Raw genomic sequence first — 288,358 nt, 5'->3', positions numbered from 1 at the left:
CTAGTGAAGTGGTGAGGGGGATAAGAGGGGCTAACCTTTAATTGGCTAGTGAAGTGGTGAGGGGGATAGGAGGGGCTAACCTTTAATTGGCTAGTGAAGTGGTGAGGGGGATAAGAGGGGCTAACCTTTAATTGGCTAGTGAAGTGGTGAGAGGGATAGGAGGGGCTAACCTTTAATTGGCTAGTGAAGTGGTGAGGTGGATAGGAGGGGCTAACCTTTAATTGGCTAGTGAAGTGGTGAGGGGGATAAGAGGGGCTAACCTTTAATTGGCTAGTGAAGTGGTGAGAGGGATAGGAGGGGCTAACCTTTAATTGGCTAGTGAAGTGGTGAGAGGGATAGGAGGGGCTAACCTTTAATTGGCTAGTGAAGTGGTGAGGGGGATAGGAGGGGCTAACCTTTAATTGGCTAGTGAAGGGGTTAGGCAGATAGGAGGGGCTAACCTTTAATTGGCTAGTGAAGTGGTGAGGCGGATAGGAGGGGCTAACCTTTAATTGGCTAGTGAAGTGGTGAGGGGGATAGGAGGGGCTAACCTTTAATTGGCTAGTGAAATGGTGAGGTGGATAGGAGGGGCTAACCTTTAATTGGCTAGTGAAGTGGTGAGGGGGATAAGAGGGGCTAACCTTTAATTGGCTAGTGAAGTGGTGAGGTGGATAGGAGGGGCTAACCTTTAATTGGCTAGTGAAGTGGTGAGGGGGATAAGAGGGGCTAACCTTTAATTGGCTAGTGAAGTGGTGAGGGGGATAGGAGGGGCTAACCTTTAATTTTAATTGGCTAGTGAAGTGGTGAGGGGGATAAGAGGGGCTAACCTTTAATTGGCTAGTGAAGTGGTGAGGGGGATAGGAGGGGCTAACCTTTAATTGGCTAGTGAAGTGATGAGGGGGATAAGAGGGGCTAACCTTTAATTGGCTAGTGAAGTGGTGAGGGGGATAAGAGGGGCTAACCTTTAATTGGCTAGTGAAGTGGTGAGGCGCATAGCTGGGTCTGTCTGTCTCTGCGATTTACTCTTTGGTCTCACACTCTTTCCTTTGTATCGAGACTGGAGCCCCACTCCCCTGAGAACACGGCTACCTGTTTCTTCATTTAACGCTTAATTTGTGGTTTCTGTCCCACTAACCGTGTACGTGTGTGTTTTTTTGGATTTACTATCCCTCTAGGGACCAGAAGTCCTCACAAGGATAGTAAAACAAGGAAAATTCTGACAAGTGGGGACATTTTGACAGTCCCCACAAGGAAATAGGCTATTTTAGGCTTAGGGTTTAGGGTTAAAATTAGGGTTAGGAGTTAGGGTTAAGGGTTAGACTTTGAATGGGAATCAATTGTTTGGTCCCCACAAGGATAGTAAAACAAATGTGTGTGTGTGTGTGTGTGTGTGTGTGCGCAACAACAGCTGTTTTTCAGTGAATGGGTTCGAAAAATGAAAAAGGACTGAAAGAGAGACACTGAAGGATTTACGTGTGTGTGTGTGTTCCTGCCTGCCACTGTGTGCATTGGGGATGGGGTGTTAGGCAGGGGATGGTGTTAATACCCTCAGTCTGTGACTTCTACCCAGACACAAAGGGTGTCCCCATGTGGGAGAAGCAGGAGCAGCTCTCCCCTGCCCACCACAGTCCACCACCAACCTCCCCAGCCCACCACGGCCTGCCCCAGCCCACCACGACTCTCCACAGTCCACCACCGAGCTCCCCAGCCCACCACGGACCTCCCCAGCCCACCACCGAGCTCCCCAGCCCACCACGGACCTCCCCAGCCCACCACCGAGCTCCCCAGCGCACCACGGACCTCCCCAGCCCACCACGGACCTCCCCAGCCCACCACGGACCTCCCCAGCCCACCACGGACCTCCCCAGCCCACCACGGACCTCCCCAGCCCACTCTCATACTTCAACAGTGAATGACACTAGTGTTCCATGTCAACACATAGTGTCAGTGTCAAAAGTAATATTTTTATCTAAAGCAGTTCTTTTTTTACAATAGGGTTCTTACAAAGGCAACCACAATGCACAACTCACAGTGCAAATGAAAAATATAAAAAGTAAAGTACAAAATAAAACAGTCTTTAGAGCAACATAAATGAGTTATTTACCTGTTGACATCAAAGACAACATCGGTGACATGGAGTTCTGCTAAAATTATGAATAACAATGAATTTGCATAATGTATAAATAGATTCTTCACATGATAGTTCGTTCAGCTCTTTCTCTCTGTATCTGAGGAACCTCATGGAATGTCATACCTTCTGTCACATGCCTACCATATTCCTCTGTATCTGGCAGCTAAAACAAGTTACTGGATGTCTGTATAGGGCCTATCTTTTCCACATTCGATCCTGCACAGCTAAGCATGAGTCTGTCTATGAATAAATGAATGGGTGCTTTCTAAAGACGACTGGCAGGCTTACCACAATAGTTATATAACATATCTACGGCTACGCTGCCAATTGCGTCAACATTGTTTTGTAGAGTATTGTCACATCATTGTCATATTATGATGCTTGTTTCAGAAGGTTGGACATGGAGAATATTGGACAGGGAGGAGTTTATGAATAGCCTGACAGTTTGAAATGCTCTGCTGAATTTCTTTGCCCGTGTCATCTGCAGTTGCAAAACAGGCAAATTATAATAGGTGGACCATCATAAATGTTCTATCAACTGTCAAATTGTTACTGTAAAGCTGTAACTGCAGTGAACTGACATTCTTTAAAAATATTAGAAAATGTGAAGGATATCAATTTACCTCACTATTTACAACACTATAGTCTTAGCATCACGAGTTGACAAGCCTCATCTATAATTGCTGTGGAAAGAAAACATCCTACAAACATCCTATTGTGATACTGTATATCTCTCTGTGGCCATGGGGGGCCAATATGAAAAATGTATGCACTCACTAGCTGTAAGTCGCTCTGGATAAGAGCGTCTGCTAAATGACTAAAATGTAAATGTAAATGTGTCTGGTGTGAATTTCAAGGCAAAAGGTAAGACATGACATTATTAGGCTCAGAGCTCCCTCCGGTGGTCAATTTGAACCAAATCCCTATTTATAAGCAACATCATACTTTTTGATCAATCATGTCGGAACCAAATTCCTCAATTTACTATCAAGTTAATATTGAATGTGTATCATCAACTCACAACTCAAGTATTTGTTTCAAACATAACAGAAGCTAAGAGAAAACAGGTCAGACGCTAAGAGAAAACAGGACAGAAGCTAAGAGAAAACAGGACAGAAGCTGAGAGACAACAGGACCGAAGCTGAGAGACAACAGGACAGAAGCTGAGAGACAACAGGACAGAAGCTGAGAGACAACAGGACCGAAGCTGAGAGACAACAGGACAGAAGCTGAGAGACAACAGGACAGAAGTTGAGAGACAACAGGACCGAAGCTGAGAGAAAACAGGACCGAAGCTGAGAGAAAACAGGACCAAAGCTGAGAGTCTAACCAAGCCTAAACAGCTTGGATGTAACTCTCTAGGCCACTGACATATGGTGGTGGTTCTAAACAAACAAGCATCTTATCTTTTCTATTAATTTAAGAATTTTATTTGACAACAATAAAGATGAGCGATTTAAACCTATAATCTTATCTGTAGCTCTGGTGTGCATAGAGATTATTCTAAATATTTATTGCAAGGCCACAAATGATCCATCTTATCCCCTTGACTCCCTTGGACTTATGGTCATACCTGTGTTGAGCGTTCTGTATGCAGGTCCACACCCCTATTGCCCTTACTCTTTACTGTTGGTCATACTTCATTCCCTATATAGTGCACTACTTTTGACCAGGACTGGTTAAAAGTAGTGCACCATGTAGGGAATAGGGTGCCATTTGGGACGCACTCCAATGCCTTGACTTACAGCCCCTCCACTCCTTTGCTCTGACTGTTACTATGGCCATTTAATCAAATGGAACGCACAATGGCCGTCATCTCTGCTGATATACTTTGCTGTACCAACCCTTCTTTATAACCCCTCTCTTGGAAATCAGATAAACTACAGTAGATCACCATGCTGACTGGTGATCTACTGTCAAAGATTTAAAAAATGACGGTCCACCTCTGATTGGTCAGACGTTGCGATCCATGGACTTGAGCGGTCTGTCTTTGGAGTGTGGACTCTGAACAGTGAAACTGCCGATGTCATTAATCATGTCAGATAAAGTATCTAGGAGGTTATTTCCTGAATCCATTCACAGGGAATTCTCTTGAGTGGTAGACTGGGGACAGAATGACAAAATACTGCAGCCGGAAAAGATATAACGCAGTATAAGGCTGTGCTCAATTTAAACAAGGAAAGATATACAGAAACAACATGTATCATAATTATTATTTTCTTACCTTATTTTCTAACTTTTGTGGGGTTTTGTGGGATTGGTGGCACATGTATATACACTGTCAACATCTGCATTACCGGTAACTTCACACTTCATACGATCACAAATTCAAATTGCATCTACCTACTTCCCTGTACAGTCACACTGTTATGGTATGTGGTTATACAAAAGACGTGGCAATAAGAGAGGAAGTAGCCTGAGGATCTGTGAGTCCCATTATAAATATCGGTGGTATAAATTACAGTTTGAACTAATCGCATACAGATGAAATCCAACAGCAGGATCATACTGAACACCAGCAGCAGGATCATACTGAACACCAACAGCAGGATCATACTGAACACCAACAGCAGGATCATACTGAACACCAACAGCAGGATCATACTGAACACCAACAGACTACACTTCTATGTGTTAGATACGTAAGATACAACAGAACTAGACTAGAATCTCATATATCATCTAGAAAAGTCATTTTGAGGAAATCTTGTATCATATAGAATTATCAAGCGTTTTAAAGTTACAGTAAATATATCAAAACAGGTCAAATATAGCATAGCTTACATACAGTGTCATTTGTAATTGTATACAAATCCATTGTATTGTACTGTACAGTGTTAGGACTAGGAGGCTCTAGATGCCAATCTTTTCCTCATACAGAGAGAGGAGCAGCAGGATGCCCCAGCCAGACAGCAGTCCTACGTTCTGGAGCAGGAAGATGAGCCAGGGCCTACGGTTGTCCACATGCACCATGGTGGGGAGCTGGGGGGAGAAAGGAGCAAGACGATACACTGCATTTAACTCCTTGTCCAAATATATAAATATTTATAGAGGAAGATGGGCATTAGGGTACAGCCTGTTTGAGAACGTGGTAAAACTAGTGTACTGACCATATCAGCCAGACCCACATACAGGAAGAGACCAGAGGTGATGGCCGCGATCCACTGCTTGGTGGCCAGGTCAGTAGAGACGGTGAGGGCGATGTAGAGTCCGATGAAGGATGTGAGGGCACTGCCCACGTTCAGCATCAAGGCCTTCTTCACTGACAACCCGCTCTGCAGCAGGATAGCAAAGTCACCTGGGAGATGTAGGATGGAGAAAACTCAGAGAGGTGAGGTTTAAAGGGATGTCAGTGATAAAATGTAGGTCCTAGGTTGATGCCATTGGAGGGATTGTGTGAATAGGAATCTGGATGGCGAGAGAAGTGGCTAATCATCTACCAGTACTACTCATCTATTCTAAAACTTGATTATTTGAAAAAAAAACATATTGTTCTGAAATCAAACAAATCTAACATTGTTTTTTAAAATACATTAATTCATATAAAGCAACATCTGAAGTACCAATGTGGATGGGTCTCATTCTCAAGAGCCTTTTTCAACATGGCCAACTAGAGGCATCAGTCCGTGCTCCACTCACCCAGTTCGTGAGGCAGCTCGTGACAGAGCACAGCCAGAGACGTGGCAAGGCCGGACTTCCAGGAAACAGAGAAGGCCGCTCCGATAGCCAGGCCGTCTGCAAAGTTATGTATCCCGTCCCCTATGGTAACCATGTAGGGTAGCAGACGCCGTTCTAGTGGAGGGGAGAGACAGAAGGGAAACTCAGAGAAAGGCTCAGTCGTCTAAAGAAGTAAAGTCAAATTTGGCTATTGTTAATCATGTGTCTAAATTCATATTTTACAACGACAGCATTATTGATTAGCCAATGCCATTAGGCTGGAAAACGGAATACAGATGTAGGATCTTAATTTGACCAGTTTCTCACAGCAGGAAAATAATCCTGCAGCAACAGGAAATATGTATTATTGTTTGGATTATAATTAAATGGACATTTTGTAGGGGTTGATACATTTTTAGTTGGGACAAATCAAGTCTGACATTTTAAAGTGGAAATTACAAACTTTAGAAGTATTTTTAAACCTTGAATATACTACATGTTTGTATTTCCTGCAACAACAGGGTGATCAAATTAAGATCCTACATCTGTAGGAACCAGTGGTGGAAAAAGTACTAAATTGTCATACTTGAGTAAAAGTAAAGATACCTTAATAGAAAATGACTCAAGTAAAAGTGAAAGTTACCCATTAAAATTCTACTTGAGTAAAAGTCTAAAAGTATTTGGTTTTAAATATACTTAAGTATCAAAAGTAAAAGTATAAATCATTTCAAATTCCTTATATTAAGCAAAACAGATGGGACAATTTTCTTGTTTTTTTTTATTTCCGGAAAGCCAGGGGCACGCTCCAAACAAAGCATTTGTTTTTAGTGAGTCCACCAGATCAGAAGCAGTAGGGATGACCAGGGATGTTCTCTTGATGAAGTGCATCAATTGTACCATTTTCTTGTCAAAATGTAACGAGTACTTTTGGGTGTTAAGGAAAATGTATGGAGTAAAAAGTACATTATTTTCTTTAGGAATGTAGTGAAGTGGCACAAGTGGTCCTCTGTAGCTCAGCTGATAGAGCACGGCGCTTGTAACGCCAAGGTAGTGGGTTCGATCCCCGGGACCACCCATACACAAAAAATGTATGCACGCATGACTGTAAGTCGCTTTGGATAAAAGCGTCTGCTAAATGGTTATACTGTAGAGTGGCTCCAACTACACTGTTGAATATTGTGCTTGAATTGTTTATAAAGATTACATAAAGAATGATGTCTCATTTTAATCACATCAGATTTAAAAAAATATTGTCACTGTTTATATTATCATTTACAATGATGACGGGGTGATTTTGGTTGCATCTGCAGCTAAAATGTTTCGTCCCTGTAGTAACGAATCCCTTTATTACTGTTCCTCGTGTAAGTGAACACAGCTCTTTGATGCACATTACTCTTTGTCATGCTGGATGTGTGTAATCATTGACTAGACTTGACTCACACAGTGAGTTTACTGTATAACAGCTTTCCAGTGAACGCCCTGACCATCAGACCCTGACCTATATTTCACCTCTTCTGAACAGGTTACATGTTGACCCAGGTTGTCCATCTTACCTCTTGAGCGCTGGTTTGGTTCTGGAAAGGCTTTCTCTGTGTCCTCACTGCGCTCACTTTCAACCTTCAACCGGATCAGAACATCACAGAAGTATAGCATGTGAATTACAGCAGGTGTGAATGGTTTAGTGGGGGACAAGGTGTTCAGAGACACGGGTAGTAAAGACTTAAGACTACATACTGTGTCGGGTAAAAACACAGCTTTACTAGGATACTGGCTGTTCAGTCATGGACCTCTGTCTGACCTCTGTTTGAACATCACAGGTGTGTCTGAATAACTGGTGAAAAACCTACCAGGTCAGTCTGTGAATAACTGGTACAGAACCTACTAGGTCAGTCTGTGAATAACTGGTGAAAAACCTACCAGGTCAGTCTGTGAATAACTGGTACAGACCTACCAGGTCAGTCTGTGAACAACTGGTACAGAACATACCAGGTCAGTCTGTGAATAACTGGTACAGACCTACCAGGTCAGTCTGTGAATAACTGGGACAGAACCTACCAGGTCAGTCTGTGAATAACTGGTGAAAAACCTACCAGGTCAGTCTGTGAACAACTGGTACAAAACCTACCAGGTCAGTCTGTGAATAATTGGTGAAAAACCTACCAGGTCAGTCTGTGAACAACTGGTACAGAACATACCAGGTCAGTCTGTGAACAACTGGTACAGAACATACCAGGTCAGTCTGTGAATAACTGGTACAGACCTACCAGGTCAGTCTGTGAATAACTGGGACAGAACGTACCAGGTCAGTCTGTGAATAACTGGGACAGCACCTACCAGGTCAGTCTGTGAATAACTGGTACAGAACCTACCAGGTCAGTCTGTGAATAACTGGTACAGAACCTACCAGGTCAGTCTGTGATACGGACTGCTTGTTCTTTTTCTCCTGCATGTGCATCTCCAGGACTTTAACATGGTCACAGTGATGGGGCTCAGACTCCTCCTGGAAACACAATGACACAATGTACACTACCAGTCAAAAGTTTGGACACATCTACTCATTCAAGGGTTTTTCTTTATTTTTTACTATTTTCTACATTGTAGAATAATACTGAAGACATCAAAACTATGAAATAGCACATATGGAATCATGTAGTAACCAAAATGGTGTTAAACAAATCAAAATATATTTTATATTTGAGATTCTTCAAATAGCCACCCTTTGCCTTGATCACAGCTTTGCACACTCTTGGCATTCTCTCAACCAGCTTCATGAGGTAGTCACCTGGAATGCATTTCAATTAACAGGTGTGCCTTCTTAAAAGTTAATTTGTGGAATTGATTTCCATCTTAATGTGTTTGTGTTGTGACAAGGTAGGGTGGGTATACAGAAGATAGCCCTATTTGGTAAAAGACCAAGTCCATATTATGGCAAGAACAGCTCAAATAAGCAAAGACAAAACGACAGTCCATCATTACTTTAAGACATGAAGGTCAGTCAATACGGAAAACGTCAAGAACTTTGAAAGTTTCTTCAAGTGCAGTCGCAAAAACCATCAAGCGCTATGATGAAACTGGCTCTCATGAGGACCGCCACAGAAATGGAAGACCCAGAGTTTCCTCTGCTGCAGAGGATCAGTTCATTAGAGTTACCAGCCTCAGAAATTGCAGCCCAAATAAATGCTTCACAGAGTTCAAGTCACAGACACATCTCAACATCAACTGTTCAGAGGGGACTATGTGAGTCAGGCCTTCATGGTCGAGTTGCTGCAAAGAACCCACTACTAAAGGACACCAATAAGAAGAAGAGACCTGCTTGGGCCAAGAAACATGAGCAATGGACATTAGACCATTGGAAATGTGTCCTTTGGTCTGTAGTCCAAATTTGAGATTTTTGGTTCCAACCGCCGTGTCTTTGTGAGACGCTGTGTGGGTGAACGGATGATCTCCGCATGTGTAGTTCTCACCGTAAACCATGGAGGAGGATGTGTTATGGTGTGGGGGCGCTTTTCTGGTGACACTGTCTGTGATTTATTTAGAATTCAAGGCACACTCAACCAGCATGGCTACCACAGCATTCTGCAGCGATATGCATCCCATCTGGTTTGGGCTTAGAGGGACTATCATTTGTTTTTCAACAGGACAATGACCCAACACACCTACAGGCAGTTTAAGGGCTATTTTACCAAGAAAAAGATTGACGGAGTGCTGCATCAGATGATCTGGCCTCCACAATCCCCAGACCTCAACCCAATTGAGATGGTTTGGGATGAGCCGGATGGCAGAGTGAAGGAAAATCAGCCAACAAGTGCTCAGCATATGTGGGAACTCCTTCAAGACTGTTGGAAAAGCATTCCAGGTGAAGCTGGTTGAGAGAATGCCAAGATTGTGCAAAGCTCTCATCAAGGCAAAGGGTGGCTATTTGAAGAATCTCAAATATATTTTGATTTGTTTAACACTTTTTTGGTTACTACATGATTCCGTATGTGTTATTTCATAGCTTTGATGTCTTCACTATTATTCTACAATGTAGAAAATAGTAAAAATTAAGAAAAACCCTTGAATGAGTAGGTGTGTCCAAACTTTTGACTGGGACTGTATACGTCTGTGCTCAGAACATCACAACACAGAGCAGACCTGTGATAGCTAACAATTCTCACATTTTTGGAACCAGTAAGACCTGACGAATTTCTGTGACCGAAACGTTGCACTTTATCAAAGGTTTATTGCAAGTGTACGTGTGTGGGAGTTATTTTCACCATGGATCCACCAAACCAGTAAGCTGACAGAACAGTGGTTTTCAGTAAGAAGATAAGGTTTAGAAACAGTGTGAAATGGGAAAGTACCACCTGACCTTGTCCAATAAGAACACAGGTTTTTGTTCCTGTTGCAAAACATTTTTGCTACGTTGTGCCCCTACTGAACACAGCCCGGGTGATAGACACTACTCACCCCATGGTGATGTGGGGAATGGTGATGGCTGTCCTTGTGTGTGGTGACGATGGAGAATATAGTCTCCATGAGATGGAAGCAGTAGATGCCAGCAATCAGCACCAGTATCTTACATATGTAGTCTGGAACCTCCTCTGAGTGGCTGTGGTCTGTTCCTTCACTGTGAACATGGAGGCCTAGGAACTGAACCAACAGAGGAAACACGGTCACAACCCGGTCAGACACAGTCAGCCCAAAGACATCTGTTATGTTATTGTTATGACAGTGTTATGTCATTGTCATGACAGTGTTATGAAAGTGTTATGTAACTCTTATGAAGGCAGGTTCAAGTGAAGTGTAACCCCCAATACACAAGACCAGATACTAAAAATGTATGCACACATGACTGTAAGTCGCTTTGGATAAAAGCGTCTGCTAAATGGCATATTATATGATTTATTATTATACTGGCGATGCAATCAACCTGTGCAGGGTCCATTACTCTGAAATGGCCTCCTTCACTAACTACTGACAGATGAAAGTCTAGAGTGGAGACCAGTACCTATCCACCATATTGCTTTCACCAATCAGGTCCTCTCAATAAGTGGTTGTGAAGGAGAGGAGGACAAGAAGCCATGTCGGACCATTGGGACACAGTGTTATGTTGCTCTTATCTTGTAATGCCCCAAGATTCCCTGAAGCAACAGGGGCACATTTCTCTGTCTTCCTGATCTGAGGGTGTCTTTCTTGTTCCTTAATCACATCGTTATTATTTTATACTGTAGGTGATGATAGGGTGTGACAGCCTGCTAATACTTTGCCCTGCGATGTTGACATGATGGATCTAAATGGATTGAGCTGCAGCAGCAGGAAGTATCCCCTCCAGACTTCTGCCCTGGGGGACTGTGTGTTGCTCGGACTAATCATAAGGTCCCTCAGACATCTGGCTGATCATTGGGTCGCACTGACATTAACCACAACCCTTTAATGAAGAGTTGAGGAGGAAGAGGTCTGGCTGGCTAGATAAGTGGTTTTCTTTTCACATTGTACATTCCAGCACGTTTCCAGAAACTATGATGGGTGCATAACCAAGCCAGCACAGTACAGCTCAGCTTGAATCAGCTGGGCTCAGTAATGTGAATAGGGTACTGTGGTGCTCACCATAGGCAGGAGGTGCAACAGGGCGTCCCCAGTGAGGGAGCCCACGGCCAGGCTGACACAGAACTGGATGACGAGCTGGAAGACACTGCTGCAGGAGGTACACAGCACCACCATAACGCCAACCAGGGCGGCCAGACAGATCAGCAGATTGGCTATGGAGGCATACACATACTCTATGGAGAGAGATAATTAACATGAAGGAGGTTCGAAATATAATAACAGTGCAGTACTCAAGCAAATCAAGCCACGGAAGGTCTGTTAGATAATACAGTAAACATTGTGTGATTATGCTTGAAATAGGCTCTAGTCTTGCCTAATGAAATAGGCTCTAGTCTTGCCTAATGATCAAATTTAACAAGTTTGAATTTTGGAGCATTTATAAACATAGTACATTTATTTCTGCATAGTCTCTCTATAATTCCATTATCATTAAAAAAATAAAGAGGCAGGAATGGGCCTTTCTGTATCAAAAGGAAAGGAATGAGTGTTGAATTTAGTGTGTATTGTAGCAATTATCAATCACATTTATTTTATAAAGCCATTTTTACATCAGCAGATGTCACTATGTGCTTTACAGAAACCCAGCCTAAAACCCCAAAGAGCATGCAATGCAGAGGCAGAAGCACAGTGGCTAGGACTGTCGTACTCAACTCACTCTCTGTGGTGCTGAGCTGATCTGATGGTCCAGTGGGGGGAGAGGTGCTGTTGCAGGCCCCACTGAGGATCTGCTGGACCAGGGCTGGGCTGAGCCGGGCCACGTCAGACCTGGACAGGCTAGATCCATTCAGCCCATGGATCTTTATCAGCTCCTCTGGGCTGAAACACTTCTACATGGAGGAAAGAGGGCTGAAACACGACTACGTGGAGGACACAGGGATGAAACACGTCTACATGGAAGAAACATGGTTGAAACACGACTACGTGGAGGACACAGGGCTGAAACACGTCTACGTGGAGGAAACAGGGCTGAAACACGTCTACATGGAGGAAACAGGGCTGAAACGCATCTACGTGGAGGAAACAGGGCTGAAACGCATCTACATGGAGGAAACAGGGCTGAAACATGTCTACATGGAGGAAACAGAGATGAAACACGTCTACATGGAGGAAACAGGGATGAAACACGTCTACATGGAGGAAACAGGCAGTATTTTATAAACCCCCCGATGTGGTAATTATTACAGCTGAAAATGCAGTGCCGTGTGTCAATGTAAAATTCTTCAATTAATATACTTCTGTCCAAATACTGTATCTGACTGTGTCCCAAATAACTCCCTATACCCTTTGCAGTGCACAGCTTTTGACCAGGGCCCATGGGCCTTTTCTTTGAATTGACACTCCTTATTGCTAACTGATTGACTAACGGTAAGATGTCATTGGGCATTCACAAAGCGGGGACCAATTTCTTACAAGTAACATGTTATTATCCCTCAGCGGTATTCCTTCTCATTCAGATTTCTCTAATATAGATATTACCATGGGCAGAATCCTACAGCTGCCAATAGCTCAGGCCATCTACTGCACATCTGAGGCTCATTACAATGCACTGGAGATGCAGCGGACACCAGGGGTTTAGAAGTCTGACAATGAGTAAGAGTGAAGGAGCCTGGGTGTGTGTGTGTGTGTGTGTGTGTGCCGTTAAGCCCCTGAAGGTCTCTTTAGGAGATTGAAGCGATGGCCTTGACCTAATTACCCACAATGCACCATGGTGGTTGAGTATAATAATTACCAGTTCCCAGCTGCTGTTGTTCCTCTGGTGGTACCCCTTCTCATAACTCTGCCTGAAGGCTTCACCTCCACCTCCACCCCCCCGACCACCGCTAACGGTACTGTGGTCACTATGGTCATGGTCAACGTGGTCATCGTGACCATAGTCATCTTTGTGTCCCTCTTGATCTCTGTGATCATGATCGTGGTCCTCTTCGTGGATTCCACCCAGTTGCAGGCTCTTCATAAGACCTTCCAGCTCTACAGCGATTAATCAGAATGATATGGTTAGTTGGTGGTAGCGTATATTAGCATGCCATTGAGGAACAGTAATATGGTGGTAGCGTATATTAGCATGCCATTGAGGAACAGTAATATGGTGGTAGCGTATATTAGCATGCCATTGAGGAACAGTAATATGGTGGTAGCGTATATTAGCATGCCATTGAGGAACAGTAATATGGTGGTAGCGTATATTAGCATGCCATTGAGGAACAGTAGTATGGTGGTAGCGTATATTAGCATGCCATTGAGGAACAGTAATATGGTGGTAGCGTATATTAGCATGCCATTGAGGAACAGTAATATGGTGGTAGCGTATATTAGCATGCCATTGAGGAACAGTAATATGGTGGTAGCGTATATTAGCATGCCATTGAGGAACAGTAATATGGTGGTAGCGTATATTAGCATGCCATTGAGGAACAGTAATATGGTGGTAGCGTATATTAGCATGCCATTGAGGAACAGTAATATGGTGGTAGCGTATATTAGCATGCCATTGAGGAACAGTAATATGGTGGTAGCGTATATTAGCATGCCATTGAGGAACAGTAATATGGTGGTAGCGTATATTAGCATGCCATTGAGGAACAGTAGTAAGGTGGTAGCGTATATTAGCATGCCATTGAGGAACAGTAATATGGTGGTAGCGTATATTAGCATGCCATTGAGGAACAGTAATATGGTGGTAGCGTATATTAGCATGCCATTGAGGAACAGTAATATGGTGGTAGCGTATATTAGCATGCCATTGAGGAACAGTAATATGGTGGTAGCGTATATATTAGCAGGCAATTGGGGAACAGTAATATAAACTCTCATAATCCAGGCTTCATGGGGTTATAGCATAGGGTTTGAGGGTAACGTTAATATCATAGGGTTTGAGGGTAACATTAACATAGGGTTAGAGGGTAACGTTAATAGCATAGCCCCACAAGGGCATCATGCTAAATGAATTATGAACTATGTATGGCACAACATGGATTAATGAGTAGGTTGATGTTACTGTACAGCCAGGAGCATGCCGTTACAGTGTAATAAGACTAAACAGTATGAGAAAAATGATTCATACTAATAGGGATAGTCGTTTGTTATAAGGCAATATTACAGCATGGACATTTCGTACACATAGGAATAGTTGTTTCTTACTGTACCGTGTATGGTAATGTTGTCAGAACCGAAGGGGTTGAATATGAAATCCAGAAAGTAGCCTTCTTCAGGCAGTGCACTGGCAGTCATGCAGTCACCTCGTAAAGCATGGTAAACTATGTATCCAAACACCACATCCATGTTGTGTGGGCCACCATCATTCATTGACACGTTGCTCTCCTCGAAGATGTCTTGACCAGTGAGACACTGCTAAATGACCACGATAAAACACGGGACAGACATACACAGTTGAATAGAATATAAATATTTTTGTTCAAAAACCAAATCTACTCAAATGAGTTGGTTCGGAAAATAGTTAACTGTTGATAACGGTAGTTCATTGGGTTTCTATTGCACAACCTTAGGAGGCACAGTATATAAAATATATTGTTATTCTTATTTACACAGCAGCACCAACCTGGTCATACTGCTGATCATGCTTGTAGTGCTTCTTCAGGTTACGGAGCAGCGTCTCTATCCCACTGCGCTCCATGTCTCTGTGTCCATCCCCATAGCCTGTGATCTCACGGATGAAGTGGTCCGTCTGGTCCCCCCACCTCCCTGCCCTCATGGCAGAGCAGGCCTCTGAGGGAGAGCTGAGGTAGAGGCAGCATCCTGCTGCCACTCTGAAGAAGCCCTCCTGGTGAAGGAGACCACCAGTGCTGGTGATGTTACCCACCAGCTGGTCTACTGACTGCACAGAGAGGCACTAGAAACAAGCAGGGTGGCTTCAGTGTTTCATGTAGATTATTTATGTACTCAATACAAACATAGACCTAATTTATGAGAGAAAACCAACGTAAGATCTTGTATAGGCAGTCATTATGACCACAAAGGTAAAGGAGTTTGGGTTGGGTGAATGTGCGACATAAAAATCTAATTTTCTGATCTTTAAAACAGCTATGCTCTGGCTTTTTGAGTCAGGACATAGTGACTTTGCCTATTATCTAAAACATGATACTGTACAGACTCTACCACAAACCCAGAACCGATTAGTTAAGGTGCTGGAGGCAAAATGCTAAACTGGAGAAACAGAAAAAAAGTCTCAGCACATTTCAAGTCAGATGGACGTTTCTTTTAAAAGAGGCTGAGCTTGATGAAGGTCAAGCTGACCGAAAGCTCAGCCTCCATTAAAATAAATGTGCATCTGACTGGAAGTGCGCAGACACTTTTTCCTGATTCTCCAGTATCATCACCACACATGAGTACGATCTCAAGCCATTGTTGCATTAGCAGAACACGCTGTCTAAATACTGATCATTAGTGTTAGTCCCAAACATGTTTGGCCAATCTATAACACATCTCTCACATAACATGTGACTTCCTCTACATGGTCACAAGGGCAGATTACACCTGCCATGGTAAAGCCCAAGGCCTTCAATGTCTGAACAAGAGAATAATGGATTTTTTTTTTTTGTAATCAAAGGAAACCAAAATGAACAGTTATTGGAGTATTTGTGGTGCATGATGGACAGGGTAAAAAAAATGTTTTACAATGAATTTCTTAATTTTAAGTAAAACAGAATGCCCAATCATTAAGACGTTTAAACAAGCTGCAGTAAAGGGTGATACAACCACGACTTTCAAATTCATTGGGGATTAAAATATTATATCGGGGTTATATCATTGTAATGGATAGGCTATGCATTTAAAAAAAGTTTTTTTTACACATAAGCCATTTAAGTCTAAGTCATTGCTAGAATCTATGATAATACCCTAACACATGGAATTGTTTTAACATTGATCAGGTGTTTTACATCATTGGTAGAACATAATGGATTGAATAAATCCAGTTACAAAAATCTGGTACAAACTATCTGCAATGCTCACATCGTGTAATCTCTCTATAATACCAATGCAATAATAGCAAGAATCACTATTGTTATAATCATAATTATTATAATGGGGCACGCATTCAACTTTTAAATTGCTCAATGCTCACGATATATGTATCAATAATTAATAAATAAAAGACTTGGTTCGAGACTGGTCAATAAAAAAATACAGATGTAGGTTTAACAAGCTAAGTCTGTAAAAGCACTATGCCAAAATGTACAGCGCTGTATTCCATTATCTGACAGCGCTGTATACCATTATATGTAGCGCACGGCACAGTGACAGCTGCAGATTGGACCTCGACCTTTCCTAAAACCAAGTTGAAGCGAGTGTAAGAAAAAAAAGTTACCTTTTCACACGACACACCAGGGCACTGCACACGCTTCTCTAACAGTTTGAAAAAGGAGCGAACTGACATTTCATCCAAGTATTCCTCTCCTGGCGACATGAGCTCCACCACTTTCCCATATACATCCACAGGTGAACACCACGCATAGCTGAATAGGCTCAAACTCAGATACAGGAGAATAACGGGAAAATACCTATATGTAGTTTCCATTGTTCTATAAAAATATAAACCCTCTTTAAAAATAAAATAAAGTGCAAAAACAGTGAGTTTATAGGAAGAGTTGATTCTGAGTGGCGCAGATGCAGTCCACACACGGTTTTTAGTTCACCATACAGGTATCTATAATCAGCTAAGTTAGAGATTTCCTTCACCTGGTAGCTCGCCTTTGATTGGTCCAGAGGCGAGTTGCGCTCCTCTACCCGTCCATAAATAGGAAACCATTGCAGTTCACCTGAATAAGGGGTACAGGTCCAAATCACCGGTCTTCAATGTACACTCAGCATCAGCTGACCATATTGAAATAATGGCAAGAGTTTTTATGTCAATAAGACCTGTTGCTAGGAATACAAGCAAAATATTTGTGGCAACTGCAAAGTGATTCACTTACATCCTCAATGGCCACTAATACCCTGATGATGACCCTTCATGGGAATATATTTCTGCCTGCTATCTCTCCAGTGGTGAAGATATCTAATCTATTAGCTAACATTCCCATTTACTAACAGATTGTGTATTGGGAAAATGGATAAACATGATGTAATGACAATGCATTACTGACAGTGTGGAAAGGGATGTCAAAACAAATAATACACATTTCTACAGAACCTTTTTGTAAAAAATGTATAATAAATGAATTGATTATTTTTTAGAAACAGCCAACACAAACAGTTGAGGACGTTTATTGATGAATCAATTCAGAGGCCCCATTCTCCATGTATAACCACTGTGGACTAAAAGTACTTTCCATGGACATCATTCAACATATGCAGCGACCATGTGACTGGATGATTGGGTCTCATATTTAGGGCCAAGAGTTTTTCCTTACCATGACTAAAGAGAAACTCCTGAACCTACTCACAATGATTAATGGACTGATGACTTCACCCTCCACCGCATCAGAGACTGGGCCAGGTGAGACTGGTCTGGCAGGTGTTGGGGGGACTACCGGGCCAGGTGAGACTGGTCTGGCAGGTGTTGGGGGGACTACCGGGCCAGGTGAGACTGGTCTGGCAGGTGTTGGGGGCTACCGGGCCAGGTGAGACTGGTCTGGCAGGTGTTGGGGGACTCCGGGCCAGGTGAGACTGGTCTGGCAGGTGTTGGGGGGGACTACCGGGCCAGGTGAGACTGGTCTGGCAGGTGTTGGGGGACTACTGGGCCAGGTGAGACTGGTCTGGCAGGTGTTGGGGGACTACCGGGCAGGTGAGACTGGTCTGGCAGGTGTTGGGGGACTACCGGGCCAGGTAGACTGGTCTGGCAGGTGTTGGGGGACTACCGGGCCAGGTGAGACTGGTCTGGCAGGTGTTGGGGGACTACCGGGCCAGGTGAGACTGGTCTGGCAGGTGTTGGGGGGACTACCGGGCCAGGTGAGACTGGTCTGGCAGGTGTTGGGGGGGACTACCGGGCCAGGTGAGACTGGTCTGGCAGGTGTTGGGGGGGACTACCGGGCCAGGTGAGACTGGTCTGGCAGGTGTTGGGGGGACTACTGGGCCAGGTGAGACTGGTCTGGCAGGTGTTGGGGGGGACTACCAAACACATCCTTGTGTCAATGGTCAGCAGGATTTGAGGGGGAGATCACCTGTCACCAAGTCAAACATGAAGCTGTTTGAAGGGTCTTTGGGTGTAAGTGTGATTATGAACATCCAACTGAGGAACCCAAAGTAGACCTACAGTAGTTTGCCACCTACGTCACTTTTAACATATTTGGATAAAATAAAGTCATGTTCAGCAGGGTTGTGCTCAAAGTGAAAAAATGTCATCGTCTCTCTCAGCTGTTTAAAAAGTCAATCTAGACCTCTTGTTTATGCCTGTAAAAAGAAGAAACAGCCAAACAGATCTTGTTATCTGGGCCTACACCAGGGTTCTTCAATTCTGGTCCTGGAGGGCCGAAACACTTCTGTTTTTTATTTCTACCTGGTAGTTAATTGCACTCACCTGGTGTCCCAGGTCTGAATTAGCCCCTGATTAGAAGGAGAGGATGAAAAACAGAGGTGTTTCGGCCCTCCAGGACCGGAATTGAAGAACCTTGGCCTACACAGTTTAATCAGACATACAATACCTGGAACAAAATCTCCCAGGAGGCAGTAGTCTCTCTCACTGCTCTTCAGGCACATACACAGAGAGAGCCCTAGGGGTGCTGGAGAACCTGCTCTTTTGCCTTCCACTTTTATTTTTTTACTAATTACTTTTTATTTAAAAGGTCTCTTTTCTCTCTGGTAACTTTAAATGCAACAGATTGCACATCAAACGAGAACATTTCTCATCAACTCACACTGTAAACCCCAATGTGCTATTTTTGTAAATTATTTTTTTGATGGCACATTTGGGTTCAACAGTATGAGTTGATGAGAAATGTTCTAGTTTGATGTGCAATTTGTTGCCGGTGACTCTATGCTTCTTGAAAGGCCAATATCTTGAAAACTTGACTGCTGGCATGCAAAACATTTTTGGGACTGTATTAAGTGGACTAATGAAAACAATTCCAAAAATATCGTTTTTGAGTAGAGTTCCCCTTTAATATTTTAAACCTATCCAAAACCTTAATTTCAAAATGTGGTGTTTGGAGAAATGTGGATAAACGTCTAATTCTGCAGTGAGAGAGCTTATTGAGATGGGAGCATTAAAATGTTCCCTAATGAATTCTCTCTTATGCTATTGTTAATTGAATCTGAAGTTGTAGTGTCTTTGTAGTTGGGAGAAACAAAGAAATACGCTAACTGCACCAAAAAAGATTACGTTTGGAAAATATACTTTTAAAGTAGCAACAGCTTGAAAATATTGATTATGGAATGTTTATGTAACAAAAAAAATTTGAGTTACAAAATGTATGTACTCTAAGTTCAATCAACTTAAAGACATGCTCTGGTACTTTGGCGACTAATAAGTATTTTTTAAACCTCAGTCATCAACTGATAATCATCTTATAAAAATAAAACATGAACATCATTATGGTTAATATTTAAAAAACACAACATTATGATTCACATTTTGCCATCATTTTCCCATAGGCATACATTAAAAATTATATTTATTTTGTTTCATAGACCATCTCCATACAACAAGGTTGCCAAAGACAGCAAGCAAATGAATATAGCTCATCATTCAGTGAATGCATGCTACCTGACAAAGTTCAGTCAGAGACAATAAATCTTATCTTGAGTTATAAAAAAATACAGCTGTACAACTTCTCAAAATGGGCATCATTATATATATATAAAAAAATAAATAATCAGATACACATACAGTTGAAGTCGGAGGTTTACATACACTTAGGTTCGAGTCATTAAAACTTGTTTTTCAACCACTCCACAAATTTCTTGTTAACAAACTATAGTTTTGGCAAGTCTACTTTGTGCATGACACAAGTAATTTTTCCAACAATTGTTTGCAGACATTATTTCACTGTATCATAATTCCAGTGGGTCAGAAGTTTACATACACTAAGTTGACTGACCGTGCCTTTAAACAGCTTGGAAAAATCCAGAAAATGATTTCATGGCTTTAGAAGTTTCTGATAGGCTAATTGACATAATTTGAGACAATTGGAGGTGTACCTGTGGATGTATTTCAAGGCCTACCTTCAAACTCAGTGCCTCTTTGCTTGACATCATGGGAAAATCAAAATAAAATCAGCCAAGGCCTCAGAATTTTTTTTTGTAGACCTCCACAAGTCTGGTTCATCCTTGGGAGCAATTTCCAAACGCCTGAAGGTACCACGTTCATCTGTACAAACACCATGGTACCACGCAGCCGTCATACCGCTCAGGAAGGAGACGCGTTCTGTCTCCTAGAGATGAACGTACTTTGGTGCGAAAAGTGCAAATCAATCCCAGAACAACAGCAAAGGACCTTGTGAAGATGCTGGAGGAAACAGGTACAAAAGTATCTATATCCACAGTAAAACGAGTCCTATATCGACATAACCTGAAAGGCCGATCAGCAAGGAAGAAGCCACTGCTCCAAAACCGCCATAAAAAAGCCAGATTACAGTTTGCAACTGCACATGGGGACAAAGATTGTACTTTTTGGAGAAATGTCCTCGGGTCTGATGAAACAAAAATATAATTGTTTGGCCATAATAACCATTGTTATGTTTGGAGAAAAAAAGGGGGTAGCTTGCAAGCTGAAGAACACCACCCCAACCGTGAAGCACGGGGGTGGCAGCATCATGCTGTGGGGGTGCTTTGCTGCAGGAGGGACTGGTGCACTTCACAAAATAGATGGCATCATGAGGAAGGAAAATTATGTGGATATATTGAAGCAACATCTCAAGACATCAGTCAGGAAGTTAAAGCTTGGTCACAAATGGGACTTCCAAATGGACATTAACCCCAAGCATACTTCCAAAGTTGTGGCAAAATGGCTTAAGGACAACAAAGTCAAGGTATTGGAGTAGCCATCACAAAGCCCTGACCTCAATCCTATAGAAAATGTGTGGGCAGAACTGAAAAAGCGTGTGCGAGCAAGGAGACCTACAAACCTGACTCAGTTACACCAGCTCTGTCAGGAGGAATGGGCCAAAATTCACCCAACTTATTGTGGGAAGCTTGTGGAAGGCTACCCGAAACATTTGACCCAAGTTAAACTATTTAAAGGCAATGCTACCAAATACTAATTGAGTGTATGTAAACTTCTGACCCACTGGGAATGTGATGAAAGAAATAAAAGCTGAAATAAATAATTCTCTCTACTATTATTCTGACATTTCACATTCTTAAAATAAAGTGGTGATCCTAACTGACCTAAGACAGGGAATTTGTACTAGGATTAAATGTCAGGAATTGTGAAAAACTGAGTTTAAAATGTATTTGGCTAAGGTGTATGTAAACCTCCGACTTCAACTGTACATACATACATACATGTTTTTAAATGATATCTCCATATAATAGTGCGGTAGTCCAGTGATGATACTACTAGATGTTTTCATTACCTATGCAGAACTCTTTCTTCAAGACTGTGTTACCTAAGTTGGCAGAAACCTAAGTCAGCAGTAGTTACATTACAGTGATGTAGAGGTTGTTCTGAACTAATCTTAACACTAATTGCTCCTGTATGTCGCTCTGGATAAGAGGGTCTGCTAAATGACCAAAATGTAACTGATAGTTAGCCTGCAGTGCAGTCATTTCATCCCACGTTGTCCTCACTTTGTGGTCACCACCACCACTTACAGACAAAAAAAAGTCATACTATCTGCTACTTAAAGCAAAGTGAAACTACTCTTGTAGGGTCAGAAGACACATGACCAACACAGAACCTCTAACTGCAACAGGGTTCGTCAAGGTACTGTAAACCTCACAATACATTTTTCACAACTCCCTAAGTTGAAGTGTTTCCAATGTGTTACAGGGATTAGGTCACTCACTGTAGGTAGCCGTGGCATTATTCCATCATAAAAGTTGAACACATACTGCACCAGTCTGCAGCAACAAAGGTGCAATACTGGAATACCATGTGACCCAGGCCCTGAGTTAAATCGTCAGTTGAGTTCAGGTCTATATCTGAGAACATTGTTAGACTTTCTTTTTACTTACACATTTATTTTATATTTCCATAAAAGACGAAAAAAAGTGTATTTTCAATAGATTATCAAGATAGACCTGCTTACTCAAGAAATTCCAAGCACAGATATTACAAAACCAAAGAGTAATCTTGAATACATATAAACTAGAGTCATCTTAAATACATTTAAACTAAACTAAAGAGTTATCTTGAATACATATAAACCAACGGTGATACAATGGGAGAGTCTCTTTTGCATGTTCACATTTTTACTTCCTCATTCCAGCCATCTACAGTGAGCTCCAAAAGTATTGGGACAGTGCCATTTTTTGTTGTTGTTTTAGCTCTCTAATAATATTTGTGTGTCTAACTTTCTCACTCATCATTATTCAAGATTTATTCAAGATTATCCGTAACATCCACATTAATGTAGAAGTGTGATTATCCGTAGCATTCACATTAAATTTAGAAGTGTTTAGAAACATTCTATTCATAATAACAGTGACTCCAAATGGGACGGGGACTACGTACAAAAAGTGCTGTAATTTCTAAACTGTTCCCCCGATATAGATGAAAAAAACACTCAAATTAAAGCTGACAGTATTTAACTTCATAGTCACTGTATCATCATCATCATCAAGTCCAAAGTGCTGGAGTACAGAGCCAAAAAACAAAAACAAAATTAACTGTACCAATACTTTTGGAGCTCACTGTATTTCCTGAAATGTGTTTTTCTCCTCAGGGCATTAGCCAATGAGGTTGGACTCCTATCAGGAAACAAGGAAGGATTAACCTACTGTTCCCTGCTACACCTGGGACTCTAAGCATGAGTTCATGTATTACATAGCTACTACAATAATGCAATGCACTTGCACCCATATTGTAAAACTCAGTCAACCTTTGACTGAAACCAAGGTGTTCTGAGCATTCACAAGTGTCAATAACATCAAGCACTCACCCTTACATGTCATACAAAAATAATTTTATTAAATGGGCATACAAAACAACATTACATGAAATGTACAGTACACCAAACAAACATAAAATACAGAAGCCATACCATAAAACAGTCATTTATTTATTTCTTACTAGATTAAATCAAAAACATGGGTTATTGCAACAGTCTTTGTCTGGCAACTTTCTACTTCCACAGCTTGATAATGCAATAATCAACATGTAATAACATATATATATATATATATATATATATATATATATTTATTGCATGTTGATGAGGTAAGAATGTATTTTTTTATTTAATTTTTATTACATTATTTATAACAAATTTAGATAGAGTAAGTATTTGATCACTTGAATCGAATTATCTCCTGAATAGCAAAGCGGATGATTTCATTGAAATCAAACTGGATGTATTTTCTCCAGTATCTCTGGTCTCTGCCGAAGGTCTGAGCTGGGTAACATGGACTTCCTGGAAACAAAATATAGAGGGTGTTCCAGATGACTTACTAACACTATAGAGGGTGTTCCAGTTGACTTACTAACACTATAGAGGGGGTTCCAGTTGACGTACTAACACTATAGAGGGTGTTCCAGTTGACGTACTAACACTATAGAGGGTGTTCCAGTTGACGTACTAACACTATAGAGGGTGTTCCAGTTGACGTACTAACACTACAGAGGGTGTTCCAGATGACGTTCTAACACTATAGAGGGTGTTCCAGTTGACTTACTAACACTATAGAGGGTGTTCCAGTTGACTTACTAACACTATAGAGGGAGTTCCAGTTGACTTACTAACACTATAGAGGGTGTTCCAGTTGACTTACTAACACTATAGAGGGTGTTCCAGTGGACTTACTAAAGCAGACGGACACTGTAGTGCCTTTCCAAAATCAAGTCTTATTTCAACTTGGCAGTGTCAACATAGCTGCCATTGTTTATAGGTTTTTCTAAATAAACTTTTATCTACCCCCCCCCTCCCCCCTCCTGTATCACACACTGAAAACAATCAATAGGTTAGAGAGAGATCTGAAATATCACATTGTATAGTCTTAGGCCCGCACTATCGCAGCGTAGCTATGGATCATGGCCAAAACGTTGGTTCCTGTTTCAGTCACGTCTTTGGCCAAGTTTGTGTGGGTCACGCAAAAACACTAATGATTGAGCCTCCCACAATGTATGCAATGTCTGCAGGGTGCAGTGGACTGCATTAAAAACGGCACAACTGCGCCCATACAGTTCAAACACATGGCACTAAATAAGCCACCCCCCTAGAGACAAGGATCCAACATACTGTACCATAACACCCTGAAGCAGTTCTAGGTGTTCTCAAAAATGGGAAAACTCACCGATTCCATAGAATATTCTGGCGATGGCTCTGCCAGAGAACTTCTCGTCACTGCGGTTGCCCAGGAAACTCTGAATATCTGCTCTGATCTGACCCTCCCAGTCCTTCATCTGAAGACAAACACAAACCCATCAGAATCACAAATCACCTTCATTGGCGAAGTACATTTACTAGGCAGGAGTTTGACCTGGTGAAATGGTGCTGACAACAAACAGAATATACAGACAGAATTTAGACAAAATAATTTACACATAATCCACACAGTAAAAACAGAACAATTTCACATAATAAAAAAAAAAGTATAGTATAAACTTAGAGGATATAAAATATAAAGTGTGGAAATATTGTAAACTCACTACGTTCTTCTAAATGGGAAAGTCCTGTTTTACCAGATTCTGCTCTATTAGGTAATTCATCATAAGGGTACTTTATTAAATTTAGAATTAGATAAAGGCAATAGCTTCACTTACACTTGGTAAAAACCATCAGGGAATCTTAGGAGACACGAACCTTGCATTTCATCAACACCTCCTCGTCCCCTCCATCCTTCTCCTCCTGGAACTTCCTGCTCAGGTCCAGTTCTCTCCTCTTGTCAAAGTAATCCCCCAGAAGCCCTTTCAGCTTCAGGCTTCGGCTCTCGTCCAGCTCGTCCGTGCAGAAACTGCAGCTCTTGTATGCGACGCTGCAGAGAGACATACAGTGTGGCCCTTATCAAAAACAGAACTCAATGCAGACAGAGACCGTTCTACGTACAGAGTAATAAACGTCACCTGAAAGATGTACAGTAGCATAAACTCATCTAGAAATGTCTTCAAACATCCTCAAAGCACCATTGGGTTAACAGCTCCAATAATAACCTCCTAGGCCATGGTAACTCTGGTAACCAGGACTTTCCTCTATGGTCCAATTAGTTGCTATAATACTGTTGGAGTGTAACCTAGTGTTGGTATGAGTTCTGAATCCTGGTGTAGTGTAGGTCGGTGCTGACCTGCGGAAGGCCTTGAAGCAGGCTTTGAGCTGGTACAGCTTGGTCCTCTCCTGGGCCACCACCCTGTCATGGAGGAACTCACACACCCGGTCCATCTCATCTGGGGTCAAGTCACCATAGGAACGGAAGTAGAAGGACAGGTTGGAGAACTCCACCAAGACTCCTGGAGAAGACAGGAGATGTATGATATCGAGATAAGAAATGTATCATTATTAGTCTATTTTATCCAAATGTAACACACTCACACAGACACTTTCAATTCTGTGTGATCCAATATTATATTTGTAATCATCCCCATTTTTTGACTATGCTCACACACACACACACACACCTCTGTTTGTGGCCCACTGTAGTTGTCGGAGGCCTCTCTTCACCAGACCCAGCTGCCAACCCATAGTGTCTGCCACCTCCACCACATCAAAGTCCAGCGAATCACAGGTCTCCACTCGCTCCCCTGCCATCCGTTTCCGGGCCAACACCACGGCAACAGGTGGGCAGCTGCCAATCAGACGGCACACACCAAAACAGTTTAAGCACCTTTAGGTCATCCACATTAGTCATCCATTGCCTGTACACGAAAACACCAAACCATTCACATGGCAAATGTCCTGCTGCCTTTTTGGACCAAAATAACATAACGAGTATGAAATACACACCTACAGTTGAAGTCGGATGTTTACATACACGTTAGCCAAATACATTTAAACTCAGTTTTTCACAATTCCTGACATTTAATCCTAGTAAAAATTCCCTGTTTTAGGTCAGTTAGGATCATCACTTTATTTTAAGAATGTGAAATGTCAGAATAATAGTAGAGAGAATTATTTATTTCAGCTTTTATTTCATTCATCACATTCCCAGTGGGTCAGAAGTTTACATACACTCAATTAGTATTTGGTAGCATTGCCTTTAAATAGTTTAACTTGGGTCAAACGTTTCGGGTAGCCTTCCACAAGCTTCCCACAATAAGCTTCCCACAATAAGTTCCCACAATAAGTCCACCAGCTCCTGACAGAGCTGGTGTAACAGTCAGGTTTGTAGGCCTCCTTGCTCGCACATGCTTTTTCAGTTCTGCCCACACATTTTCTATAGGATTGAGGTCAGGGCTTTGTGATGGCCACTCCAATACCTTGACTTTGCTGTCCTTAAGCCATTTTGCCACAACTTTGGAAGTATGCTTGGGGTCATTGTCTATTTGGAAGACCATTTTGCGACCAAGCTTTAACTTCCTGACTGATGTCTTGAGATGTTGCTTCAATATATCCATATAATTTTCCTTCCTCATGATGCCATCTATTTTGTGAAGTGCACCAGTCCCTCCTACAGCAAAGCACCCCCACAGCATGATGCTGCCACCCCCGTGCTTCACGGTTGGGATGGTGTTCTTCGGCTTGCAAGCTACCCCCTTTTTCCTCCAAACATAACGATGGTCATTATGGCCAAACAGTTCTACTTTTGTTTCATCAGACCAGAGGACATTTCTCCAAAAAGTACGATCTTTGTCCCCATGTGCAGTTGCAAACCGTAGTCTGGCTTTTTTTATGGCGGTTTTGGAGCAGTTGCTTCTTCCTTGCTGAGCGGCCTTTCAGGTTATGTCGATATAGGACTCATTTTACTGTGGATATAGATACTTTTGTACCTGTTTCCTCCAGCCTCTTCACAAGGTCCTTTGCTGTTGTTCTGGGATTGATTTGCACTTTCCGCACCAAAGTACGTTCATCTCTAGGAGACAGAACGCGTCTCCTTCCTGAGCGGTATTGACGGCTGCGTGGTCCCATGGTGTTTATACTTGCGTACTATTGTTTGTACAGATGAACGTGGTACCTTCAGGCATTTGGAAAAACTTCTGACCCACTGGAATTGTGATACAGTGAGTTATAAGTGAAATAATCTGTCTGTAAACAATTGTTGGAAAAATTACTTGTGTCATGCACAAAGTAGATGTCCTAACCGACTTGCCAGAACTATAGTTTGTTAACAAGGAATTTGTGGAGTGGTTGAAAAACGAGTTTTAATGACTCCAACCTAAGTGTATGTAAACTTCCGACTTCAACTGTACATATACAAACACAACCTAGCGAACAGGACTTTGTTTGGTACAGCTAAACAGTCTACTGTAACAGACTGGTCAGGTGTGGGGAATGACTTTGCAGAACTTGTTGAATAAGAAACGCACACTGTTTTTTTTTTGTCTGTTGCACACCGTTTAAACACGGTTTTGCTACATTGTGCACTGGTGAACATGACCCTGGTTTTGTGATGTTGTCCTACATCTTGGTGAGTTTGCGGAGTTGATGCGGGCCGTTGTAACAGACCAGCTTACAGGCGGAGAGGGTGGGGTGGAGCAGCTCTACCCACTGCTGAGGGTGCAGCTCCAGATAGCACAGCAGAGTCTCCAAACCTGGCAGACACAGAGATAGACTTCAAATGATTCAAATGCTATTGTAAATACAGTCTGGAAAGTATAGAAAAGATGACTCTGATGTCTGAAGAAAAGGCGGTGGAGAGTCACTGGTCTTGACAGAAAAAGCTGAATTAAAAGTGGGATCTCATTCTAATTACATATTTACTGTTTTCTGATCCTTGAATAAACTATCCGTTTGTTTTACTTAAACAGACAAAATATTTAACCTGCCCTGTGTTGGGTATAGTGAGGTACCTACCTTCCTCAGTGATGTCCAGGGCTTCCACAGTGTCCTGCATTGGGATGGCCCTCTCATGGGTGTGACACACCCTAGTCGTGGGCCAATCATCACCTCCCCCTGTCTGCTCCTCCTCTTCATGTTTGCCATCCGCTCTCTGGGGAAACGGAACACTTGACTCTGGTGGGTGTTTCTGCTCCCCGTCCAGTGGTTGAAGAGTTGGTACATCCTTGTCCTCGGTAGGGATTCTGGCCTGTTCCAACTGCTCGACGGGGGTGTTCTGACCAGTCTCCGTTATGTGTTCCGGTGTTTCAGCTGGTATCTCACCACAGGTGTCCATCAGTTCAATCATCTCGGAGTCATCAACCTCCTCCTGAGCCTAAGATATGGTTAGAATAATTAGATTATGGTTTCAATGAAAAAAAATAATACTGTTTGGTTTGTGCCTGATACATCTTGATAAAACAACTGTTAATCCTAAACCTTAATTGAGGTTCACATTGCAGACAGAGAGAAGGGAAGAAAAAGTTGAATATGTAAGTATACCAACATTACCCTGGCTAGGTCCTGCTGTTTCTGGTGGATCTGTCTGCACTTGCAGGGAGGAAACACCTTCTGCACCAGCTTCTTCACAGTGTAGTGGTCCACCGTGTCCGCATAGATGTGCTTCCGCAACTCATGCAGGTCCCCTCCCTACAACAACACCAGGCAAGAACGTAGGATTACTCAACATAATGAGCATACATATTACATTTACATTTTAGTCATTTAGCAGACGCTCTTATCCAGAGTGACTTTTTTACTTTTCATACTGGCCCCCCGTGGGAATCGAACCCACAACCCTGGCGTTGCAAACACCATGCTCTACCAACTGAGCTACATCCCTGCCGGCCATTCCCTCTCCTACCCTGGACGACGCTGGGCCAATTGTGCGCCGCCCCATGGGTCTCCCGGTCGCGGCCGGCTACGACAGAGCCTGGATTCAAACCAGGATCTCTAGTGGCACAGCTAGCACTGCGATGCAGTGCCTTAGACCACTGCGCCACTCGGGAGACTGAACTCTCTCACTACATATCATTCAATAGAGCGCCAAGACATATGATAGATAGATATATGTGCGATTAACCTAATAATTCGAACTAAAGTATTGTTGCACAGACACTGTACACTACTCACCAAGTATCAATTCATCACTTAACTATTACTTACTAGACGTTGTCATCAAAACATTTGAATTGGGATAAAAAGTAAATTAAAAAGTATCAAATAAATAACGACTGAAAAAAGGAGAGAGAAAGAGAAAGAGCGAGAGAGCGCGAGAGCCTTACCTCAGGATCCAGGAAGAGATGACAGTGGGCCGGTACCCCATCTCTCCCTGCCCTCCCGATCTCCTGCACGTAGCTCTCGAAGCTCTTGGGCATGTTGTAGTGCACGATGCCGCGCACGTCCGACTTGTCCAGGCCCATACCGAAGGCTACCGTGGCGACCACAACGCGCAGCTCGCCACACATGAAGTTGTTCTGGACGCGACGGCGCTCAGAAGACGACATGCCGGCGTGGTAGGACTCAGCCATCCACTTCAGAGGCTTACGGATCTTCTTCCTGGCTGAGGGCACACAGCAGAGAGAGGTCAGGGCCCGTATTCCCAAAGCTTCTCAGAGTAGGAGTGCTGATCTAGGATCAGGGGCCTTATGTATCAAGTGTCAGAGTAACAATGCTGATCAAGCATATCTATATAATCTGATTCAATAGGATCAAAAAAAAGGGAAAACTGATCCTAGCACTTTGATGACACTTTTTGACTACGGCACCAGAGCAACGCAAAATGTCAATTTTCCAAAATTCCTGATCCCCTATTGTCATCAAGGTATGATTCAAGACAAGATTCAGCCCTTTACCTAGACTTCTGTGAATATCATCATCCCAATATAATATATATGAATGTAACATCCAAATCAACCCAGCTCCAGCCAAACCCAGACAGACAGGTACCCAAAGCTCTCTTTTTCTTCCCTACAGGGTTGTCGTCTGCCTCCTGACAAGCGCTATTGTTAGACTCCTTCAACAGCACCCCCTGCAGGCAGGTCCTGAGCAAGGCAGATATACGGGACGTCTCCTCTCTCCTGGTGCAGTAAACAATGACGGACTCCAAAGACCCAAACCGCTCTCCCTTCAGCAGACACACCAGGGCCTGGACAGGGGACAGGACACACAGCGTCAGACCTGGGTTCAAATACTATTTGTTTTCTTTCAAATACTTTAGCAATGCTTGATTGGGCTTTTCCTGACACAATGAAAAAGGATTAAATTGTTTGTGTGTGTGGTTGGTATGCATCCTACCTGGTCCTTGTCTCGGTCCATGGAGACAGACAGCTGCAGGTTGTCAGGCACGGCGGTTGAGCGGACAGCAACACCGTCCTGGTCAGTAATGCCCAGGTGTTGAGCGATGTTCAGGGCTGTGGACAGGGTGGCGGTGGCCGTCAGACCCAGCAGGCAACGCACGCCCAGACGGTCCCTCAACACCTAGGAGATGGAACGGAGGTGGTTGGGTGAACCATGGTCGTGTGATGAGTAAACTTGCCTAAGACCTGAAGATCTAGAGTGGCTTGCGAAAGTATTCACCCCCCTTGGCATTTTTCCTATTTTGTTGCCTTACAACCTGGAATTAAAATGGATTTTTTTTTTTTGGGGGGGGGGGGGGTTGTATCATTTGACTTACACAACATGCCTACCACTTTGACGATGCAAAATATTTTTTATTGTGAAACAAACTGAAGTATAATTACAAGCATTCCATAAGTGTCAAAGGCTTTTATTGACAATTACATAAAGTTTACGCAAAGAGTCAATATTTGCAGTGTTGACCCTTCTTTTTCAAGACCTCTGCAATCCACCCTGGCATGCTGTCAATTAACTTCTGGGCCACATCCTGACTGATGGCAGCCCATTCTTGCATAATCAATGCTTGGAGTTTGTCCGAATTTGTGTTTGTCCATCCGCCTCTTGAGGATTGACCACAAGTTCTCAAATGGGATTAAGGTCTGGGGAGTTTCCTGGCCATGGACTCAAAATGTCAATGTTTTGTTCCCCGAGCCACTTAGTTATCACTTTTGCCTTCTGGCAAGGTGCTCCATCATGCTGGAAAAGGCATTGGTCGTCACCAAACAGTTCTTGGATGGTTGGGAGAAGTTGCTCTCGGAGGATGTGTTGGTACCATTCTTTATTCATGGCTGTGTTCTTAGGCAAAATTGTGAGTGAGCCCACTCCCTTGGCTGAAAAGCAACCCCACACATGAATGGTCTCAGGATGCTTTACTGTTGGCATGACACAGGACTGATGGTAGCGCTCACCTTGTCTTCTCCGGACAAGCTTTTTTCCAGATGCCCCAAACAATCGGAAAGGAGATTCATCAGAGAAAATGACTTCACCCCAGTCCTCAGCAGTCCAATCCCTGTACCTTTTGCAGAATATCAGTCTGTCCCTGATGTTTTTCCTGGAGAGAAGTGGCTTCTTTGCTGCCCTTCTTGACACCAGGCCATCCTCCACTGTGTGTGCAGATGCACTCACACCTGCCTGCTGCCATTCCTGAGCAAGCTCTGCACTGGTGGTGCCCCGATCCCGCAGCTGAATCAACTTTAGGAGACGTTCATGGCGCTTGCAGGACTTTCTTGGGCGCCCTGAAGCCTTCTTCACAACAATTGAACCTCTCTCCTTGAAGTTCTTGACTATCCGATAAATGGTTGATTTAGATGCAATCTTACTAGCAGCAATATCCTTGCCTGTGAAGCCCTTTTTGTGCAAAGCAATGATGACGGTATGTGTTTCCTTGCAGGTAACCATGTTTAACAGAAGAAGAACAATGATTTCAAGCACCACCCTCCTTTTAAAGCTTCCAGTCTGTTATTCTAACTCAATCAGCATGACAGAGTGATCTCCATTCTTGTCCTCATCAACACTCTCACCTGTGTTAATGAGAGAATCACTGACATGATGTCAGCTGGTCCTTTTGTGGCAGGGCTGAAATGCAGTGGAAATGTTCATTTTCATGGCAAAGAGGGACTTTGCAATTAATTGCAATTCATCTGATCACTCTTCATAACATTCTGGAGTATATGCAAATTGCCATCATAAAAACTGAGGCAGCAGACTTTGTGAAAATTAATATTTGTGTAATTCTCAAAATTTTGACCACGACTGTATTTAGCGCCATCCATCATTCCTTCAATTCTGACCAGTTTCCCAGTCCCTGCCGATGAAAAACATCCCCACAGCATGATGCTGCCACCACCATGCTTCAATGTGGGGATGGTGTTCTCAGAGTGATGAGAGGTGTTGGGTTTGCGCCAGACATAGCGTTTTCCTTGATGGCCAAAAAGCTCAATTTGTGTCTCATGTGACCAGAGTACCTTCTTCCATATGTTTGGGGAGTCTCCCACATGGCTTTTGGAGAACACCAAACGTGTTTGCTTATTTTTTTCTTTAAGCAATGGCTTTTTTCTGGCCACTCTTCCGTAAAGCCCAGCTCTGTGGAGTGTACGGCTTAAAGTGGTCCTATAGACAGATACTCCAATCTCCACTGTGGAGCTTTGCATCTCCTTCAGGGTTATCTTTGGTCTCTTTGTTGCCTCTCTGATTAATGCCCTCCTTGCCTAGTCCGTGAGTTTTTGTGGGCGGCCCTCTCTTGGCAGGTTTGTTGTGGTGCCATATTCTTTCCATTTTTTAATAATGGATTTAATGGTGCTCCGTGGGATGTTCAAAGTTTCAGATATTTTTTTATAACCCAACCCTGATCTGTACTTCTCCACAACTTTGTCCCTGACCTGTTTGGAGAGCTCCTTGGTCTTCGTGGTGCCGCTTGCTTGGTGGTGCCCCTTGCTTAGTGGTGTTGCAGACTCAGGGGCCTTTCAGAACAGGTGTATATATACTGAGATCATGTGACACTTAAAATGCACACAGGTGGACTTTATAATACTAATTATTTAACTAATTATGTGACTTCTGAAGGTAATTGGTTGCACCAGATCTTATTTAGAGGCTTCATAGCAAAGGGGGTGAACACATATGAACGCACCACCTTTCCATTATTTATTTGTTAGAATTTTTTGAAACAAGTTATTTTTTTTCATTTCACTTCCCCAATTTGGACTATTTTGTGCATGTCCATTACATGAAATCCAAATAAAAATCCATTTAAATTACAGGTTGTAATGCAACAAAATAGGAAAAACGCCAAGGGGGATGAATACTTTTGCAAGGCACTTTAGGGATTTAGTTCAGCAAGCTAACACAGTCTTGTGGTGCACAGACAACCCAGATTAAAACCCCAGTCGGTCAAAGAGACTTACAGGGCACTTCCAATCTGAGGGGCACAATGGCATGCATGGGTTAGCCATGTACAGCTATGGTGAGAGACAGGCTCATTCTAAAGACGCAAGTGCTGTGGAAAAACTCCCTCTTGTAATAAAGTGTCCCCCAAATGGTGGGTTAGGCCATATATAGTGGTCACCAGAGCTCACCTTGCAGAGACGCAGGTAGCAGGGCCTGAAGTTGTGTGACCACTCTGAGACACAGTGGGCCTCGTCGATACAGGCGAAGGCCACCGGGGGGAGCTGGTCAGCTGGGGGAAGACAGCCAGAGCCAGAGTGACCTCCACCCACCAACGCCTCAGGGGACAGGAGCAGGACATGGACCTCACCTGCCTTGACCTGGAGGAAACACACACAGAGAGATGCACATAAAGCATTGAAAGATATAGAATCAGAAAACTTTGTCATGCAGATCACCATAGATAAGACATCAACATTTTAGTCATTTAGCAGACGCTCTTATCCAGAGCGACTTACAGTTAGTTAGTTAGTTAGTGAGTGCATACATTTTCCATACTGGTCCCCCGTGGGAAACGAACCCACAACCCTGGCGTTGCAAGCGCCATGCTCTACCAACTGAGCTACAGGAGGCTTATAGTTACCATCTGACCGAGACACCAAATAAAATGTACATAAAAAAACTCCTAAAACATAATAAAGAATCTGTATATATCCCAGGCCAGGTCACAGTAAAAGATTACATATTTAGATAAGTTAAATATGGTTCATATTCAATTCCTAGCCTGAAACATACTGTATGTCACATGTCAAATAGCTCAAATATCAGCTCTACTCCAACAGGGTGGTAAAATTATCTATGTATTAAGTTAAATAAAATCAATGTACATCAATGTAAATTTGACTGACATCTTTGTAGTGGTATCTTCACGGCATCACACAATACATACATATGTACACCTGGAGCTCACGCACACACACATTATGAATAACAAAAAGATCACTGACTGATATAGAAGTGTAATGCAGGAAACGGAAATGATCGATTCAGTTAAACATTAAGCAAAAACGCTAAGGTTTAAGCCTAGATAGAGCATAGTTTAACTAACCAGATTGAAAGAGGATCACAGTACCTTCTCAATGGCTACTTCTCTCTGTTTTTTAGACATATTGGAGTGAATGGCAGCTGCTTTCAGTTTGGATGGGAGTCCAGAAAGCTAGGGAGACAAAATAATTTACTGTCAGTATTTCATTCAACGATTTCTTTATAGAGACATTCACAAGACAGTGTCCGTATATATAATGTGTTGTATAACTAGGGGACAGACATGTTACCTGATCATCCATTAGAGACACCAGTGGGGACACCACCAGAGTGATACTGTTGGACCTCTGGGCATAGAGGTAAGCAGGCAGCTGGTAGCACAGAGACTTGCCCATGCCCGTAGAGAGCACCACTAGCGTGGACAGACCTGGAGAGAATAGAATAGAAGAATATAACTTTATTGTCCATCATGCAAAGTAAATGTGTTGTTTGTTCAGCTCCCAACCCCCCGCTTGTAACAAACACAAAATATATATATACACTACCAGTCAAAAGTTTGGACACACCTACTCATTCGAGGGTTTTTCTTTATTTTTACTATTTTTTACATTGTAAAATAATAGTGAAGACATCAAAACTATGAAATAACACATATGGAATCATGTAGTAACCAAATAAAGTGTTGAACAAATCAAAATATATTTTATATTTGAGATTCTTCAAATAGCCAACCTTTGACTTGATGACAGCTTTGCACACTCTTGGCATTCTCTTAACCAGCTTCATGAGGTAGTCACCTGGAATGCATTTCAATTAACAGGTGTTCCTTCTTAAAAGTTTATTTGTGGAATTTATTTCCTTCTTAATGTGTTTGAGCCAATCAGTTGTGTTGTGACAAGGTAGGGGGGTACACAGAAGATAGCCCTATTTGGTAAAAGACATAGTCCATATTTACATTTACATTTACATTTACATTTTAGTCATTTAGCAGACGCTCTTATCCAGAGCGACTTACAGTTAGTGAATACATATATATATTTTTTTTATACTGGCCCCCCGTGGGAATCGAACCCACAACCCTGGCGTTGCAAACGCCATGCTCTATCAACTGAGCTACATCCCTGCCGGCCATTCCCTCCCCTACCCTGGACGACGCTGGGCCAATTGTGCGCCGCCCATGAGTCTCCCGGTCGCGGCCGGCTGCGACAGAGCCTGGATTCGAACCAGGATCTCTAGTGGCACAGTTAGCACTGCGATGCTGCGATGCAGCCTTAGTCCACTGCGCCACTCAGCTCAAATACAGCTCAAATAAGCAAAGAGAAACGACAGTCCATCATTACTTTAAGACATGAAGGTCGCAAAAACCATCAAGCACTATGATGAAACTGGCTCTCATAAGGACCGCCACAGGAATGGAAGACCCAGCGGTACCTCTGCTGCAGAGGATCAGTTCATTAGAGTTACCAGCCTCAGGAATTGCAGCCCAAATAACTGATTCACAGAGTTCAAGTCACAGACACATCTCAACATCCACTGTTCAGAGGGGACTGTGTGAATCAGGCCTTCATGGTCAAATTGCTGCAAAGAAACCACTACTAAAGGACACCAAAAATAAGAAGAGACCTGCTTGGGCCAAGCAACACGAGCAATGGACATTAGACCGGTGGAAATGTGTCCTTTGGTCTGGAGTCCAAATTTTTTGGTTCCAACCGCTGTGTCTTTGTGAGACGCGATGTGGGTGAATGGATGATCTCCGCATGTGTAGTTCCCACCGTAAAGCATGGAGGAGGTGGTGTGATGGTGCTTTGCTGGTGACACTGTCTATGATTTATTTTTATTTTTATTTGTTTAACACTTTTTTGGTTACTACATGACTCATTATGTGTTATTTAATAGTTTTGATGTCTTCACTATTATTCTATAGTAATTAATAGTAAAAAAAAAAAAACTTTAATGAGTAGGTGTCCAAACTTTTGACTGGTACTGTATATATGGGAAAGAAACTACTTACATTTAGTCATTACATTTATTTGAGTCATTTAGCAGACACTCTTATCCAGAGCGACTTACAGGAGCTGTACATCTTGTCATATACTGTATATCACTTTACTGAGGTACTAAAGGAAACACTGTTTATCCTCTTCCTGCATACCTGATAGAATCCTCATGATGGCCTGTTCCTGCCCTGGTCTGAAAGACTTGTACCCAAAGTCTTTAAGTGCTTCATTAACTTCAGAGGGCGCCGCTGCAGAAACAAAATGTAGTTGGAAGTCAATAGGAGTATAAATCATGCTGCACTGGTTGATTGATTAGTTTAGATTAATTGATTCATTAAATAATTGTATTTTAAAAAATGGGGTACCTTGTACTTTGCCATCCTCCCCTAGGGGGTAGAGGGGCTCCATGGGGGGCGGAGGAGGCAGGCGCTCGTAATCTGGCCTGATCACATTCAACAAGACCTCATCACCACCATTCTCCTGCTTCTCCCCCTCCTTCTCCTCTTTAACACTGGGGGGCGCCACTGTGTAACAGAGAGATAGACATTGGACACGTCACAAATGGCACCCTATTATTGTGCACTACTTCTGACCGGAGCCCCATCTGTGGGAGCCCCATCTGTGGGAGGCCCATCTGTGGGAGGCCCATCTGTGGGAGGCCCATCTGTGGGAGGCCCATCTGTGGGAGCCCCATCTGTGGGAGCCCCATCTGTGGGAGCCCCATCTATGGGAGCCCTATGGGCCCTGGTCAAAAGTAATGCATTATAAAGGGAATAGGGTGTCATTTGGGACACAGACATAGACAGAGGGACCTCATGTACAGAGATGGAATTACTTAATTCCTCCTCCACTGGTCTGGGGTCAGCTTTGGTGTGGCGTTTGTTATGACTGATGTTTGAATTGGAGTCGGGAGAAACTGAACCGAAATCAGTTGTTGTTATGGGCAGGGAACTGGGAGGAAAGAACTGGAGTGAGAGAATTGCATTGGGGTAAACATGAGCTCTTTGACCTTTTGGCATGCATGTTAGTTTAGTACCATGACATCATTGCCTTGCCAGACAGTGGAGGAGCTGTTATGCTCATCTAGTTTTAAACCGCAGGTTCCGTTTTGGCTCAGAGGGGCCTTGGTTTCTGCCTGCGCAATCACTCCGACTTTCGCTGGACATCGTCTGTGTGTGGCACTGTATTTCACTCCAAGTACGCCCCGAATGGCACCCTATTCCCTACATAGTGCACTACTCTCAACTAGAACCCTATGGGCCCTGGTCAAAAGTAGGGCACTATATAGGGGATAGGGTGCAATTTGGGGTGTAACCCGTGCTATGAAAATGAGCGTTGAGCATTTCCGTGGGGACCCTCCCTGATTGTTCTTAGCAGTGAGCTCTGCTTGACATTCACTATATATATACAGTGGGGAGAACAAGTATTTGATACACTGCCGATTTTGCAGGTTTTCCTACTTACAAAGCATGTAGAGGTCTGTAATTTTTATCATAGGTACACTTCAACTGTGAGAGACGGAATCTAAAACAAAAATCCAGAAAATTACATTGTATGATTTTTAAGTAATTAATTTGCATTTTATTGCATGACATAATTATTTGATCACCTACCAACCAGTAAGAATTCCGGCTCTCACAGACCTGTTAGTTTTTCTTTAAGAAGCCCTCCTGTTCTCCACTCATTACCTGTATTAACTGCACCTGTTTGAACTCGTTACCTGTATAAAAGACACCTGTCCACACACTCAATCAAACAGACTCCAACCTCTCCACAATGGCCAAGACCAGAGAGCTGTGTAAGGACATCAGGGATAAAATTGTAGACCTGCACAAGGCTGGGATGGGCTACAGGACAATAGGCAAGCAGCTTGGTGAGAAGGCAACAACTGTTGGCGCAATTATTAGAAAATGGAAGAAGTTCAAGATGACGGTCAATCACCCTCGGTCTGGGGCTCCATGCAAGATCTCACCTCGTGGGGCATCAATGATCATGAGGAAGGTGAGGGATCAGCCCAGAACTACACGGCAGGACCTGGTCAATGACCTGAAGAGAGCTGGGACCACAGTCTCAAAGAAAACCATTAGTAACACACTACGCCGTCATGGATTAAAATCCTGCAGCGCAGGCAAGGTCCCCCTGCTCAAGCCAGCGCATGTCCAGGCCCGTCTGAAGTTTGCCAATGACCATCTGATGATCCAGAGGAGGAATGGGAGAAGGTCATGTGGTCTGATTAAACAAAAATATAGCTTTTTGGTCTAAACTCCACTCGCCGTGTTTGGAGGAAGAAGAAGGATGAGCACAGCCCCAAGAACACCATCTCAACCCTGAAGCATGGAGGTGGAAACATCATTCTTTGGGGATGCTTTTCTGCAAAGGGGACAGGATGACTGCACCGTATTGAGGGGAGGATGGATGGGGCCATGTATCGCGAGATCTTGGCCAACAACCTCCTTCCCTCAGTAAGAGCATTGAAGATGGGTCGTGGCTGGGTCTTCCAGCATGACAACGACCCGAAACACACAGCCAGGGCAACAAAGGAGTGGCTCCGTAAGAAGCATCTCAAGGTCCTGGAGTGGCCTAGCCAGTCTCCAGACCTGAACCCAATAGAAAATCTTTGGAGGAGCAAAAATTGCATTGCCCAGCGACAGCCCCGAAACCTGAAGGATCTGGAGAAGGTCTGTATGGAGGAGTGGGCCAAAATCCCTGCTGCAGTGTGTGCAAACCTGGTCAAGACCTACAGGAAACGTATGATCTCTGTAATTGCAAACAAAGGTTTCTGTACCAAATATTAAGTTCTGCTTTTCTGATGTATCAAATACTTATGTCATGCAATAAAATGCAAATTAATTACTTAAAAATCATACAATGTGATTTTCTGGATTTTTGTCTCTCACCTTTGAAGTGTACCTATGATAAAAATTACAGACCTCTACATGCTTTGTAAGTAGGAAAACCTGCAAAATCGGCAGTGTATCAAATACTTGTTCTCCCCACTGTATATACACCAAAGTATGTGGACAAAGTGGTAGGCCACACGCGCTCACAGAACAGGACCGGCGAGTGCTGAAGTGCGCAGCGCCAAGACATTGTCTGTCCTCGGTTGCAACATTCACTACCGAGTTCCAAACTGCCTCTGGAAGCAACGTGAACTGTTCGTCGGGAGCTTCATTAAATGGGTTTCCATGGCCGAGCAGCTGCACACAAGCCTAAGATCACCATGTGCAATGCCAAGCATCGGCTGGAGCGGTGTAAAGCTTGCCGCCATTGGACTCTGGAGCAGTCGAAACGCGTTCTCTGGAGTGATGAATCACGCTGGCAGTCCGACAGGCGAATCTGGGTTTGGCGGATGCCAGGAGAACACTACCTGCCCAAATGCATAGTGCCAGCTGTAAAGTTTGGTGGAGGAGGAATAATGGTCTGGGGCTGTTTTTCATGGTTCGGGCTAGGCCCCTTAGTTTCAGTGAAGGGAAATGTTAACGCTACAGCATACAATGACATTCTAGACGATTCTGTGCTTCCAACTTTGTGGATGGCCCTTTCCTGTTTCAGCATGACAATGCACTATTTTTCACAATGCAAATCTCATCGCCAGACGGGGTGACAATGACATACCCCGAGGCTCGGAACGCAGAGTTCCCGTTGCCCGGGCAACCTCTTCCAAGGTTGGCAGCTCGAAGGGCTCCTCAACCGCAGACACCTCATCAGCAGCAGCACCGTCTACTGGAGCTGCAACTGGAAACAGGAGGCACACAACAGGTTAAATAGGGGTTATATACTAGACTCAATATATTACATTCACAGGGTACAGTGACGTATTCAGTAGGGAGAAACGTTCAAAATGTTGCAGACAGAAACGTCATGTATTGAGCTGAAAATGACACTTGTACATGTATAGGACAGAAAATCAGATGTGTTGAACAAAATACATTTCTATCTGAATGTTCTGTAATGTTGCACTTTCCTCAACAGACCTCGGGTACACCAAAGAAAACGCTTTAGCACAGTATTTCTTATGTATCAACCTAGTAAAGACAACTGTGATGTTGTAAATGAAACTAGTTTCTGAAGAACCAATCTAAACAAGCCAATTTAACTACCACAGCTTAAGACGTCACACGACCATGTACTGTCTGTCCTGTGACCTCTCACCTCTGCCCTTGCAGTTCATAGCCCAGTGTCCTGTGCCTCCGCACTTGAAGCAGGTGTCACCTGGACGATTGAACCCTCCGAAGCCACCTCTAAACCCGCCTCTGCCTCTTCTGCTGAAGCCCCCTCTAAACCTTGAGTCTGGCCCTCCAAACCTCTCCCCCTTTAGCTGGAACTTCTCCATGGTCAACTGAAACAGAGAGAAAACAGGATATACTGTGCTGATATCATATACAGTTGAAGTCGGAGGTTTACAAACACCTTAGCCAAATACATTTAAACTCAGTTTTTCACAATTCCTGACATTAATCCTAGTAAAAATTCCCTGTCTTAGGTCAGTTAGGATCACCACTTTATTTTAAGAATGTGAAATGTCAGAATAATAGTAGAGAGAATTATTTATTTCAGCTTTTATTTCTTTCATCACATTCCCAGTGGGTCAGAAGTTTACATACGCTCAATTATTTGGTAGCATTGCCTTTAAATTGATTAACTTAGGTCAAACATTTCCGGTAGCCTTCCACAAGCTTCCCACAATAAGTTGGGTGAATTTTGGCCCATTCCTCCTGACAGAGCTGGTGTAACTGAGTCAGATTTGTAGGCCTCCTTGCTCGCACACGCTTTTTCAGTTCTGCCCACACATTTTCTATAGGATTGAGGTCAGGGCTTTGTGATGGCCACTCCAATACCTTGACTTTGCTGTCCTTAAGCCATTTGCCACAACTTTGGAAGTATGCTTGGGGTCATTGTCCATTTGGAAGACCCATTTGCAACCAAGCTTTAACTTCCTGACTGATGTCTTGAGATGTTGCTTCAATATATCCATATAATTTTCTTTCCTCATGATGCCATCTATTTTGTGAAGTGCACCAGTCCCTCCTACAGCAAAGCACCCCCACAGCATGATGCTGCCACCCCCGTGCTTCACGGTTGGGATGGTGTTCTTCGGCTTGCAAGCGACCCCTTTTTCCTCCAAACATAACGATGGTCATTATGGCCAAACAGTTATACTTTTGTTTCATCAGACCAGAGGACATTTCTCCATAAAGTACGATCTTTGTCCCCATGTGCAGTTGCAAACCGTAGTCTGGCTTTTATATGGCGGTTTTGGAGCAGTGGCTTCTTCCTTGCTGGGCGGCCTTTCAGGTTATGTCGATATAGGACTCATTTTACTGTGGATATAGATACTTTTGTACCTGTTTCCTCCAGCATCTTCACAAGGTCCTTTGCTGTTGTTCTGGGATTGATTTGCACTTTTCGCACCAAAGTACGTTCATCTCTAGGAGACAGAACGTGTCTCCTTCCTGAGCAGTATGATGGATGCGTGGTCCCATGGTGTTTATACTTGCGTACTATTGTTTGTACAGATGAACGTGGTACCTTCAGGCATTTGGAAATTGCTCCCAAGGATGAACCAGACTTGTGGAGGTCTACAATTTTTTTCTGAGGGCTTGGCTGATTTATTTTGATTTTCCCATGATGTCAAGCAAAGAGGCACTGAGTTTGAAGGTAGGCCTTGAAATACATCCACAGGTACACCTCCAATTGACTCAAATGATGTTAATTAGCCTATCAGAAGCTTCTGAAGCCATGACATCATTTTTTATGGAATTTTCCAAGCTGTTTAAAGGCACAGTCAACTTAGTGTATGTAAACTTCTGACCCACTGGAATTGTGATACAGTGAATTATAAGTGAAATAATCTGTCTGTTAACAATTTTTTGAAAAATTACTTGTGTCATGCACAAAGTAGATGTCCTAACCGACTTGCCAAAACTATAGTTTGTTAACAAGAAATGTGTGGAGTGGTTGAAAAACGGGTTTTAGTGACTCCAACCTAAGTGTATGTAAACTTCCGACTTCAACTGTATACGTACGGTCTTCCTAGGTAGGGACTGTATGCTTTTCAACTAGGTACTCAAAACAGAGAATCATTCTGAAATGTAGCTGGCCTAATTTATCTAATATCTGCTAATATCCCTAAATAGTGTTATTCTACAACAACAGTATGAGTACAAGAGTGCGCAACGCTGTCATCACGACAAAGGGTGGCTATTTGAAGAATCCCAAAAATAAAATATATTTAGATTTGTTTAACACTTTTTGGGTTACTACATGATTCAATGTGTTATTTCATAGTTTTGATGTCTTCAGTATTATTCTACCCCCTAAAAATAAAACATGGGTTCTTGGTCAGGGAGGTGACCAAGAACCCATTGTCACTCTGACAGAGCGCCAGAGTTCCTCTGTGGAGATGGAAGAACAACACTCCACCAATCAGGCCTTTATGGTAGAGTGGCCAGACGGAAGCCACTCCTCAGTAAAAAGGCACATGACAGCCCGCTTGGAGTTTCCCAAAAGGCACCTAAAGAACTCTCAGACCATGAGAGACAAGATTCTCTGGTCTGATGAAACCAAGATTGAACTCTTTGGCCTGAATGCCAAGCGTCACATCTGGAGGAAACCTGGCACCATCCCTACGGTGAAGCATGGTGGTGGCAGCATCATGATGTGGGGACGTTTTTCAGCGTCAGTGACTGGGAGACTATTCAGGATCAAGGGAAAGATGAACGGAGCAAAGTACAGAGAGATCCTTGATGAAAACCTGCTCCAGAGCGCTCAGGACCTCAGACTGGGGTGAAGGTTCACCTTCCAACAGGACAACGACCCTAAGCACACAGCCAAGACAATGCAGGAGTGGCTTCGGGACAAGTCTCTGAATGTCCTTGAGTGGCCCAGCCAGAGCCCGGACTTGAACCCGATCGAACATCTCTGGAGAGACCTGAAAATAGCTGTGCAGCGACGCTCCCCATCCAACCTGACAGAGCTTGAGAGGATCTGCAGAGAAGAATGGGAGAAACTCCCCAAATACTGGTGTGCCAAGCTTGTAGCATCATACCCAAGAAGACTCGATGCTGTAATCGCTGCCAAAGGTGCTTCAACAAAGTACTGAGTAAAGGGTCTGAATACTTATGTAAATGTGATATTATTATACATTTGCAAAAATTTCTATAAACCTGTTTTTGCTTTGTCATTATGGGGTATTGTGTGTAGATTGATGAGGGGGGGGAAAAAACAATTTAAATCAAATTTAGAATAAGGCTGTAACGTAACAAAATGTGGAAAAAGTCAAAGGGTCTGAATATTTTCCGAATGCACTGTATGTACCAACCTCACTAGAGTGACCTTACCTGCTTGCGTAGGCCAGCGCCCCTACATGCGTATCCTTTGACATGAGACTTATTTTTCAGGTTGATTTTTACAAAGTTACCGTCCGCGTTCTTGGTGGGTCTGGACATGAATGGTGCAAAAGACAAATCACATTAACACAAAACAATGACATTAGTGAAAATAAAATCCAGTTATGACAATAACAGTCAATGAGGAATATGTATTTAAAGGGGCTCTCTTGAGAGTGCATAGATCAATTTGTAAAGCTAAATAATAATGTTTGATGAAATATATTAGTAGTCTAAGGGAAATATAGAGTATAACCCACTTAGGTCTCATAGTGTTGCTTCCTCTGTTCCTGGCAGCGTTGATATCTTCCTCATCCACCTCTCCTAGGAGGTTCTCCTGTGGAACTTTTGGTTTCTGCTTCACTGCTTCCTTCTCTGTGACATCACCATCCTCCTGCTCGCTAGCATTTCCATCACCTGTCTTAACCTTCTTCTTCTTCTTCTTCTTGGCTTTTTTAGGACTCACGCCCTCATCCTCTGTAACATTTTTCTTTCTCCTCCTCTTTTTCAATGCCCCCTCTTTCTCTGTGTCGTCACGGTTCTCTCCATCCATGTCGTGGTCCCTTTGCCTCTTTCGGCCCTTTTTCTTCGTACCTTTCTCCTCCGGCCCGATCTCGTCACCCTCGGCCTGCTGCGGTGGCTGCGTCAACACTCCCGTCTCCTCTTCAACCCTTCCTACTCTGCCCTTTCTGGCCCTCGCTCGAGATTTGTTGGCGGTGGCGACAGCGGTCTCTTCTGACGTTCCGCCCTCAGCCTGTCCTATGAGACCTGGTCTGGTTTCTCCATCCTTTCCTTCTCCGGAGCCAGACCCTAATGAGGAGCGTTGTCCAGCGGACCGCAGACTGGCTGGGTCTGCTGCAGACGTTAAACCACAACCAATCTGGGGCTGGTGCTCGTCAGGAGAAGGCAGAGCCTGTGGCATGGTACTCTTGGAAGCCCTCTCCCCCAGGAGAGTTGTCCCTTCGTTCTGCCTGGAAGGTGTGACAAAGGAACTGGCGGCACGTCCTCGGTTCTCTCCCTCGTCAGTGCCTCCCCCTTTGGCCTGCTGCGAACCTACCGCAGACGTCACGGCGAGAGACAAATTACCCACAACCGGCTTCTCCGCAACACCCACCTCGTCAAACACCTGACATCTCTCCAGCCAGCTGCTGTCTACAGAGGATAACCTCTTTGTGAAGGTCTGTCTGAGCTGCTGGGCCCTACTTCCTGCCTGTCTGTCTGATGAGGATGATGCCCCCGCTGCAGGAGACCACAGATTGGAGGGTGTGAAGGCTGGTAAAGGCTCAAAGGGCTCCTGCAGCGGCTGCTGTGGGTGTCCTGTCCCTGTCTGCACTGGAGAGGCCAGGAGGTCTGGACGTGTGTTGGCTGGCTTTGGCAGAGGGGATAACGGTGTATCACTGCCTGCAGCGCCAGCTGCAGTGTTTGTGCTCTGGACGTCTTTCCAGGACTTCAGAGGTGTTCGACGTGGAGTGAACGACTTCTTCAGAGAAACCGGTCTCTCCTAGAAATAGTTTATAGCGCAGGAAAAATGTATATATTCAAAATGGCAGAGGTCCAAATTCCCCACATCTGCGTCATCACGTTAACTAGCAATTGCAGTTTGCATTTTATACTAACAGTCTTGGTCTATGGCTGCAAAATCAAATGTATGCTACAGAGTTTGCAAAAAGCAACGTGTGGAACTATACACAGCCACACTACACATAGACTGTACCTTTGTTAGAGCTCCCAGGTTTGACTTGAGCTTCATGCCAAAGTACTGGGCCGAGGCTTGGAGGGAGTCCCTGTCTTTGGGCGTCAGCGTCAGTCTGGGGGCAGCCACCGGCATGCTCTTACGGTTCAGGTGAGTGCCCCAGCAATCGGATTCCTTCAAAGAGAAAACATATTAAAGGAGTATTCTTCAACAAAGCGGTGAATGGGTATGTATCATTAATTTAAAAGTCTTTTAAAAAATGGATGAAAGAAAAATCACATATTGCCCCTTTAAAACACAGTTCACTAATAACTGTGGATGAGAAGTGTTATAACAATCTAATTACACTGAACATAACCTACCTTCTCAGATGACGGAGTCGGTGCGGCAGGTGTTGGGTCTGTGTGCCCATTGCTGCTGTTCTCTTTTGCTTGCTTGAGTGTTCGATATTCTTTGTAGAGCTCTGTGAAACACATGCAGAAACACAAAACTCAAAGCAATGAATTTTAGTAACTGAAATGAATTAAAGAATACCTGGGTCCTATTCAGTAGGCAGCAAATGGAAGCCAACGGGCCAAAACAGGGAGGGACCTACCTGAATTTGTCCCATAAGAAACACGTTTTTTTTTGTGTGCAAAATGTTTTGATATGGTGATAACCACTGAATACAAGCCTGAGGAGAGCAACATTTCTCCCCTGTGTTTCAGTTCTGTTTTTTTTTCAGCCAGTTAAAATATTGACATGTACTTACTTATAGCCTCTTCTGGGGCTCCGTCAATATCACCCTGAATAATAGGACAGGACAGTGGGAAAGACTATAAGTTAGTTACTGTAGGTCTCTGGTTAGTAATACATGATAATTATATTGCTAATTACATATTGCTAGATAGCTAGCTAGTTACAGTACCTTGTTGGGCTTTCTTTGATGTTCTTGAAAAAAGGACTGCTCCCAGGTTTTCAGAAGAATCTTTACATCATTGTATCGATCCATCACTCTGTAGGCATCAAAGTTTGTTGAAATTACTAATAAAGCAATATTATAAAAATCGCCAGCGATTTCACGTTATAGTTCGGAGAGTTAAAAAGTTATCTAGCTAGTCAGTTAGTGATTTCAACTGTACCCAAACAGCTGGCTCTCATGACAGTAATACTGCAAGTCAGACATTGCTATCATTCATTATAAACGTAAAGTAGCTACCTAATGTTTTAGACAAGAGAGACACACGAGACTAGATATGAAAATGTAGTAAGGCTGGGCTATATTGCCAAAACATCATATCAATGTACACTGGAGTTGCTTACCAAGACAACCTAGAATGTTGCTAAGTGGCCTAGTAACAGTTTTGACTTACACTACCGGTCAAAAGTTTGGACACACCTACTCATTCAAGGGTTGTTCTTACTTTTTACTATTTTCTACATTGTAGAATAACAGTGAAGATATCAAAACTATGAAATAACACATATGGAATCATGTAGTAACCCCCCAAAAAAGTGTTAAACAAATCAAAATATATTTTAGATTCTTCAAAGTAGCCACACTTTGCCTTGATGACAGCTTTGCACACTCTTGGCATTCTCTCAACCAGCTTCACCTGGAATGCTTTTCCAACAGTCTTGAAGGAGTTCCCACATATGCTGAGCACTAACCGGTGCCCCCGCACATTGACTTTGTACCGGTACCCCCTGTATATAGCCTCCCTACTGTTATTTTATTTTACTGCTGCTCTTTAATTATTTGCTATTTTCTACTTATCCATTTTTTCCTAAACACTTTTTATTTTTCTTTAAAAAACTGCATTGTTGGTTAAGGGCTTGTAAGTAAGCGTTTCACTGTAAGGTCTACACCTGTTGTAGTCGGAGCATGTGGCAAATAAAACTATTTGATTTGATGGCTGCTTTTCCTTCACTCTGCGGTCCAACTCATCCCAAACCATCTCAATTGGGTTGAGGTCGGGGGATTGTGGAGGCCAGGTCATCTGATGCAGCACTCCATCACTCTCCTTCTTGGTAAAATAGCCCTTACACATCTTGGAGGTGTGTTGGGTCATTGTCCTGTTGAAAAACAAATGATAGTCCCACTAAGTGCAAACCAGATGGGATGGCGTCTCGCTGCAGAATGCTGTGGTAGCCATGCTGGTTAAGTGTGCCTTGAATTCTAAATAAATCACAGACAGTGTCACCAGCAAAGCACCCCCACACCATCACACCTCCATGCTTCACGGTGGGAACCACACATGCAGAGATCATCCGTTCACCTACTCTGCGTCTCACAAAGACACGGCGGTTGGAACCAAAAATCTCATATTTGGACTCATCAGACCAAAGGACAGATTACCACCGGTCTAATGTCCATTGCTCGTGTGTCTTGGCCCAAGGAGGTCTCTTCTTATTATTGGTGTCCTTTAGTAGTGGTTTCTTTGCAGCAATTCGACCATGAAGGTCTGACTCACACAGTCCCCTCTGAACAGTTGATGTTCAGATGTGTCTGTTACTTGAACTCTGTGAAGCATTTATTTGGGCTGCAATTTCTGAGACTGGTAACTCTAATGAACTTATCCTCTGCAGCAGAGGTAACTCTGGGTCTTCCATTCCTGTGGCGGTCCTCATGAGAGCCAGTTTCATCACAGCGCTTGATGGTTTTTGTGACTGCACTTGAAGAAACCTCAAAGTTCTTGAAAGTTTCCGGATTGACTGACCTTCATGTCTTAAAGTAATGATGGACTGTCATTTCTCTTTGCTTATTTGAGCTGTTCTTGCCATAATATGGACTTGGTCCATATTGTATACCACCCCTACCTTGTCACAACACATCTGATTGGCTCAAACGCATTAAGAAGGAAAGAAATTCCACAAATTAACTTTTAACAAGGCACACCTGTTAATTGAAATGCATTCCAGGTGACTACCTCATGAAGCTGGTTGAGAGAATGCCAAGAGTGTTCAAATCTGCAAAGGTTGGCTACTTTGAAGAATCTCAAATATATTTTGATTTGTTTAACACTTGTTTGGTTGATACATGATTCCATGTGTTATTTCATAGTTTTGATGTCTTCACTATTATTCTACAATGTAGAAAATAGTACAAATAAAGAAAAACCCTTGAATGAGTAGGTGTCCAAACTTTTGACTGGTACTGTATATAAAAAAATATTGGACGGTATGATGGTATTTTATGTTTTTTAATAATAGAAGAAGTTCTACATTTGCTTCATGAGTAGTGCGTGACCCTAGGGTGGCAACACATACATTCTAAGGGATTTCAATTTGTCTTTCTCCATTCTGATTGTTTTATACTGTTCAATTAAACCCAAAATACATTTATCAATTTCTGCATTTCCTGCACTCATTTGAGAATTTCCACACTTATAGGCCTTATTTTTAACCAAATGTTGCAATTACGATTTTACTTGCAATTTAGAGCAAAACACATGGGTGAACTGTTGGCATCATGGAAATATAATGATTATTCAAATTCTATAGTTAGAATATAATAATGGGCGCTTTGAATACAGTGTTGTTTGACTTGACAATGAATGAAAATGCAAGGGAGGAGTTATTGTGACAGGGTAGGAACCAAAGAAGTGTTTCCTAGGGGACCAAATAATCTTTGGCTACATTGAATGTTTTCTGTTAGCTACTTTTAACATATTCATGCTTTGCGTATTACTCTTTGATTTAGAAGATACTGTTGCACAAACAAAATGTTGATTTAGGTCTACAAATTCACTGGTATCAGGCTGTATAGCTACTTACGTTTGCTCTGACTCAGTACATAGCTAGCTAGCGATTAGCATTAGCAGTTAACAAGATTTAGGCCCAACTTGCTAAGAAAATACATTTACATTTACGTCATTTAGCAGACGCTCTTATCCAGAGCGACTTACAAATTGGTGCATTCACCTTATAGCCAGTGGCATAACCACTTTACAATTGTTTATTTATTTATTATTTTTATTTTGGGGGGGGTAGAAGGATTACTTTATCCTATCCCAGGTATTCCTTAAAGAGGTGGGGTTTCAAATGTCTCCGGAAGGTGGTGAGTGACTCCGCTGTCCTGGCGTCGTGAGGGAGCTTGTTCCACCATTGGGGTGCCAGAGCAGCGAACAGTTTTGACTGGGCTGAGCGGGAACTATGCTTCCGCAGATTTAGGGGAGCCAGCAGGCCAGAGGTGGATGAACGCAATGCCCTCGTTTGGGTGTAGGGACTGATCAGAGCCTGAAGGTACGGAGGTGCCGTTCCCCTCACAGCTCCATAGGCAAGCACCATGGTCTTGTAACAGATGCGAGCTTCAACTGGAAGCCAGTGGAGTGTGCGGAGGAGCGGGGTGACGTGAGAGAACTTGGGAAGGTTGAACACCAGACGGGCTGCGGCATTCTGGATGAGTTGTAGGGGTTTAATGGCACAGGCAGGGAGCCCAGCCAACAGCGAGTTGCAGTAATACAGACTAGCTGTTTGCAGATGTAAGAAACACAAACTAATAGTGTAATTATAGAACGCTAGTGGATTTATATTAAGAAGCAAAGTGAAAACAGCATCATTGTCATCAACATTGTTGCATGTGCTGCACTGACCATGCAGACTTAACACAAGTGTCTCTGGTTAAGGAACAACAGTGACAGGGGTGGGGCTAAATCTGCGTGGAAAGCGGCACAGAGAGAGAAGTGACAGTATTCCCTACCGAATATGCCCCCCTAGACACAACTATGACAAAACAACCAACAAACACGGGTCACAACTCCTGCAGCTCTGTACATAGTCAATGGTAGGCTTCGAGGAGACTCGTATGGTAGGTACACCTACAGCTCATCCCTTGGCAGTAGTACATCCAGGCTCTGTGGTAGCCGGCCGCGACCGGGAGACCCATGGGGCGGCGCACAATTGGCCCAGTGTCGTCCAGGGTAGGGGAGGGAATGGCCGGCAGGGATGTAGCTCAGTTGGTAGAGCATGGTGTTTGCAACGCCAGGGTTGTGGGTTCGATTCCCACGGGGGGCCAGTATGAAAAAAGAATGTATGCACTCACTAACTGTAAGTCGCTCTGGATAAGAGCGTCTGCTAAATGACTAAAATGTAAAATGTAGTACTGTAGATTACTTTATCACTGACCTCAACCCAGAGTCTCTCAGAGCATTCAGTCAGCCCACTAACACCCCTATCAGATCACAGCAAAATCACAGTTTACTTGAACAGAGTAATACTCAATTATGAGGCATCAAAGCCAAAGGAACTGCACAATATTAAGAAATGCTATAGATGGAAGGAAAGTAGCGTAGAAACCTACCAAAAAACAATTAGGCAACAACAAATTCAATCACCTTTAGACAACTTCCTGGACAAAACATTTCACTGTAATAGTGAAGGTGTAAACTTGGCAGTAGAAAGCCTAAACAGTTTATTTGACCTCTCAGCTTCCCTATCAAATAAAAAAAAAATGTCAAGCAGACAACCTAAGAAAATTAAAACAATGACAAATGGTTTGATGAAGAATGCAACATCTAATAAAGAAATTGAGAAACCTATCCAACCAAAAACATAGAGACCCAGAAAACCTGAGTCTATGCCTTCACTATGGTGAATCACTAAAACAATACAGAAATACACTACAGGGGGAAAAAAGAACAGCATGTCAGAAATCAGCTTAATGTAAATTGAAGAATCCAAAGAATCTAACCACTTCTGGGAAAATTGGAACGCACTAAAAAAACAACACAGAGTTATCTATCCAAAATGGAGATCTTTGTGGCTCTAAAACAAAGAACAAAAACATATACATGATCAGTTACAAATCTTAGAATCAGCTATTAAAGACTACCAGAACCCACTGGATTTTCCAATTACATTGAATGAACAACAGGACAAAATACAAACCCTCCAACCCCAAAAGGCCTGTGGTGTTGATGGTATCCTCAATGAAATGATAAAATACACAGACCACAAATTTCTATTGGCTATACTTAAAAACTAACATCATCCTCAGCTCTGGCATCTTCCCCAATGCACAAAAGTGGAGACAAATTTGACCCCAATAACTACCGTGGGATATGCGTCAACAGCAACCTTGGGAAAATCCTGTGCATTATCATTAACAGCAGACTTGTACATTTCCTTAGGGAAAACAATGTACTGAGCAAATGTAAAATAGTCTTTTTACAAAATTACCATACAACAGACCACGTATTCACCCTGCACACCATAATTGACAAACCAAAACAAAGGAAAAGTCTTCTCATGCTTTGTTGATTTAAAAAAAACGATACCTACCTCGCTCTAAACATCAGCACCACAGTTAACTTCCACAAAGCTGTGAACGATCTGAGAGACAAGGCAAGAAGGGCCTTCTATGCCACCAAAAGGAACATAAAATTCAACATACCAATTAGGATCTGGCTAAAAATACTTGAATCAGTTATAGAACCCATTGCCCTTTATGGTTGTGAGGTCTGGGGTCTGCTCACCGACCAATAATTCACAAAATGGGACAAACACCAAATTGAGACTCTGCATGCAGAATTCTGCAAAAACATATTATGTGTACAACGTAAAACACCAAATAATGTATGCAGAGCAGAATTTGGCCGATGCCCGCTAATTATCAAAATCCAGAAAAGAGCCGTAAAATTCTACAACCACCTAAAAGGAAGCGATTCCCAAACCTTCCATAACAAAGCCATCACCTACAGAGAGATTAACCTAGAGAAGAGTCCCCTAAGCAAGCTGGTCCTGGGGCTCTGTTCACAAACACAAACAGACCCCACAGAGCCCCAGGACAGCAACATAATTAGACCCAACCAAATCATGAGAAAACAAAAAGATAATTACTTGACACATAAGAAAGAATTAACAAAAAAACTGAGCAAACTAGAAAGCTATTTGGCCCTAAACAGAGAGTACACAGTGGCAGAATACCTGACCACTGTTACTGACCCAAACTTAAAGAAAGCTTTGACTATGTACAGACTCAGTGAGCATGGCCTTGCTATTGAGAAAGGCCGCTGTAGGCAGACCTGGCTCTCAAGAGAAGACAGGCTATGTGCACACTGCCCACAAAATGAGGTGGAAACTGAGCTGCACATCCTAACCTCCTGCCAAATGTATGACCATATTAGAGACATATATTTCCCTCAGATTACACAGACCCACAAAGAATTCCAAAACAAATCCAATTTTAATAAACTCCCTTATCTATTGGGTGAAATACCACAGTGTGCCATCACAGCAGCAAGATGTTTCCTGTTGCCACAAGAAAAGGGCAACCAGTGAAGAACAAACACCATTGTCAATACAAACCATATTGATGTTTATTTATTTTCCCTTTTGTACTTGAACTATTTGCACATCATTATAACACTGTACATAGCCATAATATGACGTTAATGTGTCTATTCCTTTGAAACTTGTGAGTGTAATGTTTCCTGTTCATTTTTTATTTATTATTTCACTTTTGTTTATTATCTATTTCACTTGTTTTGGCAATGTAAACATGTATCCCATGCCAATAAAGCCCCTTGAATTGAATTGAGAGAGAGAGGACTCAAGTAGCGAAGTAAACTAGAAAAATTGACGTTAGACACGGCGTACCACATTTAATAAACCAAACATTCAAATACCTTTATCGAAGGTAAAGTAAAAACCCAATCCGGTCCGTGCATCAATACCGGTATATTGTAAAATACGGTAACCGCTAAAATGTAGCTAAAATGTCAAATCAGAAAGCAGACACAGTTAGTGTCTGAACTCAAGGCAAACTACAACCACAGATAGAAAGAGCAATTGGAGAAAGACCAATTTGTTAGCTTAAAAAAGATATTTGCTACAACAGTGGGTTCAAAAAGTCCCCGAAGACCGTAATCTCAAGCAAAATAAATTCGACGTTTCTTACCTGACTGCTGGAAATAAGAATCCTAAACGCCACCGTGAAAGAGCCTAAATCAGCTTCTTACACCGGGAGAATGATATATCGTGCGGAGCAGATGTTGTTTCCACAATTTTAGCGCGCTGTGAAATGACATACAGTAATCTACCAATCGAAAGGCTGCTGAGAAAATAAAACCAGTCAGAACTAAGGAGTACTTTAGAAGGCGTAATATATCTCTGTTATCTGTAATCCTATTGGAGACGCAACATTTTAGTTAAAAATACGGAAGTACGTATTTATCAGCGTGTAAAGGTCCATGTGGATGAGGTGAGTGTGCGTCACAATAAATATTTCATAAACGTTACAGAACTGCACGGTCGATTATGTATCAAGCCAGCTAGCTACGTTGTTTTCAATCTATTTAACATTCAAGGAAGTCGGGTGGTTTTATATCGCCTGAGATATAAAAACTAACGTTAACCCATGTTCGACCGACTAGCTAGCACCAAAGGACTCGGTGATGATCATGCTAGCTTATGTGACAGCATGAGTTTAATGTAACCTTTACTGACTTTGTCATTTATATTCGCCATGTTGTATGTTTATGTTGTGTTCTCTAGGTACATTGGGCTCATTTCCCTCTGTCTTTGTAGCTTGCTTTCTTTACACTTGTGGAATTGTAACCCTGTATCTTGTGACTGTCCATTTTTGGATTAGTGAATATTTGGATTGATCATCACCCATTGCCTGTCCACCATCATGCTGAGTGACGTGGAGGCCAAAGAGCTGCTGTCCTTCCTCACCCTGAACACCAGGCCGGATGTCAAGGGCCAGGCCACAGAGTACATCCTGGGCCTATCTGGCAACCGGGACGGCTGTCGCTACCTACAGTCAAAACCGGACTTCCTTAAAGCCCTGGTGACCCTCACCACCGACCCCTCTATTGCTATCGTCAAAGACTGTTACCACTCTCTCATCAACCTCTCGGCTGACGAGACCATGCACCAACCGCTGGTGAAAGACGTTGACTTCCTCCCTACGTTGTTTAAAAACCTCCTGGACCCAGAGTTTATGTTTGCAGACCGTATCTGTACGATCCTTACTAACCTGTCGCGGCACGTGAAGACATGTAAAGAGGTGTTTAAGGTTATGCAGGAGCAGGAGATAGGTCTGACGCAGATAGTGGAAATATTCTGCACTGAGGGCTACAACAAGCAGGCATCGCTCCATTACCTGGGCCCCCTCCTCTCCAACCTGACTCAGCTGCCCGAGACCAGACACTTTATCCTGGATAGGGAGAGGTCAGTGGCTGGGTGCTTAGCTCATGAGATCCAGGTTTAGGCTAGGTTATGTCTTTTGACTTTTCTCATCATCCGGTAACGCATGCTATACAGGCCTAAAGAGATGTAAAATATCATTTTCCTGCCCCATAAGTGTTTCCTATCTGTTCCCTGTCCAATGATGATGACCGTTCTTTGTGTGTATGTTTGATGGTCCACAGGTGTGTAGTGCAGAGACTCCTTCCCTACATGCAATACGAGGCCTCAACAATCAGACGAGGGGGAGTCATTGGCACTCTGAGAAATTGTTGCTTTGACCATGGTAAGGGACGAAAAGAGACATGCATGTTAATGGCTGTAGGACAGTCATTTCTAACCTTCCTAGGTAATATAATAATAATATGCCATTTAGCAGACGCTTTTATCCAAAGCGACGTACAGTCATGCGTGCATACATTTTTGTGTATGGGTGGTCCCGGGGATCGAACACACTACCTTGGCGTTACAAGCGCCGTGCTCTACCAGCTGAGCTACAGAGGACCATCCTTACATTTACAGAGTTCATGCCCGTTTTGTGTTGAATTGAGTATAATTAATTTTCAGTAAACGTTCTAGTTATGTTGACCTTTGACCTTGTAGCATATGTTTCCAAGAATGTGTAATAGAAAAAATGTTCCTGATTTGGATATCTCTTCCGATTTCCCCCAGCTCATCATGAGTGGTTGCTGAGTGATCCGGTGGACATTCTGCCTTTCCTGTTGCTGCCTCTCGCTGGGCCCGAGGAACTGTCTGACGAGGAGAATGAAGGTAAGGATGACATCACACAACACCATGGCAACAAGTTTCTCATCTCCCTGTAGAACATACAGCATGTCATATACTGTACCAGGCACTGTGATTTCAGATGTTCCAACAGTCCTTAAATACATCCTCGGGCCCTAAGGAGTAGGGTGAAGTTGCCCCTAGACCAGTGGTATTCAACCTTTTTTTTCTAGTTAGTAGACACTGATATAACAGGTTAGTTAGTAGACACTGATATAACAGGTTAGTTAGTAGACACTGATATAACAGGTTAGTTAGTAGACACTGATATAACAGGTTAGTTAGTAGACACTGATATAACAGGTTAGTTAGTAGACACTGATATAACAGGTTAGTTAGTAGACACTGACATAACAGGTTAGTTAGTAGACACTGATATAACAGGTTAGTTAGTAGACACTGATATAACAGGTTAGTTAGTAGACACTGATATAACAGGTTAGTTAGTAGACACTGATATAACAGGTTAGTTAGTAGACACTGATATAACAGGTTAGTTAGTAGACACTGATATAACAGGTTAGTTAGTAGACACTGATATAACAGGTTAGTTAGTAGACACTGATATAACAGGTTAGTTAGTAGACACTGATATAACAGGTTAGTTAGTAGACACTGACATAACAGGTTAGTTAGTAGACACTGATATAACAGGTTAGTTAGTAGACACTGATATAACAGGTTAGTTAGTAGACACTGATATAACAGGTTAGTTAGTAGACACTGATATAACAGGTTAGTTAGTAGACACTGATATAACAGGTTAGTTAGTAGACACTGATATAACAGGTTAGTTAGTAGACACTGATATAACAGGTTAGTTAGTAGACACTGATATAACAGGTTAGTTAGTAGACACTGATATAACAGGTTAGTTAGTAGACACTTACATAACCGGTTAGTTAGTAGACACTGATATAACAGGTTAGTTAGTAGACACTGATATAACAGGTTAGTTAGTAGACACTGATATAACAGGTTAGTTAGTAGACACTGATATAACAGGTTAGTTAGTAGACACTGATATAACAGGTTAGTTAGTAGACACTGATATAACAGGTTAGTTAGTAGACAGGTTAGAGCAGTGATACTCAAACTTTTTCAGCGGGAACCCCAATTTTGGGGGGGCCTGAATTTCTGGGGACCCCATTTTTTCCCCAAGAATTTATTGCGATCCCACCAAATCTAATGACAACCTTAAAATCATATAATTTTTACATCAACAAATAACCTTCAATTTATTTAATTTTTATCTCTTATCAAAATGAAAAGAAACCAATAAATAAATGTACTCAATACAATTTTATTTCAAATTGTCTTTCTCAAAAACGTTTGTACATTTTCTGTCCTTGAGCTGTTCTTGTCTATTAATGTTCTGTATTATGTCATGTTTTGTGTGGACCCCAGGAAGAGTAGCTGCTGCTTTCGCAACAGCTAATGGGGATCCTAACTACCAAAATAAGTATATTGTCCCATACAATAATCTGTACTCTTAATTTATTGTCCCCCCTCCTCCCCCAAAACATTTTGGCGACCCCACTGCAGTTCCCCCGACTTTGAGTCAGTTGGACATTTTACCCACTAATGATTAGGATTCAGAGCTCATTCCTATTCCCAGCCACAACAGGAAATCATTGTACTTGTGGCATGAGCATGTCTGCTGCAGTTGCCCGCTCCTCCATAGGGCGCAATGTGTTTGTTCTGTGCAGGTGGAATTTCAAGGCACTGTGTATTGATTAAAACACTTTAACTCATTGATATAGCCTACTGCTAAGTAATACAGTAAGATATCTGCATTAGAAATGTAGCCTAATACTGATGGTACATTTATTCCTATTCAATGAAGGGTTACCTGTCGATCTCCAGTACTTACCAGAGGACAAGAAAAGAGAGGAGGATCCCGACATTCGCAAGATGCTCATTGAGACCCTGATACTGGTTGGTGTCACCTGGAGTCAATACCATGCCATGCTTCCAACAACACTTCAAATCAAAGCTTATTGGTCACGTTCACAGATTTGCAGATGTTATCGCAGGTGCAGCGAAATGCTTTGTTTCTAGCTCCAACACTTAACCATCTTTGTCACTAAACCAGAAAAGCTCAGTTTCTGTACAATCCAATCTGTTTTTAACAGCTGGAAATACTCCTAACTTGACGTTTTCTCTTGATGCACCCAGCTGACGGCTACCAAAGTGGGCCGGCAGATTCTGAAGGCCAAGAACACCTACGCCATCATGAGGGAGTTCCACAACTGGGAAAAGGAACCTCACGTGGCCGCTGCTTGCGAGAAGCTTATACAGGTAAACTACAAATATACACTGAGTATACCAAACATTAGGAACACCTTCCTAATATTGAATTGCACCCCCCTTGCCCTAAGAATAGCCTCAATTCGTCTGAGCATGGACTCTACAAGGTGTCAAGCAGGGATGCTGGCCAATGTTGATTCCAATGCTTCTCACAGTTGTGTCAAGTTGGCTGGATGTCCTTTGGTTGGTGGACCATTCTTGATACACACGGGAAACTGTTGAGCGTGAAAAACCCAGCAGCATTGCAGTTCTTGACACAAACCGGTGTGCCTGGCACCTACTACCATACCCCGTTCAAAGGCACTTAAATATTTTGTCTTGCCCATTCACCCTCTGAATAGCACACATACACAATCCATGTCTCAGTTGTCTCAAGGCTTAAACATCCTTACATTTACATCATTTAGCAGACACTCTTATCCAGAGCGACTTACAAATTGGTGCATTCACCTTATGATAGCCAGTGGGACAACCAATCTTATTTTTTAGAGTATATTTATAAATGTTTCCTAATAAAAAAATTTTTTTGGGGGGGTAGAGGTAGAATGATTAGTTTTATACTATCCCAGGTATTCCTTAGAGGTAGGGTTTCCATCCTGCTTTAACCTGTCTCCTCCCCTTCATCTACACTGATTGAAGTGGATTTAACAAAGGAGCTACAGTGTAGCTCAGTTGGTAGAGCATGGCGTTTGCAACGCCAGGGTTGTGGGTTTGTTTCCCACGGGGGACCAGTATGAAAAAAATAAAATAAAATGATGCACTCACTAACTGTAAGTCGCTCTGGATAAGAGCGTCTGCTAAATGACTAAAAAAAAATAACAAAGGACATCCAATAAGGGATCATAGCTTTCACCTGGTCAGTCTGTCATGGAAAGAGCAGGTGTCCTTAATGTTTTGTATACTCAGTGTATAATTTATAGTAATTTTAATGTGTGTTAGGTTTGTACTAAGATCAACAAACGGTTTCCGTAATTCTGAGGTCTGCAGTCAGGGTTTAGGTTTACCCTAGTAAATCAACCCAGAGCAACCTCATGGTGAGCAGCTGCTGTGGTATTCACAAGCAAGTCCAGATTTTCCAGCTGTCGTCATGGCACCTTGGTAACCAGTACATTCAGGAATTGCATGGCTTCTTGTTGTGCTTGGTAAGACACCCCAGTCTACAACGCCAATCAATCTCATGACATCTCAATACTCTCGAGTGCTGAAATTTGCAGCAGCGACTGACTGAGAAAATTGAGTTGCATCCCAAATGGCACCCTAGTCCCTACATAGTGCACTACTTTTAACCAGTGCCCTATGGGCCTTGGTCAAAAGTAGTGCATTATAGGCGTCCATTTAGGACACAGACAGGATGTTCTGATTGGCTGGAAAAAGCTTCCACTGTTCCTTCCCTGCATAGTGCCTGCTCTGCGGTGGCAGTCTGGTAGTGGGGAACGACTGAGTGGAAAAGGTGGCAGTCTGGTAGTGGGGAACGACTGAGTGGAAAAGATGTTACTCAGTCTCGGATGAAACCCCCTGATACACTCCATAACAGCTAGGAGATCCCTTTTGAGTTCTGGTCCAGAAGCACGAGTTCAGTCTTTTAGCTACCCAGACAGTTTAATCACAGTCATAAAGCATATAAATCTAGCGAGTTGAAATCCGAGCATTATATTTATCTAAGACTAATGGTATTTTTATGCTGAATCTTGCGGATAACAAGGCTGTAACATTTTATCATATTACTTAAAAAGCCCTCTTTTTCCACTTTTTCGTACATTTTCTGGAGTAAGTCCTGATGCCGTTTTGACGTTTCTTGAGCTAATTCGTTGTCAATTCCAGTCTGCAGTAATGTTGAGGATGTCATTGGAATATTTTGTCTCTACTGTTTTTCACTTAAAGTAGCCAAAATGCTGGATCGCAAGTTCTTAATTCCAGGGAATACCAGACAGCTTTCGACTGAGAATAAGGGTCAAGCTGTTGTTAATATGTTTGCCACCAGCATTGATGTATCCTTTTTTTTGTGTGTGTGTGTCTCTCTCTCTCTCTGCCAGGTGCTGATCGGGGACGAGCCGGAGCCAGGCATGGAGAACCTGTTGGAGGTGGAGATTCCTGAGGACGTGGAGGTGAAGCTCAAAGACATGGATGCCCAGGAGCAGGAGCAGTTGGAGAAGGACCAGGAAGATCTGTTGAATCCAGACAAGCCCCAGCAGTGTGCTGGCATAGTGAGGATGATGTAGCAAGGAGGTATTTTCTACATTTCATCTGAGCCACCATTTTGATGAACAATGGAACCAAACCAACTGCTGACTGGAATGAACAGAAGATTATTCTCACCATCACAACAACAAACTGCATGCAAACAGGAGTCGGGAAGGACTGTGTTGTATTTTCACGTCATGTAAATTCAGACGACAAAAGTCAAGGATCCATTAAAATCATCTCATTTTATTTTTAAAGAAAAGAGTCTGTGCTTGATTTTTTTTTGCTTCTGTAGAATCACATTTGAGCCCATAGTTGTCCATGGTAACATAATCCATGGTTAGCAGCCCCCTAGGTTAGTACCCAGGAGTAGGAACCCTCAGGCTGCTTGAGGCAGCTGCTCCTGTCAGCCAGTTTACCTGAGAGGCTGTGCAGCGGCCCGTTGGGCCTCTGGTCCTTATGGGCCGAGCCGGGCTTCCTGAAGTTAGGTAGGTTGTGGAAGGGCTTGGGGGTGAAGGGCGGGCGGGGCCGGGTCACAAAGAGGCGGTTGGAGTTGGTGCTCTGGATCTGAGTGGGTCGCAAAAGGAGCCGACAGGGGGAGACCGAGGGGGGCTTGGGGCAGGGCGGCTCCTCTCTCTTCTCCTGTGGAGGTTCACGGCGATGGCAGCCTGCGCTGCTGGCCCCGGGGCGATAGTGGTGGTGGGGGACCACTACAGTCCGGTGGGGCCTCTCAGGCAGACTTGTGTGGCTGTGTCTGAAGGATGGATGGGTGGGGGTGCCAGGGCCCAAGTGCCAGGAGCGGCTTGTTACACATCCAGTGGGCTCTGTATTTCAACATGCCAGGTAGACTGAGGTTATAACAGTTTATAAGCTGGTTTAAATAGACTATGTACAATAGGCTACATACTGCTAGATATCCACGTTACAGGATGTATAACAGTTCTTTACAGAAATGTCATGCCATCTAAATAATAATACGTTAACATGCTTGAAGTAATGAACCAAACTAAGACCATGTGCCCGTTCCAAATGGGACCCTATTCCCTATATAGTGCACTACTTTTGACCAGAGCCCATAGGAAAGTAGTGCACTGTATAGGAAATAGGGTGCCATTTATGGAGGGACATGTCACCATCTTTAAGCTTCTTGTCCAGGGCTTTATTCTTGTTGGGGATGTCACTCTTGGTGGCACGGAGCTTGTTGAGCAGGCCGGTCATGGAGGGCATCATCCACTGGTGTGTGTTGACCTGGGCCAGGGGCAGGCGGGCTGGGGGCTGCCATTGTAACAGCTTCTTAATCAGGTCCTGGCAGCCTGGAGGAGCACAGACAGCCAGGGGACAGTAGGACTACAGCCAGGGGACAGTAGGAGGACATTAGGACTACAGCCAGGGGACATTAGGACTACAGCCAGGGGACATTAGGACTACAGCCAGGGGACATTAGGACTACAGCCAGGGGACATTAGGACTACAGCCTGGGGACATTAGGACTACAGCCTGGGGACATTAGGACTACAACCAGGGGACATTAGGACTAGAGCCAGGGGACATTAGGACTACAACCAGGGGACATTAGGACTAGAGCCTGGGGACATTAGGACTAGAGCCTGGGGACATTAGGACTACAGCCTGGGGACATTAGGACTACAGCCAGGGGACATTAGGACTACAGCCAGGGGACATTAGGACTACAGCCTGGGGACATTAGGACTAGAGCCTGGGGACATTAGGACTACAGCCTGGGGACATTAGGACTAGAGCCAGGGGACATTAGGACTACAGCCAGGGGACATTAGGACTAGAGCCTGGGGACATTAGGACTACAGCCTGGGGACATTAGGACTATAGCCTGGGGACATTAGGACTATAGCCAGGGGACATTAGGACTACAGCCAGGGGACATTAGGACTACAGCCTGGGGACATTAGGACTATAGCCAGGGGACATTAGGACTACAGCCAGGAGACATTAGGACTACAGCTTTTTATGGCAAAGTAGTTTTATTGACTTTAAATTAACGTCAACAAGTAAAGACAGGCTCACGTCCAACAAAAATAATCGCTTTTCTTTTCACTTTACATCACCACCGTTCTATAATAATTATACAAATGTATAATTTCAGTAATTGATGACGGCATTCATATTTTAATTTTTTTTCAAGCTGGGCTGAAGCTAATTTGGGTGCGCTTTCTTTCCAAGGCATTCGTAGTGGTGGAATGGAGAAGTGGGCTTCAGGACCAGATAAGTGTTTTAAAAAAATTCGAATAAACATTTTACAGACCAGGGCCCGTGTCCAAAAAGCATCTCAAAGTAAAAGTGCTGTTCTAGGATCAGGTTGGCTTTCTAAATCTTTAAGGACTAAGATTACTTAGACAGGGCGGACCTGATCGCAGAGCAGCACTCCTACACCGGGATGCTTTATGGATATGGCCCTTGTTGATTACTGGCAGAATACCTAGGGAAACTGGCTGGTGGAACGGCAGCTCTTTCCTGATGAGTTGGACCAGTTTGCGGGGGTGCTTCTCATGGTAGGGCAGCTTCCCTGTGACCATGGCATATAGAATCACCCCTCTGGACACGGAGAGAAGACACATGAGGCCAACTAACTTCCAGTAACCAGACAAGAGAACACAGTTGTGTTCAAAACTATGACAGTGATATGTGATGCCCCCTTACAAGCCCTTAACCAACAATGCATTTATTATTATTATTATTATTATTATTATTAATAATAATTTTTAATAATAAAAGCAAATAACTAAAGAACAGCAGTAAAATAACAGTAGACATCATTGGAGGATACTAATTTAGCTATTTAATGAAGTGTGACACTTGTCGAGGCTGAGTCCCAAATGGTCCCCTATTCCTTATATAGTGCACTACTTTTGACAAGAGCCCTATAGGCCCTGGATAAAAGTAGTGTTCTATATAGGGAATAGGGGACCATTTGAGAAGCAATCTCTGATGACTCACAGGCTCCACAGGTCAGCTTGTTCTCCGTTGTACTTGCGAGACAGCAGGATCTCTGGGGCAGTGTAGGCCACCGAGCCACAGAACGTGTTCATCAAAGCACTCCTGTCTGTGTAGTGGTTGGCAAAGCCAAAGTCTGCCAGGCACAGCACAAATAGCACACACACACACACACACACACACACACACACACACACACACAGAGTCAGTGATACACATGGTTTACTATACAATTGATTAAAAAACACTGTCTGGTGAGATGGGTAGGGGAGTTCATGGTTATTTTACCAGTCAATTTCACAAATCCTTGCTCATCCAAAAGTATGTTTTCACATTTCAGGTCTCTGGAAAGGAATAGAAAATACATTAAAAAGACAGGTGTTGCAAGTCATGTGACTGCAAGAAATATTGACATTACCTCTGAGTAATCTGGGTGTGGCAGGCAGCAACAGTGCTTGATTACCTGCGTTTGGTTGCTGTGGTATTACCTGTGTTTGGTTGCTATGGTATTACCTGTGTTTGGTTGCTGTGCTGTGGTATTACCCGTGTTTGGTTGCTGTGGTATTACTTGTGTTTTTTTGCTATGGTATTACCCAGAGGTGTGGACTCGAGTCATGTGACTTGGACTCGAGTCAGACTCGAGTCATGAATTTGATGACTTCAGACTCGACTCGACAAAATGTACAAAGACTTGCAACTCGACTTGGACTTTAACATCAATGACTCGTGACTTGACTTGGACTTGCGCCTTATGACTCGAGAAGACTTGCTACGAGGACTTGTAATGACTTGCAAAGGCTTGCTAAGAGGACTTGAAATGACTCGAAACTAAAATGTAGGACTTTGGACTCGACTTGAGACTTGATGGCTTTGACTTTTGACTCGACTTGGGACTTGCCTCATCTTTGACTCGAATTGACTCGGGACTCGAGGGCAAAGACTTGAGACTTACTTGTGACTTGCATAACAATGACTTTGTCCCACCTCTGGTATTACCTGTGTTTGGTTGCTATGGTATTACCTGTGTTTGGTTGCTATGGTATTACCTGTGTTTGGTTGCTATGGTATTACCTGTGTTTGGTTGCTGTGGTATTACCTGTGTTTGGTTGCTGTGGTATTACCCGTGTTTGGTTGCTGTGGTATTACCCGTGTTTGGTTGCTGTGGTATTACCCGTATTTGGTTGCTATTGTATTACCTGTGTTTTGTTGCTATGGTTTTACCTGTGTTTGGTTGCTGTGGTATTACCTGTGTTTGGTTGCTGTGGTATTACCCGTGTTTGGTTGCTGTGGTATTACCCGTGTTTGGTTGCTGTGGTATTACCCGTATTTGGTTGCTATTGTATTACCTGTGTTTTGTTGCTATGGTTTTACCTGTGTTTTGTTGCTATGGTATTACCTGTGTTTGGTTGCTGTGGTATTACCTGTGTTTGGTTGCAGTTGTGTTACCTACAGTTGAAGTCGGAAGTTTACATACACCTTAGCTCAATTAGTATTTGGTAGCATTGCCTTTAAATTAATTAACTTGGGTCAAACATTTCGGGTAGCTGTCCACCAGCTTCCCACAATAAGTTGGGTGAATTTTGGCCCATTCCTCCTGACAGAGCTGGTGTAACTGAGTCTGGTTTGTAGGCCTCCTTGCTCGCACACACTTTTTTTTCAGTTCTGCCCACAAATGTTCTATAGGATTGAGGTCAGGGCTCTGTGATGGCCACTCCAATACCTTGACTTTGTTGTCCTTAAGCCATTTTGCCACAACTTTGGAAGTATGCTTGGGGTCATTGTCCATTTGGAAGACCCATTTGCGACCAAGCTTTAACTTCCTGACTGATGTCTTGAGATGTTGCTTCAATATATCCTCATAATTTTCCTTCCTCATGATGCCATCTATTTTGTGAAGTGCACCAGTCCCTCCTGCAGCAAAGCACCCCCACAGCATGATGCTGCCACCCCTGTGCTTCACGGTTGGGATGGTGTTCTTCGGCTTGCAAGCGACCCCCTTTTTCCTCCAAACATAACGATGGTCATTATGGCCAAACAGTTCTATTTTTGTTTCGTCAGACCAGAGGACATTTCTCCAAAAAGTATGATCTTTGTCCCCATGTGCAGTTGCAAACCGTAGTCTGGCTTTTTATGGCGGTTTTGGAGCAGTGGCTTCTTCCTTGCTGAGCAGCCTTTCAGGTTGTCGATATAGGACTCGTTTTACTGTGGATATATATACTTTTGTACCTGTTTCCTCCAGCATCTTCACAAGGTCCTTTGCTGTTGTTCTGGGATTGATTTGCACTTTTCGCACCAAAGTACGTTCATCTCTAGGAGACAGAACCCGTCTCCTTCCTGAGCGGTATGACGGCTGCATGCTCCCATGGTGTTTAAACTTGCGTACTATTGTTTGTACAGATGAACGTGGTACCTTTAGGTGTTTGGAAATTGCTCCCAAGGATGAACCAGACTTGTGGAGGTCTACAAATTTTTTTCTGAGGTCTTGGCTGATTTCTTTTGATTTTCCCATGATGTCAAGCAAAGAGGCACCTAGTTTGAAGGTAGGCCTTGAAATGGCCAACTGGAATTGTGATACAGTGAGTTATAAGGAAATAATCTGTCTGTAAACAATTGTTGGAAAAATTACTTGTGTCATGCACAAAGTAGATGTCCTAACCGACTTGCCAAAACTATAGTTTGTTAACAAGAAATTTGTGGAGTGGTTGAAAAACAAGTTTTAATGACTCCAACCTAAGTGTATGTAAACTTCCAACTTCAACTGTATGTATGATTGCTGTGGTATTTCCTGTGTTTGGTTGCTGTGGTATTTCCTGTGTTTGGTTGCTGTAGTAATACCTGTAAACTACAATATGTGATTGTTGTGGTTTTACTCGACAACATATGATGCTGTTGGCATTACCTGTGATTTTGCAGATATGGAATCAGATTGTTGCAGCAACAGCAGTGAGGTGTTACCTGTGTACTATGTGGTTGTTATGGCAGACAGTGAGGTGTTACCTGTGTACTATGTGGTTGTTATGGCAGTGAGGTGTTACCTGTGTACTATGTGGTTGTTATGACAGTGAGGTGTTACCTGTGTACTATGTGGTTGTTATGACAGTGAGGTGTTACCTGTGTACTATGTGGTTGTTATGGCAGACAGTGAGGTGTTACCTGTGTACTATGTGATTGTTATGGCAGTGAGGTGTTACCTGTGTACTATGTGGTTGTTATGGCAGACAGTGAGGTGTTACCTGTTTACTATGTGGTTGTTATGACAGTGAGGTGTTACCTGTGTACTATGTGGTTGTTATGGCAGACAGTGAGGTGTTACCTGTGTACTATGTGGTTGTTATGGCAGACAGTGAGGTGTTACCTGTGTACTATGTGGTTGTTATGGCAACAGTGAGGTGTTACCTGTGTACTATGTGGTTGTTATGGCAGTGAGGTGTTACCTGTGTACTATGTGGTTGTTATGACAGTGAGGTGTTACCTGTGTACTATGTGATTGTTATGGCAGTGAGGTGTTACCTGTGTACTATGTGGTTGTTATGGCAGTGAGGTGTTACCTGTGTACTATGTGGTTGTTATGACAGACAGTGAGGTGTTACCTGTGTACTATGTGGTTGTTATGGCAGCTTTATCAGTGAGGTGTTACCTGTGTACTATGTGGTTGTTATGGCAGACAGTGAGGTGTTACCTGTGTACTATGTGGTTGTTATGGCAACAGTGAAGTGTTACCTGTGTACTATGTGGTTGTTATGGCAGACAGTGAGGTGTTACCTGTGTACTATGTGGTTGTTATGACAGACAGTGAGGTGTTACCTGTGTACTATGTGGTTGTTATGGCAGACAGTGAGGTGTTACCTGTGTACTATGTGGTTGTTATGACAGACAGTGAGGTGTTACCTGTGTACTATGTGGTTGTTATGGCAGTGAGGTGTTACCTGTGTACTATGTGGTTGTTATGGCAGTGAGGTGTTACCTGTGTACTACGTGGTTGTTATGGCAGTGAGGTGTTACCTGTGTACTATGTGGTTGTTATGGCAGTGAGGTGTTACCTGTGTACTATGTGGTTGTTATGGCAGTGAGGTGTTACCTGTGTACTATGTGGTTGTTATGACAGACAGTGAGGTGTTACCTGTGTACTATGTGGTTGTTATGGCAGACAGTGAGGTGTTACCTGTGTACTACGTGGTTGTTATGGCAGTGAGGTGTTACCTGTGTACTATGTGGTTGTTATGGCAGACAGTGAGGTGTTACCTGTGTACTATGTGGTTGTTATGGCAGACAGTGAGGTGTTACCTGTGTACTATGTGGTTGTTATGGCAGTGAGGTGTTACCTGTGTACTATGTGGTTGTTATGGCAGTGAGGTGTTACCTGTGTACTACGTGGTTGTTATGGCAGACAGTGAGGTGTTACCTGTGTACTCTGTGGTTGTTATGGCAGACAGTGAGGTGTTACCTGTGTACTATGTGGTTGTTATGGCAGACAGTGAGGTGTTACCTGTGTACTATGTGGTTGTTATGGCAGACAGTGAGGTGTTACCTGTGTACTATGTGGTTGTTATGGCAGTGAGGTGTTACCTGTGTACTACGTGGTTGTTATGGCAGACAGTGAGGTGTTACCTGTGTACTATGTGGTTGTTATGGCAGACAGTGAGGTGTTACCTGTGTACTATGTGGTTGTTATGACAGACAGTGAGGTGTTACCTGTGTACTATGTGGTTGTTATGACAGACAGTGAGGTGTTACCTGTGTACTATGTGGTTGTTATGGCAGACAGTGAGGTGTTACCTGTGTACTATGTGGTTGTTATGGCAGTGAGGTGTTACCTGTGTACTATGTGGTTGTTATGGCAGACAGTGAGGTGTTACCTGTGTACTATGTGGTTGTTATGGCAGTGAGGTGTTACCTGTGTACTATGTGGTTGTTATGGCAGTGAGGTGTTACCTGTGTACTATGTGGTTGTTATGGCAGACAGTGAGGTGTTACCTGTGTACTATGTGGTTGTTATGGCAGACAGTGAGGTGTTACCTGTGTACTATGTGGTTGTTATGGCAGTGAGGTGTTACCTGTGTACTATGTGGTTGTTATGACAGACAGTGAGGTGTTACCTGTGTACTATGTGGTTGTTATGACAGTGAGGTGTTACCTGTGTACTATGTGGTTGTTATGACAGTGAGGTGTTACCTGTGTACTATGTGGTTGTTATGGCAGACAGTGAGGTGTTACCTGTGTACTATGTGGTTGTTATGGCAGACAGTGAGGTGTTACCTGTGTACTACGTGGTTGTTATGGCAGACAGTGAGGTGTTACCTGTGTACTATGTGGTTGTTATGGCAGACAGTGAGGTGTTACCTGTGTACTATGTGGTTGTTATGGCAGTGAGGTGTTACCTGTGTACTATGTGGTTGTTATGACAGACAGTGAGGTGTTACCTGTGTACTATGTGGTTGTTATGGCAGTGAGGTGTTACCTGTGTACTACGTGGTTGTTATGGCAGACAGTGAGGTGTTACCTGTGTACTATGTGGTTGTTATGGCAGACAGTGAGGTGTTACCTGTGTACTATGTGGTTGTTATGGCAGACAGTGAGGTGTTACCTGTGTACTACGTGGTTGTTATGGCAGACAGTGAGGTGTTACCTGTGTACTATGTGGTTGTTATGGCAGTGAGGTGTTACCTGTGTACTATGTGGTTGTTATGACAGTGAGGTGTTACCTGTGTACTATGTGGTTGTTATGACAGTGAGGTGTTACCTGTGTACTATGTGGTTGTTATGGCAGACAGTGAGGTGTTACCTGTGTACTATGTGGTTGTTATGGCAGTGAGGTGTTACCTGTGTACTATGTGGTTGTTATGGCAGACAGTGAGGTGTTACCTGTGTACTATGTGGTTGTTATGGCAGACAGTGAGGTGTTACCTGTGTACTATGTGGTTGTTATGGCAGACAGTGAGGTGTTACCTGTGTACTATGTGGTTGTTATGGCAGACAGTGAGGTGTTACCTGTGTACTATGTGGTTGTTATGGCAGTGAGGTGTTACCTGTGTACTATGTGGTTGTTATGACAGACAGTGAGGTGTTACCTGTGTACTATGTGGTTGTTATGCGACAGTGAGGTGTTACCTGTGTACTACGTGGTTGTTATGGCAGACAGTGAGGTGTTACCTGTGTACTATGTGGTTGTTATGGCAGACAGTGAGGTGTTACCTGTGTACTATGTGGTTGTTATGGCAGGCAGTGAGGTGTTACCTGTGTACTACGTGGTTGTTATGGCAGACAGTGAGGTGTTACCTGTGTACTATGTGGTTGTTATGACAGTGAGGTGTTACCTGTGTACTATGTGGTTGTTATGGCAGACAGTGAGGTGTTACCTGTGTACTATGTGGTTGTTATGGCAGACAGTGAGGTGTTACCTGTGTACTATGTGGTTGTTATGGCAGACAGTGAGGTGTTACCTGTGTACTCGTGGTTGTTATGGCAGACAGTGAGGTGTTACCTGTGTACTATGTGGTTGTTATGACAGACAGTGAGGTGTTACCTGTGTACTACGTGGTTGTTATGGCAGACAGTGAGGTGTTACCTGTGTACTATGTGGTTGTTATGGCAGACAGTGAGGTGTTACCTGTGTACTATGTGGTTGTTATGGCAGACAGTGAGGTGTTACCTGTGTACTATGTGGTTGTTATGGCAGACAGTGAGGTGTTACCTGTGTACTATGTGGTTGTTATGGCAGTGCATGACGGCGTTGACTATCTGTTTGAATAGCCTGCGAGCCTCCTCTTCACTGAGGCCCGGACTGCCCTTGCTATGGGACACGGCGTTGATGTGTTCTAGAAGGTCTCCGCTCAGAGCCAGCTCCAGAATCAGATAGAACCGCTTCAGTGAACGGAACATGTCATACAGCTGGACCTGTTCAAAGTAGAGTACCCACCATATTAATAGAATACAATCAGTAACTCTGGATCCATTTAGGTGTCTAAGCGCCAGTTTCCTGGATCCAGATTTAGCTAAAAACCATGTTCAATGGAGGTGCTTTTTATTCTAGGAATAGTCATAGTCTGGGAAACTAGCTCTATATTTGTTTGCGTATATCAAAGAAGAAATGTGTTTGTACCCTAACACCACTCACCACCCCTGGGTGTCTGTACGTGTTTGGTGTTTGTACCTTAACAACACTCACCACCCCTGGGTGTCTGTACGTGGCGTTCAGAGCATATATCTCTCTGTGCACAAACTTCTTAGAGTATTCTGGGGGAGCCTCGTTGATGGAGATGATTTTGATGGCCACCTGAAAAATGAATGGTTGTAGGGCTGAATGTCCTCATCCACACAGTTCACAAAAACTACAACAATGTTATCAAAGTGTGACTGCAGTGCTAGTCATAGTGAGATACTATTGTTTTGAAATATGTCCAGCAAATATGGACATACGGTCTGGCTAAAAGAAAAAAGAAAAACAAATCAATAAGTGGGTACATGTTATGGTCATTAAATTAAGTTTAGAATGAATTCTTTATGATTTTTACCATGGTAACAAATACATTGCACTACCATGTTGTGGTTCTTGCTCCTCAGGTCATTGGCCAACTTGTAGTTCTTGCTGATCTTATTTGGGGTAGCGTACCCCAGGTAGACCTTGGAGAAAGCACCTGTCCCAATCTTCTTGCCAGAGAGAAGGTAGCCATTCTCTCGACACTCTATGGTCCTCTCATTAAGCGACTTCCCAGAGTCCTTTACTCTCGTGCCAGTTGCACTCATACTAAAATAGATACCTTCAATCCGCTTCCTCTCCTAGTGGCTACATCTCCTTTCCTGTGCATCTCAGATTAAGCTCTCAGTCAAATGATTTGATGCATGACTGAGGTATTTGATATGTATCATTGTAATATTTAGCTGTAAGCATGCCCACACTCAAGGTGTGAACTTGCTGAAATGATGACAATGCATTTGGAACCTTCTCCATGGCAACATGAATGATACAGTACAAACAAATTCTAAAATAGAATTTTGAGGTTGTTCTCTTTGCTTCGACATGAATGGAATGGAACCATTTGCTGATAATCCATTGTTACAGGCTGGAGTGTAATATTTATTAGCTTATCATTATTTGCTCTAACTACAGTATTGTAATTAAGGCTATTACAGTGCATTCAGTGCATTCAAACAACATATTTTCCTTCCACTAATGATTTCATTCTCCTCCCAAAAAATGTTGCTAAATAGAGCGATGATTTAAAATGTGATGAATCAAAATGTCTGGCCAACAGGAGTGAGGGAGGACTCATTAGGAATGCATGACAAGGAAAACATGGGGCCACGTCCCAAATGGCACCCTATTCCCTATATAGGGAATAAGATCCCATTTGGGATGCAGCCTTGGCCCTGGCCCAGGCCCACATTAATATACAGGGCTGAAAACAATTAAGAGTATGAAATTGACTTAGTTATTCCTGCTGGAGAGGCCAATTTGAGGAAGAGACACTTCATAAGTTTAAATTATATATCAATAGCTCATGGTTCACCATCGAGGCCAATTTAGTTTCAGCACTGCATACTTGGGCCAGTTGAAATTAGCCTAGGAGAGATGGCTGTTCTGGCCAATGTGATGCTGCAGCCATAATGCATTAGCCTTTTATTTTGTATAACTGCTTAGATGAATACTGATGTGCATATGGCCTGGCCGATAGAAGAGAAAACTGTCAAGTAAAATGGAAAAGAAAATAAGGTGAGCAAACTACTTTCTCAGACTGTGTTTATTTAACATTCCGATGTCAAGACGCTATGCTATTTACAATTCTATGATATCTACAATGTACAGGTTTTTTTTACTGCTCTTGCTCACAATAACATTCACAGACTTAACAAAAAATGTTTTATTGTCACATACACCACATATGTGTAGTGAAATGTGTTTTTTTACAGGGTCAGCCATAGTAGCACAGTGCCCCTGGAGCAAATTAGGGTTAAGTGCCTTGCTCAAGGGCACATCGACAGATTTGTATACCTTGTCGGCTCACGTATTCGAACCAGCAACTTTTTGGTTATTGGCCCAACGCTCTAACCGCTAGTCTACCTGCCGCCCAAGTATACTGACAAGTATATATACAAGTATACTGACAAGTATATACAGTGGGGAAAAAAAGTATTTAGTCAGCCACCAATTGTGCAAGTTTTCCCATTTAAAAAGATGAGAGAGGTCTGTAATTTTCATCATAGGTACACGTCAACTATGACAGACAAAATGAGAAAAAAAAATACAGAAAATCACATTGTAGGATTTTTAATGAATTTATTTGCAAATTATGGTGGAAAATAAGTATTTGGTCAATAACAAAAGTTTCTCAATACTTTGTTATATACCCTTTGTTGGCAATGACACAGGTCAAACGTTTTCTGTAAGTCTTCACAAGGTTTTCACACACTGTTGCTGATATTTTGGCCCATTTCTCCATGCAGATCTCCTCTAGAGCAGTGATGTTTTGGGGCTGTCGCTGGGCAACACAGACTTTCAACTCCCTCCAAATATTTTATATGGGGTTGAGATCTGGAGACTGGCTAGGCCACTCTAGGACCTTGAAATGCTTCTTACGAAGCCACTCCTTCGTTGCCCGGGCGGTGTGTTTGGGATCATTGTCATGCTGAAAGACCCAGCCACGTTTCATCTTCAATGCCCTTGCTGATGGAAGGAGGTTTTCACTCAAAATCTCACGATACATGGCCCCATTCATTCTTTCCTTTACACGGATCAGTCGTCCTGGTCCCTTTGCAGAAAAACAGCCCCAAAGCATGATGTTTCCACCCCCATGCTTCACAGTAGGTATGGTGTTCTTTGGATGCAACTCAGCATTCTTTGTCCTCCAAACACGACGAGTTGAGTTTTTACCAAAAAAGTTATATTTTGGTTTCATCTGACCATATGACATTCTCCCAATCCTCTTCTGGATCATCCAAATGCACTCTAGCAAACTTCAGACGGGCCTGGACATGTACTGGCTTAAGCAGGGGGACACGTCTGGCACTGCAGGATTTCAGTCCCTGGCGGCGTAGTGTGTTACTGATGGTAGGCTTTGTTACTTTGGTCCCAGCTCTCTGCAGGTCATTCACTAGGTCCCCCCGTGTGGTTCTGGGATTTTTGCTCACCATTCTTGTGATCATTTTGACCCCACGGGGTGAGATCTTGCGTGGAGCCCCAGATCGAGGGAGATTATCAGTGGTCTTGTATGTCTTCCATTTCCTAATAATTGCTCTCACAGTTGATTTCTTCAAACCAAGCTGCTTACCTATTGCAGATTCAGTCTTCCCAGCCTGGTGCAGGTCTACAATTTTGTTTCTGGTGTCCTTTCACAGCTCTTTGGTCTTGGCCATAGTGGAGTTTGGAGTGTGACTGTTTGAGGTTGTGAACAGGTGTCTTTTATACTGATAACAAGTTCAAACAGGTGCCATTAATACAGGTAACGAGTGGAGGACAGAGGAGCCTCTTAAAGAAGAAGTTATAGGTCTGTGAGAGCCAGAATTCTTGCTTGTTTGTAGGTGACCAAATACTTATTTTCCACCATAATTTGCAAATAAATTCATTAAAAATCCTACAATGTGATTTTCTGGATTTTTTTCCTCAATTTGTCTGTCATAGTTGACATGTACCTATGATGAAAATTACAGGCCTCTCTCATCTTTTTAAGTGGGAGAACTTGCACAATTGGTGGCTGACTAAATACATTTTTTCCCCACTGTATACAAGTATACTGACAAGTATATATAGCCATAGCTTGTGGTATATCACCCTCTTGTGGACATCTATGAAGTGATTTTATCTTGCCAGTATGTACAGTGCCTTCAGAAAGTATTCACACCCTTTGACGTTTTACACATTTTGTTGTGTAACAAAGTGGGATTAAAATGGATTTAATTGTCATTTTTTTGTCAACGATCTACACAAACTACTCTGTAATGTCAAAGTGGAAAAAAGAAAAAAAGAAAACACTAATATATATTGATTAGAGAAGTATTCAAGCCCCTGAATCAATACACTAATATATGTTGATTAGAGAAGTATTCAAGCCCCTGAGTCAAAACACTAATATATGTTGATTAGAGAAGTATTCAAGCCCCTGAGTCAAAACACTAATATATGTTGATTAGAGAAGTATTCAAGCCCCTGAGTCAAAACACTAATATATGTTGATTAGAGAAGTATTCAAGCCCCTGAGTCAAAACACTAATATATGTTGATTAGAGAAGTATTCAAGCCCCTGAGTCAATACACTAATATATATTGATTAGAGAAGTATTCAACCCCCTAAGTCAATGCATGTTAGAATCACCTTTGGCAGTGATTACAGCTGTGAGTCTTTCTGGGTAAGTCTCTAAGAGCTTTGCACACCTAGATTTCACAATATTTGCACATTATTGTAACTAGGCCACTCAGGAACATTCAATGGTGTCTTGGTAAGCAACTCCAGTGTATATTTGGCCTTGTGTTTGAGGTTATTGTCCTGTTGAAAGGTGACTGTGTCTCCCAGTGTCTGTTGGAAAGCAGACTGAACCAGGTTTTCCTCTAGGATTTTGCCTGTGCTTAGCTCTATTCCGTTTATTTTTATCCTTGCCATCACTAGTCCTTGCCGATGACTAGCATACCCATAACATGACGCAGCCACCACCGTGCTTGAAAATATGAAAAGTGGTACTTCGTGATGTGTTGTGTTGGATTTGCCCCAAACATAATGCTTTGTATTCTGGACATGAAGTTAATTTCTTTGCCACATTTTTTGCAGTTTTACTTTAGTGCCTTATTGCAAACAGTATGCATGTTTTGAAATATTTTTATTCTGTACAAGTGTCCGTCCTTCTTTTCACTCTGTCAATTAGGTTAGTATTGTGGAGTAACTACAATGTTGATCCATCCTCAGTTTTCTCCTATCACAGCCATTAAACTCGAACTGTTTTAATGTCACCATTGGCCTCATGGTGAAATCTCTGAGCGGTTTCCTTCCTCTTCAGCAACTGAGTTAGGAAGGACGCCTGTATCTTTGAAGTGACTGGGTATATTTAAACACCATCCAAAGTGTAATTAATAACTTCACCATGCTCAAAGGGATATTCAATAGTCTGCTCTATTAAAATGTTTACCCATCTACCAAAAGGTGCCCTTCTTGCAAGGTATTGGAAAACCTCCCTGGTCTTTGTGGTTGAATCTGTGTTTGAAATTCACTGCTCGACTGATGGACCTTACAGATAATTGTATGTGTGGGGTACAGAGATGAGATAGTCAAGTTTCAAAAAACCTAATTCCAACAAAATTTGACATTATGGGGTATTGTGTGTAAGCCAGTGACACAATCAAAATGTAAACAATTTTACATTCAGGCTGTAGAACAACAAAATGTTGTCAAGGGGTGTGAATACTTTCTGAAGACACTGCAAATATTGCCCCCAGCTGCAAGCTTGAAAAGAAATAAACATTCCACCTGAGATATACTGTATGAAGGAAATTCATTTGAATAATATCAGCACGTTCTCCAGTTTTATGGAATCTACCTCAGAGGTCTATAATAGATAATACAGTGCTGCGCTTCCTCTCTAAAGTAAATATGGCCCCTATCATTGTGAAAACATTGATATTTCCACCTGGGCTTTACATGAGTACCAGAGGACTCTGAACACCTCAATCCTACTAGGGTCTCATCCGCAAGAGCGTAGGAGGTAGGGTTCGTCCCAAATGGCACCTTATTCCCTAGCGCTATGGAGGCCCTGGTCATAAGTAGTGCACTATATACGAAATAGGGTGCCGTTTGAGACGCAACCGTGGACAAGGAAGTAGAGCGGCAACAATTGCTGATGCTCCAGATACTCAACTAGTCTCAAGGAGGCCAGTTTTATTGCTTTTTAATCAGCACAAAAGATTTCAGCTGTGCTAACATAATTGCAAAAGGGTTTTCTAATGATCAATTAGCCTTTTAAAATGATAAACTTGGATTAGCAAACACAATGTGCCATTGGAACACAGGACTGATGGTTGCTGATAATGGGCCTCTGTACGCCTATGTAGATATTCCATTAAAAATCAGCTGTTTCCAGCTACAATAGCCATTTACAACATTAACAATGTCTACACTGTATTTCTGATCAATTTGATGTTATTTTAATGGATAAAAAAATTGCTTTTCTTTCGAAAACAAGGACATTTCTAAGTGACCCCAAACTTTTGAACGGTAGTGTGTATATATATATATATATATATATATATATATATATATACACATATACACAGTGGGGAGAACAAGTATTTGATACACTGCCGATTTTGCAGGTTTTCCTACTTACAAAGCATGTAGAGGTCTGTAATTTTTATCATAGGTACACTTGAACTATGAGATACGGAATCTAAAACAAAAATCCAGAAAATCACATTGTATCATTTTAAAGTAATTAATTTGCATTTTATTGCATGACATAAGTATTTGATCACCTACCAACCAGTAAGAATTCCGGCTCTCACAGACCTGTTAGTTTTTCTTTAAGAAGCCCTCCTGTTCTCCACTCATTACCTGTATTGACTGCACCTGTTTGAACTTGTTACCTGTATAAAAGACACCTGTCCACACACTCAATCAAACAGACTCAAACCTCTCCACAATGGCCAAGACCAGAGAGCTGTGTAAGGACATCAGGGATAAAATTGTAGACCTGCACAAGGCTGGGATGGGCTACAGGACAATAGGCAAGCAGCTTGGTGAGAAGGCAACAACTGTTGGCGCAATTATTAGAAAATGGAAGAAGTTCAAGATGACGGTCAATCACCCTCGGTCTGGGGCTCCATGCAAGATCTCACCTCGTGGGGCATCAATGATCATGAGGAAGGTGAGGGATCAGCCCAGAACTACACGGCAGGACCTGGTCAATGACCTGAAGAGAGCTGGGACCACAGTCTCAAAGAAAACCATTAGTAACACACTACGCCGTCATGGATTAAAATCCTGCAGCGCACGCAAGGTCCCCCTGCTCAACCAGCGCATGTCCAGGCCCGTCTGAAGTTTGCCAATGACCATCTGGATGATCCAGAGGAGGAATGGGAGAAGGTCATGTGGTCTGATGAGACAAAAATAGAGCTTTTTGGTCTAAACTCCACTCGCCGTGTTTGGAGGAAGAAGAAGGATGAGTACAACCCAAGAACACCATCCCAACCGTGAAGCATGGAGGTGGAAACATCATTCTTTGGGGATGCTTTTCTGCAAAGGGGACAGGACGACTGCACCGTATTGAGGGGAGGATGGATGGGGCCATGTATCGCGAGATCTTGGCCAACAACCTCCTTCCTTCAGTAAGAGCATTGAAGATGGGTCGTGGCTGGGTCTTCCAGCATGACAACGACCTGAAACACACAGCCAGGGCAACTAAGGAGTGGCTCCGTAAGAAGCATCTCAAGGTCCTGGAGTGGCCTAGCCAGTCTCCAGACCTGAACCCAATAGAAAATCTTTGGAAGGAGCTGAAAGTCCGTATTGCCCAGCGACAGCCCCGAAACCTGAAGGATCTGGAGAAGGTCTGTATGGAGGAGTGGGCCAAAATCCCTGCTGCAGTGTGTGCAAACCTGGTCAAGACCTACAGGAAACGTATGATCTCTGTAATTGCAAACAAAGGTTTCTGTACCAAATATTAAGTTCTGCTTTTCTGATGTATCAAATACTTATGTCATGCAATAAAATGCAAATTAATTACTTAAAAATCATACAATGTGATTTTCTGGATATTTGTTTTAGATTTCGTCTCTCACAGTTGAAGTGTACCTATGATAAAAATGACAGACCTCTCTCTACATGCTTTGTAAGTAGGAAAACCTGCAAAATCGGCAGTGTATCAAATACTTGTTCTCCCCACTGTGTGTGTGTATATATATATATATATATATATATATATATATATATATATATATATATATATATATATATATACACACACACATATATTTAAAAAATATATTTTCCTTTATTATTTTCCACTAACCCTACCACCCCTCCCCTAATTGGAGTAAACTAATGAACAACACTTAGGCTTCTACTTCCAGTTTATACATACTATATACATTTTATGGACCCTGGTCAAAAGTAGTGCCCTATATAGGGAATAGGGTGCAATTTGAGACGCAACCATGGACAAGGAAGTAGAGCCGCAACATTATTATTATTTTTATTTCATTGTTTATCCAGTCGGATAAACACTCCAAACAGCCTACCCGACCGCTCGGAGACATCCGCATGGTCCTAAAGAACACCGTTGCCTCGTTTTGTATCACATTCCAATGATAAAACTGGGGGGGACATGCTCCCCCCCGTCCCCCCGTCCCAAGTGAAAGTTGCGCCCCTGCGTCACATTACTCTACTTTCACTATTGCTCTCCACACATCCTATTTCTCTTGGCTCCTGCAGGAGCTTGAAATTACACTTTCTACTGTACTTAAAAATACCCTGGTTTATCTTGGAGCCTTAATTGTTGAAACTGATGACCAGGAAGTAAATCTTCGTGCTTGTGTTTGACGGCGGGCTTTGATCCAGTAGCTACAGAATTTCCATCACCTGAACATTAATGCTCTCAGAAGGAACGTGAAACCTTGAGAGGCTGGATTCCAGGGGAGAGACTGGTCGGAGTGTTTGGCTTTGATGGCATGAGTGTTCATCATATGTGAACAGAATGCGGGGTGAAAATGTATAGGTGACTACGTGTATCTAGTACGGATGGAGCGCCCTGAGTCCATGTGTATCATGCTACTGCCCTTATAGAAGGAAAAAGTATAGCTGGTTTTGGAATAATAGATTTATCTGTGCTAAACCGCTGTCTGTGGGTCTATCTGGTGTTACAACCAATTAGTCCTGTGTATAGAATAGTCAAGTAATCATTTGAAGCTCCAAATACTGGACAGATTATAGAGAGGGGTAGGCCTAACATCACTGGACAGATTATAGAGAGGGGTAGGCCTAACATCACTGGACAGATTATAGAGACGGGTAGGCCTAACATCACTGGACAGATTATAGAGAGGGGTAGGCCTAACATCACTGGACAGATTATAGAGAGGGGTAGGCCTAACATCACTGGCCTACCCCTCTCGATGTTATCCCGAGTGGCGAAGTGGTCTAAGGCACTGCATCGCAGTGCTAGCTGTGCCACTAGAGATCCTGGTTCGAATCCAGGCTCTGTCGTAGCCGGCCGCGACCGGAGACCCATGGGGCAGTGCACAATTGGCCCAGCGTCGTCCAGGGTAGGGGAGGGAATGGCCGGCAGGGGATGTAGCTCAGTTGGTAGAGCATGGCGTTTGCAATGCCAGGGTTGTGGGTTCGATTCCCACAGGGGGAAAAATATATAATGTATGCACTAACTGTAAGTCGCTCTGGATAAGAGCGTCTGCTAAATGACTAAAATTTAAATGTAAATCACTTGACAGATTATATAGACGGGTAGGCCTAACATCACTGGACAGATTATAGAGATGGGTAGGCCTAACATCACTGGACAGATTATAGAGAGGGGTAGGCCTAACATCACTGGACAGATTATAGAGATGGGTAGGCCTAACATCACTGGACAGATTATAGAGAGGGGTAGGCCTAACATCACTGGACAGATTATAGAGATGGGTAGGCCTAACATCACTGGACAGATTATAGAGAGGGGTAGGCCTAACATCACTGATTATAGAGAGGGGTAGGCCTAACATTACTGGACAGATTATAGAGAGGGGTAGACCTAACATCACTGATTATAGAGAGGGGTAGGCCTAACATCACTGATTATAGAGAGGGGTAGGCCTAACATCACTGGACAGATTATAGAGAGGGGTAGGCCTAACATCACTGATTATAGAGAGGGGTAGGCCTAACATCACTGATTATAGAGAGGGGTAGGCCTAACATTACTGGACAAATTATAGAGAGGGGTAGGCCTAACATCACTGGACAGATTATAGAGACGGGTAGGCCTAACATCACTGGACAGATTATAGAGAGACCTAACATCACTGATTATAGAGAGGGGTAGGCCTAACATCACTGCGATTATAGAGAGGGGTAGGCCTAACATCACTGGACAGATTATAGAGAGGGGTAGGCCTAACATCACTGGATTATAGAGAGGGTAGGCCTAACATCACTGGCGATTATAGAGAGGGGTAGGCCTAACATCACTGGATTATAGAGAGGGGTAGGCCTAACATCACTGGACAGATTATAGAGAGGGGTAGGCCTAACATCACTGGACAGATTATAGAGAGGGGTAGGCCTAACATCACTGGACAGATTATAGAGAGGGGTAGGCCTAACATCACTGATTATAGAGAGGGGTAGGCCTAACATCACTGATTATAGAGAGGGGTAGGCCTAACATCACTGGACAGATTATAGAGAGGGGTAAGCCTAACATCACTGATTATAGAGAGGGGTAGGCCTAACATCACTGGACAGATTATAGAGAGGGGTACGCTTAACATCACTAATTATAGAGAGGGGTAGGCCTAACATCACAGATTATAGAGAGGGGTAGGCCTAACATCAATGGACAGATTATAGAGAGGGGTAGTCCTAACATCACTGGACAGATTATAGAGAGGGGTAGGCCTAACATTTCTGGACAAATTATAGAGAGGGGTAGGCCTAACATCACTGATTATATAGAGGGGTAGGCCTAACATCACTTATTATAGAGAGGGGTAGGCCTAACATCACTGGACAGATTATAGAGACGGGTAGGCCTAACATCACTGGACAGATTATAGAGAGACCTAACATTACTGATTATAGAGAGGGGTAGGCCTAACATCACTGATTATAGAGAGGGGTAGGCCTAACATCACTGTACAGACTATAGAGAGGGGTAGGCCTAACATCACTGGACAGATTATAGAGACGGGTAGTCCTAACATCACCGATTATAGAGAGGGGTAGGCCTAACATCACTGGACAGATTATAGAGACGGGTAGGCCTAACATCACTGGACAGATTATAGAGAGGGGTAGGCCTAACATCACTGGACAGATTATAGAGAGGGGTAGGCCTAACATCACTGGACATATTATAGAGAGGGGTAGGCCTCACATCACTGGACAGATTATAAAGAGGGGTAGGCCTAACATCACTGATTATAGAGAGGGGTAGGCCTAACATCACTGGACAGATTATAGAGAGGGGTAGGCCTAACATCACTGATTATAGAGAGGGGTATGCCTAACATCACTGATTATAGAGAGGGGTAGGCCTAACATCACTGGACAGATTATAGAGAGGGGTAGGCCTAACATCACTGATTATAGAGAGGGGTAGGCCTAACATCACTGGACAGATTATAGAGAGGGGTAGGCCTAACATCACTGATTATAGAGAGGGGTAGGCCTAACAGCACTGGACAAATTATAGAGAGGGGAAGGCCTAACATCACTGGACAGATTATAGAGACGGGTAGGCCTAACATCACTGGACAGATTATAGAGAGGGGTAGGCCTAACATCACAGATTATATAGAGGGGTAGGCCTAACATCACTTATTATAGAGAGGGGTAGGCCTAACATCAATGGACAGATTATAGAGAGGGGTAGGCCTAACATCACTGATTATAGAGAGGGGTAGGCCTAACATCACTGGACAGATTATAGAGAGGGGTAGGCCTAACATCACTGGACAGATTATAGAGAGGGGTAGGCCTAACATCACTGGACAGATTATAGAGAGGGGTAGGCCTAACATCACTGGACAGATTATAGAGAGGGGTAGGCCTAACATCACTGGACATATTATAGAGAGGGGTAGGCCTAACATCACTGATTATAGAGAGGGGTAGGCCTAACATCACTGATTATAGAGAGGGGTAGGCCTAACATCACTGATTATAGAGAGGGGTAGGCCTAACATCACTGGACAGATTATAGAGAGGGGTAGACCTAACATCAATGATTATAGAGAGGGGTAGGCCTAACATCACTGATTATAGAGAGGGGTAGGCCTAACATCACTGATTATAGAGAGGGGTAGGCCTAACATCACTGGACAGATTATAGAGAGGGGTAGGCCTAACATCACTGATTATAGAGAGGGGTAGGCCTAACATCACTGGACAGATTATAGAGAGGGGTAGGCCTAACATCACTGGACAGATTATAGAGAAGGGTAGGCCTAACACCATTGACAGATTATAGAGACGGGTAGGCCTAACATCACTGGACAGATTATAGAGAGGGGTAGGCCTAACATCACTGGACAGATTATAGAGACGGGTAGGCCTAACATCACTGGACAGATTATAGAGAGGGGTAGGCCTAACATCACTGGACAGATTATAGAGAGGGGTAGGCCTAACATCACTGGCCTACCCCTCTCGATAATGTTATCCCGAGTGGCGCAGTGGTCTAAGGCACTGCATCGCAGTGCTAGCTGTGCCACTAGAGATCCTGGTTCGAATCCAGGCGCTGTCGTAGCCGGCCGCGACCGGGAGACCCATGGGGCAGTGCACAATTGGCCCAGCGTCGTCCAGGGTAGGGGAGGGAATGGCCGGCAGGGGATGTAGCTCAGTTGGTAGAGCATGGCGTTTGCAATGCCAGGGTTGTGGGTTCGATTCCCACAGGGGGAAAAATATATAATGTATGCACTAACTGTAAGACGCTCTGGATAAGAGCGTCTGCTAAATGACTAAAATTTAAATGTAAATCACTGGACAGATTATAGAGACGGGTAGGCCTAACATCACTGGACAGATTATAGAGATGGGTAGGCCTAACATCACTGGACAGATTATAGAGAGGGGTAGGCCTAACATCACTGGACAGATTATAGAGATGGGTAGGCCTAACATCACTGGACAGATTATAGAGAGGGGTAGGCCTAACATCACTGATTATAGAGAGGGGTAGGCCTAACATTACTGGACAGATTATAGAGAGGGGTAGACCTAACATCACTGATTATAGAGAGGGGTAGGCCTAACATTACTGGATAGATTATAGAGAGGGGTAGGCCTAACATCACTGGACAGATTATAGAGAGGGGTAGGCCTAACATTACTGGACAGATTATAGAGAGGGGTATGCTTAACATCACTGGACAGATTATAGAGACGGGTAGGCCTAACATCATTGGACAGATTATAGAGAGGGGTAGGCCTAACATCACTGATTATAGAGAGGGGTAGGCCTAACATCACTGATTATAGAGAGGGGTAGGCCTAACATCACTGGACAGATTATAGAGAGGGGTAGGCCTAACATCACTGATTATAGAGAGGGGTAGGCCTAACATCACTGGACAGATTATAGAGAGGGGTAGGCCTAACATCACTGATTATAGAGAGGGGTAGGCCTAACATCACTGATTATAGAGAGGGGTAGGCCTAACATTACTGGACAAATTATAGAGAGGGGTAGGCCTAACATCACTGATTATATAGAGGGGTAGGCCTAACATCACTTATTATAGAGAGGGGTAGGCCTAACATCACTGGACAGATTATAGAGACGGGTAGGCCTAACATCACTGGACAGATTATAGAGAGACCTAACATTACTGATTATAGAGAGGGGTAGGCCTAACATCACTGATTATAGAGAGGGGTAGGCCTAACATCACTGGACAGATTATAGAGAGGGGTAGGCCTAACATCACTGATTATAGAGAGGGGTAGGCCTAACATCACTGATTATAGAGAGGGGTAGGCCTAACATCACTGATTATAGAGAGGGGTAGGCCTAACATCACTGGACAGATTATAGAGAGGGGTAGGCCTAACATCACTGGACAGATTATAGAGAGGGGTAGGCCTAACATCACTGATTATAGAGAGGGGTAGGCCTAACATCACTGATTATAGAGAGGGGTAGGCCTAACATCACTGGACAGATTATAGAGAGGGGTAGGCCTAACATCACTGATTATAGAGAGGGGTAGGCCTAACATCACTGGACAGATTATAGAGAGGGGTACGCTTAACATCACTAATTATAGAGAGGGGTAGGCCTAACATCACAGATTATAGAGAGGGGTAGGCCTAACATCAATGGACAGATTATAGAGAGCGGTAGTCCTAACATCACTGGACAGATTATAGAGAGGGGTAGGCCTAACATCACTGGACAAATTATAGAGAGGGGTAGGCCTTACATCACTGATTATATAGAGGGGTAGGCCTAACATCACTTATTATAGAGAGGGGTAGGCCTAACATCACTGGACAGATTATAGAGACGGGTAGGCCTAACATCACTGGACAGATTATAGAGAGACCTAACATTACTATTATAGAGAGGGGTAGGCCTAACATCACTGATTATAGAGAGGGGTAGGCCTAACATCACTGGACAGATTATAGAGAGGGGTATGCTTAACATCACTGTACAGATTATAGAGAGGGGTAGGCCTAACATCACTGGACAGATTATAGAGAGGGGTAGGCCTAACATCACTGGACAGATTATAGAGAGGGGCAGTCCTAACATCACCGATTATAGAGAGGGGTAGGCCTAACATCACTGGACAGATTATAGAGACGGGTAGGCCTAACATCACTGGACAGATTATAGAGAGGGGTAGGCCTAACATCACTGGACATATTATAGAGAGGGGTAGGCCTCACATCACTGGACAGATTATAAAGAGGGGTAGGCCTAACATCACTGATTATAGAGAGGGGTAGGCCTAACATCACTGGACAGATTATAGAGAGGGGTAGGCCTAACATCACTGATTATAGAGAGGGGTAGGCCTAACATCACTGATTATAGAGAGGGGTAGGCCTAACATCACTGATTATAGAGAGGGGTAGGCCTAACATCACTGGACAGATTATAGAGAGGGGTAGGCCTAACATCACTGATTATAGAGAGGGGTAGGCCTAACATCACTGGACAGATTATAGAGAGGGGTAGGCCTAACATCACTGATTATAGAGAGGGGTAGGCCTAACATCACTGGACAAATTATAGAGAGGGGAAGGCCTAACATCACTGGACAGATTATAGAGACGGGTAGGCCTAACATCACTGGACAGATTATAGAGAGGGGTAGGCCTAACATCACAGATTATATAGAGGGGTAGGCCTAACATCACTTATTATAGAGAGGGGTAGGCCTAACATCAATGGACAGATTATAGAGAGGGGTAGGCCTAACATCACTGATTATAGAGAGGGGTAGGCCTAACATCACTGGACAGATTATAGAGAGGGGGTAGGCCTAACATCACTGGACAGATTATAGAGAGGGAGGAGGGTAGGCCTAACATCACTGATTATAGAGAGGGGTAGGCCTAACATCACTGATTATAGAGAGGGGGTAGGCCTAACATCACTGGACAGATTATAGAGAGGGGTAGGCCTAACATCACTGATTATAGAGAGGGGTAGGCCTAACATCACTGATTATAGAGAGGGGTAGGCCTAACATCACTGGACAGATTATAGAGAGGGGTACGCTTAACATCACTAATTATAGAGAGGGGTAGGCCTAACATCACAGATTATAGAGAGGGGTAGGCCTAACATCAATGGACAGATTATAGAGAGGGGTAGTCCTAACATCACTGGACAGATTATAGAGAGGGGTAGGCCTAACATCATTGGACAGATTATAGAGACGGGTAGGCCTAACATCACTGGACAGATTATAGAGACGGGTAGGCCTAACATCACTGGACAGATTATAGAGAGGGGTAGGCCTAACATCACTGGACAGATTATAGAGAGGGGTAGGCCTAACATCACTGGACAGATTATAGAGAGGGGTAGGCCTAACATCACTGGACAGATTATAAAGAGGGGTAGGCCTAACATCACTGGACATATTATAGAGAGGGGTAGGCCTAACATCACTGGACAGATTATAGAGACGGGTAGGCCTAACATCACTGGACAGATTATAGAGACGGGTAGGCCTAACATCACTGGACAGATTATAGAGAGGGGTAGGCCTAACATCACTGGACAGATTATAGAGAGGGGTAGGCCTAACATCACTGGACATATTATAGAGAGGGGTAGGCCTAACATCACTGGACAGATTATAAAGAGGGGTAGGCCTAACATCACTGGACATATTATAGAGAGGGGTAGGCCTAACATCACTGGACAGATTATAGAGACGGGTAGGCCTAACATCACTGGACAGATTATAGAGACGGGTAGGCCTAACATCACTGGACAGATTATAGAGAGGGGTAGGCCTAACATCACTGGACAGATTATAGAGAGGGGTAGGCCTAACATCACTGGACAGATTATAGAGACGGGTAGGCCTAACATCACTGATTATAGAGAGGGGTAGGCCTAACATCACTGGACAGATTATAGAGAGGGGTAGACCTAACATCACTGATTATAGAGAGGGGTAGGCCTAACATCACTGATTATAGAGAGGGGTAGGCCTAACATCACTGATTATAGAGAGGGGTAGGCCTAACATCACTGATTATAGAGAGGGGTAGGCCTAACATCACTGGACAGATTATAGAGAGGAGTAGGCCTAACATCACTGATTATAGAGAGGGGTAGGCCTAACATCACTGATTATAGAGAGGGGTAGGCCTAACATCACTGGACAGATTATAGAGAGGGGTACGCTTAACATCACTCATTATAGAGAGGGGTAGGCCTAACATCACAGATTATAGAGGGGGTAGGCCTAACATCAATGGACAGATTATAGAGAGGGGTAGTCCTAACATCACTGGACAGATTATAGAGAGGGGTAGGCCTAACATCACTGGACATATTATAGAGAGGGGTAGGCCTAACATCACTGGACAGATTATAGAGACGGGTAGGCCTAACATCACTGGACAGATTATAGAGACGGGTAGGCCTAACATCACTGGACAGATTATAGAGAGGGGTAGGCCTAACATCACAGATTATAGAGAGGGGTAGGCCTAACATCACTGGACAGATTATAGAGAGGGGTAGGCCTAACATCACTGGACAGATTATAGAGAGGGGTAGGCCTAACATCAATGGACAGATTATAGAGAGGGGTAGTCCTAACATCACTGGACAGATTATAGAGAGGGGTAGGCCTAACATCAATGGACAGATTATAGAGAGGGGTAGTCCTAACATCACTGGACAGATTATAGAGAGGGGTAGGCCTAACATCACTGGACAGATTATAGAGACGGGTAGGCCTAACATCACTGGACAGATTATAGAGACGGGTAGGCCTAACATCACTGGACGGATTATAGAGAGGGGTAGGCCTAATATCACTGGACAGATTATAGAGAGGGGTAGGCCTAACATCACTGGACAGATTATAGAGAGGGGTAGGCCTAACATCACTGGACAGATTATAGAGAGGGGTAGGCCTAACATCACTGGACATATTATAGAGAGGGGTAGGCCTAACATCACTGGACAGATTATAAAGAGGGGTAGGCCTAACATCAATGGACAGATTATAGAGAGGGGTAGGCCTAACATCACTGGACATATTATAGAGAGGGGTAGGCCTAACATCACTGGACAGATTATAGAGACGGGTAGGCCTAACATCACTGGACAGATTATAGAGACGGGTAGGCCTAACATCACTGGACAGATTATAGAGAGGGGTAGGCCTAACATCACTGGACAGATTATAGAGAGGGTAGGCCTAACATCACTGGACAGATTATAGAGAGGGGTAGGCCTAACATTACTGGACAGATTATAAAGAGGGTAGGCCTAACATCACTGGACAGATTATAGAGAGGGGTAGGCCTAACATCACTGGACAGATTATAGAGAGGGGTAGGCCTAACATCATTGGACAGATTATAGAGAGGGGTAGGCCTAACATTACTGGACAGATTATAAAGAGGGGTAGGCCTAACATCACTGGACAGATTATAGAGAGGGGTAGGCCTAACATCAATGGACAGATTATAGAGAGGGGTAGGCTTAACATCACTGGACATATTATAGAGAGGGGTAGGCCTAACATCACTGATTATAGAGAGGGGTAGGCCTAACATCACTGGACGGATTATAGAGAGGGGTAGACCTAACATCACTGGACAGATTATAAAGAGGGGTAGGCCTAACATCACTGGACAGATTATAGAGAGGGGTAGGCCTAACATCAATGGACAGATTATAGAGAGGGGTAGGCCTAACATCACTGGACATATTATAGAGAGGGGTAGGCCTAACATCACTGGACAGATTATAGAGAGGGGTAGGCCTAACATCACTGGACAGATTATAGAGAGGGGTAGGCCTAACATCAGTGGACAGATTATAGAGAGGGGTAGTCCTAACATCACTGGACAGATTATAGAGAGGGGTAGGCCTAACATCACTGGACAGATTATAGAGACGGGTAGGCCTAACATCACTGGACAGATTATAGAGACGGGTAGGCCTAACATCACTGGACGGATTATAGAGAGGGGTAGGCCTAATATCACTGGACAGATTATAGAGAGGGGTAGGCCTAACATCACTGGACAGATTATAGAGAGGGGGTAGGCCTAACATCACTGGACAGATTATAGAGAGGGGTAGGCCTAACATCACTGGACATATTATAGAGAGGGGTAGGCCTAACATCACTGGACAGATTATAAAGAGGGGTAGGCCTAACATCAATGGACAGATTATAGAGAGGGGTAGGCCTAACATCACTGGACATATTATAGAGAGGGGTAGGCCTAACATCACTGGACAGATTATAGAGACGGGTAGGCCTAACATCACTGGACAGATTATAGAGACGGGTAGGCCTAACATCACTGGACAGATTATAGAGAGGGGTAGGCCTAACATCACTGGACAGATTATAGAGAGGGGTAGGCCTAACATCACTGGACAGATTATAGAGACGGGTAGGCCTAACATCACTGGACAGATTATAGAGAGGGGTAGGCCTAACATCACTGGACAGATTATAGAGAGGGGTAGGCCTAACATCACTGGACATATTATAGAGAGGGGTAGGCCTAACATTACTGGACAGATTATAAAGAGGGGTAGGCCTAACATCACTGGACAGATTATAGAGAGGGGTAGGCCTAACATCAATGGACAGATTATAGAGAGGGGTAGGCCTAACATCACTGGACATATTATAGAGAGGGGTAGGCCTCACATCACTGGACAGATTATAAAGAGGGGTAGGCCTAACATCAATGGACAGATTATAGAGACGGGTAGGCCTAACATCACTGGACAGATTATAGAGAGGGGTAGGCCTAACATCACTGGACAGATTATAGAGAGGGTTAGGCCTAACATCACTGATTATAGAGAGGGGTAGGCCTAACATCACTGGACAGATTATAGAGAGGGGTAGGCCTAACATCACTGATTATAGAGAGGGGTAGGCCTAACATCACTGATTATAGAGAGGGGTAGGCCTAACATCACTGATTATAGAGAGGGGTAGGCCTAACATCACTGCATTATAGAGAGGGGTAGGCCTAACATCACTGGACAGATTATAGAGAGGGGTAGGCCTAACATCACTGGACAGATTATAGAGAGGGGTAGGCCTAACATCACTGGACATATTATAGAGAGGGGTAGGCCTAACATCACTGGACAGATTATAGAGAGGGGTAGGCCTAACATCACTGGACAGATTATAGAGACGGGTAGGCCTAACATCACTGGACAGATTATAGAGAGGGGTAGGCCTAACATCACTGGACAGATTATAGAGAGGGGTAGGCCTAACATCACTGGACAGATTAGAGATCTCATAATTAGGGCCAGGAGATTTTCCCACTAACCTCTCACAGTCTCCCGTCAGAATTAGACGTTCATCCATGTTTCTCAAACGTCAAATTTCAAAGTTGTTCCAAACGTAAAATGTCAAAGTGTTTGGTTAATTCTCTGCACTAACTACAAATTCTTAAGGTTAGGCATTCTTAAAGGGAAGTTTCTAAATTATTCAACTTCAGCACCACCCCAACATCAACATGTGTGAAAATTGAATCTATGATTCGTAGTAAAAAAGATAGAGGAAGATGAGTGTTTCCAATGACATCAACCAAGTAGTAGACATACTAATACTGACTTGTATCACGGGTGACCTGCCTGGATTTTCCTGACCTTATGATCTGACCAACAAGAACAGTCTACAACTAGGGCCCAGAGTGTTTCAGTTACAATCTACAACTAGGGCCCAGAGTGTTTCAGTAACAGTCTACAACTAGGGCCCAGAGTGTTTCAGTAACAGTCTACAACTAGGGCCCAGAGTGTTTCAGTTACAGTCTACAACTAGGGCCCAGAGTGTTTCAGTAACAGTCTACAACTAGGGCCCAGAGTGTTTCAGTTACAGTCTACAACTAGGGCCCAGAGTGTTTCAGTAACAGTTTACAACTAGGGCCCAGAGTGTTTCAGTAACAGTCTACAACTAGGGCCCAGAGTGTTTCAGTTACAGTCTACAACTAGGGCCAAGAGTGTTTCAGTTACAGTCTACAACTAGGGCCAAGAGTGTTTCAGTAACAGTCTACAACTAGGGCCCAGAATGTTTCTGTTACAGTCTACAACTAGGGCCCAGAGTGTTTCAGTAATAGTCTACAACTAGGGCCCAGAGTGTTTCAGTTACAGGCTACAAGTAGGGCCCAGAGTGTTTCTAGGTCAAGACAGGTCACATGGTCAGGAATAATTCCTGCCCTTATTTGTGATTCCACCTATATAAAAAAAGTACTTTTGTTTCGCATATGAATCATCAAATACTATTAGGTTTTTCTGGGTACCCATTTTGAGCAGTCCCCGTATTTTACAGTGAAATTGCGGTTTGATAAACTCTCCTCAACATAGGGCTAAGGCAAAGCGTAGCGTAGCGCCGTAGACCAAACAAACGTGGAGATGGAACAGGTGGTAAGAGTATTATCCAAAAAGAACTCGGAAACCAGATGGACACACGCCACCGAAAACAATCTCCTGCGATTCATGCGGCAGGACAGGGTAAACGAGGAAGAATAACAAATTACATAAAGTAAGTCAAATCGGGTAACTACTAAAATAAATGTCCGATAGGTTTAACTTTTTTAGTTTCTTTTTTTTTAGGGGGGTTGTGGAGGTGTAGGTTGTGATACTTCTGTTTTCCTTTGATTATGTGCCCCCTCCACCCCGAGAGACTCACTCACACAATAGAAAGTGCCTACCAGGCCTCAGACCTCACCGCACGTCACTGCAAACAGGGTGTATGTAATGGAGAAAAAAGCTACCTGAAAAAGGTCGCAAGCAGCAAGGTCTGTTTGAATGAAGTCTGACTGACCAAGACCCAAATACTGATTGTTATGCTTAGGGAAACGGCGCCGTCCAAATTTGAGCACCCTAACTGTGAACGTACACTGAGCAGAGGCGACGGGTGATATACTTCTGAAATTCTCCTTCACCTCCTCATGAGTTGTGAACTAAATTTGACATATCATAAACCCTGTCCTTCCATAAATCTGAGGAACACCAGTGTTTGGGCTTTGCCTATAGAGCTCCTGTTTCTCCCAGAAACTCAGGCAGCCAACTCAAGGCTACTTTCTGGCCAACTCACCGTGCATTGCACCACTAGTCCGGGGACTTAGATACCCTTTTTTACTGCACTATTTTACTACCTAATTGGGCTCTCTCTTATTGACCACAGAGAAAATATCTCTGTGTTTAAACAGCTGTTAACTACAATTCGCTATCTCTGGAGTACCGTCAACACTTTGTGAAAAAGGGGGTCCCACCCAGACCCAGTTCTCTCCCAGTTGCCTCATTGAGTGATCCCTGCCAGTTCCCAAAACACTGAATTTGATCTTAAATATTTTTTATACTTTGCTGCAAATGAGCCACCGTTCCCACTCTGGTTAAATGTGTCAACTAAACTATAGCCATAAATGAAACAATCCACCACTGGTGTTTGATCCTGGCTTGTCTAAAGTCTTACTGACACATGTTGTGATGAGTAACTGTGTGTTGGATAACCAAGCCCTTCATTGCCAGGTCAAAATGGGTCTTTCTGGCGCTATAGAGCACGGGACCCTATGACGTTCACAGAGTGCTTTGTACACCAAAATGTCAGTCGGAACCAGTCCAGAACCACTCAAAGTCCTTCACATAGGGGACTTAACATCTAAGAGGTTGAATCTCCAAAAGCAATAACTCATTCTTCCCCTTTCCTTGAGGAAAATAGTATATTTATATTGGTAACTAAAGGCCCTAAAAATGTACTGTTACTGATACCTTTGTCTTGAGTAAAAAAAAAAAAAAAAAAAAAAGAGACAGGACGGAGTTAAATGTCATTGTTTTACATAAAATAATATTTGGCAAACACCATAGGAGGCCTGCGTCCATCCAGTTGTTTGGCTATACAGGACGTTTATCTATCTATTTATTAATTATTTATTGACCTATCACTAAGTTATGCCTATTGTTGCTGCCTGAAATGGTGAGCCATATGAAAACCACGTCTAGTTTATTAGCACCATATTAGGTCTGAGTCTTGAGTTCACTTCCTGATCTGCCTGCTCCCGCTGGCCTTTCGCCAGGGGTAAATGACAGTGACACAGCTGAGGGGTCCGCTACCTGGCTTGGCGAGGTCTCAGGTTCGACATCCTGTAGAGCTGTGAACGGACCGTGTCACAGAGGGCTGATGAAGATGGATAGAAGGTCCACAGTGGCGGGAGGGTCAGAGCCGGGGCAGCGCCAGGGTTATTCCCTCATTATTATGGACTAAAGTGCTATAGATTAGAAGGGTCTGTGTACTGCACTCCGCTGCACGCTCCCTCTATGACACGTTAAGTTACACAGTGTTCTGCAGCTTGGACTCTGTGGCTTTGGCTTTCCACTCCTAAACACCATCTGATTATTTCAGGGAGAGTCTGGAGGGAAGTTGGGGAGGGGTTGGGCCTGGGGAGAGGCTGGGCCTGGGTAGCGGCTGGGCCTGAGGAGAGGCTGGGCCTGAGGAGAGGCTGGGCCTGGGTAGCGGCTGGGCCTGAGGAGAGGCTGGGCCTGGAGAGAGCCTGTGGAGAGCCTGGGGTGAGCCTGGGCCTGGGGAGAGGCTGTGGGGTGAGCCTGGGCCTGGAGAGAGGAGAGGCTGGGCCTGGAGAGAGCCTGGTGTGAGCCTGGGCCTGGGGAGAGGCTGGGCCTGGGGAGAGGCTGGGCCTGGAAAGAGCCTGGGGTGAGCCTGGGCCTGGGGAGAGGCTGGGCCTGGGGAGAGGCTGGGCCTGGGGAGAGGGTGGGAGAGGTTGGGCTGGCTGTCTGCTGGATATCCCTTACAGCCCAGACCAAACAAGGTCAGACCCTGTCTGGAACACAACAGGTCCCCAGATCCAGAACCGCCTCTAGACCAGGTCCAAGCCTAGTGCCCATGATCATGTCTATTCCCCAGATAGAATTATCAATTTGGTGTACTTATTGTTAATACACTGTAATGACTAACTTATTATACTGTACTTATAATATGAACACAGTAATAAGAACATTGTAAAGCAGGGATTCCCAAACTTGTTTGGCACACAACCCTATTTTGATATCTGAAAATTCTCAAAAATGTCATTAACAGCCAATGTTTACTTTTTTATTTGGGGCTATGGCAGTCAATTCAAAAAGATTTTAACAGTATTTCTGATTGTCGTCTCAACTCACCATCACATACTTTTAATGTCTGGCTATGAAAGTCAATTGCAAATTGGTCTGACATAATGTACTGTATCTTATCTCAACACCACTAATGAGATGGGTGCTTGATGCATGTTGCGTCGGAGCTTCTCAAAGTCAGGAGGCGTGGTTGACAGTGCGCACCTCATCTCTGCTGTCACATCCAACCTGGATCGATATTTGGTATTAATACAGACAAGAGGACTGAATCCATCTTCACACAGATATGAGCTGGCCAAGGGTATCATGAGCTTTATGGTGCTGTTACGGATACAGGTATCCTGTGTTTTTGTGTTTTTCCTCTCCTTCTGCCCTAATCACAGGTGTCCTTTATGTTCCTGATTGGTGGTCGTTGGGGTGTCCCACCTGTCCGACATCCGTTGGTCTGCTGATTGCTGAGGTGGACCAATCAGTGGACATTCCTCTGTATTGCACCACCTGTTTCTGGTTTTTCACTTACACCTCCCATTGTTTAAAAGCCAGTCAGTTGTGTTTGTTGAGAGAGACTATTTCCGTATGCGAGTATGGATACTGTTGTCACGCCCTGACTCAGGGGACGCTTATATGTTGAGTCAGGGTGTGTATATTCCTTGTTGTGCTTTGTCTATGTTTAGGATCTAATATGTCTAGTTCTATGTTGGCCGGTGTGGTTCCCAATCAGAGGCAGCTGTCGCTCGTTGTCTCTGATTGGGGACCATACTTAAGCAGCCTATTGGCACTGTCTAGTTGTGGGATCTTGTTCCGGTTAAGGTATGTTGTGTCGTCTACCTTGGACTTCACGTTTCGTTGGTTGTTTTGTTATTGTGTTTAATAGAAAATAAACATGTATCACGCTGCGCCTTGGTCTGTCCCGTCATTAAACGAATGTGACAACTGTGGTGTTTTGTGTACTCACTCATTTGCTGGTTGCTCTGTTTGGTAACTTTGTTGTGTGTTTCTGGGAAAAGGGGGATTTAAGCAAGTTGCCCTTGGGCATACATTACCCGTAGGAAGAAAACTGTCTAAAAACACTAGTTAGACCTGAGCGGACCACCCACTGTAATTTTTGTATGATTAGCAGTAGCTTAGCGGTTCTTGAGGCAGGCAAGATCAGTTTAGTTTTTTTTTACATTATTGTTTCATTTCTTGGGTCCTGCTCAGCCCTTTTTCCCAAACCTTTACCGTGTGTTCAAAATAAACATATTGTGTTTGACGGTACCTTATGGTTGTCGTGTATTTTTTTGTTCTCACTGTTTCCATGTCACGATTCTAATTTGCATGAATTATGTTACGGGTCTCTTTTCCATCCACCCTTTTAAAGCCACGGGGTTCGTAACAGGTGCTTTCAAGACAATTGGGAACTCTGAAAAATACGAGGTCAAATGATGACGTCAGTGATCTTCACGTCGGAGTGTCGGCGCTCTAGAAAGAGGTCCGAGTTGGAATTCCGAGTTGGATGACCGTTGAAAAATATTTTTCCCAGTCGGCGCTCGTTTTCTTTCGAGTTCCCAGTTGTCTTGAATGCACTGAAGTCGGAGATTTTTCAGTTCTCAGTTGTTTTGAACGCGGCATTAATGGTCAGAGGGAGACGGAAGGGTATGTATTCCCTTTGAGTCAGGAACCAAAACTCCCGTGAATGCATTCGGTCACATGACAGCTCGATCAGCTGTTCCATTTCAGTTACCGGTATGTCAACTGAGCCAGGATCACAGTCAAACGGATTGGGAAGTAGGTCCCAAAGTGCTCTTCCAAGCGTTGGAGGTGAGCAGTCATCGCTCATGTGGGACATTTACTGATGCTGTTTTCTGTTAGAAACATGAACAGCCGAGGGAAGGGGGCATGGTTAACTTTTGAAAGACACCAATAATAATTATTTGTAGAATGTTTTTGTATTTCCCCTGCATGCTTGCGTTCGGTTCGCTCAGTTTCCAATATATGTCTGTTACATAGGCAAGGAGACACGTTTTCTTTTCATTACACAGAACGTCAACCAAGTATTTTTTGTTTTAATTATTTTTTTTACATTCATTGTGAATGACAACAGTTTCTCTCTCAATGCGAAAAATCTTTCCAACACTCCCCCTCGATAACCACCAAGCCTCGGTATGATATAAAACATTGTCATGCTCTGATCCGATCTGCACATAGTTTTGTGAACAGGCGTGCACGCAGTGAATGTAATTTGATGTAATTTACAGTCGAAGTTACCTGCTGCAGTATGTCTCCGAGTTCTGTGCTCAGCTCTTTGTTTTCACCATATCAATTGCGACCGGTAATATCATTTTTTATTTTTTATTTTATTTAGGAATTTCTCCCGCGACCCCATTTTCATACCACGCGACCCCCCAAACTCTAGTTTGGGAACCAATACTGTAAAGCAACGTGTTACCGTCAGATCTTGTTGAAGGCATTCCCAGACATGGGACCTGCACTTTCTCTTACAGTAAAACTCAAACTCAGGAAACTGCACTTTCTCTCATGACAGGCTTGAACCCATTTCACATCGATGACACGACAATATCGATGTTTTCAGAGCGGGCCCTCTCAGCCTGTGGTCCTGCTGTACCTGTGTAGACTATTCAGAGGGCCAGTCTGAGAAAGGCCACTAGCACAGACAGCATCTGTCTCCCATTTAGCATGTTAGCCTTGAACTGGACCTCCTCCAGTATGATACAGGCCCTCTGGAACGCTCCCCCCAACCTAGAGTCATGCGCACTTCAGCGCCATCGCGCCCACCTCTTATGGCGGCCAGATTGATTGCATTCAATATGAATTGTATTTAGTTTAGTCCCTACATCAGGTGTTAGATTTCTCAGAGTTTTAGAGCCATTTAAAACGCATATAATTGTTGAGATATTTTTTTTTTCTTCTTCAATCTCATGATGATTTATTGTTTTGAGTTTTTGGGTGGTTTGAAATTGAACACAGTTTTAGTTGCAACGCGTGGGAGAGCTATGTGTTTGGTTATTGCTTCACATGTGGCTTCAGTCTGTTCTAGGATAGGGATGTAAATGACCAAATACTCTAAATATAATGTTCAAATGTTACCCAAGATCATGAATCGGACTGTCACAATGTAAGTACCCCCAGTTTACCATGCTAATATTATATTATACATTATTATAAATTATGAATAAAATTAATATTATATTCTCCTACATACTACACACAGCTGTAGAAAGAGATGCCGTTGAGATATATTTTATACTGAACAAAAATATAAACGCAACATGCAACAATTTCAACGATGTTACTGATTTACAGTAAATCAGTCAATTGATATAAATTCATTAGGCCCTAATCTATGGATTTCACTTGACTGGGCAAGGGTGGGCCTGGGAGGGCATAGGCTCACCCACTGGGGAGCCAGGCCCAGCCATTCAGAATGATTCTTTCCCCCACAAAAGGGCTTTATTACAGACAGAAATACTCCTCAGTTTCATTAGCTGTCAGGGTGGCTGGTCTCAGACGATCCCGCAGATGAAGGAGCCGGATGTGGAGGTCCTGGGGTGGCATGGTTACACGTGGTCTGCGGTTGTGAGGCCAGTTGGACGTACTGCCAAATTCTCTAAAACGACGTTGGAGGCAGCTTATGGTAGAGAAATGAACATTCAAATCTCTGGCAACAGCTCTGGATGACATTCCTGCAGTCAGCATGCCAATTGCACACTCCCTCAAAACTTGAGACATCTGTGGCATTGTGTTGTGTGACAAAACTGCACATTTTAGAGTGGCCTTTTATTGTCCTCAGCACAAGGTGCACCTGTGTAATGATCATGCTGTTTAATCAGCTTCTTGATATGCCACACCTGTCAGGTGGATTATCTTGGCAAAGGAGAAATGCTCACTAACAGGGATGGAACAAATTTGTGCACAACATTTGAGAGAAATAAGCTTTTTGTGCATATAGAACATTTTGGTGATCTTTTATTTCAGCTCATGAAACATGGGACCAACACTTTACATGTTGCGTTTATATTTTTGTTCAGTGTAAATCTGCCAAACCCCTTATGGAATAAACATTCAACATGATAAGACAGTAAAACCATAACTCAATCATACTGAAGAAATATCTTCTTATGACAAATACAGTAACACAATCTCTGGAGAGTGCTTTTTCATGAGAACCCTAGGTATATGAGAAGTCTAGTAATGAATAAATGAGGGGTTATTGTATCTAAGAGTACCCCATCATTACCCTGTTAACCCGTCCCTCTTTATTGGAGTCTTCTTAAACTGTGTGGGGTCACGACCGGGCACGCACGCGCACACACACACACACACAAGCACGCACACGCACACTTCTATCCTCGTGAGGATCTAAAATTGATTTCAATTCAAAATCCTATTTTCCCTAACCAGTCTAAACCCTAACCCCTAACCCTAATTGTAACCGTAACCCTAAACCTTAGCTTAAAATATAATTTTCGTTGTTTTAACTATCCTTGTGGGGGCATTGGGGGATTTCAGGTCCCCACAAGGATAGAAGAACCAACCCATACATACACACGACCGGTAGGGACTCACTCACAGATGTGGTGCCTGGTACAAAGATGAGTAAGATGAACTTGCCTCCAAAGTAGAGCTAAATAATAACCTAAAGCTGTGTCTGAAATGGCACCCTATTCCCTATATAGCGCACTACTTTTGCAAAAGAAGTGCACTATACAGGGAATAGGGTGCCATTCCGGACACTGTGTGACCTAGTCTGGTGCTAGCTGGCTAAACAGGGGAATTGTCCTGCTCCATGCTCACATTCACTTCATTTCATTCCAGCGAAAGAGCTGCTGTCCAACAAACACATGCTTCATTTGCAGTGATCCGCTCCAGGTCCCGTGGGCACTCACCGGTAATTGACACCCAGCTCCAGGTCCCGTGGGCACCCACCGGTAATTGACACCCAGCTCCAGGTCCCGTGGGCACCCCCCCTCTCTCCCCTCCCTGTGCACCAACCCTGGGCCCTGGTCCAAGGAAGACCAGCGGACAGGAGGAAGCACAGGACAAAACAAAAACAAACAAACAGAGCAGGGCCGTCATAAACCTGCTTCCTGTTCCTGTAAGCCCCTCCACACAAAACATTAAGAATCAATCAGAGCAATAGGGATCACTTACCCTGCAGGGACTTGGACCGCTAGCCCAGCGCAGAGAGTGGAGTTCGCTAGCATCACCTAACAGAGAACACACCTCCACAAAGAAGACACCTTGACAGAGTTCAGACAGAGAGAGTCTGTCTGCTTTCCTGGGAATGAAAGATGCACTGTGTGTTTAAGAAGACAGGGGAACTAGCTCTCTTTCTCTCTGATGGTGTGATTCACTCAAAGGGCTAGCTCAGGGATCATGTTGCCCCCAGGCTCCATCCCCCACTTCCACCCCATCCACCCCCAGCCTTCCTGAATCCTGCCTGAGGGGAGAGTACTTTCAGGGGGCTGTCCAGGTAAGGATTTAGGGGCTCTGATTTAAGGCCCTGGGGGGACCCCACAGCTGGGTTGGGGATTAGACCCAGGGCCGGGGAAGGAAGGTTTGGGGTTGTGGGGGGGGGGATAAATCAGGGGGTCTCGTTCAAAACTCAAAAGAGAGGTAAGGAGTGGATGAGAGGAGAAATGACCAGGGTTAAAACCTACTACTGTCCTACTTCTACATCAAAATGATGATCAGGGGGTTTTCTCTGTATTATTATTATAGTTATTAGGTCCCTTTCGAACCCCTTGGTCTTGAAAAATGTTCATTCAGCTTTTTTTGTGTAAAAAGACAACAAACTCAAACAGTCAAGGTCAGGGTCTCAAACCAAAACTGTGGTTGCGGCCTAGTGCCCCACACACACACTCCCCCAAGTATTTAAACGTGTTGAGTCTACGACAGAGAGTGAGTGATGTTGCACACTGTCCCCGGAGGGCTGGAGAGACACAGCGAGAAGGGAAGGCTGATCCCCAAACCAGCCGCAGGCCCAGAGACAATATGACCAGGACTGCGTTTCAAACAGACCTGGATAACTAGAGTTTTAACTCTGCTACTACTTCTATAGCTGCTTCCGGGCGAACAAATAGTTACTTTGAATACAGATCCCAACCAATGACTACTTTTAAAAACTATTTGAATACAGATCCCAACAATTGACTACTTTTTTAAAGTATTTGAATACAGATCCCAACCAATGACTACTTTTAAAAAGTATTTGAATACAGATCCCAACAAATGACTACTTTTAAAAACTATTTGAATAAAGATCCCAACAAATGACTACTTTTAAAAACTATTTGAATAAAGATCCCAACAAATGACTACTTTTAAAAACTATTTAAATACAGAACCCAACAAATGACTACTTTTAAAAACGATTTGAATACAGATCTCAGAAAGTAACTCGTTTTTTTAAATAAAGAAGTTGTGACACTACTGTACGACTCTTTCAACATGCCACTGAAAAGTTTGAAAGCTGCAGTAAATGTTATGATACCTGAAAATACTGCAGAGTAATTCAAAGCCATTATGCAAACATTGTAAACAACAAGTTGGATGGTTAGCAAAAACAACTTCAAACCTTAAAATTAAATCAGAGTTTATTGGTTGCATACACAGATTTGAAGGTGTTATCGCAGGTGCAGTGAAATACTTGTGTTTCTAGCTCCAATAGTGCAGTAATATCTAGCAATATAAAACAATACACACATAATCCAGAAAAATACAATGTTATATAGGATGAGCCATGACTAGAATACAGTATCTACATAGCCACTGAGTGTACAAAACATTGGGAACACTTTCCTAATATTGAGTTGCACACCCTTTTGCCCTCAGAACAGCCTCAATTCGTCGGGGCATGGAATCTACAAGGTGTCGAAAGCATTCTACAGGGATGCTGGCCCATGTTGACTCCAATGCTTCCCACAGTTGTGTCAAGTTGGCTGGATGTCCTTTGGTTGGTGGACCATTCTTGATACACACAGGAAACTGTTGAGCGTGAAAAACCCAGTAGTGTTGCAGTTCTTGACACACTCAAACCGGTGCACCTGGCACCTACAAACATGCCCTGTTCAAAGGCACTTAAACATTTTGTCTTGCCCATTCATCCTCTGAATGGCACACATACACAATCCATGTCTCAATTGTCTCGAGGCTTAAAAATCCTTCTTTAACCTGTCTCCTCCCCTTAATCTCCACTGATTTAATTGTATTTAACAGGTGACATCAATAAGGAAATCATAGCTTTCACTTGGATTCACCTTGTCATTCTATTGCATTGAAGGAGCAGTTGTTCCTAATGTTTTCTACACTCAGCTGTATGAAGTGGATGAAACAGTATGTAAACATTATTAATGTGACCAGTGTTCGATGACTATGTACATGGGGCAGCAGTCCCTAAGATGCAGGGTAGAGTGCCGGGTGGTAGCCGGCTAGAACAGTGACCTCATTGTTAATCTGAGGGTAAGTGTTAACAGGGTAAATGTGAGGGGAAGTGATCTTTAATGAGATAGTTTACTCAGAATACAAACTAACATCATTTCCCACCTACTTTGGCTGTAGTTGATTCAAGAATGCAGTTTTGGGATATTTTGTTTCCTTTCGACACTTAATAGCCATATTTTGTTACTGTTAGCATTCTCAGTAACACTTAACATTAAACTGTTCTTGTGCCTGTGTAATAAAACCGCAATTACTTTTGAAGCAACATTTTATTAGCATGTTGTTACATAATACTTTGGTAATTGCATTTTAATCGCATAGCAATGAGTTTTTGTAACTACTTTACACAAGATAAATAGTGACTGTTCCTTATTCCACTTATGTAATAACTATTATTATGCAATTATAAAGCAATTTCCAAAATTCTATGTAAAAACAATGTTGCTATTGTAATAATCAAAGTTACTACACATGTATAAGAACTTGATGTCAAGGTTTACTGTATTACCTTATGTTTCACTCATTATGAAAATATATTTGTTAGTCATTTTGATGCTGCAAAAGTGGTCTACTTTAATGTTGAGGGGATTCCATGTCCCTTGTATTTAATTATGGGCTATACGCTATATTAAGATTCATATCTAAGAACCTGAATGTATTTTGTCACTGGCCTACACACACACACACACACACACAATACCCCATAATGTCAAAGAGGAATAATACTTTTGATTTTTTCAAATTAATTAAAAATGAAAAGCTGAAATGTCTTGAGTCAATAAGTATTCAACCCCTTTGTTATGGCAAGCTAAATAAGTTCAGGAGTAAAGTCACATAAGTCACTTAACAAGTCACATAAGTTGCATGGACTCATTCCGTGTGCAATAATAGTGTTTAACATGATTATTTAATGACTACCTCATCTCTGTACCCCACACAAACAACTATCTGTAAGGTCCCTCAGTCGAGCTGTGAATTTCAAACACAGATTCTACCACAAAGACCAGGGACGTTTTCTAATGCCTCACAAAGAAGTGCATCTATTTATAGATGGGTAAAAAAAAAAAGCAGACATTAAATATCATTTTGAGCATGGTGAAATTATTAATTACACTTCGGATGGTGTATCAATACACCCAGTCGCTACAAAGATACAGGCGTCCTTCTTAACTCAGTTGCTGGAGAGGAAGGAAATCTCTCAAGGATTTCACCATGAGGCCAATGGTGACTTTAAAACAGTTACAGAGTTTAATGGCTGTTATAGGAGAAAACTGAGGATGGACCAACAACATTGTAGTTACTCCACAATACTAACCTAAACGACAGAGTGAAAAGAAGGAAGTCTGTACAGAATAAACATATTCCAAAACAGCCTGTTTCCAACAAGGCACTGAAGTAATACTGCAAAAAATGTGGCAAAGCAATTAACTTTGTGTCAAGAATACAAAATGTTATATTTGGGGCAAATCCAACACAACACATTACTGAATACCACTCTCCATATTTTCAAGCATAGTGGTGGCTGCATCATGTTATAGGTATGCTTGTAATTGTTAAGGACTGGGAAGTTTATCAGGATAAAAAATACATGGAATGGAGCTAAGCACAGGCAAAATCCTAGAGGAAAACCTGGTTCAGTCTGCTTTCCAATAGACACTGGGAGATGAATTCACCTTTCAGCAGGACAATAACCTAAAACACAAGGCCAAATCTACACTGGAGTTGCTTACCAAGAAGACAGTGAATGCGAGTCCTGAGTGGCCGAGTTACAGTTTTGACTTAAATCTACTTGAAAATCTATGGCAAGACCTGAAAATGGTTGTCTAGCAATGATCAACAACCAATTTGACAGACCTTGACATTTTGATAGGAATAAATGGACAAATGTTGCCCAATCCAGGTGTAGAAAGCTCTTAGAGACATACACACAAAGACTCACAGCTGTAATCACTGCCAAATGTGCTTCTACAAAGTATTGACTTAGGGATTTGAATACTTATGTAAAGAAGATATTTCTGTATTTCATTTTCAATAAATGTGCACAAAAAAAATCTAACGTTTTCACTTTGTCATTATGGGGTTATTGTGTGTAAATTGGTGAGAAGAAAAATCAATTTAATGCATTTTTCAATTCACACTGTAGCACAACAAAATGTGGAATACGTCAAGGGGTATGAATACTTTCTGAAAACACCTTCAAATATTGATAAGGGCTTTCCAAGAAAAACTTCAAAAAAATGACTAATTCGAGGCAGAAAGGAGTTGGAGCACTCTGAGGAAGACGTCAGCTTGACGTCGAAATGTCAGACACCTGTTGTCATCCTGTACAATGGATTAAAGCGAGCTAAAATAAATAAATCTCTGACTTTTTTGTTGAGTGCTCGAACTCCTTTCTGCCTCCAATTAGTCCTCTTGGAAGTTGTTTTTTGGTAAGCCCTTCTCATGATTGTTGTCATTGTTGTTGTGAACTCCTGCTTTCCTTTGGTTGCTGAAGCTCCAAGGCCCACCTGAACTCTTACCTTGAAATATCGTTTGGATTTCTGAGAGGTATTCAAAATACTTTTTCTGAGACCTGTATTTGAATATCAAACAAAATGGTTGCCTTTTAGTGTAAACTCTATATAAACTTCATTAGACTACCTTGAGTATTTCAAAAGTTGGTATTTTCAAATAAACTACAAAATACAACTAATTTCTGCCCAGGTCTGGTCTGAAATGGCGCCCCCATATGGGCCTGTAGGGCTCTGGTCCAAAGTAGTGCACTACAGTCGTGGTCAAAAGTTTTGAGAATGACACAAGTATTGGTCTTCACAAAGTTCGCTGCTTCAGTGTTATGATATATTTTTGTCAGATGTTACTATGGTATACTGAAGTATAATTACAAGCATTCCATAAGTGTGAAAGGCTTTTATTGACAATTACATCAAGTTTATGCAAAGAGTCAATATTTGCAGTGTTGACCCTTCTTTTTCAAGACCTCTGCAATCCACCCTGGCATGCTGTCAATTAACTTCTGGGCCACATCCTGACTTATGGCAGCCCATTCTTGCATAATCAATGCTTGGAGTTTGTCAGAATTTGTGGGTTTTTGTTTGTCCACCCGCCTCTTGAGGATCGACCACAAGTTCTCAATGGGATTAAGGTCTGGGGAGTTTCCTGTCCATGGACCCATAATTTTGATGTTTTGTTCCCCGAGCCACTTTGTTATCACTTTTGCCTTATGGCAAGGTGCTCCATCATGCTGGAAAAGGCATTGGTCGTCACCAAACTGTTCTTGGATGGTTGGGAGAAGTTGCTCTTGGAGGATGTGTTGGTACCATTCTTTATTCATGGCTGTGTTCTTAAGGCAAAATTGTGAGTGAGCCCACTCCCTTGGCTGAGAAGCAACCCCACACATGAATGGTCTCAGGATGCTTTACTGTTGGCATGACACAGGACTGATGGTAGCGCTCACCTTGTCTTCTCTGGACAAGGTGTTTTCCGGATGCCCCAAATAATCGGAAAGGGGATTCATCAGAGAAAATGACTTTACCCCAGTCCTCAGCAGTCCAATCCCTGTACCTTTTGCAGAATATCAGTCTGTCCCTGGTGTTTTTCCTGGAGAGAAGTGGCTTCCTCGCTGCCCTTCTTGACACCAGGCCATCCTCCAAAAGTATTCGCCTCACTGTGCGTGCAGATGCACTCACACCTGCCTGCTGCCATTCCTGAGCAAGCTCTGCACTGGTGGTGCCCCGATCCCACAGCTGAATCAACTTTAGGAGACGGTCCTGGTGCTTGCTGGACTTTCTTGGGCGCCCTGACGCCTTCTTCACACAATTGAACCTCTCTCCTTGAAGTTCTTGATGATCCGGTAAATGGTTGATTTAGGTGCAATCTTCCTAGCAGCAATATCCTTGCCTGTGAAGCCCTTTTTGTGCAAAGCAATGAAGACAGCACGTGTTTCCTTGCAGGTAACCATGGTTAACAGAAGAAGAACAATGATTTCAAGCACCACCCACCTTTTAAAGCTTCCAGTCTGTTATTCTAACTCAATCAGCATGACAGAGTGATCTCCAGCCTTGTCCTCGTCAACACTCTCACCTGTGTTAACGAGAGAATCACTAACATATGATGGCAGCTGGTCCTTTTGTGGCAGGGCTGAAATGCAGTGGAAATGCTTTTTGGGGATTTTTTGGAGTATACAGTGGGGGAAAAAAGTATTTAGTCAGCCACCAATTGTGCAAGTTCTCCCACTTAAAAAGATGAGAGGCCTGTAATTTTCATCATAGGTACACATCAACTATGACAGACAAAATGAGGGAAAAAAAATCCAGAAAATCACATTGTAGGATTTTTAATGAATTTATTTGCAAATTATGGTGGAAAATAAGTATTTGGTCAATAACAAAAAAGTTTCTCAATACTTTGTTATATACCCTTTGTTGGCAGTGACACAGGTCAAACGTTTTCTGTAAGTCTTCACAAGGTTTTCACATACTGTTGCTGGTATTTTGGCCCATTCCTCCATGCAGATCTCCTCTAGAGCAGTGATGTTTTGGGGCTGTCGCTGGGCAACACGGACTTTCAACTCCCTCCAAAGATTTTCTATGGTGTTGAGATCTGGAGACTGGCTAGGCCACTCCAGGACCTTGAAATGCTTCTTACGAAGCCACTCCTTCGTTGCCCGGGCGGTGTGTTTGGGATCATTGTCATGCTGAAAGACCCAGCCACGTTTCATCTTCAATGCCCTTGCTGATGGAAGGAGGTTTTCACTCAAAATCTCACGATACATGGCCCCATTCATTCTTTCCTTTACACGGATCAGTCTTCCTGGTCCCTTTGCAGAAAAACTGCCCCAAAGCATGATGTTTCCACCCCCATGCTTCACAGTAGGTATGGTGTTCTTTGGATGCAACTCAGCATTCTTTGTCCTCCAAACACGACGAGTTGAGTTTTTACCAAAAAGTTCTATTTTGGTTTCATCTGACCATATGACATTCTCCCAATCCTCTTCTGGATCATCCAAATGCACTCTAGCAAACTTCAGACGGGCCTGGACATGTACTGGCTTAAGCAGGGGGACACGTCTTGCACTGTAGGATTTGAGTCCCTGGCGGCGTAGTGTGTTACTGATGGTAGGCTTTGTTACTTTGGTCCCAGCTCTCTGCAGGTCATTCACTAGGTTCCCCCGTGTGGTTCTGGGAATTTTGCTCACCGTTCTTGTGATCATTTTGACCCCACGGGGTGAGATCTTGCGTGGAGCCCCAGATCGAGGGAGATTATCAGTGGTCTTGTATGTCTTCCATTTCCTAATAATTGCTCCCACAGTTGATTTCTTCAAACCAAGCTGCTTACCTATTGCAGATTCAGTCTTCCCAGCCTGGTGCAGGTCTCCAATTTTGTTTCTGGTGTCCTTTGACAGCTCTTTGGTCTTGGCCATAGTGGAGTTTGGAGTGTGACTGTTTGAGGTTGTGGACAGGTGTCTTTTATACTGATAACAAGTTCAAACAGGTGCCATTAATACAGGTAACGAGTGGAGGACAGAGGAGCCTCTTAAAGAATAAGTTACAGGTCTGTGAGAGCCAGAAATCTTGCTTGTTTGTAGGTGACCAAATACTTATTTTCCACCATAATTTGCAAATAAATTCATTAAAAATCCTACAATGTGATTTTCTGGATTTTTTTCCCTCAATTTGTCGGTCATAGTTGACGTGTACCTATGATGAAAATTACAGGCCTCTCATCTTTTTAAGTGGGAGAACATGCACAATTGGTGGCTGACTCAATTCTTTTTTTCCCCACTGTATGCAAATTGCCATCATAAAAACTGAGGCAGCAGACTTTGTGAAAATTAGTATTTGTGTCATTCTCAAAACTTTTGACCACGATAGGGAATAGGGGGCCATTTGGGATGTAATCTGGGGCTCCGTCCCGATTCTCCACCTGCATCACAACATGTGCACTTGTGCACTTCTCCTTGTGGATTTGACACCCCTTCCAGCCAATTATTACACTAATCCAATGCTTTGACATCTAAGAGAGGAGTGAAGGGTGAAGGGTGGAGAATTAGGATGCAGCCTGGGACAACATGAATGGGACCCAACCAGGCTGCAGGCTGCTGCTACACACAGAGCCATATAAGAGCTGCCTGGTGAAAACTGGTCATCTGCCGGATTCATGAGGGCTATAGCTACCCACATCCTGTTTTGAGAGAGATGCCGATGTCAATTTACGGAAGAATCACGGCCGTCATAGAGGGAGCGTGCCCAGTAGTGGGTACCGAGGTATTTTTATCGTTGTCGTTTGGCTAATACTCCAGCTAACTCCTAATACTCCCCTAAAGCCACAACCCAGACTGTAACAGCCCTCCCTGTTCCTGCCTTTAAGATATGAGGAAAGAGCTAGAAGAGGTGAACTGTACTCTACCCGTTTTAATCCGCCACAATAGTTCACATGTGTTATCAATCTGTGACAATCAGGTTATTACTCAAAGTTACATCATTTCACTGAGATAAAAACAATCAAGGTTTCAAAACAACCCCATAGATAGGATCTAGTGAAAGCTCCATATTTTGAGTAAGGGGGGGAGACAATTTGACATAGTAAAAATTGAAGTAAAAGTGTGGTTCCATCTTTTTTTTAATTAACAAAATACACTTTGGAAACAGTACGTACAGTGCATTCAGAAAGTATTCAGACCCATTTACTTTTTCCACATTTTGTTACGTTACAGCCTTATTCTAAAATTGATTAAATTGATTTTTTCCCCTCAATCTACACATAATACCACATAATGACAAATCAAAAACAGGTTTTTAGAAATTCTTCGAATGTATTAAAAATAGAAAACGGAAATATCACATTTACATAAGTATTCAGACCCTTTACTCAGTACATTGTTGAATCACCTTTGGCAGTGATTACAGCCTTGAGTCTTCTTGGGTATGACGCTACAAGCTTGGCACACCTGTACTTGGGGAGTTTCTCCCATTCTTCTCTGCAGATCCTCTCAAGCTCTGTCAGGTTGTATGGGGAGTGTTGCTGCACAGCTATTTCAGGTCTCTCCAGAGATGTTAGATCGGGTTCAAGTCTGGGCTCTGGCTGGGCCACTCAAGGACATTCAGAGACTTGTCCCGAAGCCACTCCTGCGTTGTCTTGGCTGTGTGCTTAGGGTCGTTGTCCTGTTGGAAGGTGAACCTTCGCCCCCAGTCTGAGGTCCTGAGCGCTCTGGAGCAGGTTTTCATCAAGGATCTCTCTGTACTTTGCTCCGTTCATCTTTCCCTCGATCCTGACTAGTCTCCCAGTTCCTGCCACTGAAAAACATCCCCACAGCATGATGCTGCCACCACCATGCTTCACTGTGGGGATGGTGTTCTCGGGGTGATGAGAGGTGTTGGGTTTGCGCCAGACATAGCGTTTTCCTTGATGGCCAAAAAGCTCAATTTTAGTCTTATCTGACCAGAGTACCTTCTTCCATATGTTTGGGGAGTCTCCCACATGTCTTTTGGCGAACACCAAACGTGCTTGCTTATTTTTTTCTTTAAGCAATGGCTTTTTTCTGGCCACTCTTCCGTAAATCCCAGCTCTGTGGAGTGTACGGCTTAAAGTGGTCCTATGGATAGATACTCCAATCTCCGCTGTGGAGCTTTGCAGCTCCTTCAGGGTTATCTTTGGTCTCTTTGTTGCCTCTCTGATTAATGCCCTCCTTGCCTGGTCCGTGAGTTTTGGTGGGCGGCCCTCTCTTGGCAGGTTTGTTGTGGTGCCATATTCTTTCCATTTTTAAATAATTGATTTAATGGTGCTCCGTGGGATGTTCAAAGTTTCAGATATTTTTTTATAATCCAACTCTGATCTGTACTTCTCCACAACTTTGTCCCTGACCTGTTTGAAGAGCTCCATGGTCTTTACAGTGCCACTTGCTTGGTGATGCCCCTTGCTTAGTGGTGTTGCAGACTCTGGGGCCTTTCAGAACAGGTGTATATATACTGAGATCATGTGACACTTAGATTGCACACAGGTGGACTTTTTAAAACGAATTATATGTGACTTCTGAAGGTAATTGGTTGCACCAGATCTTATTTAGGGGCTTCATCGCAAAGGGGGTTAAATACATATGCACGCACCACTTTTCCGTTATTTATTTTTAAATAATTTTTTGAAACAAGTAATTTTTTTTCATTTCACTTCACCAATTTAGACTATTTTGTGTATGTCCATTACATGAAATTCAAATAAAAAATCTTTCAATTACAGGTTGTAATGCAACAAAATAGGAAAAACGCCAAGGGGGCTGAATACTTTTGCACAGGTGTGTGCCTTTACAAATCATGTCCAATCAATTGAATTTACCACAGGTGGACTCCAATCAAGTTGTAGAACCATCTCAAGGATGATCAATGGAAACAGGGTGCACCTGAGCTCAATTTCGAATACTTATGTAAATAAGGTATTTCAGTTTTTTATCTGTAAACATAAAAAAAAAAAATATTGCTTCGTCATTATGGGTTATTGTGTGTAGATTGATGTGGGAAATAAAGTATTTAATTCATTTTAGAATAAGGCCGTAACGTAACAAAATGTGGAAAAAGTCAAGGGGTCTGAATACTTTCCGAATGCACTGTACATATGGGACAGATATAGGCCTGCAGTGCAATAGCAGATTTGCTACCGTATAGGAAACACATAAAAACGATCTGAAACCCTGTTGAGTTACACACATACACACACACGAAAACAGCCTGACGAATGCCAGTGTAGGTGTGAATGTCTCCCTAGCTGCCTCCCTCCCTCTCCCTCTCATTCTGTCCACCACACCTCGGCTGTGCTCCCCCCCTCTCCCCTGGAAGAAGTTCTCTGTGTCCAGATAATAAAAGACTGCTGCTGGGTGCCGCCAGCCCTTGTTATTCGCACGCGGAGGGCAGGACACTGCTGCGTCAGCTTGGGCCTGGCCTGCCCTTCAAAGCCAACCCTCCTCCATATCAAATGTGGTGCTTAAAGTAACCAGAGAATGGCCATTTACTTTTCTTTAAATTAGCTCAGGCAACAAAATTTCACTGTGGTTTACTTCCACCACCGTCTGTATGGCTGGAACACCATGATGTCATTGGGCTGTAGTAAGGACATGTGCAGCCAGCAGATGTAAAAAAAAGAAAAAGAAAAAGAAAGGTTCCCCCGATTTAGGGGTAATTTGTAACAGATCTAAATTAAGCCAACTGCCAAGAGTTCACAGTGCTGTTTTCCCTCCAATTAAAAGACTGTAAACTCCAAAAAGTTTGAATTTTGCAGGTGCCGCAAATTGGGGTCAATGAGTATCAAATCTGGCCGCTCTCTCTCTCGATGAAAGATGCCCCGTTTCAACTGCCTGTGGGGGCTTTGGTTCTCCTCGTATGCTATTTAGTAACCCCTCCCGCCCTAAGGAGAGAGAAAGAAAATAGCACAGGAATGTTTTTGGCGCTACATCTGCCAAAGTCTTCAAAGTGGAAGAAGGGCTCCATTGTCAGCGAGGGAAAGGACAGACAGACAAAACAATATTGAAGATCTGTGAAAGAGAACGCCTTGGCCTGGCCTACAGTACGCTGGCCTGACCCTCAGAGCTCTGTGTACCTCTCACTGTCTGTCTGTCTGTCTGTCGACTATTGTGTCCCCAAGCCTCTGGGGAAGACAACATCAACCTGTGTGTGTGTGTGTCCCATCCCTCTATGAGAGTTGTGTATGAGGGTCCAGGGACACATGATAGATGACGTCCATTTTAGGGAAGAATCTGTGATCAAATGTGTCCGTCTAAGTTAACAAAACTCAGTCGCTGGTACAGCAGCTAAATACTTATTTTATTGAGGCGAGTGGGTGCTATTATTAAAGGACTCAACAGGACCCTGTATGGTTCATACATATTGTACCAATAGGGCCTAGCTGAGTGTGGCGTATGTCATCGCAGACCTCTGATTTTAAAAAAAACCAAAGGGGAAGAAATGTGAGGCTCACCAAAAAACGACTCAAAACCAAAAGTGGCTCATAGTTCCAATCCTAGAGATTCCAAAAGGAAAACCTCATCTCTTAGCGGTGGACTTGATTAAGTAAAAAACAACAGGGCCACGAACATCAAATGTGAGGAAAATATGAATGTGCCCTCGTAATGTCAATAATTTGTTTGGCTGCTACCGTTTGGAGTGACTCAATGTTTGAAAAGCAAAAGGCTCTTAAAGATCTGGATTTGAACCCCCTTTTTGCTTTCTCTCTCTCTCTCCTTTCTGCATTTTTAGCTCATATTTCTCTTCCTGTCACGTACGTGCGTCCCTCATCGTCGCTGGCTACCTCAGTGAGAGAACGAAGCCACTAAAAACACCCCAATAACTACAAATCACCACATTGTACATCAACATCATTACACAGACGCCACAAATCTTGCCTGTTCAATGTAAACCACTTCGCAGTGAAGACTTGAATTCCAAAACTAGCTCATTATGACACTGTAATATTACACCCCAACCAGTGTTCATTAGTTAGTCTGAATGGTAGCCAGCAGTGGAATACCCACACAGGGGCAGCCTCGTCCAACGCTGCTGACAATCACAGAAAACCAAGAGAGCCCATTGGGGAAACCAGCCCCCAGAGCCACTATGTTCCCAAATTAACTTTGTGGAAGCGAGGTCTCTAGGAGCTTCAAAAACACAGGCAGGAGAGAATGGGGCTCTAATGTTTTCCACTTATCCTGGAATGTGACCTTCCCCAAGCCCAGTTTCTCTACACCGACCGCATATTTGCTGTTTGTTTTGACCATGCTCCCTGAGGGTGAAAAATACAGAACGGGAGGAAGAGAAGAAGGCAAGAAAAAGCGATGGAAACACTCGTCTGCCAGGACTGCAGCAATTTCTTTTCAAACTATTCAGAGTGATGCAATGGGAGTGTTATTGGGTTTCACTGACAGGACAACCGCAGCTACACACACTCTCAGTTCAGTGTTGTGGGCGAGACACACAGTAACAGACATCCAAGGCCTCTCTAAACAGCCTGTGCTTTTCAAACTGCTTCAGTGCCACGGTCTGAAGTCTTCCACAGAATCGGAGTAGAACCGTAATGGCAGAACTACACAGAGACACACAGGGGCATTTATCTTACATAGGAACCCACATACAACACAACACACATACACACACACACACATAATAATGGTCCATGACAACACATTTACAATGGAGGCCCTTGGTGGGGCGCCCATGCAGGCAGGGCTGGGTTCAAAGCTCTGTGGCAGTTGGGCCCCTGGGCAGGGCTCAGAGTATGTGTGAGTGTAACGGTGGGGACCATGGGAAGGGCTCAAGAGTATGTGTGAGTGTAACGGTGGGGCCCCTGGGCAGGGCTCAGAGTATGTGTGAGTGTAACGGTGGGGCCCCTGGGCAGGGCTCAGAGTATGTGTGAGTGTAACGGTGGGGACCATGGGCAGGGCTCAAAGAATGTGTGACGGTGGGGCCCCCGGGCAGAGTTCAAGGTGGTGTGGCGGTGGCCAGTCAGAGGAACAAAGGAGAAAGTCATTAAAAGGCTTAAGACTTTATGACGTGATCTCCGAGTTTCAGACAGAGAGGTTTTCCTTTGGAATTTGTCTCGTGCCATTTTCAGTTTTGATCGAGAACATGTCGAGGAGGTCGGTCCCGCCGAGCCCAGTCTCAGTCCGAGTCTAGAGGACCTGCCTGGTCTGACGTCCTTACAGGGTTTCACTTCTCTCCGGGGTACTGGCAACCCGTCAGCTAATGTTTTATTTTAACCCCTTTTTCTCCCCAATTTCATGATATCCAATTGGTGGTTACAGTCTTGTCCCATCGCTGCAACTCCCCTACGGACTTGGGAGGCGAAGGTTGTGCCTTAGACCGCTGCTCCACTCGGGAGGCCCTACCCATCAGCTAATTTATTAGAACATCAGAAATACTCATCCGCTCTGACTGAGCCTGTGTGGCTTACTGCCAATCTAATGGTTTTTGTGAAACCATCAGGTTTTCTTACATCATGTATGGGACCAAACCCTTTGCAATGCTTTTTTTAAAAATGTATGCGCGTCCATTTCCTCTGTCCCGGTACGGCTTGGGAGAGCTGGGAAAAACGGGACTTCAAAATGGGGGGCAGCTGCAATCAATAGAATGGTTTCCCTGGCTACTGCCGGTGTTAATTGATCAAATGTGGTAATGCTAACTAAGCCCAACATTTTCCTGCTTTGCTTTTTTTGAAAGCGGAAATTCAAGAGCGGAAACAGATTAAATGGTGAGGGAGAGACAGTGAAATATACCTTATGAGGCATTGGAGTTGTTCACCAATCTCATGCATGTATGCAGTATCAAAGCAATTCCATACTTACTAGGACTGCTCCTTAAATATATTGTAACGACCCTGTATTGTGTTCTGTGTTCATGGATGTGTTATCGTTCTCATGGGTACTAGCAGGGGTTAAATATGCCAGGACAGATGGAAAGGTTGGGGGGTATGATGGGTAATCCCGCGGGATTTTGGGAATGATTAAATAGGGGTTACGGTCTCATATCTCTCTCTTCGGTTCGGGACCCTTGATTTTGACATGTTCTATTTGTGTATGTTCGAGGTTTAGCGGCGTGGGTTGTGGCCTGAACAATAGCCCATTTAGGAATAAACCTGTGTTCTGCCTGTACACCTGGTGCCCGTCTCTCTTTTTACTTTATGACCCAGCTGGGTCATTACATTGGTGTCAGAAGTGCTTTCGAACGACGGGATAGATCGAGATTAGGCGAGTTAGCTGTTTCAGTATAGGCCGTGGTTAGCTTTAGCGTGACTCGCATCTACGGTCAGGATGATCGGGCGAGGCGGAAAGTTAAGGAAGAGTCGGACAAAGTGGCCGTTGGGGGCTCGGGTGTACCCGGTCGGGAGGGTCAGGCGAGGACGGCTGTAGAAGAGCTGGAGAGCCACATGGCGGGAGTTAAATTGTCAGTCAGCAAGATGGCAGAACGGGCGGGTTTTCCTTCAAACCGCTCGACCAGAACAGACGTCACGGCGACGGAGATATCGACGTCACCGCGTCGCGGAAATGGCTGGACCTCCTTATGTAAACAGAGATGGCAGCGCCCTATTGCCATTAGCCACGGTAGCGGCTAAACTTCCAAAGTTCAATGGACAAGGTAAATGGGAAGTTTTTTTCACTCAATTCGAGTTGTTGGCTAGAGCCGGGAGGTGGTCTGACGAGACGAAAGGGTTACAGCTTGCCCTGAGCCTGTCAGAGGAGGCGTCGGAATGCCTGCTAACGCTAGCCCCCGGACGAGAGGGGCGACTACGGTGCGCTAGTGGAGGCATTGGGGGCCGTTTCGGCAGCGATGCACAGCCCAACATGCTGCGGATTGAACTGAATAACAAAAAGAGACTTCAGGGGGAATCATTAAAGGCGTTGGCAAGTGATATTCTGAGCCTGACCAGGCGGGCTTATGCAAATATGTCGATTGGGGTGCAAGACGAGCTGGCACGGGACAGTTTCATTAGAGCGCTCTCCTCCACCGAACTGGGTAAGCATGTGCAGATGTCGGACCCAGCATCTCTGCGGGCTGCAGTGGAGATAGCCAGGAAGAGGGAGCTGATCTGGGGTGAGGGAGTGAGAGTGGAGGTTGCCAGTCAACCAGAGGTGAGAGCAGCGGCGGCCGGGGTGCTGGGGGTCACCAAACCAGAGTGGGTCGACGAGTTGGGAGGGTTAGTCAAGACCGCTTCGCTTGTCATTGAGAAGGGCTCCAGACAACATCGCAGTGTCAGCTCAACTTCCATTGTCTGCTGGGGTTGTGGCCAGACTGGCCACATTCAGCGGGAGTGTGGCAGATTCTCCAGTCAACAGGGAAACGACAGCGGGTTCTCGCGCAGGGGGCAGCGCGGGCCCATTCCTCCGCCCCGAACCCGCAGTAAGCAGAAGATGTACCCAGCAGTGCAGGCAAGAGGGTGGGGACCTGCTTCCCCAGGGTGTAGCGGCCACCGTGTTTCCTAGTCCGGTAGTTGTGGTGGGACGTACCACCATTGGGGACTTCTGCAATGTCATCGTCAAGGTAGAGGGGGTGGAATGTTTGGCCCTGGTCGACACGGGCTCTACAGTAACCCTGGTGAGACCAGACATACTACCTGTTGGGGTGCGGGTGGAGCCGACCTTTGTCCAGCTACGGACTGTCACGGGGAGCTAGCCCCCATGTTAGGGAAGTGTCGGGTGTCTGTGACTGTGGGGGGGAGAACTGTGGGGTGTCCGGTGTGGGTAGCAGCGGTACAGGACCCCTGTATACTAGGAATGGACTTTTGAAAAACTGTGGGGCTCAGTTGGACTTAGCTTCGGGCACTTTGAGGCTGTCGGGGGGCCCACAGTGGGAATGTCGCCCACGGGAGGGCCAGCAGGGGGCAGGGCTGTCCCTCCGTCTTCCTCCAAGCTTGCCGAAGCTCCACTGGTCGTCCCGGCTGCTCCCTTGGTCGTTGTTCCATCCCAGCAGCTGTCTCCGGCGGCAACGACCTTCACTCCCCATAATGGTGCAAGCACAGGCATCCCAGTAGCCCAAAACACACTGGCTCCTTCACCCCATCAGCCCGACGGGGGAAGGAGGAAGTTATCGACGCCGTTGAGGCTGTGTGGCTGAAAAACTGTCAAGGTCTGGACGAGGGACAACAGAGACAATTAAAGCAGCTGCTGTTTGACTTTAAAGATAGCTTCGCTTGGGGGAAGATGAGGTAGGGCAAACGCACCTGGTTCAGCACGACATCGACACTGGGGACAACCAACCCATTAAAATTCGGCCCCGTCGCATTCCCCTTGCCAAGAGGGAAGCAGCAGCCACAGCTATTGCTGACATGTTGCGGGCTGATTTCATTGAGCCATCAGACAGCCCGTGGTCCGCGCCCGGTCGTCATGGTGCCTAAGAAAGGGGGTAAACTTAGGTTTTGTGCGGACTACAGGGGCCTAAATTCTGTCACCATTAAAGACTCTTACCCCATACCGAGGATCGATGAGTCGCTAGACCACGTCAGAGGGTCCTCGTGGTTCTCTTCCCTTGATCTGCGCAGTGGCTACTGGCAGGTGCCCCTCTCGCCTGGGGCACGTGAAAAACGGCCTTCTCCACGGATAGGGGCCATTGGCAGTTCAAGGTGCTGTGCTTCGGGCTTTGTAATGCTCCTGCCACCTTTGAGAGGCTCATGGACAGAGTGCTGGCGGGGGTTCCGAGAGACGAGTGTGTCGTGTACCTAGACGACATATTGGTACACGGCACGTCGTTTGAGGGGGCACTGGGGGCACTTAGGCGAGTGCTGGAGAGGATCTCGGGGCGGGGCTAAAATTACACCCGGAAAAGTGCCATTTCATGCAAAGGGAGTTGGCGTTCCTGGGTCATCAGCTGGGTGGTGAGGGTATCAGCACGTTGCCAGACAAAGTGGAGGCTGTGAGGGGGTGGCCAATTCCAAAGGAAAAAAAAGAGGTTAAGAGCTTCCTGGGTCTGGCATCCTACTATCGTAGGTTTGTGAAAGGGTTTGCGGGGATAGCAGCTCCTTTGAACCACCTTCTCAAGAAGGACACTGTCTTTCAGTGGACCGAAGAGCACCAGCGGGCGTTTGAGGCCCTCAAACGTGCCCTGGTGGAGGCCCCTGTCCTGTCCTCACCAGACCCAAACCGTCCGTTTATTCTGGACACCGATGCAAGCAATGAGGGCTTGGGGGCCGTGCTGGCTCAGCGTGGTTCTGACGGGGAGCACGTAGTAGCTTATTACAGCAGAACTTTTGATAAGGCTGAAAAACGCTACTGCGTGACAAGGAGGGAGCTTTTGGCTGTCGTGGCAGCAGTACGCCATTTCAAGTACTACCTGGGGGCCTGCCGTTTGTGGTGCGGACGGATCACTCCGCCCCTGCAGTGGCTTCTCTCCTTCAAGGAGCCAGAGGGTCAGATCGCCCACTGGTTGGAGGAGCTGCAACCCTACGACTTCCAGGTGGAGCACAGGGCCGGCCTTCGCCACAGCAATGCAGACGCCTTGTCCCGCCGCCCGTGTGCTGAGGACGGCTGTGGGTACTGCGCCAAACGGGTGGAGCGAGAGAGGGAACTGTGCATGGAGGAGGGAGTCACCGCCACGGTGAGTCAGCTGAGGGTGACAGAGTGCCGGGAGCTTGAGGCTGTGGACGTCGGGGAGTGGAGGCGTCGCCAGGAGGAGGACGCAGAGCTGCGTCCTGTGCTGGGGTGGGTGGAAGAGAGAAGACGACCGCCATGGGGGGAAGTAGCCCCTCTATCACCAGTCACCAAAGGACTCTGGGCTAAATTCTCAGTCCTTAGAGTGGCTGAGGGAGTGCTCCAGAGGGGGTGGAAAAAGCCAGCTACTGGAGAAATGACGTGGCAGGTAGTGGTTCCCAAAAGGCTGCAAGGGAGCGTGTTACAGCAGCTTCACGGGGGAGTAGGCGCAGGGCATTTTGGGGTCTCCAAAACGTTAAAGCGCGTACGTAAAGGCTTCTATTGGGCCAGGCACAGGAGGGATGTGGAGGACTTTTGCAGGCAGTGCGATGAGTGTGCTGCTAAGAAAGGACCTCCAGGTCAGTCACACGCCCTCCTACAACAATTCCCAGTAGGGGAGCCCATGGAGAGACTGGGGGTAGACATAGTTGGACCGTTTCCAATCACAGACAGCGGTAACAGGTGGATTCTAACTGCTATGGACTACTTCACCAAGTGGCCAGAGGCTTACGCTCTCCCAGACCAGGAGGCAGAAACAGTAGCTGATGCATTGGTAGGGGGGAATAATCAGTCGGTTCGGGGTGCCACAGTCTATACACAGCGACCAGGGGAGAAACTTTGAGTCACGGGTGTTCTCAGAGTTGTGTAGACGGTTAGGCGCGGAGAAGACGCGCACTACTCCGCTTCATCCCCAGAGTGATGGGCTGGTGGAAAGATTTAACAGAACATTAGCACAACAGCTGGCTATCGTTACCTCAAAACACCAGAGAGATTGGGACACCCACTTACCGTTTATTCTCATGGCATGTAGGTCGGCTGTTCAGGAATCGACTGCGTGCTCCCCAGCGCTACTAATGTTAGGTCGTGAGTTGCGCACCCCAGCCGAACTGACGTTTGGCCACCCTCCTGATAACGACGACGGGGTTTTGCCTGGCCCGAACTATGTTCGTCGACTGCAGAACCGGTTAGAAGCGGCTCACACCTTCGCAAGAGAGCAACTCGAGAACGCAGGAATGCGCCAAAAGCGCCACTATGACTCACGCGCTAGGGGGAGGCACTTTGGAGCGGGAGAACGAGTGTGGCTTCACAACCCCACGCGCAAGAAGGGGCGGTGCCCAAAGTTGGACAGTGCCTGGGTGGGGCCGTGCCTGGTGATAGAGAGAGTGGGGGAGGTGACGTACCGGGTGGAGGTTCCCCCACGGGGCAGGAAGGTGGTGGTCCACCGGGACCGATTGGCGCCCTACAGAGGGAGGAAAACGGTAGGGAATGGAAGTGAGGACTCTGATGTGAGCACACGGGGACCGTCTAGCGAGGAGACTCTAATGCAAGCTGAGCCTGGGACGGGGGCTGCCTCTTCGGGGGGTGCTGGAAATGACATTGGGGCAGATGAGTGTTCTGGGGGTCCACCAGTGGGAGTCAAGGGGAGGCACAAGAGACTGATGCGACCTCCGGGTCGTTTTAAGGATTTTGTTTTGTAACCCTAGGGGCTAGGGTTTAGAAAGGAGGGGGCTATGTAACGACCCTGTATTGTGTTCTGTGTTCATGGATGTGTTATCGTTCTCATGGGTACTAGCAGGGGTTAAATATGCCAGGACAGATGGAAAGGTTGGGGGGTATGATGGGTAATCCCGCGGGATTTTGGGAATGATTAAATAGGGGTTACGGTCTCATATCTCTCTCTTCGGTTCGGGACCCTTGATTTTGACATGTTCTATTTGTGTATGTTCGAGGTTTAGCGGCGTGGGTTGTGGCCTGAACAATAGCCCATTTAGGAATAAACCTGTGTTCTGCCTGTACACCTGGTGCCCGTCTCTCTTTTACTTTATGACCCAGCTGGGTCATTACAATATCTTCTAATTTTTGGTTCCCCGTCAGCTTCAGGGGGAAGCGAATGTCACTGCCCTCTGAATGGGCTTTTGTGGCAGCAGCTTAGGTTTTCCATCACTTTAGCATGCCTTCCTTGACAAAGGGAATGGAGAAACTTCCTCCAATGTAACACTAGAAAAACAACCTTTTTTTGGTCCTGTCAAACTGTTTTGTGGTTTAAAGTAGTTGGCTTTTATTTATTTCCATTTTGACCCTATTGAGAGTTGATTTCAAGACCACCTGAGTAATTCTATATGTATAAATGGTGTTCAGTGAAGAAACAATATGCCATCTGTCAGAGCAACAGTAGACAAGTGGTTTGAAGTTAACCAAATGCATTGTATTCCCAAACCCATTAAAAGCCTACTCCCCATCGTGAACATGCCAAGTGTGTTAAAAGTCATACGGATCAATCAACTCTTTGAATATTAGCATATATTGGCCAATGACTAGTATGAGTGTCATTTGATTTCAATACAAATCCTGGCACAATATTGTCCAAATCAATCCACGAGAGCAAACCTAACCCACAAACTGGGAAGAGAGGATATTCCAAAAACCAACTGATTAGGTGTAAGAGTAAATGTAGGGTTAATTGCTAGAAATGCTAGATGATTTATAAATGACCTGGCATCTGATTCATGGCCATACATTGTGATAAATAACATAAAACACTTCAACAGTTGAGACGACTCCAACAGCTGAGGTACAAATATCTCGGACCTAGGCTATAACATACAGACTTTTCTAGAAAATGCGTATCACTCAGCCGCACTGTATACTTCGTTCCCTCAAGGTCACTGTTGTCATCGTTCGTATTGTAATCTACAACATCGGATATAGCATTGCTTTGAAGACAATGTCAAAATTACCTCAAATCGAATTTCATTTACAACGCTTTCAGAGTCAGACCATAGCTAGAAACATTGTCTTTCTGAGCCAGAAACCTTTTGTGACCATGTACAGTGAAGCCATGTCTGTCTACCCAGCTCAGACAGCAGTGCAGTACACTGTATCCCACTGGACTGAGACGGACACACCCAAATGGCACCCTATTCCCTATATAGTGCACTACTTTTGACCAGAGCCCTATGGGCCATTTGTCAAAAGTAGTGCACTACATAGGGAATAGGGTGCCATTTGGGACAAAGACACTGATAGAGCGCTGTGAGAGAGAGAGGGAGGGAGCCACAGGTGTACAGCGTAGCACAGCACGGCCCTGCCTTGACTTGACAGAGAATGATACATAATCCACCACTTTGTGATGGCTCTCGTCTGGGGCTGAGCTGAGGAGGAAAGGAAAGGAAAACCCACATCCCTGGTTGCATATATTTCAGAGGTTTTGAGTTCACCTTCCCTGACCTGCCGGCCGCCGACGCAAAAGAGAAGGAAGAGCGAGACCCAAACAAAACACACTTCAGACGCCTCAGGGAACACCAGTTTTAATTTAAAAGAAATACTTGTAGCAGACAGACAAAGTTGTCGTGAAAAGCAGTCAGAGAAGGTTTTACAATTCAAGCGAGTTTAAAAAGGGCTCAAACATCACTACCCTAGTGTATAATGTCATTGACCGTAGTCCTGCAGAATCTCAACTGGACATCCATTGCGTACACTCAAAGAGCGACTCGGAGAGAGATTTACACATACACTTATAGGACAGGGGCCTTCTGGGGGCCCACAACAGCTTTGTTCTTCACAGTTGTTTCTATTGGCAAGCTCCATCTCTGGACATACAGTATATTTTGTCACGTGGGCTGTCTGAAATGTCCAAGCATTAGTGGTTCGACTCTTATGCGCTGGTACGAGGCAGCTGCACAGAACAGCTACAGAGACGGAAATGGGCTTTCCTGCCCAGTCCAGATTCGACATGTTTTTACTGTCTCAGTTTCACTGAGGAGAGAGAGAGATTATGGCTGTGTGGTTGGTGTTTGGTGTTCTCTTAGCTTGGACAAATACTCACATGGCTACTAAACATGAGGATATCAGGCACTTGATTTGATTCTTCCCTCTGAGATAGCTGTCAGAGGACAGAGGAGGAGTCTGGGAAGCATCTTAAATACACACATATCTCAAAATCAGCCTCTGTTGGTCATCATTTGTTTTTCAGGTGAGGCTGCAGGTTAAAACAAGCTGTGGTCAGGTACTTCAATATGGTCTCTGGCTCAAATGACACCCTGTTCCCTACATAGTGCTCTACCCACATAGGGGCCCTGTTCAAAAGTAGTGCACTATGTAGGGAATAGGGTGCCATTTGAGATGTAACCGAGGTATCCTTATTCCCTATGTAGTGCACCGCTTTTGTCAAACTACTGTGGTTACAGAAGTGCACTATGTAGGGAATATGGTGTAATTTGACGTAACCAAGGTGACAGTAGAGATGGTTAGGTGAAGAGGCGGATGGTGGCGTCAGCCCCTGAGGAAAACACCCAGGGCTGGGTGGGGTGGAAGGTCACGTCTAGGACCCCCAGGTCGTGGGTTATCTGGTGACCCTTCAGTACCTTAACTGGAACAATGAGAGGGTTCTGGAGCAGGTCACTGTGAGAGGAAGAGAGACAGACAGAGTGAGAGAGCGAGTGAGAGAGAGAGAGAGAGGTAGGGGAAGAGGGAGAGAGTGAGGGAGGGAGAAAGATGGATAGAGAGAGCAATAGAGAGATACGTTATGACATCAGAACACTGCAGACAATTTTTAAAGTTATTTTTTCTTCATTCAAATGCCATTGAGAGTTATACTGTCGAAATGAAACGTACAATACAGGAAACATGGTTTGTAGAATAGGCATCAACATTTTGGCGAGTTGGAAACGGAACGCAGGGGCAAAAATAACATATTTGGTTGTAATATAAAGAGATCTATTAGAGCAGGGGTGTCAAACTCATTTTAGCTCAGGGGCCACGTGGAGGAAAATCTATTCCCAAGTGGGCCGGACCGGAAAAATCATGGTATATATAACTTAAAAACAACAACTTCAGATTGTTTTCTTTGTTTTAATACGATCAACATACAACATAAAGCTGGAGCCTGAGGACAGCGTGTCCAAAATAGTATAAGCACAACATCACTATTAATCATAAAACACGTCAAGTTTATTTGAAAATTCTAAAGAAAAAGAACACACAAACACACAATGCCTCAGTGATTAACAGAACTGTTTCACAGATCACAGAACTATATCAGGGTGTCATCTCTCAGGCAGAAATTTTGATAAAAATAATGAAATCCTGTTCCCCAAACAAGTGCAAGAACCACAGAGTCAAGAATAGGTTAAATATACAAATAAAATAAAATCAATTAAAAACAATAGCACATCAACATAAAAACATAAAGCTGGAGCCTGAGGACAGTGTCCAAAAGCACAACATCACTATTAATCATAAAACACCTCAAGTTATTTGAAAGTTCTGAGGACAAAGAACACACAAACACACAATGCCTCAGTGATTAACAGAACTGTTTCACAGATCACAGAACTATATCAGGGTGTCATTTCTCAGGCAGAAATGTAGATAAAAATAATGAAATCCTGTTCCCCAAACAAGTGCAAGAACCACAGAGTCAATAATAGGTTAAATATACAAATACAATAAAATCAATTAAAAACAATAGCACATCAACATAAAAACATATAAACATAAATCTGAAAGCGTTGCTCAAACTCCCGTAACAGTCTCGTTATTTTATCTTTGAACCGCTTCATGTCTGCCACATGTTGGGTCGCGCACACATTTTTCAGACAGGGGAAGTGAGCTGCATCACCACCGGCAAGTTGCGTCTCCCACAATGACAGCTTCAACTTGAAAGAACGTATGCTGTCATAATACTGCGTGACAACTTTGTTGCGCCCTTGCAGCTGTTTGTTCAAGTTATTCAGGTGCTCTGTAACATCCACCATAAATGCAAGGTCCTGCATCCATTCTGCGGAATGAAATTCTAACACTGGTTTGCCCTTTTCTTCCATGAACTGTTCAATTTCTTCTCGTAAATCAAAGAAACGCCTCAGCACAGCACCTCGGCTTAACCATCTTACCTCAGTGTGGTATGGCAGGCCATAGATGTGGTCTTTCTCTCTGAGAAGGCTGTCAAACTGACGGTGATTCAGGCTTCTGGATCGGATGAAATTAACAGTTTGGATGACCACCTTCATGACGTTATCCATCTTTAATGACTTGCAACACAAAGCCTCCTGGTGCAAAATACAGTGAAAAGTCAAAAAATCACGTCCTCCATTTGCAGATTGCACTTTCTCTCTGAACTTTGTCACAACGCCTGCTTTTTTTCCCGATCATTGAGGGCGCACCATCTGTAGCCAGGCTGACAGCGCGGGACCAGTCCACTCCGACCCTGTCCAGCGCGCCCGACGAGTGCGGTAAAAATATCAGCTGCTGTCGTTGTATCTGTCATCGGCACCAACTCCACGAACTCCTCGGTGACGGTCAATGTGTCATCAACTCGCGGATGAAAATGGCCAGTTGTGCAACATCTGTAATGTCCGTGCTTTCATCAATTGCAACCGAAAACGCAATAAATGACTTTACTTTTTGCTTCAACTGGCTGTCCAAATCCACTGAAAGATCGGAAATCCTGTCTGCAACTGTGTTTCTTGTCAGGCTGATATTTGCAAAAGCCTGCCGCTTTTCAGGGCACACAATCTCCGCTGCCTTCATCATGCATGTTTTTACAAATTCACCCTCACTAAATGGTTTTGAAGCCACTGCGATTTCATTAGCAATGAGGTAGCTAGCTTTCACTGCAGCTTCACTGATGTCTCGGCTGTGAGTAAACACAGACTGCTGTTTCTTCAGACCCGCCAACAGTTCATTCACCTTCTCTCATCTCCGCTGTCCTTGAAAGTTGTCATATTTGTCGGCATGAAGACTCACATAGTGGCGACGAAGGTTATATTCTTTCAGCACTGCAACATGCTCTGAACACACCAAACATACAGCTTTCCCATTCAATTCCGTGAATAAATAGGATGACCATTTTTCTTGGAACACTCTGCACTCTGCGTCCACTTTTCTCTTTTTTGACAGAGACATATTGGGGCAATGAGGGTGCCAAAGCACATAATGTTAAAAGTAGAAGCCGTAATAAATATCGCGGGCAAAACAAAGTAGCTCATTGGCTGCACGTGCTTGACCTACTTGCTCTGCCCCGGTATAAACAGTTTGCTTGCTTAACACAATTGCTATTGCGCCATCCAGTGGACGCAATTGGAACAGCAGTTTATTTTATTGAAAAATTGCAGCGCATTTTTATACTTTACAAAATTCTGTATTTAAAAAAAAAATTATAATAATATCATCTCACGGGCCGGATTAAACCCGTTTGCGGGCCTGATCCGGCCCGCGGGCCGGACGTTTGACACCCCTGTATTAGAGGGAGACTGATGAAGGGGTTGGATCCTGAGATGTTTTGCCCTCAACTGTACACGCTTCATTACCCTTGCTCAGATATTTTTTATAACCTAAGTGGCTCTATGGTTGTGGATATGTGATGGAGGACAGCCCAAAATGGGTTCAGAGATATTGAGTGAGTGAGTGAGTGAGTGAGTGAGTGAGTGAGTGAGTGAGTGATTGAGTGAGTGAGTGAGAGAGCGAGGGAGAGAGAGAAAATAAAACAAAAAATAGGAAAAGCTGGTGGTTATACACAAGAGACAGAATAGAGGAAGAGAGAAGTGAGGAAGAGAGTGATAGAAGAGAGAAGTGAGAGAGAGAGAGAGAGAGAGAGACAGAGAGAGAGAGAGAGACAGAGAGAGAGAAAGACACACACAGAGAGAGAGAGACAGACAGAGAGAGAGACAGAGAGACAGACAGAGACAGACAGACAGACAGACAGACAGACAGAGACAGACAGACAGACAGACAGAGAGAGAGACAGAGAAGGGAAGATGTAATATTGTATTGTACAGTAGGTGTGATGGGCTGAGGTGACTTACTTGTAGACCATGCCGTGACAGACGATCACACTGCCGTCATCAGCACCAGAGGCGAATAGGGGGTAGTGTTTGTGATAGGCCACGCCCCTCAAAGCCTTCTTGTGGTGCCTGGGATAAAATAGACAAAAGACTTCAGATCCAATAAAACACTAATCTTATGAATAACCATCATTTAACAATAACCCATGGTCAAAAACTATTATTCACTGTCAATAATTACAAATGTTCACTCACCGCAGCATCTTGTAGGGTTTGGTGGAGAGGTCCAGATCAAACCAGGCCAGTCTGCAGTCATAGCTGCCACAGATCAGGTTATCACCTGACCAGGAACATTAAGGAGGGAGATTCAGAGACGGGTCAGAACAACTAAATATCCTGGATTCTCTAACTAAGTAGCCATAGAGCAAAACATATTTATACAATTTGATCCAATATGAAGGTGGTCCAGATATTCAACACATATCGGACTTCTCTATCGATCATATGAACACTTTGAATCCTCGAGAATGAACATCAAATCAAACTTTATTGAAAGTGCCATTTCGCCTTCTCTCCACACCCTTTACAGTACATCATACGGTCTTGTCTGAGGGGGGACCTGTGACCTCTGGCGCTGCACTAACCTCCAGGGTGAATGGCCATGCTGGAGATCCACTTGCAGTTGGTCATCAGCTTCTTGGTCAGCTCTTGCTTGATGAGGTTGTAGACGCGCACGTAGCGCTGCGTGGCCACGAAGAAGTAGGGCCGCAGGGGGTGGAAGGAGACGCACTGCACCAGGCCCTTGCTCTTGCGGAAGGGGTTCTGCGTCCGCCGCTTGCTCACCTGGTGGATCAGCACCTGCAGGTTGCTGCTGTTGTCAGGCATGACGCTGGCCAAGTAGTCACCCTTACCGTGCCACACTACCTGCTTCACTGCCTGGAGGACGGAGGGAGGGAGGGAGGGAGGGTGGGGGGAGGGAGGGAGGGAGGGAGGGAGGGAGGGGGAGGGACGGAGGGAGGGAGGGAGGGAGGGAGGGAGGGGGGGAGGGAGGGACGGAGGGAGGGAGGGAGGGAGGGAGGGAGGGGGGAGGGAGGGAGGGAGGGAGGGAGGGAGGGAGGGAGGGAGGGAGGGAGGGAGGGGGAGGGACGGAGGGAGGGAGGGAGGGAGGGAGGGAGGGGGAGGGAGGGAGGGAGGGAGGGAGGGAGGAGGGAGGGAGGGGAGGGAGGGAGGGAGGGAGGGAGGGAGGGAGGGAGGGAGGGAGGGAGGGAGGGAGGGGGGAGGGAGGGGGAGGGACGGAGGGAGGGAGGGAGGGAGGGAGGGAGGGAGGGGGGAGGGAGGGAGGGAGGGGGAGGGAGGGAGGGAGGGAGGGAGGGAGGGAGGGAGGGAGGGAGGGAGGGAGGGAGGGAGGGAGGGAGGGAGGGAGGGAGGGGAAGAAAATTAGAAAGGAGGGGGGAGATGGAGATATTACTACTAACTATACACTACTATTATAGTAACACATTATAATACATGTTTTATAGTCCATCTAGGACTACAGCTAAAGTACATTAATCCAATGATAATCTCTCCAGACACTTGAAAATCTCCCGGCAGTTATTTTAGCTACTAATAGTGCTGTAGGCTTTCCAAATGCCATGTGCATCTGTGACAACAACAACAAAAAAATATTTGTTTTAATTGGGGGGAAATGGAAAGCTCTTATATTCCTTTCCATTGCCTTGAGGAAAACAGCTAACCACAATCTACTCTGGTTTTGCCAATCCTGAAAAGCCTCCAAGCTACAGCTCATGTGTTGGACTAGAAAGGTTTACTGGGGTAAAGACAAAAAAAGATGTCATGGGGGTTCCCAGTATGTCCATTGGAATATTTTTCTATCTGGTATTCTCAGTTCCCTGTGGCTTAAACCCTAGATAGGGTCCTCGGGACGTACTAAGGATAGCCTTTTACCTTTACAGTAGTCATGATAAGGGTTGGGTGGGAGTGAAGGGGAGTTGGGTTAGGGACTGTTAACTTGGGATGGGTGTGGGTGAGGGGGCCATTGGGATAGTTTCGGGGCCTTACTTTGGGGTGGGTGAGGCAGGGCTTTTCCTTCGGACAAGTAGGAAGCTCAAGTAACAAAATATGACTCTGGGACAGTTCTGGGACGACAGATCCAAAATTCACTGCACATCAAAAACGGTAAAAACAACAATGCGCACATGCCTGTAGGCTACACGCAAATGTTCCAAAATGCAAGTAGCGGGAAAACACTATTGTCAAAAGCACACCACACGCAAGAGCGGTTTCATGTGACAGATGAAAATATTAGTTAGAAATTAAGAAAGAGGGGAGACCTAGAGATGCATCAACTAGCATGGGTCACTAATATGACTAGGATTATGCCTTTGGCTGCTGGACAATAAAATAACGATGAGTTTGAAAACCAATATAACATGAGAAAAATGCTGGTTTCAATAGCATGTTAAGTGTTTATAAAATAATTCCTTAAATTTCTATGGTCGTATTTTGGCTAGGTTAGGTTACTTTGAAACAAGGTAAGACGCTTCATAAAACGACATAAAACATCCAGGTTTTAAACAATGAAGTTTATGATTAAATCGTTTTAAAATGCTGACCGCCTCCGATCAGATTCAAGGTGGGTACTGTCTTTTATTCTCCGGTCTTGTGACCATTTGATATGAACAAACCATGCCTCGAGTATGTGGACAGAATCAAGCCTTTAGACGTCAATGTTAATTATCCTTCATTATATTTGTAAAACATGACTGGTGTTAAGTCTAGATTTATGTAGGCCATAATTAAAAGTCTCATTAAAGTTTGGCTACATTTTCTGCCGCCTCCCTCATGTCAGGGTTTGGACAGGAGGCACATCGCCTACACTTTGAAATGTAGGCTTTTTTATTTATGTATTATTCAAATATTGACCTCTTTGATCCAATTCTGATCGGAGTAATTGTTTGATATTGTGATGTGTGATTTTTTTTTTTACTTGTCCATTCGGAGAACTTAAATCTATATTCTTCTTGTCCGACAATTTATTTGTTGCTTTTCCTGGACAAGAGGACAAGTGTTAATGTCGAGCCCTGTGAGGATAAGTCTGTGAGGGTAGGTTCAGGACTCTTACCTTGGGGTGGGTGAGGGTTAATCTGTGTGAGTAGGTTCAGGACTCTTACCTTTGGGTGGGTGAGGGTTAATCTGTGTGGGTAGGTTCAGGACTCTTACCTTTGGGTGGGTGAGGGTTAATCTGTGTGGGTAGGTTCAGGACTCTTACCTTGGGGTGGGTGAGGGTTAATCTGTGTGGGTAGGTTCAGGACTCTTACCTTGGGGTGGGTGAGGGTTAATCTGTGTGGGTAGGTTCAGGACTCTTACCTTTGGGTGGGTGAGGGTTAATCTGTGTGGGTAGGTTCAGGACTCTTACCTTGGGGTGGGTGAGGGTTAATCTGTGTGGGTAGGTTCAGGACTCTTACCTTGGGGTGGGTGAGGGTTAATCTGTGTGGGTAGGTTCAGGACTCTTACCTTGGGGTGGGTGAGGGTTAATCTGTGTGGGTAGGTTCAGGACTCTTACCTTGGGGTGGGTGAGGGTTAATCTGTGTGGGTAGGTTCAGGATTCTTACCTTGGGGTGGGTGAGGGTTAATCTGTGTGGGTAGGTTCAGGACTCTTACCTTGGGGTGGGTGAGGGTTAATCTGTGTGGGTAGGTTCAGGATTCTTACCTTGGGGTGGGTGAGGGTTAATCTGTGTGGGTAGGTTCAGGACTCTTACCTTGGGGTGGGTGAGGGTTAATCTGTGTGGGTAGGTTCAGGACTCTTACCTTGGGGTGGGTGAGGGTTAATCTGTGTGGGTAGGTTCAGGACTCTTACCTTTGGGTGGGTGAGGGTGAGGCGGTGGCCCTTGTTGTGCTCCGGGCCCTCAGACAGAGCCCACGTAACAGCCTGCTCCTTGTCCTCCTCTGGCGGCTCGTAGGAGGTAATCAGCTGGTCTGTGGAGCTCACCACCAGCCTGTCTCCCAGAGCTGGGTTCAACAGCAGCACTGTACTCTCACTGAGGGAGAGAGGGAGGGGGAGAGATAGGGAGAGAGAGACCGAGAGAGAAAGAGAGAGACAGCGAGTCAGAGTGACACTGGACTACAGGAACCTACAGGGTTATCTAGAAGTTAGTTTACTAAAGTCATGATAATGTCACGGCAGTAAAGCGGAAAAGTCCTCTCAAAGTTTGTTGACAGCGGCATCAGTAGTACCACATACTAACAATTATAAACGGGTTGTAGTGGTTATTGGTTAACCTCTGAAACTACACTATGAAATCATTCGGTCTGTCAACACATACAAAGTATACTCTATGTTCAGTGATGAAGACACAGAGGAGAACTCAGGACATAGGAAAGAATGGAGCACCCATTAGGAGGAAATAAACTGTATGAGGAGGAGACTTACAAGCACACAGCCACCAGGCAGACGGCCGGGTTGGGGTTCCACGCCACGCTCTTCACAGCTCCGCCCACCTCCAGCGTCTTCATGCATCGCCCCGTGTTGACCTCCCAGAAGCGCACCGTACAGTCGTCTGAGCCTGGAGGAAGAGAGGGGGGGTCAAAGGTCAGACCACCAGAGTCAACAGGGGGCCCATAACAGCAGTGTGTGTGTGTGTGTGTGTGTGTGTGCGTGACTGTGTGTGCCCTGGCAGCAAGTGTGGTCTCCGGACGCCAGGCCTCGTTGCATTGCCACAGTGTGAAAGTGTTAAAAGTAGCCCATAAATAAACTGGGAGAGCTCAGAGCTAGCAGGCTGACGAACCTATATGAGAGGGGATCACAAACTAATGGCACAGGGGTAGAGGGGGATTGGGCCTGGTTTGTGTCACTGCTTTGACAGGGGTTAGTTAATGGGAGACTGTAAGTGCGTCCCAAATGGCATCCTATTGTGTACGTAGTGCCCTACTTCTGGCTAAAGTAGTGCCCTATATAGAGAATAGGGTGCCATTTGGGACGCATCCTGTGTTGATTAATAATAATGCGATACACAGTAATAGTGGGAAAAGTTCAGATATTACCTCAGGGTAATGTAGCTCATCTTTATATAGCAAAAATAGAACGTACGCCTCTTCAATACATTATCAATTAACTGTGTGTGTGTGTGTTTGTCTGTAAAGCTGTATGTTCGTGGTTTACATGCGTTCAAAAGTTATGTATAATGTTATGTATAATACACATGATAAGCAGCCAGACAGATTTCCTGGGCTGCCTGCTGCTCATCAGCTGAGTGAAAACAGACGTTCTTCCTGAATGCAGCTCTCTCGCTCTCTCTGCCTCTCTCTCTCCGCCTCTCTCTCTCCGCCTCTCTCTCTCCGCCCCTCTCTCTCCGCCCCTCTCTCTCCGCCCCTCTCTCTGCCCCTCTCTCTGCCTCTCTCTCTGCCTCTCTCTGCCTCTCTCTCCCTCTTTCTCCCTCTCTCTGCCTCTCCTCTAACTGCCTGTGAAACCACCGCCGCTGCCTGACACAGTGACACATCATTGGCCGATCTGGACACACTAAGGCTGTGCTCCAATTCCCTACATCGTACGACCCTATGGGCTGCTCTGGTCAAAGGTAGTGCACTATGTAGGGAATAGAGTGCCATTCAGGATGCATCCTAACTAACTAATGCCTTCTGGGAGTGTGTGCAGTATCACTGGAGAGCACTGCCAAAGGATAATTTGCATTCAGGTTGACATGTTTTTTCTTTGCCATAATGTGTCCACTAGCCATGGAGCAGTCCTATTTCTAATAGACCTTTCTAGAGTCTTTGGCAACCTCCTGTCTTGGTCTGCTTTTGCTGTTTGGTTTGCCATCACACTTCTATCAGGAGCCAACGGAGCACTGACACTTCTAATACACCTTTTCTTTTGGACAATACTTTGGCATGAATGTTGTCTCCCTTTTCCTGTTAGGGGGTTTGTTTGAGAAAGAAAGAGTGAAATAAAGAGAGAACCACATCTCTCCTTACTGCTGGCACGCAATAAGGAAAACTGGGAACCCACAGGCACTACGCAAACCAACCACCTTGGATTACAGAACTATCGACGCTATGCTGCTCCAACGTAAGAGCGGGAGGCAGTAGTAGTAAAAATGTTACTTTTATACCTGCATGCTCCATAAAACGCAAAGAAAACAACTGGGGGGAAAAAGCGTCTCCAGACCAGAGGGTGGAGTGTAATAACTCGAAAAACCATAATCACTTTTTAAGTATTGAGCCCTGCGGCAGCGACGGATATAGAACTGGAGGGACAGGCCCGACCCGGCCGTGAGTATTGAGCCCTGCGGCAGCGACGGATATAGAACTGGAGGGACAGGCCCGACCCGGCCGTGAGGTTGTGTCCAGCTGGCGGTTTAGAGAGAGAGAGAGCGCGAGACCAGTCCGTCTGGCAGCACATAGCTGTGGTCCGGCTGTGAACAGACGGCCGGTGAATTGGCCAAAGGGTCGAGTGAGTCGCATGCGGACACATTGGAAACACTTTTGAGGAGAGGGAGAGGTCTAGGGCTTGTTTGAGGAGAGGGAGAGGTCTGGGGCTTGTTTGAGGAGAGAGAGAGGTCTGGGGATTGTTTGAGGAGAGGGAGAGGTCTGGGGCTTGTTTGAGGAGAGGGAGAGGTCTGGGGCTTGTTTGAGGAGAGGGAGAGGTCTGGGGCTTGTTTGAGGAGAGGGAGAGGTCTGGGGCTTGTTTGAGGAGAGGGAGAGGTCTGGGGCTTGTTTGAGGAGAGGTCTGGGGCTTGTTTGAGGAGAGGGAGAGGTCTAGGGCTTGTTTGAGGAGAGGGAGAGGGCTTGTTTGAGGAGAGGGAGAGGTCTGGGGCTGTAAAACTGGGTTAACAGCTCTCCTCATCTTCCCTTTCTATTGAGGGGACTTCCTTAATTCTAGGTCAATGTCAATGGTTTACTCTGAAATACACTGGGGCAGATCCAGGAGTTTGGAGTGTGCTTACTCGCCTACTTGAGAATACGACAAGCAGATTTTTTGGGGGGGTCTGGACATCAATCTGACATAAATACAAGGCTGTGTCACTGGACAGGATAAGAACATTTAGCAAAATTATAGAATAAAACTGAAAGGGACGCGTGGTTTGTAACCTCAGAGTTCAGAGTTCAAGGCTCAGTGGACGAGTGCAAACCACAACGTAAGTCAACAGACAGGAGCAGCGCTATTGGTCAGCACGATCAAATGAGGCTCCAGGGGGACAGACTGACGGACTGAGGACTTTCTAGGGCACCTTGGTTTGAAAGCCATGTAAGCAACAGCATTATTATTCTCCTGCCAAGAACCAATATGCCAGATTTTTTACAGGGTCGTTAGCATTAGGGTTGTCAGACATTTTCTTTGCCCAAACCTCAAATTCTAGACCTCAGATTAAAACTAGGCTACAGTGTCCACAAGGTGACCATTAGACTCATTTGGCCTGAATATGTTTGAATACTGCTGACCTGGACACTTGTGTGCAATCAGAGCACAAACAACTAAGCTAGCGAACGTCCTTGGCTGCCATTATAGCCAGTTGGATACACCAAACTTTGGGAACTTTGGGAAAACTGCCATGATTTATAATACATGCACACACGCTGTTAGAAGATCCATTAAGATCCATTGATTCAGTACGCTCCCTACTATGTCAATGACATTTTCTTCTTGTCATTATACTCCAAATTTGCAATGACTTACAAACACAGTGTCAAGTTACTTTTCAATGAGTTCCCTGAAAACCTGAAGTCGCTATCCACAAGTAAAAAGTAGCAGGGGTGCGGTTTGCAAACGAAGCATCCAGGTAAAACAACAATGTGTCTCCTGACCCCCCCTGACTCAGCCTCCAGTATCTATGCTGCAGTAGTCTATGTGCCGGGGGGCTAGGGTCAGTCTGTTATATCTGGTGTTATTCTCCTGTCTTATCTGGTGTCCTGTGTGAATTTAAGTATGCTCCCTCTAATCCTCTCTCTCTCCCTTCCCTCCCGGAAGACCTGAGCCCTAGGACCATGCCTCAGGACTACCTGGCCTGATGACTCCTTGCTGTCCCCAGTCCACCTGGTCGTGCTGCTGCTCCAGTTTCAACTCTTCTGCCTGCGGCTAGGGAACCCTGACCTGTTCACCAGACGTGCTACCTTGTCCCAGACCTGCTGTTTTCAACTCTCTCTCTCTACCGCACCTGCTATTTCAACCTCTAAATGCCTGGCTATGAAAAGCCAAGTGACATTTACTCCTGATGTACTGACCTGTTGCAACCTCTACAACCACTGTGATTATTATTTGACCCGGCTGGTCAACTATGAATGTTTGAACATCTTGGAGAAAAATCTGGCCTTAATGGCCATGCACTGTTATAATCTCCACCCGGCACAGCCAGAAGGGGACTGGCCACCCCTCAGAGCCTGGTTCCTCGCTAGGTTTCTGCCTTTCTAGGGAGTATTTCCAAGCCACACGTTCAATCAGTACTGAATGAACAAAAACATTTCGGAACATTCCGGACTGTCCATTTAAATAGTGTCAAGTTGAGGTATCTATAACAGGGTTTGTAGCGTAACGGTTAGCGTCACCGCCCTGGAATTTGAAGGACATGGGTTCGTTGACCTGGCTATTTTGATCATTTTCTTTAGTGTATAGTTTTTGACCCCATTTTGACCCCCCCATTTCCCCTTTCCCGACACTCACAGGCGCGCACACGCAAATTGAAAACAAATAATGCATGCACGGTCTGCGCTTATTTTAATTTATTGAATTTAGGTGTCTCTTAAAAAAGTGTGATGTTTACTAGTACGCGCGTCTTTGCTACAACAGAACAGTGGAGAAACCAGCTCTCAAACGCTCAAGGAAGACGTTGTTGCCCTCATCCGTCAGATGCACGCCATCCCTACGGTACAAATGCACGCGATAAGTTGCACAGGCTGTAAACATTTCTCCTTTTCAGGCGCCACTTTCTGTCATTTGAGAAGCTAAGGAATGTGTCAAGTTGGCCCACGTGGAGCTGACAAAGGACTTAAGCGTATTCATATGGACACAATACATTGCACACTATCAGTATGTATGTTCTGTTCCAAATCTGTGAGTACTCCCATCTGTTTTCATATTTGTACTGCCATTTATAAATCTGTGAATTTGTGCTCTTTTACTGGAGTTGGACAGCTGGGGAAAGGGGGATACCTAGTCAGTTGAACAACTGAATGCATTCAACTGAAATATGTCTTCCGCATTTAACCCCTCTGAATCAGAGAGGTGCGGGGGGCTGCCTTAATCGACACCCACGTCTTCGGCGCCCGGGGAACAGTGGGTTAACTGCCTTGCTCAGGGGCAGAACGACAGATTTTTACCTTGTCAGCTTGGGGATTTGATCCAGCAACCTTTCAGTTACTGGTCCAACGCTCCTACCCACCAGGCTACCTGCCGCCGTGTACAGCATTCCTAAGAACTTTTGTAGATAAAGGATTTAGAACACCTATCCAATGTCAGGTTTGTAAATATGTATTCTTCAAAGTGTTTTGTACTTGTCTAATGACTTTGTATTTTACAGATGTTTGTCATGTCACTGTGTGTCAGGAGTTACCAAAACTCTATTGATGAGCCACAGGGATATGCAGGCTTTTTTGTTCAACCCCAGAACTACCACACTTGATTCTACTATTTAGCTGTTCATTAAGTCCTCAGCTGTTAAGACCTTGAATAGTAGAATCTGGTGTGGTTGAACTGGGCTTGAACAAGAAAGCCTGCATAACCCTGTAGCTCTTCAAGAGCAATTGTGGCCATCCCTGAATTGTAAATTGTATGTTTTGTAAAAACTCAATTGTTTACAGGTAATGTAGTATAGTGCCTTGCAAAAGTATTCATCCCCCTTGGCGTTTTTCCTATTTTGTTACATTACAACCTGTAATTTAAATGGATTTTTATTTGGATTTCATGTAATGGACATACACAAAATAGACCAAATTGGTGAAGTGAAATGAAAAAAATAACTTGTTTCAAAACATTCTAACAAATAAATAACGGAAAAGTGGTGCATGCATATGTATTCACCCCGTTTGCTAACAAGACCCTAAATAAGACATGGTGCAACCAATTACCTTCAGAAGTCATATAATTAATAAAATAAAGTCCACCTGTGTGCAATCCAAGTGTCACATGACAAGTGTCAGGGACAAAGTTGTGGAGAAGTACAGATCAGGGTTGGGTTATAAAAAAATATTAGAAGCTTTCAACATCCCATGGAGCACCATTAAATCCATTATTAAAAAATGGAAAGAATATGGCACCACAACAAACCTGCCAAGAGAGGGCCGCCCACCAAAACTCACAGATCAGGCAGGGAAGGCATTAATCAGAGATGCAACAAAGAGACCAAAGATAACCCTGATGGAGTTTCTGTCCATAGGACCACATTAAGCCGTACACTCCACAGAGCTGGGCTTTATGAAGAGTGGGCAGAAAAAAGCCATTGCTTAAAGAAAAAAATAAGCAAAAACATTTGGTGTTCGCTTAAAGGCATGTGGGAGACTCCCCAAACATATGGAAGAAGGTACTCTGGTCAGATGAGACAAAAATTTAGCTTTTTGGCCATCAAGGAAAACGCTATGTCTGGCGCAAACCCAACACCTCTCATCACCCCATGAACAACATCCCCACAGTGAAGCATGGTGGTGGCAGCATCATGCTGTGGGGATGTTTTTCATCGGCAGGGAACGGGAAACTGGTCAGAATTGAAGGAATGATGGATGGTGCTAAATACAGGGAAATGATTGAGGGAAACCTGTTTCAGTCTTGCAGAGATTTGAGACTAGGACGGAGGTTCACCTTCCATTAGGACAATGACCCTTAGCATACTGCTAAAGCAACACTTGAGTGGTTTAAGGGGAAACATTTAAATGTCTTGGAATGGCCTAGTCAAAGCCCAGACCTCAATCCAATTGAGAATCTGTGGTATGACTTAAAGATTGCTGTACCCCAGTGGAACCCATCCAACTTGAAGGAGCTGGAGCAGTTTTGCCTTGAAGAATGGGCAAAAATCCCAGTGGCTAGATGTGCCAAGCTTATAGAGACATACCCCAAGAGACTTGCAGCTGTAATTGCTGCAAAAGGTGGCTCTACAAAGTATTGACTTTGGGGGGGGGGCTTATGCACGCTCAAGTTCTGTTATTTTGTCCTATTTCTCGTTTGTTTCAAATGTTTGTTTTTTAAAGCAATTTCTGCAGTTTTAAAGAGAATTTCCTGTAGTTCTATGCATTTTGCCATGACTAATGCTGTGTTCTTTTGCTCAAACTTAGTAACAAAATCAATACTGTTAAATTCATTGTTTATGGAATTTTCAATTCCCCTGACTGTTTAGCTTTTATTTAGGTGATTCTTAGTTCTTAAATAATATATTATAAAACAATATATAGGTCCATTATCTTCTCTACATACTTCATATTTGGTTTAAGTCTTAAGTTTACACTGAAAGCGTTTTTCCATCCAGAAAATTGATTTCTAAAAAATGTGGGATTAGGTGGCAGGCCCAATGGTTTCTATGGCAGACAAATCCTTGGTATAATCACCTTCCAGTGTAAAAACCATGGAAATAAAAACAAAAAAAATATGTTTTAAGTGAGAAGTTGGCATTGGTCTGAAGTTTACATGAGAACCACAATGCATACTTCAACCATGCTCTACACATGTTTTCAAAGACACAGCTCTGACGATTACAGTAGCTATGTTGGTCTATTGTACTTCCAACAATATGTAGACAGGTTGCTTAGGATTTAAACCTTTACAAAACAGCTTATGTCAATATAGATACACTTTTACCCTCAGAATAGCCTCAGTTCGTCGGGGCATGGACCCTACAAGGTGTCGAAAGTATTTGACAGGAATGCTGGCCCATGTTGACTCCAATGCTTCCCAAAGTTGCGCCTGGCACCTACTACCATACCCCGTTCAAAGGCACTTAAATATTTTGTCTTGCCCAATCACCCTCTGAATGGCACACATACACAATCCTTCTTTAACCTGTCTCTCCCCCTTTATCTACACTGATTGAAGTGGATTTAACAAGTCACATCAATAAAGGATCATGGCTTTCACCAGGATTCACCTGGTCAGTCTATGCAAAAATTATTTTGACGAATACACTGAAACGGTGACTGAGTTTATCAGGAAGTGTATAGGAAATGCTGTGCCCACTGTGACTATTAAAACCTACCCTAACCAGAAACCGTGGATAGATGGCAGCATTCGCGCAAAACTGAAAGCGCGAACCACCGCATTCAACCATGGCAAGGTGACTGGGAATATGGCAGAATACAAACAGTGTAGCTATTCACTCCGCAAGGCAATTAAACTGGCAAAACATCAGTATAGAGACAAAGTGGAGTCGGCATTCAACGGCTCAGACACGAGACGTATGTGGCAGGGTCTACAGACAATCACGGACTACAAAAGGAAAAGCAGCCACGTCGCGGACACTGATGTCTTGTTTCCGGACAAGCTAAACACTTTCTTCGCCCGCTTTGAGGATAACACAGTGCCACTGACGCGGCCCGCTACCAAGGACTGTGGGCTCTCCTTCCCTATGGCCGACGTGAGTAAGACATTTAAGCGTGTTAACCCTCGCAAGGCTGCCGGCCCAGACGGCATCCCTAGCCGCGTCCTCAGAGCATGCGCAGACCAGCTGGCTGGTGTGTTTACGGACATATTCAATCTCTCCCTATCCCAGTCTGCTGTCCCCACATGCTTCAAGATGGCCACCATTGTTCCTGTACCCAAGAAAGCAACGGTAACTGAACTAAATGACTATCGCCCCGTAGCACTCACCTCTGTCATCATGAAGTGCTTTGAGAGAGACTAGCCAAGGATAATATCACCTCTACCTTACCTGCCACCCTAGACCCACTTCAATTTGCTTACCGCCCCCAATAGATCCACAGACGATGCAATCCACTGCACACTGCCCTATTCCATCTGGACAAGAGGAATACCTACGTAAGAATGCTGTTCATTGACTATAGCTCAGCATTCAACACCATAGTAGCCTCCAAGCTCATCATTAAGCTCGAGTTAAGCTGGACTTCCTGACGGGCCGCCCCCAGGTGGTGAAGGTAGGAAACAACACCTCCACTTCGCTGATCCTCAACACTGGGGCCCCACAAGGGTGCGTGCTCAGCCCCCTCCTGTACTCCCTGTTCACCCATGACTGCGTGGCCCAGCATGCCTCCCAACTCAATCATCAAGTTTGCAGACGACACAACAGTAGTAGGCTTGATTACCAACAACGGAGAGACAGCCTACATGGAGGAGGTGAGGGCTCTGGGAGTGTGGTGTCAGGAAAATATTCTCTCACTCAACATCAACAAAACAAAGGAGATGATCGTGGACTTCAGGAAACAGCAGAGTGCACTCCCCTATCCACATCGACAGCACCGCAGTGGAGAAGCTTCAACTTCTTTGGCGTACACATCACTGACAAATTGAAATGGTCCACCCACACAGACAGTGTGGTGAAGAAGGCGCAACAGTGCCTCTTCAACCTCAGGAGGCTGAAGAAATTTGGCTTGGCACCTAAAACCCTCACTAACTTTTACAGATGCACAATTGAGAGCATCCTGTCAGGCTGCATCACCGCCTGGTATGGCAACTGTACCGCCCGCAACCGCAGGGCTCTCCAGAGGGGGGGGGGGTCGTTCTGCCCAACGCATTACCGGGGGCAAAATACCCGCCCTCCAGGACAACTACAGCACCTGATGTCACAGGAAGGCCAAAAAGATCATCAAGGACATCAACCACCCGAGCCACTGCCTGTTCACCCCACTATCATCCAGAAGGCGAGGTCAGTACAGGTGCATCAAAGCTGGGACCGAGAGACTGAAAAACAGCTTCTATCTCAAGGCCATCAGACTGTTAAATATCCATCACTAGCACATTAGAGGCTGCTGCCTATAGACATCACTGGCCACTTTAAGAAATGGAACACTAGTCACTTTAATAAATGTTCACATATCTTGCATTACTCATCTCATATGTATATACTGTATTCTATACTGTTCTACTGTATCTTAGTCCATGCCGCTCTGTCATTGCTCGGCAGGTAGCGTAGTGGTTAAGAGCATTGTGCCAGTAACCGAAAGGTCACTGGTTCTAAGCCAACTAGGTGAAAAATCTGTAGGTGTGCCCTTGAGCAAGGCACTTAACCCTAATTGCTCCTGTAAGTCGCTCTGGATAAGAGCGTCTACTAAATGACAAAAATAAAATAAATAAATATATGTATATATTCTTAATTCAATTCCTAACTTAGATGTGTGTATTGGGTATATGTTGTGAAATTGTTAGATATTAGTTGTTAGATATTACTGTACTGTCGGAGCTGGAAGCACAAGCATTTCACTACACCCACAATAACATATGCTAAACACATGTATGTGACCAATAACATTTGATTTCCTTTGAATTTGTTCTTAATGTTTTGTACACTCAGTGACAAGGACCCTCACAAAAACAGTCAACTAACTCTCACAAAAACATGACAATCAGTTAGTTTACGGTAGCATCTTGGTAGTGGTGCCACTGGTGGGTGTTATTGCACTTTGGTTCACAGGGCTGTGTTCTTCCTGTTGTGACCTCACAGAGGCCTCTGTCCCTGGGCTGCCCGCCTGGGACAGACCCCTCACATCTCCACACAAACAGCCCAGATAATTTGCAGTTGTGTTCCAAAGCAACACTTGTGTGTTCTTTTACAAGAATGACTAGCTATTTTCAGCTGGGTTTGATGTTGTGGAAAGGAGAGAGAGAAGGGGACCAGCTTGGGGAGTTAACCTAACATTAGAGTGTCTATAATGTCACAGGTCCATCAGAACAAAGTTTGAGGGGCCACCTCTGGCCCAACCAGATGTGGTTAGTAAAAGGGGGGCTACATTTCTAAAGAGAGAACCCTGTTCCATACATAGGATTCCGTACTTCCATCCATAAAAAGCCGGTGACATTCTAATCCCAACCCGGACGGCGTGTGAAGGGAGGCATTCCGTCCTTCCCGGTCCTAACCACCAGGGAAGGGTTGAAAGGTTGAGTGTTCAGCCCTATCCAGAGTTCAGAGGGAACGTCACCCGCAGGGCTGGAGCTGGAGGAGCTGCCGCCGCACCACGTTACCCATTGTGGCCACATCATTAGTAGGGAATGTGGAGCCGGGAACATCGTAACCCCAGTTTGTTTACTGCTGGGAGTGTGGGTGTGAATATACTGTACACAGAGTCAAGCCCGAGTCCAACCCAGGACGATCAGTACAATGTTCCATGTCTGTGTCTCAAATGGCACCCTGTTCCCTACATCAGTGTTTCCCGACCCCGGTCCTCCAGTTCCCCCAACAGTGCACAGTGTCGTTGTAGCCCTGGACAAACGCACCTCATTCAACTCATTGAGAGCTTGATAATTAGTTGACAAGTAGAATCAGGTGTGCTATTTTTTTTAAGTGTACTGTTGGGGGTACTGGAGTACCAGGGTTGGGAAACACTGCCCTACATAGTGCACTACTTTTGACCAGAGCCCTGTGGTTGTCCCTATGGGCCCTGGTAAAAAGTAGTGCACTATAAAGGGAATAGGGTTCCATTTGGGACACTCACTATAACGGATGTAAGAGGTATGGAATGCCTCTATGCAACATTTAAAAAATGAGCATAATTATGAAGTCTATAAAACTCATTCCAGTCCTGAGAGAAGAGAGAGCATGCTTGGTGTGGGGTAGGTCATCGTCATGTTTTACAGTTTTGGAGACGTCTCCAGAAGAATGTATGACACAACCGACAAATGATTTCACAGCATTACCTTGGTTTCCTGTTACAAGTCTTTTTTAACATGGGGACATTGTCTGGCTGTGTTTTTACTGCTGTTGGCCTTGGTAGCTTCTTCGTAATAATATTTTCCAACTTTAGTATGGTTGAGTTAGTGAGCAGTGAGTACAGGCTTGGTGTGGGTGGGGTTGGCGTTAGCCCCCTGCGATAGCTAGCACTACCCCAGTCCAGACAGCCCCCTTTTTAGAGACAGAGTGGGTCAAAGTAACAGTCATCATTAAAAAGCACCACACACTGATATGGAATGAATTATCTGTCAACCCTCACTCAATAGGAAAACAAATTGAAGAAGGGGGGGTGAGGGAAGGTGAGGGCGGTATGGGGCGGGGGCTGCAATTCCTGGGAGGTTGTCAACTGCCATTTTTACTGTGGGAAAGAGGGTTTTACGACTGGTTTAATATATTTTACAGCAATTCAAAAGAGTGGCGCTGACTGTAGTGGTTTTGCATATGGGCCTTTATGAAATCCTTTGTTATGGACGGCTCAACAGATATTGCCACTAAATTGCTGCCAGGCAGCCTCGCTCACTCACTCACTCTATCCTTCCTTCCTTCACCTCCCTCTCCTGTCTTTCTCTGACTAGCCCACGTGTCACCTCTCTCTCACTCACTCCCTACCTCCCTCCCTTTGAGGGCCTGGTACTAGTGTGAATGGAAACTTAATCAAAACGTGTGTAATTGCCACCATTTTGTAGTTGTCCCTGTAGGCTACTGCCCAGCCTGTCCAGTGTTGATATTAAACTGCCGACCATACAGTAAAATATCCCTACAGTATGACTATGGCTTGGGGAATAGAGATTTCCATGGCTGTCATAGAAGAGTAAGGCCAGGGAATAAAGACTAAATAAGTGTTATTAAAAGTTATTAAATTGACATGTATACTGTACAGAAATATAAACACAACGTGTAAAGTGTTGGTCCCATGTTTCATGAGCTGAAATAAAAGATCACAGAAATTTGACATACGCACAAAAAAGCTTCTTTCTCTCAAATGTTGTACACACATTTGTTTACATCCCTGTTAGTGAGCATTTCTCCTTCGCCAAGATAATACATCCACCTGACAGGTGTAGCATATCAAGAAGCTGATTAAACAGCATGATCATTACACAGGTACACCTTGTGCTGGGGACAATAAAAAAACACTCTAAAATGTGCAGTTTTGTCACACAACACAATGCCACAGATGTCTCAAGTTTTGAGGGAGCATGCAATTTGCATGCTGACTGCAGGATTGTCCACCAGAGCTGTTGCCAGAGTATTTAATGTTAATTTCTCTACCATAAGCCGCCTCCAACATTGTTTTAGAGAATTTGGGGCAGTACGTCAAACCGGACTCACAACCACAGACCACGTGTTTGGCGTTGTGTGGGCGAGTGGTTTGCTGATGTCAAGTGCCCCATGGTGGCGGTGGGGTTATGGTATGGGCAGGCATAAGCTAAGGACAACGAACACAATTGCATTTTATCTATGGTAATTTGAATGCACAGAAATACCGTGACGAGATCCTGAGGCCCATTGTCGTGCCATTCATCCGCCGCCATCACCTCATGTTTCAGCATGATAATGCACGGCCCCATGTCGCAAGGATCTGTACACAATTCCGGGAAGCTGAAAATGTCCCAGTTCTTCCATGGCCTGCATACTCACCAGACATGTCATCCATTGAGCACGTTTGGGATGCTCTGGATTGGTGTGTACGCCAGCGTGTTCCAGTTCCCAACAGTATACAGCAACTTCACACAGCCATTGAAGAGGAGAGGGACAACAGTCCACAGGCCACAATCAACAGCCTGATCAACTCTATGCATAGATGTGTCACGCTGCATGAGGCTAATTTAAATTAACTGATTTCCTTATATGAACTGTAAATCAGTAAAATTTTTGAAATTTTTGTGTTTATATTTTTGTTCAGTGTATTTCATAATTTTACATTATTCTCAATACGTCCTGAACTTTTCATACTGTACAGTTACTACAATACTAGCAATAATCCCACCTCTTCAGACCAGATTCTCTAGTCAGCCATACCTCATGACTGTGGAAAGACAAAGCCACCTTCGTTTTATATGGCTAGGGCCCTTACTTCATATCTGACAGTGTCCCCCAGGCACAGACCATATTAAACTGAGGGAAACTAGCCAACACTGAGTGAGCAATCTACAGTCCCTCCTTCCCTCACCTCCATGTTATTAAATTCACATCCATGTCTATCAAGTCTTACTTTGAATCGTACACGTCATTTTCCTGGTAAGAATCTGTAGTCAACGTGTATAATTACTTCTAATGGCTACCCTTCATCGCCGAAAGGAGAACCATTAGGGATGACTTTTCTACATCAGGTATTTTTTATTTATTTTACATAAGACTGTAAAAACACCAGGAAATCAGCTGTAAGTGATTTTAATTGAAGAAAACTTCCCACGGATAATAGAGACGTGATCGTATACAAACTTAACCAAGGTTTGAGAAATGATTATGTTTTAGTCAAATATTATATCCGTTTGGGCTTCTTGCGATCAATTTGCAGTCTACAAATTATTAGTAATTATGTTCAAACCCCCCCCGACCATCCGCTCAAGAAAGAAATCGTCCCGCAGCTGAATCTAGATGATGATCCCTGTTCTACATAGTACTAACATTAACAACCCAAGGAAAGCCTACTGTTCTCTGACTGACCGCGGAGAACAGCCAGCTAGCCAGAAGCTATAAAAGACAATGACTATTTAAGTCTAAGATGGATGAGGGGGAAATGAGACAGGCTAGGAAGCTATCTGTGATTGATTTATCCTCCTAGATGTGTGCCAGGCAGTAAGTATGGCCGCATAGCTGCATAGCCTACATTTCTCCTGGTCTGTAGACGCTGGTTTCTCTCTAGCCTCTTGCTGACGTTCCAGCGCCCCAGTATGGGTCACTGATCTCACGGTGCACATCTCAGCACTGCCTGGGGCACACAGCCATCATGGCACTGCCTGGGGCACACAGCCATACATGACACTGCCTGGGGCACACAGCCATACATGACACTGCCTGGGGCACACAGCCATACATGACACTGCCTGGGGCACACAGCCATACATGACACTGCCTGGGGCACACAGCCATACATGACACTGCCTGGGGAACACAGCCATACATGACACTGCCTGGGGCACACAGCCATACATGACACTGCCTGGGGAACACAGCCATACATGACACTGCCTGGGGAACACAGCCATACATGACACTGCCTGGGGAACACAGCCATACATGACATCATGGCTCACGCTTTCGGGATGATTTAAGAAGTCAGTTAGCTACTGACTCAGAAACAGTTTGCTCCTGATTCAAACAGGCAAACTGAATTAACACATTGCCAGGGAGACAGTTTGATACTGACTCAAACAGGCAAACTGAATTAACACATTGCCAGGGAGACAGTTTGATACTGACTCAAACAGGCAAACTGAATTAACACATTGCCAGGGAGACAGTTTGATACTGACTCAAACAGGCAAACTGAATTAACGCATTGCCAGGGAAACAGTTTGCTCCTGACTCAAACAGGCAAACTGAATTAACGCATTGCCAGGGAAACAGTTTGATACTGACTCAAACAGGCAAACTGAATTAACACATTGCCAGGGAGACAGTTTGATACTGACTCAAACAGGCAAACTGAATTAACACATTGCCAGGGAGACAGTTTGATACTGACTCAAACAGGCAAACTGATGAGCTAGCCAAACAGCAGCAGAGTCAGAGGTGTTACCGCATCGCATTAAAGGTGAATAGGGACTTAACACTGACCTGAGACCAGCCATTGGCCAGTGGGAGACGCACTGATGGAACGCACCAGACTGGTGTGGCCACGGTACACCTGTTAAGAGGATATATCATTAGGGTCATGATTGGTACTAACTTAATTTTCTTATTTTAGGATCATCACCCCATCTAGGGCCCTGTGTTTTACACAATCACGTGACATAGCAAGATTTTATAACAATACATGGACCTCTTCCACTTCAGGTAACTAGCAGCTAGCAGCAGTAAAATCAGATTTAAAAAACATAAAACAACACCTCACAAAGAGGACTGTGAAGACACACACACTATTCTTAGTAATGTAGTATTGTAACAGTGTAATGTAATAATGGAGTAATGTACATTTGTATAATGCACAATGTTTTGTTTGATGTAATGTTGTATCTCTGTTTGGACCCCAGGAAGAGTAGCTGCGGCCTTGGCAACAGCTAATGGGGATCCTAATAAAATACTAAATGATCCTGTATTTTAAGGCTTATCCAGAAATGACAATTAGACCAAACATGTAAGCAATTGTTTGAGGATGGTGCTGGACCATCTGAAAAGAAAAGGGAACAAGTTGATGAAAAAGCTTTAAACAAAAAGGTTAAAGTCCAGGCATGTCACATGATTGCGCAAAATACAGGTCCTTACAATGAGGTGCATTTCCAATAGAATATTCACAGCCGTTCCAGTGGTTGACCTACCAGGGACATGGTGGTGGGGAAGGGTTGCAGGTCCTTGGGTTTGGGCAGCTTGGGGATCAGATCTTCTGGATTCACATTCACCTGTGGAGACCATGTGAGATGAAAGGAAAGGTAAAGGGGGATACCTGGTCAGTTGTACAACTGAATGCATTCAACTGAAATGGTCTTCCACATTTAACCCCACCCCTCTGAACAGTGTTGAGGAACGAGTTGAGAACCACCCAACTGAAATAGAGGGGCCCTTCAAAATGAGCTGTACTTTTCTTTATGAGCATCTTCAAAATCAATGTACTATTTATCTAGACATTCAGGCAGGGTCTGTAGTCTCACCCTCATCTTGCGCTGGCGGGGGCACAGGTAGAGGTCGAGGCAGCGTTCAAAGCGCTCGTGGATGAAGCGGGAGAAGGCGGGCACGGCCCTCAGACAGGAGTGTTTCTGGGGGAGGAACGGGAGCTTCCTGTCCTCTGCATCCTGCTGCTCCCAAGCCAGTCTCTGACAGGGGGAGGAAGAACCAATGGTGGGTGAGTATACTGATGGCTGGTTTATATACTGATGAATGATTGGTCGGTATAATGATGACCGGTTTGTATACTGGTTAATAAATTGGTCTGTTTACTAATGACTGGTTTGTATACTGGTGAATGATTGGTCTGTATACTAATGACTGGTTTGTATCCTGGTTAATGATTGGTCTGTTTACTAATGACTGGTTTGTATACTGGTTAATGATTGGTCTGTTTACTAATGACTGGTTTGTATACTGGTTAATGATTGGTCTGTTTACTAATGACTGGTTTGTATACTGGTTAATGATTGGTCTGTATACTAATGACTGGTTTGTATCCTGGTTAATGATTGGTCTGTATACTAATGACTGGTTTGTATCCTGGTTAATGATTGGTCTGTATACTAATGACTGGTTTGTATACTGGTTAATGATTGGTCTGTATACTAATGACTATAGTTACAAGGAGGGAACTCGGGACCAAAACGCTACAGTTGTTCTATGCTGCCAATTGATCTGCTACTGTACAATTTTTGCCAATTACTAAGAGAATTTTGAGGTAAATTCTGATGTTGCAAAAAAATATTTCTGTCCAAGTATGTGTGTGCAGACAAGAACAGCACGTAATGCACTCCAACAAAGACTTTTATAATTATGCATAATAAATTGTGTGATGAATGAACTATTTACCTCTTCCTCTGTGAGCAGGTATTCAGGCGGGGGGTTGTAGGACTCCTCGTGTCCAGGCAGCCTCATCTTGGGGGCGGGGACGTGCATCTTGTGGCGCCCCAGGATGGCGTTGGGGTCCTCCTTGGCCCACAGGTCATAGTACTGAGGGGTGGTCTCTTTGGGTTTACGGGGCTTGATCCAACCCATCTTTATGGCATGGACCAGCTTTGAAACCTGGGAGAGAGAGAGACAGGCCAACAGTAGTGGTGAAACTAAAGTGCGTGTGTGTGTTTGCACAAATAATAATGTCCAAAAATGTAATTGCACAGCATTAAAAATGGGGAGAATGTGCTGCTTCGTTTAATATAAAAAACGAACTTGATCAATGAGTGGAATAAAACCAAACCGACATTAATAGAAGGTACCGGTGGGTTAATAAAGCTACGGTTTATAATGCAAGCAGGGAGGGGGGAGGGGGTTCTCTAATGGTATTGGTGGGTTAATAAAGTGGGCAGGGAGGGGGGGTCTAATGGCATTGGTGGGTTAATAAAGTGGGCAGGGAGGGGGGTTCTAATGGTATTGGTGGGTTAATAAAGTGGGCAGGGAGGGGGGTCTAATGGTATTGGTGGGTTAATAAAGTGGGCAGGGAGGGGGGTCTAATGGTATTGGTGGGTTAATAAAGTGGGCAGGGAGGGGGGTCTAATGGTATTGGTGGGTTAATAAAGTGGGCAGGGAGGGGGGTCTAATGGTATTGGTGGGTTAATAAAGCAAGCGGGGGGTCTAATGGTATTGGTGGGTTAATAAAGTGGGCAGGGAGGGGGGTCTAATGGTATTGGTGGGTTAATAAAGTGGGCAGGGAGGGGGGTCTAATGGTATTGGTGGGTTAATAAAGTGGGCAGGGAGGGGGGTCTAATGGTATTGGTGGGTTAATAAAGTGGGCAGGGAGGGGGGGTCTAATGGTATTGGTGGGTTAATAAAGTGGGCAGGGAGGGGGGGTCTAATGGTATTGGTGGGTTAATAAAGTGGGCAGGGAGGGGGGTCTAATGGTATTGGTGGGTTAATAAAGTGGGCAGGGAGGGGGGGTCTAATGGTATTGGTGGGTTAATAAAGTGGGCAGGGAGGGGGGTCTAATGGTATTGGTGGGTTAATAAAGTGGGAAGGGAGGGGGGTCTAATGGTATTGGTGGGTTAATAAAGCAAGCGGGGGGGACTAATGTCTGTAACCCTCCAATTTCAGAACCCCCCTTTATAACAAAATTTCACCTCTGCTTCCACTTGAAAACTATGAGGGATCATTACATTCTAATGCCACATGTGGGAGCAGTTAGGAGGCAAACTGGAGGCAATGTGAGCCTTTTCATTTTACTCCCACTATATACTGTAGTTACTGTTAATATAAATACAGATTTATAGCATAAAACATGAAGATGTGGAGTGAGCAGAGAGAGGAACAGAGAAGTAGACAGAGAGAAGTAGACAGAGAGAGGTAGACAGAGATAGAGAGTGCCAGACGGAGGGAGGGAGAGAGAGATAGGGAGGGAGAGAGAGATAGGGAGGGAGAGAGAGAGATAGGGAGGGAGAGAGATAGGGAGGGAGAGAGAGAGAGTGCCAGACAGAGAAGGAGAGAGAGAGTGCGAGAGAGACCGTACCTTCTCCTTCTCTATGAGTGAGGGGATGAAGCTGCGTTTGTCCTGCGGCCTGTTGGTCACCGGATGGATCATGACCTCGTTGGTGAAGAAGTCCACTGACGGCTAAAAGAAAAACAGCGTTTATGAGAGCGAAAGCGAAAAAAAGAGAGCGAGAGATCAAAGATGTGGGAAATTTAATAGACAGCCCAATTGACTGAACTGGAATCATTGGACCACCAAATGTTCAAGACAGGTAGCAGCTGATGACTGACTTAGGCTAGGATTTTCTTTATTTTATAGTTCTGGTGTTAAAAGTTTAAACAGTTGTTTTTACATTTTAGTTATTTTGCAGACGCTCTTATCCAGAGCGACTTACAGTAGTGAGTGCATACATGTTCATATTTGTTTGTACAGGTCCCCTGTGGGAATTGAACCCACATCCCTGGCGTTGTAAGTGCCACGCTACCAACTGAGCCACACGGGACTAAATGACTCATCTGTTGCTTGCTTTGCAGTGATCGGTTTAGTTTATATGCTTCTGTAATATCACTGGCATTAACACGAGACAGAGACAGAGAGACAGAGAGAGACAGAGACAGAGAGACAGAGAGACAGAGAGACAGAGAGACAGAGAGAGAGAGAGAGAGAGAGAGAGAGAGAGAGAGAGAGAGAGAGAGAGAGAGAGAGAGAGAGAGAGAGAGAGACAGAGAGGGAGACAGACAGACAGACAGAGACAGGCAGACAGACAGAGAGAGAGAGACAGAGTGTAAGAGAGAGAGAGAGAGACTGAGGCATTACACCCATGACACCATCTAGGTTCCAGACACTAAAGCAGTGCCTTCTGAATTCAGTGTGTGTGTGTGTGTGTGTGTGTGTGTGTGAGTAACCCAATTAAAACCTCTCCAGCAAACCCTGCTTATTGCAGTACAGGACAACTCTCTCCTCTCCAGACGTGGGTTCAAATACTATTTGAAATCTTTAACAGACTGAGCATTTGCTCCAGTCTGCCTGCAATGACAGGTGGGCGGGGTTTGCAATTGTGGAACATTTAAATTGGTTCCATTGCAACAAGCAAGCTCATTCAATCACAGCTAAAGGACCTGAAATGTATTCAAGTTGTATTTGAACCCATGTCTGCTTTCGACTGACTTGTTCCAAGTGGTGAGGAGAGCAGGGAGTACAGACGAGGTTTGGGTTATGTGAGGAACATAAGTAGTTAAAGAACTGTGGTCTAGTTTGACCTCTCTAATGGCTGGTATGCTGTAGTCATTATCTGCTCAGTCATTGAACAGAACAGGGCCGCAAGCCGTCGACACGTCATGTCAAAACTGGGTCATATTCAATAGGCACCAAACGGACTGAAACAGGGAGGGACTACTTCAACTTGAACCAATAAGAAACGTTTTCCGTTGCGAAACGTTTTGCTACGTTTGGCCGATGATGAATAGGACCCTGGTGCTGAGCAGCCTTGAGGGCAGTCATAACATGACCGAGTCGTCACCTCGTACTCGTTGAAGTTGACGTCGCCGAACTGGCCCTTCTGGAGGCGGTGTACCAGGTCCACCTGCTCGTCTGTCAGACGGATGTCTGAGGCCGTCGTCTTGTCATGGACCGTACGCCTGGAGGAGAGGGAGATGGAGGGATGGAGGGAGAGAGATGGGGAGAAAGAGAGAAGCCAGATGAGAAAATAGGTATACATATAGTATTTTCTCCCAGAGGTACACGAGAGAGAGAGAGAGCTCATCTTCCTCCTCCTCATCTCACCAGTAGTCTGGGTTCTCCATCTTGTCCAGGAACTCGTCCAGCTCGTCTTTGTTCCTGATTGGCTTAAAGATCTTCTTCCCGTCCAGGTCATAGCCGATGTGAGGGTAGTCCTGGTACCACTCCATGGGAATGTTGCCCACCGTGTTACGAATGTCCTGGGAGAGAATGGAGGGAGACAGAGAGAGAAAGAAAGAACCGTGTCAATAACTGTGTCGGAAAACACTTGAGGATGAGGTGTTTGTCTTAGCATTAGACGAGCTTGTGCAGAGGCCTTCATATCACTTTTCATAGAACCCCTCTGGCCTAGTGGAATACGTAGTGGATAATTGTACTCTGGGAGTAGAGTTTTTCTTTACCCTCATGAAAAGACCCTCAGGCTGGACTGGCCTGCAAACACTCTCACCCTCATCATCCTTTTCCTCCATTCATCTATGAATGCTATTGGCTGGATGAGGCCTGGGGCCCGGCAAGGTGGGTGGAGTACAGGAGCAGGCCTGGCCTGGTGAGAAATCCGGCATGGTAAAAATACCTCAGATCATTTCACAACCCCATTATATGACGATAGGAGTTATTAAACCAAATGGGTACAGTCTGAAAATAGAGATTTCTTTGTCTTAGAAATGACACACACACACAGACACACACACATGCGCTTTCACACACACACACAGACACACACACATGCGCTTTCACACACGCACACACAAACACAGACAGCTGAAAGCTCTCAGAACTAGTGAGCCACTCTTTAAAGTGGGGCCTGCACCTGTGAGTGATTTCAATAAAAACACCTCTACCAGATCCAATTAGCAGGGAGTGGGCAGCGGTGGCACGCTTTTTCTCACAGCCACAGCCAGCTGGGGAGACCCTCCCACACACACACACACACACACACACACACACACACACACACACACAGTGTCCATCCTCAAAGCCCCAAAACACACACACAGAATGGGCATCGGCACTAACTCTAGCTCCAGGTGACCCCTCGGAGGCTGAGAAGGTTGTGTTGTTGCTGTTGTGTGTTCAGGGTCACCATGGCAACGTGACAGTCAGGGAGCAGAAACTGGAGGAATACTAGCGTGACACCTACTGTCTGGAAACACAATCTAACTGGCCGGTTGTTAATGCGTGACCTCTATGACAGGTCATCCTGCCTTGCTAAGTCCAGACCTCTAGAGAGCAATCACGCCACCTCTGGAGGCTAAATGCTACTGCAAAAACAAAACATGTAGAATGGTTCTGTGTGACGGTTCGCTAACTCCATGCCTGACCTTAACCCTTCACCTAACCTTGTCACACACACAACCACACACACACACACACTCTCTCTCCATGTACACTTCTGCACTTGTTATTATTGATCCTGCTGCCAGCCACTTTTACCCCTGCTTACTTCAACATATCTACCTTAACTACCACCAGTATCCCTGCACACTGATATGATACTGCTACAGACCCTGTACATTCTCCTGTGGTTTTATTTATTGTGTGTTTGTATTTTATCTTATTGTCTTACCTTTGATATTAAATACTGCATTGTTGGGAAAGAGCATGCAAGTAAGCGTTTCACTGTACTGTTTACACCTGCTGTGTCCTGTGCACATGACAAATACACTTTGATTTGATATACACAGTGTACAAAACATTAAGAACACCTGCTCTTTCCATGACAGACTGACCAGGTGAATCCAGGTGAAAGCTATGATCCCTTATTGATGTCACCCCTGGCACCAATGCCTCCCTGCTTCACTGGGGCCTGGAAGACTAGAGGAGAGAGAGACAGTAACGGGGTCAACGACAGACAAAATGTTCCATTTGACGAGCTCCAGAATCACAGACAATTTTTTATTTTATTTTTGTCATTTAGCAGACGTGCTTATCCAGAGCGACTTACAGTTAGTGAGTGCATACATTTTTCCTACTGGCCCCCTGTGGGAATCGAACCCACAACCCTGGCGTTGCAAGCGCCATGCTCTACCAACTGAGCTACAGGAGGGCCTCTGGGCAAGAGAGAAAAGTGTTCCGGAGTGTTTCGGTCCGGGGGATCGAGTTTCGCCGAAGAGTGGGCTCTCACCTCCTCCAATGCACCGAGGGAGGAAGCTAGCGAAGCAAATGAGATTCAACGAGATGGGTTAGAATCGTGATTTATGGATTATTGTTTCCGATGTGTCGCCAGAATGTTGACTCCTGTTTTCTTAATCTCAACTTTCAAATGCAACAGTTTCTTTCGTTTTACTATGGTAAGGATGACTCCAATACATTGATATACACTACAGGGGAAAAGAAAAGAAAACAGACTAGCAGGCCTACATGACAACCGAATAGGCTTCAGCTGGAAATAATAGATTTTAAATAAGAACAAAATAATTTGATCCCGGAGTTGACAAGAGACACCAGGAGTTAGTGTGCTAACTAGCAACGAGAATCAACAGAAAACACAGAAGAACTGAGATCGCATACCCTACCATCACACAGTCATGACGTCAAGAGCGTTCTGTCCATTCATCATGGCCCTTTCATCCTGAACCAGAACGTAGGACTATTCTTATATTGACTGCCGAAGTAATTAGCTGGCTTTAGCACTTCCAAAAGGCTGCCTGTTGTCGCCTGCCTGGCTACTGTAAGGATGGGATGTCAGGACTGAGTGTCAGACTGTGATGATGGGAGTAACTGCTGGACTGGTCACTGCTATGGGCCTGAGAGGACTTTGACTGTCAAGACCAACACTTACAGCTGGACAGTCTGTGTGTGTGTGTGTGTGTGTGTCCAGACCAGGACACATGAGACTTGACTCTGTACAGAAAGAGGGAGACTCTGAAGCGCAGCACCTGCTTTCAATCGGCCAGACCAACACTGGGCTTTATTAAGTGTCAGTCAGCCGGACTGAGTTCTGGTAGGCTGAGGAGACTAAGATGGAGAATGTCATTAGATTGGACAGAGAGGCCTGCTGTGAATGGATCTCAATACACAAATACACTCACTTAAACATTGTGCTGTGGTGGGGGGAGGGGACAGGAGGGAGGAGGGGAGGGGACAGGAGGGAGGAGGGGAGGGGACAGGACTGAGGGAGGAGGGGAGGGGACAGGACTGAGGGAGGAGGGGGCAGGAGGGAGGAGGGGAGGGGACAGGACTGAGGGGAGGGGACAGGAGGGAGGAGGGGAGGGGACAGGAGGGAGGAGGGGAGGGGACAGGAGGGAGGAGGGGAGGGGACAGGAGGGAGGAGGGGAGGGGACAGGAGGGAGGGGGAGGGAACAGGAGGGAGGAGGGGATGGGACAGGAGGGAGGAGGGGAGGGGACAGGAGGGAGGAGGGGAGGGGACAGGAGGGAGGAGGGGAGGGGACAGGAGGGAGGAGGGGAGGGGACAGGAGGGAGGGGGAGGGAACAGGAGGGAGGAGGGGATGGGACAGGAGGGAGGAGGGGATGGGACAGGAGGGAGGAGGGGAGGGGACAGGAGGGAGGAGGGGAGGGGACAGGAGGGAGGAGGGGAGGGGACAGGAGGGAGGGGGAGGGAACAGGAGGGAGGAGGGGATGGGACAGGAGGGAGGAGGGGATGGGACAGGAGGGAGGAGGGGAGGGGACAGGAGGGAGGAGGGAATGGGACAGGAGGGAGGAGGGGAGGGGACAGGAGGGAGGAGGGGAGGGGACAGGACTGAGGGAGGAGGGGAGGGGACAGGAGGGAGGAGGGGAGGGGACAGGACTGAGGGAGGAGGGGGCAGGAGGGAGGAGGGGACAGGACTGAGGGAGGAGGGGAGGGGACAGGACTGAGGGAGGAGGGGGCAGGAGGGAGGAGGGGAGGGGACAGGAGGGAGGAGGGGAGGGGACAGGAGGGAGGAGGGGAGGGGACAGGAGGGAGGAGGGGACAGGAGGGAGGAGGGGATGGGACAGGAGGGAGGAGGGGATGGGACAGGAGGGAGGAGGGGATGGGACAGGAGGGAGGAGGGGAGGGGACAGGAGGGAGGAGGGAGGAGGGAGGGACAGGAGGGAGGAGGGAGGAGGGGACAGGAGGGAGGAGGGGACAGGAGGGAGGAGGGGATGGGACAGGAGGGAGGAGGGGAGGGGACAGGAGGGAGGAGGGAGGGGACAGGAGGGAGGAGGGGACAGGAGGGAGGAGGGGATGGGACAGGAGGGAGGAGGGGAGGGGACAGGAGGGTGGAGGGGAGGGGACAGGAGGGAGGAGGGGAGGGGACAGGAGGGAGGAGGGGATGGGACAGGAGGGAGGAGGGGATGGGACAGGAGGGTGGAGGGGAGGGGACAGGAGGGAGGAGGGGAGGGGACAGGAGGGAGGAGGGGAGGGGACAGGAGGGAGGAGGGGAGGGGACAGGAGGGTGGAGGGGAGGGGACAGGAGGGAGGAGGGGAGGGGACAGGAGGGAGGAGGGAGGAGGGGACAGGATGGAAGAGGGGAGGGGACAGGAGGGAGGAGGGGAGGGGACAGGAGGAAGGAGGGGACAGGAGGGAGGAGGGGATGGGACAGGAGGGAGGAGGGGATGGGACAGGAGGGAGGAGGGGACAGGAGGGAGGAGGGGAGGGGACAGGAGGAAGGAGGGGACAGGAGGGAGGAGGGGATGGGACAGGAGGGAGGAGGGGATGGGACAGGAGGGAGGAGGGGACAGGAGGGAGGAGGGGATGGGACAGGAGGGAGGAGGGGATGGGGCAGGAGGGAGGAGGGGACAGGAGGGAGGAGGGGATGGGACAGGAGGGAGGAGGGGATGGGGCAGGAGGGAGGAGGGGACAGGAGGGAGGAGGGGAGGGGGCAGGAGGGAGGAGGGGATGGGGCAGGAGGGAGGAGGGGACCAGGGCCTGTAGTTATAAAGCGTCTGAAAGTAGGAGTGGTGATTGAAGTGTGGCGAAGGCCTAATAACACCTCCAACAGTATTGGAAAAGGGACATATTTAGTTGGTGTTTCAAAATATGGTATGATCATCTTAAAACAATACCGGCTTAGACTTTTAGGGGTTAAAGTGCAGACTGTCAGCTTTAATTTGAGGGTATTTGCATCCATATCGGGTGAACCGTTTTGAGATTACAGTACTTTTTGTACATAATGTATTGTGTCATTTTGGAGTCACTTTTATTGTAAATAAGAATAGAATATGTTTCTAAACACTTCTACATTAACGGATAATCCTGAATGAATCGTGAATAATGATGAGTGGAAAAAGTTAAACGGACAAATATCATACAATAACATTACAATAACATTACAATAACAGGGGAGGTTAGCATTTTGGGGGGATTTGATATTTATGCCTCTGTATAATAATCTGAAACCCAACCAAAACAAACAGCAAATGCATCCAAAAAGTTTGTACAGTCACAACATTAATGTAGTCAGTTGTGTGCTAGGAATATGGGACCAAATACTAAACTTTTTACTACTTTAATACACATGTAAGTGAATTTGTCCAAATACTCTTGGTCTGTACCCCAAAAATGCTAACCTCCCCTGTTATTGTAATGTTATTGTAATGTTATTGTATGATATTTGTCTGTTTAACTTTTTCCACTCATCATTATTCACGATTCATTCAGGATTATCCGTTAATGTAGAAGTGTTTAGAAACATATTCTATTCTTATTTACAATAAAAGTGACTCCAAAATGACACAATACATTATTTAACATGAATTCCTATTGGACACAAAATAATCTGAAAAACAACCAAAACAAACAGCAATTGTATCTAACAAGTTTGTACAGTCACAAGCTTGATGTAATTATTGCGTCCTATTAATATGGGACCAAATACTTCACTTTTTACTACTTTAATACACAAGTGAATTTGTCCCAATACTTTTGGTTGCCAATAATGGGGGGAGACAATGTACAAAAAGTGCTGTACTTTCTAAACGGTTCACCCAATATGGATGACAGTCTGCACTTTACCTCATAGTCATTGAATCATTTCAAATCCAAAGTGCTGGAGTACAGAGCCAAAATAACAAACAATGTGTCACTGTCCCAATACTTTTGGAGATCACTGTATATTAAAACTTTACAAATGGTCTCAGGTTGATTCATTCTTTACAATGTTTCAGCTAGTGTGTCCCAGCCAGCCCACCCAAACCAGTGTCTTAATGAGATGAAAACATCAAAAGACACCTCAGCGTTCTCACAGATCTGACAGTTGAACGCAACGTGACACCCCTCGTTTTCAGTAGGACCTGCTCTTAAAGAGGTCCTTGTGACCGCCTTCATTTCCAGGGTGTATGTGTGTGTGTGTGTGTGACCACCTCCCTCAATACTGGGGCCACACCATTGGTACCACAACACTGGGTAAGTCAACCAGCCTGATCACTGTACAGCCCTGTCATGACTATTATGAAGTAATATATCATATGAGAACTGAGAATGTTTAGCCACCTCTTTCTGTAAAAGCATAAGGCCATCACTTCTCACAGGCTTACAGGGAGAGACAAAACATGAGGACAGGTGATGACAACTTGAAATAAGATAGGACCAACATGGCGATCATAACTGAATCATGACTTCGATGGTACTTGGCTCAGCTCCCAGTAAGGGTATAGCATGCTTCCAGACAAACTGATGCATCGAAAAACTCAGCTTTTCAATGAGAGCAATATGTTTGAGGAATGCATCACTACCATCCATCTGTGCACTGACTGTATGTGTTTTGGTTTGAAACCGGTCTCAGGAAGCAAAGGAAAATCATGACAAACATGCCAAACTGGGTTTAGAATAACTGTCAAGAACTTGAATGGGACAGCATTTGCAATAAGAACAGCATTCTAAGCGTGCCTTCATCCACAGCGCTGATTATGCCGACCGTGATGCCAGGCCGACAGGGCTCATGGCTGACATGAGGTGGCACAAAGCCTGCCATAGACAGGCCAACAGACTCTACCAGGTCCCAAAACCTCACAACCATCTACTAAAATAAGGAAAGACAGACAGAAAGAAAGAGGGAGAGAGAATGAACGAGAAACAGAGGGAGAGAAATAAAGCAAGAGAAGGAAAAGAGAAGAGTGAAAGAGAGATGAATGGTAATCATTCAATATATCTAGTCCCTTAGTGTGAATCCTAATCTGTTCCTCCTAGCCTGCAGCTTTGGTTAGGGTCCCCAGCCTGCAGCTTTGGTTAGGGCCCAGAGACTGCAGCTTTGGTTAGGGCCCCTAGCCTGCAGCTTTGTTAGGGCTCCGAGACTGCAGCTTTGGTTAGGGCTCCGAGACTGCAGCTTTGTTAGGGCTCCGAGACTGCAGCTTTGGTTAGGGCTCCGAGACTGCAGCCTTGGTTAGGGCTCCGAGACTGCAGCTTTGGTTAGGGCCCCACACTATAGCTTTGGTTAGGGTCCCCAGCCTGCAGCTTTGGTTAGGGCCCCGAGACTGCAGCTTTGGTTAGGGCCCCTAGCCTGCAGCTTTGTTAGGGCTCCGAGACTGCAGCTTTGGTTAGGGCTCCGAGACTGCAGCTTTGTTAGGGCTCCGAGACTGCAGCTTTGGTTAGGGCTCCGAGACTGCAGCTTTGGTTAGGGCTCCGAGACTGCAGCTTTGGTTAGGGCCCCACACTATAGCTTTGGTTAGGGTCCCCAGCCTGCAGCTTTGGTTAGGGCCCCGAGACTGCAGCTTTGTTAGGGCTCAGAGACTGCAGCTTTGGTTAGGGCCCAGAGACTGCAGCTTTGTTAGGGTCCCCAGCCTGCAGCTTTGGTTAGGGCCCCCAGCCTGCAGCTTTGGTTAGGGCCCCCAGACTATAGCTTTGGTTAGGGCCCCCAGCCTACTCTTTGGAGGGGTAAGCTGGTGCTGCTGTCAGAGAGCAGACCAGCTGCGGTTGGTGGAGGAAAATCCAGAGGTCTGTCTCTCTCTCGCCATAGGGAAGGAAGGAGCGCGTCTCACTTTTTCCGCTCCTCCGTGCCGCTGACCTCTTCCTCCTCACTGTGGCTGGAATTCCTTGACTGCAGGAATAACAGGAGGATTGCAGCATGGAATTTGGGGAAGAGTGTGACTTCATCCTTCTTTACAAAAATAAAGATATGACTTTTGTATTTTTTTATGGTCAAGAATACTAATAATTAGGCACCCCTTTTGCTTGTTATCCCAGTGGTAATATAGCCTAGCGCAGTCAGTGTGCATTTGAAAGCCATTGATTGATAGTAGTCTACAGATCAACACACATTTGGACACCGAGGATGGCCAAAAAGCAACTGACAGCACATCTGGAAGGCAAAGTAAAATCACAGCAGCCAGGAACTAGCCTATAACTAAGAATATTCCAATATTGGTGGAATAGCCTTATTGAACAAATGTGACCCGTTTCAGGAAGCTAGGCGTATGTCTCACGTCACTACCTCACAGGAGAGACAGTTGAACGTCTTTAAAAAAAATCTAAATGCGTTTTTCGGCAGAAATACTTTCTGGAACATGTGAACTTTCATGTGGCTTAATAACAAACTTTCCATCTGTAAATACGAATAAAACCTTCTCGCTAGCCATGATTGGCTGAGATAATGGATGGGATGGACATGCTGGGAAATGAGTTTGGATTAGTCTGCCATGTAGCATGCTTCTGTCTATAATGTGAGCTGCTCAGTACGTGTTCATAGTTCATCCTTTCTACCGCAGCGTTTTGGAAAGAGTTAGCCATCGAGAACTACAAAAGTTTTGCAACTTTTCTCAACAACATTGAAGCCCTGAATTGAGCAGGTGCTATCAACAGATCAGTTAGAAAAAGTTGTGATGGGCTACTTTCTGCACACCCCACGGTCAGTGTGAACCGGAGTGACTTCATACAACACAGTGGCTTGTAAAAGTATTCACCCCCCTTGACATTTTTCCTATTGTGTTGCCTTACAACCTGGAATTAAAATGGATATTTTGGGGGTTTGTATCACTTGATTTACACAACATGCCTACCACTTTGAAGATGCAAAATATTTTTATGTGTGAAACAAACAAGAAATAAGAAAAAAAAAAAAAAAAAAATTGAGCGTGCATAACTATTCACCCCCCCTTTGTAGAGCCACCTTTTGCAGATATTACAGCTGCAAGTTTCTTGGGGTATATCTCTATAAGTTTGGCACATCTAGCCACTGGGATTTTTGCCCATTCTTCAAGGCAAAACTGCTCCAGCTCCTTCAAGTTGGATGGCTTCCGCTGGTGTACAGCAATCTTTAAGTCATACCACAGATTCTCAATTGGATTGAGGTCTGGGCTTTGACTAGGCCATTCCAAGACATTTAAATGTTTCCCCTTAAACCACTCAAGTGTTGCTTTAGCAGTATGCTAAGGGTCATTGTCCTGATGGAAGGTGAACCTCCGTCCCAGTCTCAAATCTCTGCAAGACTGAAACAGGTTTCCCTCAAGAATTTCCCTGTATTTAGCACCATCCATCATTCCTTCAATTCTGACCAGTTTCCCAGTTCCTGCCAATGAAAAATATCCCCACAGCATGATGCTGCCACCACCATGCTTCACTGTGGGGATGGTGTTCATGGGGTGATGAGAGGTGTTGGGTTTGCGCCAAATATAGCGTTTTCCTTGATGGCCAAAAAGCTCAATTTTAGTCTCAGCTGACCAGAGTACCTTCTTCCATATGTTTGGGGAGTCTCCCACATGCCTTTTGGCGAACACCAAACGTGTTTGCTTATTTTTTTCTTTAAGCAATGGCTTTTTTCTGGCCACTCTTCCGTAAAGCCCAGTTCTGTGGAGTGTACAGCTTAAAGTGGTCCTATGGACAGATACTCCAATCTCTGCTGTGGAGCTTTGCAGCTCCTTATCTTTGGTCTCTTTGTTGCCTCTCTGATTAATGCCCTCCTTGCCTGGTCCGTGAGTTTTGGTGGGCGGCCCTCTCTAGGCAGGTTTGTTGTGGTGCCATATTCTTTCCATTTTTTAATAATGGATTTAATGGTGCTCCGTGGGATGTTCAAAGTTTCTGATATTTTTTTATAACCCAACCCTGATCTGTACTTCTCCACAACTTTGTCCCTGACCTGTTTGGAGAGCTCCTTGGTCTTCATGGTGCCGCTTGCTTGGTGGTGCCCCTTGCTTAGTGGCGTTGCAGACTCTGGGGCCTTTCAGAACAGGTGTATATATACTGAGATCATGTGACAGATCATGTGACACTTAAATAAAGTCCACCTGTGTGCAATCTAACTAATTATGTGACTTCTGAAGGTAAATGGTTGCACCAGATCTTATTTAGGGGCTTCATAGCAAAGTGGGTGAATACATATGCACGCACCACTTTTACATTATCAATTTTTTAGACTTTTTTGAAACAAGTTATTTATTTATTTTTACTTCACAAATTTGGACTATTTTGGGTATGTCCATTACATGAAACCCAAATAAAAATACATTTAAATTACAGGTTGTAATGCAACAAAATAGGAAAAACGCCAAGGGGGATGAGTTAAATGGTTCCAGTGTCCCGTGAAGCGTTCATCCATGAAAACTGGTAAGAGTCTAGCTACATTTTCAGATATTATAAGTTTAATTTTGTCTGAGTCGTTTTCATTGCAAGTTAAAGCTTACTGTTCGCTAGCTAGCGAACGTTAGCTTGCTGGCTCGCTAGCTAAGGTTACATGTATAATCTGTGAAGTAATATTATTAGAATCAGACCTCCATTTGCATTGCTAGTTATAGTTATTGCTAGTTATAGTTATAGCTAGCTAACATCGAACCTAGTTGGTTATTTTTAGCTACCTGCAGATTCACACTACAGCTATGACAATGTTTGTATTGGTAATAGTAGTAGTTGGGATTATGCTAGTTCATTGTCTAGCTAGCTAGCTACATGTCTAAACAAGAGACTCCACTTCGCCACATGATTACATGACCCATCAAGTTAGCCAGGTGTGTCTGGGGCTGATTACGGCCATCTATTGTATTTCATGAACACGTGTACATGTCTACACAAGTTACCCATCCACTTAGGTAGATGTGGCTGGGGTTTGGTTATAGCATTTCTTTCACATGACCCATCAATTTAGACAAGTGTGTCTGGGTAAGCATCATCTAATATTTATAAAATATTTTTATCTGGACACTTTCTGTTTTTGATATTGCTAGCAAGTAACCATTTCACTGTACCGTTTACTCCTTCTGCATCCTGTACATGTGATAAATACATTTAGATTTTATTTGATATAGTGTGTGTTTACCAGAGACGGTACTGTGAACAATAACACAACCTGCACCAAAGTCAGATTAGGATATAGGCCAAGGACTAGATAGTGTATTTTTACCTGAAGTTTTTCCTTATTGTAGGCTACTACTTTCACCACTTTTAGTCTTGAAATCGTTGGTTGTTTACTACACTATTCACTCTGTTCTGGCCTCACATGTGAATCCTTAAAGAGATGGGTGGGGCTAAGGCTTAAGAGGGTGTGAACGATGTTGAATGGGTGTGGACAAAGAAGAGCTCTTCAGTAGGTATAACAAAACATTCAAGGGCCATTTTCTCAAAAGTGGGGTTACAAGTTCATACATTTTCAAAGCAGAATTACTTTCCCATTGTTCCTCAACTGCAGTGTATGACATACCATTTTCTAGCTCTGAGACTCTACTTTTATCCAATGAAGAAAAAAAAAAAAAGATTTCAAATTTTTCTACATAGGACCGAATCCAGGTGGTGGGTCACAAATAGAAAGGTGTGCACATTTTATACGGGATGTGGATGGAACAAGGAGCCTATGGAGTTGTTATATGAGAAAGGGGGCATCTAAACAAACAGAATAGTCAGTGAGAAGAGGACCAACACATAATGGGACAGTACATGCAGACTAGTTATATAACAGTACCCAGGCTTCCTCCCAGTCCGTCTAGCTGATCAACAAAAACACATTTGGTTTGTATCCCATTTGATAACTTAATGAGAGCTCATTCCCACCATCGTAATTTTCAAGTTGGTCTAAAACAAAAAGATGACTGACTTATACCGAACAAAAATATAAAACGCAACAATTTCAACAATGTTACTGAGTTACAGTTCATATAAGGAAATCAGTCAATTGAAATAAATTAATTAGGCCCTAATCTATGGATTTCACATGACTGGGCAGGGGCGCAGCCATGGGTGGGCCTGGGAGGGCATAGGCCCAGCCAATCAGAATGGGTTTTCCCCCACAGAAGGGCTTTATTACAGACAAAAATACTCCTCAGTTTCATCAGCTGTCCGGGTGGCTGGTCTCAGACGATCCCGCAGGTGAAGAAGCCGGATGTGGAAGTCCTGGGCTGGCGTGGTTACACGTGGTCTGCAGTTTTGAGGCCGGTTGGACTTACTGCCAAATTCTCTAAAACGACGTTGGAGGCAGCTTATGGTAGAGAAATGAACATTCAATTCTCTGGCAACAGCTCTGGTGGACATTCCTGCAGTCAGCATGCCAATTGCATGCTCCCTCAAAACTTGAGACATCTTGTGCATTGTGTTGTGTGACAAAACTGCACATTTTCTTTCTTCTTTTTTTCTTTTTAGAGTGGCCACATTTTAGAGTGGCCTTTTATTATCCCCAGCACAAGGTGCACCTGTGTAATGATCATGCTGTTTAATCAGCTTCTTGATATGCCACACCTGTCAGGTGGATGGATTATCTTGGCAAAGGAGAAATGCTCACTAACAGGGATGGAAATAAATGTGTGAATAAAATTTGAGAGAAATAAGCTTTTTTTTTTTTTACATTTCTGATATCTTCTATTTCATCTCATGAAACATGGGACCAACACTTTACACGTTGCCTTCAGTATAGTCTAACACTAGAGAATCAAATCACATTTTATTGGTCACATGGTCGCCGAATACAACAGGTGTAGACTTTAATGTGAAATGCTTACTTACCAGCCCATTCCCAATAATGCAGTTAAAAGTAAATAATATTTGCTAGAGAGAGTGTGTGTGGGATGATTGATGTAGGATTTACGGTAGAGGACGAGGTGTGCGTTTCTGATTTAGACACTAGAGAAGTAGAAGAGAGAGAGAGAGTGTGTGTGTGTGTGTGTGTGTGTCTGATTTAGATTACACCAGCGAACGAGGAGACTTTTCTGTGCATTCTTGACTAAATCCCAGGGTTCCTTTCCTCTAGTCAGACAGAAATGACATCACTAATGTACCCATTATTCCACTAGGCAGAGAGAGAGAAAAAAACCTCCATATTGCTCACTCACAACCACTTATTTAAATGGACTATAACCTGAGTCTGTCTAGACAGCGGGGGGAAGCAGACTGGCTCATTGCTACCAAATGCATCAAAGTGCTCCAATGAGCCCTTCTCTTAACGCCTGCTAGTCCTTTCCACAGAGTGAGCACGGCTCCAAGCCAGACTGAAGCGCCCTTCGAAAAACAAAAACAGCTATAGCACCTTTTACATACACTGAACAAAAATATAAACGCAACAATTTCAACGATGTTACCGAGTTACAGTTCATATAAGGAAATCAGTCAATTGAAATAAATTAATTTTGCCCTAATCTATGGATTTCACATGACTGGGAATACAGATATGCATCTGTTGGTCACAGATACCGTTTTTAAAAAAAAGTATGGGCGTGGATCTGACAGTCAGTCAGGTGTGACCACCATTTGCCACATGCAGCGCAACATATCTATTATGCATAGAGTTGATCAGGCTGTTGATTGTGGCTTGTCGAATGTTGTCCCAATCTTCAATGGCTGTGTGAAGTTGCTGGATATTGGCGGGAAATGGAACACGCTGTCGATCCGTTGATGTCTGTTGAGTATGCAGGCCATGGAAGAACTGGGACATTTTCAGCTTCTAGGAATTGTGTACTAAATGACGTAAATGTAAATGTAAATGTGTACAGATCCTTGCGACATGGGGCCAGGCATTATCATGCTGAAACATGAGGTGAATGGTGGCGGCTGAATGGCACGACAATGGGCCTCAGGATCTCGTCACGGTACCTCTATACATTCAAATTGCCATTGATAAAATGCAATTGTGTTCATTGTCCGTAGCTTATGCCTGCCCATACCATAACCCCACCGCCATCATGGGGCACTCGGTTCACAACGTTGACATCAGCAAACCGCTCGCCCACAGGACGCCACACACGTGGTCTGCGGTTGTGAGGCTGGTTGGACGTACTGCAAAATGCTCTAAAACGACATTGGAGGCGGCTTATGGAAGAGAAATTAACATTAAATTCTCTGGCAACAGCTCTGGTGGACATTCCTGCAGTCAGCATGCCAATTCCACGCTTCCTCAAAACTTGAGACATCTGTGGCATTGTGTTGTGTGACAAAACTGCACATTTTAGAGTGGCCTTTTGTTATCCCCAGCACAAGGTGCACCTGTGTAATGATCATGCTGTTTAATCAGCTTCTTGATATGCCACACCTGTCAGGTGGATGGATTATCTTGGCAAAGGAGAAATGCTCACTAACAGGGATGTGAACAAATTTGTGCACAAATTTGTGCACATTTTAGAGAAATAAGCTTTTTGTGCGTATGGAACATTTCTGGCATCTTTTATTTCAGCTCATGAAACATGGGGCCAACACTTTACATGTTCCGTTTATATTTCTGTACAGTGTAGTTCATAGTGTTATCACAATGTGGACTAAAACCAAGTGCCATTATCAAAAGCATCAACCTTCTGGCTAGTAGAGCGTTAGAGGATAGGCAGATTAGTAGACCAACATGATTATCTGTTCTGTCGTGGGAAATGAAGTGGTCAGTGGTGCCATCCAGAATCAGACAGAGGTGATTTTGATGTCAGAGGGGGTCATGACCTTTAGGCTCTCATTTATCTCTGCGATGGAAAGACACTCTACACACATGTACATTGTAATATTGTTATATGGTGGTATTATACATTTTGTATTGTAGATATGTAGTGGTGTAATAATGTTATATGATGTAAGTGACTTAATGTGTTTGGACCCCAGGAAGAGTAGCTGCTGCCTTGGCAGTGGCTAATGGGGATCCCTAATAAAAACAAAAATACTAGCCTATCACTCTCACTCTCTCTGGTTTCCTCTCTGATGGAAAGACACTAGCCTATCACTCTCTCTGGTTCTCTCTCTGATGGAATGACACTAGCCTATCACTCTCTCTGGTTCTCTCTCTGATGGAAAGACACTAGCCTATCACTCTCTCTGGTTCTCTCTCTGATGGAAAGACACTAGCCTATCATTCTCTCTGGTTCTCTCTGATGGAAAGACACTAGCCTATCACTCGTCTGACTGTGACTTTCATCTCCAGGAAAGAAGGAATGATAGTCTAAGGTCACAGGGATGGCTGATGTCTCAGTCCTTCCTCCAATCCACTGTGTGTCATAGAGAATGAATCAGCCCCGTACCCAATGACTCAGTGGAATCAGCAAATCATGAACGCATGTATGTGACTGTCCGTTAGAAATATCTCACAGTCTGAAGACTATCTACTGTTCAGTCTAGCTTGGGTTGCACAATTCCGGTAACTTTCCCAAAATTCTTAGGTTTTCAGAAATCCTGGTTAGAGGTTTCCTGATTTCACGCTTATTCCCCCCTGATTCCAGGAATCCTAAGGCCAGGATCTCATGAAAACCTGGGAATATTTGGAATAAATGTTGACCTCTACCTTTAGCCTACTTATTACTATGACTATGACTACTGAAAACCAAAGGTCTATGTCTATCAATGAGACGGAGGTTGGAGGGATGGCGTTCCTGTCTGCAACATAGCCACATCACTACTCAGAAGAGAATTCCCTTCACTGTATTACCCGAAACCAACACACCTCTTTAGCTACCCTCCTTTCCTTCCCTCCCTCCCTCCCTCCCTAGCCAGGCTGCTGTCACTTGGGACCACTAGTCTGGAAGTTGTTTTTGGACCAGGAGCCACATTCCTGGAAGACATGCAGCATTCCCGGCTCTCCGGCAAGGCAAAATCCTGGAAGCTGATTTATTGGGGGAGAATTCTCGAAAATAGCTTCCCTTAAAATAAAGTGACTGGACTGTGGGTAACTGAGACAAACTAGTGAACAAACTCTGGCTGGGCACAATATTTCCCGCTTGACATCACTTCTTCCCAACAACCTACCCAACTAAAGTCAATTTCTCCTTTTGGATCCTGTAGGCTGTAGCCGGACCTGCTCAGTATAGCAGAGTGGAGGAGCCTGGATTTTAGACGAGTGGCTCTGCATATGAAAGATGCTTCTGCTGGTCCCTGGAGAAAAGTCTAAGGATTCTCCCGGGGGTGTCCCACCCCCTCCCATCTCTCCACCCCTTCGCACCGTCCCAAGTCCCTCCCCTAAGAGGATGTAGCCGTGTAGCCAAAGCAGGTTTAGCCATAAGTTCTGCTCTGGTCCGAGGCGTTTCCTCTGCCATTTTCACAGCCCTCCGGACTGCTGTCTGTCTGTCTTTCTATCTCAGAGTCAGAAACACACGTCTGGATATGGCCACCCACTGCTACCGCAGCTTCACTTGAACAGGTCTGTTTGATGTGTCTGTCCACTAAGTGATTTCAGAACTGCCTCAAAGTCATTGCGCAACCCATTGACGCTGTCCAGATGACTTATTAGCAATAAAAACACCACTCAGCAAGTGGATCCATTGGTTCCCCAAGTTTTTTGTTAGCTTTTCTGGACATCATTTATTTACCTTTATTTCAACAGGGAAGTCAGAGACTAAAGTCTCTTTTGCAAGCGAGCCCTGCACAATACAAAAATGAACATCAATAGGCAAGTATAGACAAACATAGACAATATAAAAAGACTAGAAAAACACCAGCAAATCAGCTCCATGATACTTTTTATTTTGTGATTGTATATAAATGTAACCAAGGTTTGAAATGATTATGTTTTATTATGTTCCGGCTCCCTGACCATACGCTCAAGAAAAAAATCGTCCCGCGGCTGAATCTAGTTGATGATAAATTAGTCTAGTGGATCCATTCACAAAACAGTTCTGTCAATTGAATTAGTTCTGGTTCAGCGAACAAATTGTAATGCTGACTTCAACTACTATAGAACTCAACTGATCCTGCTGACAGTTTCTCAAGTCCAACCCACTGGTCAGAGTTTCTGCACTGGAAAAAAGTTCTGGACCAACTGACGTCATGGTTCCCCAGTAACGACAGGGGCACATCATGATAACCCAGATATGATGGATGTTCTGAGAACTAAATTATCCCATGACAGTTTGTCAAACTAAGCTGCTATCCTGATTTAACACGTTCAAAAAAAAGGGACTGACGGGGTGGAGGGGGCCCATATGAATGACAACAGGAATCAGGACCAGTCCCCTAGCTAGCTAATGCTTTCACCAGCTGACGAGGGGGCGGAGGGGTGGTGGGAGGATGTGCCGGTTGGTGCTGCAGGTTTTGCGGTCCGGGTTCCCTGGGCCCTGTACAACCACATAGGTCTATTAGCAAAGTGTGTTTGATATTTCAGACGTTTATGGATGTGTCTGGGGGGGTAGCGTTACAGCACCTGTACCCCCCCCCCCACCCCACACACACACACCAGCCAGTGGCCCTGTCTGTATGTCTCGGAGGCTGAGGAGAACGAGACCCTCCAGGGAACCGATGAGAACGAGACCCTCCGGGGAACGGGACATTACATTTACGTCATTTAGCAGACGCTCTTATCCAGAGCGACTTAAAGTTAGTGAGTGCATAATTTTTTTTCATACTGGCCCCCCGTGGGAATCTAACCCACAACCCTGCCGTTGCAAGCACCATGCTCTACCAACTGAGCTACACGGGGCCCATCACGCAGACCGTGATAATAAACAGCAACTAGCCATTGTCACCTTTCCTTTTAACAGTACAGAAATATACACAGTTACTGCACATCCTGTGGACAATCATCCTTTCTCCTACTCTGTCGATTGGTGCAACTTACAAGCGGTTAACTGGGCAGGGTTAGAGTCAATGCCATTTCATTTAAGTCAATTCAGGAAGTAAACTGAAATTCTAATTCCAATCTTTCTCATGAAAAAGCTGTGAGGAAAATTTGAATTAGAATTTCAGTTAGAGACCCTCTGGGGAACAGATGAGAAGAGAACCTCTGGGGAACAGAGGAGAACGAGACCCTCCAGGGAACGAGACCCTCCGGGGAAAAGAGGAGCTGTCTTACTGTTGCCTAGTGATAGACAGTTACTGTAGAAGACACAGACATCCATAGAGAAAAGCAAGTCAACAGCGTTAATCATATCCACATTATCCTATTAAGACATGAGTCTTGGTTTGCAAAAGAAAACACAAAAGCAATCATTTAGAAGATTATGAATAACTAGTCTAGTACTGTGGGAATGCTACATTAGGCCCTAAATCTGTAAAAATCTGTGAGGCGATCTTTTTGTGAGAAATTACACTGGTCAATGAAAACATTTATAAAGTATTAATAAAGTATTAACAGCACTCACTTTAGATTAGGGGACTGCAAAAACACTTTACTAATGAATAGTAAATGGTTCATAAATGTGGGAATGATCATTAATTAAAATGGTGAACACAATTTATAAAATGCCTTATAAATGGTTTATTATGGACCCTTAAAATAAAGTGTTACATGACCCCATATCTATCGGATCTGATCACTTGTGCTGAAAGTCCTCGCTCTGCAGGACTACGCTCTGCAGGTGCAGCACTACACTCTGCTGTAAGACGCTCTGCTGCACTACGCTCTGCAGGCGCAGCACTACGCTCTGCTGCACTACGCTCTGCAGGTGCAGCACTACGCTCTGCAGGTGCAGCACTACACTCTGCAGGTGCAGCACTACACTCTGCTGCACGACGCTCTGCTGCACTACGCTCTGCAGGTGCAGCACTACGCTCTGCAGGTGCAGCACTACGCTCTGCAGGTGCAGCACTACACTCTGCAGGTGCAGCACTACACTCTGCAGGTGCAGCACTACACTCTGCAGGTGCAGCACTACACTCTGCTGCACGACGCTCTGCTGCACTACGCTCTGCAGGTGCAGCACTACGCTCTGCAGCACTACGCTGGACTGATGGAAAACCAGCCACACATTTCTCCTCATTTTATTTTCCATGACTGAGGCAACTTTATTAGACCGGGAGTATTTTCTTTCTTCAAAGCCAAAGTTTAAAATTGTCACAAATGTCCCCTTTTATTTTATATTTTATCACGCATGTCATAAAAATATATATTTTTTACAGGGACATCGCATTACTTCATCTTTAGTCTTCCGATCGCGCTCCTGTGGCCTTCTGATGAGAACCACGACCATCCGTCTCCACCTCAACCGTACCAGTGACCATGTTATCCAAGCATTCATAATAAACCGGAACGGCCTTGAATGCGGTCTCTGCGTGTTTTTAGCCTCCTGATCTGCCTGTGCGCTGTGTCATCACTATGCTTCTACTTCTTAACAACTGATATCTGAGGCCGTCATGACCATGACACGTTTCCACTTCTATTGCCTATTGGGAATAACAGCCAGTAGACTAGGCTGCGCAGTCACATTGTCTGTAATATAAAGAACGCCCTGTATGAGCAACTTCTGAGTTGGGATTGGACGCATTAGAGCATAACTAGTGAGGGGGTTTGAACTTCGAAAATTGCTCTGCTTGCTTGGAACGGTTGGCCATCTTGTTCACACACACACAAAAAAAAAATGTAGTTAAATGAAATGAATCTGTGGGTGCAACTACTTTTAATGATTTATTGGGGCAAATTATACTGTATAAGCAATATGAGAGTGCAGAGCTTTAAAGTCTGCAAAAAGTGTTAGAAATCTTAAAGTCCTGACGTTTTCAGATATGATTTATAATTGTGTCTGCGGCATCCATGTTTTTTTTGTATTTTTTCAGTTGCTTTAGTGGGCCTAATTATACGGGCACTGCCAGGCTGGTTGGTTTGGGCAGGTCCTCTTTGGTCAGTTCAATTGACGTCACACATACAGCAGCCATGCATTGAAGCTGAAGATTATGTACATTCATGGTTACTTGGTTTAGCTACTCGCCTACTTGGAGATATGGTTGGTTTTCCGCCTGGACACAGATTGAGCCTAGTCTTGGACTGAAAAGCAATGGAAAAGCTCCATTAAAAAGTTCACTTAAGTGGGTAGCAGTTGGAGCCCAGCTCCTTTAGATGGGCGCTTTCTGAAGCCCATTCTTCAGCGTATAGCTAGATATGCTCACTGGGCACAGGCATGTGAGTGACGTGCCATGTGGAGACGCAGCAGAAGCCTGCCTCAGCCTCCTCTCTCTCTCCACAAATGTAGGTTTGCATTTCCCTCTAATGGGATCATTTATAATCCCAGTAATCTTTACTCCACTAAAGGAATCTAACCACCCCTACACTTTCCACTCAGCCCATCCAGAACAGGATGATGCGCCTGCTGAAAGAATGCGTGCAAACGTGTGTTACTGTGTGTGTGTGTGTGTGCCTGTACGATGTGGCTGTGTGTATAATGTGTGTGGAGTGACCCTGTGCGATGTGTGTTATAGAGTGTGTGTGTTGTGTGTGAGCGAGTGTGTGTGTGTGTGGTTTCCGTGAGTGGCAGCAGCACGCAGCCCATTAGAGCAGCACCCACTAACAGCCTGCTGGAAACATCTGATCGGAAAATGACCATGGAATAACATCCAATACCCAAGAAGCATGCATAGAATAATATGTAAAAATCAACACAGGCATAGAAAACTCTGGGGGAAAAGATTGTCACATAACTACTACTTCAGGTCCATTTAAGGGTCTGGTGCTTGCAGCAAGCAAGATCCTTCTGGTAAGAGATATACAGTGCCTTTGGAAAGTATTCAGACCCCTTGATTTTTTCCACATTTTGTTACGTTACAGCCTTATTATAAAATTGATTCCCCCCCCCCCTCCCTCAATCTACACACAATACCCCATAATGACAAAGCAAAAACAGGTTTTTAGAAATTATTTGAATGTATTAAAAATAGAAAACGGAAATATCACATTTACATAAGTATTCAGACCCTTTACTCAGTACTTTGTTGAAGCACCCTTGGCAGTGATTACAACATCGACTCTTCTTGGGTATGACGCTACAAGCTTGGCACACCTGTATTTGGAGAGTTTCTCCCATTCTTCTCTGCAGATCCTCTCAAGCTCTGTCAGGTTGGATGGGGAGCGTTGCTGCACAGCTATTTTCAGGTCTCTCCAGAAATGTTCGATCAGGTTCAAGTCTGGGCTCTGGCTGGGCCACTCAAGGACATTCAGAGACTTGTCCCAAAGCCACTCCTGCGTTGTCTTGGCTGGGTGCTTAGGGTCGTTGTCCTGTTGGAAGGTGAACCTTCACCCCAGTCTGAGGTCCTGAGCGCTCTGGAGCAGGTTTTCATCAAGGATCTCTCTGTACTTTCCTCAGTTCATCTTTCCGATTGCTCAGTTTGGCCGGGCAGTCAGCTCTAGGAAGAGTCTTGGTGGTTCCAAACTTCTTCCATTTAAGCATGAGGCCACTGTGTTCTTGGGGACCTTCAACGCTGCAGAAATGTTTTGGTACACTTCCCCAGATCTGTGCCTTGACACAATCCTGTTTCGGAGCTCTACGTACAATTCCTTCGACCTCATGGCTTGGTTTTTGCTTGGACATGCACGGTCAACTGTGGGACCTTATATAGACAGGTGTGTGCCTTTCCAAATCATGTCCAATCAATTGAATTTACCACAGGTGAACTCTAATCAAGTTGTAGAAACATCAAGGATGATCTTCGAGTCTCATAGCAAAGGGTCTGAATACTTATGTAAATAAGGTATGTTTTTAATTTTTAATACATTTGCAAAAAAGTCAAAAAAACTGTTTTCGTTTTGTCATTATGGGGTATTGTGTGTAGATTGCTGAGGATTTTATTTATTGAATCAATTTTAGAATAAGGCTGTAACGTAACAAAATGTGGAAAAAGTCAAGGGGTCTGAATCCTTTCTGAAGGCGCTGTAATGTTGCAGTTTGGACAGAAGAACAGTGATGCTACAGGTATTACTGAAAATAAATATGAATACCTCCACCATACTTCATCTCCAAAGACTAATCCATGACAGCCATTTAGCTGTGCTTTGAGAGTTTCAATTTACTCTTGAGATCTTTTGCAGAGGAAAATTAATGAATTGCGAATTTGGGTCCTTGAAAGGCACTATAAAAGTCCATGTATTATTATTATTATTATTATTATTATTATTATTATATTATTGTATGATAAAATGTATTTGAGATCTAGAAACATAAAACCTTAGTTGTCTCAAAGCCAGCCTAAGGTTAAAGATAGAGGTTAATGACAAAAGGTGTAACAGGGTAGAGTGTTCCATGGGTGACTGGACAGAACACATCCAGACGATTAGGTCCAAATGTGGTCCCCTCGAATTCTTCTCCATCTCTCGCTCTCTCATTATTATTAGACCCCTTGGACCAACAGAACTGAGCAGTATTGCTCTGGTTCCCTTTGTATTTCCAGCCTGTTTATATGCTTAATGTATTGTAAATGTACCCGAGAGAAAACACGCCATAAAATAAGGAAAAAGGGTAAGAAAGGAACACTTTAACGACGGAAAAGCCGGAGTAAGAACAATTTCAAACCCGAGAACAAAAGGTCCGACCTAATTGCATTCTTTAAGCATTTTCTTTTTTTTCCAGGGGTTTGAACTTACCTCGTCCCCATTGAATAAATGAATTGAAGTCATGGTTTGTTGTGACCCTAACAGGTTCTCCACCGTCCCACTCTGTACTTGGTTTTATAAGTGCAGCTGCTCTCGCCGCTATGTCGTCTGGGTTGCATTAGGAGCAGTACTGAGGCTGAGCCAGTCGACTGATCGTGATACAGCCAGGGCCCTTTCCTCAGCTCTGGCCCGTCCAGACCAGACAGAGACACCCACAGGTCCAGCAGCCCACACGAGAGAGATAGAGGAGAGAGAAAGCGAGAGAGATAGAGGAGAGAGATAGAGGAGAGAGATAGAGGAGAGAGATAGAGGAGAGAGATAGAGGAGAGAGATAGAGGAGAGAGATAGAGGAGAGAGATAGAGGAGAGAGATAGAGGAGAGAGAAAGCGAGAGAGATAGAGGAGAGAGATAGAGGAGAGAGAAAGCGAGAGAGATAGAGGAGAGAGATAGAGGAGAGAGATAGAGGAGAGAGATAGAGGAGAGAGAAAGCGGAGAGAGATAGAGGAGAGAGATAGAGGAGAGAGATAGAGGAGAGAGATAGAGGAGAGAGATAGAGGAGAGAGATAGAGGAGAGAGATAGAGGAGAGAGATAGAGGAGAGAGATAGAGAGATAGAGGAGAGAGATAGAGGAGAGAGAAAGCGAGAGAGATAGAGGAGAGAGAAAGCGAGAGAGAGAGAGGAGAGAGATAGAGGAGAGAGAAAGCGAGAGAGATAGAGGAGAGAGATAGAGGAGAGAGATAGAGGAGAGAGATAGAGGAGAGAGATAGAGGAGAGAGAAAGCGAGAGAGATAGAGGAGAGAGATAGAGGAGAGAGATAGAGGAGAGAGAAAGCGAGAGAGATAGAGGAGAGAGATAGAGGAGAGAGATAGAGGAGAGAGATAGAGGAGAGAGAAAGAGGAGAGAGAAAGCGAGAGAGATAGAGGAGAGAGAAAGAGGAGAGAGAAAGCGAGAGAGATAGAGGAGAGAGATAGAGGAGAGAGATAGAGGAGAGAGATAGAGGAGAGAGAAAGCGAGAGAGATAGAGGAGAGAGATAGAGGAGAGAGATAGAGGAGAGAGATAGAGGAGAGAGAAAGCGAGAGAGATAGAGGAGAGAGATAGAGGAGAGAGATAGAGGAGAGAGAAAGCGAGAGAGAGCACATCGCACCGGGCAGCTTGGACTAGCCTAAGCCTCCTCTCTGATGGGCCGTTTGGGGGCCAGCTGTGGTCAGGCACGGGGGAGAGTGGGAGTCGTATCCGACTCCTGACAGGACCCTGGCCTGAGACAAACCCACGCGAGGGGGCTGGTTTCTGGCTAGAGGAGGGAGGGAAGAGGGGGGTCTGTGGCGGGGGGAATGGAGGAGGTTGAGAGTGCTTTCCACAGATGAGGGACTGGATTAGATGTCGCACCGTGGAAGAGGTTATGGCGCTAATGACTGTCAGATGGCAGACTGACTGTATTTCCCCTTTAAGGAGGGCCGCTCTGTGTCAGGGAGATAACAAGCATTGTCATTTGTTACTCTGCATGTCAGCATTTATGAGGTAACAAAACATCTGAAGAAGAGGACCTAAGTAGGGCTGCAGAGCCTCAATGAATGCAGTCACGTTATGAGACGATTCCTTCCCTTGTTACTTGACTGCTGCCAGAGAAATGGCCCTCTGTCTGTAACAGCAAGAGGGGAGCATTAGCTCAACCCTAAAAAGAGATCATGGTTTGTATTAGTCAAATGAGAAACTTCTGAACTTAGTTACTCATAATATGCCATTTAGCAGACGCTTTTATCCAAAGCGACTTGCAGTCATGTGTGCATACATTTTTACGTATGGGTGGTCCCGGGGATCGAACCCACTACCCTGGCGTTACAAGCGCCATGCTCTACCAATTGAGCTACAGAGGACCATGAAGTGAATCATATGCTACAGACGACTGTAGTCAGACCAGATGCATTTGATCTGATATTGGTCATCTATTGCCAATCCCAAGCACTATGAATCCATCAAGAGGATTAAAAGATGCATTCAGCATTCTGAATAAATGGTGCCCATTTCTCTTTACTGTAAAAATGATCATAAATATTTTGCGCTGAAAATTTGGAGTGAAAAACATTCACGATTTACGGCCTTGCTTGTTTGGGGACCCACTGTTAAGAAATATCTCTGTCAATAAAATAGATTGCAACGAACGAGAAGGGACAAATAAGGCAATAAAAATACCTCAATTGTCATTGACTTATAGCCTACTTATCTATATGGAATAAGACTAATACTGTATTTCAGCCTATGAGGGCAAATTGATACTTTTTAGTCTGCGGAGAGCATTATAAAATGCCGGCTGTTAAATCCATTCCATTTCAAAATTGGTTTCACAAGGAAATAAAAAACGAAATCAGACAACTCGAGATTTTATTCCAATTGCTTTTACAGAGAAAAAAATAGGAAAAGTGTATTTGGAACAAGATAGGCTAAATCGGAGGACATGTTCGGAACAAGATTGGCTAATCGGAGGACATGTTTCAACATGAGGAAAACGTTATTTCACTACCACCTTATTGATAACCTCACTAATGATTTACTGCTGCAAATAAAACAACCCAAACATCCCTTTTTAATAAAAAGAAATGTAAGACTTTCCTTCCATCCATTACAATAGACTCTCTACAGAATTCAGGAGTGGATATGAATATAATATATTGTTAAACAAGTTCACTTAGCAGTGACATTGACAAAATGAGAAACTATTAACAAGGCTATTTGTGTCATCTTATCTAAAGCTCTAAACACATTTACAAAAAATAAGATTTAAAAAGGACAGTTGTATACTGGTAGGCTATATTGCACGTTCAGTAGGAGAAGCCAGTAAGGGACGGTCCCAGGTAGAACTATGTTAATACAGAGGATTAGCAGAGAAAATAGACAAAGGAGCGTCACCATGCCGCCATTCTTCCTGGAAATGACCTGTCCTCTTTGGGCCAGCAGCCATGTTAGACTCAAAGTCACATCATTAGGAAGAGGCTGACGGCACAGACTCGGTCGGCTCAGACCAAGGGGGAACCAGACTTGCCATTTATGTGGATTTACAGCATCCCCAAAACCAGAACGGCTTTGGGTTTCAGGGTTTTTTGAATCACCATTACTAAATTGAATATCAAAGCCATCAATTTGTGAAGAATTGGTAAGACAGATGAAGAGAGACCACATCATTAAATAGGACTAGTCAGACTAGCCGTCCAGCCCTGAACCGACGGACCTGTATAAAGGATAGGAATTATAGGGACAAAGAGAGGGGAGGGGCTGGTCACAAATGTTAGAATTTTCAGACAAGACTAGAATGTTTGGTTTGTCACTTGAAGGACTTCCTTGATAATTTGACCAGTGAAATTCATTTTATATTCTTTCAACTGACCCAATTGAAAACAGTTCGATGATACCCCTGGGAAAGAGTTAGAAAGTATTGGGCACATCCGAAGTTAATGTTTGGTAACAAACATTTCGTAACCCTATGAGAATGACCCTGTCAACCCCTTACAATCTGTCCCGGTCTGTATGTAAACGTTACGTACAGAGCTGTGAGTAATCGAGAATCTTCATGCTAGAAGAACAATCTGTTTAATGCCCATCTGGTGTCAGGCAACAGAAACAAATCTCTGGGGCATCGCGAACATTAAGAACTGGTTTACGGGAGTTCAAATTGCTTTCAGCAATGAGGAAACATGACTGTCCTCGATGTTTCAACGTCCAATAACACAAACAGTAGGGCTGACATTTGTCACATACAGTGCATTCGGAAAGTATTCAGACCCTTTGACTTTTTCCACATTTTGTTACGTAACAGCCTTATTCTAAAATTGATGAAATACATTTTCCTCATCAATCTACACACAATACCCCATAATGACAAAGCGAAAAACAGGTTTTTAATTTTTTTTTGCAAATGTATAATACATTTGAAACAGAAATACCTTATTTACATAACTATTCAGACCCTTTGCTATGAGACTCGAAATTGAGCTCAGGTGCATACTGTTTCCATTGATCATCCTTGAGACATTTCTACAACTTGATTCGAGTCCACCTGTGGTAAATTCAATTGATTCGACATGATTTGGAAAGGCACACCTGTCTATATAAAAAGGACCCACAGTTGACAGTGCATGTCAGAGCAAAAACCTGCAGCATTGAAGGTCCCCAAGAACACAGTGGCCTCCATCACTCTTAAATGGAAGAAGTTTGGAACCACCAAGACTCGTCCTTGAGCTGGGCCAAACTGAGCAATCGGGGTGAGAAGGGCCTTGGTCAGGGAGGTGACCAAGAACCCGATGGTCATTCTGACAGAGCTCCAGAGATCCTCTGTGAAGATGGAAGAACCATCTCTGCAGCACTCCACCAATCAGCCCTTTATGGAAGAGTGGCCAGACGGAAGCCACTCCTCAATAAAAAGGCACATGACAGCCCACTTGGAGTTTGTTAAAACGCATCTAAAGAATCTCAGACCATGAGAAACAAGATTCTCTGGTCTGATGAAACCAAGATTGAGCTCTTTAGCCTGAATGCCAAGCGTCGTGTCTGGAGGAAACCTGGTACCATCCCTACAGTGAAGTATGGTGGTGGCAGCATCACGCTGTGGGGATGTTTTTCAGCGGCAGGGACTGGGAGACTAGTCAGGATCGAGGGAAAGATGAACAGAGCAAAGTACAGAGAGATCCTTGATGAAAACCTGCTCCAGAGCGCTCAGGACCTCAGACTGGGGCGAAGGTTCACCTTCCAACAGGACAACGACCCTAAGCACACAGCCAAGACAAAGCAGGAGTGGCTTCGGGACAAGTCTCTGAATGTCCTTGAGTGGCCCAGCCAGAGCCCGGACTTCAACATCTTTGGAGAGACCTGAAAATAGCTGTGCAGCGACGCTCCCCATCCAACCTAGAGAAGAATAGGAGAAACTCCCCAAATACAGGTGTACCAAGCTTGTAGCGTCATACCCAAGAAGCCTTGAGGCTTTAATCGCTGCCAAAGGTGCTTCAACAAAGTACTGAGTAAAGTGTCTGAATACTTGTAATATATAAATGTAATATCAGTTTTGCAAAAAATTATAAAAACCTTTTTTTGCTTTGTCCGTACGGGGTATTGTGTGTAGATTGATGAGAATATATATTTTTTTATCAATTTTAGAATAAGGCTGTAAAGTAACAAAATGTTGAAAAAGTCAAGGGGTCTGAATACTTTCCGAATGCACTGTATTTGTTCAAACCTAACAATGAGTCTTGAGTACGGTTCTTTCTGCCACGGGATGATTCAGTGACAAACAGGTGTGCTAGACTAGCTACCTGACTTATAGTCCCTCTGGACCAGATTGTTTATTTCTGCTTCAAGCAGCATGACTAAATGGATCCAGCCCGGGTTAACGGAGGACCTCATAAATGAGAAACAACTCACTCCCACCCCAGAGCGGTGGAACCAATGTAGACACAGTAACAGCATCAGTCTTGTGGGTGTTGGACCTAAACTAGAGGAGCCGTGTAGACAGGTCTTGACTCCCTAAATAAACCCCAAAACAATCACACTCTGTCATAGGGAGAGAAAACACTGATGGAGGAAGAGATGGAGTTGAATGATGATATATTGTCTGGCTAATTAAGAGGTTTCAACTCCCAGCTTGACTGCATTGGGGGTAATTTAGGGGCCCACATTTTTGGGTTAAGAAAAAAATATGAGAAAAGGGGTTCCTACTTTGACATTTAATCCGTCTTGAACTTTGCAGGATTTTTATGGGCTTCTGACGAGACACCCAGAATGTGTGTGTGTCGTGTGTGTGTGTGTGTGTGTGTGTGCGCGCATCAAGCTCACACACAATCTGTCATTAACAGAGAAAAGATCAGAGTAGCCGGTCTTCAACAAAAACAACCCAACTCTCTCTTTCACACACTGGTTTCAGGAAGATTTGTTTTTATTTATTTATTTGTTGAACAGGGCTTTTCCCGAGAAGATACAGTATTGGAAGGGTTCAATCAGGAAGATCCAGTATTGGAATGGCTAAAGCTGCAATATGTAACTTTTTGGGCGACCCGTACAAATTCACATAGAAATGTGATTTCAGAAAGTATCCATATCCTTTGACTTATTCCACATTTTGTTGTGTTACAATCTGAATTCAAAATTGATTCAATTGATTTCTCACCCATCTATACACTACTACCCCCATATTGACAAAGTGAAAATTTTAGCAAATTTATTGAAAATGAAATACATAAATATCTCATTTACATAAGTATTCACAACCATGAGCCAATACATGTTAGAATCACCTTTGGCAGCGATTACAGTATTTTGGGGTAAGTCTCTAAGAGCTTTCCACACCTGGATTGTACAATATTTGCACATGATTATTTTTTTAAATTCTTCAAGCTCTGTTAAGTTTGTTGCCGCCCATTGCTAGGCAGCCATTTTCAAGTCTTGCCATAGATTTACAAGGCGATTTAAGTCAAAACTGTTAATAGGCCACTCAGGAACACTCAATGTCGTCTTGGTAAGCAACTCCAGTGTATATTTGGCCTTGTGTTTTAGGTTATTGTCCCGTTGAAAGGTGACTGTGTCTCCCAGTGTCTGTTGGAAAGCAGACTGAACCAGGTTTTCCTCTAGGAATTTGCCTGTGCTTAGCTCTTTCCGTTTCTTTTTATCCTTGCCATCCCTAGTCCTTGCCGATGACAAGCAGACCCATAACATGATGCAGCCACCACCGTATGAAGAGTGGTACTTTGTGATGTGTTGTGTTGGATTTGCCCCAAACATAACGCTTTGTATTCAGGACATAAAGTTAATTTCCTTGCCACATTTTTAGCAGTTTTACTTTAGTGCCTTATTGCAAACATTATGCATGTTTTGGAATATGTTTATTCTGTACAGGCTTCCTTCTCTTCACTCTGTCGTTTGTTAGTATTGTGGAGTAACTACAATGTTGTTGATCCATCCTCAGGTTTACTCCCATCACAGCCATTAAACTCTGTAACTGTTTGAAAGTCACCATTGGCCTCATGGTGAAATTCCTGAGCGGTTTCCTTCCTCTCCAGCAATTGAGTTAGGAAGGACACCTGTATCTTTGTAGTGACTGGGTGTATTGATACACCATCCAAAGTGTAATTAATAACTTCACCATGCTCAAAGGGATATTCAATGTTTTTTTTTACCCATCTACAAATAGGTGCCCTTCTTTGCGAGGCATTGGAAAACCTCCCAGGTTGAATCTGTGTTTGAAATTCACTGCTCGACTGAGGGACCTTACACATAATTGTATGTGTGGGGTACAGAGATGAGGTAGTAATTAAAAAATAGTGAGTCCATGCAACTTGTTAAGGACATTTTTACTCCTGAACTTATTTAGGCTTGCCATAACAAAGGGGTTGAATACTTATTTACTCAAGACAATTTAGCTTTTTATTTTTAATTAATTTGTGAGAGAAAAAATTAAAAATATAAAAATCCACTTTGACATTATTAGATATTTATTGTGTGTAGGCTAGTGACATAACATTTCAATTTAATCAATTTAAAATTCAGGCTGTAACACAACAAAATGTGGAAAAACTCAAGGGGGTGTGAATACTTTCTGGAGGCACTGTATGTCATTCTCATTGAAATCAATTCTAAGAAGTGGTAAATCTGTTCTATGTGCTATTTCTATGTTTCCATTTTGTTTTTGCGTCTTTTACGTTCGGTTTTGTACACCAGCTTCAAACTGCTGAAAATACAATATTTTGGTTATTGAAAATATATTTCACAGTGGTACAACAATTCTCTACAATGCTTGTTTTGTCACAAACTGAAATTAGGCGGAGCGATTTGTGCATTTTGCACCTTTAAATATGGAAGATCAAGTATTGTATGGGTTAAATAAAGAAGCGTATAGTAGCAGATCCTGTACTGTGCTGGACTCCCTCCCTCCCCAAGCTCCCACAGCCAGCTGGTACATTTGCATATGGAGTGAAGGAGGTAGAGAAAGAGGGAAGGAGGGAGGTAGCATCAGACACTCCCACTGGCTATAAAGCCCAACCATACTGAAATGCTCAGACAGAAACCACACGTGGATCTGAGCACTGGGAGAGGGAGGGAGGGTAAAGAGAGAGAGAAAGCACGAGGGACAGATGTGGAACTGAGTTGAGGGAGACTGACGATCTGAGAGGAGAGAGAAAGAGAGAGAAAGAAAGAAAGAAAGAAAGAAAGAAAGAAAGGAGACCAACCACATCCTGAGAGGACCTGAGAAACACACAGTGGAACCTGCAATTCACCCATTTGGGTTTCTGGTTTCCCACCAAAGTAAAAGAAAGTCAAAACTCCACATGGGACTTTAATGACAGAGTTGCCTGTGATACTGGACTGTAGTGCATCGGCGGCTAAGGACTTAGAAAGGGACACTGAGGTAAAACTTTGTACTTTTTTCCTGTGTTATCATTTAAACTATCCATGCAGCAGTGGGAAGTCCAGGTGTCACAGTAGCAAACGAAGCCCAGAGCAGAGCTAGCTAATTGGTTGAACAGCAGAGCACGGTGACGCTGACGATGTCCTTCGCCATGGTGCGGCCAGCGCCCAGCCGGTACCTGTACTCCGACATCTCCATGCTGTCCGAGGACGAGGAGAACGGCAACGAGAGCTCGGGCTCCGACGACCGCTCCTTCCGGCTGGACGCCAGAGGTTATGACATCAAGGTCGGGGGCCGCAAAAGGAAGCCGGGAAGCGTCGGAGCGGGCCGTCTGGGAGGGGGTCAGCTCCCGCCCCAGATGTCACACTTGCAGGTCTCGGACGGATCCATCTCTCCGTCGAGCGGGCTGCCACGGCAGCGCAACGCAGCTAACGCTCGGGAGCGGGACCGCACCAACAGCGTGAACACGGCCTTCACCGCCCTGAGGACCCTTATCCCCACCGAGCCGGCCGACAGGAAGCTGTCCAAGATCGAGACGCTGAGGCTGGCGTCCAGCTACATCTCCCACCTGGGCAACGTGCTGCTGGTCGGGGAAATGTGTGGGGACGGGCAGCCCTGCCACGGGCAGCCCTCTTCTGCTCACTACTTAAATCACCATGGTTCGCCGGGGCCCGACGCAGAGAACTCACAGCCCAAACAGATCTGCACCTTCTGCCTCAGCAACCAGAGGAAAATGGTGAGTTGAGTTTGGCTGTAGATATCCCATCTGTCCTCACCATGCATTTGCCATCGTGTCACAACTAGGACAACCAAACATCACACAACTCTGACCTCTTCAGGGCAGTAATATCCAGCAAGTGGGAGTTTTACTTAGGACGCATCATGGTTCCTATATGATTCTTTAAAGAAAATTCAGACTAAAAAAAGCTTTCAAACTTACTCGAAGACGAGCAACCTTTAGAAAATTCCATCCATGAAAAATAAACCTTTCCAAAATGTGAATTTAAAGAGTATGATATGGGTCTCTGCTGTACCAGAGGGCAAGATAACATCCCCTCAATACTCAGACAGTGAGATGAGGAGGCTCAGTAGTCAAGCTTCAACTAAACCTCCTAACAATAAGACCCTAATCCCCAACTCTCAGAGACAATTCTCCCAGACATCTCAATTTGGTGCCGGCATTTAGTAGCACTTCCCATTGTCTCTTTGGTCTGAGTAGTGAGAGACCGACTGAACCGAGGCCAACGGAAAATTAACAAGGAACTGTCACAGTGAATACGAACACATCATCTCTCTCTCTCTCTCTCTCTCTCTCTCTCTCTCCTCAGTATATGCCTGGGCAGACTCTGGCTCATAAAGCCAACACCAGGCCGAATTAAAAATAAAACCCTAAATCACGGCATGGGAAACACAATAACCAAAACCAAAAACAGAGGCGGAAACAGTAATTTCAACTCACAAGAGCAAAGCAGCTTTCAAACAAGAAATACACCATACGCCCAAAACAATTAGAGTCAACCATGACACTAGAACATTTTGGGTTAGGTATATAACCACCACAATATGTATTCTACCCTCAGAAAACTTGAAGCCTGTCCAAAATCCATATAATTGAAAAAAGCACAGAGGAAAGAAAAAAGCCTGGAGTCAACAACGTATTTAGAACTGAATGTGGTTTGAGTGATTTGTTAGGCCTCTAAAATGACAAATAGCCTAAACTTAAAAAAGAACACACTTGACTTACTTGACATTCCTTTTAGCTCCTTGTGGAGCAAAGTCACAACATAAGATTATGGTTAAGCGCTTACCAAGAGGTAGATCGCCGGTCCAAAGCATTCTGGGAACATCTGCTGTATTCCCCAATCTGCCAGTGAGCCATCCTGAGCAATTTACACAAACATCCTGTGTTGACGTAAGGCTCTTCTTAAATCTCCAATTAATTACACTTAACCACACACACACACCTCTGGCATCCTAAATGAGTAATGAAGCCGATGACAATGACTTGTAATTCTGGACAACACCACCAGCTCACTAGAGATCTTCATTAGCACGTTCCACAGCGCCGTACAGTATAATTATTAGTCTTCACTGTACCATGATTCATATATTGAAATGTACTGGAAATTATCATTTTTTTATGACAAAAACAACAGACGCTCCTTGGAGTGGAAAGTCACAACTCCTGACCTCTGGACAAATCTAAGAGGAAAAACTATGGCCCTACTTGCAAGTGTAATAGCACAAGCCCACCCCACCACGAACCATATCTGGATCAACCTTGTTATCGCATCGCCAAGGAACGAATAATACATCAATCCATCAAAACTAATTCAAGTTAAAGCCAATTAGTCATGTAATGCCTTGCGGACTCCACCCAGTTTATTCACTGCTACAAAGGGTCTTTAAAAGACAATGGAGGCAACAGAGATGCAAGGGTCACACAATTATTAACAATATAATAAAAACACTAATGGACAACATTCGCCTTGACTGGAAGCAATTATGTTCCTCCATTTCATTGATTTCAGCAAATGAGATAATGGCTGTTTAAGAGTTTTCCGAATTAAAGGCCTGTCTATAGGAGGGCTGAGCCGGGCCGATATTCGAAACAGATTGGGCCTCAGCTTTGAAGTCGATGCTTTAAGAGTCGAAGCGACCCGCTCCAAACCGCACTGCTCTCTTTAACCGTACTTAGCGCTCATTACTCCGTGAAACACATCGCTCGGCCAAGACTCATTTCTTTATCGTTTCTAAAGTAATAGGAAAATAAAACAAAAGAGGAAGCCCATTGAGGAATGTCAAAATGGACGGAATGATTTGTTGCCAAAACAGTTTCCCAATTCTGACACAGAACCAATTGAGGACAGGATGGTGAAACAGTTGTTGTCTGATCTAGATCATTCACAAGCATTTGGAAGTGTAAGGAAGATGCTAAAATGCTTCACTGATAAATTAGCATACTGTTCTGATATCACCAGTTAGTGTTTTGGACTCAACCAATCAACATGCTCCCAGTGTGCCCTTTATAATCTACTCATCGGATCAGTAGTCATATCAAACATTTTATATCAACAGAGAGAGACAGTCAATTTCACACCGAATTCTCTAAGCTTTTTCCTGCCACTGAAGTCAAAGGCAAATGTGTGTGAATACACACACACACACAGAGTTAGCAATTAGTTGCTTACAGATGTGTGTGTTAGTGAGTTTGTGATCTTATCAGATACAATGTTTTCCAGTCCAAAATGTTATCCATCTGGCACAGTTTTGACTTGCTTGGACTGAGTGGAATATATCATTTTCTATGTAACATAGTGGAGCTAGATATCTTATGCTTAAATACACACACACACACACACACACACACACACACACACCATTACGATTCAGACCATCATGAAACATTTTACATCTTCCATTGCTATTGACAGCTAATTAATTGTGTAAAAGTACATTTCAACTACAGCCCCAATAAGTAGACATAAGACAGACAGAAATGTACCAAAATTGAGGCTCTGTTCCCCCCCCCCTCCCCTTTCGTTGGGGGCTGCAAAGCACAGTCCGTTAGAAAAAGGAGCATTCCTTCTCCCTAATAGCTGTAGCAGGTGAAGACAGGGGTTATGAAGGACGGCAAGGGGATTGCGTAACGGGACACACAGGGGCAGACAAACCCTAGTCAAATGGACGGTACGTGCGCAGGAACGGTTTCTAGGAGTGCAGGGGAAAGGACTTGGCGAGCTCTCTCTCTCTGTGTACTGGGGCTTGGGGTAACCCAACGGATTACTAATTGAGTATAGTCAGTCAGCCTCAGAGCCCAATCCCAAAGCGGTGTGCTAGTCTAGGAGCCCGTGGCTCCTATGTACTGTAATTATCTCTAGTTCCTTCATTACAGCCATATGGAAGTTATTAGAGCAGCGATTTTCTCTGCAACAGGAGCCTATCAGTGTGAACGTGTAAGCACATTTAAGCAATAAGGCCCGAGGGTGTGTGGTATATGCAGAATATATCACGGCTAAGGGCTGTTCTTATGCATAACGCAATACAGAGTGCCTGGATACAGCCCTTAGCCGTGGTATATTGGCCATATAGCACAAACCCCCGAGGTGCCTTATTGCTTTTATAAACTGGTTACCAATGTAATTAGAGCAGTAAACACAAAATGTTTTGTCACACCCGTCAGCCAATCAGCATTCAGGGGTATAAACACCCAGTTTAAAATATGAAATTAGCCAGTGTGAACTAAACAGTGGGCTGAGGAGCAAGCTAGAACAAAAAAAACACTTGAAGTTGAATGGTGTGTAAACTAAATATTTAATCTTTAATCTACAGGCCAACTGTAAAATAATCCCATGTGATACATTTTTTTACTCTTTCACTCACTCAGTCACACACACCCACAAACACCTGTCCAACAAGTTGTTCTATAACACACAATATCACGTCCAACTTTTGTCCACAGACAAAACAGAGGGTGTAAAGAACCCACGCTCAGAATAGTTAGGATGAACAGAAGGGGGTTGCGTTTAATAACCCAAACAGATCCATCGTCTGTTAGGGCTTGAGTTACAGGTCTGAAAATCTACACACGCACGCCAGCAGCGAGAGCAGCTGACAAGTGCCTCCATTGTAATCTTGAACCAATCTGCCAACGTTACCCATCAAGACCGAGACCAAACCAAATATTTGCCTAAAGAATGAAGCCTGAGGTGACAATTGAAGACAGAAAAACACAGATTGGTTTCTGTGGAAATGTAATATGTTGTGTTGCTTGTGTTCATGAAAACAACAAAACCTTCCCATGTCATTACATACTGTATTAAACACGGTGGAAGCCTTTAACAAAAGAGAGAGAAAAAATTCAAATCAACCAAGCCTCACGTTTCAGCTGCTGTGGCAGAATTAACCCTATACATCTTTACAATGTGTTATACAGGATATGAAAAACAAAATGTTAAACAAAAATCCTATTAGTTGGGTGTAAGTGATCCCTGGAGCTGAAGAATTTGCAACTTTAAAAAGTGGCACAAAAAAAAATTAAAGCCCCTGGTCCATTTTCAAATGCCTGACCTCATCAATCTGAGTGTTTTGACTGCGAGCGTCCGGGCCCGCCTACATCAGATGGAGCCGTGGAAACGGTGGCATTCCATGGTCTCCCGTGAGCCAGGTGTTTTAATGCTAGTGCTGCCACTCAGAACATGGTGAGAGGAGGAAAACATGAGCCTCCCCCATGGCCATGCCACAGCCCCAGACATCATACCACCACATGGCAATGCTATAGCCCAAGACCAGCAGATATCAAACCATCCCCAGTCCACACAGCCCTACAGGCAGCCTCCACACATCCCTCCCCAGTCCACACAGCCCTCCCCAGTCCACACAGCCCTCCCCAGTCCACACAGCCCTACAGGCAGCCTCCACACATCCCTCCCCAGTCCACACAGCCCTACAGGCAGCCTCCACACATCCCTCCCCAGTCCACACAGCCCTACAGGCAGCCTCCACACATCCCTCCCCCAGTCCACACAGCCCTACAGGCAGCCTCCACACATCCCTCCCCAGTCCACACAGCCCTACAGGCAGCCTCCACACATCCCTCCCCAGTCCACACAGCCCTACAGGCAGCCTCCACACATCCCTCCCCAGTCCACACAGCCCTACAGCCAGCCTCCACACATCCCTCCCCAGTCCACACAGCCCTACAGGCAGCCTCCACACATCCCTCCCCAGTCCACACAGCCCTACAGCCAGCCTCCACACATCCCTCCCCAGTCCACACAGCCCTACAGGCAGCCTCCACACATCCCTCCCCAGTCCACACAGCCCTACAGGCAGCCTCCACACATCCCTCCCCAGTCCACACAGCCCTACAGCCAGCCTCCACACATCCATCCCCAGTCCACACAGCCCTACAGGCAGCCTCCACACATCCATCCCCAGTCCACACAGCCCTACAGGCAGCCTCCACACATCCCTCCCCAGTCCACACAGCCCTACAGCCAGCCTCCACACATCCCTCCCCAGTCCACACAGCCCTACAGCCAGCCTCCACACATCCCTCCCCAGTCCACACAGCCCTACAGCCAGCCTCCACACATCCCTCCCCAGTCCACACAGCCCTATAGCCAGCCTCCACACATCCCTCCCCAGTCCACACAGCCCTCCCCAGTCCACACATCCCTCCCCAGTCCACACAGCCCTACAGGCAGCCTCCACACATCCCTCCCCAGTCCACACAGCCCTATAGCCAGCCTCCACACATCCCTCCCCAGTCCACACAGCCCTCCCCAGTCCACACAGCCCTCCCCAGTCCACACAGCCCTACAGCCAGCCTCCACACATCCCTCCCCAGTCCACACAGCCCTCCCCAGTCCACACAGCCCTACAGCCAGCCTCCACACATCCCTCCCCAGTCCACACAGCCCTATAGCCAGCCTCCACACATCCCTCCCCAGTCCACACAGCCCTCCCCAGTCCACACAGCCCTCCCCAGTCCACACAGCCCTACAGCCAGCCTCCACACATCCCTCCCCAGTCCACACAGCCCTACAGCCAGCCTCCACAGCAGCCGGGACCAGTGGGCATTATCAACCCACTCAGAGGGGGTTAGACCAGAACTAGGCCAGACTGACAGTAGCGTGCAATGCACTCACTCAAAGGGAAAATGTCAGACAATACTTTTTACAAATAAATTTAACAATTTATTTTCTCTACTTACATCATCAATAAGTGTATTGTAAAATTGATAGGATGAGTTAGAATCCATCCTGGAAATGTATTTTTTCACATCAAAGTGTTTTGCATTGTCGACTATAAATAGCCTACTAGAAATTACCTGTTTTTCTTCTTTCTTTCAGAGCAAAGACAGGCAAAAAACTGCTCTAAGAAGTTAATATCTGGAGGACGACAGAATATGGACCAGAACTGTGGACCAAAAACTTGACATGCTTAAGGTGTACATAAATATAAATCAGTATTTAATTATATTCCAAAAAACCCAGAAAAAAACAATTCAGAACTGCTAAATTTAGTTTCTGAATAGGTAATCATGTTTTGATTGAAAGAGACGGTGGGACTTCATGGACGGTGGAAGCATGCCCTGGCTCAAAGGGGGGTATCAAGAATCATTTTTCCTCTAAAAAAACATTCTACACTTCTCATGACCTCACAAAGACTCGAAAAGAGAACACCAAAAATCGGTCTTTTTTTTTCTTTACCAGAGAACGTCTGCTTACGTAGACTGACAATGCTGTAACTTTAGAACCACAACAGCCTCCGCACGAGACGGACTCCTGAGATGAGCCACAGTGTAACTAGAAGGAGTGTGGTAAGGAGGGACTTTAAAGGACAAGGGCAGGCAAAACTGGAACTAATGGTTGACTATCTGGTTACTTGCTGGAAAGTAACCAGACTGTTCCACAAGCCAAATATATAACACAGCTTTCACTTGAAGTTTTACTGAGTTTTACTGGTCAGTGAGTTTCTACCCCCATGGACAACTGCCTTTCTCCTGAAGAAGACAGGACAACATGCAGGGGCTTGATGCTATTGGATGTGCTGTACAGTATTTGTAAGAATGTTTTAAAATTCATATGACTAAATAAATATGCCTATGAATTAATTAAGTTTATTTCAAACATGTACGTTTCCTTTATTGTATTATTATTTTGCAATACCCAATGAAAAATAATGTACTTACATTTCTATAAGTCTGGCCTTTAGGGCGATAAATATGCTGTTTCTTCTAGATTTATTGCCGAGGGTTTGACGATGATCTGTGTGGAACACTAGTACTGGTCAAAACAAACACCAATCAGGCGAGGAGGATATTATAGCACTACAAACAGTGACGTGATAAGGAAGGAACCACAACCTTCTCATCTCTCTCTCTAGCTAGATTACTGTATTTCCTACACCTCACTAATCATGCATACAGCTGTTCACTCAAACCCGTATTATATTATTACACTGGAGAGATAACTAAAATGGGACTGTGAATGTTTGAGGATTTTTTTAAGACCACATCTAGCTTCTTCCACAAAAAATATAATATTGCAACTATTGAAAACAAAGCTGGCCAGTAAAGGCCTCAACAACTGAAACATTAAACAGAAAATTAGTTTTTCGAATTAGCCAGGTGATTTGTGCAGCGTTCTCTTAGTCCGCAGAGACAGTCTGTAGAGACAGTAGCTTACTCCTAACGCACTAAGGAGGGAGGGCTGCGGGGATACCACGGCCCCGGTTGCTCAGGTCTTTTAAGAGTCAGCTGCGTGGCTTAGCGGGGGATGATTGGATCTGCAGGTACAGGGCTCCTGGCTGCCTGCCGCAGCCCCCACCATCCCCCCCCCCCAGCCCCCACACTGTCCCCCAGCCCAGACTATCCCCCCCCCCAGCCCCCACACTGTCCCCCAGCCCAGACCATTCCCCCCCCAGCACCCACACTGTCCCCCAGCCCAGACCAATCCCCCCCAGCCCCCATACTGTCCTCCAGCCCATTCCCCCCCCCAGCCCCCACACTGTCCCCCAGCCCAGACCTTCCCATCTGGCTGCGAAGGAAGCCTGCACACCTCTGGAAATCCTTCTCCTATCCCCTTTAGTCTCCATTCCCCTAAAGAAACCACCCCTTCCCTCCAGCTCATCCAACAGGTTTGTCGCCCAATCTCTGTCTTTCTCTCAGTCTGTTGGTCTCGCCAGAAAAAGCTGTGTGTGTCCACTACTCCCTGACCTCCAGGCCACCCCCTGCTCCCTCCTCTCTTTCTCCCCCACCAAGGCTGCCTCCCGCTAGGGGCCCGGGCCTCTTGGTTGGCCCCTGTTGTCACTCTAACCCATCAACCCTGTCACAGTCAGCAGTGGAAACCAAATGTGGAAATGTTGACGACCGCTGTGAGCGAGGCTAGCTGCTCTTTTTCCTTTCATTCACCACAATCTGGACCAACCCACGAACCTCCTGTGTGTGTGCGCGCGTGTGCACATTTTCTAATGGAAACAAAAATAAAATATTTGCAATGTAATGTTTAAAGAGCAAACTATAACCATTGATTCAAGTGTTATGTTGGAAAGCAACACATTTCTTGGTTAGATAAAAACAAATCTCTCGGTTTTCCTATCTATCAAACTCTCCCTTGTTCTCTCACTTTATTGGTCAAAGGTCCAACCAAATATACAGTACCAGTCAAAAGTTTGGACACACCTACTCATTCAAGGGTTTTTCTTTATTTTTACTATTTTCTACATTGTAGAATAATAGTGAAGACATCAAATCTATGAAATAGCACATATGTATTCATGTAGTAACCAAAAAAGTGCTAAACAAATCAAAATATATTTATTTTAGATTTTAGATTTTTCAAATAGCCACCGTTTGCCTTGACAGCTTTGCACACTCTTAGCATTCTCTCAACCAGCTTCATGAGGTAGTCACCTGGAATGCTTTTCCAACAGTCTTGAAGGAGTTCCCACATACAGTTGAAGTTGGAAGTTTACATCCACTTAGGTTGGAGTCATTAAAACTCGTTTTTCAACCACTCCACACATTTCTTGTTAACAAACTATAGTTTTGGGAAGTCGGTTAGGACATCTACTTTGTGCATGACACAAGTAATTTTTCCAACAATTGTTTACAGACAGATGATTTCACTTATAATTCACTGTATCACAATTCCAGTGGGTCAGAAGTTTACATACACTAAGTTGACTGTGCCTTTAAACAGCTTGGAAAATTCCAGAAAATGATGTCATGGCTTTAGAAGCTCCTGATAGGCTAATTGACATCATTTGAGTCAATTGGAGGTGTAGCTGTGGATGTATTTCAAGGCCTACCTTCAAACTCAGTGTCTCTTTGCTTGATATCATGGGAAAATCAAAAGAAATCAGTCAAGACCTCAGAAAAAACTTTGTAGATCTCCACAAGTCTGGTTCATCCTTGGGAGCAATTTCCAAACGCCTGAAGGTACCACGTTCATCTGTACAAACAATAGTAAGCAAGTATAAACACCATGGGCCACGCAGCCGTCATACCGCTCAGGAAGGAGACGCGTTCTGTCTCCTAGAGATGAACGTACTTTGGTGCAAAAAGTGCAAATCAATCCCAGAACAACAGCAAAGGTTTGTTTAACACTTTTTTGGTTACTAAATGATTTCATAAGTGTTATTTCATAGTTGATGTCTTCACTATTATTCTACAATGTAAACAATTGTAAAAATTGCCACACTGGGTGCCCAGGCAGCTGTTGTTGTGGGGGGTTAAGTGCCTTGCTCAAGGGCACAACGGCAGGCAGTGGCATCTAGGATTTGATACCAGCAACCCTCCGGTTGCCAACTCACTTCCCAACAGATTTTTCCTGTTGACCCGGGATTCGCACTGGCAACCCTTCGGCTGCTGGCACGCCTCGCTAACCACTAGGCTACCTGCCGCCCCAGATGCCGCCAAGATGCATACAGGATTTGCGTTAAAAGCTGACATTTGCATTAAGAACATGACACTAACCACGTTTCCAGCATGGTGGGCTCTCTTTGCGTCTGTACAATTATTTATGCAAGAAATGGTGGTGGAAACGACTTTATGCGCAAATATTGATATAATAACCATCATATTGAACACATTGAACGTTGTATTTTTATTCGGTACATGAAAACTTAAGTGGAAAAGTACATTTTGTGTGCACCATGTCATCACGCACTGATTTTAATCCACAACAGGTCCGGTTAGTGGAAACACACTACTGGTAGGAAAATGCACACATTTTCTTGATGCAGATTTTTGAATATTTGCATGAAAATCTGTCGCCAATTGGATGGAAACATAGCTACTGTTCCTTAGTGTAGGGAAATCTAGAGATCATTTCAGCCCACGTTGTGGCACCAACACTGGTTAGCGAATGCAAATGTACTGGGCGGCAGAATTTGACTACTTCAATCTTAGAAGTACACGGTTTTCACCTGTTACACTTCCAAGTAAAATACTGTCTGTTCCTGTTCCTCTGTCTGCTGCTGTAGAGACAGAAAGACAGAATAATCTATGTGGCGCTTCAAAGAGACAGAGTACAGGGCAGGAGTAATCAGACAACAAGTGAAGTGAAGCCTCCCATACAGATGAACACCAGAGAGTACTGTTTCTGTATGGCGTTGGGAACAGTTATGATGAATCAGGGTAAGCTACCTATGGGGTTGGAAATGGTGACGTTGGTCGGTCTGTCTCTTCTAAATCCCTATGGAACCCATTTAGGCCTAGGGAATGGTTAGCCGTTAGCAGACAAAAGCCAGCCAGCCCATTGAGACTCATGTCTGTAGACCGTAGAAGCTCTGTTCAACATCAGCCGGCTGCTCTCCAGTCAAAGCCCAATGAGAGGATGACTGTGAGGGGGGCCGGGGGTGGGCGGCCCACCCTACACAGGGCTTGGGCTAACCACAAGGGGGTGGATGGTGGATGTCGGGTGCAGAAACCTAGACTTAGCGACGCAGAAGACCCTTAGCTCCGCCAGACGAGTCCCTCATCTGCTGGAGACCAGGAAACCAGGGGTCCCTACCTCCTCCTCCCACTTTTAAATTTCCAACGTCTTATACTATACGGTCGTCCTGTAGGAACCGGGGCCTATAAAAATAAATCTGTTCATTATTTTGCAAAATAGCAAAACCACAATTTCTGAGAGAGGTCGCGGCGAGGTCAGGCACTCATTATTCCTAGTGAGGCGGAGTGTAGCGGCTGCTTGCCGTGGCTGTCGAGCCAGGCCACTGTGTGGACCACGCAACACGCTAACTCGATAGATAAATACTCTGGAGGATCCTCGTACACGCGGTTTAACCTTGGAGTGAGAACGGCATGTGGAAACTTTGCATTCCTACTGAGCCCGTCCAGGTTTATTTGAAAATGGTTTTTCCACCTGGGCGAAAGTGTCCGGTACATCATTCAGAGAAAGTAGTTATTTATTGGAAATGAAATATCTAATGATGCCCTGAAGCTTCCCTCTCCCTCCCCTCTGCTAAAGCCCACAGCTATGACAGAAGATAAAGACACTGGGTAAAAAGAGAACCAGGCGATCCCTCGCTTGCTCGCCTCGGAGAACGCAGATTTCCCAACTAACCATAAACGCCAATATCCCAGTGACGTCAATTCCGTTCATTTCCGCCCCCCCCACGGCCACCACCAGGTTTTAATGGCACAAAGGCATATTTTCAAGTAAAAATGAGGGGCGTTGCCAGAGCAGATACATAGAGGGAATACTTTTTATGAGAGGAACAGAGGGAGAGAGGATAAAGACAGAAGGGAGTCGAGGTGAGGACAGCTTTTCTGCCACACTACTCTCTTCCTCATTTTCTTCCTAGCAGACCCAGAGCCGTAACAGACTTTTACAACCCCAGTCTCTGTGTAGAAATTCTGCCGCTCTGAGAGGGGAGAGAGAGTGGGGGAGCCGGCCTGGTGTAAATGAAAAATAAAGCAGTCTAGACAGCTCATCTCTCAGCTGTGCCGAAGATGAGCGCTTCAAGCTTTCAGCTTGCCCCCCCCAAACTCTCTCTTCACTCAAACCCTGTCCCCCGCTTCCCTCCCCAGGGTTTTGCCTCACAATCCCACCCCTCCATCTCCAAACTTCCCCCTTCCAACTGAAACACATGGCAGCCCCCGCTGGCAGTTGGTTTCAATCAGCCCTTCTGACAACCGGACACACACTGGGCCAACTGGGAGCCGTGCTGAAGACCGGATGAAAGGAAGTCCTAAAAACTACGGAACAACAGGTGGCTGCTCTGGCAGCCCCACACTCACAACCCCTCCTCCTAAAAACACCCCCCACCTCTGCGCACCTGCAAGGGTCCGGTACGCCACGGCCCAGGTTTGCTCTGTCACAGCAGCACGCCATTCACCCAGCCACTTCTCAAGACCACCCTCCACCCAGACCCCCAGACTCTGGATCAACATTCCCCCTCCGACTTAGAAAAACACAACCCTGCTTCTCCTTAAATAGACTATTAAAAAGAGATTTCCTCCTGACAGCGCAGTGACAGTCCAAGATTCCACATGATTTACTACATATCTGTCAATTTTTTCACCATATTGATTTCAGCAGTGCAGCAGAGCTTGAATGCAAACCTTTGTGTCCCTAGGACAGGAACGGTTTGGTAAGTAGTTTATCCTGGGCCAATACAAATGGCAGACCTGGTCCTCTCCTCGGAGGCCTCTGATGGCCCTTTCTTTGGCCCGGGGCCCAGAGCAGCACAGCACACAGGGTTCACTGATCAATATCAGATTGTTTGATGAGACACTGAATGCATCTACTAGGTAACCTGCTAAGGTGACTCCATCAATCATGACACTGTTTCAGGGTCTGTGTCAAACACGTCAGCACCGACCGTAGGGCTGGCTGCATTCAGATGACCACACCGAATATGTGGATCGACTTAAATTCCATACTGGCTGGGTATGGGTTAACTATTGTGGGGGGTAAAATGAGACCAGGTGGCTGGAAGGAGGTCTAGACTTCGGAACATTTCCAAGAACTCTATGGACCGGAAGCCATTTGAGCGATGACAAAAATGAGTGGTCCCAAGTGGAAATCTCTCTCAGAGTCACAGATGGACAGGCATGGTATTCACATAAGATTCTTAACCCAGGTAAAAATCCTCAAAATGGGTTGGACTGAAGAAAAAAAACAACTCTACTTTGGTATAGCTGGTTTCATAATATATTGAGACTAACACCCTCAAAGAGAGAGAAATATTGGTTTAGCGTCATGTCATCCATCTGGATGGCAACACAGTATGAGAGAGGGAGTCAGAGGAGGAGGGAGAAGGGCCTAGAAGGCTCCTTAAGGAATCCTTCTGAATCTCCTACTGCCTAATGCTGGTAACAGAACACCACCCACGTTCTATTAGGTTCAAATTGATACATCTTTAAGAATGGATTCTAGAACAAAACTACAGATTATTATTTTTTATTTTTTTAAATAGTGCCGCAGCAGACATTTCATAAAAACCATGGCCGTGTCTCTTCCAGGAAAATGTCATCCAAATGGCTGAGGGGGAAAACAGCTAAACAAAAGACCCTATGCCATATTTAAACGTCAGGTCTGGTTGTTCCTCTAGTAAAAAAGAGAGAAACAAAGAAGGGTATACTCCATTGTAAGCGAATAAGTTCTAGTTGAAATCAGACGCAGATATTGGAAAAATAGGGTTGATTATGTCTTTGGGTTAAGGCGTAACCAACCAACGGCACTTCCACCATTCCTGACGGCTACATTGGCTTCCATAAAAAGGAAGTTTTAGTGGCCGCTGAGGGCTGGCAATGGTTATTTCATTTCAGCCGCCGAACGCAAGGCCCCATTCTCTGACCGCTGCTGATGTACCTGGCTTGCGGTGTATGGCCATAACTCTTGAGGCAACATGGACTTTACTGCTTGTAAAAATATAAAAAATACTTAATATTTGGGGAGGGAGGGAGGTTGGTTGGACTGAAAGTAACTGAATGAACAGGAGTGGGGTAGAGAAGCACAGTTCAATGCTGTAGACTAGAGGAACTCTGTACAGGGCATGGGGCCACCCGTTTAATCACGGCATGACTAGACCACAGCGTTGAAACATCCTCTCCATACATACACTACCAGTCAAAAGTTTTAGAACACCTACTCATTCAAGGGTTTTTCTTTATTTTTACTATTTTCTACATTGTAGAATAATAGTGAAGATATCAAAACTATGAAATAACACATATGTAATAATTTAGTAACCAAAAAAGTATTAAAATAAATCCAAATATATTTTATATTTGAGATTCTTCAAATAGCCGCCCTTTGCCTTGATGACAGCTTTGCACACTCTTGGCATTCTCTCAACCAGCTTCACCTGGAATGCTTTTCCAACAGTCTTGAAGGAGTTCCCACATATGCTGAGCACTTTGTTGGCTGCTTTCTCCATTTAAAAAAGGTAGCACTCACACCCAAGTTATTGGTGCTGGTCTCCTGGAACATATAAGATATCTGATATATGTAGACCCTCCATGTACTGGGAGTAGGGGTGCTCCTCAGGCCCCTTCCTGGGCTAGGGTTGTGTTGAAATAGACCCCCTGGTCCACGTTCCCTTAAATCGATTTGATTTCATGGCCAGAGGAAACCACGGACTTCCCTCCGTGACAGCTCTTAACTCAATAAATGGGGAAGAGGGACCTGGGAGGAGCTACGGAGGGACCAAGACCAATGCCATGGCCTCAGTTTAGCTGAGGAACAGCCAGCAAACTCTGCTGCAGCACTGATAGCTAAACATGCCTCTGAGTTGATATCCAGCTCTCTTTTTCCTAATCCACACAGGCAGGTTTTTGATACATTTTATCATAGCTACAACACCCAGGAGGAACCTGAAAACATTTATTTTGACTTTAGGTAACAAGCTGTTCCCGATGAGACTCTGGCTCAATCAGCGCATCGTGGCTGAACACTGAGGACAGAGGAGGGAGGGAGGGAGTGACGGAGGGAAAGAGCAGAGGGAGACAAAGGGAGGGAGGTGAAGGAGAGTTTGACCTACTCAGTCAAGGGGACACTGGGTCCAGATCACACCGTGTCCTGTCCTCTCTAGCTGGGCCGAGATTTCAACACTGGAAATAGAACCACCCTCTCTCCCTGTCTGCTGTCAATCAGAGGTGCTAATAAAAACAGAGAGGAGGACGCTGTGGTCTGGTCTCCCTCATCCAATCAGAGAGCCGCCAGTCCCAGTCCGAAAGAGAGTCTGTGAAAATCCCTGCTTTGAAAGAAATTAACTGCCATCACGAATTCGACTGGGATTGCGGTGGATACCATCTGGAAGGAATTAGAAACCGCCACCTGGAGACATCCCAATCACAAAATTAAACTTTGGGATTACTAAAATTTAGCGGAAAAAACTCACTTCCAGACATGAGAGGCTCTATTTCCATCCCCCTTTTCAAAATCTGGTTTCATCAGATTTCCGAGAGGAGGGTGAAGGAGGAGGGTGGAAGAGGTGGAGGAGGAGGACGTGGAGGAGAATATGAGTCTGGTCTCTTAGCTCATGGTTAAAATGGGACACCTAACACATCGTAGAGAGCCTGTTTGTTATGGTTGGTAATTAAATGAAAATAAGCCACCTCCTACAGGCTGCTCGCTCCCGAGCATCTGAGAGTTTTGACAGAGGAACAGCTTTCCTGAAGCAGATAGGATCACACAATTGTGCCGTGCGTGTAGATACGAATTCACTCTCAGGAAACTCACGTCTTGGCATGGATGTTGGTTCTACACCGAACGGTGCACTCAAAAGACGGGCTGAAAGGTGTTCTGTTCCTGTGGACCTGCTGGTAAGTCAAGCAGCACTGCCTTGCAGGGTAATCCAAGGTTGTCAGGTGGAGAGGTTAAATGGCTGCAAAGTATGCATCTCCCTCTCCCCTGTCCTGAGCCCACCCCTCACTTCAAATGGGCCATTGCTATCTGCTCTGGAGTTCGCCAAGCGCTGAACCGCTCAAAGCGATTGCCAGATATGATCCTCAACATGACTCGTACAGTCCGACTTACAAAGACAAATCTCCATAAAGTCAAAGATGTCCAACATAACGCTCTGTCAGTAATGCACACACTAAAACAGATATTATGCCAGGTCAAATAGTTGAGTGCACCAAACACGTAGGCCTAGGAGTTTCATGTGCCTACAGTTGGCAACACGGGAACAAGGCTTTACTGTAGGTCTGACGCTGATTGATTGGTAACTTAAAATTGTGATGTAATGTACCCTTGTGTCGTAATCTCACAGAAAAACAGCTTTGCTGAGAGAGAAACAAAAAACATAGTGATTTCATCATGTCTACTACTAGCACAACAAAAGAGCTCAGGTATGCAAGAGGCCCACCACGCTGGACCAACACCCAGAGCTGGGTTTTCATCATAGGGGCGGCTTGGCAGGGATACCCAGACTAAGTAGACAGGATCTGGGATGGGGAGTGTAGAGGTGGGGGCCTACATCATGGATGTCCTAAATATCAATGCATCCTTCAAGAGAGCCGTCCAAGTGACTGCCGAAGGACCCAGACATATTAGGTTTGTCTGTGGTCCATCAAATTCACGGTTGAGTGCCTTGTTGTCCAAAAGCGCTCTAACTTCCCGTGCCGAGCTTAACAAGAACAGCTAACTGGGAGGCTACGCTGTGAGCACAGCCACAAGAACAACCAACCGGGAGGCTAAACTGTGAGAGCACAGCCACAATAACAACCAACCGGGAGGCTAAGCTGAGAGCACAGCCACAAGAACAACCAACCGGGAGGCTAAACTGAGAGCACAGCCACAAGAACAACCAACCGGGAGGCTAAGCTGAGAGCACAGCCACAAGAACAACCAACCGGGAGGCTAAGCTGTGAGAGCAAAGCCACAAGAACAACCAACCGGGAGGCTAAGCTGTGAGAGCACAGCCACAAGAACAACCAACCGGGAGGCTAAGCTGTGAGAGCAAAGCCACAAGAACAACCAACCGGGAGGCTAAGCTGTGAGAGCACAGCCACAAGAACAACCAACCGGGAGGCTAAACTGAGAGCACAGCCACAAGAACAACCAACCGGGAGGCTAAGCTGTGAGCACAGCCACAAGAACAACCAACCGGGAGGCTAAACTGAGAGAGCACAGCCACAAGAACAACCAACCGGGAGGCTAAACTGAGAGCACAGCCACAAGAACAACCAACCGGGAGGCTAAGCTGTGAGAGCACAGCCACAAGAACAACCAACCGGGAGGCTAAGCTGTGAGAGCACAGCCACAAGAACAACCAACCGGGAGGCTAAACTGAGAGAGCACAGCCACAAGAACAACCAACCGGGAGGCTAAACTGAGAGCACAGCCACAAGAACAACCAACCGGGAGGCTAAGCTGTGAGCACAGCCACAAGAACAACCAACCGGGAGGCTAAGCTGTGAGCACAGCCACAAGAACAACCAACCGGGAGGCTAAACTGTGAGCACAGCCACAAGAACAACCAACCGGGAGGCTAAGCTGTGAGAGCACAGCCACAAGAACAACCAACCGGGAGGCTAAACTGTGAGAGCACAGCCACAAGAACAACCAACCGGGAGGCTAAACTGTGTGAGCACAGCCACAAGAACAACCAACCGGGAGGCTAAGCTGTGAGCACATTTTCATTAAGCATCATTTTTCATTAAGAAGCTTACCGGTAGTCCCCAGTCAGGGGTCACGTGGTGTTTGTTTACAAGCAGACAGCGACGAGAGACCACTCACTGTCATGCTCTAATTACAGTATGGAATTCACAACTAAATGTTTGCCAGCTAGATATCTAAAATGTGCTAAATGCTCTGCGGTTGTGCATTTGGTTCGCTAATTTTGTTTCTAGTTACTTCTTCCAAAAATCAAGCATTCGCTTGGTAACAGCAGAGAATCCCCTCCTGGATCAAGAGCCTTGCTGTCTAATATTTAGCTTGTGCGTGCAGCAAACTGTAGGTAGCATTTTTTAGTCACTTGTATAGTTTAGGTCAGAGACTATATAAAATGTTCGCAATGCACTCATTAACATTTAGTTAGCATTCTCTATGGGATTTCACATGTACTTATTAGCACTGCTAACCTTCGAATTACAGAGTATTAGTGGGGTTTGAAAACAGCGTCCCTTGTGTTCAGTGCCAGTATTACCTAATATCCCGATATGGCATAAGGTCGGTATGAAAATCTGGATACCGCACAAGCCTAGTACGCAGTGACCACAGCCACAAGGCGGGGGGCACACACTCGCTCACACTCCCAGCCTGTTAAGAGCTTTGACAGCCCTGCCAACCCTGTTCTGATTGCCAATCTCCCAATTGAGCGTTTCCCCTTAAGCTCCCCGTCCCCCACTCATTCGCACCCTTCCAAGTGTGCTACCGAACTGAGTTCTCCTGCATTGTGCACAGGTCCCGTTGAGCAGTAGCTGTGCAGAGGCAGGAAGAAGGAGGCGTAGTCAGGAGCCAAGTCTCTTTCCCCCCCCACCCATCTCACAGAGCACATGGAAAAGTCATTGCGGGGGAAAAAGCCCCTTCCTGCTGGCGAGGAGGCCTCGGACAGGCGCTTCACTCCGCGAAACAGGAAATAGCCCTTTATTACAAAGGAGGAAAGGAAGGAGAAGAAGAAGAAACAAGCCAGGTTTTTGACCATCCGCCGGTTTATTTGTAGATAACTTGTGTGCCGACGGAGGGCTGCCTGTGACGGGACAGAGATGAGGCCTGAGGGGGAACCTGCTGTTAGCCCCCTGCTGTTCCCAGGCAGGGGGCTAACTTAACACAGGCCAAATGGGCCAGGACCACCGTGGTTCCACTCATGCGGGACAGCAGCAACACAGTGACCACACAGACTAGCGCAGACGAAGGATTATATAGGCTAGTCAAGGGTTAGACAGTCTTAGGATGCTGCTGGGGGAAATGATCGGAATGACAAGATGGAACCAGTGATTTTTTCCATTTCCTCTGTCTTCTCGTCGGACGGTCCATAAACCTTTAACTCTAACAAGGGTTGAAGACAGTAGATCCTTAAATAAGGGGAATCTTAAGTTTGGACACACACACACACAGAATATCTGCTTCAATGAAACAAGAGGATAAAGAATGAAAAGACTCATTCCATCTCTCCATAGAGGAGTATTGTTAGACTGAGTAGGTGAGGGGAGGCTAATGCCATTAGTGGAAGGATGAAGATCAGGTAGAGGCCCCTTCGGGAGCTGCTCTCTGGAACACCTCTACTTGACTCCCTCACTCTATCCCTCCACCCATTCGTCTCTCTCTACTCTTCATCTCCTCTCCCGTTCACTCTTCCTCTCTAAACCCGTCACTCTTTTATCCCCCCCACCCCACCCCAATAAATAGGCCATAGTGCAAAATAATTACAATTATAATTTAGTATTAACACTGGAGTGATAGATGTGCAGAAGATGATGTGCAAATAGAGATACTCGGGTGCAAATGAGCAAAATAAATAACAATGTAAATAACAATATGGGGATGAGGTAGTTGGGTGGGCTAATTACAGATGGGATGTGTACAGGTGCAGTGATCGGTAAGCTGCTCTGACAAGTGATGCTTAAAGATAGTGAGGGAGATAAGCGTCTCCAGCTTCAGAGATTTTTGCAGTTCGTTCCAGTCATTTGCAGCAGAGAACTGGAAGGAATGGCGGCCAAAGGAGGTGTTGGCTTTGGGGATGACCCGTGAGATATACCTGCTGGAACACATACTACGGGTGGGTGTTGCTATGGTGACCAATGAGCTAAGATAAGGCTGGGATTTGCCTAGAAGGGATTTATAGATGACCTGGAGCCATTGGGTTTGGCAACGAATATGTAGTGAGGGCCAGCCAACGAGAGCGTACAGGTCACATTTACATTCACATTTTAGTAATTTAGCAGACGCTCTTATCCAGAGCGACTTACAGTTAGTGAATACATATATATATATATTTTTTTTTCATACTGGCCCCCCGTGGGAATCGAACCCACCACCCTGGCGTTGCAAATGCCATGCTCTATCAACTGAGCTACATCCCTGCCAGCCATTCCCTCCCCTACCCTGGACGACGCTGGGCCAATTGTGCGCCGCCCATGAGTCTCCCGGTCACGGCCGGCTGCGACAGAGCCTGGATTCGAACCAGGATCTCTAGTGGCACAGCTAGCACTGCGATGCAGTGCCTTAGACCACTGCGCCACTCAGGAGACAATGGTGGGTAGTATATGGGGCTTTGATGACAAAACGGATGGCACTGTGATAGACTACATCCAATTTGCTGAGTAGAGTGTTGGAAGCTATTTTGTAAATGACATCGCCGAAGTCAAGGATCGGTAGGATAGTCAGTTTTACGAGGGCATGTTTAGCAGCATGAGTGAAGGAGGCTTTGTTGCGAAATAGGAAGCCGATTCTAGATTTAACTTTGGATTGGAGATGCTTAATGTGAGTCTGGAAGGAGAGTTTATGGCCTAACCAGACACCTAGGTATTTGTAGTTGTCCACATATTCTAAGTCAGAGCCGCCGAGAGTAGTGATTCTAGTCGGGCAGGCGGGTGCAAGCAGCGTTCGATTGAAGAGAATGCATTTAGTTTTACTAGCGTTAAAGAGCAGTTGGAGGCCACGGAAGGAGTGTTGTATGGCATTGAAGCTTGTTTGGAGGTTTGTTAACACAGTGTCCAATGAAGGGGCAGATGTATTCAAAATGGTGTCGTCTGCGTAGAGGTGGATCTGAGAGTCACCAGCAGCAAGAGCGACATCTTTGATATACACAGAGAATAGAGTCGGCCCGAGAATTGAACCCTGTGGCATCCCCATAGAGACTGCCAGAGGTCCAGACAACAGGCCCTCCGATTTGACACATTGAACTCTATCTGAGAAGTAGTTGGTGAACCAGACGAGGCAGTCATTTGAGAAACCAAGGCTATTTTGTCTGCCAATAAGAATGCGGTGATTGACAGAGTCGAAAGCCTTGGCCAGGTCAATGAAGACGGCTGGGGCGGCAGGTAGCTTAGTGGTTAAGAGCGTTGTGCCAGTAACCGAAAGGTCGCTGGTTCTAATCCCCGAGCCTACTTGGTGAAAAATCTGTCAATGTGCCCTTGAGCACGGCACTTAACCCTAATTGCTCCTGTAAGTCGCTCTGGATAAGAGCGTCTGCTAAATGACGAGAAATGTAAAAAATGTACTGTCTTTTATCGATCACGGTTGTTATATCGTTTAGGACCTTGAGCGGGGCTGAGGTATACCCATGACCAGCTCGGAAACCAGATTGCATAGCGGAGAAGGTACGGTGGGATTCGAAATGGTCGGTGATCTGTTTGTTAACTTGGCTTTCAAATACTTTTGAAAGGCAGGGCAGGATGGATATAGGTCTGTAACAGTTTGGATCTAGAGTGTCACCCCCTTTGAAGAGGGGGATGACCGCGGCAGCTTTCCAATCTCCGGGGATCTCAGACGATACGAAAGAGAGGTTGAACAGGCTGGTGATAGGGGTTGCGACAATTTCGGCGGCTAATTTTAGAAAGAAAGGGTCCAGATTGTCTAGCCCAGTTGATTTGTAGGGGTCCAGATTTTGCAGCTCTTTCAGAACATCAGCTATCTGAATTTGGGTGAAGGAGAAGCGCGGGGGGGGGGTGGGGCAAGTTGCAGCGGAGGGTGCAGAGCTGGTGGTCTGGGTAGGGGTAGACAGGTGGAAAGCATGGCCAGCCGTAGCAAAATGCTTGTTGACATTTTTTGATTATCGTAGATTTAAAATCGGTAGTGACAGTGTTTCCTAGCCTCAGTGCAGTGGGCAGCTGGGAGGAGGTGCTCTTATTCTCCATGGACTTTAGTGTCCCAAAACTTTTTGGAGTTAGTGCTACAGGATGCAAATTTCTGTTTGAAAAAGTTAGCCTTTGCTTTCCTAACTGATTGTGTATATTGTTTCCTGAATTCCCTGAAAAGATGCATATCGCGGGGGCTGTTCGATGCTAATGCCGTACGCCACAGGATGTTTTTGTGCTGGTCAAGGGCAGTCAAGTCTGGGGTGAACCAGGGGCTATATCTGTCATAGACACCTGTGGGTTCTGGCTCGCACACATGGATGCCCCCACTATGGACGAAGTGACTTGAATCTGAAACACCTCTGTTTAAACAAGCCCCGGGTCTCTTAAAAACCCCTCAGCTATTCAAAGCTCTGCTGAAGTCTCTTTATAAGCTAAATCAAGTAAGCAGTTTTGATTCCAGTTGTGTCCTATATTATTTCACAGGGCATTAAACCCACCTCCCTCTCTTTTAAAAGCAAAGCCCTTCCCAAGAACAATACGTCCCCTTCACTAGCTACAACACATTCCTCATCTCAGAGCCAATTGCCAGAAACAGTTTTGGATGGCCGACAGTTTCTAGGTTGTATGGCCTGGCAAATTATCTAAACCACAGGGCGCCAGGGTTCAACGCTTCTCAACGGACCCTGTAAATTAAATAGCAGAGTACAAAAATAACGCTTTAATAGGCCAACATGCAAATAACGAAAACTCTCCGTCCTGCATATCTCCTGCTCGGTTGCGGTGGCATGAAGCACACCAATACACTGCTTCTGAGCTCACTTGAAAAGCAACACCATAAAAAAGTACAGTGTGTCTGTTTTCAACCCAATTATGAGGAATGAGTGGAAGCCAATCTGTTGAGTCTCTGACTACAGTCAGACTGGGAAGACATGTTCACCAGACTGCAGGGATCAGAACAGCAGCGGAATAGGAAGCACTACAGCAGGAGCAGATTCTTTGATCCGCGTCACCTTGTACTGTAGCTACAACAATGCATGGTGGTTAGTGTGTTTCACTACAATCTGCTAAATCTATTCATTCAAATCAATGAAATTGTCACTTTTTCTTTTGCACTCAGAGTGCATCTTATTTCTAGAATATAGGCCTTTAGAAAATGTGTGTGTATGTGTGTGTTCTCACTGGAGGATATGTTCCTGGTCATGTCATGGACCAAATAGCCGTACAAACTTTGAGGACAATTAATACACGATGGTTCTGATAAAGCACATTACTTCAACCTCCCAACCGACTCTGGACTGGGTAGTTAAGGAACAGCACCTCATGGCCTTTAGGAGGGCAAATTATCAGCTTATTTCCATACCAAATCCCTAATATGTTAGGCATCCAAATACATCTAGAAGTGCTAGTCAAATGACCACTCAAACAAAAAGAAAGAAAACAAATAGTGACAAATGCAAGGTTTGTCTCAGCAGCATTTCCATGTTAAAATAATGACCTTACCTCTTCGTCGGAGGTGTCGTGTTCATACTCGTCCCCCTGCTGGGTGGTGGTCAGTCCCTGGAAAGTGGTGGTCAGTCCCTGGAAGGTGGTGGTCAGTCCCTTCTCTCCTCTGTCATTCATAGAGACTCCTTCGTCTTTCTTCATCTTCCTCTTCTGCTTTGATGCAGTTTTTTCGTCCGGCTGCTAATATGAAAAACAAGACACCAAGGAATTACATTTAGAGTTCATAGCAACCGGTTGCTATGCGAACAATTTCTGGTACTTTTTTTTATGTCTAATTATCAAAACAAAACAAAAACTGATGCGTGACAGCCAATCAACTCTGTCAGACCTGTAAAATAAGTAAAATAAAAGCAGTTTTAGGAAATACAACTTCCTGCCGGCTTGAAGGGACGACTGATCATTTGATGTCCTTTATGGCTCGATGACAGTTTCCATGTTTTAGGATTCCCATTTATTTATTGCATTCAGTACACAGCTTCCTTTGCATGATTCACACACATGGAGGAGCAGTCACCCGAAAGGCACATCCTGTGTGAGTGGAAGGCCAGCGAGGATGAAAGGATCCAGGGACCCACCACTGGACGTGCTTTACTGTGAGCCATCAGTCACACAGACGCAGAGCCGTCAAAGGCTCTCTTAAAAGGAACGAGGGGATAGAGGGACGCAAGGGAGGGCGGGATGGATGCATGGAAGGGGGGAATGAACTGCTTTGAGACGAGGAGATAGAGGGATAGAGGGAGGAAGAGAAGTTATTTGAGGTTGCATGCTCATTCCCCCAGAGGCAGTGACGGGCAGGTGAGTAACCTGCTATGATTTATGCCTTCGGTGGGTCATGGTATCTTTTGGCCTGCAGCTCTAAGTGAAACACTTCCTCCCGGATGCCTAGTTAAATCCCCATCAAGAAAGAGCTGCCTGGGCCCAGTTTTAATATTGAATGCATTTTTACGCCCAGGGGATTTCAGTCAGACCTGAGTTTCTCTCTGCTGTAGCCTCCTCTTGAACTGAACAAACAAGGTGAAGTGGGGTTTGCGTAGGAGGCAGTTTAAGAAAGCCAAGAGGGAAGCTTGTTTACTCCACAACACGGAAGCTTGTTTACTCCACAACACGGAAGCTTGTTTACTCCACAACGCGGAAGCTTGTTTACTCCACAACACGGAAGCTTGTTTACTCCACAACACGGAAGCTTGTTTACTCCACAACACGGAAGCCAACACTTGTAAAATAGAAGACTGGATAGAAGAGTGGGCTTCCTGGCTACGCTACAAGTCTGTTGGAGGATGACCAAGCTAATGTGTTTACTGTTACAGGGATGAGGTTGCAGGGCGGGGGTGGAGGGAGAGAGTACGAGACCACGTCCAGATGATGTGCGACAGACCAGCCAAAAGAGAAGGGCTCGCAGAGTGGATCATGCAGCTTGAAAACAAGCAGTGGACTGGACTTCTAGCTGAGCCTGGCCCGGAGCCCATCTGACCACAACCGCCGACGAGAGAGAGGCGCTGAGGACGGGAAGGCACTGCATGGAGTCAGTCAGGATAGAGAGGCTGAGGATAGGAAGGCACTGCATGAAGTCAGTCAGGAGAAGCCAAAAGAAAAGGACATTCTTTTCCCCCATAAATAATGCTCTTAGTAGGGACATTCAAATGAACGTCTTGACACCCAAAATGTGTTGGCGTACCCCAGGGTTATGGCTGGTAATTGACAAAATCATTCAAATTCATAATCTCTGGCTCGAATCTCCTGCAGGCCTTTCTGTTCCGAGCACATTCACACACGATGGCCGCACACACCCACGTGTACGCCAACACACTGTAGTTCAGACACAAACACACACCCACGTGTACGCCAACACACTGTAGTTCAGACACAAACACACACACAGGGCAACAACTTGTTTTTAACGCTCCAAAGCGAACGCAAGCGGGCCCCAGGTTCATCAATACCATGCTGCATCATTTGAGTTATAGGGTGAAGCTCGAATGGATCCATCAGAAGGCATTCACGTCCCGTTCACACTTCCACTTAATTGGGAGCAAAACCCAAACGATAAGCCCACTTAGGCTCCCTGTCCCTGGCTTGGCCTGCTACAGCACCTCCGTCCAGAGAGAGGGGTCATCCTGGGGTCAACTCTGCTACACAACCCTCACACAGGTCCCAGGGAAACTTGTCAAAAGTTAACGGGGGTGGGGGTTGTATTAGCGGGGAGGTGTTAAGTGTATTAAGGGACTACATCGAGTAAACAAAGGGGATGCACTTTGTCTTTTTTTCTTGGATACCATTCCCCCACGTCCACCCTGAATTTGACCCCTAACCTCACATCCCTCCACCTCTCCACTTTAATGGCTGGTGGATGGAGGAGACAGCTGTAACCCACAGTGGAAGTGGCCCAGACGCTTCTGAAGACCACAGATCCTGCGTGGGTGCGTTAGGAGCAAAGCCTTCCTGGTTACTGTAAGATGAGCCACCCCCCCCTCTAGTCTTAGTCTCCCCTTTCCTCCCCTTTCCTCCCCCACTCTAACCCCATTTTATCTCCATCTCCCACCCACTCACACGCCGAGAACGCGGACCGACTGGCCGGCCGACGGCAGAGCTGGCCCGATCAGTGAGCTGGCCACGGCCGGCCGCTGCACCAGGGGACTCTCCCAGGGACCATAAAGCCTCCAGCAGCCACATTAACTTCTGCCTGGTGTGCTGAAGGCCCAGATCCCCCCCCACCAGACCACAGCAGTTCCAGACAATGATTTAAAGGTTTCAAATTTGTTCCAGTGTGCCTTTGCAATAGCATAAACACACAAATGTGCCAATTTTCTTGCTTAACCCTTTCTTGTCCTCCTTTGTTTGTGTCTCTTGGCATTGCCAAACTTAAGATCAGTGTTCGATTTGAGTGATGCAAGTGGTGCTGAAATCTGCAGCAATAAAATAAAACAAGGCTGACGAATGACGCAGTGCCCCTTGTACCTATCAGTGTCATTTCGTAATTGACGGATCTCTATGGAAAGACATATCATTCACCCAAGTTTCGTCAAAATCGAGCCAGTGGTGTCTGAAATATCGTGTGGGTTAGCTAGACTCATATCCCTGAGCACGTGTGCAAAATTTCAGCACTCTGAGGCAAAGACATCAAGATATAAAACATGCACCCATTATAGCTCCACCATGTGGTCGACATGAATGTTCTTGCATATGTTGAGTCTTGACAGCGTTTGCAACAGGTGTACAAAATCGTTACAATACGAATATCTTTGATTTATATGCATTCATCTGACAGACCACGCCCACGTGAATGTTTATTGGTCAATAGCAGCCATGTTGTTTTAGGTACTAGTCTGAGACCTTTGAACCTAAATGCCACATATCAAGTTTCGTGCAGATCGGTCATTCGGTGCCAGAAGAGCAGCGTTGTAAGTGTTTTTCACAAAATTCTAAACGGCGGAAAATCCATCACTGTGGACCATCACAGAGGAAAATGTGTTCCTTGTGAGGAGAGGGACCTACGTACTGAATTTCATGACTTCAGGTCAAACAGGGTGAGGGGCATGACTTTTCAAAGTTTGTATTTTCAAACTTGTATTTTCATCTGGCCAATTAGTGTAACTTTGATCTCAATGGCAAGACGCATAATTCACCCAAGTTGTCAAAATCAGGCCAGTGCTGTCTGAGATCGCCGTGTGACTAAAGAATCAATGGAGACGGAGCCACAGTCCCCTCCCTGATTTCATCGTGGTGGACAATAAACGTAACTTTGTGACCAGTCTCAATTTTACAATTAAAGAGACAATGAAGGCGTTCGGAGGATAAGCTGACGTCATTCCCATCCACCTTGCATGACAGTTGGAGATTTTTGAACACATCACCAGAGAGCTTAACATTGGCTGATAATTACCGCAAATATTCCACCCAGTCCCAGACACCTGGCCCTACCTATTAACCCCATCCATTTCCCCTCCGATAGTCGGCGTGGCTGCATGCCTAATTGCAAACCACTTTTGACAGAGGAGTCTGGACTTCCTGCAGGTGAAGATGGAGTCAGAAAGAGGAGGGTAGATGGTACTCAGGCAGACGTAGGCTTTACTGTAGACTGGCAAGAGAATAGACGTGACCCGATCCTGCAGGTTCATGCTCTACAACATTCGGAGAGTACGACCCTGCCTTACACAGGAAGCGGCACAGGTCCTAATCCAGGCACTTGTCATCTCCCGTCTGGATTACTGCAACTCGCTGTTGGCTGGGCTCCCTGCCTGTGCCATTAAACCCCTACAACTCATCCAGAATGCCGCAGCCCGTCTGGTGTTCAACCTTCCCAAGTTCTCTCACGTCACCCCGCTCCTCCGCACACTCCACTGGCTTCCAGTTGAAGCTCGCATCTGTTACAAGACCATGGTGCTTGCCTATGGAGCTGTGAGGGGATCGGCACCTCTGTACCTTCAGGCTCTGATCAGTCCCTACACCCAAACGAGGGCATTGCGTTCATCCACCTCTGGCCTGCTGGCTCCCCTTCCTCTGCGGAAGCACAGTTCCCGCTCAGCCCAGTCAAAACTGTTCGCTGCTCTGGCACCCCAATGGTGGAACAAGCTCCCTCACGACGCCAGGACAGCGGAGTCACTCACCACCTTCCGGAGACATTTGAAACCCCACCTCTTTAAGGAATACCTGGGATAGGATAAAGTAATCCTTCTACCCCCCCACCAAAAAATAAAAATAAAAATAAATAAATACATTTATTTAAAAAATAAAAAATAAAAAATAAATAAAACACATTGTAAAGTGGTTATCCCACTGGCTATAGGGTGAATGCACCAATTTGTAAGTCGCTCTGGATAAGAGCGTCTGCTAAATGACGTAAATGTAAACATGGACCAATAGTCACCTGCCTGTTCCTGCATGTAATAAATATAATGTCCACTAGGAGGTAGTAAAGAGTAATATTGATGAAATCCACACAAGCTGATGGATATTTCCTCTGGTGTATAACTGGATGACGGATATTATTATCTAGACTGATCTAGAGTTCTAGACAAATGTGTGAGTTGGTGATAATGAAAAGCTTTGAAAAGATACTATTATTTTATTGCAAGAGAAAAAGTTATTTATTAAAGATGACAAGAAAATAAATTATGCTTCAAATAACCAACATAAACACATTACAGTCAACACATTTTAGTAAAAAAACTAAAATGTCTATATCCTGAAGTAAAAAAAAAAAAAAAGATCAATCTAGAGAGAGAGCTACATTAGCAAAAGTATGTGGACACCTGCTCGTATAACATCTCATTCCAAAATGAATATGGAGTTGGTCCCCCCCTTCACTGCTGTAACAGCCTCTACCCTTCTGGGAAGGCTTTCCACTAGATGTTGGAACATTGCTGCAGGGACTTGCTTCCATTCAGCCACAAGAACATTAATGAGGTTGGGCATTGATGTAGGGCAATTAGGCCTGGCTCGCAGTCGGTCTTACAATTCACCCCAAAGGTGTTCGATGGGGTTGAGGTCAAGACTATGTGCAGGCCAGTCAAGTTCTTCCACACCGATCTCAACAAACAATTTCTGTATGGACCTTGCTTTGTGCACGGGGGCATTGTCATGCTGAAACAGGAAAGGGCCTTCCCCAAACTGTTGCCACAAAGTTGGAAGCACAGAATCATCTAGAATGTCATTGTATGCTGTAGCGTTAAGATTTCCCTTCACTGGAACTAAAGGGCCTAGCCCGAACTATGAAAAACAGCCCCAGACCATTATTTCTCCTCCCACTAAACTTTACAGTTGGCACTATGCATTGGGGCTGGTAGCGTTCTCCTGGCATCCTCCAAACCCAGATTCGTCCGTCGGACTGCCAGAGGGTGAAGCGTGATTCAGCATCACTCCAGAGTCCAATGGCAGCGAGCTGTAAACCACTCCAGAAGACGCTTGGCTGCTCGGCCATGGAAACCCATTTCATGAAGCTCCCGACGAACAGTTCTTGTACTGACGTTGCTTCCAGAGGCAGTTTGGAACTCGGTAGTGAGTGTTGCAACCGAGCACAGACAATTTGAATGCGCTAAAGCACTTGGTGGCCCCATTCTGTGAGCTTGTGTGGCCTACCACTTCGCAGCTGAGCCGTTGTCGCTTCTAGACGTTTCCACGTCACAATAACAATGCACTACAGCTCTAGCAGGGCAGACATTTGACGAAGTGACTTGTTGGAAAGGTGGCAACCTTTGACAGTGCCAAGTTCAAAGTCACTGAGCTCCTCACTAAGGCCATTCTACTGCCAATGTTTGTCTATGGAGATTGCATGACTGTGTGCTTGATTTTATTCACCGTTCAGCAACGGCTGCGGCTGAAATAGCCGAATCCACTAATTTGAAGGGGTGTCCACATACTTGTGTGTACACACACACAGCATTCGGAAAGTATTCAGACCCCTTTACTTTTTCCACATAGTTACGTTACAGCTTTATTCTAAAATTGATTAAATATATATTTTTCTCAATCTACACACAATACCCCATAATGACAAAGCAAAAGCATTTCAGAACATTTTGCGAAATTTCCCGTGTAGCTCAGTTGGTAGAGCATGGCGCTTGCAATGCCAGGGTTGTGGGTTCGATTCCCACGGGGGACCAGTATGAAAATGTATGCACTCACTAACTGTAAGTCGCTCTGGATAAGAGCTAAATTACTAAAATGTAAATAAATACCTTATTTACATAAGGATTCAGACCATTTGCTATGAGACTCGAAATTGAGCTAAAGTGCATCCTGTTTCCATTGATCATACTGGAGATGTTTCTACAACTTGATTGGAGTCCACCTCTGGTAAATTCAATTGATTGGACATGATTTGTAAAAGGCACACACCTGTCTATATAAGGTCCCACAGTTGACAGTGCATGTCAGAGCAAAAACCAAGCCATGAGGTCGAAGGAATTGTCCGTAGAGCTCCGAGACAGGATTGTGTCGAGGCACAGATCTGGGGAAGGGTACCAAAAACTGTCTGCAGCATTGAAGGTCCCCAAGAATACAGTGGCCTCCATCAAGTTTGGAACCACCAAGACTCTTCCTAGAGCTGGCCATCCGGCCAAACTGAGCAATCGGGGGAGAAGGGCCTTGGTCAGGGAGGTGACCAAGAACCCATGGTCAATCTAACAGAGCTCCAGAGTTCCTCTGTGGAGATGGGCGAACCTTCCAGAAGGACAACCATCTCTGCAGCACTCCACCAATCAGGCCTTTATTGTAGAGTGGCCAGACGGAAGCCACTCCTCAGTAAAACGCACATGACAGCCCGCTTGGAGTTTGCCAAAAGGCACCTAAAGGATTCGCAGACCATGAAAAACAAGATTCTCTGGTCTGATGAAACCAAGATTTAACTATTTGGCCTGAATGCCAAGCGTCACGTCTGGAGAAAACCAGGCACCGCTCATCACCTGGACAATACCATCCCTACGGTGAAGCATGGTGGTGGCAGCATCATGCTGTGGGGATGTTTTTCTGTGGCAGGGACTGGGAGACTAGTCAGGATCGAGGGAAAGATGAACAGAGCAAGGTACAGAGATATCCTTGATGAAAACCTCAGGACCTCAGACTGGGGAAAAGGATCACCTTCCAACAGGACAATGACCCTAAGCACACAGCCAAGACAACGCAGGAGTGGCTTCGGGACAAGTCTCAATGTCCTTGAGTGGCCCAGCCAGAGCCCCGACTTAAACCTGATCGAACATCTCTGAAGAGACCTGAAAATAGCTGTGCAGCGACGCTCCCCATCCAACCTGACAGAGCTTGAGAGGATCTGCAGAGAAGAATGGGAGAAACTCCCCAAATACAGGTGTGCCAAGCTTGTAGCGTCATACCCAAGAATACTCGAGACTATAATCGCTGCCAAAAGGTGCTTCAACAAAGTACTGAGTAAAGGGTCTGAATACTTATGTAAATGTGATTTCAGTTTTGTATTTTTAATACATTTGCCAAAAAAAATTCTAAAAACCTGTTTTTGCTTTGTCATTATGGGGTGTGTGTGTGTATTCCGTTGCGTTACAGAATAAGGCTGTAACGTAACAAAATGTGGAAAAAGTGAAGGGGTCTGAATACTTTCCAAATGCACTGTGTATACTACTGGTAGAAAGCTAACAACCATTCTCTTTTTTTATCTATGTAGTAGTCTGGTTTTTAGAATATTTACTCACAACTGTATTTAAAAGATTGCATTTATATACAACCAGAAATAGCACCTATCAGGCCCCATCTTATGTTGGCACTTGCTGTATGAAGCAATGTTTTCCCTATTGGTACTTTGGCAGGTCAAGATAGAACAGGCCTGGGCAAGCTTCTGCGCCACGAAGTCAAAACACTGGTATAAACATCAATACTAGTTCTAAAAGAGCTACAAATAACAATTAAACAAAACATAGATGGTGCTATAGATGTAAGTACACTTCCAATGACTTCATGCAGATGGCTAATACATTTATTAACCCTAATCTTAACATGTGTATAACAGAATAACCTTGTGTTCTACAGGCATGCTGAACAGGCAAGGACGGCACACAGTCCGAGTCACACGGGGCACACACTGGCTTCTGGCAGGACGCACACACGTGCCACCTTCCTGTCATTGTTGTGGTCACAGCTCAGTGGTATTTATGCGAGGTGGTTACAGAGCGAGCCTGCAAGGATGCGACTTCAGTGTCACTTTGCTCAGAAGTCTCTGAAATATGATCATCATAATCACTCCCTGAATTGTCCTGAGAGTGATCCTGCTGACATTTTTACCTGAAAATAAAAAAACGTTGGTGTCACCCAAATTTACCTTGAACAGAGGAACTCAAGATTTAGGTACATTTTCTTTTTTAGCTTTAAGACAGATTGCCCCCATCCCTCTAGCACAATGTGTTATTTATAACATTTAAAGAGAATATCTATTAACTAATATATGGCCATTTAGATTTTTCATATAACTTTACCTTCTCAGGCATGTCAGCAGAGCATATGACGAGCTTTACTCCTGCAGCTGATTGTCTGTCAGCTCAAAATTAAGTGACACACGTTCCCTTTCTTGAGGGTGCATTTCACTCGATATTATGTTTCCGTAGTAGCCCAAGGGTGGTTTTGACAGTGGGTCAAAATTACCTGAATGTATTTCTAGCATTTTATATCCACATGGATTTATCAGACAAAGATATGTATGCCTTGGGGGAAAATGTCAGTCGCTTGAGGGTCTAATGAACCGGCTATCATTCCTTAATAACAGGAAAACTCAAGTAACGGAGAGTTGCCCCCCCCCATTCATTTAAAGCAGGGGTACTTTTTCAGCCTTGGACCCAAATGAGAAATTCTGTGTTTCCTGGGACCCAAGCTAATGAAAACGTACCCCCTTTTGGGGCCCTAAGCGAGATTTAGTTGGGGGGGGGGGGCGATCCCACCTCGCGAGCAAAACATAATAGTAGCCCCCCTCTTGATTGCAGAGGGAAACATTTAAGTTTTATTTAATTTCCTGCAATTCTACACATTTTGCCATGGGTTATAGAGAATGCCATTTTTAAAGCAAGTCTTCTGCAACGCTACACATTTTGGCATGGGGCGCAGAGAATACTTTGCGGTTTTTAAGCTAATTTCCTGCAATTCTACAAATGTTGCCATGACTTATGTCATGTTAATATGATATCTGAGTGAGAGTGGCATGTGCCCTGCATGCCCGGTCAGTATTCAAACATGATTACTACAAGTTTAGATAGCTGGCAAGACTAATTTACCAATCAAAAACTTGTTGCTGACATGGCTAATTGAGTGACTATCAGTGACTGACATAAGAGAAAAACTGCTGATGAACAACCACATTTCTAAATTGCACCTTGGGTATTCTACTATTCTAACTCTCAACAGGGAGTTAAAACCCAGACAGATTCCCAAAAAAAAGAATAATATTCAAATTTTACTCTGACATGTCGCGACCCACCATTATTAACATGTCCGTGACCCATACTTTAAGAGAAGCTGATTTAAGGAAATAGCATAGCATGTTAAAGTAGTGCTTCTTCCTTACATTTGAGAAATCAGAACACTTCCACCACTTTGGCCAGTGTGCTCTGAGCACTCAGAGAGAAAACACTGAATTTGCAAACCAGCATTCTGATATTACCCATCTAGTAATCACACAACTCACTTCACCCATCCACCAACACTGCAATGACTTAATAGCTGTTTACTGCTGTGATAAAAATGTATACACTGAACAAAAATATAAACGCAACATGCGTTAGTTAGTTCATATAAGGAAATCAGTCGATTGAAATAAATAAATTAGGCCCTAATCTATGGATTTCACGACTCATAGGGCGGCGCACAATTGGCCCAGCGTCGTCCGGGTTTGGCCGGTGAAGGCAGTCATTGTAAATAAGAATTTGTTCTTAACTGACTTGCCTAGTTAAATAAAGGTAAAATAAAATAAATAAAAAATATGTATCGGTTTGTCACAGATACCTTAAAAAAAAAAAGTAGGGACGTGGATCACAAAACTAGTCAGTATCTGGTGTGACCACCATTTGCCTCATGCAGCGCAACATCCCCTTCGCATAGAGTTGATCAGGCTGTTGATTGTGGCCTGTGGAATGTTGTCCCAATCCTCTTCAGTGGCTGTGCGAAATTGCTGGATATTGGCGGGAACTGGAACACGCTGTCGTACACGTCGATCCAGAGCATCCCAAACATGCTCAATAGGTGATATGTCTGGTGAGTATGCAGGCCATGGAAGAACTGGGACATTTTCAGCTTCCAGGAACTGTGTACAGATCCTTGCGACATGGGGTTGTGCATTATCAAGCTGAAATATGAGGTGATGGCAGCGGATGAATGGCACAACAATGGGCCTCAGGATCTTGTCACTGTATTTCTGTGCATTCGAATTGTCATCGATAAAATGCAATTGTCCGTAGCTTATGCCTGCCCATACCATAACCCCACCATGGGGCACTCTGTTCACAACGTTGACATCAGCAAACCGCTCGCCCACACAACACCATACACGCTGTCTGACATCTGCCCGGTACAGTTGAAACTGGGATTCATCCGTGAAGAGCACACTACTCCAGCATGACAGTGGCCATCGAAGATGAGCATTTGGTTACGACCCTGGTGAAGATGACAAGCACGCAGATGAGCTTCCTTGAGACGGTTTCTGACAGTTTGTGCAGAAATTCTTTGGTTGTGCAAACCCACAGTTGCATCAGCTGTCCGGGTGGCTGGTTTCAGATGATCCCGCAGGTGAAGAAGCCGGATGTAGAGGTCCTGGGCTGGCGTGGTTACACATGGTCTGCGGTTGTGAGGCCAGTTGGATGTACTACCAAATTCTCTAAAACGACGTTGGAGGTGGCTTATGGTAGAGAAATTAACATTCAATTCTCTGGCAACATCCTGGACACCGCATGCCAATTGCACTCCCTCAAAACTTGAGACATCTATGGCATTGTGTTGTGTGAAAAGACTGCACATTTTAGAGTCACCTTTTAGTGTCCCCAGCACAAGGTGCACCTGTGTAATGATCACGCTGTTTAATTATCTTCTTGATATGCCACACCGGTCAGGTGGATGGATTATATTGGCAAAGGAGAAATGCTCACTAAGAGGGATGTAAACAAATTTGAGCACAACATTTGAGAGAAATAAGCTTTTTGTGCGAATGGAACATTTCTGGGATCTTTACTTCAGCTCATGAAACATGGGACCAACACTTGTTGCGTTTATATTGTTGTTCAGTGTAGCTGTTTTTTGCAAACACACAAATATATCACCTTGTTGAGTAAGGAGCAGCCATCACAAAATAAAATAGATTTCTGCACACTGTTAAATCCTACCGCAGTTTATTGAGTGCAAGGTCGGACAAAGTCAAGACCTTTGGGTCAAAACGTTTGCACTCAAACTGCCTTTAACTAGCCTAGAGTTTTTCCTGGCGAGGTCACGTGGTCAGGAAAAACTCAGGAACATACTATATTGCTTCTGTAAAAGAAATAGACTCCCATATTCACCGTAGGTTGATTCTCATCTGTAGCAGGCGGTGCAGCAGATGTTTCAACACCACTACTATTCTTCAGACTCTCATCTAGAATGACAGCATCATCATCATCATCATCATCTTCATCATCCCCTTCTTCAGCATTCTCTTCTTCATCTTGACTGTCACTCCCAGAGTCTTCCAGTCCTGAGAACACACTCTCCTCGCTATCTGAGAGGTCTGCATCTTCCTCCTCCCCAGCCTTCTTCTCAGTGACATCTTTGTCAAATATGGGAAGCTGAAATAGTAGAGACAGAAAAACAGAGACATACAGATTTGAATAGATGGGCAAACATGAATGAGTTAGCACTGACACTGATACAAAATGAATATAGAATCTTCGAACGTTAGCAAGTTACCTGACCCAAGTGAGCCACTGGCAATAGTACAAGGATGCTTGCTAGCTGATCAAGGTGAGACAGACAATTACCTTGTCACTGTTTATACAAAAACATCCTTACTTATTTTATTAGCAAATAAATCAGGGGACTATGTGATTAAGACAAAAAAGTTAGTTCGAAAAAACGGCAGTGTTTGAGCCTGCACATCCACATTTTCCTGCATAGCCAACGTGCTAGCCTAGCTAGCAGGTTAGCAACAATTACATGTTTTAGCTAACGTTACCCTTTTACCGAATATACATTTCAGAAATACTTTCGTACCTGGTCATCGTCCTCTTCAGCAACTCTTTTCTTCGCACTATTTTCTTTCGCTTTACTCATGGTGCCGTTTTTCTGTGATTCAATATTTACTGTAGGCATGCTTCTTGGACATCAACAGCCAACCATGTGGGATTCCGGTAAGAGGTCAAAGTTGAAAGTTGAAGGTCTGTTTTAAAACTGCGATTTTCGAGAACGATTACAAACATATATGATATGACTTTCTTGTACATACCAACATAAAGCCTAAATGTGTTACAAATTGTTAATTGAGTTCAAAGTGAGTCTTGGTGTATTTTATAATCGCATTTTGTGCTATATTATTATATAAATACTATAAGTTGACTATATACTATTTTAACATTCAATTCATGACATTTTAGTTCTATGGATATTTTTTTCTTCCCCGTGATGATGTCACAAAATGGCGACCACCATGCGCCTGTGCAATAGCCTTTCTCTACGCACTTTGTAGCTATATCGATTTGATGGAAATTTCCACTCGTAATAGTTTGTCAATTATAAGTCATATATTAATTAGTTTTTGAAAAATGTTCGTTTAGGCGAATACTGCCACACATAATTACAGAGTTGTTCGAGCAAAGACCGAACAGTCAAGAGCATTGTGCTTGTTTTGGATTTGTTTTTCTCTGGAGTTCCCTCCCCCCGTGTGCTGTTTTGGAGTTGATTAACTTTTGCAGTGATTCTATTTCGTTGATATGGAGTTTCACGGTGGTGGGTCTGGTGGGGTCGTGGTCAGTGGCAGTAACGTTCCTGCATTTCTTACGAAACTTTGGACTCTTGTTGAGGATCCGGAAACCGATCCTCTGATCTGCTGGAGCCCAGTGAGTTAACTAGCTTGCTAGCTGCTAATGCTAACGAACCTGCTAGCTAACTGATGGACACCTTCGTATAAGTTAACTTAGACTTGGTTCGCTTTATAGACAGTTGCTTATTGCCAATCAATATGGTTTCACATTTCATATTTGGTGTTAACTAGTTAGCGGGACATAATTTATAGCTAGCTAACGTTAGTTATGATAAAACACAACAGTGAACTAACTAGTTATCTTAACTTCCTAACCAGATTTGTACGAATAACTAACTCTGTGTCCGAAAGATGTAGCTAGCTATCCAGATAGCTAACTAGACAATTTAGCTAATTTGGTAAAACGATTAATCAGCAAAAGTCAGCAAGGCCAAGGGCCGGGGGAGCTTCGTGGCGGATGGTTTTGTCAGTCCACGCGTCAGCTGTTACTGGGTGTCAATTATCAATAGCTAACAATGCTAGTTAGCCGCCTGTCTGCAACTAACTACTTCATTTGGTTAACTGTGTGTGTAGACATTATGTAGCTGTATGTGTGTAAAAAAAAAAAAAAGCCATGCAAACACCACATTGAAACTAGCTAACGTTAGCTACAGCATTGTTATGAGAAAAGGGGGTGTGTGAAAAGGGGTGTGTGGCTGTGTAAGCAACTATGAATGAATTCGTGTGTAACACCGCCATGCCAACACAGTCTATGTGGAACTTGACAGCCTTTTTCCATTGTTAGCTACAATAATTGGGCAATTCTCAGTAGCCAAGGAGCAGCTTTTACTCTAAGTTGTACAACTAACTTGTCATTGTCATATATAAAAAATATACACTACCAGTCAAAAGTTTGGACACACCTACTCATTCAAGGGTTTTTCTTTATGTTTACAATTTTTTACATTGTAGAATAATAGTGAAGACATCAAAACTATGAAATAACACATGGAATCATGTAGTAACAAAAAGTGTTAAACAAATCAAAATAAATTTTATATTTGAGATTCTTCAAATAGCCACCCTTTGCCTTGATGACAGCTTTGCACAGTCTTGGAGTTCTCTCAACCAGCTTCATGAGGAAGTCACCAGGAATGGATTTCAATTAACAGGTGTGCCTTCTTAAAAGTTAATTTGTGGAATTTATTTCCTTCTTAATGCCTTTGAGCCAATCAGTTGTGTTGTGACAAGGTAGGGGCCCCGTGTAGCTCAGTTGGTAGAGCATGGCGCTTGCAACGGCAGGGTTGTGGGTTCGATTTCCACGGGGGGCCAGTATGGGAAAAAAAATTTATGCACTCACTAACTAAGTCGCTCTGGATAAGAGCGTCTGCTAAATTGTACATTTACCATTTAAGTCATTCAACTTAGGATAGCCAGTGGGACAACCACTCCTTTTTTTTGTAATGGGGGGGGTTAGAATGATTACTGTTATACTATTCCAGGTATTCCTTAAAGATGTAGGGTTTCAAGTGTCTCCGGAAGGTGGTCAGTGACTCCGCTGTCCTGGCATCGTGGGGGAGCTTGTTCCACCATTGGGGTGGCAGAGCAGCGAATAGCTTTGACTGGGCTGAGCGGGAACTGTGCTTCCGTAGAGGTAGGGGGGCTAGCAGGCCAGAGGTTGATGAACGTAGTGCCCTCGTTTGGATGTAGGGTCTGATCACAGCCTGAAGGTAAGGAGGTGCAGTTCCCCTCACAGCTCCGTAGGCAATCACCATGGTTTTTTAGTAGATGCAAGCTTCAACTGGAAGCCAGTGGAGTGTGCGGAGGAGCGGGGTGACATGAGCAAACTTGAGAAGGTCGAACACCAGACGGGCTGCAGCGTTCTGGATAAATTGTAGGAGTTTAATGGCACAGGCAGGGAGCCCAGCCAACAGCGAGTTGCAGTAATCCAGACGGGAGATGACAAGTGCCTGGATTAGGACCTGTGCCTAAATGACTAAAATGTAGGGGAGGTATACAGAAGATGGACCTGTTTGGTAATAGACTGCTGCAGAAGATAAGTTCATTAGTTACCAGCCTCAGAAATTGCAGCCTAACTAAATGCTTCACAGAGTTCAAGTAACAGACACATCTCAATATCAACTGTTTAGAGGGGACTGTGTGAATCAGGCCTTCATGGTCGAATTGCTGCAAAGAAACCACTACTAAAGGACACGAATAATAAGAAGAGACCTGCTTGGGCTAAGAAACAAGAGTAATGGACATTAGACTGGTGGAAATGTGTCCTTTGGTCTGGAGTACAAATTTGAGATTTTTGGTTCCAACTGCTGTGTCTTAGTGAGACGCGGTGTGGGTGAACGGATGATCTCCGCATGTGTATTTCCCACCGTAAAGCATGGAGGAGCAAATGTGTGATTGTGTGGGGGTGCTTTGCTGGTGACACTGTCTGTGATTTATTTAGAATTCAAGGCACACTTAACCAGCATGGCTACCACAGCATTCTGCAGCGATACGCCATCCCATCTGGTTTGGGCTTAGTGGGACTATCATTTGTTTTTCAACAGGACAATGGCCCAACACACCTCCAGGCGGTGTAAGGGCTATTTTACCAAGAAGGAGAGTGATGGCGTGCTCCATCCGATATCCTGGCCTCCACAATCCCCCGACCTCAACCCAGTTGAGATGGTGTGGGATGAGTCAGACGGCAGAGTGAAGGAAAAGCAGCCAACAAGTGCTCAGCATATGTGGGAACTCCTTCAAAACTGTTGGAAAAGCATTCCAGGTGAAGCTGGATGAGAGAATGCCAAGAGTGTGCAAAGTTGTCATCAAGGCAAAGGGTGACTATATGAAAAATCTCAAATATATTTTGATTTGTTTAACACTTTTTTGGTTACTACATGATTCCGTATGTGTTATTTCATAGTTTTGATGTCTTCACTATTGTTCTACAATGTAGAATATAGTAAAAAATAAAGAAAAACCCTTGAATGAGTAGGTGTGTCCAAACCTTTGACTGGTACTGTATATTATAAATTGTTTTAATTTCACATACACAAATCAAATGTTATTTATCACATGCTTCATAAACCACAGGTGTAGACTAACAGTGAAATATTTACTTACGGCCCTTCCCAACAAAGCAGAAAGAGGAATAATAACAGAAGGAATAAATACACACTGAGTAACGATAACTTGGTACCAGTACTGAGTCGGTGTGCAGGGGTACGAGGTAATTGAGGTAGAAATTTACATAGGTAGGGATAAAGTGACTTGGCAACAGCATAGACAGTAAACCAGCGTATGTGATGAGTCAAAAGAGGGGGTGTCATACACCGGTGCAGTGAAAAGTGTTGTTTACAGGGTCAGCCATAGTATTACGGCGCCCCTGGAGCAAATTAGAATGAAGTGCCTTGCTCAAGGGCACATCTACAGATTTTCACCTTGTCGGCTCTGGTACTCGAATCAACAACCTTTCGGTTACTGGCCCAATGCTCTAACCGCTAGGCTACCTGCCAATATTATCTTATATTATTCTTATTTTATTAAACAACAAATTATGTTGCTGTTTGTTAAGGAATTATCTGGACTCTGCATTTTGTACTTAAATTAATCCTGAGGGTGAAAGCATAGATTGTCCTAATTATGTTATCTCTAACTACTGGGTAGGAGAAAATCCTGCATGTGTTGACGCACTGTCTATCCAAGGGCCTCCTCTGGTCCAAGCAGCTGACTTCTGTCTCTGCGTCCATTTCCCCGAAAGTGAATTAATGGCAAAATAACAGACTAACATTCAGGCAAAACACTTCTATTGGGCTTTGGCACTGGACCATTTCCACTCTTTCAGCCTTCATTGCACATGGATTGCATCACAATGGGGAAGTTGTAGGAGGTTTTGTGTGTGAACTCCCCCAGAATATTGAGATTATGTACAAGCAAATCTACTAATTAGGACATTTCTGTTGCTGAATGTATTTGATAAAGTTATTAGGATGCACTGCCATTAGAGGTCTGAGTCCTTGTTGTCTCTTTAGCCTACCCACTCAATGTGTTCTTGCGTTATGATCCAACCTATTGCCATAGACGTCACACCCTTCTCTACCCTCCATAGTCAGAGTGTAGGTACAGCCTTTATGAGACCCAAAGTTGGGAATTAGTTTAGCTTTGTCGTAAACCAGCCAATGCACCTTAACCTGATACTTACTTTAGTACATTTTTATTTCACCTATATTTTGCCAGGGAGTAATGTTGAGACCAAGGTCTCTTTTACAAATGAGCCCTGGCTATAATAATAGGCCTGGCCAAGGTAAACTGGGGTTGTGCACTATTTATTTAAAGGGAGACAGTAGATAAAGGCCTTCATTGCCAAAATCCTGAAGTATTCCTTTAACTTTTACTGTTCTTTTTCTTCCTTTACAGAATGGAAACAGCTTCCATGTGTTCGATCAGGGCCAATTCTCCAAGGAGGTGCTTCCGAAGTATTTTAAACACAATAACATGACCAGCTTTGTACGTCAGCTCAATATGTGTGAGTTGTCATTCATGTATTTAACATGTTAGGCATGTCAATGCCATGGAATAAAAACGCACAGTTAATCATGTGTGCAACGTTATGTGCAATATGGTTTAGATGAGACGCTCCGGTAATTGCTATCCTTGTTTTCTTTGTCTATATACAGTTGAAGTCGGAAGTTTACATACGCTTAGGTTGGAGTCATTAAACTTGTTTTTCAACCACTCCACACATTTCTTGTTAACATACTATTGTTTTGGCAAGTCGGTTAGGACATCTACTTTGTGCATGACACAAGTAATTTTTCCAACAATTGTTTACAGACAGATTATTTCACTTATAATTCACTGTATCACAATTCCAGTGGGTCAGAAGTTTACATGCACTAAGTTGACTGTGCCTTTAAACAGCTTGGAAAATTTCAGAAAATGATGTCATGGCTTTAGAAGCTTCTGATAGGCTAATTGACATCATTTGAGTCAATTGGAAGTGTACCTGTGGATGTATATCAAGGCCTACCTTCAAACTCAGTGCCTCTTTCCTTGACAACATGGGAAAATCAAAAGAAATCAGCCAAGACCTCAGAAGCAAAATTGTAGACCTCCACAAGTCTGGTTCATCCTTGGAAGCAATTTCCAAACGCCTGTTCATCTGTACAAACAATAGTACGCAAGTATAAACACCATGGCACCACGCAGCCGTCATACCGCTCAGGAAGGAGACGCATTCTGTCTCCTAGAGATTAACGTACTTTGGTGCGAAAAGTGCAAATAAATCCCAGAACAACAGCAAAGGACCTTGTGAAGATGCTGGAAGAAACAGGTACAAAAGTATCTATATCCACAGTAAAACGAGTCCTATATCGACATAACCTGAAAGGCCGCTCAGCATGGAAAAAGCCACTGCTCCAAAACCGCCATAAAAAAGCCAGACTACGGTTTAAAACTGCACATGGGGACAAAGATCTTACTTTTTGGAGAAATGTCCTCTGGTCTGATGAAACAAAATTAGAACTGTTTGGCCATAATGACCATCGTTATGTTTGGAGGAAAAAGGGGGAGCTTGCAAGCCGAAGAACACCATCCCAATCTATTCACAAAATAGATGGCATCATGAGGAAGGAAAATGATGAGGATATATTGAAGCAACATCTCAAGACATCAGTCAGGAAGTTAAAGCTTGGTTGCAAATGGGTCTTCCAAATGGACAATGACCCCAAGCATACTTCCAAAGTTGTGGCAAAATGGCTTAAGGGCAACAAAGTCAAGGTATTGGGAGTGGCTATCACAAAGCCCTGACCGCAATCCTATAGAACATTTGTGGATAGAACTGAAAAAGCGTGTGCGAGCAAGGAGGCCTACAATCCTGACTCAGTTACACCAGCTCTGTCAGGAGGAATGGGCCAAAATTCACCCAACTTATTGTGGGAAGCTTGTGGAAGGCTACCCAAAACATTTGACCCAAGTTAAACAATTTAAAGGCAATGCTATCAAATACTAATTGAGTATATGTAAACTTCTGACCCACTGGGAATGTGATAAAATAAATAAAAGTTGAAATAAATAATTCTCTCTACTATTATTCTGACATTTCACATTCTTAAAATAAAGTGGTGATCCTAACTGGCCTAGGACAGGGAATTTTTGCTAGGATTAAATGTCAGGAATTGTGAAAGACTGAGTTTAAATGTATTTGGCTAAGGTGTATGTAAACTTCCGACTTCAACTTTACTATGATATTTACTGTATGACACATGAAGTAGGAATATGGCTTTGGCCACATCACATACAAGGCTAAAGTAAGGATAGTTTAAACAGAAAAGTAGCAAATCTGATGTTGAGGAGAGAGATCATACTACACATTTTACCTGCCTAAATGACTACCGACCCGTAACACACACATCTGTAGCCATGAAGTGCTTTGAAAGGCTGGTCATGGCTCACATCAACACCATTATCCCAGAAACCCTACACCCACTCCAATTTGCATACCGCCCCAACAGATCCACAGATGATGCAATCTCTATTGATGATAATAATAATAATAAATAATAATATGCCATTTAGCAGACGCTTTTATCCAAAGCGACTTACAGTCATGCATGCATACATTTTTGTGTATGGGTGGTCCCGGGGATTGAACCCACTACCTTGGCGTTACAAGCGCCGTGCTCTACCAGCTGAGCTACAGAGGACCACATTGCGCTCCACACTGCCCTTTCACACCTGGACAAAAGGAACACCTATGTGAGAATGCTATTCATTGACTACAGCTCAGCGTTCAACACCATAGTGCCCTCAAAGCTCATCACTAAGCTAAGGACCCTGGGACTAAACACCTCCCTCTGCAACTGGATCCTGGACTTCCTGACGGGCCGCCCCCAGGTGGTAAGTGTAGGTAACAACACATCCGCCACGCTGATCCTCAACATGGGGGCCCTTCAGGGGTGCGTGCTCAGTACCCTCCTGTATTCCCTGTTCACTCGACTGCATGGCCAGGCACGACTCGAACACCATCATTAAGTTTGCTGATGACACAATCGTGGTAGACCTGATCACCGACAACGACGAGATATCCTACAGGGAGGAGGTCAGAGACCTGGCCGTGTGGTGCCATGACAACAACCTCTTCCTCAATGTGATCAAGACAAAGGAGATGATTGTGGACTACAGGAAAAAGAAGAGGACCGAGCACGCCCCCATTCTCATCGACAGGGTTGTAGTGGAGCAGGTTGAGAGCTTCAAGTTCCTTGGTGTCCACATCACCAACAAACTAACATGGTCCAAGCACACCAAGACAGTCGTGAAGAGGGCACGACAAAACCTATTCCCCCTAAGGAGACTGAAAAGATTTGGCATGGGTCCTCAGATCCTCAAAAAGTTATACAGCTGCACCATCGAGAGCATCCTGACTGGTTGCATCACTGCCTGGTATGGCAACTGCTCGGCCTCCGACCGCAAGGCACTACAGAGGGTAGTGCGTATGGCCCAGTACATCACTGGGGCCAAGCTTCCTGCCATCCAGGACCTCTATACCAGGCAGTGTCAGAGGAAGGCCCTAAACATTGTCAAAGACTCCAGCCACCCTATTCAAGCGGTACCGGAGCGCCAAGTCTAGGTCCAAGAGGCTTCTAAACAGCTTCTACCCCCAAGCCATAAGACTCCTGAACATCTAATCACATGGCTACGCAGACTATTTGCATTGCCCCCCCCCCCTTACGCTGCTGCTACTCTCTGTTTATTATCTATGCATAGTCACTTTAATAACTCTACCTACATGTACATATTACCTCGACTAACCGGTGCCCCCGCACATTGAGTCGGTACCGGTACCCCCTGTATATAGCCTCGCTATTGTACTTTTTACTGCTGCTCTTTAATTAGTAACTTTTATTTTGTATTATTTTATATTGTGTGTATATATATATTTTTTGTTGTTGTATTCTTTCTTAAAACTGCATTGTTGGTTAACAAATATAATTAGATTTGATTTCTACACAGTTTTGATTTAGTTTTAGTAATTTTAAAGTATATTGAGATTGTTTTTACTCAAACCTCCCACGGGCCGGATTAGACCCCCTCTCAGGTGTGATCCAGCCCGCGGGGCTGTATGTTTGACACCACTGCTTTAATTAGACTCAATGGAGGACCTTTTTTTTTATTGAGGCTATTTCAGGTAGATGTGAACATGTATTTCTCATACTGTGAAAGCCTTGTGCTTTTTTGTTGGTGTCTTTAAGCAATAAGGCCGGAGGGGGTGTGGTTTATGGCTAATATACCATGGCTAAGGGCTGTTCTTACACACGACGCAACGCAATATACCACAAACCCCGAGGTTACCAATTTTTTTTTCATACCCGTGGTATACGGTCTGATATACCACAGCTTTCAGCCAATCAGCATTCAGGGCTTGAGCCACCCAGTTTATAATTGGTTATATAATCCACTTACATGTTATTTATTTAGACTGAAAAGACTTGGAGGAGGAAGATATAATTGCATACAGTGACCTAGAAACCAGGCAAATTTCAGAAACAATAAATACAGGCTATGTAATTGCCACGTATCTAGAAATGGAATGGTAGTGCCATATAGCCAAAACTGGAAGTTGTTGTTGTTTTCTATCTGCAGACGGCTTCCGCAAAGTAGTCCACATTGAGCAGGGCGGCCTGGTGAAGCCTGAGAAGGACGACATGGAATTCCAGCATCCGTACTTTATCCGCGGACAGGAGCATCTACTTGAAAATATAAAACGGAAAGTTACCAATGTAAGTGCAAAACGATGAGATGTGATCATCATGATATGTGTCTTGATTCACCTATCAAACCTTTCTTCGTACTGGGCTTTACATAGCTCTGACAGTATTAGTTAAAGTATTACAAATATATTACGTTTATAGTCAGAACTATGTAGCTAACTCTCTGTACAAAGCACGCATGGAAAACCTCAGTAAAACTCCCCATAGAGAAGACACACATTGGGATCCTCCTCAGACAGACAGCATCTTAGACAGACAGCATCTTAGACAGACAGCATCTTAGACAGACATCATTGTAGACAGACAGCATGTCACAGACAGCATGTGCTCCCAGTGCTTGGCCTGCTCTTCTGCTCTCCTCCCGGAACAGATTGAGCTGATATAGGGGCCTCTGCGGAGCCTGACAGCTGGGGAGGGGTGGATTAGAGAAGGCAGGCCAGGGAGCTCGTAATCTGATGTCGCCTGACACAGCCACTTTCTACTCTGCTCAGTCTGTTGATTTACAGCCGTTTCCATCTGCACCTTAATATATTATCTGCCTCGGGCCAACTGACCAGTTCAGGCAAAAAACTGATCACCGAATCATACACTCTTTTCATTGTGTTTCCAGTGTCTATCCCTCAGGTTTGAAGTCAGGGCCAAGGCCTACACCGAAGGCTTGTTTTTATCTCTTTCCCGCCTCACTTTAATAGTTTTCTTTGCTTGAACCATTTCATCATGTTCTCCCTCCCTGTCAGGTGTCCAATGTTAAACATGAAGACCTCAAGATGAGCTCAGACGATGTCTCGAAAATCCTAACCGACGTGCAGCACATAAAGAGCAAGCAGGAGACTATAGACTCCAAAATCATCACCATGAAGCAGTAAGTGAAACGTTAAGAGAGGCATATTCTGATTCTGATTCAATCTCATGCATATTGGATGGTTGACTCGGCTTAACTAATACATTGAAGGGAACAAAATCAACAGAATGTCTGACAAACCATTGTGCGAAGTAAAAAAACCCAAGTCCCACAACTCCACATGGATGCAAGATTTAAAAACATTTTCAGAATTGACTGCCCCATTGAACGAGCCAAAAACGTTCTTCCCCAGCTTAGCATCTCAGTTCCACACAATAAGATATTCTCTCTCTCTCTCTCCTGCCTCTTGCTGCTGTGCTGCTAAATTAGCAAGTACGCATACTGAGTCCCCCTGTAGTGTTCCTGTAGCTTAACATACTGCATTAAGGCGGTGGAAGCCAGTTTATTTAAAGCTGATTATTAGGCTGCTTGAGGCAGAATTCCGAAAGGCCTGTCATAGGCTGAAATACTGTATATACACTACATGACAAAAAGTATGTGGACACGTGCTCGTCTAACATCTCATTCCAAAATCATGGGCATTAATGTAGAGTTGGTCCCGCCTTTGCTGCTATAACAGCCTCCACTCTTCTGGGAAGGCTTTCCACTAGATGTTGGAACGTTGCTGCGGGGACTTGCCATTCAGCCACGAGCATTAGTGAGGTCGGGCACTGATGTTGGCCGATTAGGCCTGGCTCGCAGTCGGCGTTCCAATTCATCCCAAAGATGTTCGACGGGGTTGAGGTCAGGGCTCTGTGCAGGCCAGTCAAGTGTTTCCACACCAATCTTGACAAACCATTTCTGTATGAACCTCGCTTTGAGCATGAGACATTGTGATGCTGAAACAGGAAAGGGCCTTCCCCAAACTGTTGCCCCAAAGTTGGAAGCACAGAATCATCTAGAATGTCATTGTATGCTGTAGCGTTAAGATTTCCCTTCACTGGAACTAAGGGGCCTAGCCCGAACTATGAAAAACAGCCCCAGACCATTATTCCTCCTCCCACTAAACTTTACAGTTGGCACTATGCATTGGGGCTGGTAGCGTTCTCCTGGCATCTGCCAAACCCAGATTCGTCCGTCGGACTGCCAGATGGTGAAGCGTGATTCGTCACTCCAGAGAACGCGTTTCCACTGCTCCAGAGTCCAATGGCTGCGAGCTTTACACCACTCCAGCCGACACTTGGCATTGCGCTTGTGTGCGGCTGCTCCACCATGGAAACCCATTTCATGAAGCTCCCGATGAACAGTTATTGTGCTGACGTTGCTTACAGAGGCAGTTTGGAACTCTGTAGTTAGTGTTGCAACCGAGGACAGATTATTTTTACACGCTACGCGCTTCAGCACTTGGCGGTCCCGTTCTGTGCGCTTGTGTGGCCTACCACTTTGCGGCTGAGCCGTTGTTGCTCCTAGATGTTTCCACTTCACAATAACAGCACTTACAGTTGACCAGGGCAGAAATGTGAAGAACTGACTTGTTGGAAAGGTGGCATCCTATGACAGTGCCACGTTGAAAGTCACTGAGCTCTTCAGTAAGACCATTCTACTGCCAGTGTTTGTCTATGGAGATCGCATGGCTGTGTGCTCGATTTTCAGCTGAAATAGCCGAATCCACTCATTTTAAATGGGTGTCCACATACTTTTATGTGTATATATATAGTGTGTGGGAGATAGTCAGGTCCCAGCATATGTCCGTGTGCTGTTTGAATCCACAGAGCTATCATAAATTATAGCTTTCACACTTTTTTTTCCACCAGCTTTAAACTCTGATTTAAGGGAGTACATCTATTGATATATATCCTTATGGTGGTAGAACTGCAGCCGTGGAGAGTTGGACCTGGTCTGTTTCCATGTTTTGATCCAGTGTGTGGTTTGAATTTAGGACTAGGGCCAGGGTTAGTTTTGTGTGTGCTTTTTCTGGATGCCTTGATCAGACTTGATCAGATCCATGTTTGTTGCAGTAATGATGTGGAGACAATTCATTGATTTATGTCAGTAACTCAGCCTGGTTAGTTACTGGTTATAAAGTCTTCATCAGATGTGGTTTCAAAGTTGAGAGTTCCCATTTTGTAGCAGTTATGATGTGGGATAACCCATTGGGTTGTGTCAGTGTGCCCCACTCTGGGAAAGATGGTGTTTCATCTTTCAGGACACTTGGTCACCATTCTAAAAGCGAGAGGCTCTTCTCATGCAGCTGGGAGGATGTGGCTGCACTGTTCACCAGCTGCCTGTAGCCCATCGGGGTGCATGTCAGGACCCACATCATTAATACAATCCTTCCTACACACACACACGGGCTTGGATTCTCCAGCTGGACCTCACCCTTGGACTCTTCATTACCACTGAGGGCTTTCTCTCCTGTCCCAAACATATGTTCACAAACCAGACTTTTTCTGCATGGTTCCATGATGCAATACGCACGGCAGATTTCATTATGACCTCATTCATCGTGTCCCATCGGCACGGCATGACAGTCTCTCTCCATGTTTCTCACAATGTCCTCTTAGAATAGGAGATGGGATTATTTATCTTGTTTTATCCAATCATCTGTTTTAATCCAACTTGCCTATTTGATTCATATCTTTAGATTAAGATATGTCACTCAAGAATGATGGCTGTCCATCATCCGAGGTGGGTGGCTCGCACGCTTTCTTAGAAAAAAACGGATTGTTCTCTATTACCACATTCCTCCTCCCCTCTGACCCTAGAACAAATCTGACACTCCAAAAAGTAAATGGATGGTTCCAATGATCTGATCCCGTTCACATGTCAAATAACCCCTCAGTATTGGTCAGAGTGGTGTTTCGGGTTGGGGTCTATGGTGGGTTGGTGGGGGGGGGGGCAATGATGACCCCAATCCACTTGGAGGAATCCACACCTGACCCTGTAAATCCCTTTTCATCTGCCCCACAGGGAGGTCAGCACAGATGGTGGGCTTTTCCAGCGCAGCCTGCTTTTACAGGGCAGAGTGGGTTTACAAGGCAACAGAGACCACTGATACAGGACCTCTCTTTACTGGAAGTATGAAGGCCCTGTAGCACTCAGATGGCACCCCCAGTAGACAGGTCCTTCAACCCTCGTTCGGTCTCGGTTTTAATATCACATCTGTGTGCTGGAGGTTCTTAAGGTTAACACGCGTTACTCCTTAACAATGCCAGGATGTAAAGCCTAAGCTATGATTATCAGCAAATGTATTTTTCATTTCATTTTGTCCTCGAAGCTAAGCCTAATGTTGATTTTAATTTTTATGGTCTAGAATAGTTGAATTTGAGAGTAGCATTCATCAAGACGTAAACCTAAAATGCTAAACAAACTCAGAAATATCTAAAATGTATATTCTGTTTATTGTGGCAGCATCGTTTCACCAGGTCAAATTCCTAGTACATGTCAATGTACTTTGCACATAAAGATGGTTCTGATTCTTAAGTATTTTGTGATGGAGCCGGAAGACTCAATCTGACATATTTCACCAATGTGTTGTCTAGCCTGTTCTTAGAACTGTTTGCTCTGTTTTGCCAACTCCAGTGGGACAGAGACCATAGGAGATTGCAGGACAGCACAGATAGATCTGGGACCGGGCTAGGTGTTGTCTGAGTCCAGGGCATGTAATTTAATGTGAGCCATGTGTATGGATGAATCAGGCCTATGAGCACACCTACAAAGCAGCTTAACCAGAGTCTGAGGAGCCAGGCTTTAAGAGCCAGGTGGAGGGGCAGGGCTTTATAGACTGCACTAAAAAAGCTGAATAAACACAGCACACTAAGATCTTTCAATAGCCATTAACTTAGCTAAATAAACGGCCTGAAGTATTCCTCAAATCTTTACCAGTACAGTAGAAAATCTGCTGTGCCTCGATAGGCGTTCCATAGTATGGGTTGGGGGGGTGTCTTAAAGGTGAGAGCCTGAGCCCTTGCCCTCTGCCCTCTGCCCTTCCTCCATCTTGGCTACATTCAGGTCCATTAGGGATGACGTGCTGTTCTGAGATTCTTTTCTTTTCTTTATTTCAATTATGCTTTGCAACGGGTTATTGGGCTATTCAACTTTTGATGTAGGAAACAACATCACAATGTCAAGGACTGATGTCATTGTAGCAAGCATCCATGACATTACACAAAGAGGATGTCATGGGTTTGGGAATGGAAGGGAAATGTGCGTGGTCCTCTGTAGCTCAGCTGGTAGAGCACGGCGCTTGTAACGCCAGGGTAGTGGGTTCGATCCCCGGGACCACCCATACACAAAAATGTATGCACACATGACTGTAAGTCGCTTTGGATAAAAGCGTCTGCTAAATGGCATATTATTATTATTATTATATTATTATATATTATTATTATATTATTATTATATTATTAAAATGAAATGTAATAAAGTATTCCATTAAAAATTCAATAGATGTTTTTTTCTGTGTGGATGTATTGATCTGTAAACGAGTATCCCCTTTCTCTGTCCAGTGAGAATGCAACTCTGTGGAGAGAGGTGGCCTGCCTCCGACAGAAACACGCCCAGCAACAGAAAGTCGTCAACAAGGTAAAAGACAGGCACGGTACCTGCCGCTGCTCTGACCACCCAGAATAAGTAGGCTCTTCTATGCTATGGTAACATAGTAGTTCATGTGATAACTCTTTGAATGACGTTCACAATGAAAATAAGTCGTAGACTATTTGTTGTTGTCATCGTCAATGATTTTGAATACGTGTGCTATCATTACGTTGGTGTGTGGCTGTATATGTATCATTTTTAAATTGTCTGATATACTGAACAAAAATATAAAACGCAACATGCAACAATTTCAAAGATTTTACTGAGTTTACAGTTCATAAATGGAAACCAGTCAATTGAAATAAATTCATTTGACCCTAATCTATGGATTTCACATGACTGGGCAGGGGTGTACCCACTGAGGAGCCAGGCCCAGCCAATCAGAATTTGTTTTTCCCTACAAAAGGGATTTATTACAGACAGAAATATTGCTCAGCACCCCCCCCTCAGACGATCCCGCAGGTGAAGAAGCTGGATGTGGAGATCCTGGGTTGGTGTGGTGCAACATGGTCTGCAGTTGTGAGGCTGGTTGGAAGTACTGCCAAATTCTGTTAAATGACGGAGGCAGCTTATGGTAGAGAAATGAACAGTAAATTCTCTGGCAACAGCTCTGGTGGACATTCCTGCAGTCAGCATGCCAATTGCACGCTCCCTCAAAACTTGAGACATCTGTGGCATTGTGTTGTGTGACAAAACTGCACATTGTAAAGTGGCCTTTTATTGTCCCCAGCACAAGGTGCACCTGTGTAATGATCATGCTGTTTAATCAGCTTCTTGATATGCCACACCTGTCAGGTGGATGGATTATCTTGGCAAAGGAGAAATGCTCACTAACAGGGATGGAAATAAATGTGTGAATAAAATAGGAGAGAAATAAGCATTTTTTGCGTATGAAAAATTTCTGAGATGTTTTATTTCAGCTCATGAAACATGGGACAAACACTTTACATGTTGCATTTATATTTTTGTTCAGTGTAAATCAACACATTTCCTTCTAACTTTTGTTATCTGTTACCCTGTCGTCCAGGGTAGGGGAGGGAAACCGAACATTATCAACACAGACCGTACCAACCATTTACCGAGGCCATTTTATTGATATAGAAATTGACGATAAGTAGCCTGTACTAGAGAAATGTGAAGTTTGAAATGTCTGATAATATGGGCTATGCTAACGGTACAATTGATAGTTACAACATGTACTCCTGAGTGGCGCAGTGGTCTAAGGCACTGCATCGCAGTGCTAACTGTGCCACTAGAGATCCTGGTTTGAATCCAGGCCCTGTCGCAGCCGGCCGCGACCGGGAGACTCATGGGCGGCGCACAATTGGCCCAGTGTCGTCCAGGGTAGGGGAGGGAATGGCTGGCAGGGATGTAGCTCAGTTGATAGAGCATGATGTTTGCAATGCCAGGGTTGTGGGTTCGATTCCCACGGGGGGCCAGTATAAAAAAATAAAATATGCAAGTCGCTCTGGATAAGAGCGTCTGCTAAATGACTAAAATGTAAATGTAATTATTTTTTGTAATATTTGTTTTATTATTTTACTTTTTACCTCTTTTACTCCCCAATTCCGTGGTATCCAATTGGTAGTTACAGTTTTGTCCCATCGCTGCAACTCCCGTACGGACTCGGGAGAGGCGAAGGTCGAGAACCATGCGTCCTCCGAAACACGACCCTGCCAAGCCGCACTTCTTCTTGACACACTGCTCGCTTAACCCGGAAGCCAGCCACACCAATGTGTCGGAGGAAACACCGTACAACTGGTGACCGTGTCAGCGTGCATGCGCCCGGCCCGCCACAGGAGTCGCTAGAGCGCGATGGGACAAGGACGTCCCGGCCGGCCAAACCCTCCCCTAACCCGGACGACACTGGGCCAATTGTGCATCACCTCATGGGTCTCCCGGTCGCGGCCGGCTGCGACACAGCCCGGGATCGAACCCGGATCTGTAGTGACGCCTCAAGCACTGCAGTGCATTAGACCACTGCGCCACTCGGGAGGCCTGATTTCCTGCTAACTAGAGCTGGGACCATAAACCGAACATTATCAACACAGACCGTACCAACCATTTACCGAGGCCATTTTATTGATATCGAAATTGACGATAAGTAGCCTGTACTAGAGAAATGTGAAGTTTGAAATGTCTGATAATATGGGCTATGCTAACGGTACAATTGATAGTTACAACATTCAGTAGTAGTGGCAGTAGCAACAGCAGCATCAGTGTAATATATAAAAGTAGGCTAACCAGTGCACATTAATGTTATAAACCTAACATTCTATTTATCGTTATTGTGAAATGTTTTTTTGTCCATATCGCCCTGCCCTACTGTTTACTGTGCCTATGTCTCCCACAGCTCATCCAGTTCCTGTTGACCCTGGTGCAGTCCAACAGAGTCCTGGGGCTGAAGAGAAAGATGCGAGTAATTTAGAATAGCTAACTCGCATTCACTCAAATAGTGGTCCCTTTTTTAAAGGGCGTTTGTCTGACTCTCGTCTCCTCTCTATGGTGCTACAGTCCCCTGATGCTGAACGACAGCAGCTCCGCCCACTCCATGCCCAAGTTCAGCAGGCAGTACTCTCTGGAACACCTTCAGGCTTCGCTGCAGGCCTCTTCCGCGATCTCTGTGAGTTCACCATCTCCGGGAACCTAGCCTAGCTTGGCACCTCCCGGTGGTAGAAATGGAACAACAGGCCTGCACTCTTGACATACTGTAGTTATAGCAGATAGAAAGCGCTCTTTGTGTATTGTGAGTTGGGGGGGATCACAGGCTGATTGAATTCACAGTTATGTATTTAGGCCAAATGATGCTATTGCTTACAGCTGTACTTTACAATTGACAGATTTGTAAGGCATGTTTTGATTTAGGCTAGTGAGGTAAGTTACCCAAAAGTGTGACGGCTAACTCATATCTCAGACATGAGAATTTAGCTACTGTAAGTCACTTTTTAAGGCTCTTAACTAGCCAGAGGTAATGCATTCAGAGAGGTGTGGTCGCTGGAGCGCCACTAAGAAAGGTGTAATGTTATTAAGCCTGTGTTACGTAACTGATCTTGTTAGGATGTCAGGGCAGCTTTAGTATACTTGTGAATGTGTGTCCTCCTCCCAGCCCTCGGGCGCACCATTCACCAGTACAGGTCTCTTCACGGCGGAGTCTTCACTTAACGGCCCCATCATCTCAGATGTCACTGACCTGGCTCAGGCCAGCCCTGTGGAGGTCACCAATGAGTGGATAGAGGAAAGGTTAGTGAGCTTGCCTCATTTCAACAACCAACTGTTCTTTTTTATATATTTTTTTCAAAAATCTACTTTTATTTTCTGACCACATGACCTGACCAGGAAAACATCAAGAAACTAGGGCCTATAGTTTTATCCTGATCAAATCAGGTGGTCAGAATTCAGGAACGACTCCTGACCCTATACCAACTATGCACGAATAAACAAAATGTCCATAACCCATTTCTCTTCCTGTCTTCAGCACGAGCCCATTGGTCCACATAAAGGAGGAGCCATTCAGTCACGTGTTGGAGGAGGTGTGTCCGGCCGAGGCTGTGATCGGGGGGGCAGGGGTACAGGTAGACACGCCCCTGTCCCCCATCACCTTCATCAACTCCATCCTGCAGGAGAGCAACGAGCCTAACGCCTCCCCCGCCCCCACGACCCCTACGGAGCAGAAGTGTCTCAGCCTCGCCTGTCTAGACAAGTGAGTGATCCCCAGATGACGTCACCGTGACCAGGTCCCACTGACAGTCTGTCCCTCAGCCCCTCCCACGTAGCACCTTGCAACAGAGATGACCACAATAAGCTTAGTCCTCCGCCTCTACCCTAAAAAGTTTTTTTTTTTTGTTCACTTAAGACACCTTGTAAATCTAATTTGCTGCAACACACTGCGGTGTCCATCAATTACGATCCACTTGCATCACACTAGCCTTTCATTGCCTTTATAATCAGTCGGCCCATGCCAGTCGACGTCTGCAGCCAGCCTAATGCCCTATGCTTCTCCCCATGCGCCACCATCTCTGTGTGTATCACGTCACATTGCATCAGGAGGATGTGCTAGCGACGCTAAGCAGCTCCTCCACTGATAAACAGATTAGGCAGCTGTTAGCGCTTTATGCTAGTTTAATAAGCACCATCATTCAACAGGCTCTACATAAACAACCTCACTGGCTAGTCCCGAGTATTGCTAAGTATACACTTCAGAGACTTAGCTAATTCTTTCAAACCAAACATGGACTCCTGCATTTTAGACATAGTTCTGTTGATTTGTTGCATTTCATCTTGGCGTTTGAGTTTTAGGATCCTGCCTGTTGCTTCTAACGGTACGTAATAAAGCTGCTCAATGTTTAATCAAACTAATGCATCTTAATCTGCTCATCTATCTTCATGTAGATGTATGGGTTGATGATACATTAGAGAGATTAGTTTTCAGCTCATACCCAAGCAACCTCTAATGATTTTTTACCTATTTTTTGGGGGTGGGGGGATGTTGTCTCAGTCAATGACACAGTTTCTGTGTCACTGTTGAGATGAGAAAGTGTTTGTTGTTTTATCGAAATCTTACTCTTGATACAATAAAAAATTGTTAGACAATTTAGACAGGATTCCTTTTTTTAAGCCAATCAACGTCTCTCTTCCTGTGATCCCAATGCTTACTATTCTCCTTTTCAGCCAATGGGAAGCAGAGTAGCCCATGTGATCCCCATCCCTGGGCTGTAGTCAACCTATGGTGTAGTAGTAGTAGTGCTCTGCCCTCTCTCCAGCTGTTCTTCTTTTATCTTTTCAGTTCTACACAGACGTCAGAGGTGTCTCGCCTCTTCCCCAGACCCTCCTCGTCTCTACACCTCAGACCTATCCCAGGGTTAGCATTTCAGTTGGCCCACAAACCCTGTTGTGTTGTCCTCCCCCAGAATGCTTGATTGACGCTGCTGTACCTGTCATTGCCGCCGGCACCAAGCCCAGAACTAACGTTCAAGCCCGTGTGGTCTGTAATAAAATAAATTAACAAAGTGATTTGTGTATCTATTGAGCAAATATGTTGTATAATGGTATCATTTCTAATCATTTACCATATCCCGGGATATAACAACATTTTCTCTGGGTCTACAAACGGATGGTGCTTCTCAGTATTTGGCACCAACTGAGAGCGTCATTATTGATTATCGATAAGGTTTTCAACACCAGTGTTTTGAACACGCATGGGCTTGAAAAAACAGCTGATTCAGCACGGTTTGTCCAAATGTTAATCTAACTGCATACTGCTCAACCCCATAGGCTATCCTCCATTTAGGTCAAAGGGCAATCATTCTGTGAGTGGGTTTTAATGTGGCAGGCCCAGTGAACAGTACGCTATAGGCAGACTATTCCACTTTCTGGGCATCAGGCTCACAGCCCACTCAGCGCTGTTCCAATGGCGTCTGCGGCTCAAGTGAAACAAGTTGTTGGTTGATTTTACTACCGTTAGTTTTAAACAGCTAATTTGCTTTAATGTGTGTGTTTAGTCAGGGAGATCTTCAAAGATGAATATGAACCATGTTTTGTTTCTTTGCGCTTTGGTGTAGGAGTGAGCTGAGTGACCATTTGGACAGCATCGACAACGGCCTGGAAAACCTCCAGACTATCCTGAACGCGCAGTCCATCAATTTCGAGTCCTCACCCGTCTTTGAAGTAAGTTGTGCCTTTTTCTTAGCCTGATCCCAGTTCTGTTTGTGGGACCAGATCAACATCGGGCTACTTTTTTTCTGTCCCGACAACAGTATGCCGAGGCATTTCCTGTGTGGGACACTGACCGGTCAGATTTGAATTTGCAGTGAGGTTTGTCACTCTGCTGCTGGGAATTGATAGGTGATGGTGTGTTTTGAAGGGACTGTGGCTTTGTGAAGGATGATGGTTGGTGGTCAACCTGGTGTGAGTGGTGACAATGACTAGATTCAACTGAAGTTATGATTCATGTGTATATTGTCTAATTCCTCCTGTGTGTCTCTTGTTTTTGTTAATCTGGTTCAACTGAAACCCCAGGGGATAATAACGTTTTCTACCACTACTTGTCTTTCAGTTCTTCAGTTCTTCCCTGCCTGGCTCTGAATTCGACCTGGAGAGCCTTGACAGTGTAAGTTAGACAGAATCAAAATCACCTTTATTTGCCAAATACATGTGCATGTACAAGAATTTGACTCGGTGAAATGGTGCTGCGACAATAAACAGAATATACAGACAGAAAATAAACAGAATATACAGACAACATATATAGACATAGAATTTACACAATCCACATTATGTACACAATGAACACCAAGCTAAAATCTACAGACTACACTATAAGCTACATTATGAGTTGCGCAAACAGATGTATACACTGACTGTACAAAACATTATGAACACCTGCTCTTTCCATGACATAGACTGACCAGGTGAAAGCTATGGTCCATTATTGATGTCACGTGTTAAATCCATTTCAATCAGTGTAGATGAAGGGGAGGTGACAAGTTAAAGAAGGATTTGTAAGCCTTGAGACAATTGAGACATGGATTGTGTATGTGTGCCATACAGAGGGTGAATGGGCAAGACAAAATATTTAAGTGCCTTTGAACAGGGTATGGTAGTAGGCGCCAGGCGCACCAGTCTGTTTCAAGAATTGCAAAGCTGCTGGGTTTTTCACGCTTAACAGTTTTCCGTGTGTATCAAGAATGGTCCACCACCCAAAAGACATCCAACTAACTTGACACAACTGTGGGAAGCATTGGCGTCAACATGGGCCAGCATCCCTGTGGAATGCTTTAGACACCTTGTAGAGTCCATACCCCGACGAATTAAGGCTGTTCTGAGTGCAAAATGAGGGGTGTTCTTAATGTTTTGTACACTGTGTAAATAAAGCACTTTACAAGTTTATGTGCAATAAGGTTAATATATAAGGTTCAGTCCATGCCAAAGGGCTGGAGCGGGATAGCTTGGTGTTCATTGTGTACGTACAATCTGGATGGTGTACATTTTGAGTGCAAAGAGCAATGTGCAGTTCTATGAAAGTGCGGGGTGCATAGTCTGTAGATGAATGGTAAACCATGCATACTGTAGTCCATGGATGAGAAGATCACTGTGGACCGGTTGGTGAGGGCCACGGTACGGGCGAAGACGCTGGTCAGGTGGCGTGAGGTTTTGGTTGTGATTGACCTGAACCGTTTGCCAGAGGGGAGTCTTTGGAAGGGGTATGGATATAGACCCACTGCCGTAGCAGGGCAAGGGGAATGTCTTACACATCCTTTTATTTTGTTCATGAAATAAGTGAAAGTGTCTCACACTGTGGCCCCGCTGTTTTTCTAGATCCAGGACTTGCTTTCATCAGATCCACCTAAAGGGGCTGAGAGGAGTGATGACTACACCGGTAAGAACTCCTAATATACTCTATATCATGCTGACTATGCATTTTTGCATTTCACTTTTATCTATTGTTTAATGGGAGTGACCGTGTGCTACTGCTACTACAATACTGCTACTACAATACTACTACTACAATACTGCTACTACTACAACAATACTGCTAATACTACAATACTGCTACTACAATACTGCTACTACTACAATACTACTGCTACTACTACTACTACAATACTGCTACTACTACTACTACAATACTGCTACTACTACTACAATACTGCTGCTACTACTACTACTACTACTACTACTACTACTACTAAAATACTGCTGCTACTACTACAATACTGATACTACTACTACTACAATACTGATACTACAACAATACTACTACTACTACTACAATACTGCTGCTACTACTACAATACTGCTTCTACTGCTACAATACTGCTGCTACTGCTGCTACTACATAATTGCTACTACTGCTACTACTACTATTGCTGCTGATGCTGCTACTGCTACTAAGGCTGCTGGTGATACTACTACTGCTACTACTTCTAATACTACTACTAATACTGCTGCTACTACTACTACTGCCGCTTCTACTACTTCTAATACTACTACTAATACTACTACTACTACTACTACTGCCGCACTCTACTGCCGCTGCTACTACTACCACCATGGAGTCAAATTCAACACCATTTGGGGTATTATATGGTCCCACCCCCATTTAGTCAAAGCTACTCAGGTTTCACACTTGTTTTTAATTAACTCCCATGTCATTTTAGACTTTTCTGTGTTGTTTTGAACAATCAACTCAATCGGAGTACATTTTCACTTTAGTAGGTTACTACCTTTTAACACTGTAGGGAGTAAAGCCTAATTTGCATATTTCCCACTGTGCTATTCGAATAAATGAATGAATGATAAGGTTACCACCAATTACCGTGACATCTTATTCCTTATGGAATCCAGCCAGAAGGACATCCAACAATCTTAACTTTACATCAACCACAACCGGCTGTCAAAGTGATTGCCAGACTGGAAGGTGTAATTTTAAAGGACTACCTCGAACATGTATACTAACGGCTGCAATAAATCCAACCACTTACAGATTGGGTTAGTTTAGAAAAATGCATGTTATCTTTGGATACCATAAGATCAATAACGATCAATGTACAAAAACAAAGCTATTGAAACAAACAAATTTTAAAAAAAATTCGACCTGCAACAGAACATGCTGGGAAATAGCATTTCCTGGTTGCGAAAAATTCGAAACTGTTTGCCTAATTTAAGTTTGACAGAACAAGCAGTGCAGAGAATCATTGTACCATTTAAACCGCTGTGAAATATATATTTTCGATAATGAAAAATATTGTATTATCAGCTGTTTGAAGCTGTGAAAAAACGAAACTTAAGAATGGGAAGCAGGCAAGTAGAGCACATGGAATGGAGCTACCGCTTCTCCAACCTGCTTTCAATGAGAATGTATTCGGAAAGTATTCAGACCCCTTGACTGTTTCAACATTTTGTTACGTTACAGCCTTATTCTAAAATGGATTGAATTGTTTTTTCCCCCTCATCAATCTACACACAATACCCCATAATGACAGAGCAAAAACTTTCTTTTTTACATTTATGCAAAAATAAAATAAAGAAATAAACTGAAATCTCATATTTAAGTAAGTATTCAGACCCTTTACTCAGTACTTTGAAGCACCTTTGGCAGTAATTACAGCCTTGGGTCTTCTTGGGTATGACGCTACAAGCTTGGCACACCTGTATTCGGGGAGTTTCTCCCATTCTTCTCTGCAGATCTTCTCAAGCTCTGTCAGGTTGGATGGGGAGCGTCGCTGCACAGCTATTTTCAGGTCTCTCCAGAGATGTTCGATTGGGTTCAAGTCTGGGCTCTGGCTGGGCCACTCAAGGACATTCAGAGACTTGTCCCGAATCCACTCCTGCGTTGTCTTGGCTGTGTGCTTAGGGTTGTTGTCCTGTTGGAAGGTGAACCTTTGCTCCAGTCTGAGGTCCTGAGCGCTCTGGAGCAGGTTTTCATCAAGGAGCTCTCTGTACTTTGCTCCGTTCATCTTTGCCTCGATCCTGACTAGTCTCCCAGTCCCTGTCGCTGAAAAACATCCCCACAGCATGATGCTGCCACCACCATGCTTCACAGTAGGGATGGTGCCAGGTACCTCCAGACGTGACGCTTGGCATTCAGGCCAAAGAGTTCAATCTTGGTTTCATCAGACCAGATAATCTTTTTTCTCATGGTCTGAGTCCTTTAGGTGCCTTTTGCCAAACTCCAAGTGGGCTGTCATGTGCCTTTTACTGAGGAGTGGCTTCCGTCTGGCCACTCTACCATAAAGGCCTGATTGGTGGAGTGCTGCAGAGATGGTTGTCCTTCTGGAAGGTTCTCCCATCTCCACAGAGAAACTCTGGAGCTCTGTCAGAGTGACCATCGGGTTCTTGGTCACCTCCCTGACCAAGGCCCTTCTCCCCCGATTGCTCAGTTTGGCCGGGTGGCCAGCTGTAGGAAGAGTCTTGGTGGTTCCAAACTTCTTCCATTTAAGAATGATGGAGGCCACTGTGTTCTTGGGGCCCTTCAATGCTGCAGAAATGTTTTGGTACCCTTCCCCAGATCTGTGCCTCGACACAATCCTGTCTGGGAGCTGTACGGACAGTTCCTTCGACATCATGGCTTGGTTTTTGCTCTGACATACACTGTCAACTGTGGGACCTTTTTATATAGACAGGTGTGCCTTTCCAAATAATTTCCAATCAATTGAATTTACCACAGGTGGACTCCAATTAAGTTGTAGAAACATCTGAAGGATGATCAATGGAAACAGCATGCACCTGAGCTCAGTTTCGCGTCTCATAGCGAAGGGTCTGAATACTTATGTAAATAAGGTATTTGTTTTTTATTTTTAATAAATTAGCAAAAATGGCTAAAAACCTGTTTTCGCTTTGTCATTATGGGGTATTGTGTGTAGATTGATGAGGCAAAACATAATTTAATCAATTTTAGAATAAGGCTGTAACGTAACAAAATGCGGAAAACTTCAAGGGGTCTGAATACTTTCCGAATGCACTGTATAACTCACATTTCTATGTGAATTTGGTCAGGTCACCCGAAAAGCACCATACTACTCACACTACATACAGTGATGGAAAAAAGTATTTGATCCCCTGCTGATTTTGTACGTTTGCCCACTGACAAAGACATGATCAGTCTATAATTTTAATTGTAGGTTTATTTGAACAGTGAGAGACAGAATAACAACAAAAAAATCCAGAAAAACGCATGTCAAAAATGTTAAATTGATTTGCATTTTAATGAGGGAAATAAGTATTTGACCCCTCTGCAAAACATGATTTAGTACTTGGTGGCAAAACCCTTGTTGGCAATCAGAGGTCAGACGTTTCTTGTAGTTGGCCACCAGGTTTGCACACATCTCAGGAGGGATTTTGTCCCACCCCTCTTTGTAGATCTTCTCCAAGTCATTAAGGTTTTGAGGCTGACGTTTGGCAACTCGAACCTTCAGCTCCCTCCACAGATTTATGGGATTAAGGTCTGTAGACTGGCTAGGCCACTCCAGGACCTTAATGTGCTTCTTCTTGAGCCACTCCTTTGTTGCCTTGGCCGTGTGTTTTGGGTCATTGTCATGCTGGAATACCCATACACGACCCATTTTCAATGCCCTGGCTGAGGGAAGGAGGTTCTCACCCAAGATTTGACGGTACATGGCCCCGTCCATCGTCCCTTTGATGCGGTGAAGTTGTCCTGTCCCCTTAGCAGAAAAACACCCCCAAAGCATAATGTTTCCATCTCCATGTTTGACGGTGGGGATGGTGTTCTTGGGGTCATAGGCAGCATTCCTCCTCCTCCAAACACAGCGAGTTGAGTTGATGCCAAAGAGGTCGATTTTGGTCTGACCACAACACTTTCACCCAGTTCTCCTCTGAATCATTCAGATGTTCATTGGCAAACTTCAGACGGGCCTGTATATGTGCTTTCTTGAGCAGGGGGACCTTGCGGGCGCTGCAGGATTTCAGTCCTTCACGGCGTAGTGTGTTACCAATTGTTTTCTTGGTGACTATGGTCCCAGCTGCCTTGAGATCATTGACAAGATCCTCCCGTGTAGTTCTGGGCTGATTCCTCACTGTTCTCATGATCATTGCAACACGAGGTGAGATCTTGCATGGAGCCCCAGGCCGAGGGAGATTTACAGTTTCTTCCATTTGCGAATAATCGCACCCACTCGCACCAAGCTGCTTGGCGATGGTCTTGTAGCCCATTCCAGCCTTGTGTAGGTCTACAATCTTGTCCCTGACATCCTTGGAGAGCTCTTTGGTCTTGGCCATGGTGGAGAGTTTGGAATCTGATTGATTGATTGCTTCTGTGGACAGGTGTCTTTTATACAGGTAACAAGCTGAGATTAGGAGCACTCCCTTTAAGAGTGTGCTCCTAATCTCAGCTCGTTACCTGTATAAAAGATACCTGGGAGCCAGAAATCTTTCTGATTGAGAGGGGGTCAAATACTTATTTCCCTCATTAAAATGCAAATCAATTTATAACATTTTTGACATGCGTTTTTCTGGATTTTGTTGTTGTTATTCTGTCTGTCACTGTTAGAAATAAACCTACTATTAAAATTATAGACTGATCATTTCTTTTTCAGTGGGCAAACGTACAAAATCAGCAGGGGATCAAATATTTTTTTCCCCTCACTGTACAAGGTTGAATCAACTGAAAATATCTGACTTTAAAAAAACGTTAACACTGTGAATTTAACACTTCTTGCCGTGTTCTCCAAAGTGTAAAGGGGCTGTGGATACTCACTCCATAGATGTCTCTCTCTGTCTCAGGTTACTCTTAATGAAGTTAAACGTACTCGATCTCAATGACCTCCAGTTATCAACACTAACTACAGGAAGTGTATCACTCTGAGGGGTTTAGATAACTACAGTAGTCAATAAAACTTTTTTTTTTTTTCTACGCTTCCAACTTTCCTTGATTTTTATAATGCAATGCTCAGCCATTATATGTAAATTATGCTTCTTTCCCTATGCAAGAAAGGATCATAATCTCATGTGTTTTCATATTTCAGAGATCATAATCTCATTTGGCTTTCATATATTGATTAAAGCAGGGAAGCAGCTGGTCCAGTACACCTCCCAGCCAATGCTACTGACTGACCCATTGACCAGTGAGAACGGCGGGGCGGACCTCCCCACTCTGCTGGAGTTGGAGGGGGACTCGTATTTCACCCAGGACCAGGACCCTGAAGAGGACCCTACCATCTCGCTCCTCACCCCCGACTACCACACAGCAGCACCAGACGAGCCCAAACTATCCTAAAGCAATTTTTTTATAAAGGGATGAACTACAGGGTTTTATTTTTTATTTTGTTATGTTCATGTGCAGATGATGAAAAATCTACCTGGTTGAAATTGAATGATGATATTTGTACTATTCTCTGAGCTATTGACCTTCATTCATTTCAAGGCTTAAACTTCCTAGTGAAAGAATTTTGCTTTAGATGAATCAAACCAAAAGTTCGACTTAAGTTACTGGCATGGTTTGTTCAGCTCTTGGAAATTACTTCCTGGGTTGAATTATCAGTGATCTTATTGGCGGACATAAATAAAACTTCCTAAAAGCTCAATCATAATCATTACTAGGTCAAGTTTTAAGCATTGTTCACCAAGCTCCTTTAACTATTAAAAGTGGAAGTATGCAGAATAATTGTTGTGATACCAAGGAGATAGATCCAGTACATTACTGTTTCTGGGGGACAAAAACTCTGTTTTAATCTGTTTTTCTCTTATTAATTTTTTTTGGGGGGGGATTTTCTTTTACCTATTGATATAAAGATAGTACCTTCATCATAATGAAGTGTTTAAATCTTTGTACTGCACCAATATCTTGTTTAATTCACGTTAGATGTGGAATGTGTTTTCTTTGACATGTTTTCATTGCATAGTTCATAATGGAATGCTGTTGGTATTTCAGCACCTTATAGTTATTGAAGTTTTAAACCTAGAATCCTTCAGTTGCTAATCTAAGCATTCTTGAAGAAATTTCTTAGAAATGCCTCATGAGCTTAGTTCAACTGTCGTTCCCCATCAGAACCCAAAATATTGTGATACTCCACTGAACAAAAATATAAACGCAACAATTTCAAAGATTTTACTGAGTTACAGTTCATATAAGGCCAATTAGCCAATTGAAATAAATTAGGCCCTAGTCTATGGATTTCACATGACATGACTGGGCTGGGGTGAAGCCATGGGTGGGCCTGGGAAGGATTAGGCCCACCCACTGGCAAGCCAGGCCCAGCCAATCCAAAAAGGGAGTATTTTCTTCTTGAGGACTAGATGACCAACTGTCAATAACATATTACACGTCAGACAGTGCAGTGTTTCCCAACAGCACACATTTTTGTTGTAGCCCTGGAGAAGCACACCTGATTCAACCTAATCATCAATCCCTAAATTAGTTTCTCTAGAGCAAAAATGTGTGCTGTTGGGGGGACTGGAGTTGGGAAACATTGTTCTAGCGGATAACCCATCTGCTTTTGTTCACAGCAAGTATTAATGTCTTGAAATCAAATCCACCGATTTAAGACTGGCCCTTTGTGCAACAGTCTGCTTTTAAGATGCTTTCTGTATATGTCGAGATTGACATAATATCCCTGGGTTAATTATTCTTTGCGAGCCAGCACATCCCATTATGTGAATTGCTTTTTGGAAAGGAGATTATTTTAATTTAAAGCAGGATGACATGTATATCCTCCCTCAATGTCTACTCAGTCATATGCGCCTCATTTTTCATCTGAAAGCCTGTTTCCCTCGAGCGTTCTTATTTTATAGTCAAATCCTTTTCAAGGAAAACAAATGTATCATTGACTCTTAGTTGTGTGAGGAACTTTTTGAAATGTTACGCATACTGCCACCCAGAGGTTGTTTTGAGTTTGTTCCAAATGTTGTTTTATTAACGGCCATTTATTGAGACGGACAATGTGGAAATATTGGAACGTATTGACGTGCGGAATTCTACGTTTAGCACTTTAACCAATTTTACCGTAGCACAATGTCACAGCCTGAGAAACCCAAATTACGCATGAGAACAATATTTTGTGTATGGTATGTTTCAAATAAACATGGATGTTTTGAAATAAATGAATTGTACGTTATGCATAATAAATCTGCTGCATTTAAGGTGATATTTTAGTTGCAAATGATGGCTAAGGAATCAGTTGAACAGGTAATTGGAGAACATACAAACATTGCTCCCCCTTCAGAACATGAAAAATATGGCGACAAAGGAGTTTAAAAGTAACATCTATTTTGAACGTTAATGTAGAGATTACTTTCAAATTATGTACAATTAGCAATGTACCATCTCTGACAGTGGAGATGAATACTTCTCACATTTTCTATACTCTGAAACACAGTACTTAAGGAAATTCCAAAATAACAAAGCTTCATAAAGATTCAGTATATTTTGAGCTTTTGTACAACAATTTTCACGGGGATTAAACACTTTTTTATGATCCGTATTCATTTGAATCAGAGGGTTTCCTTTAGTATCCTCTTGTGTTTTTCTCGTACAGTGGGGAGAACAAGTATTTGATACACTGACGATTTTGCAGGTTTTCCTACTTACAAAGCATGTAGAGGTCTGTAATTTTTTATCATAGGTACACTTCAACTGTGAGAGACGGAATCTAAAACAATGTATTGCGAGATCTTGGCCAACAACCTCCTTCCCTCAGTAAGAGCATTGAAGATGGGTCGTGGCTGGGTCGTCCAGCATGACAACGACCTGAAACACACAGCCAGGGCAACTAAGGAGTCGCTCCGTAAGAAGCACCTCAAGGTCCTGGAGTGGCCTAGCCAGTCTTCAGACCTTAACCCAATAGAAAATCTTTGGAGGGAGCTGAAAGTCCGTATTGCCCAGTGACAGCCCCGAAACCTGAAGGATCTGGAGAAGGTCTGTATGGAGGAGCGGGCCAAAATCCCTGCTGCAGTGTGTGCAAACCTGGTCAAGACCTACAGGAAACGTATGATCTCTGTAATTGCAAACAAAAGTTTCTGTACCAAATAATAAGTTCTGCTTTTCTGATGTATCAAATACTTATGTCATGCAATAAAATGCAAATTAATTACTTAAAAATCATACAATGTGATTTTCTGGATTTTTGTTTTAGATTCCGTCTCTCACAGTTGAAGTGTACCTATGATAAAAAATTACAGACCTCTACATGCTTTGTAAGTAGGAAAACCTGCAAAATCGGCAGTGTATCAAATACTTGTTCTCCCCACTGTATATATGCAACGAATAGAACATAACGAACAAAAATAAGTTGACTTACAGTGTCATCTTTAAGTTTAAATTGACAAAGTTAAAACAGACAAACAAAAACAACAACTAGATTTGCTAGTGGGTTGGATCACTATTTCTCTGCCAATGTCGACCGGTCCATACACTGAAATCTGTAGCGTAGAAACTTACATTTACATTTTAGTCATTTAGCAGACGCTCTTATCCAGAGCGACTTACAGTTAGTGAGTACATACATGATTTTTTTTATACTGGCCCCCCGTGGGAATCGAACCCACAACCCTGGCGTTGCAAACGCCATGCTCTACCAACTGAGCTACATCCCTGCCGGCCATTCCCTCCCTTACCCTGGACGACGCTGGGCCAATTGTGCGCCGCCCCATGGGTCTCCCGGTCACGGCCAGCTACGACAGAGCCTGGATTCAAACCAGGATCTCTAGTGGCACAGCTAGCACTGCGATGCAGTGCCTTAGACCACTGTGCCACTTGGCATGAGGCTTCATATGGAAGTCAGCAGGTATCCTCCAGTTCCACATTTTCTGCACCTTCAGAATTGAAGATACATTTTAGTCTCTGACTGACACACATCATATCTGTAATTCAACTACCTTCAAGAGCTGATTAAAGGGATAGTTCATCCAAATAACAAAATCTCATACTGGTTTCATCACCCTGTAAGCAGTCTATGGACAAGACAGCAATAAACAAGTTTGGCAAACTATCCCTTAAATACTAGTTGGTAGAGCATGTCGCTTGCAACGCCAGGGTTGTGGGTTTATGCAACTCCCCTCCATGTCTCCGACCACTACTTTGTATCCTTTTCTCTCTCGCTCTCCTCCAACACTACTCACTCTGCCCCTACACAGATGGTAATGCGCCGTCGCAACCTTCGCTCTCTCTCTCCCGCTACTCTCTCCTCTTCCATCCTATCATCTCTTCCCTCTGCTCAATCCTTCTCCCTCTAATCTCCTGATTCTGCCTCCTCAACCCTCCTCTCCTCCCTTTCTGCATCCTTTGACTCTCTATGTCCCCTATCCTCCCGGCCGGCTCGGTCCTCCCCTCCTGCTCCGTGGCTTGATGACTCATTGCGAGCTCACAGAACAGAGCTCCGGGCAGCTGAGTGGAAATTGAAGAAAACTAGACTCCCTGCGGACCTGGCATCTTTTCACTCCCTCCTCTCTACATTTTCTTCATCTGTTTCTGCTGCTAAGGCCACTTTCTACCACGCTAAATTCCAAGCATCTGCCTCTAACCCTAGGAAGCTCTTTGCCACATTCTCCTCCCTGCTGAATCCCCCCTCCTCCCTCTCTGTGGATGACTTCGTCAACCACTTTGAAAAGAAGGTTGACGACATCCGATCCTCGTTTGTTAAGTCAAATGACACTGCTGGTCCTGCTCACACTGCCCTACCCTATGCTTTGACTTCTTTCTCCCCTCTCTCTCCAGATAAAATCTTGCGACTTGTGACTGCAGGCCGCCCAACAACCTGCCCGCTTGAACCTATCCCCTCCTCTCTTCTCCAGACCATCTCCGGTGACCTTCTCCCCTACCTCACCTCGCTGATCAACTCATCCTTGACCGCTGGCTATGTCCCTTCCGTCTTCAAGAGAGCGAGAGTTGCACCCCTTCTCAAAAAACCAACACTCGATCCCTCTGATGTCAACAACTACAGACCAGTATCCCTTCTTTCTTTTCTCTCCAAAACTATTGAGCGTGCCGTCTTTAGCCAACTCTCTTGCTATCTCTCTCAGAATTACCTTCTTGATCCAAACCAGTCAGGTTTCAAGACTGGTCATTCAACTGAGACTGCTCTTCTCTGTGTCACGGAGGCTCTCCGCACTGCTAAAGCTAACTCTCTCTCCTCTGCTCTTGTCCTTCTAGACCTGTCTGCTGCCTTTGATACTGTGAACCATCAGATCCTCCTCTCCACCCTCTCCGAGCTGGGCATCTCCGGCGCGGCTCACTCTTGGATTGCGTCCTACCTGACCGGTCGCTCCTACCAAGTGGCGTGGCGAGAAGCTGTCTCTGCACCACGTGCTCTCACCACTGGTGTCCCCAGGGCTCAGTTCTAGGCCCTCTCCCTATTCTCGCTATACACAAAGTCACTTGGCTCTGTCATATCCTCACATGGCCTCTCCTATCATTGCTACGCTGACGACACACAACTAATCTTCTCCTTTCCCCCTTCTGATAACCAGGTGGCGAATCGCATCTCTGCATGTCTGGCAGACATATCAGTATGGATGACGGATCACCACCTCAAGCTGAACCTTGGCAAGATGAAGCTGCTCTTCCTCCCGGGAAGGACTGCCTGTTCCATGATCTCGCCATCACGGTTGACAACTCTGTTGTGTCCTCCTCCCAGAGTGCGAAGAGCCTTGGCGTGACCCTGGACAACACCCTGTCGTTCTCCGCTAACATCAAGGCGGTGACCCGATCCTGTAGGTTCATGCTCTACAACATTCGGAGAGTACGACCCTGCCTTACACAGGAAGCGGCACAGGTCCTAATCCAGGCACTTGTCATCTCCCGTCTGGATTACTGCAACTCGCTGTTGGCTGGGCTCCCTGCCTGTGCCACCTAAAAAAACAACAACAAAAAAACACACATTGTAAAGTGGTGATCCCACTGGCTATAAGGTGAATGCACCAATTTGTAAGTCGCTCTGGATAAGAGCGTCTGCTAAATGACGTAAATGTAATAATAGCAGTATACTGTAGTATTCTGTCCTACCTAAGAGGCAGTAATAGGACTACTTTAGAGTCTTTGTTCATTTTGACTACTCACTTTTTTAAATTATTGTAGTAACAATCAAGTGCTTACATCTGTCTCTTTCAAAGGTACAGTATAACAGCACTGTTTTATCACCTGAAACTTTGCCATCTTACTACTGTAGTTAATCCATACAATAAAAATGATTCATTATAAGATTACATTGTATGTGTTTGAACAGGGGAGTATACACAACTAAAAGCCAAGTAATGTAGATAAAACTAAGCAGTTGTCAAATGATATTATACTGTGTGAGAGAAGCCTTTTGTCATTTAACAAATGTTTTAGAAGAAAGGAGAGAGACGTCAGCTGAGTAATTTACCTTGAGGACCCTGGCCAGATGGGTTGTACTGTTCAGCTGCAGAAACTGGAAAGAGCAAGCAAAACCGAGGAAAGAAAAGAGCCCTTGAGCATCTGTTCACGCTGTCACGATGACACAGGCACCATATCATTGTAAGATCTGAAAGCTGTGTCAATCCTGTGCTAAATAACAACCTATAGGCCTTACTACTCATTTAGCATATACAACAAAATATCACCTTTACTAAAACTGGTCAATTTGTCACATGGATCCAGTACACTATTTCAAAGACTTTTTTTTTGCATTTACACAGGCAGACTAATTCTGATCTTTTTGTTCACTAATTTGTCTTCTGACCAATCAGATCAGCTCCTTTGGCAATAATTGGCCGAATGGTCAGAATTGGGCTGCCTGTGTAAACACAGCCTTTGTAGTCAAATTGATAGATAGCTAGATATCAACATTACTGAGAGGTCTATATGGCTGTGTTTACACAGGCAGCCCAATTCTGACATTTCTTCCACTAATTGGTCTTTTGACCATTCACATCAGATCTTTTCACATCAGATCTTTTTCAGAGCTGATCTGATTGGTCAAAAGACCAATTTGTGGAAAAAGATCAGAATTGCACTGCCTGTGTAAATGCAGGCGTGTAACAGAGTTTGAACCTGAACTCCCATGAAACTTACCAGCAGGTTGTATCTGTTCTGTTACACCAGGATGACCTGTTTGGACAAATAAATTACATGAACACAGACCCTACAAACAGAGCAGGGGGACACCAGCATGAACGGGACAACCAGGGCTGTCTGTCGTCAATGTCACTGCTCATCAGCTTCTCTCACCCTTACATGCCTATCACTACCTAGACCAGGGTTCTTCAATTCCGATCCTGGAGGGCCGAAACACCTCTGTTTTTCATCCTCTCCTTCTAATCAGGGGCTAATTCAGACCTGGGACACCAGGTGAGTGCAATTAACTACCAGAGTAGAAATAAAAACCAGAAGTGTTTGGGCCCTCCAGGACCGGAGTTGAAGAACCCTGACCTAGACTATGATTCAATGTGAAGCACTTTGTGACAACTAGGGCTGTAAAGTGAAGCACTTCGCTGTAAAATGGGCTGTAAATACATTTGATTGATTAATCTATGGCAGGGGTGTCAAACTGAATTCCTGGAGGGCTTAGTGTCTGTCACGTTCGTTGTATAAAGGATCGGACCAGTGCAGCGTGGTATGCGTACATCTTTAATTTATTAAATAAACACTTGCAAAATAACAACGTGACGTTCTAAAGGTTCGCAGCAACAAGCCTAAACAGAAACAAGATCCCACAACATAGACAGGCAAAATGGCTGCCTAAGTATGATCCCCAATCAGAGACAACGATCGACAGCTGCCTCTGATTGGGAACCACACCCGGCCAACATAGAAATATATAACATAGATATGTCAACATTCACACCCTGACCAAACTAACTAGAGAATAACAGGGTTCTCAAGGTCAGGGCGTGACAGTGTCTAAGTTTTCTTTCCTCTCTTGTACATGATTGATCATTGAAGGTATTTGATTAGTTAGGAACTCCTCTTACTAATTGGATATTATTATTAAGGAATACAAGCCAAACCAGCATAAACACAGCCCTTCAGGAAGTGAATGTGACACCCCTGCTCTGGGCTCTCCCTCCCAGATCAAAGTACTATTACCACTGTGGCTCACTTCATGAAGCCTTTAGGAGAAATATACACTTGTGCAAGGTGTTGTGTAAATGAATATACCAACTTACTGGAAACCTGTAGAGTGGATCCGCTGTGACTACCATGCCAAAGATAGATTCAACATGGTGAGTAAAGGCGCGTTGTTTTGTTTTCCGCTGTGACTGGCAGTGTGTAACAAGGCTGCATCCCAAATGGTACCCTCTACAGTGCATTACTTTTGACCAGGGGACGATGGCATCCAATTCCCTTTATAGTGCACTATCTCTCTGATGTGTAATGAGTGGTAAGGAAACCTTACTCACCCGTGGCCACCGTGGCGTCTGTCTGGGATAATGCTCCATGTGTAACTGATGGTATTACATACATTCACACTGTATTTTTGGGGGGGCCAGTTGTGTGGAAACGTTTTTATTATATTTTTTACGTTAAGGTCATACGAGTGATTGGTGTGTGTGTGCTCACCTGGGGATTCGGTCTGAATGAAAACACTGTGGTTCTGCAACACCTGAGAGACAGTGTGTTGTGTGAGGGGCCTTCTCTTGTTCAGTTATTTACTACAGCACTTCTGATGTGTTGTTGTAGATGGAACCTTACCTGTAGCGTCCGAATCCATGAACAGAATCTGAAATGGTAAAAATGTATATTTATCACCTTCATCGCCTGGACATTTGTGTGTGTGCATCATGTGAGTATTATTTGTGTGCATGCATGTCATTGGTTAAAACAAACCTGTAGAGTTTGAGTCCACTGGTCACAGCCACATTGTCTAACACGGTTTCAAATAAGAGGGGATAGTACACTGTTATATTGTAAAAAAATATATATAAATTAATTATGTGTTCATATAACCTTTCTAAGGAAATGTGTTGTGAAATTTTGTTTCCCACAATACGCTCTGTGTTTGTGACAGCTTTATTTCTCCTCACTGCCGTTCCTCAGGCTGGCCCTAGCCCAGCCGACTCTGTACTGAGTGTTATATGGATGTTGGCGATGCAGCGTGTCAGCTCCAAAAATAGGCAGGTGAGGAAATGAATGCTTGATCATCAGTCAAGTACGTAGCCTACCGGCCTTGCCTGGTGCGCTGGAGCTGTACACGTTCGTCCCTACGGGCTACGGAGGGGGAGAAACACGTGAGTTAAAACATGACTGTTAGATGGACTTGATTGAGTGTCCATTTGTTTGACTAGCCTACTAAATATGTTTTATAAGATGTCATCCAGTGTAGTAATGGGATGCTTATGATTGCTCTTGTAAATGTGTACAATATACGGTATAGTAGTAAAGATGGGCTGAAATGTACCGTTCAAGTCCATTCCTTACCAGAGATCTCTGTGTATGTGAGCTGGTTACAAGTTCTTCTGCCGCACCTGTTCACACATTGACACATGTATCATTGTACCTGTGCACAGAATATTTCACTCTACTTTTTTATTTTCTCCATTATCGGTAACTTAAATATGTAGACAAAAGCTTTTGCAAATAAAGTCAAAGTTAACATGGTGTTCTACCTATAGGGGTAATGAGTAGCTAGGTCAGACAGTCCTGCTCATAGATACATCAGAAACACATTAGTCAGCCTAATTCAACCAATTTCCCAAACGCTCACTGCAGGCTTCAAGGTTTCAAGGCGGTGGCTTACCTGTGGTATCTGTTGGAGGGCCGACGGTGTGAACGTCATCATGATGCCGAACAGTGACGCCATCTGTAACAGCTGAAATACCGCAAAATGATAATGATACCTGCGAAATTAGCGTACCCTACTGAGCGGGCTATCAAACTGTGCCACATTATTGTCGCTTCACACATGGAGTCGTGAGTCAACAGAGTGGCCAAATAAATATAGCCTAAACAATGTTATGTTTTGCCAAATCTATTACAACAAGATTGTAAAAAGTCAAGTGAACCCTCATCCCTAGGACGGCTTCTGAAATGTATAATTGATTCCATTTTGGTAGGACCCACCTGCCATGTCGTCGTGATGCGAGACAATGCGATGTTCACCTGCAGGAAAGAGACAAAGAAAAGCTGACCTGTGAGTGGCTAACATCTTGGAAAAATTTGTGAAAAGCCAATTTTTCCTCTGTGAATCAAGCCTAGGTCACGTTAGGCCTACTCTGACAGATAAACGTCCTGGGAATTTTCATCCCTGGACCGTTTTAAATGGAGGTATTTATTTTGCCAGCAGCCTATTTTCTATCATGACACTTATTTTCCACAAAATTTTAGAGACAATTGTGGTCGAGAAATGACATAAGACCAGAACATTTCCAATCCGTTGGTTCCTCAAACAGAGCTGTCGACTAAGTTGACAGAAAAATGTGTTATGACTAACAAATAGGCTTGTAAATCACTGAAGTAGGCTTGTAATGGAGAATTCAAACACTGAGTCACCTGCATCTAGTATGGTTACATCTGTCGGCACAATCTGCTGCTCCGATGGCTCTGGGAAGGAGAAACACTCATGACCTATCCATACGTTGGTCTATTTTGAATTAGGCCTATTGTGATGAACAACCCCAATAAATTCAGCATATGAAGCACAACTGATTCAGATAACTTCAGTGCCTCTCAAATGATGTGACATTTGTTTTGCCCAATCAAGTGCAAATAGTCTACCCCTGGTTGTACCACAGGCTTCTATATTTTACCATAACCTTTAGAGCAGACATACCTGTTACATCATGATTCATGTCAGCGACTAGATGGTCACGCCCACGTGTGTCTGTGACTTGGCTTTGACGACCATTCCCTGCAACATGCATAGGAGTTAATGTATACAGACATGATCTTAATCATCCTTTTATATTCCTCTGTTCAATCATATTCTACCGAATTCGGGGTGTAGCCCGGACCTGGACTCAAACTAGGATCTAGCGGCTGTCATGCCAACACCTCAACCATCACGCCAAGAGGTCTGAACCTCTTAACAAGGTCGTAGGTGTTGGGTTAAGTTCGCTACAACATCTTACCATTTGTATGTGAATGGTCTGTGCTGGACACATCAACACCACCCTCTGAAATACAGTCATAGTACAATGTATTAATTAAATCATTGAATATATATATACACTGAGTATACCAAACATTAGGAACAACTTCCTACCAACTGAGCTACAGAGGACCACCTTTAATTTGGGTATGTTATGTTGATCCTACCTGGGTGGTCAAAGTTGAGCTACAGAGACCACCTGTAACCTGGGTGGTCAATGTGTGATGATGAATTATCAGTATGTGACATCACTGTTGCTGGGGAGTCTGGAGAGCAAAACTGAGATGAAGCTTTTCCATGCCATCTTGGTCTCTATCCTCTTACAGAGACTATTATTTTAGTGTGTTTACCTGTAGTATCGGATAGGTCAGCATGATCACCTGCTGAGTGGTATGATCCATCGAAACCTGAGCTCAGATAGGGATGGTCAGGCCCTGAGTTCTTAGGTGGGCCTGCAGATAAAAAGAGACCACAAATAGGACAGAGATATAAACTAGTTGACAGACCCTCTTTACTTTCACCCATAACTACTGTTTAGATTTTCATTTTAACTGTGAATCATAATGTATTTATTAGTGACAAGACAATGAATAGGTGTGGCTCACAATGCCTGGCTGTAAAATCATTTATTAGTCCTATGTGATCTCCAAGACCTGGAGGAAGAACATCAGACACACAGAGAAAAAATATACTCTATTGGATCATGAGGGCCCCCGCATCTCTTGTTATTGCACTGCATCCCTCCTAATAGGGTCCCTAAAAAGCTATGCTTGACCCCATTCATCAGTAATGACGGTGCTACTCCACCAAGACATAAAGTCTACAGAGAAGCCTCGAAGATAAACAATGTCAAGATCTACAAAGTTCACAAGCACAGCTGCACAAATAACTCGCTGTCTCCGCAGACAGGAACACATGGACCCAATGCTAATATTGAAAATTCTTCGGCCGTAAATTCTCCGGGACGCTCTGAAAATCTCTGTCATGATTACAAGCCTGCGAGGAGCTCTCTCCGAGGTGAGGTAGAGAACTGGGCCTGAGTAGATAAGAGATGACACATGAAGGAGGGGTGAGGTGATTGACAGGACCTGGCGGAGGGTACAAGACGTGCCAGTAGGTACCTGATGATGGATTGTCTGGATCATACCTGTTACTGGACGATGACGCCGGTCCTGGGTCCAAACCCACAGCTGGATGAGAGGAGAGAGAGAGCAGAGAGAGAGAGAGAGAGAGATGGGAGAGGGAGAGGCAGAGAGCACCAGGCATCCAGTGAGATATACAGTACAGTGTTTCAAACCTGATTTTAAAGCAGTTTTGCTTGAGGAAATTATTACAAGAGGAGGAATAACTGTGATTTACTCTGTCAGCAGCACAGATAACTAGCAACATATGGAATATGAACTCCTGAGTGGAGTTTGTGGCTTGCTGTTTTAACCCCTCAGACAGACGGGTACATAAATCAACTGATGCTTTAGAGAAGTAGTATAACATTATCTGAAAAACATTTGGCTAACTCTCCCACACTGTAACTCTCCCACACTGTAACTCTCCCACACTGTAACTCTCCCACACTGTAACTCTCCCACATTGTAACTCTCCCACATTGTAACTCTCCCACATTAACTCTCCCACATTGTAACTCTCCCACATTGTAACTCTCCCACATTAACTCTCCCACACTGTAACTCTCCCACATTGTAACTCTCCCACATTGTAACTCTCCCACACTGTAACTCTCCCACACTGTAACTCTCCCACACTGTAACTCTCCCACACTGTAACTCTCCCACACTGTAACTCTCCCACATTGTTACTCTCCCACATTGTAACTCTCCCACATTGTAACTCTCCCACATTGTAACTCTCCCACATTGTAACTCTCCCACATTGTAACTCTCCCACATGTAACTCTCCCACATTGTTACTCTCCCACATTGTAACTCTCCCACATTGTAACTCTCCCACATTGTAACTCTCCCACATTGTAACTCTCCCACATTGTAACTCTCCCACATTGTAACTCTCCCACATTGTAACTCTCCCACATTGTTACTCTCCCACATTGTAACTCTCCCACATTGTAACTCTCCCACATTGTAACTCTCCCACAGGTGTTTCACTGTAACGGCTCTTTCAAGTGAACAAGTGAAGTGACTGAGGATGAAAAGCTTGAATGAAGAAATGTACCTATTGAATCTAATTGAGAAGTAATTTCAGTGTGATCTATTAATAGAGCAGTGTTGGTTAGATATTTCTGATTCAACAAAGAAAAACATATTATTTATAATCATGTACCATCAGTGTTACTTATTGGTGGTCAGAAAAAAACTCAACAGAAAGCAGACACAGAAGGGCTATTATGACAAACCCACCTGAAATGTCGATATGGATTTCAGGACCATACGGATCACCCACACCACCTGGAAAGACAGAATGTTAATGAAGAACAAACTTTAAACACCTAAAAAGACACGTCAACAATAAGTTCATACAAACACTCACCCGTTAAACCAATGAGGAAGTCATGGCCAGATTGGTCGATAATACCTGAATGAGAATACGGAATCAAGTGAAGAAATGATGGAGAAGCAAGTGAATACACCAACCAGGAGTGAAACATAGCACCCTCACCTGGTCACTCACCGGTATAGTCTAGGTGAGAACATATACCAAGTGGATCCATAGACCTGAAATGTTGAAACCATGGAAAAGTGTCAAGACATTCTATCTTCTACTCATTTGCCCTATCATTAAACAAACAAGCCCATGACTTCAACTTTATCAGATTCTCAGCAACGTGTTACATTACCTTTGGGATCCATGTGAGTTGTGCCCTTGATGAAGAGGTCAGTGACTACAGGTATAGCGGAGACACAGAAAGACATTGACAATCAGAATGGCCTCACAAATGCCAAACTCCATCATGTTTTCTGATCAAGAGCAATGAAGTCCTTCTCCTTACCTGCATGTGCATTGTCTACTGCTCCTCCAATCAGCAGCTTGTGACCGTTACCTTGGAAACAAACATTGAGATCCAATAAATAACATTACATTTCCGGTTCGTAACTCTGTTCTTTGTAGGATTATACCAAGGAATGTAAGAGAATTGTGAGTCACAGTGGCTGGATGTCCTTTGGGTGGAGGACCATTCTTGATACACATGGGAAACTTTTTAGCCTGAAGAACCCAGCAGCGTTGCAGTTCAAGACACAAACCGGTGCGTCTGACACCTACTACCATACCCCGTTCAAAGGCACTTCAATATTTTGTCTTGCCAATTCACCCTCTGAATGGCACACATACACAATCCATGTCTTAATTGTCTCAAGGCTTACAAATCCTTCTTTAACCTATCTCCTCCCCTTCATCTACACTAATTTGAAGAGGATTTAACAAGTGACATCAATAAGGGATCATAGATTTCACCTGGATTCACATGGTCAGTGTATTTCATGGAAAGAGCAGGTGTTCATAATGTTTTGTACACTCGGTGTACATGATGTGGCTAACATAAACAGAAAAATGACTTATCTGAGATATTTACCGTTAGACTCCGGTGTGTCATACTCAGGAGACTCTATTTCAGTCTCACTTCCTGAAACAGATACAATACATGTGTTGATCAATCATATTAACATTTTAGTCATTTAGCAGACGCTCTTATCCAGAACAACTTATAGTTATTGCATTCATGTTAAGGTAGCTGGGTAAGACAACCACATATCACAGTCATAGTAAGTAAAACTTGTCCTCAATAAAGCAGCTATCATCAAAGTCAGTGCTACAGATGTAAGATCTTAATTAATAATTTGATCACCATGTTGCAGGAGAACTTTCCTGCAATGCAGAACATTTAAAACTTCTAGTGCATTTGAGGTTTAAAAAGGCTTTGTAATTTACGCTTTGAAATTTCAGACTTGATTTTCCCTTACGAAATATCTATCAACCTCTGCAAAAATGCAGATTAATTATAATCCACATAATAATTCACGTTTCCTTTTGCTGCAGGATTATTTTGCTTCTGTAGCAAACTGGCTCAAATTAAGATCCTACATCTGTAGTAAGAAAAGACAAGCGTTAGTGCAAGAAAGCTAACAGTATACCTTTACCTGTAAAAGTATTACATACAGTAGGGTGCCTGTGTTTTTCTTTCTGGTAATATATTGTAGAAGGATGTTTTGCCCTTCATGGTGCTAGTGTCTGCTTCTTTATTGTCAGTATGAACTTCCTTGGAGCCTCAGTCTGAAGGCCAGCAGCATCAAATGTAGGAATACTGCCACCTGGAATAACAATACAAAACTGCCCTGATTGAAACATTGTAAGCATCACAGTTGTGGACCATATAATAATATGCCATTTAGCAGCCGCTTTTATCCAAAGCGACTTACAGTCATGCGTGCATACATTTTTTTTTTTTTGTGTATGGGTGGTCCCGGGGATCGAACCCACTACCTTGGCGTTACAAGCGCCGTGCTCTACCAGCTGAGCTACAGAGGTCCACGTGTTGTACTTTACATACAGTACATTACAGCGTCCTGGAAATTGAAATGATTAAGATAGATTTTAGACTGTACAATGGGTGGTTTGGAATTCCCATTGATAGAGCCTCTCCTGTCCATGATATATGAGACAACATACATATGACCATGTTCATATAAAGTGGCATCGTTTACGTCGTTACCTAGCAAAGCACTACTACTACTACTTTTACAACTACTAGTCTTAGCTGGGTGACTTCAACCTCCCTACGTCTACCTTTGACTCATTTCTCTCTGCCTCCTTCTTTCCACTCCTCTCCTCTTTTGACCTCACCGTCCCCCCCTACTCACAAGGCAGGCAATACGCTTGACCTCATCTTTACTAGATGCTGTTCTTCTACTAATCTCACTGCAACTCCCCTCCATGTCTCCGACCACTACTTTGTATCCTTTTCTCTCTCGCTCTCCTCCAACACTACTTACTCTGCCCCTACACAGATGGTAATGCGCCGTCGCAACCTTCGCTCTCTCTCTCCCGCTACTCTCTCCTCTTCCATCCTATCATCTCTTCCCTCTGCTCAATCCTTCTCCCTCTAATCTCCTGATTCTGCCTCCTCAACCCTCCTCTCCTCCCTTTCTGCATTCTTTGACTCTCTATGTCCCCTATCCTCCCGGCCGGCTCGGTCATCCCCTCCTGCTCCGTGGCTTGATGACTCCTTGCGAGCTCACAGAACAGGGCTCCGGGCAGCCGAGCGGAAATGGAGGAAAACTAGACTCCCTGCGGACCTGGCATCTTTTCACTCCCTCCTCTCTACATTTTCTTCATCTGTTTCTGCTGCTAAAGCCACTTTCTACCACTCTAAATTCCAAGCATCTGCCTCTAACCCTAGGAAGCTCTTTGCCACCTTCTCCTCCCTGCTGAATCCTCCTCCCCCTCCCCCCTCCTCCCTCTCTGTGGATGACTTCGTCAATCATTTTGAAAAGAAGGTAGACGACATCCGATCCTCGTTTGTAAAGTCAAATGACACTGCTGGTCCTGCTCACACTGCCCTACCCTATGCTTTGACTTCTTTCTCCCCTCTCTCTCCAGATAAAATCTTGCAACTTGTGACAGCCGGCCGCCCAACAACCTGCCCGCTTGACCCTATCCCCTCCTCTCTTCTCCAGACCATCTCCGGTGACCTTCTCCCTTACCTCACCTTGCTCATCAACTCATCCTTGACCGCTGGCTATGTCCCTTCCGTCTTCAAGAGAGCGAGAGTTGCACCCCTTCTCAAAAAACCAACACTCGATCCCTCTGATGTCAACAACTACAGACCAGTATCCTTTCTTTCTTTTCTCTCCAAAACTCTTGAGCGTGCCGTCTTTAGCCAACTCTCTTGCTATCTCTCTCAGAATGACCTTCTTGATCCAAACCAGTCAGGTTTCAAGACTGGTCATTCAACTGAGACTGCTCTTCTCTGTGTCACTGAGGCTCTCCGCACTGCTAAAGCTAACTCTCTCTCCTCTGCTCTTGTCCTTCTAGACCTGTCTGCTGCCTTTGATACTGTGAACCATCAGATCCTCCTCTCCACCCTCTCCGAGCTGGGCATCTCCGGCGCGGCTCACTCTTGGATTGCGTCCTACCTGACCGGTCGCTCCTACCAAGTGGCATGGCGAGAATCTGTCTCCGCACCACTGCTCTCACCACTGGTGTCCCCCAGGGCTCAGTTCTAGGCCCTCTCCTATTCTCGCTATACACCAAGTCACTTGGCTCTGTCATATCCTCACATGGCCTCTCCTATCATTGCTACGCAGACGACACACAACTAATCTTCTCCTTTCCCCCTTCTGATAACCAGGTGGCGAATCACATCTCTGCATGTCTGGCAGACATATCAGTGTGGATGACGGATCACCACCTCAAGCTGAACCTCGGCAAGACGGAGCTGCTCTTCCTCCCGGGGAAGGACTGCCCGTTCCATGATCTCGCCATCACGGTTGACAACTCCGTTGTGTCCTCCTCCCAGAGTGCGAAGAGCCTTAGCGTGACCCTGGACAACACCCTGTCGTTCTCCGCCAACATCAAGGCGGTGACTCGATCCTGTAGGTTCATGCTCTACAACATTCGAAGAGTACGACCCTGCCTTACACAGGAAGTGACACAGGTCCTAATCCAGGCACTTGTCATCTCCCGTCTGGATTACTGCAACTCGCTGTTGGCTGGGCTCCCTCCCTGTGCCATTAAACCCCTACAACTCATCCAGAATGCCGCAGCCCGTCTGGTGTTCAACCTTCCCAAGTTCTCTCACGTCACCCCGCTCCTCCGCACACTCCACTGGCTTCCAGTTGAAGCTCGCATCTGCTACAAGACCATGGTGCTTGCCTACGGAGCTGTGAGGGGAACGGCACCTCCGTACCTTCAGGCTCTGATCAGTCCCTACACCCAAACGAGGGCATTGCGTTCATCCACCTCTGGCCTGCTCAGCCCAGTCAAAACTGTTCGCTGCTCTGGCACCCCAATGGTGGAACAAGCTCCCTCACGACGCCAGGACAGCGGAGTCACTCACCACCTTCCGGAGACACTTGAAACCCCACCTCCTAAGCAATACCTGGGATAGGATAAAGTAATCCTTCTACCCCCCCTTACCCCACCCCCCCCAAAAAAAATAAAAAATAAATACATATTGTAAAGTGGTTATCCCACTGGCTATAAGGTGAATGCACCAATTTGTAAGTCACTCTGGATAAGAGCGTCTGCTAAATGACGTAAATGTAAATGTAGCCCCTGTAAGACGTCATGGATGATTTTAAAGTTACTTTTGATTTGTTTTATCCACTAATGTTTGAAGAATGGTGCCAACAAGGGGAGGAGGAGGATATTGCTATAGACGACATGCCATCCCGGAGGACCTGAGTCCTAGGACCATGCCTCAGGACTACCTGGCCTGATGACTCCTTGCTGTCCCCAGTCCACCTGGTCGTGCCGCTGCTCCAGTTTCAACTCTTCTGCCTGCGGCTATGGAACCCTGACCTGTTCACCGGGCGTGCTACTATGTCCCAGACCTGCTGTTTTCAACTCTCTCTCTCTCTACCGCACCTGCTATTTCAACCTCTAAATGCCTGGTTATGAAAAGCCAAGTGACATTTACTCCTGATGTACTGACCTGTTGCAACCTCTACAACCACTGTGATTATTATTTGACCCTGCTGGTCATCTATGAACATTAGAACATCTTGGAGAAAAATCTGGCCTTAATGGCCATGTACTGTTATAATCTCCACCCCTCAGAGCCTGGTTCCTCTATAGGTTTCTTCCTAGGTTTCTGCTTTTCTAGGGAGGTTTTCCTAGCCACAGTGCGTCTACATCTGCATTGCTTGCTGTTTGGTGTTTTAGGCTGGGTTTCTGTATAGCACTGATGTAAAAAGGGCTATATATATATATATATATTAATAATGAAGAAGCTAGCTACATCAAGACAAACCAACTGGGCAGTGAAGTGCTTTCTGGAATGGCTGTCAGAAAAGGGGATCAACATCGATTTGGCAACTGTTTCAAAACAGGAGATGGGTAATATTCTCCGGAGTTTTTACGCCACCTACTGAATAAGGCATGGTTTTACATTTACGTAATTTAGCAGACGCTCTTATCCAGAGCGACTTACAAATTGTCGCTCTGGATTTGCAGTTGCACTTTGGCTGAAGAGGCAATGAAGGAAATCGCAAATTGAAGCCAGACTCATTCGTAATAAAATAAGATAAAAATGAAGAAACCAAAAACCACAAAAATCCACTGGAAAGAGACAGAGAGAATCGTTATGGCTGCATGTATGAGAACCCTGGGGAACGAGCTCTGCCCCGTGGAAATGTGCAATTCAGTATCATAAATAAATGGCTGTCGATGCTGTGACCATTGTGGTTTCTATTCTGATCTGCTGTATCAATGTCTTTGCTACAATGTTTCAGCGCTGTTTTCAGATCCATGGACAGCGCCCCTATACAATGTTTCGATCAGACATTCAATTTTCCTATGCATAGACCAGACGTGCGCTGTTTTCAGAACCATGGACAGCGTCCCTAGAAACCAAGGTTCTGGAACTATTAGCCAGCGCTTGGGTAGTTTTGCTTTACATGGCAGTCAATAAAAAATAGAACTAACTACCAGAGAACGCATAAAATGTCACTTGACAACCAGTGTTAGTGAATATAGCATGTGTTTTGTTGAAAAATGGATGGTTTGGGAAATAATCTTGATTTTTAATGCTGGTAACCCTTTGTATAAAAGCACTAATACATGAGAGGCCATGTGTTATGACATTTTTATCATGGCTGTGGTGGTCTCGGCTTCGCCTCGTTGCTATGACCACATCACAGCCATAGCCTCATGTATTTTTGCTAAATAATCATGTTTACCACTTGATTCTAGATGAGATCCACTTTGTTGATGGGCTGACACTGAAATAAAAGATAACAGTCAAAGTTTACCCGACTATGTGTTATTGATGGTCCCTATCCAAACCCATACATTTACTTGATCGTTAGTTACTGGTTTGCTACACATGACTGTTTGCTATTATTATTGGTCGTTATTACTGTAACTCATCACTGCATATGATTGTTTGTCACAGCTCTGTCACCAGAACTCTCTGTGGATTTAGGGCAGCAGGTAGCTTAGTGGTTAAGAGCGTTGTGCCAGTAACGGAAAGGTCGCTGGTTCTAATCCCAGAGCCAACTAGGTGAAAAATCTGTCTGTGCCCTTGAGCAAGGCACTTAACCCTAATTGCTCATGTAAGTCGCTCTGGATAAGAGCGTCTGCTAAATGACTAAAATGTAAATGGATGAGTAGGCTGTATGTAGTGAATGATACCTCCAGGCTGTATGTAGTGAATGACATCTGCAGGCTGTATGTAGTGAATGATACCTCCAGGTTGTATGTAGTGAATGATAGGCTGTGGATGGGTCTCATGGATGATGATTAGAGTAGAGCTCGCTCCTGCTTGTCCCATTGAGCCTATAAGGTAAACACATTGAACATGAAACAAAGTTAATCACTGCAAGGGACCATTGAGATATGCTTATAGAAATAAATCTAGACAGAGATGACTTGTTCCTGGGTGGACAACCACTGTTTCTGAGTAGACAACCCCTGTTCCTGGGTGGACAACCACTGTTCCTGGGTGGACAACCACTGTTCCTAAAATAAGTTAAGTTCATTCTGATTTCTGTTGGTCTACTGTCAATATAATTTATCCAGGCTTGATGTCATACATTATTGGACTATTTTTATAGAGGTTTCATGCCGGGCAGATAGAATTTAACCAAGGCAAGGCAGAGAGATTACCTAGGGCTTGCACATGTTACACTGAACTGCCCTGACCCCCTGCACCTACCAAGATATCATTAGTTCAACCTCTTGAATAGAGACAAGTCACAGCCATTCAGACAGAGCTTGTAAAATATCCTGGTGTTTCTATGGTCTACTTGAATGCTTGTGTAGAGAGTGGGTGTAGCATTACCTTTTTGACTCAGATCCAAACTGGGACCTGCGTTTTAAAGCAAGACACTTTTCATCAAATTACAGTAGGTAAGACAAAACACTGTTTATTAGATTCAATAGAAAAATCACTTTAATCATTATAGGACTTGATTAATTAAGGTAATTGTGTGATAATTAACCATTAATAGAGATTTCAAACGCTAAAAATCATGATTTAATAGCAAATTCTGAATTTGCTCAAATTGAGCTGTAATTTAAGATTTCGTTTTACACAAAAAGCATTACAACAATATTGACATTCTGATTTTTTTTTTTTTGTAAGAAATGTTTAGCAAAATCTATTAAATTAACGAGGCACACTTTCTTTAATCTTTTCTTGACATAGAATTGTTGTTTTTAACTGTAGAGATTGTATTTTTTTTGTAAAAATATTTACTAAAAGTTAACTTGAGTTAACTGATAAACTCTGAGGGCCCTAAAAGTTAATAATAAGTAATGAGACCTGCAATACTGGTATCTAAAGAGAACTGCATGTCCTGGCAAAGAAGCATCTGAAAGACAGGGGATGTTAAGAGATCAGTAAAAACAGATTGTTTAAACGAAACTCCTAGTAGCACTTAACATGACAGCATAGAATAAAGTGGGAATAGCATGGTGATAGTCAGTGGATGACAGAACAAGGCTTTACCATGGGAGTTGGGGTCAGAGGGTGATGCATGTGAATCTCCTCCTCCACCACCAACTCCACCACCTCCTCCTCTACCACCACCTCCTCCTCCTCCTCCTCCTCCTCCACCACCAGCACCACCAGTCCATGTGCCAGATCTATAGTATGTATATTTAATATGGGAATGCAATGGTATGTGTCAGCTTCCTGCCTCCTGTTTGTCTCCGGGCCTCTAGAGGTCATCTGTGTTCCCCTCTGCCTTAGTTCTTCCTCGTGTGTCCTAATTAGCTTGATCCAGGTCACCTGTGCCTTGTTTCCCCTTGTGTATTTTAGCTGTGTGTTTTCCCCTTGTTTCTCACTTGGTTATTGAGTCCTGGCTATGTGTCTCCTGCTTTGTTCCACCGTGTCTTTCCAAGTAAGGTTTTCTAAGTTATCTTTAGTTTGTTTTTCTCCCCTCGTGGAGTTATTTTGTTTTGCCTCCTGTTTTGTTAACATACCTCTTTCTGAGAAGAACTTTTGTTGGACTATTTGTGAATGGCGAAGAACCTTTGTTTTTACATTAAATCTACTGGCCTGGAGTATTGCCTTGGGTGTTTCATTTGGGTCCTACTACACCTCCTCTGTGGCTAAGGGTATTACCCCCAGCTCTCCACATCTGAGACCGGAGTTCTAGCACGGCATTGTGACAGAATAACCAAGTCAATCATGGACCCAGAAACACTCAGTTCCCAGGACCTGTTGGCGGTGATCACTCGACATGAGGCTTCTTTCCAGCGCCATGAAGCCGTTCTCAGCCGACAAGAGGAGCTGATGGCTAGACATTCTCAACTCCTGGCCGAAATGATGAGTTCCCTTCACCAGCTCTTTGAACGCCTCCTTGGTCCTCTCCCTTCCCCCAGGTCACCTCCCAGTGACGACAGGCCTTCTCGGTTGGCGGAGCCCCGACTACCACCTCCCAAGCCCTTTTCTGGGGATCCAAGCTCTTGCCAGGGTTTCCTCACCCAATGCTCCCTCACCTTCGAGCTCCAATCCTCAAGTTTTCCCACAGACCGTTCCAAGATTGCCTACATCATTACCCTTCTTTCAGACAAGGCGCTCGCCTGGGCCTCTGCGGTGTGGCAGTCCCAGGAGGTCTGTTGTGATTCCCACGCTGCATTTGTAGAAGAGTTCAAGCGGGTGTTCGATCATCCTGTCAGTGGGCGGGAGGCTTCCAAGCGCCTACTGTCTCTCCGTCAGGGCTCCCGAAGCACGGCAGATTTCGCCATTGATTTTCGGACCATAGCAGCAAGGAGCGGATGGAATGATGAAGCGCTGAGGGTCTGCTTTCAGGGAGGGTTATCTGAGCCCCTTCAAGATGAGTTAGCCACCCGAGAACCAGCTGGAGATCTCGAGTCCCTCATAGCCTTGGCCATCCGCCTGGACAATCGTCTAAGAGAGCGGAGAACGGCTCGCCGCCAGGTGTCTCAGTCCCAAGTTCCTCTGAGCAGCTCTGTTTCTCCTGTTTGGACTCCGTCATTCAGAGCTTCCCGGCTCCTGAACTGCTCCAGGATTCCCCGGAGAGCATGCAGTTAGGCCGTTCCAGGCTTTCTCCCAATGAAAGGGAACGTCGCATGAGGGAGCGTCGGTGCCTCTACTGCGGGGTTGCCGGCCACTTCCGATCCACTTGCCCCGAGCTTTCGGAACGCCAGTCCCCGCCCAGCTACAGGAGGGCTGTGATGGGGAGAATTAGAGCTCCTCCTACTAACGCTGTCCTGGCTATTCCAGCCACTCTGTCCTGGGAGGGCCACCAGCATCGGGTCCAGGCTATGATCGATTCCGGTGCCGCAGGTGATTTCCTGGATGTAACCTTGGCTAAGGAACTTAAGATCCCTACCCAACTACTTCCTCATCCCCAGGCAGTTACAGCCTTAGATGGCAGACCTCTGGAACCAGGAAAGGTTACAGAGGCGACTCAGTCCCTGCGACTTACCATCTCTCAACACCAGCAGGAGGAAACCTTCTATCTCATTGACTCTCCCGAGTATCCTATTATCCTGGGTCACCCTTGGCTATGCAGACATAATCCCCAGATCGACTGGCCTACTGGCACCATTCTAAGCTGGGGTCCCACTTGCCAACTCACCTGCATGCTTCAGAGTCCCTCAGCCCCTAGTACCCAGTTTCAAGAGTCTGTTGACGTCTCCCTAGTCCCCAGTGTTTACCATCGGTTCAAGGCTGTGTTCAGCAAGGCCCGGGCTACTTCCTTACCGCCTCATCGCACGTATGACTGTGCCATTGATCTACTCCTGGGTGCTGCCCTCCTAGAGGTCGGATCTTTTCCCTTGTCCTCCCCGAGCACGCAGCTATGGACACCTACATTAAGGAGTCCTTGGCAGCCGGCCTCATCCATGCCTCTACTTCCCCGGGCTGGGGCGGGCTTCTTTTTGTTGAAAAGAAGGACGGGGGTCTTAGGCCTTGTATTGATTACCGGGGACTCAACAAGATCACGGTTCGGAATCGATATCCTCTTCCTCTCATGGCCACTGCTTTTGAGCTGCTTCAAGGGGCTTCCATTTTTTCTAAACTGGATCTCCGCAATGCTTACCATCTCGTGCGGATCCGGCAAGGTGACGAATGGAAGACGGCGTTCAACACGCCCACGGGGCACTATGAATATCGGGTGATGCCGTTCGGGCTCACCAATGCCCCCGCAGTATTCCAAGCCCTGATTAATGATGTTCTCCGGGATATGCTTAATCTGTTCGTCTTCGTGTACCTGGACGATATCCTCATCTTCTCGAGGTCACTGAAGGAGCATGAGGGGCATGTTAGCCGGGTTCTCCAGAGGCTCCTTGACAATCACCTCTATGTTAAACCTGAGAAGTGTGAATTTCATGTTTCTCAGACTCAGTTTCTCGGGTTTATTGTCACTCCCGGGCACCTAGAGATGGATCCCAAGAAGGTCGAAGCTGTCCGCAGCTGGCCCACACCTGCCACGGTCAAGGAGGTTCAACGGTTCATTGGCTTTTCTAACTTCTATCGGAAGTTCATCAAGAATTTCAGCTCAGTGGTAGCCCCCTTGACGACGCTTACCAAGGGAGGAGGGACCAAGGTTCACTGGGGTCCGGAAGCAGCAGGGGCCTTCAAGGATCTCAAGCGCCGCTTCACGTCTGCTCCGATTCTGGTGACTCCTGACCCAGAAAGACCTTTCGTGGTGGAGGTGGACGCCTCAGAGGTGGGGGTGGGAGCCGTCCTGTCACAGAGGGGTGAGGATGGGAGATTACACCCTTGTGCCTTCATGTCTCGCCGCCTGTCTGAGGCCGAGCGCAACTACCACGTGGGGGATCTAGAGTTGCTTGCAGTAAAACTGGCCTTGGAAGAGTGGCGCCATTGGCTTGAGGGGGCTCAGCACCCGTTCCAGGTTCTCACAGACCACAAGAACCTGGAATATCTCCAACAGGCTAAGCGGATGAACCCTCGGCAAGCACGATGGTCCCTTTTCTTTAATCGATTCCAGTTCCTCCTGTCTTACCGACCTGGCACCAAGAACGTCAAGCCGGATGCCCTGTCTCGAGCCTATTCTCCCGAGGTTCAAGAGAAGCCCTTGGCATCGATTATTCCGAGGTCTAGGATCGTCGCACCTCTTCAGTGGGAACTAGAAAGAGGGGTACGAGAAGCCCTTGTCCATGAGCCCGATCCAGGCGGTGGTCCTGCCGGTCGCCTGTACGTTCCTCTCTCTGTTCGGGCCCGCGTCTTGCAGTGGGGTCATGAGTCGCCCTTGACATGCCATCCAGGCAGTGCTCGCACACTGGAATTCCTCCGACGGCGGTTTTGGTGGCCGTCCATCAAGAAGGACGTGCAGGTCTATGTTGAGGCCTGCCCGGTGTGCAACCAGGGAAAGTCGACGCGCCAGCGACCCAGGGACTGCTCCATCCCTTACCTATTCCTCGAAGGCCATGGTCACACCTTTCTCTGGACTTTGTTACGGGACTTCCTCCATCCCAGGGCAACACCGTCATCCTAGTGATCGTTGACCGGTTCTCTAAGGCTGCCCGGTTTATTCCCCTGCCCAAGCTGCCCTCGGCTAAGGAGACTGCTGAGCTCCTCATGAACCATGTCTTCCAGATATTTGGCATTCCCCTGGACGTGGTCTCTGACCGAGGTCCCCAATTCTCGTCCCGGTTTTGGGGGGCCTTCTGCAGGCTTATTGGGGCCACAGCTAGCCTATCGTCAGGGTTCCATCCAGAGTCTAATGGCCAAACGGAACGGATTAATCAGGATCTGGAGACCACCCTGCGGTGTATGGCGGCCAGTAATCCCACGTCTTGGGCCACCTATATCATTTGGGCTGAATATGCCCACAACACCCTCCAGTCTTCAGCCACCGGATTGTCCCCCTTCGAATGCCAGTTCGGTTACAACCCTCCATTATTTCCAGAGGAAGAGGCGCAAGTTGGTGTTCCCTCGGCCCAGCGCTTTGTCCAACGCTGTAGGCGGACCTGGAAGAAGGCCAGGTGTATCCTCCTTCGGACCTCCCAGAGATACCAAAGTCAGGCTAATCGACACCGCCGGACGGCCCCTAGTTTCCGAGCTGGTCAGAGAGTTTGGTTGGCCACTAAGAACCTGCCCCTCCGGGTCGAATCCAAGAAGCTTTCCCAGAGATACATCGGCCCTTTCCGCATTGCTAGAAAGGTTAACCCTGTTTCGTATCGTTTGGTTCTGCCTCGCTCCCTTAGAGTTAACCCCACTTTCCATGTTTCACTCCTTAAACCTGTCTTGTCTTCTCCTTTTGCCCCCCCACGCAGACCCCCGCCACCTCCCAGGATCATTGACGGCCAGCCAGCCTACACAGTCCGCCGGATACTGGACTCCCGGAGGGTCCAGAACTCTCTGCAGTATCTGGTGGACTGGGAGGGCTACGGGCCAGAGGAGCGCTCCTGGGTTCCAGCCAGGGACATCCTGGACCCAGGTTTGATCCGAGATTTTCGCACCCTGGGGCCGGGGTGTTCTGGAAGGAACGTCAGGAGTCGTTCCTAGAGGAGGGGGTCCTGTCAGCTTCCTGCCTCCTGTTTGTCTCCGGGCCTCTAGAGGTCATCTGTGTTCCCCTCTGCCTTAGTTCTTCCTCGTGTGTCCTAATTAGCTTGATCCAGGTCACCTGTGCCTTGTTTCCCCTTGTGTATTTTAGCTGTGTGTTTTCCCCTTGTTTCTCACTTGGTTATTGAGTCCTGGCTATGTGTCTCCTGCTTTGTTCCACCGTGTCTTTCCAAGTAAGGTTTTCTAAGTTATCTTTAGTTTGTTTTTCTCCCCTCGTGGAGTTATTTTGTTTTGCCTCCTGTTTTGTTAACATACCTCTTTCTGAGAAGAACTTTTGTTGGACTATTTGTGAATGGCGAAGAACCTTTGTTTTTACATTAAATCTACTGGCCTGGAGTATTGCCTTGGGTGTTTCATTTGGGTCCTACTACACCTCCTCTGTGGCTAAGGGGTATTACCCCCAGCTCTCCACATCTGAGACCGGAGTTCTAGCACGGCATTGTGACAGGTATGGCCTAATGCTTCTAACACAAATACATTTCTAATAAGTATATAGTATTTAAGATAAAATATTATTTTTGTTTTTGGACACATTTTAAATATATGGAGTCTGACTCACGGTCAGGGCCAGCTTGTGTGTCAGGATCCCCATTGAGTTTATGTTCTGCAAGACGAAGGGGTACATTCGAGAAGGATTTTTTGTTGAGAGTCATCTTAATCAGACTTCTCTTGTCTAATTTATTAATGACAATTCAGATATGAAATGTCCTCAATACATTTACAAGATTCAGCCTACACATGACTTCCATATATAACCTAATACACTACCAATTTACAGCCAATGCTGTTACCAAACCAGTAAAGGAAGTGAATGGGTCCCTAGGATATATTTTTAAAATGTACAAATTGTATTTGGATTGACTGTTGTAAAGGAAGTCCTCCTTTATCATTTGGAGCTTCATCCTGGAATGAGGAGTCAGGCTGAGCACTTATACCTACAGGGAAACCAGCCTTTAAGTCTAGACAACCTTATTTAACAGTCCATTGAAAACCTTTCAATACATTCACTTACAAATATGTATCCTGTATTGTCAGACTCAAACATATTACAGCCTTCTGCTGTGAGTTTAACTCACAATGTAACATTTGTTTTTTGATGGAAGAACGCCTCAAATGAAATATCTCAAAGGGTCTGATTTCAAGAATGATAAATAACGTGATACGTTTTCCTGACAGGATATCTAATGGCAAAGCCTCCGAAACATCTGCAGCATTTACCAGATTAAAGTCTCTAGACAACTTTCACCACTTTGCATTAAGAACTTCTCAGAGTTGAACTCACCGAACTAAGAGCGACTCTGTTGTTCTTAACATGAGCCCTATCCCCCCCGAGCTAAGAGAGGATTAGATTTGCCTTTAGATACTGTGGTGGCTTGCTGTGCTCCAATTCCTTGAGGGAACAGAGGGGAAAGGGAAGATACTTCTGTTTGAGATTATGTGTGATTTATGTCTTTATCAATAGAAAAAAAAACTAATTCTGGTGTAATACTCTATTGGAGAGGTTTTTAGATGCATGCACACGTGCACATGCATACTTTGTGATTAATGATAGCTTTATACCAACAACGTGATATTTTACTTTAAATGTACTCTTATGTCCTGTTTTGTAGCCTTATCATATTCAGATTTTCACTCTTTTATATTTTGTTTGTAGTTGGGATTAGTGAGAGCCCATTTTTCTTTGAATGTTTTGCATAATCTTTCCATAACATGTTTCAAACAGAATGAACAGATGTGTGCACTTAGTTTAACCATTTACAATGAAGTTTACTCTCAAAATGGGACTTCAGTCACACAAGTTGACGTTGGTTTATGCACGAAGATGATAGATATTCTATTCATTGGTGGCAAGTAGTTAACTTCTCACCCATATCCTTATCCTGACTCTTGGAGACCTCATTATCTGAAAAGAAAAGGAAGTTGACTTGAGACAATTCATAAATAACTGTTCATATTTTGAAGACTTCTTTCCCTCTAATGAAACAAATACAAAATGTTATGAAGTGTAAAGTGCCCCCCCCCCAAAAAAAAAAATCCTGAAAAGTTATACCGATCTGCATGAGTGGTGGAAATTGGTCCTAACGTTACAGGCCTGAGTGGTGCCCTTCAAAAATAACTTTATAATTTCTTTAAAGAGGGTTAGTCCTTTTTTATTACTTACATCTCATTGATTTAGTTATATTAGAGATTTCTACTCTCTGTGTATTCTTTACCTCATTTTATTCAGAAAAGTCTGGCATTGATCTTTATTTTGACCTCTGTTAGTCATGTTGGGAAAAAGGCACCATTTTAGTTTGTTAATAGCATTACAATTTTACATTTAGCCTAGGCCCGTCTAGCATTTTCCTCATCGCACCAGCACTGGCTGGTCCTATGGTATTCTGACACATGACTCTTGGGGTATGTCTCTATAAGCTTGGCACATCTAGTTACTGGGATTTTTGCCCATTCTTCAAGGCAAAACTGCTCCAGCTCCTTCAAGTTAAAAAAATTAATAAATTGGTCATTTAGCAGACACTCTTATCCAGAGCGACTTACAGGAGCAATTAGGATTAAGTGCCTTGCTCAAGGGCACATCAACAGATTTTTCAACTAGTCGGCTCTGGGATGGGTTCCACTGGTGTACAGCAATCTTTAAGTCATACCACAGATTCTCAATTGGATTGAGGTCTGGGCTTTGACTAGGCCATTCCAAGACATTTAAATGTTTCCCCTTAAACCACTCAAGTGTTGCTTTAGCAGTATGCTTAGGGTCATTGCCCGGCTGGAAGGTGAACCTCTGTCCCAGTCTAAAATCTCTGGAAGACTGAAACAGGTTTCCCTCAAGAATTTCCCTGTATTTAGCACCATCCATCATTCCTTCAATTCTGACCAGTTTCCCAGTCCCTGCTGAAGACAAACATCCCCACAGCATGATGCTGCCACCACCATGCTTCACTGTGGGGATGGTGTTCTCGGGGTGATGAGAGGTGTTGGGTTTGCGCCAGACATAGCGTTTTCCTTGATGGCCAAAAAGCTCAATTTTTGTCTCATCTGACCAGAGTACCTCCTTCCATATGTTTGGGGAGTCTCCCACATGCCTTTTGGCGAACACCAAACGTGTGTGCTTATTTTTTTCTGTAAGCAATGGCTTTTTTTCTGGCCGCTCTTCCGTAAAGCCCAGCTCTGTGGAGTGTACGGCTCAGTGGTCCTATGGACAGATACTCCAATCTCCGCTGTGGAGCTTTGCAGCTCCTTCAGGGTTATCTTTGGTCTCTTTGTTGCCTCTCAGATTAATGTCCTCCTTGCCTGGGCTGTACGTTTAAGTGGGCGGCCCTCTCTTGGCAGGTTTGGTGTGGTGCCATATTCTTTCCATTTTTTTATAATTTATTTAATGGTGCTCCGTGGGATGTTGAAAGTTTCTGATATTTTTTTATAACCCAACCCTGATCTGTACTTCTCCACAACTTTGTCCCTGACCTGTTTGGAGAGCTCCTTGGTCTTCATGGTGCCACTTGCTTGGTGGTGCCACTTACTTAGTGGTGTTGCAGACTCTGGGGCCTTTCAGAACAGATGTATATATTTTGAGATCATGTAACACTTAGATTGCACACAAGTGGACTTTATTTAACTAATTATGTGACTTCTGAAGGTAATTGGTTGCACCAGATCTTATTTAGAGGCTTCTATTCAAAGGGGGTGAATACATACAGTGAGGGAAAAAAGTATTTGATCCCCTGCTGATTTTATACGTTTGCCCACTGACAAAGACATGATCAGTCTATAATTTAAATGGTAGGTTTATTTGAACAGTGAGAGACGGAATAATCCAGAAAAACACATGTCTAAAATGTTATAAATTGATTTGCATTTTAATGAGGGAAATAAGTATTTGACCCCTCTGCAAAACATGACTTAGTACTTGGTGGCAAAACCCTTGCTGGCAATCAGAGGTCAGACGTTTCTTGTAGTTGGCCACCTGGTTTGCACACATCTCAGGAGGGATTTTGTTCCACTCCTCTTTGCAGATCTTCTCCAAGTCATTAAGGTTTTGAGGCTGACGTTTGGCAACTCGAACCTTCAGCTCCCTCCACAGATTTTCTATGGGATTAAGGTCTGGAGACTGGCTAGGCCACTCCAGAACCTTAATGTGCTTCTTCTTGAGCCACTCCTTTGTTGCCTTGGCCGTGTGTTTTGGGTCATTGTCATGCTGGAATACCCATCCACGACCCATTTTCAATGCCCTGGCTGAGGGAAGGAGGTTCTCACCCAAGATTTGACGGTACATGGCCCCGTCCATCGTTCCTTTGATGCGGTGAAGTTGTCCTGTCCCCTTCGCAGAAAAACACCCCCAAAGCATAATGTTTCCACCTCCATGTTTGACGGTGGGGATGGTGTTCTTGAGGTCATAGGCAGCATTCCTCCTCCTCCAAACACGGAGAGTTGAGTTGATGCCAAAGAGCTCGATTTTGGTCTCATCTGACCACAACACTTTCACCCAGTTCTCCTCTGAATCATTCAGATGTTCATTGGCAAACTTCAGACGGCCCTGTATATGTGCTTTCTTGAGCAGGGGGACCTTGCGGGCACTGCAGGATTTCAGTCCTTCACGGCGTAGTGTGTTACCAATTGTTTTCTTGGTGACTATGGTCCCAGCTGCCTGGAGATCATTGACAAGATCCTCCCGTGTAGTTCTGGGCTGATTCCTCACCGTTCTCATGATCATTGCAACTCCACAAGGTGAGATCTTGCATGGAGCCCCAGGCCGAGGGAGATTGACAGTTCTTTTGTGTTTCTTCCATTTGCGAATAATCGCACCAACTGTTGACACCTTCTCACCAAGCTGCTTGGCGATGGTCTTGTAGCCCATTCCAGCCTTGTGTAGGTCTACAATCTTGTCCCTGACATCCTTGGATAGCTCTTTGGTCTTGGCCATGGTGGAGAGTTTGGAATCTGATTGATTGATTGCTTCTGTGGACAGGTGTCTTTTATACAGGTAACAAGCTGAGATTAGGAGCACTCCCTTTAAGAGTGTGCTCCTAATCTCAGCTTGTTACCTGTATAAAAGACACGTGGGAGCCAGAAATCTTTCTGATTGAGAGGGGGTCAAATACTTATTTCCCTCATTAAAATGCAAATCAATTCATAACATTTTTGACATGCGTTTTTCTGGATTTTTTTGTTGTTATTCTGTCTCTCACTGTTCAAATAAACCTACCTTTAAAATTATAGACTGATCATTTCTTTGTCAGTGGGCAAACGTACAAAATCAGCACCACTTTTCCATTATTTATTTTTTATAATTTTTTTAAACAAGTTCTTTTTTTCATTTCACTTCACCAATTTGTCCTATTTTGTGTATGTCCATTACCTGAAATCCAAATAAAAATCCATTTTAAATTACAGGTTGTAATACAACAAAATAGGAAAAACACCAAGGGTGATGAATACTTTTGCAGGGCACTGTAAATTGTGTTACATCAAGAGGAAGAATCAAGAAACAGTGCCAAATAAAGCCAATATGAAGCATTCAACATAATGCTAAGACCAGAACTGAGAATCAGAGTAATCTATTTTATCAGATAATATGTATTCCTCAACAACAAGAATACAAAATTGATTTAGATTACATAAATAATTTTCTCAAGCTCTTGAATGCCAACTAACTCAATCATATGAAATGCATTCCTAGTAAATTGTTCATTGTGTGGATGCATACTAACCCAGAGAGGCAAATCATAAATTGATCAATTACATCAGCATTACACAACAAAAATCATATTTAACGCCTAACGAAAATCTCACGCTTTGAACTAAGCAAAACAATAAGCCTGGACCAAGATGCAATCTTTCATTACCAATGTGACCAATTACAGGGTTCATTATACACGACATTTGCAGCTATTCATTGTTTACTCACCGTGACAACATGTTTTGTAAAGGTCTATGTGGGAAACACAAGAGCAGAAATACAAAGCAGGTAACACACAGGGTTTTAGACTTCCTTAAGCTTGACTGGGCATCGCTATATGTTTTATACCCTCTCTTCCTCCCATCTTGGGAAGGGGCAGGACTTGTGGGATAACCCCAGCCCCTACCAATGGAGCTCAGCTACTCCCTAGCTAGGTTCCTTTCCTTACAGGTGAACATACTACTAAAACACATTAACATTATAGTGATAGTATTATTTATTTATTTTTTACAGGAATAAAAAAATCAGTAATTCCAATATGAATATTCAATGTTTTCAAACAAATCCTGAGTCAGGCAGTCTCTAACTGATGGATCTTGCTGATAGTGAGACCGTGGATAGATCTGGACAGTGGTGAAGAGTAATCCTAGTTAGGGGAGAGAGAACAGGACGGGTTGCTCAACCATCTTGCTTTCCTTGAATCCTCTGACGAACTGTCACCTCTGCACCTCTAGTCTAACCTCTCACCCTTCTGCCAGTGGAGGGCACAGCCACCCTTCTGCCAGTGGAGGGCACAGCCACCCTTCTGCCAGTGGAGGGCACAGCCACCCTTCTGCCAGTGGAGGGCACAGCCACCCTTCTGCCAGTGGAGGGCACAGCCACCCTTCTGCCAGTGGAAGGCACAGCCACCCTTCTGCCAGTGGAAGGCACAGCCACCCTTCTGACAGTGGAAGGCACAGCCACCCTTCTGACAGTGGAAGGCACAGCCACCCTTCTGACAGTGGAAGGCACAGCCACCCTTCTGACAGTGGAAGGCACAACTACCCTTCTGACAGTGGAAGGCACAGCCACGCTTCTGACAGTGGAAGGCACAGCCACCCTTCTGACAGTGGAAGGCACAGCCACCCTTCTGACAGTGGAAGGCACAGCCACCCTTCTGACAGTGGAAGGCACAGCCACCCTTCTGACAGTGGAAGGCACAGCCACCCTTCTGACAGTGGAAGGCACAGCCACCCTTCTGACAGTGGAAGGCACAGCCACCCTTCTGCCAGTGGAAGACAGTGGAAGGCACAGCCACCCTTCTTATGTAATGAAAAAGAGCGGCCTTCTGCATTCTGTTCTTATTTCCTGTTCGCTGACGGACAGGAGAGGTGAAAAGCGCAGCAGTGGAGTTTCTGAGGATGGGATTATGGATTATGGATTGTGGATAATGGATTGTGGATAATGGATTGTGGATTGTTTTCAGTTAGAACTAGTGGCTCTCCTGTTGAAGATGTGCCTGACAGGGAGATGGTGATACTGATCTGTAGAGACTGGTTCTCCTGAGCCACTGAGAGGAGATGGAGATATTGATCTGTAGAGACTGGTTCTCCTGAGCCACTGAGAGGAGATGGAGATATTGATCTGTAGAGACTGGTTCTCCTGAGCCACTGAGAGGAGATGGAGATATTGATCTGTAGAGACTGGTTCTCCTGAGCCACTGACAGGGAGATGGAGATATTGATCTGTAGAGACTGGTTCTCCTGAGCCACTGAGAGGAGATGGAGATATTGATCTGTAGAGACTGGTTCTCCTGAGCCACTGAGAGGAGATGGAGATATTGATCTGTAGAGACTGGTTCTCCTGAGCCACTGAGAGGAGATGGAGATATTGATCTGTAGAGACTGGTTCTCCTGAGCCACTGAGAGGAGATGGAGATATTGATCTGTAGAGACTGGTTCTCCTGAGCCACTGAGAGGAGATGGTGATACTGATCTGTACAGACTGGTTCTCCTGAGCCACTGAGAGAGAGACAGACACAAAAACACTCACAATGGGTTTTCTGTGGCCACCTCTCCTCCTCTCCTTTCCCCCCTCTCCTCCTCTCCCCTCCCCACCTCTCCCCTCCTCTCCTCTCCCCTCCCCTCCCCTCTGGGATCATGGGTTAGGCTACTTGATGTTGGTAATGCTTTCTGCTCTGTTCCCATTAGTTGTCCTATGTTTCAAGGCCCAAGAAGATCTTCGATTTGAATAGAGGAGTCAAACTTGCTATGATACTTTTTTCCAGAAAATATAGCTTACTACCAGCCAACAGAAAGAAAACTCGAAGCCCTTTCATACAATTCTCCCAGATTTGCCATGGTCAGTGGATAGTCATGAAAAACAACTTACCATATTTTATTTCTTCCCATTAAACTAACTACCTACAGTATATTAGTTATTACTCCGCTGTTTAGTCCCTCTGTTTGCCAACTAGAATAGTACATTAAACCCAATGGTGTCCAGAGAGCCACTGTTAATTCAGCCCCCTTCTCCAGTATTGGGTGATTGCATTCCTGCTGAGCTTGCCAATTCGCATCAGTCCCAGCCCAGGTCAGCGCCAGCCGATTCAATCAATCAATCAATCAATCAATCAATCAATTTTATTTTATATAGCCCTTCTTACATCAGCTAATATCTCGAAGTGCTGTACAGAAACCCAGCCTAAAACCCCAAACAGCTAGTAATGCAGGTGTAGAAGCACGGTGGCTAGGAAAAACTCCCTAGAAAGGCAAAACCTAGGAAGAAACCTAGAGAGGAACCAGGCTATGAGGGGTGGCCAGTCCTCTTCTGGCTGTGCCGGGTGGAGATTATAACAGAACCATGCCAAGATGTTCAAAAATGTTCATAAGTGACAAGCATGGTCAAATAATAATCAGGAATAAATCTCAGTTGGCTTTTCATAGCCGATCATTAGAGTTTAAAACAGCAGGTCTGGGACAGGTAGGGGTTCCATAACCGCAGGCAGAACAGTTTAAACTGGAATAGCAGCAAGGCCAGGCGGACTGGGGACAGCAAGGAGTCACCACGGCCGGTAGTCCCGACGTATGGTCCTAGGGCTCAGGTCTCTCAGTTGGCTTTTCATAGCCGATCATTTAGAGTTGAAAACAGCAGGTCTGGGACAGGTAGGGGTTTCGTAGCCGCAGGCAGAACAGTTGAAACTGGAATAGCAGCAAGGCCAGGCGGACTGGGGACAGCAAGGTGTCATCATGCCCGGTAGTCCTGACGTATGGTCCTAGGGCTCAGGTTCTCAGAGAGAAAGAGAGAACGAGAGAATTAGAGAGAGCATACTTAAATTCACACAGGACACTGGATAAGACAGGAGAAGTACTCCAGGTATAACCAACTAACCCCAGCCCCCCGACACATAAACTACTGCAGCATAAATACTGGAGGCTGAGACAGGAGCGGTCCGGAGACACTGTGGCCCCATCCGAAGAAACCCCGGACAGGGCCAAACAGGAAGGATATAACCCCACCCACTCCGCCAAAGCACAGCCCCCGCACCACTAGAGGGATATCCCCAACCACCAACTTACAATCCTGAGACAAGGCCGAGTATAGCCCACAGAGGTCTCCACCACAGCACAAACCAAGGGGGCGCCAACCCAGACAGGAAGATCACGTCAGTAACTCAACCCACTCAAGTGACGCACCCCTCCCAGGGACGGCATGAAAGAGCACCAGCAAGCCAGTGACTCAGCCCCTGCAACAGGGTTAGAGGCAGAGAACCCCAGTGGAGAGGGGAACCGGCCCGGCAGAGACAGCAAGGGCTGTTCGTTGCTCCAGCCTTTCCGTTCACCTTCACACTCCTGGGCCAGACTACACTCAATCATATGACCTACTGAAGAGATAAGTCTTCAGTAAAGACTTAAAGGTTGAGACCGAGTCTGCGTCTCTCACATGGGTAGGCAGACTGTTCCATAAAAATGGAGATCTATAGGAGAAAGCCCTGCCTCCCGCTGTTTGCTTAGAAATTCTAGGGACAATTAGGAGGCCTGCGTCTTGTGACCGTAGCGTACGTATTGGTATGTACGGCAGGACCAACTCGGAAAGATAGGTAGGAGCAAGCCCATGTAACGCTTTATAGGTTAACAGTAAAACCTTGAAATCAGCCCTTGCCTTAACAGGAAGCCAGTGTAGGGAAGCTAGCACTGGAGTAATATGATCAAATTTCTTGGTTCTAGTCAGGATTCTAGCAGCCGTATTTAGCACTAACTGAAGTTTATTTAGTGCTTTATCCGGGTAGCCGGAAAATAGAGCATTGCAGTAGTCTAATCTAGAAGTAACAAATGCATGGATTAATTTTTCTGCATCATTTTTGGACAGAAAATTTCTGATTTTTGCAATGTTACGTAGATGGAAAAAAGCTGTCCTTGAAACAGTCTTGATATGTTCGTCAAAAGAGAGATCAGGGTCAAGAGTAACGCCTAGGTCCTTCACAGTTTTATTTGAGACGACTTTACAACCATCAAGATGAATTGTCAGATTTAACAGAAGATCTCTTTGTTTCTTGGGACCTAGTACAAGCATCTCTGTTTTGTCCGAGTTTAAAAGTAAAAAAGTTTTCAGCCATCCACTTCCTTATGTCTGAAACACAGGCTTCTAGCGAGGGGCAATTTTGGGGCTTCACCATGCTTCATTGAAATGTACAGCTGTGTGTCATCCGCATAGCAGTGAAAGTTAACATTATGTTTTCGAATAACATCCCCAAGAGGTAAAATATATAGTGAAAACAATAGTGGTCCTAAAACGGAACCTTGAGGAACACCGAAATGTACAGTTGATTTGTCGGAGGACAGACCATTCACAGAGACAAACTGATATCTTTCCGACAGGTAGGATCTAAACCAGGCCAGAACTTGTCCGTGTAGACCAATTTGGGTTTCCAGTCTCTCCAAAAGAATGTGGTGATCGATGGTGTCAAAGGCAGCACTAAGGTCTAGTAGCACGAGGACAGATGCAGAGCCTCGGTCTGACGCCATTAAAAGGTCATTTACCACCTTCACAAGTGCAGTCTCAGTGCTATGATGGGGTCTAAAACCAGACTGAAGCATTTCGTATACATTGTTTGTCTTCAGAAAGGCAGTGAGTTGCTGCGCAACAGCTTTTTCAAAAATTTTTGAGAGGAATGGAAGATTCGATATAGGCCGATAGTTTTTTATATTTTCCGGGTCAAGGTTTGGCTTTTTCAAGAGAGGCTTTATCACTGCCACTTTTAGTGAGTTTGGTACACATCCGGTGGATAGAGAGCTGTTTATTATGTTCAACATAGGAGGGCCAAGCACAGGAAGCAGCTCCTTCAGCAGTTTAGTAGGAATAGGATCCAGTATGCAGCTTGAAGGTTTAGAGGCCATGATTATTTTCATCATTGTGTCAAGAGATATAGTACTAAAACACTTAAGTGTCTCTCCCGATCCCAGGCCCTCGCAGAGCTGTGCAGATCCAGGACAGCTAAGCCCTGGAGGAATACGCAGATTCAAAGAGGAGTCCGTAATTTGCTTTCTAATGGTCATGATCTTTTCCTCAAAGAAGTTCATGAATTTATCACTGCTGAAGTGAAAACCATCCTCTCTTGGGGAATGCTGCTTTTTAGTTAGCTTTGCAACAGTATCAAAAAGAAATTTTGGATTGTTCTTATTTTCCTCGATTAATTTGGAAAAGTAGGATGATCGAGCAGCAGTGAGGGCTCTTCGGTACTGCACGGTACTGTCTTTCCAAGCTAGTCGGAAGACTTCCAGTTTGGTGTGGCGCCATTTCCGTTCCAATTTCCTGGAAGCTTGCTTCAAAGCTCGGGTATTTTCTGTATACCAGGGAGCTAGTTTCTTATGACAAATGTTTTTCGTTTTTAGGGGTGCAACTGCATCTAGGGTATTGCGCAAGGTTAAATTGAGTTCCTCAGTTAAGTGGTTAACTGATTTTTGTCCTCTGACGTCCTTGGGTAGGCAGAAGGAGTCTGGAAGGGCATCAATGAATTTTTGTGTTGTCTGAGAATTTATAGCACGACTTTTGATGCTCCTTGGTTGGGGTCTGAGCAGATTATTTGTTGCGATTGCAAACGTAATAAAATGGTGGTCCGATAGTCCAGGATTTTGTGGAAAAACATTAAGATCTACAACATTTATTCCATGGGACAAAACTAGGTCCAGAGTATGACTGTGGCAGTGAGTAGGTCCAGAGACATGTTGGACAAAACCCACTGAGTCGATAATGGCTCCGAAAGACTTTTGGAGTGGGTCTGTGGACTTCTCCATGTGAATATTAAAATCACCAAAAATTAGAATATGATCTGCTATGACTACAAGGTCTGATAGGAATTCAGGAAACTCAGAGAGGAACGCTGTATATGGCCCAGGAGGCCTGTAAACAGTAGCTATAAAAAGTGATTGAGTAGGCTGCATAGATTTCATGACTAGAAGCTCGAAAGATGAAAACGTCATTTTTTTTTTTTGTAAATTGAAATTTGCTATCGTAAATGTTAGCAACACCTCCGCCTTTGCGGGATGCACGGGGAATATGGTCACTAGTGTAACCAGGAGGTGAGGCCTCATTTAACACAGCAAATTCATCAGGCTTAAGCCATGTTTCAGTCAGGCCAATCACATCAAGATTATGATCAGTGATTAGTTCATTGACTATGACTGCCTTTGAAGTGAGGGATCTAACATTAAGTAACCCTATTTTGAGATGTGAGGTATCACGATCTCTTTCAATAATGGCAGGAATGGAGGAGGTCTTTATCCTAATAAGATTGCTAGGGTGAACACCACCATGTTTAGTTTTGCCCAACCTAGGTCGAGGCACAGACACAGTCTCAATGGGTATGGCTGAGCTGACTACACTGACTATGCTATTGGCAGACTCCACTAAGCTGGCAGGTTGGCTAACAGCCTGCTGCCTGGCCTGCACCCTATTTCACTGTGGGGCTAGAGGAGTTAGAGCCCTATCTATGTTGGTAGATAAGAGGAGAGCACCCCTCCAGTTAGGATGGAGTCCGTCACTCCTCAGCAGGTCAGGCTTGATCCTGTTTGTGGGTGAGTCCCAGAAAGAGGGCCAATTATCCACAAATGTTATCTTTTGGGAGGGGCAGAAAACAGTTTTCAACCAGCGATTGAGTGCTGAGACTCTGCTGTAGAGCTCGTCACTTCCCCTAACTGGGAGGGGGGCCAGAGACAATTACTCGATGCCGACACATCTTTCTAGCTGATTTACACGCTGAAGCTATGTTGCACTTGGTGACCTCTGACTGTTTCATCCTAACATCGTTGGTGCCGACGTGGATAACAATATCTCTATACTCTCTACACTCGCCAGTTTTAGCTTTAGCCAGCACCATCTTTAGATTAGCCTTAACGTCGGTAGCCCTGCCCCCTGGTAAACAGTGTATGATCGCTGGGTGATTCGTTTTAAGTCTAATACTGCGGGTAATGGAGTCGCCAATGACTAGGGTTTTCAATTTGTCAGAGCTAATGGTGGGAGCCTTCGAGTCTCAGACCCCGTAACGGGAGGAGTAGAGACTAGAGAAGACTCAGACTCAGACTCCGACTCGCTACATAATGGGGAAAACCGGTTGAAGGTTTCTGTCGGCTGAATGAGCGACACCGGTTGAGCATTCCAACAGTATTTCCCTCCAGAAGCCATGAGAAAGTTGTCCGGCTGCGGGGACTGTGCGGGGGGATTTATACTAACATTACTGTCTGTACTTACTGGTGGCACAGACGCTGTTTCTTCCTTTCCTACACTGATATTACCCTTGCCTAACGATTGCGTCTGAAGCTGGGCTTGTAGCACAGCTATTCTCGCCGTAAGGCGAGAATTCTCCTGTATATTATGAGTACAGCGACTGCAATTAGAAGACATCATGTTAATGTTACTACTTAGCTTCGGCTGTTGAAGATGTTGATGAACCATGTCCAGATAAAGCGTCCGGAGTGAAAAAAGTTGAATAAGGGAAAAAAGTTGCGATGGAAAAAGGAAAATAACGTAAAGTTGGCAGCTAAAACGCACAGGAAAAAGACTCTTCTGACTCTTCTGTCTCGGGATAAACGTCCGGGGTGAAAAAGTTTAACGAAAAAAGATGAGTGAGGACAAAACTAAAAAGTTGGTAAATTTGTTGAACACAGAGATTGATTAAACGTTTATTAAAAGTAAAACGTGAATAGATTGACTGTTTTACGCTGTCATTAATATCTCGAGGCTCAGAGACTTATTGGTTTAATAAATTATTCCTGATAAACTGGATAAATATATGTTTCGTAACAAAAATAATTACCTCCGCCATTAAAACAGACCCCCACTTTTGTCCACTGAAATATAACACCACCTGTTTCCCTGATCATCCCAATAACTTTGTTTGTTAACTCTAGACTATATTTATTTTTTATACTTTTTTTAAACAAGTTATTTTTTTCATTTCACTTCACCAATTTGTCCTATTTTGTGTATGTCCATTACATGAAATCCAAATAAAAATCCATTTAAATTACAGGTTGTAATGCAACAAAATAGGAAAAACGCCAAGGGGGATGAAAACTTTTGCAAAGCACTGGATTCCCTATGTAGTGCATTTCTTTTGACCAGGGCTCTGTAAATTGTGTTACATCAAGAGGAAGAATCAAGAAACAGTGCCAAATAAAGCCAATATGAAGCATTCAACATAATGCTAAGACCAGAACTGAGAATCAGAGTAATCTATTTTATCAGATATGTATTCCTCAACAACAAGAATACAAAATTGATTTAGATTACATAAATTGTTTCTCAAGCTCTTGAATGCCAACTAACTCAATCATATGAAATGCATTACTAGTAAATTGTTCATTGTGTGGATGCATACTAACCCAGAGAGGGTTAGATCAATTACATCAGCATTACACAACAAAAATCATATTTAACGCCTAACGAAAATCTCACGCTTTGAACTAAACAAAACAATAAGCCTGGACCAAGATGCAATCTTTCATTACCAATATGACCAATTACAGGGTTCATTTTACACGACATTTGCAGCTATTCATTGTTTACTCACCGTGACAACATGTTTTGTAAAGGTCTATGTGGGAAACACAAGAGCAGAAATACAAAGCAGGTAACACACAGGGTTTTAGACTTCCTTAAGCTTGACTGGGCATCGCTATATGTTTTATACCCTCTCTTCCTCCCATATTGGGAAGGGGCAGGACTTGTGGGATAACCCCAGCCCCTACCAATGGAGCTCAGCTACTCCCTAGCTAGGTTCCTTTCCTTACAGGTGAACATACTACTAAAACACATTAACATTATAGTGATAGTATTATTTATTTATTTTTTACAGGAATAAAAAAATCAGTAATTCCAATATGAATATTCAATGTTTTCTCCTCCTCTCCCCTCCCCACCTCTCCCCTCCTCTCCTCTCCCCTCCCCACCTCTCCTCCTCTCCCCTCCCCTCCCCTCTGGGATCATGGGTTAGGCTACTTGATGTTGGTAATGCTTTCTGCTCTGTTCCCATTAGTTGTGCTATGTTTCAAGGCCCAAGAAGATCTTCGATTTGAATAGAGGAGTTAAACTTGCTATGATACTTTTTTCCAGAAAATATAGCTTACTACCAGCCAACAGAAAGAAAACTCGAAGCCCTTTCATACAATTCTCCCAGATTTGCCATGGTCAGTGGATAGTCATGAAAAACAACTTACCATATTTTATTTATTCCCATTAAACTAACTACCTACAGTATATTAGTTATTACTCCGCTGTTTAGTCTCTCTGTTTGCCAACTAGAATAGTACATTAAACCCAATGGTGTCCAGAGAGCCACTGTTAATTCAGCCCCCTTCTCCAGTATTGGGTGATTGCATTCCTGCTGAGCTTGCCAATTCGCATCAGCCCCAGCCCAGGTCAGCGCCAGCCGATTGACTGTTTTACGCTGTCATTAATATCTCGAGGCTCAGAGACTTATTGGTTTAATAAATTATTCCTGATAAACTGGATAAATATATGTTTCATAACAAAAATAATTACCTCCGCCATTAAAACAGACCCCCACTTTTGTCCACTGAAATATAAGACCACCTGTTTCCCTGATCAACCCAATAACTTTGTTTGTTAACTCTAGACTTCAGTGGCACAGAGAAACTTCAACCGTATACATTGATTCATATATTTTTGTATATAAGTTTTTAAATAAATCGCCCTGCTACTTGAATTGTTGATTTAGCAACAACCGTGACTTGACTTTTGCTAATTCAAGTCAATTTGGGACATTTTCAATGTAGTACACATGTAGTTCTAGTAGCCAGTTCTTATGTTCCAGTTGTTCAGTAGCCAACTGAACAGAACCAGCACCATGGCCTAATTCCCTTTAGAATGTTTGGGACTGACTGGAACTCGCAGGAAGTGTGTCTGCAGGAGATGCGACACTTCCTCCCTTTCGATATCAAAATAACAGGGTTGATGGGGAGGACATATAGAAAGGCTGCTTTATTATAGTGTTATGGACCCTGTCAGCCTTTTGCCAAGATTCCTCTTAGCTAGATCCATGTCCCACCTCCCCCCCCACCACCTCATGTGACTGCTAGGCTCCTTGGGCTGAGACAATAGGTTCCTGTTGTGAGCTGAAAGTGGCCTGACTGGCTGGTGGATTGATCCAGCATTGCCCTCAAAGGTGGACCAGTGCAGATGTAGTCTGTCTTTACAGGCGTAGTCTTTCTCTGGGGGTAACTGATGATGGAACATTGACTTGCCACTCAGACTCAGGCCCAGTGGAAATGTCAGACAGGGACTATGGGATCTAGACTGGATCGCTGTTGGGTTAACAGAAGTGGAAATGTCAGACAGGGACTATGGGATCTAGACTGGATCGCTGTTGGATTAACAGAAGTGGAAATGTCAGACAGGGACTATGGGATCTAGACTGGATCGCTGTTGGATTAACAGAAGTGGAAATGTCAGACAGGGACTATGGGATCTAGACTGGATTGGGTTAACAGAAGCTCGTTGGTAGAGCAAGTTAGTGATTGTGCAAACCCTGAATATTAATCTTCAGTGTAATGACTTTGTAGTAAAGCATGGGCGATGAAGAAGCTAAAAAAAGACACTATTGTAGGCTGTGAAATATCAGAGACAATTTATTCATTTGTCAAAGCATCCTTAAAACATCTTGCCTAAGTTTGCTGTAGACAGTGTCATTTCAGTAGTCCTGAAGTACATTTAGAATTTTAACTGAGAAGGCATTTGTGTATTTGTGTAATTTTGATTAATAGTTATTCAAGTTAATAACTTGCTTGTAACTCATTTTCAATTTAGAACCCTCACACATACGCAGACTATGCTTGCACGCACATGCATGCACAAACACACA

The 288,358-nt window shown here is 44.5% G+C and overlaps 7 protein-coding genes and 1 long non-coding RNA gene across 13 annotated transcripts; 3 read left to right on the top strand and 5 right to left on the bottom strand.

The window, feature by feature from the left end:
* Positions 1 to 3,596: 3,596 nt before the first annotated feature.
* LOC121585805 (zinc transporter ZIP4-like) lies at positions 3,597 to 18,434 on the bottom strand. The gene is made up of 13 exons (XM_045226582.1): positions 18,298 to 18,434; positions 16,680 to 16,827; positions 14,913 to 15,203; positions 14,474 to 14,704; positions 12,850 to 12,861; positions 12,012 to 12,180; positions 11,357 to 11,529; positions 10,217 to 10,399; positions 8,172 to 8,267; positions 7,321 to 7,384; positions 5,750 to 5,902; positions 5,221 to 5,408; positions 3,597 to 5,092 (listed from the first exon to the last, which is right to left on the bottom strand). Exons 1-13 carry the CDS (start codon positions 18,432 to 18,434, stop codon positions 4,964 to 4,966), a joined length of 1,974 nt encoding a protein of 657 aa, XP_045082517.1. The 3' UTR covers positions 3,597 to 4,963.
* Positions 18,435 to 23,362: 4,928 nt separating this feature from the next.
* On the bottom strand, positions 23,363 to 53,758 carry LOC121586768 (ATP-dependent DNA helicase Q4). Of its 2 annotated transcripts, none has more exons than XM_041903738.2 (25): positions 53,659 to 53,758; positions 46,687 to 46,774; positions 46,531 to 46,564; positions 46,142 to 46,242; positions 45,801 to 45,953; positions 44,347 to 45,587; positions 44,039 to 44,138; positions 40,851 to 41,037; positions 40,314 to 40,433; positions 37,064 to 37,222; positions 36,854 to 36,946; positions 34,992 to 35,128; positions 34,790 to 34,873; positions 33,849 to 34,037; positions 30,673 to 30,855; positions 30,325 to 30,523; positions 29,661 to 29,938; positions 28,888 to 29,025; positions 28,354 to 28,711; positions 27,962 to 28,091; positions 26,022 to 26,188; positions 25,691 to 25,853; positions 25,213 to 25,384; positions 24,704 to 24,812; positions 23,363 to 23,823 (listed from the first exon to the last, which is right to left on the bottom strand). In XM_041903738.2, exons 2-25 carry the CDS (start codon positions 46,768 to 46,770, stop codon positions 23,702 to 23,704), a joined length of 4,701 nt encoding a protein of 1,566 aa, XP_041759672.1. In that variant the 5' UTR covers positions 46,771 to 46,774; positions 53,659 to 53,758; the 3' UTR covers positions 23,363 to 23,701. The 2 variants fall into 2 exon arrangements, with proteins under 2 accessions (XP_041759672.1, XP_041759673.1); XM_041903739.2 differs by lacking the exon at positions 53,659 to 53,758 and adding an exon at positions 53,387 to 53,460.
* A 123-nt stretch (positions 53,759 to 53,881) lies between these two features.
* Positions 53,882 to 60,484, top strand: LOC121586770 (protein HGH1 homolog). Its single transcript, XM_041903742.2, has 7 exons — positions 53,882 to 53,961; positions 54,352 to 54,935; positions 55,136 to 55,236; positions 55,623 to 55,721; positions 57,583 to 57,674; positions 57,915 to 58,037; positions 60,080 to 60,484. The coding sequence occupies exons 2-7, from the start codon at positions 54,394 to 54,396 to the stop codon at positions 60,263 to 60,265; spliced, it is 1,143 nt and encodes a 380-aa protein (XP_041759676.1). The 5' UTR covers positions 53,882 to 53,961; positions 54,352 to 54,393; the 3' UTR covers positions 60,266 to 60,484.
* On the bottom strand, positions 60,478 to 71,085 carry LOC121586769 (testis-specific serine/threonine-protein kinase 5). The gene is made up of 8 exons (XM_045226425.1): positions 70,734 to 71,085; positions 70,363 to 70,470; positions 69,889 to 70,091; positions 63,486 to 63,541; positions 63,201 to 63,333; positions 62,683 to 62,798; positions 61,361 to 61,540; positions 60,478 to 61,051 (listed from the first exon to the last, which is right to left on the bottom strand). Exons 1-8 carry the CDS (start codon positions 70,938 to 70,940, stop codon positions 60,579 to 60,581), a joined length of 1,476 nt encoding a protein of 491 aa, XP_045082360.1. The 5' UTR covers positions 70,941 to 71,085; the 3' UTR covers positions 60,478 to 60,578.
* Positions 71,086 to 120,592: 49,507 nt separating this feature from the next.
* On the bottom strand, positions 120,593 to 217,388 carry LOC121586764 (ribosome biogenesis protein bop1). 2 transcript variants are annotated; one of them, XM_041903731.1, is made up of 16 exons: positions 217,253 to 217,388; positions 216,565 to 216,828; positions 204,572 to 204,754; positions 149,943 to 150,097; positions 149,680 to 149,797; positions 148,200 to 148,301; positions 146,573 to 146,785; positions 145,708 to 145,869; positions 145,378 to 145,458; positions 144,677 to 144,746; positions 129,514 to 129,646; positions 128,941 to 129,121; positions 125,726 to 126,017; positions 125,337 to 125,421; positions 125,103 to 125,210; positions 120,593 to 121,701 (listed from the first exon to the last, which is right to left on the bottom strand). In XM_041903731.1, exons 1-16 carry the CDS (start codon positions 217,349 to 217,351, stop codon positions 121,548 to 121,550), a joined length of 2,400 nt encoding a protein of 799 aa, XP_041759665.1. In that variant the 5' UTR covers positions 217,352 to 217,388; the 3' UTR covers positions 120,593 to 121,547. The 2 variants fall into 2 exon arrangements, with proteins under 2 accessions (XP_041759665.1, XP_041759666.1); XM_041903732.1 differs by having other exon boundaries at positions 204,572 to 204,751.
* LOC121586766 (basic helix-loop-helix transcription factor scleraxis-like) lies at positions 180,553 to 188,466 on the top strand. Its single transcript, XM_041903737.2, has 2 exons — positions 180,553 to 181,597; positions 187,719 to 188,466. The coding sequence occupies exons 1-2, from the start codon at positions 181,001 to 181,003 to the stop codon at positions 187,752 to 187,754; spliced, it is 633 nt and encodes a 210-aa protein (XP_041759671.2). The 5' UTR covers positions 180,553 to 181,000; the 3' UTR covers positions 187,755 to 188,466.
* On the top strand, positions 217,346 to 245,674 carry LOC121586765 (heat shock factor protein 1). 4 transcript variants are annotated; one of them, XM_041903736.2, is made up of 14 exons: positions 217,346 to 217,389; positions 222,414 to 222,522; positions 226,638 to 226,774; positions 227,503 to 227,627; positions 232,055 to 232,130; positions 234,496 to 234,557; positions 234,657 to 234,765; positions 235,249 to 235,382; positions 235,618 to 235,842; positions 236,926 to 237,000; positions 237,701 to 237,806; positions 238,195 to 238,248; positions 239,457 to 239,517; positions 244,661 to 245,674. In XM_041903736.2, exons 2-14 carry the CDS (start codon positions 222,492 to 222,494, stop codon positions 244,870 to 244,872), a joined length of 1,407 nt encoding a protein of 468 aa, XP_041759670.1. In that variant the 5' UTR covers positions 217,346 to 217,389; positions 222,414 to 222,491; the 3' UTR covers positions 244,873 to 245,674. The 4 variants fall into 4 exon arrangements, with proteins under 4 accessions (XP_041759670.1, XP_041759668.1, XP_041759669.1 ...); XM_041903734.2 differs by lacking the exon at positions 217,346 to 217,389 and adding an exon at positions 217,406 to 218,094 and having other exon boundaries at positions 244,664 to 245,674; XM_041903733.2 differs by lacking the exon at positions 217,346 to 217,389 and adding an exon at positions 217,408 to 218,094.
* A 4,747-nt stretch (positions 245,675 to 250,421) lies between these two features.
* Positions 250,422 to 251,702, bottom strand: LOC121585677. Its single transcript, XR_006003883.1, has 3 exons — positions 251,623 to 251,702; positions 250,955 to 250,999; positions 250,422 to 250,440 (listed from the first exon to the last, which is right to left on the bottom strand). It is a non-coding gene; the product is annotated as an uncharacterized LOC121585677 (long non-coding RNA).
* Between the last annotated feature and the right edge of the window lie 36,656 nt (positions 251,703 to 288,358).

This window comes from Coregonus clupeaformis, chromosome 17, assembly GCF_020615455.1.
Source record: "Coregonus clupeaformis isolate EN_2021a chromosome 17, ASM2061545v1, whole genome shotgun sequence".
Classification (NCBI taxonomy): domain Eukaryota; kingdom Metazoa; phylum Chordata; class Actinopteri; order Salmoniformes; family Salmonidae; genus Coregonus; species Coregonus clupeaformis.
This window is presented reverse-complemented; position numbering and strand designations above follow the sequence as displayed.

Coding starts and splice junctions, on each gene's coding strand:
- LOC121586768 (XM_041903738.2), bottom strand. CDS start 46,770: ATGGATCGATACAATGATGTAAAGATTCTTCTGAAAACCTGGGAGCAG. Junction 29,026..29,660: donor ATCTCTTCCTGGATCCTGAG/GTAAGGCTCTCG, acceptor GTGTTGTTGTAG/GGAGGGGACCTGCATGAGTT. Junction 23,824..24,703: donor CAGAATATTCTATGGAATCG/GTGAGTTTTCCC, acceptor TTTTGTTTCCAG/GAAGTCCATGTTACCCAGCT.
- LOC121585805 (XM_045226582.1), bottom strand. CDS start 18,434: ATGTGTTTGGTAGTCCCCCCCAACACCTGCCAGACCAGTCTCACCTGG. Junction 15,204..16,679: donor CTGGTGTGTCGTGTGAAAAG/GTAACTTTTTTT, acceptor GCTTGTTTCTAG/TGCCTCTCTGTGCAGTCAGT. Junction 5,409..5,749: donor CGAGCTGCCTCACGAACTGG/GTGAGTGGAGCA, acceptor TACATCTCCCAG/GTGACTTTGCTATCCTGCTG.
- LOC121586764 (XM_041903731.1), bottom strand. CDS start 217,351: ATGCCTACAGTAAATATTGAATCACAGAAAAACGGCACCATGAGTAAA. Junction 149,798..149,942: donor ATGGAGAACCCAGACTACTG/GTGAGATGAGGA, acceptor CCTCTCCTCCAG/GCGTACGGTCCATGACAAGA. Junction 126,018..128,940: donor TCACCCTCACCCACCCAAAG/GTAAGAGTCCTG, acceptor TCCGTCCTCCAG/GCAGTGAAGCAGGTAGTGTG.
- LOC121586766 (XM_041903737.2), top strand. CDS start 181,001: ATGTCCTTCGCCATGGTGCGGCCAGCGCCCAGCCGGTACCTGTACTCC. Junction 181,598..187,718: donor TCAGCAACCAGAGGAAAATG/GTGAGTTGAGTT, acceptor TCTTTCTTTCAG/AGCAAAGACAGGCAAAAAAC.
- LOC121586770 (XM_041903742.2), top strand. CDS start 54,394: ATGCTGAGTGACGTGGAGGCCAAAGAGCTGCTGTCCTTCCTCACCCTG. Junction 55,722..57,582: donor GTCTGACGAGGAGAATGAAG/GTAAGGATGACA, acceptor TATTCAATGAAG/GGTTACCTGTCGATCTCCAG. Junction 57,675..57,914: donor TCATTGAGACCCTGATACTG/GTTGGTGTCACC, acceptor TGATGCACCCAG/CTGACGGCTACCAAAGTGGG.
- LOC121586769 (XM_045226425.1), bottom strand. CDS start 70,940: ATGAGTGCAACTGGCACGAGAGTAAAGGACTCTGGGAAGTCGCTTAAT. Junction 70,471..70,733: donor GGAGCAAGAACCACAACATG/GTAGTGCAATGT, acceptor TTCATTTTTCAG/GTGGCCATCAAAATCATCTC. Junction 63,542..69,888: donor AACAACCACATAGTACACAG/GTAACACCTCAC, acceptor ATTCCTTTCCAG/AGACCTGAAATGTGAAAACA.
- LOC121586765 (XM_041903733.2), top strand. CDS start 217,969: ATGGAGTTTCACGGTGGTGGGTCTGGTGGGGTCGTGGTCAGTGGCAGT. Junction 232,131..234,495: donor AACAGAAAGTCGTCAACAAG/GTAAAAGACAGG, acceptor TGTCTCCCACAG/CTCATCCAGTTCCTGTTGAC. Junction 237,001..237,700: donor CACCTCAGACCTATCCCAGG/GTTAGCATTTCA, acceptor GCTTTGGTGTAG/GAGTGAGCTGAGTGACCATT.